Source organism: Hermetia illucens, chromosome 2 (genome assembly GCF_905115235.1).
Source record: "Hermetia illucens chromosome 2, iHerIll2.2.curated.20191125, whole genome shotgun sequence".
In the NCBI taxonomy this organism is placed as follows: Eukaryota; Metazoa; Arthropoda; class Insecta; order Diptera; family Stratiomyidae; genus Hermetia; species Hermetia illucens.
The window spans coordinates 18,756,380-19,015,734 of NC_051850.1; the positions used below are offsets into that span (position 1 = coordinate 18,756,380).

Sequence of the window (259,355 nt, forward strand, 5' to 3'; positions counted from 1 at the left end):
ACCTCCATGAGAAACTCGATGAAATTCTAAATAATCTCACTATGCTTTCTCCCCCAACTACTAAGCGATTACAGGCATTAATGTAACGTTCATGAGTGGTCTCGTTGCTATTGCCACCTACTTTTAGATCTCCCCTTTCGGTTTTTTATTTGATATAATCTGCTACTAACTTTTGGTTTGTAGCCTCCTTGTCTTTGTACAGACGTGGTCTCTGGCGGCGTATTCAGTTGTTTCCTTTTATCCTTCTTCACCTTCTTTTCTTAGGCCCTGGAAACTACTTTGATAAAGTTCCCTTTAGGCAAGTCGTCATCTTCCCGCTTTTTCCCCAGTTCGCTTTGCAGTGGTCTATCTGCGGTCCGTTTGTCGCTAGCAGTGTTGTCATGGGAGAGTGCGTCTGCTTTTCAATCGTCTCGCTACTCTCCACGTTCGCCTGTAGAAAGAGATCCAGTTTTTCCTCCGGTTCCATCAGCACCCTTTTGACGCCTTCGCTGACGTTGCGCTGGAGAAACGTTGCCGACCGCAAACGCTTCATCAATACTGCGCATTTTCCGATGAGTCTTCCTCTTCGGCTCTAGCTAGGACGGTCGACTGCACTTCTACTCGGTTCATGTCCGAATCCAACTTGCTCAGGACTAACGATTCTGACTGGGCTTTTTTCGGAATAGGAGCACTACACGGGTTGGAGATGCCGTCCCCACATCGTCAGTCGCGCCATTTGGTAAGGCTTCCTCTTTATTTAAGAGTCCCGGTGTCACATCGGTATTTCAGCCCACGCTGCCTCTTGCGCTGATCGTTGCGGTGAACAACTCATTTCTGTACTGCCCCCAAACACACTCACCTCTTCCTCCTTCCCTGCTATTTTTTTTTGTTTAGATTTATTCTCCATGAAAAAGTAACTAGCGTATCGTGAGCAATGGAGTGGTCCGCAATAGTCAGGGATGGGTGAGTGTACCCTCGGAACCACAACCCCTACCCCAGTTCCCTGAGGCCTGACATACGCTTAGCTGATGCCGGGATTCACGGACGGATCAACGCTCGCTCAGGGCAACCCAGTCTACTGATACTAGTTCAATGCACACTACTTGACCAGGGTCCCGAAAGGGCTGGTCCTGATGCACGCCACAACTTCCACCTTGGCAGAGCTAGGCAGACATCATCCCATTATCGTCGACAGCTCTCTGTCGTATGTGTATGCAGGACAGCTCTCTGTTGACGGCTTAGGGGACTCCCAGTGTATCTTGACGCGTACCGGTCATTCGCGGTTCACTTTTCACTAAGAGACTTTCTCCCTAGGACGCAGGTATACTGCCAACTAGGGGCTCAGAACTACTTATTCGAGCACCTCGGGGACATCTCACTCCGTATCGTAAGCGACCCGCTAAAGGTAGCTGACGGCCATTGAGAGGTATGTTGCCCATTCCTTTTGAAAATATCTTCAATTAAAAAGTTTCAAAGAAAAAAGAGACACATATCCTTTTTAGCCGCGCGAACAAAATAAAATAAAAGCAAATTCTCTTTAATCCTTGAGTTTTGAAAATTTAATATACACCATCTGCGCTACCTTTATAAATGAGACGGCCAACTCCTAGGAAGGCTTCATTATTAGAGATGATAGCATCATCAACTTCTGGTAAAAGTACATACAAACAGCAACATTGCGACATCAGGCCAATCACAAACTTCCTATTTTCATCAGCCATTTGATCCTATAATCTTACACTCACTAACGACAAATAACTTCAGGAGATATGCTTCTCTTCCTCAAAATTTATTATATTTGCAATTCAGATTCGAAATAATTTCAAATATGGCTTTAGTTTTTTTGGATCTGATCGCACCTATGATTTATGATTTCCCAAAGGATAGAAAAACCGCCATATACTATATGCCCTTTCAACATCTATTTCACATCTCTGTCAACCTACAATCTTATTCTATGCATCTAAAATTTTTCAGAAGCCGGTAAGTCACTGTCAGAAAGTAGAACATTAAAGATATATTTGATTACGGTTTAAACTACTATGGGAGGCATAATTTACTGGTCGCCGACAATTATATAACAAATTAGCGGTTTATGTGGCGGCAAATGGTTCGAAATCATGGCCAAGTAGCCTAACGAGATTTTATGGGCGTTGTACCATGCTCAATGCACCTATGAATGGTAACAAAGAATTGCCAACTTGGTAGGGCAAATATTAGTATCTTATTCTGTGTTGAAATCACCTTCGACTTCACCTAAGATATTAAGTTCGCACTTGAGCTTATAGTCGTGACAAAGTTTGCTCAGAAATTCAAATTAAAGATTTTTATCTTTAACTCATCCTTCTTTGTTGGTTACCTGCCCAAGAATCTCCCCATTTATGAGGAGGGCCTTTACTTTAAATGGATTAAATGGTTTTCCAGGATATGACTATGCACCAGCATGATATCAACATGAAAGATATCTTTCGGGGAAAAGCTTGAATCTTTGCTAATGTGTATCTGACTAACATCATTCTACTAGATTTGCTGGTAATGCTTATTCATAACTACATGGAACAGTGCCAACATGCGTGCTATGCAAATATGCCCGCTGCATTCGTGTCTAAATGCAAAAGCGCATTCGCGGATTGCATAATATGTCGATTGATGATATGTTATATACGTTCACATACTGGCCTGTGCGCCAAAGCTTACGCATTATAACGACTTATTTTTGTTGTCGTTCAAATGGTACATTATTGCCGTTGTAAATTGCGTAGTACGGTCCCGGAAATTCAAAAAACATACTTTGCTTTTGGCCAAGTGCAGTCGATTCGTGGAGACTAATGGACTCTTTTTTGTCATAACATCAAAGTGCACCGTAGATGAAATATACACTTTCTAAGATTTCGCCAGTAGATATTTGAAGTAACGTTCAGAACCTGATTTGCGAATCAAGTGCCCGTTTTGATACGAGAGTAATGCACCGTTTGTAGTCAATTGCGGGGATTACGTTGAAAAATGTTAATTAACTTCGAAACGGTAGAATTTTAGTCGTCCTAGTTATGTACCAATAAACAATTGTTAGATTCAGGAAATTCATTTTCTTTCTCATAAATTCTGGGATACTGTGATGTCGACAATGAAGTCACGCATAAACTACACGACACCAACCAAACTATCGCGGGAAAAGCCTCGGGTTCGAATCCCGCTTGGTTATGAATAAAAAATGAACTGCAGACATACAAATCAGACGTAATAATCTTAAAAGTTAACTAGCGAACGTGGCAAGAACTGTTCCATAGCAGGTTGTAGTATCCAAGAGACTATCTTCTTCTATAAGCTTTGTCTCGTTCAGAAGCGAGGTTGGCTCGAGGACTCAGAGGACCATGAAAGAACAAATGTCACATATGCTCGCTGCATTCAACAACCGCTGGTATAACATAGGCATGTAGTATCAACTTCAAATGACTCCTCACTCGATCATAATAATACCATAGCCGGTCCCAAGCCCAGTTATGAAAGGAGGAGGGATAGATAGCTTCTGTATGAATGGTCCTACGTCATCGCAGATTACTCACTGAGGAAGCTATCACCACACCTGGCAGTTAGGGATAGAATCCACTACCAAAAATGAGAAGAAGGGGTATCTTAAGGTCTGGTACAGATAGCCGGCGGGGGTCCTCTGACTTGATGGCTCGGTCGGACTCCCGTAATGGACAGTACTGCGTCGAACCCGCTAACCGTTGGGCGGTTCGATGTCTAGGTGCCACGATGACTAGGAGCATTGCTCCGCCTGCTGCAGCTTTTTCACCACAATCTGTGGCCTCCAGCAAATTTGCGGAGGCAGCGGATGAAGTGGACTGAAAAAACAAAACTCTTTATCATCCGCTTCTACTACGAAATAACGGTGGGGCAGGTATAACATCTTACCACCCCTTGTTGCTCCAGAGATTCTCAAGCGTTTCCCACAATTCGTGCGCGTGAGTTTGCAGCGAGTCACAGACCAGTACCCTTTTATTACTCGCGACGATACAATCCCAGCCATCATCAGGGAGCGTGTTCGAGTTGAGATCATTGCGGAAACTGGTGACTGACAGTTGATGGAAGCAGAGGCGGTGGCATCAACAACCCCATGGCGCACAGCAGGCAAGAGTTTCAGTACTCGCCGAAGCACTCTTCTCCACCGTCCAGCTGAAGTCTCGCTAAGTTTCGGTACGAATTCCAAAGAGCGTGTATGGAATTCTCGGAAATGGATCCTTTTCATAAACTAGGTATTCCCAGGCTCTTTGCATCACCAGCAAGTCCGAGAATTCTATCTCAAATCAATGATGAGATTGGATCTCGACTTGTGCTGATATGTCGCTGCTGCAACTACAAAGACTTGTGTATTGTGGTGCAGTTGCAGGGTCAGAAGATTCGTTTTCGCGTTATTGGTTTGAGTGATCGAACAGATCCACCACGGAAAATTCATCTGGAACGTCGGTGGGACTCACTAAGGCAGGACATTGCTAAGCTAATTCAAATCAGCACTGTCAATGCCAGCAGATAGGCGAGAAATAAAGTGCAAAGGTTTTACCAGAATTATGCCATCTCTAGTGAGACACCCGTTGTTGAAGTTCACACTAAAGCGGAAACCTTCTGTCATATGCAGTCGCTTACGACGATATGGCGAAAGTCACTACAGACGTGTTCAGAATACAATGTACGCGAGGAACCAGCAGAGTTTTTCAGTTCTCTCAACGAATCCCAACAGAACGTCCAGACACAACAGTTTCCGGAGACGAAAGCAAGAAAATATTGGGGTGGGCTTTGGGGGATACCCACCAAGCACGCTGAGCATGCTGAGTGAATCACCGCCGAAGGCACCCCCGATCGGCTAATCGATGCGATAATAAAATTTTTGCCAATAATCATTGAAGAGTGACATACCACCTTATCACTGACTATAGCTAAGGGTGCTAATACCTCAGAGCTTATCCGTATACGAAAGGGCATCTTCAAGGGGGATTCATTGAGTCCCCTCTGGTTTTGCATGGCACTGAACCCCTTTTCATGGCCACTAAATGATGCTATTCGATGATTTTGCAATAAAATAAGGCGTACGTGCTAAGTGCGAGCTGACACACTTGATATACTTATATGACATCTAGCTGTATTCTAATACAGACGACCACCTTACAAGTCTGTTGCGAATAGTAGAGTAAATGATTTGGTGGGATCTCCAACTCGCTGATACTTTGATTGATGATACAGTCGGAAATTAGATTCCTCTCTTTGTCCTTTGTCTCGACAAGATGAGCATTGGGACGCATAAGACTTCATCTTATTGACTTGCTGGTAAAACTTCTGCGCCTGGTCGGATTGCTCGCTGCACTCTTCGAGTTCACAGACTTGATGGTTCCCCCGGGCTTACTTTTTCTGTCTGTAAAGTCGCTTCTCCGCTCGATGAAGTTCATTATAGGCCTCTTCGTGCATTTTTGACTGACTTTAAAAAGCCCCCTCCGAGCAGATGGCTTACTGGATAGCCCCTATAACATTTGGTATAATGGCTCTTCTCTAGGGAGCCGGTTCCTGTCCAGCGCATCTTTTGTAACGCTTGTAATGCTTTTACATCGACATCGGCCTTATATTGGGGCAGGGTCTCGGCTAGCTGCTAGGCAGCATTCGATCTGTGCAGGAAGCACACATTTCATGAGAAACCCTAATTCAAAACTTGAGAAATGCACACTAGCTTCTTTTTGGTGAACCCAAAAAACTTTGCAATACAAGGCCATCAAGATACACGTGCGTTTTTCTAAATCCAGCTTCCTTCCCTTTTTTTCAATTATTCTGGCTTTAGGCTCGTAGGCCGTACATGCTTTCATCCGATCAAGTTTCATTCTAAACTCTCGAATTATCGATTACCCTCCTTTCCGCGAAATTCCTTGTAGCATTGTATCCATTAAATTATTATTATTTTCAATATTGTTTCAACTTATCCAGCTTTATCCATTCCAACCAGTTTTCGGCAGGCTTTGTCTCTGAAATAGGTGACCAAAATTCAGGGAAAAGAAGAGCCCTGAATTCCATTTATCCGCCAATTGAGGCTCAGAGGCTGAACTATAGCAGTTTGTTTCCAATTCCTCCCCTGGATTCGGATAGTATAATTTTTTCTCAAGATATCCTAAATTAAGGCTTTCAAAAATTTCCATCAGGTGCAGCCGGTCGCATACTGGTCCCAAGCCTATATAAAGCGAGAAGAAACACCTATAGTATAAATTGCTGGTGGATAAAACACTGACCAATTTATAGGAATCGCGGTTTTCAGCTTCGACTTGCTGTTCTTGATACAGAAAACGAATGCTTCAAGGCCTTGGAGGATCGAACTCCAGTCTGCACGAGGACTCACCAGAGGTTATCTGGTACCAAGGGACCTGAATAGCACTCGGAGGTCATAAGCCTTAGGAGAATTCCTTGAGCATGCATTCTCGACCGGGTTATTTGCTCTTGGCCTCCAACTGAAAGCTTCATGGGGTTGTGGTTGCGCCCACATTATGAGCAGAGTCCTTCGGGTCTGAAAAGTGAAGTTGCTGAGCCTACACTCAGTGTAATTTGATAGCTTTGTGCTTGTCACGAAGAGCTCTGATTATTATGAAGTCGATCCGTGTCTTAAGGATACTATAGGATTAGGCCAAAATGGGGTACTCACGTAAAACCACCAGGACGTAACGCTCAGCGCCACTGAAATCGAGGAAGCAAACAAGCGAATGAAATAGGGGAAAGCAACAGTACCTAAAGACATCCCAGCTGAGCTCTGGAAGACAAAGGACTTTGGCCATACACTGGGGCTCAGTGAGTTCTTCAATCGAATTATTGAAGCACCCTCTGACTGGCAAGAAGTCACTAGCGTTGCAATATGGAAAAAGAAAGGGAATCCAACAGAATGTCTAAATTACAGGCTTCTGGGTATTATCCAAATAACAGTAAACTAAACCGAGTTATGTCTACCAGTGTTATTCAAGAAAACACCTTTTCGCCACTCCTCACACACCTCACACCATTGGAGTTAATTCAAAGCAACAGGACTGGTGGAACCTGGTTTGGAAGGTACAACGGTCGGCAAAAAGTACCTACTACGAGCACAGCTAAGCTCCTAAAAAGCGCTCAGAGAAAAAATATGGAATATACAAAACAAAAACCACCAAATCGGTTCAAGAATTTAGTCGATAAATGGTTCGAGGACAGAAAAGTTAAAGAAATGAAATAACTGAACGAATATAACAAGGCAGTGGATACTTACGAGAATTTTGTCAGGAATCTTTACAAGCGTTTGTATAACTCAATGGGGATTTCACTAGCCTATTTCCGGTTTATAATATGAGAGACTTGGGCCCAGAGCAAATATATCATCAACGCATGGTGGATTCATAACTAATGTGAGTTGCTTCCTTATCATGGATTTCGTCACGTCATACTATAGATACAAACATAAAATGATAGAAGTATGCGCCTTCATCAACATCACCCGAACTGTTAAGGGGTTTGGCATGCCATAGTAAGATACTTCGAATATCCCAGCTTCGTGGTAATCCCCAGTAGGTACCTGCTCCACGAGGACCAGGCTCTCTCTCTACTACAGATATTGCAAATATAGACTTGGCTGCCTTGACGAATACCTGGTGAGGGAGCTCATAAACGAAGATCTCGTATATCACCACCTTGAGCTGAGCAGTAACCAAAATCTGAAGCCAAGGTGTGACTACCGCGCCGACAGCTAAGTGGACACAGTGGTTAAGATGTGACCGTGAACTAAGCGTACTAAGCGGTCCCTAGTTTCAATTAGCCTTCTCCCGGCAGAACGGGGCTACGCCAAGGTCGACAGCCAACTATGACAAAAACTAACACACAAAGCAAAAATTAAATTTCGGTCATGACAACCCCCGGATTGTGCCAATGTAGACGAGAAAGGATCGTCCGGGGTATCTGCTGCTGAGTGCGAATCAAAGCAGCAGTGGTCTTCTGACGATCCTAGCTCTTGCTATGTTACTCGGCCGGTGACTTATTCCTTTAACCGTAAAGTGTTCGACTAAACTTTACCGAGGAAAGTACGAGCGAGTGGCTCAGACAGTATTGCTACTCCCTCAACAATTTGAGGGTGATCGACTGACCCTGAAGAGGGTCTGTGAACTGCCATCGTTCAAAAGGGGCATTCTCTAACTTCCTGAAGAGGATGATAATGGTGCTGAGGGCTTGGAATAACTGGGTATCCAGAATAACCTCAAAACCTCCAGCTAGATGCTGCTAAGCAACAAAGCAGGAGAAAGACCCAATAGGTCGGGAACTTTCTTTATGTATATTAAATTGGTTCGGGAACAAACAGGCTGCTGGTTCTATTACGCACACAAGAAGTGTCGGATTTGAAAACCATCGAAGGAGTTGCGCAGCCCACGGCGTCTTCTTCTGTATCATAGACGAGATGCCATATTTGTCAAATACTACACTACATACAAGAACCATGGGTTGCTGGTGCGGAGAAATCAGGGTCCTAAATTTGCCTGCCGTATGCCAATTCGTTGGAATCCCCGGACATTGCGGCTCTTGTTGGATAATGGAGAGTATCAAACGATATCACACTCTCGGAGCGCTGCTGGAATCGGTAAAAATCAGCATAAGGTCAGCTAAACATTCATGAAGACGCGAAGATACCAATACTCTCGATTCGACCTCAAAACTGAAACGCGTCCTGGTAACTGGATTGTCTACGTGTACAAAGCGGTAGGTACACAGAAAACGATGAAGAAACTGTGAATCATTTTCTTGAAGTTCTCTCATTTCAGGGCCAACAAGTGCATACTGCCCTCAACCGAAAAACGGAACTCTGGCGTGCAAAGTAGTAAAGAGAAGCGATGTCCGGCAAAAAATTCGCCTTAGGCGCGTACCTTCTATTATACCCTATTTTCAGCGATTTGTGACGCGGCTAGACAGAATGGAATCCATATCCTGTTAATCAGTTGGATCCTTCATTGAGTGGACAACGGTCTACATACTGGCCGGCCAAAAGTCATTATACCAGGATGTCTTAGAAGTTGCCCCCGGAGAGAGTTATGACTGCCAGTAACACCTTGATATGGCTACTGGAGGACACAAAGGTCTTCGCACAAGCATTTTCAGACGATCTAGCCATGATAATTATCCTCAAGTTTGGGGGCCCAGTACGTGACCGCTTGAATGACACTCTGGATGTAATCTATAGTTGGTGTTTCTGTAACGGACTCACGATGAAAACTGGAAAGACTGGACTAGTGATGTTCACTAGGAACGTCAAATGGGACAATAGCACTACCCACCTTATCAGGGGCAAAAATCCAGCAGGTTGAAATAGTCCTAAATAGTGTTTTGCAGTACTACAAGCCTAGATGGAAAAACCATATCCAAGAACAATATCTGAAATCCTGGGGACTTTCACCGCAACTTTTCATTGGATTTATACATGTATCGTTTGGTGGCCGAAACTGAATTCTGCTGATGCATATTCAAAGGCTTGGTTACCTAAGTATTATTGGAGCAATAAATACTTAGCCGACGACCATACTTATGTAAATCTTGAAATTCCCTGACAAACCTCAGGTGATTCTGATGCCCGCCAATCATATGGTTTCCAGGTTTGTCTTTGAAAAGACATACTCCATCATAATCACCAAAAGAGAAGAGTGGTCGATAAATGGCTGCCAGTCTTTTGAGATTGCAGACTTAATAATCTTCATCGTTGAATCAGTCATGGAAGCCTTGGCTTTGGACAGACGGTTTTCTGACGACGTGGCATGTTACCTCCTTTTGTATTTATTTACCTTATTTTTTGTTTTTCACGTCTTCCTCTTTATGTTTTCTCCCCAGTTCGCTTTGCAGTGGACTGCCTGCTATCCGTTTGGAATTCATAATGCTCTCAGCGGGAAGCGCGGTTGTTTCTATTTTTTCGCATCTTCCGCGGCTGTACATGTTCACCTAAAAAAGGAGGTGCTATCGAAAACTTCTTTCAGTTTCCTCAGCTCATTTTTCACGCCTTGGCTGACGTCCTTCTGGAGGATTGCCTTTCCTCTTCGACTCTAGCGAAAACAGTCGAAAGCGCTCCCACTCTAACCATTTTCTCTAGGTTTTTCTCCGGATGAAGGATACTAAAGGCTACTAAAATCGCCATCCCCACCCCGACAGCTGAAGGACTTTGCAAGGAAGTTTTGATACGTAACCTAAACTGTAACTGGTCTTCTCGTGCCTCAGTGAAAATTAAACATATGGCTGAGAAGAGATCACGGTGAGTTCTCCAGTAAGTCAAGTATATCACCAAACGAACTAATTAAGCTCCTTTATTTCAGCCTGGTTATCAAGTTACTGTCTTCCAACGACAGATTTTTCATGGAGATTAGTAAGTTTAGTACTTTCACTTAAGAAGCTGAAAATATCTTTAATCTTACATTGTACGCTTTTCAATCTTCAACTTTGTATACTGGAGTTATCATTTCCCATGTTTTATCGTCTAGACACTGAAATAACAGTTTGAAATGAGTAAATCGAAAATTATTTAGTTCAGAACTGCATTTGTGACGAGAGTTATAGTTTTTCGCCTTCAATAAAGGTAATGTCCGCCGTTGGAAAAACAAGTTAATTACATGTACATATTAAGTGTCCGCCGGCGTAGATATGTCTGCATGCATTTGTGCGTTTGTATACATGTAAGTGCTGTACACGGTTTAATGGTCCCAATCAGCGCTGCACGCAAGAGAGGTCGTTTAATTTTCTTTTACGGATTATTATGTAAGATGCTGGGATTCAAACCAGCATCAGCGTGCGCACCACAATCACACATGCATGCATACGCATTCAGGACAGTTTTTCTGAATAAGCTCGCAAAGCATTTTCCGCAAGATATTCGTCGATGTACGATTTTTGCATGGGGTTTGGGTGAATTTTCGATATTTAATTGAGTTCGCTGTCAAGTCTGGCGTATTAAAATTTGAAATTGTAGCAATTATTGTAATTTATAGTGGCATTAGACGAACTTGATTCGTTGGCGTTCCTTGTTAAATGTCTCTAGCGCATATAATATGGGACACCAGCTTTTCTACAATGGAATACAACACGGGGAAATTGTTGCTTGTCTTCGATTTGATATATTGTAAAGAGTGCGTGCGAGTGGAGTCTGGTGTGTACTATATACAAGCACGGTAGAAAGGATACCCTAACAAGATACACCCTGGTTGCAAGCCTAGATTTTGCTTGTAGAATTACATTAACTTGAATTTCTAATGAAACTTTTATCAGCCTCTAAAATCGCTGCTTTGCGGGCATAATTAAGGTTTTAGAAAATAGCAAGCAAGCATTTATCTGAATTAACGTCAGATAGGTATTAGTATCTACCAAATCCATTCCAAATAAAAACGATACGAATTAAAATCAAATTTTATTTCCAATGAATATGCAAATTTTGTAGAAGTTATACTTACCCTAGTTTTCCTTCAGAATTACAATCAAATCAATTTGCAATCACACCATTTGACCATGCTCCCCCTCGGACACCATTTTGTCGTGGTGGGGGAGCCAGTGTTAGTCTACTAATATACTAAGGAATTAAAATCCTCCAAGTGGTAAGAAGTCGCAGACTTCAAATCCGCCCGAGACCAAGAACAATCATCAATCGATTCAATGGAAAGCTTGCATTTAGTGCCTACGGCGAAGTCAACGAGAAAGGAAAGTACGGAAACTCTCAACTTCGGAAAAACTGAAAATCCGCATACGGTCGGCTCGTCCGCGGTACTACAGCCCAAATCTACCCGCAAAAGTAAGAGGAAGGCTTGGCAGAAGGGAACTTTGGCCACTAAGAAGCGGGGGCTACAGGCTGAATCCTGCCTGTTAGAATCTTCTCTTTCACCCTTACCTGGAGGAGCGGAAGAAAGGGAAACTGGCGACGTAGACGCTACTAGTCTAATGCCGGTATGTAGAAATGGAGTCAAGCGCCCCGGACACCGTGAACCTGGAAAGGCCCCAAGCTGGTGGCAGAAGTTGTCGCTGCGAACGAAGATGGATCACCTTTGGAATGAGACCATGGACGTGGCGGTAATGTCCAGCGAAACCGAACGCAAGGAAGCGGAATCTTCGACGAAAGGTGGAAATAAACTGATAACCCCCGCAAGATGCATTCACCTACTTCTGTCAGCGGTAATGCGCGCAAAAAACACAAGACCAACACATCTGTGGCCAACATTTTATTGTGCTCTGCACCAAGGCTTACATCCGTTATTACCGGTATGTCGGGAGGTGATAAATCAGCAAGAGAGATCTCAGTGAAGCTGGTTCCTCCCATAGTAATACGAACACGAAGACGGAAAGGAAGGACGTATGCGCAAGTTGTAGCCTCAGTTCTGACTGCTGCCGTGGGTATTTCCTCCAAGGATGGCAAAATGTTAGAGAGACAATTTACTATCCTCAGGTAATACCTATGGAAAAAAAAATCGGAGCCTGAGACGAAGCCAAGATTTAAAAATCAAGGTTTTTGAGGTGGGCTTCTCCATTTGAAATGCACTGAAGAGACTGCCTTAAAGTGGCTCTGGCAGGTAATCCCGGCTTTGAGTTCCGGCGGTCGGCCCAAGTTCACTATTGTGAACACTGAACTGCGCAAGACAGAACATGTTGGATGTTGGTTACCGGGCCCTCGAAGAAACGAAGAAGACATCATCCACATGTTGGGTTAACAGAACCCGTTGTAGCGCCGTTAATGATGATATCTATATTGACCCTAAAAAAAGAATATTAAACCACTAGTAGGACTTGTAACGATATGCCACACTTCAAACCAACACATGCTAAAATATCTGTAGTCAATCTAAAGAAGAAGAAGACACGGCCACAGCTCCTCCATTTCTTCAAACTAACCTACGAAAAACAATGCCTGACGTTAATTCATTCCATTTTCATATTATGTGGAAACCCTTGGTGAACCGAAGAAACACGCCTCTCTGTCTCCTCACATGTTTTGTATTCGTGCACTACTGGCAATATCTAATGTCCTTCTTCATGGACACCTGGAAATATATTGTGGTGACTAACTGATTCGTTGGCATGAAATATTTCCTTATGGACGTTGAATCGAAGATAAGAAAGAAAGAAAGAAACTCCATAAAAATGCATTTCGAGTTGGTCCTGAAGCTCTGAAGAATTGAAAATCGAGGTTGGCGGCGATCATGGTCTCCGAAATATGTGACAAGGCGTCTATAACAACGTTATCTCTCGAGACACGTGTAGAATGTAGAAGTTGACGAGGGGACGCTTAGTCTGGTTTCTATTTCAAAGCAAAAGTAAGTAGCTTATAGTGGTTGCTGTGAACGGCCAGCCTTCAAGGAATTCTTTTTTTTCCAGCCTTTATCCGGTTCACAAGCGAGGTCGACTCGTCGTGATAGATTTCGCTATTTGGCTCTATCAAATGCCTGATCTGGATGTAGTCGGAAGGCTTTCAAATTCCCATCCAGCGTATCAAGCCACCGTTGTTTCGGGCGGCCTTTTGGTCATTTACCATCGACTTCGATATTCAGACCAATCTTGGTAAGTGAATTACGTGACCATACCATCGAAGACGTTTCTCTCGCAATTTTTCCAAGATCGGTGCAGCCCCATATCGATCGCAGATATCCTCATTTCAGATGTGATCAAAACGTGTCACGGCACTAGTCCAACGCAACATCTTCGCCTCCATTGCCGGAAGATCCCGTTCATTGTCTTTTATAGTTGCCCAACAATCAGAACCATAGCGAGCGAGAGAACGATAGATGTTTTGCAAGCCGAAGGACCTTCTCAGATCTGTAACTGTTTTTGGAAGCGGGAAGCCCGAAATCGCTTGCACTGCAGTGGGTCCTATTGGAGGCTTTCAGAGATATTCAAATGGTCAAAGAATCTCACTTTCTTTTATAAGAATTTGGATTTCTTGTTGAGTACTAGCCCTGCATCTAGGAGACGTTGAAACATGTATTCAAGGTGCTTTAAATTCTCGGACCCAGAGGTGCATCATTCAAATGAGCGAGAAAGATGTGTGAAGGGGTTCTGTGGCCCAAAGAAGATGAATCTCTGAAAGTCCAAAAAAGTCCAAAAGTCATCTTTGTTAACTTGAAAAATCCAAAAGATTTGCATATTGCCGTTTTTGGAATGTCTGTGGGGTTTGATGGAATGCCTTGACTAAGTTCAAGGTTGAGAAAATCCGACAATTTGCAAAAGAGTCCACAAAAAAAGTGGGTGAATGGAATGGGGTATCGATCTATAGTCGCAACAAGGTCTTCATTCGCCGTTGGGTTTGGAAAGGTGCAAAGACCAACAACTGTCTAAAAATCTACAATTACCCTGCTTAAGGAATTCTTCGAAACTCCGAACCCCTGCGAGGACAATGGACGCCCTTTATAAAAAATAGGGGAGCCAGTAGGGTTCATGTGGCGCTGAACATCATACTTAATGGGCTCAGAAAAATTGCTTTCGGTAGTGATGTTGCCGGGTTTTTTTGCGTTAGCAACAGATACCAGTCGACTCAACTCAAATCTTTATGAGCTACTGCTTTAGCCTTTTACATTTATTTATTTATTTGATTAACAATAAACGGAAAATACTCCAATTACATATGCTGCCATCACCAAGCATAGAAGAAACAGGTCATGCAATCCACCGGCTTATAAATCATAAGTCGCCAGGAGTCGATGGAATTACAGCCGAATCGGTTAAATATGGTGGCGACCGGTTACACCAAGTGGTTCATCAACTTGTGCTCAAGGTTTGGGATAGCGAATCAATACCTGACGACTGGCAACGAGGCCTTCTCTGTGTCATACATAAAAAGGAGGATATCACGCAGTGCATCAATTATAGAGGTATCTCGTTGCTGAGTACCATCCATAATATATTCGCCATCACACTGTAGTCAAAAATAAGATGGTTCAACGTATTTTACACCGAACAACACATTCCATACTGGTCGGCTTCCACCGACTTGTTCTTTATCAGCTTTCTATAAGCATAGCTGGTAACCACGTCATTCTGGTTTACATCAATCCTCCATTTTAGCAAAAAACTGACAGCTTACAGCCATCTGTTCGACAATTTACTGCCTGAGAAAATTCACATATTTACCATGCATTGCTTTTGAATTCTATTCACCAGTTCGCTCTTGGTGTACCTTCACAGAACTGAGAGAATTGAAAGAACAACCCTTTAAATTATATGTAGTCAGTTCCCTGCTCGTTGCTGTAAAAATAAGCGAACAATGAGCCGACTTGGCGGTGATGTTGTGCCGCAAAATCTGCCCAGATCGGTGTCCATCCACCACAATATTCCACATGCATATGCCAGAGAACATATAGTGAACCCATTCAGTGCTCTTATTTTATTCTTCCCCGAGAGATGCGAGTTCAATACCACCGTCACACGTCCCAGGAAGACAGCAGAGCATCCTTCATATAATCAACGCCAGGATGTGCTCTTTGCGGTATCTCTAGGTACTTGGAGAAATCTATTTCGGCCATAGCTTTGATTCGGAGGTCACCAATCCCTTGTCAGTCGTGCAACTCATAATGACCTTTCCCAATAGGTGGGATTCGATACTTGTCTTGATCAAATTTTAACCAAATGTCACCGCTGAACATGTCAACTATACTTAAAAAACTTACAAGATTGTCATCAGTACTAGTATAAAACTTGGTGTCATCTAAGCACATCAAGTATATCAACTCGAACTTAGCCCGTAGGCCATCTTTGATTGCGTTACCGTGACCACTATCATCATTCAGTAGCTATGAAAGGAGATTCAACATTATACAAAACCAACGAGTTGAAAAATGCCTCTCCATATGCAGATTGGGCCTTAAATGAACGTACAGACAAGGTGGTACAAAACCCCTTCGCCTCCCTATCGCCTTGACGTAATCGATATATGCACTAAACCGATTTTTTTGGCCTCCAGCCTATCATACAACTACCTAGTTGATAATGAGTTGTTACTTGTAACCTCTTCATCCAAATCAGCAGACCTTCTGCTCCTCGGATAGAATACTGTTGGTCGCGAGGTGCTCATCACGCCTTTCACTAATAATGGAAATTATAAATTTGTAGGGGAAATTCGAAAATGACTGATTTGGTTGACTAGTCAGAGCCATAGTTTTTGCAGAGTTCCAATAACATTCTTAGTTTTTCTTCTCTAATTATCTATTTAATGTTCCCTTTACTTCTGCGTTGATCTTTATCGTTTTCCTTAGGAAAATATATCCTTTTCCTTATTAGCATTTTCAGAGTCTATATGAATTTTCCTTCATAAGGTTTTTTTTCGAAACAAGATACGGTCAATTGAAATAATTATTCGGTGCTACCACTCGCATTTTGAAATATTGATCCCCTAAATAATATATTAACCTAAAGGTCTGAACCATTGAGTAACTAACTTCTCATCAATCATACTGTCAAATATTATCTTATCTTAATACTGACAGATGTAAAAATATTTTGCTTCAACAAAGCACTTACATAAAATTAAAACAACATTATATTATCTTCTATCAAGTGATACTGACAATGTGGATCATGTCCAGCTCTTTTATCTTTTCCTAAATCTTAAAACGTCACTAAAAGTAGTTCATCGCAGTTAGTTGCAACTTGTCTTAAATCTCCGCCGAATTATGCTGCAATAAAATACATATAATTCAAATCTGATAAACAACATGGTTGGTTTGTTATGAGAGTATATATCTCAATTTGAATATAATACAATGCTATATTTGCAACCAATGAGTTAAAAATGTTGTTTATCAAATTCAGATCAATTATGTGACACCAACTTTATACTTTGCAGATACATAGATTTGAATGCTAACATACAAAGGTCAACAGGTTGGAATAATATCTAAAGATTCTTTTCACATCTAACAACACCACGTCCGGGATCTTTATTTGAAATTTGTTATGTTACAAAACGATCCAGAAGGGCAAGGTCAACAATTCAAGTGATTTGCAGATACATTATGGCATCACCTGGAGGATTAAAAGAGTAAAACGTACTTACTTTAAAGTATCGTTTTTTAATGGACGATTTTCAAGTCAATTCAATGAGTTCGATGACTATCAAATAAAAAACCTGAATGACGATCAAATAAAATTAGATCACGGAGTACATGTTAATTGAATGGCACACGAATTTGGATAGAAGAGACATTCACACAAAACCACTTAATTACAATGCGGTTTTGGAATAATGAGTCTCTTGGGTATCTTTTTAATGTTATATGACTTGTAAAGTGGTATATACTCCAAGCTATGATACGCTTGAATCATAATTTATTCATTTTATCCCATTGAATCCAAAAATAGATTGAGAGATAATGGCTACATAATTTGAACACTTTCTTCGGAAGCCGTTCAACTAAGGTAACCTTGTAAATATCTAATGCGAAATATTATTGATCGCAATCGATCAAACGTTTTTATGAAGCAATGGAGAGTAGAGAGAGGTTTTCAGAGCAATGAGAAACAGTTGGAAATTAAACCCAAGTATGATTTTGAAAAACTTGCCGAAATATTTTTGTAAGTAATAGTGCGATCTCCAGCAAACTTGGTAGGACTACGCCCTATGCTATATATTATAATTTCGTGGTGCTAGGATGAATTTGAGGGAAGTTCTGCAACCAATTACTAAAAATTATAGTAATATACCATTATTAACTTTATTAGAAAAGATATCGGTATGGAGGGTATTACGGAGCCTAGGCACCATATAGTAGCAGCCTCTTGATTTTTTTCAGATTTTTCGGTTGGGTAGTTTCTAAGAATGGGTTAAAAAGGTCAGGGAAGGCAGAAAAAAACATTAAAACATATCAGTGGACTCTAGAAGAAAATAAGTTGGAAAGTTCCATTCATGTAGGGTGTTTGAAAAAATAGCTACAGATAGGAACGACTTCAAAGAAGGAAGCCATGATCACCGACTCCAAAGGAAAATGAATCAACAATTGGTATATAAGGAATAATGTCTACAATATCAAAATGTAAAGAACACCGAGTGCTGATATCTTCACAAATAAGCAGAATTTGGAAAAAAGGAGGAACATTTGTCACCGTCGGATTCATCTAAGCAATTAATTGAAATTCAATAAATGGAACCCTGTCTAAAAAAGTTTAGAAAAATTACCAACAATTGGAAACTAGAGTACAGAAAAAAAATTAACTGACGGTTTCGTCCAGAGCAGGGGCAACTCATCAGACGCTACCTCACCTCTGCCCTGGGAGCAGCGTGACCGAAAGTAGCGACAGGTGGTGATCGCTCCATTTATGCATAATCGCAAATACGACATGAACGCGAGTTCTATTGAAGTGAAATCCGTCGTAAGTTCAAACCTAAACCAGGCCGAACTGAATGTTTTGTTTATGATGCTAGAAAGCAAATTAATTCCTCTCTGATGATATACGGACTCACCTTTTTTCGGTTAAATACCCAAGTTATTCAAAAAAGTTGACTGACGGGTTCGTCCAGGGCAGAGGCAACTCATCAGACCCTGCCCCACCTCTGCTCTGGGAGCAGCGTGACCAGTAAATGTGAAAGTAAGATTAGACCTGAAATTTCAAAGCAAGGACACCATCAGGAGATAGAACAAGTTTAATTATACAACACGGAATAGTCTGCACATTCTTAGCCTGGCAAGAAGCCTTCCTGCAGGGGAGATATATAAAACCATCAGGATGAGTATTCTTGACACCATTGAAAAATCCAAAGAGACCAGAGTCAGCACGTTCTCTAAGGCAAGAACCTCAACGGAAGAAACCCTTTTCCGCTTTCTTTAGGAGCCAAATAACCAAACAAAAACCTCTTCAGTCAAATTGTTCTCAAATTCGTCTTTTTCTTCAGGAAATACGCATCCCTTTTGCTGCAGAATAGGGACGGAACTCAATGAAGTAGCATGTTCAGTGACACAGAATGAAGGAGATTTTTTAAGGTCTACACACACATCTTCAGAACCTAGAGTGCAACAAGGAGCTGAAATGGTTCAACACAAAGGATCTGTAATGTGGTCCTTTTAACTCGCTAGAAACCACCACCACCATCATATGGACTTTATTTTTATTGCTGTCGTTTTTTGCAGAAAATAGAATCATCCTATAACTTTGAGACAGTGGGGGAAGGCGGAGCTGGCAAAAGTCGTCTCATAAAAGCAAATAAGGCAACTGCTTTGAGATTGGAGTCGATATTCCCGTCATTTCTCACTCTTTTATACAAAACAATGTCAAGCACGCTAAATTTACTTCACATTTTCGATCAAAGGTTGGTATACGAACTTTAGCCTTCTATATAATTCTATGGGTGTTCAGGATTGCAGGTGTCATCTAGGCTATCGTCGGAACCGACCTGCTGAACTATTTTCAGATCATCGCTTACATCGCTGAGGAAACAATCCATGAACGATTTTCAGTAAGAGATCGGGAAATGTAATTTGCGGTGCGGCCTGACCTCTAAACCTCCCCATCACAACCCCCGTGGGTCTATATCCGCCTCTGCACAGAGTTGCTGGAAGCAGTCTCTCTTGCTTCGCTGTATAGTCAGCTTCAGGTAAGCTTGTAAGCTTGCTGTTCCACCTCCTACTCAATCCTACCCATTACTCTCTGGGCCGTTCGACTGGCCCAATAGCACGGCGATCGAAGATCTGACAATTTGCTATTCCACCAGCAGTTGGGCCTTCTTTTGGGGAAAGCATAACGTCCCGGCATCGATGAGTCGCATGACTTCCCGATACACTCCGAGGTATGGAGGGCTCTTTCCGAGGATGTACCTTGTATAGTGTCCTGCTCCAACCAGACTTCTATGAATGTTTGCATTCGCAGACCAACCTGACGTTCTCCTCATGTTTAGATGAGTAGACTTCCAACCGCTTGACTTGCTCTTCAGGTGAAAGACTATTGTCTGGTGATCACTATAGGTGTACTGTTCACTAATGTTCCAGGACATATCGCAGGCTAGTGAAGGACTAACAAAAGTTAGATCCACACCCAAACCGGACCCTCCTTTGATATCTAACTGCGCGAAAGTCTCCAAGAGACAACGCCCTCTTGCACTCGTCAGTGAACTTCGCCATTCTGTGGCCCATACATTGAAATCACCAGCAATGACTTTGGTTTGTGCCCTTTTGCATCCAATCTGTCCAGCATGTCCTCGAATTCGGCCAACGTCAGACTTGGAGGAGCATAGCAGCTGTACCGGTACATGCCGTCTATTCTTGCCCACTCAGCTCTGCGAAAGCAGGTCTTGTGCGACCCAACAGTGATTGAGGTTGATTTGGATCAACCTAATTTTCTGGCTGCACTGAGTGGCTTTTTGAACTCGGGACAGTTGCCGTCAGTATGCCCGCTATCCAGGCCCTTCTTTCCATCACACAACATGGATTTGGGATCCTTGTTACAATCCCGGGCAACGTGACCTGATTCACCGCAACGTCTGCATCGGCCAGATCGATCATCCTCACTTGTGCACACTCTCGCTAGATATCCATACGAGAGTCACTTGGAGCATCTCTTCAATAAGATTTGATCTCTAAGGCGACAAACTACGCATCCAATACGGACCTTCCCGACATCCAGCAACTTGCGCGCTGCCTCTGATGCCGGATGGTCGCCGCCTGTATACCTTCATACGCCTTTCTAAGGCTTACAATGGATACATCCTGCAAGTCGTGCAATTTGAGCTGCTCCTTTAAGGCAATGCAAATTGCCGCCTTAAAAGTGACCGTATCTAGGTCCTTGCACTGTATAGCGATCTCACTATTTCCCGCCTATCGAGATTTAGGCCCTTTCTTCAAAGCAGGTGGTACGCCTTTTTGTTTTTTGGAAACCTGCTGATGTCCTGGATGTTCGTCTTGCTTTTCCCGAACCCTCTTTTTCTCTGTCCATCCGCGAGTTTACGGTTGGGTGCCACCAACGTCACCGTCGAAGAAGTTATTTTAGCGCTCTCCTTCAAATTTCTCTCATCTTCCCCCGGTTTGTTGTATAGAACCCTGATGGCTCTCACCATATGCTTGATTGCTTGGTGCACGTTGTGTTTATTTTTGATGAATTCCGACCACTCAACAATTTTTACTCCGAGCAAAATGAAGAATGATTCTTTCTCTCTTCTGTTCTTTCCGCAAATTTTCTGGCGTCAATTGGATTCATGTGGCCCAGGTCTTTCTCTTGATACTGAGGAGCTAATTCTTTACGCTCGGATGCGATTAGTGTCACGGCGTCTTTTAATGACTAACGTTTTCCCTTGGACACATCCTTCTGCACGTTTACTACGGGTGTTCTAGGGAGCGATGTGCTCGGTTTAAACAACTCTTTGACTAAGCTGCTTATAGCATTAGATGCCACGGTAGCCAAGCTGTCCACCACCGAGGCTCTGTAGTCGAGGGATATTGACGACCAGGGGCTTGCTGTTCCACTCCCAAAAGCCGCCGGTACTGGGGATCCGAGCCCCTGCATCGTAAGTTTATACTCCTTCTCTTCGTCCATATTGGTTTATTATTCTGGGTAACCGTCCCATAGCCATTTTTATCCACGGATGAGAGTTTTCTTCCCTCCTACCCGACCTGTGCATAAACAACCCATGCACGCACACCTTTGAATGCGTCTGTCCGTTTGTCCTTACTTATCGTTTTGGCAACCTTGCGGCCACCTACGCGATGGAGGAGAATTGTTTGGAGCCGGCATGAGAATAGATCTATCCGGCAACGAAAAGAACCACTGGACAGATCGTGAGGAGTGGAGGGTTTGAGAAACTGCGTGCAGTAGAACTTTGCGAAAGATGGGTTCTTACTATGAATTTTCAGTGAACCCGTGAATTTGTTTGCATAATATTGTACATTACCACAACTTCAAGATGTCAGGAAATTCTAAAGGAATTCATCTAGGGACATTGTGGCTGGGACTTTTTGCAGCTAATTATTTCTAGCAGTTCCCCCCCCCCCAATTTTGGTAAATTTGAAAGCGAAAACTCTGCAAATCTGGCGACTGAAATTGGTAAACGTCTATGAGACCTAATTTGGAATAGCTGAGGTGAAGTGCTTTCTAGGAGTGGTGGTTTCTCTTGGATTCGTCTAAAAAATTTGAAAGTTGATACAAACCGGCCCAAAAAAATTGAGAACAGGGCTTGGGAAAATATAGGACATGTTGTGTGCGAGACATACTGCCAGTTGGGACTGTACAATTTGATGTGTACTCATCTGTGTTTTCGTACACTCTCCGAGCCGCTTCTGTTCTCGTTCACTTCTACCGGCCGCTCTCGAATTGAGATCCAGGTAAAACACAATAATCTTCTAAATCTCCTGCTCATATTTCTGTGCAGTATAAAACATCTAACCAGCCTCTTTGTTGTTCCTATTTTTTTCACTACTTTTAGGGTTTTGTTTAAAACAGAACCTTATTAAAATCGACTCAACGTCTGTCTGTCTGTCACACCCGATTTACTCGGAAACAGCAGAACCTATTGCCACGAAATTTGATGAGATGGTGTAACCGATGAATCCCTTTACATATAGCCAGTTGGGTTGAGTTTGAAGGGGGCTCCTCATACATTCACCGTGTTCACGAACCGCAAGCCCTTTACATTCGCGCTTAGACAAAAGCCCGACAAAGCGTTCCCTCGCCAACTTCGGAGCTTGTTATATTTGCCAGTTTACTTCTGATATCCGACACGTGCCTGGAAAAGACATTCCATATCTTGTTCCTTCAACAAATTTGAATTATCATTTCTTTTTCAATCCATATTCTCCGAAATTCTTCACGTCAGCATTTCAAGGATACCAACAACATAATCTGCATGGAATATGGAACATCTGCACATTATATTTGGCGACTAAGTCAAGCACGACTCTAATTACTAGCCGCCAATCTAAAATGTTCACATATCCCATTAATGGTATCTCATTCTACTCAAATCTACACAAATGCCATAGAGGCATGATTGTCAAACATGAACTCTATTTTTAGGCCAAATAAAAATCAATGCACTTTAAAAACGAGTCTGCGTATAATTCGTATAATTAACAGCATTTTCTAACAACTTATCGTAGAACGAATTCCACTGGCCAGTACAACATTGGAAACATAATAATAAACAATATCTTAAATTAGCTCGATCTGTAATTGCACTAAACGTGCACCAGCTAAACATTTAATCGATACATTTTCGACTAAGTATCCAGCGTATTTTTATGTACCACAATTCTATCACCTTTCACTTTCCTTCGAGCACTGGCGACAAGTTGCCAACAAGAGTATGGTTAAAGGTGTCACCAGTTGAAATGGAACCATTCTTGGGCAGTTTACGAGTGCATACTATATATGAGTATGTAGGTTTCATGTGTTATATCTTGGCCTCATGGCGCTCCGGATGAAAAATCGTAAACCAAGATAACATAGGAGCGTTCGGTATTCTATACTTATATGCATCTGGGTAGCGGAGGCTTTGCCCTGAACATATGCACAATGCACACGCTAACGCTCATGATTTTGTCGCATAGTAATGATGATGAATCAGCGAAGTGCATAAATGTCGTCGTTATTGAGAAAATTTATTTTATTGCACCGTCTCCCACTGCATGAGCAACACCCACTGCAAACCGTATTTGGTCTTTCATCAATAAATTCTGAGTATGTTGGCGTTCTTCAGTACTGCGTCCATATTCTTAGAGGAAAGTATATGCAGTACGACTCCTATGGTCTGAAATTGTATTCCTGTGTATCCTTATTCCCAAAGACTTCAAAGTACCTCAAATCCTTGCAATCAATAACAAGATAATCGTGAAAAGTTGGGATCATTCGGTTGCTCCTTTACAGGTTTACTGAAATAATGCATGCATTGTACGTGCTGTGCAATTAGTGTTTTCTGCTGGAAGTCTCTAATATTAACTTTTTTACTGCTTTTTGACAAGTTCCCACATTTGAGTGGAAAGAAATTATTGACGCATTCTTTGCAAAAATTCACCAAGTAAAAACAAGTTTCTTGTCTAAGTCTTTCGTTTCAACATTTTGCCCAGGCACTAATGCCAGTCATATGTATAACTTGACTTTTCCATTTTGAAAAATTAACACTACATTACCACTTGTAAATTTGGAGCACGTTCGCACATGGTATGGTGACCAGTGATCGATCGATCGATCAGCGAGATCACGTTAGATACAGATTTTTATGTTATTTGATAAGTGTTGCCGAACGTTTGAATGTGCCTGTTCGTCCTAGGTCATATCGGGACTCATTCAACTTTTATTATTTATCTAATAATTCTAAGCATCCTAGTGTATACCCCAAGATTTGATAATTCTAAATAGATACATACTAATATGAATTGATCAGCAAATGCATTCATAGTTTCCATTTACCCCCCGCATCATGGTTCCCAGTTACCTGAAATGCCGCGCAGCTCCCCACGACTTCCCGAGACGTTTGCACTCCTCCTCTGCAGTTCTGCGCCAAGTGCCCTTGGGACGTCGCACTGATCGGCCATCTTGGGAAAGTGCATTGCACTGCACGGCATATCCAGCAATGCAATTGTCACCGCTCGTTAATGTGTCATCTATCCCCTGCCCCTTCTGCCTTCCTATTACACCGCAAATGGGTGCAGGTCTGTACGCCGACCAAGTTCTTCGTTTGTAATAAAGTCAGACCAATGTACTCCAACAATACGTAGCAGGCAGGTGTTGACGACTACTTGGGACCTTCGAGTGACTGTGAGGATCACCTTTCATGTGTTACTCCCATATAGCAACACAGAAAGAACACCATTGGCAGAAACCATGCTTCCCAGGTATATAAGATGTCGTAGTCCAACTAAACTCTTCCACGTCCTCCATTGTGCAATAGTGATGCTCCTTAACCTAAAATTAACGGGAACTTTGTCAGAAATTGGTTTGCAAGTAAAGAGAGCATGCCTTACGGAAGCTGTCAAAAGCAACCCGCCAGCGCATTCGCGTCTGCTACCACTCGGCTTCCCAGAATAGAAAACCATATTGCCATAAGTACGGCAAGAGGTAGAAAGTACTTTTCAGAGTTCCACCATCTAACTTCGCTTAGGCCTAAAATGTTCAGCTTATATTGTTGAAATTTTCCACTGTCTCAACTACAGAAATCGCTGAAGGCACAGAGAGCGTCCAGCGTTATCAGCGCTAAACCCTTCGTTACGAGCTGGGCAGAAACGATGAATATCCAGTTGAAGCTCTGGCTGGTCACATTTGATGCGACGTTCTCCAAAGAACATACCAAAAATGTAAAAGCCATTGAGCATAGGTATAGCATTGGAAGAACTACGAGTGGGTGGGTCACGCGGCAACCTACCGCTGCGTTAAGTGTGACCAGGATCGCGGTCCGGGCGAATGCTCCAAAACACTAAAGTAGGCGCCAAAATGCATTAATTGCGGGAGCAAGGACCATCCCACAAACTACCAAAACTGCCCTAGCTTCATTAGGGTCGTGGCGAGGAGAAATGCACAAAAACGAAAACCACCTTCCCGTTTCCTCCCATTCACCCGCCTGAGCAATAGGCCCCATTTATGTATCCAATCCCAATTTCCTTGAATTCGACAGAAAATTGCAAGAATCCCTACAAATATTCAACGCGATGGTTGGTATTCTGACTTCCATCAGTGGACGTTAGGATCATCGAGTTAAACATCAACTCCATCATTAGCCGAGCCCGCAGACACGAGTTCGAGTTATTCCTTGACGAATACAAGCCTCACATGGTGCTCCTATACGAAACCAGGTTGCACTATAAGTACAAACTTAGCTCTCCCAACTTCAGCCTTTTCCGTACTGACCGCCTACAATTCAATACTCACCCCATCTTATCGCCGAGAAATTCCTGTTCTACGAGGCCTTATGGTCACTCTGTAAGCAACGAGTGCAGAGTCCTTCGCACGGCAGTCAGCCACCTAGCAATCAAACCCAAAACACCTGAAACAAGCAGGGAGCAGGTCATGCGACCATTTCACGTACACCCGTAAACTTATCGATCACTGCGGGACATCAACTTATCGATCAGTGTGGGTGTGCCCTCAATGAAAGCATTGCTGCCAGCCTCAGGATCTGACCATATTCAGCGACTAACAATTTTCGCCTCTTTCTTAAATCACTAGAAGGATATTTGGTCCCCCAACTGATTCTTGTGGATCTGCTGCATCAATGTATCGGCACTGATACAACAATGCACATTATATACGATGGCATCAGGTCCCAACTTCTGGACCACTGCCTACTCCAGTCCATGTTCAGTGAACGAGTTCGAGTTCTCCTCAACTTTCCTACGTTCCTTTTCGAAGGGCACCGGTAAGACCACCCCCCCCCCCTCCCTGAGCTCAACGGATTCCTGGTTTGAACCCTAACTCCCAGTCCGGTAGCCACTTTGCGCATGGTCACCTGCACGACTTCCTTCAATGAAGCCTCTTTTCTCCCTTCGCACTTGAATGCCTGTGTCTCAGATTTACCCTTTATATCAGCAAGTTGCATTGTATAGTCCCAAACTCACCATCACTCGAACCTTGACATATTTCTGATACAATTTAACGTTATAGTGTCTATCTAAGCCAAGGGCGATATACTAATTCGCGGTCCCATACTCACAAGACCGAAACCAGAGCATAAGTCCACGGAGCACTCGACGTCGAAGAAGCAAAGGCACTATTATCAATGCTCTCAAACGGAGTAAAGCCACTGGACTTGACGATCACCCCGCAGAGTTATTTATCGCTGTTTCCACTATGGAAATTTTGGGAACCCGAGATCTTTTCTAGAGTATAGAAGAAGGGATGATCGTTAAGATTCCAAAGAGAGACACACAATTTGAATGTGACTATTGGAGGAGTACCTGCATGCTCCCTGCCGTTGCAAAAATAAAGCAAAACTAATCCCAGAACGCATCAAAGAACATCTCGAAAGTTTGATTGACAGAGAGCAAGCTAGTTTCCGCTCCGGATTTCCCTGCATTGACCACATTAACACCCTACGGATCATTTTGAAACACTGCGCGGAATTTAGATTAGGTCCCAAGACGAACCGTGGATTGGTGCCCACGATAGAGTTCCAAAACCGGAAAAAACGAATACTGAACTAACTTCGACAGCTCTACTATCAATCATGTCTCCACCTCCATGTGGTGATCGCTGGGAGTTCTTCCTTAATGAAAAACTGCAGACCGAGAAGAATGAAGGCAAGTTTCCCGGCAACGAAAACGGAATAACGATTTGCGTATTTTCTCATGGAGCATGCGAACCCTGTGCAGGCAAGGACTTGCCAAGCAGCAAGCCGATACACTGTCCCAATATAGGGCAGATGTAGCAGCATTGCAGATAATACGTTAGACAGGGACCGGTTTTCTGGAGAAGAGCCACTACACCATATATTATAGTAGCCATCCAGTAAATCATGGGTTGGGAGTAGGTTTTTTAGTCAGCAAAAAAATGAAACCTGCTGTTATCGGCTTTAAAAAAAGGCTATGCACTTTGGGCAAATTTAAAAATATAAGCTTCATAAACATTCACGTATAGAGGAGACTGCAGAGGTGGAGAAGGATACCTCCTACGAGGCAATTAAGCAGGCCCTCCAAGCCTGTCTCAAATATAATATCAAAATCATACTTGGAGATTTGAACAGCCAAGTAGGGACAGAGCCCGTATTCAGGTGACACGCCGGCTTCCATAGTTTACATAAAAACACAAATGATAACGGACTACGGGACTACGGGAGAGTTTGATGTCCCAACGAAACTGATAAGACTGACTAGGCTGTCCATGACCAATGTGCGAGTCCAGATAAAGCCAGCAGGTCTAAGACAAAGGGCTGCTCTATCACGCATCCTCCTTAACCGGGGCCTGGAAAAAGTGATCCGTAATGCTAATATAAATGCGAGAGGCACCGTCTTCTTTAAATCCACCCAACTACTGGCCTTTGCAGACGATATCATGGGAAGAACAACCCAAGACGTACAAACCGCCTTCATCCAAGTGGAGTGCAAGATCTTAAACTGCACATCAATGAAGGCAAGACGAGGTATATGGTGGCAACGTCAGCACCAAAAACCAACCAACCAACAACATCGAATCGCACTGGTCAAACGAAAACAGTCAAAATATGGGACTACAACTTTGAAACCGTTGATAATTTCTCCTATCTAGGGTCGAAAATCACAACTGATAACAGCTACGACCCTGCCTGAGCTAGAGCGATGGCGTAGGCCAGGTCGCCAGGCAGCTTTTAGGGATATTGAATTGGTGGTCCTCGGCGCAAAGCCGACATGTCTGGCGTTCCTTCCTGTATCTGGCGTTCCTTCCTGTAAGGCAGGCTTAGACCGGATACCGGTTGTTGCGTCGTTGATGATGGTGATGAAAACCAAGGTTGCCAGTCTAACAGGTCATCGCACGCTCGCTATCTGCATCAATGGCCAAGGCATCGAAAGCGTCCATCAAATTGTACATCTAGGAAGCATGGTTTCCGCCAACGGTGGCACCGATTCAGATGTTTCCCGACGCACTAACGGCTCTAGATCTGCTTTCGCTGTCTTGTCTAAAATCCGGAAATGCAGTTATCTCAACAATAATATCAAGTTGAGACTATTCTGTGCTAGTGTTCTTTTCGTGTTGCTGTAAAGGAATAGCACATGGAAAGTGAAATCCACTACTCGACGATTTCGTCAATACTTGTCTGCGTCACATCATCAACGTACGCTGGCCTAACGCTATCTTAAACGAACATTTTGGTCGGCGCCCAGGCTTGGTATCCGATGTAATAGAAAGACAGAAGTGGGGCCTTGAGGGTTTTGCGTGAGCACCTGTCTGGACGACTTAATCCCACGGTCTTCTTAAGACACAAATTGATTTTGTGACCACAATCAGAGCCCCGCTGAGACAAGCAACAGCGGTACCAGTCTATACGAAGTGCTTGGCTCAGCATTCATACTGGTGGATGCAAGACCTACCTAAATCTCTACCGAACTAAAGAGTACGGCACCCGTGTTGAAACGCAGCACCACGCCGAGGCCCAAAGGTCTCTTCTCGCTTGGGCATAACCACAACCACCATGAAGCTCCCACTAGAGGGCCAACCGCAAACAACCGAGCTGCACTCACATACAACGGGAGTTCACCTGAATTATGAGAGTCCAGGGGCCATCCCGGTTCCCATGGTACCAGTATACCCCTGGTAAGATTTCGTGACTAATTGCCACTTCAGATGAGTCCCCGTGCAGACTCGGGTCTGATCACCCTGATTAGGCCTTTGGAGCATTCTCCTGTTGCATCACAGCCGGCAAGCCAAAGTGCCTCCTTTTGCCACCATTATGGAGGTTCTCCTCGGCCACTAGGTTTTGGTTCAGCCGATAAGGTTGCCGCCCCGTCTTCATCACCGCCACCTCTGAGCACTAGGAAGACGGAAGTAGCAGTAGATAGGTCATACATTGAGGAGGGGCGACAATTGCACTGCGAGCTGCGCCATGCCTCCACTCTCCCAAGATGGCCGACGAGTGGCTCCCCCAAGAGCTCTTGGCGTAGAACAGTAGAGGACGAGTGGGAGCGTCTCGGGAAGTCATGGGGAGCTGACGCGTTATACCTTCACCAAGGGGTGAGAAGCAACCATATATTTTTATGACTTAAAATCCTACTCTTTCCGGGACCCATTTCTATTTTGGGTAAATTTATAGGACAAAAATACCGCCTCAAAATAAAAGTAGCCAGTTGGGAAAGTTTAGGCATACCAATGGGAAGACTCTTTAAATGTTATATAACAAAGTTCGCTCATCTCGCGGAAGATATCTTCTGACAGTTAACCCAAGTCCTAGATTCTTGCACAAAAAGCGAATTCCTGAAAACTGCACTTCGGTTGACCTCGTGAACAGAAATGCACTAAATTGACTAACAACGGTTGAATGCATCCACAGAGAATTGATTCAGATATTCATGCTCTAAAATGTTAAATAGTCTATTCAGACAGATTTTTATTTAAGCCCATATACGTGTGTATATAAGTAGCAAATCTAAAGACAGCTAATTTACTGCCCATTGTCTTCGCACAGTATTCAAGTGGTAACACTCTTCAATGCAAGTAATCGCATTCGACACAGGTTAATATTCGATTCAGATACAGTACGAGCAGATTAATATGCTGTACCCTGATCTGACGTAATCCATTCAAACGATAGTGCAAGTGGATTGCGTGAGTTCTCAGATCTGCACGGGAGGAGATTTCTATTGATCTGGATACGCACATACGCACGCATGCCGGCCGTTTTCGCTAGCGATATTCATGACTGGGGCCGAAACGGCCAGGAGGCATGGGGAGGCTTTTGATTTAAAAAAAGTGATCTTAATTCCACCGACTTAGCTTTCGTGTTGGTCATCATCTGGTACATAACTCTGGTATTTCACCGATGTCCTCGGACACCTTTTCTGAAGGAATTCCAACTATTCCAAGCCGTACTTGGACGCAGCATTTTTTTATTGTAGCCGTGCAAATTATTGTCATCGCTCAACACTAAAGGCAGCCATCAAAGATACATGCTTGCTTCATAAGATAATGCATGGATGAAGTGCATGCATAATCCTCGAGATATGACCGGGTTCTTAAAGTACGCTGCTGTGGGCAAGAAGAAAAATTCACACGACCCAAAATACACGGTACCTTGGTGGTCATAGTACCATAGCAAAGATTGTAAAGAGTTATAAATAAAAACGAGAGTGAAACGCCTTTTAAACGGAACATTGGTGCTGTTTGAGACCATTTCGGAAAATAATTAAGGTGGGGCTGCGGCGACTTAAGACAGCGGATACTAACTACGTTTGTTGCGGCTGGTGGCGGTCTTGTTGATCGAACAAATCGGACAAATGGGGCAAAATTGCACATTTAACATTTACTACTCTATATCACTTTTGGTTGACCGTATATAAGACACTATAGGGCTAGGCCGGCCATCAGTATCTCGTGGTGCTCTACAAAGTAGAGCGGTATCACTTTTAGTTACGTGATATTCCGACTAATTCTTAGTATCCTTAAATATAATAATAAAAAAAAGCAAAAGTTCTTGTGATAAAACAGAAGATATTTATTCAATTAATTTGTGAAGAAACAGACTAACATGAAGGTGAGTGAAGTTTTGGTGTTTACGAGCAGAAGGACATTCAAGGATATATCGTAAACTAATATGGAATATGTGTCTAAATGTGGGAAATAAATGTGATATAAGACGGATGTAGAATTATTCCTACAATTCTGGTGTTGTTCGATATTTAGGAGTTCAATTTGCCCAAGATGTCCCGGTGATGATATCTGGGAGTTCCTTTTTGATATGTGGAAAAATATGTGATATTATTTGGACTCCAGTAAAATCCTCTGTTTCCTAGAGTTTCTTAAAAAAGTGGATATAGTAAAATACGTGCAAATGTATGGGGTGGCATTACTGACTTCAATTCTTGTACTTCTACTCTATGATATTTCATAGAGGTGATCACTTTCATCTCTGTACTGCAACTTGATATCCGAACCCTCCCTCAACCCTGCGCCAAACATTCGCTACAACTGAGATAATCTTTTGTAATCCTTTCAGCCCCTTATGTTAATAAGTGGTCGAACATGACACCTCAAATATGTGTCTATCCTTGGAGGGTAAACCAGATCTCACACTCTAATTGCCTTGTCTTTCTACGTCAACTTTCAAAAAAAGTGAACCTAATATTTGACCGAAAAGCATCCATAATTGTTCAAACAGAATGAATTCAACAAATTGATATTCCTAAGGACATCATCAACAGCATATCCATCCATCTCTCTCCCGAACGCCTTAATTAGCTGACCACTTACGCACCAAAACAATATTTTAAATACTTCATAAACGTATGAACAAAAAGATTCATAAAACTTTACAGTCACGTAGTTCTTTGGGGAGACTGTAAACCTTCGTCCTTTCGACGCTAACAATCCATCCTAGCTTTGTCAATTTAATAATGGCAGGCATTGATACATCATTTTGGATATGATATAATTAGCTAACTTTTCGTATTTCCTAAATGGTATCCTTTTTATAAGTTTCCTTTTTTTATCGGGAAAGGCTAAAAGGTCAATATGAAGGTATTACAAGCCTTGTACCATCCCTCGATCAAATTCCACCTTCACCTTCAACACCCTTTTTGCATCTGATATGTTCCCACTTATAATTTATTTTCGAATTAACAAAATTTGGAAACTCAGTTGATCCTCCAACTCCAGTACCCCTGAACCTACTTCATTTGGGGAACTATCTCGGCCGCCATACCACCTTTACTCAGATTCGCTGTCAGTCAAGATGGCTTGGTTTTGAATATGAGACAAACAGAGAAAACACCTCTGGACAAATAGAAAACATATCTCCGGAACAACTTCAACCCTTGGTTAAACCAGGTCCAGGACCGTAAATAAAAAATTCGGACCTAGGACGGAAATTAAGGGGTGCCCTCTATTAATGCTCAGCTAGTTCATTTTATAGCACTTTATGGTGTTGGATTATTTTCGACCTTATTCACCCCTGAATATAACCCGACTTTCCAATAAATCATCTAGTAACGGCTGAACAGAGCCCTGAGGAACACCCTTGAAGACAATATACCCCTTGACTCCATCATTATTATCATATCAAATTCGTCCTTCCTTCGGGTAACTGTCGACAAAATCAACAAGGTAACTGACACTATCATTCGTCCGCTAGGGCTTCCCAACTTGGTAGCAGTTGGCCATATTTGATGCATTCACATATTCACTCGTTTTCAATCAGAAGTGAGATTACTTCATGGAAATCAGACGATCAATCGGAAAACCATCGAAACTGTTCGGTACATGAAGCAGTCATTATTCGGCTCAACGCGTTTCCCATAGAATACCTCACCTAGCGGTTTACCAGCTTTAGGTGCCAACGTACTGCTGAAAAGACTTCCACCGCAAAAGATATTCAGCCTTGTTTTTCCAGCGAGTTTGCCTGCCAGGCCCACACTGCAAATTTCCAGTAATTTTTCTTTAACTATTGCGGCTACTACTGTTATCTCTGAAATCTTTTATGTCACTTAGGATCCTTGTCTTATTATTATTATTCTGTTAAGGGAAAGTCACACTGCATCCTTAAAGAACTATTGTGCCCCTTTTACTAGTTATAGTGTACCTATTATTCATAGTATCTCAAGCAAGCCCATAACCGTCAACTTTGTATCTGGTATTAAGTGTACTCCCAGATACCTCGACCTACTTTGCACACGTGCCGGACACCATCCCAGAAAGTGTATAGAGGTTTCATCACACTCCGCACAAATCCTGCAGGCAGTGTCCGTAGATATCCCTAGCACACTAAAAAAACACCCCCACCTCTCTCCTGCCCTTGCGCCACGGGACCACCATTTAGGCATTACTTCGCGAGGCAAGCTTGCCTGCAGTCTTCCGCTTCTTTGCTTACTTCAGCAGCTCCATTCTGTTTTTAGGGTACAGCCTCTCCATTTCTTTGCGCTTTTCGTGCGCGTGCTTCTCTCAGGAGCTGGGTTTGTATCTGCACAATTGTGTGGATAACCAAAGTCCAGTTTGCCTCCGACCTGAGCATTTCTCGGACTAAGTTTTAAGGGTTCACGCCGACTCCTAGGACCTCGCTCAGGCTTCTTCTTTGCTCCCGGAATCTCGGACACTCAACCAGCACATGCTCCGGGTCCTCTGAGATTCCATGACATCTGTAACAGTTCGGGGAATCATCCGCACCGATACAATGTAGATACGTTCTGTAGCAACCACCGTGTCCAGTGAGACACTGCGTGAGGTGATAGTTCATCTCCCCGTGTCGTCGGTCAAGCCATTCTCTAATATCAGGAATAAGCTAGTATGTCCATTGACCCTTCGACGACTTGAAGTTCCTTCTCGGTAACGCGAGGTATTATACCCACCTCGAATTGGGCCTCCGTTTAATACCTGCTCTCCGTATTTTGAGGAAAGAGCCTGGTCAAAATTTTTTGTACAAACCGTGGGCAGGTCACCTGAAACGACCTTTCCCCCTGCGACTTCTTCATAACCAGCTTGCAGGCCATGCCCCAGGTGTTTATGTTGACACACAATCGCCTAAAGCAATCTCTTTTGCTCCTACGAATGGCCTCCTTTATTTCGCCACACAACGTCCTATAATCTCGTTCGCACTCCTCGTAATCTGGTCTTCCCCTGGATGGCTGGAGCTGCCTTCTTGCTCGATGGCATGCCGATCTTAGCTCCGCGATTTTGCTATTCCACCAATAGTTTGGCTGTTTGCTTGCAAACTCTCGCCTCCGAGGCACAGCAGCGTCGCATGCCTCGGTCACCCATCGGGTGATTCCCGATGCCATTTCGGTCGCCGGATAGCTCAGTGGTTAGAGCACTAGGCTGTCATACGGAAGGTCGCGGTTCAAATCTCACTGGTGGCAGTGGAATTAGCATCGTGATTTGACGTCGGATACCAGTCGACTCAGCTGTGAATGAGTACCTGAGTCAAATGAGGGTAATAATCTCGGGCGAGCGCAATGCTGACCACATTGCCTCCTAGTGTACCGTTACAGTCTTGAATGAAGTGCTCTAACACACTTCAAGGCCCTGATCCAATATGGATTGTTGCGCCAACGATTATTATTATTATTATTATTTCGGTCGCCATGCCATTCAGGTCGTCATGACCCGCCAGAGCTTCAGAGAACGTATCCTGCTCGAACCCTTTCTGCGAGCATTCAACCCGCCACTTGGCCCACCAGCGATTTTAACAAAGATGGTCTGGTGGCCGCTGTGGGTGTAATGCTCACTGACATACCAAGTAGTTCCCCTTGCCAATGCGGTGCTCACGTATGTGAGGTCGACGATAGAGCCCAGGCAGTACAACATCCAACTCGGCAGATGCTTCGAGCAGGATACGTCCTCCCTGGTTTGTCCTTCGGCTACCCCACTCACAAACCCAGGCATTGAAGTCACCCGCTATGATTTTCAGCGTATGACTCCTTGTATCCAGCATCTCCTCCTACTGCGAACGCATTGCGCTAGGAGAAGCGTAACAGCTGTAGATATGAATCCCGCCCATCTTTGGTCTCACGAAACCAGCTTCCGGACGTTGCATAACTTCTTGAATGGCTTGCCCGCCGCACACTCAAATCGCTGCCTTACCGGCCCTGTCCAAATAATGGCAACGTCAATTCCCTTCTCTCGGACGGTCTGTGAGAGGAGGTCTTGCGCCGCCTCACACTTGGTTAGATTGATTTGAATCAATCTTATTTGGGCCTTGTATTTAGCGCTCTCCTACACACTGGACACCTGCTGCTGCCAGCAATATGTCGGTTGTCAATGTCCTCCTTTCCTCCGCACAGCATGCATTTCGGGTTAGCTGTGCACTCCCTTGAGATATGTCCCTCTCCTCCACACCTCCTGCATCGCTTTGATCCATTGTGCACGCTGGTGCATGCTGGAGTTATATGCTCAAAGTCCATCTTTTCATGTCCACTCGCTCTCCGAGTCGACAGTTTACCGAGCCTATCCTCACTTTCTCCGCCGCTAGTATTTTGGACGCTGTCTCTACTGGGAGTCTGCGTCTCCCCATAAGCCTTTCGCATCGATTTGACTGCCGATTCCTGTAGTCCCGGAAGCTCGAACACCTTTTCCAGTGCTGTGCGGACATCCTCCTTCGTAGTGACCTTATCGATGTCCTTGCACTGGAGAGTTAATTCCTGTCGTCTGGACCTTACTGCAGCCTGCTGGCCAAGGGATTTTTCCACCGAGGAATTTCTCTGCTATTTTATCATTCGATTTCTTTAGCTCCAGCATGAGGTCTCCCTTCTGCGACCATCTAATTCGGTTGACGCTGTTTCCTAGATCACTAAGCTCCGGGTCCGACTTAAGTTGCTTAAGAATATCGGCATAAGTTGCTTTCCCCTTTTTGGAAATGACGATCACTTCTGGCCGTATCCTCCTCCTCTCTTTCCTCTTCTTGGAGACAACCTTGCTCCATGTCTCTGTGCCTCGCACTTCATGCTCTGCCTCATTCGCAGGCATCACACCTATCGCCTTTCGGTTGACATCTTGGCCTGTCTTCAGTGCCTGCTCCGGTTTCTTTGGAGAAGGGCGTTTCAGCTTTTTGGGGGTCTGTTGGGGTCCAGGCATTTCACCCATCCCCTCGCGGTTTCTTTTTCAGCTTTCTCGCCGAGTAACCTTTGCAAAGGAGGTGTCACCTTTGTCACCTGGGTGACTTCTTTCCCTGGTTTACACGCTCCTTTCTCCTCCAGGGCTCTGCCTTACACGCCTCAATTAGGATAATAATAATCGTTGCGACAGCAATACAATTGGATCAGTGCCTTCAGGTATGTTGGAGCACTTCATTCAAGACCGTAACGGTACATTACAGGATTGCAGTGCCCTTAGAAGGCAATATGGTCAGCATCGCGCTCGTCCATAATTTTTACCCTGATTTGACTCAGGTACTCATTCAGAACTAAGTCGACTGGTATACGACCTACAGTCAGAAAATAAATCCCACCTGTTAGACTTCAATCACCACTTTTGGTACGACACTGACCTATCCGGACATATGAGGATAATTTTTACTAAAGTGTTAAGACATGTTATGTACCAGTGCAGCACTAGCAAATGTCAGCACCACTACTGAATCAGACCTACCTTTCCGTACGTAATTATATCACTTTCGTTGGACAAGACCATATACAACCGCTTAAAGCCTAACAAGGAGCTACACTTCCTTAAGTTTCTGCTGGTCATCAGTAATCACGGCCGTTGAAGAGCAAGCTATCGAAACATGTTTTTGAATTTTGCAAAATTAGTCTTGAAGGAGTTAACAGCTATCCTTAGCAACTCCGATTGATTTGGTCATCGTACGCTCACCTTGTGATTCTACCAATCTAATCTATGATTTCGACATCATTGCAGAGATTGCATTGAATGACTGTTCAAAAGTCGAAGTCGAATTAATTTTACTTTTTGTCTCAGTTAACAAGTATTCGATGGTAGCAGCAATATAAACCCTCATTTTCTCAGCACAACATATATTTGAAGTCATGTCTAAATTCTCGGCGATGAGCCTTTTATCTCCATAACTTTTTCATTGGATGGGCTGAATGATACCCTTTCGCTTGCTTTAGTGAAGTATTCACCTATGAACCTGATTGTGAAAAGAAAGTTGGGCTCAGTGTGAATAGGAGCACATCTACATAACCAAAATATCTCTGTTATTAAGGTCTCTTTTCCGAACCGCCGAAAAAACTTCGGACGAAGATAAAACCGCCCTCTTTCCTCCCCTCTCTCACCAGAACTGACCAAGGCTAGTGAAAATGGGTCCTGCGGAACGTTTGTGTCAAGCCTTAACCGATCTTCTTTCCGCCCCAATTATCAGCTTAGTCGACAACCGCTAAGGCTTCATACTTAACAAAAGCTATTGAAGCCGATGATAGGTCTTGTACGAAGACATCAATCCATTAACTTCAGAAATAAATTTGCGGCATTAAAAGACAGTCAGAGCCCTCATTTGCCATGATCAATGACTACAGGGAACGATTGAATTTCTGGCCTGCATTCCCAACGCCCGGTATCCGGCCTGGGGCTGCCTTAATAAGGAACTCCAGATATCCCGACTTTGCGCCGAGGTTTACCAATTATATGCCTAAGATGCATGGCATCCTGATCTCCAAACCTTTCAGCAAGAATGAAGTCAAGCTAATCGGTCTGAAGTTCTTTGGAATAGAATTTTCATTTTTCCCAGGCTTCAGTATGAAGACAGGACCCTTCCTCACAGTACACTCAAAAGGAGTCTCGTTTCGAACACCTATATTAACGCCGTGAGTTCCAGAAATTTAATCAGTCTTCATTCTTATTGGTTTTACAAACACGGTTCAGAAGTCGCCTGGTTGATTTCCTGAATTTTTGCACTACCCGGTTCCAGAAAGGAACCGTTTTACCGCATCGGGAAATAGGACAAGCCTCTTCATATCACTCAAAAACTGTGCAATTCAGAGTTTCCAATTCATCTTCAAGCGCCAAAGGAGCTCTAGGCGGCTGCACTTTATTGCCGAGAGGTTCATTGAACTTTGGCCAATCCATTCTCCTAGAGATGTGTCTTTGTATTTATTACAGACTGTTCGCCCGCAATAGTCAGATTGAATTGAAGGTACCGGTGATCTGGCAGTGAGACCTCGTCGAGTACCCGCCAGTATGTAACACTCACACTTTTGAAGTAGAATGTGTTAGGTCAATTGCTTCACTTCTTCTCGGTCCCAGTTCAGTGTTCCCATCGCAACCTATTGAGAGTTCGTGATCACTTGATTTTGCATACGCTTCCAGATCCCGTAGTTCTTACGTCGGTGGAGGATACAAAGAATCATATGGTAAATAAACCGATGCAACTATGATGTTTTTCCTCTCGCCATTAATCTAGTATTGTACGATAACCGTAACTAAGTCCTGAAAACTGTTCTGCACTATCTGAGAATGGTTGCCTCTTACCGTCTTGACATGAGGATACAAGTTCTCAGCCTTATGGATCTTCATCGCAGAAGATCCTAGTTGAAGATCATCATTGTTCTTCGTTCTCAAAATTATGCTCTACAGTTTCCTGATATAATTAAACTTCAATCTATCCAGAAACAAGTGGAGCACCGTACGGAGGCTTCCCCTAATCACATTCAGACTCGTTTGGTGCATTTCGAATACCACGCTGAAACTCTCCCCGTTTGTAGATTTGTCCATCCTGGCATTCATGAATTTTACCCTCCAGTGTCCGAAGTCCATGCCCGGGTTCTGTTCACCAAACATGAGGGTGATGTCCCCTGCCTTCCTCCCTGGCGCGGTAGCCAACATTCGATATGTTCTGTCCTGCGCAGCTCAGTGTTCACAATAATGAACTTGGGCCGACCGCCAGAACTGCAAACTGGGATTACCTGCTAGAGCCACTTTCAGGCAGCCTCATCAGTGCATTCCAAATGGAGATGCCTATCGCGAAAAGCTTGATTGTTAAATCTTGGCTTCATTGCAGACTTAAGCATTTTTTCCGCAGGCATTCCCGGAGGGTGGTAAAATGTCCCTCCCAGGCCGCAGCTTGCGCATACGCCCTCTTCCTTCCCGCCTTCGTGTCCGTATTCTTATAGAAGGGACCAGCTTCATTGAGATCTCCCTCGCTCCTCGCGCTAAATGGAAGCTTTCCATTGTTCCGAAATCCGCGCCTCGGCCGTGACATGGTTCTTTATGATCCATTTCATTCCATATTTGGACACCCTTAGTGAAAGTTAACGATGATGGTATCAACCACCTTTATTGTGGTATTATTCCAGGACGGCCTTTATTGCGGTGTTATTCCAGGGAAACAGTCTATTGAAGGTGGATCAAGTGCGAAATATGCGCCAACGTTATCAGTGGAGGCAGGGGGATTAACGTTTATTGTTGGAAGAATTTGGCATGTTCTTCGCGAATACAAAGTGCATTGGCCTCATCAAACTGACAAGCTGAAAGGCACGTGTTGAAAAAATAAACAGAAAGCACGTATCCTAAATTATTGGGGTCGCACATGATATTTATCTCAGGCCAAAGTGCTCCATTGAATTTTTGAAAGAACGATGAGAGAGCAAAGAAAATTTACCCTTTTGGAAAAGGCGTCAGCAAGGATGTCATCTATTGCTGCATCCGACCTTATTTTGACCTTTAATTTTCCCCATGTTTTATCTCGATGTTACGCTTCACATTTGACGGCAGTGATAAAATGCCAAAAAAACGGACCAGGATTCGCATTTGATGGCCCATCTAAAATTTTTAGTTGCATCCGATAGATAGTGAAGAAAAATGAATTTTCCAACCTGGCTTATCGTAGACCTGTCCTTTAAAGCTATATTCTGCCAACCAGAGCCGAAGTGACAAAATTTCACTCAAAAATATAAAGTTGTCAACCGGCGAAGACCCCTGTTCTGAGGACGCGTCTCCTCAATGGTAGAATATTGTAAATGAATACGAACAAGACCAAAGTCATCCGTGTGACGAAGGTTTGAATAAGAAACTGTATTAGTAGCCAAGGTTATTAGAAAGATGGAGTTGGCGTACATAATTTCCCAGGAATTGACACGGTATGCCCCAATATTCAAATTATCCAATAACAAACTGCATAGGAAAATATATCCATCTAAAGTAAAACCTTAATTTTTTCTTATAATTTCAGATACTTTTCACATTTTTATGCGTGGCAAGCCTCGCATTATCAATAAAAGCTGGAATACCTGATTGTATTCATGCTGGTTATTCTTACCCAGCTCCGTCTGTTTCACTTAGTGCGCCAGCTATTTCAGTAGCTGCTCCCGCTGTTTCTGTGGCAGCACCCGTTGTATCAGTCACTGCAGGTAAGTAAAACAAGTTCAAATTTTTTCCTAAATTCTCCTTCTAGTAATTGTCTACCAAAGGACTACTAATCCCATTTCTCAGGCCAAAGTGTCCCTTATCCAGGAAATGTGGTATGATCCCAATAAATTTGCATCGTTTTTCTTCAGTTCTTGCGAAATTGCCGTCAAAATCACTTTAGAACGCGGAAAATCGCGTTTTAAGCAATAATGTATCCGCTCTGCACGTTTCGTTCCGCCTTCCCACTTACTTAATTCCTTCTAAATACTTAGCATTACGGACACAAAGTGCCAAATTCCTTACCTTAGATACCTTAGATAGACTACCGCAATGTCGTCCGTCCTATCGCTCTCTATGGTTATGAGTGTTGGCCGACTATAAAAGACAATGAACGGCGTCTTGCGGTACTGGAGACGAAGATGTTGCGTTAGACTAGTGACGTAACACGTTTTGATCACACCGACATGGAGTTGCACCGATCGTGGAAAAACTACGAGAGAGGCGTCTTCGCTGGTATGGTATGAGAAGATTGGTTTGAACATCGAAGTTGATGGTAAACGACCAAAAGGCCGGCCGAAACAACGGGGGCTTCACACGCTGAATGGGGATTTAAAAGCCTCGAAATTGCATCCAGATCAGGCACTTGATAGGGCCAAATGGCGAAATCGATCGCAACGAACCGACCCCGTTTGTGAACGTGTGAAAAGAGAGAGAGATAGACTACCGGCTAAAAACTTTCTGTAGCGTCTAGGACATTAACCGGGAACCACATTGGCAAATTACCCCAAGCCAGACCTATTCAATATAGGAGTATACACCCCGTGGTTCAAGGAGCCCAAGATACCCTGCCGTCTCTTCTTCCTATCCCCCACTTTTTCGCTCTGCTGCATGAACTCAATTGCTACCTTCATATATCTTCCGGCTGTATGCAGAGAAGACTAAAAATACCCATGCCCGTTGAACAGCTGGATTAAATAATGGTCAACCCCATCGTACTTGTAATTGAACCATAACCCGACATTTTCGATGATAACGCGGTCTATCTTCTCATGGATTCTCATGGAACTTTCTTCTTTCTCCCTCGCTTTTTCTGATGTTAATGGACCTCCGTTCTCTGTAGCATGTATTGTAATCGCAAAACTCCAGCTATCATCATTACTGCGGATTCCAAGCTACAATGCGCAAAAGCAACTGGCAAAGCTCCGGTGCATCTGCTTGCTCCGGACCACAACGTGAAGAAAGACAGCCTGAACCGCATCAGCAAACAGCGCCTATTGGAATAGAGACCTCCGACGTAAGCCATCAGCCGATTGGACTGGCGACCGACCACGAATAATTGGCGACTATACACAGGACCTTCGATGTTGGGCGTCACTTATCCTAGAGGACTAAGATTTATCCACTTCCCTTATTCAAAACTCTTTACAAATTAAACTTCGCGTCTATCAAAGTATCCAGTCATGAAGCCCTACTGCTGACTAATCACGTTTCTTTCTCTGCGAATTTTGGTAGCCCGTTGAAGGTAGAAAGGGTTTGAGTCTATGGGCTCCGTAAAGAGACTATATACTCTATGATAGGGACAAGTCTTTTGTAAATTGGAATCTATAAAATCTTTCCAATCGTGTCTATGAGAGGACAGAAAAATATGCTTTTCCGCGAAGTAGAAAAAAATCTTTCCTTCATGCACCTCTTCAACGTCCTGATGAACTATTCGAACTCAGTCTCCTTGGTGAGTCTGAGAAAAATGGGATCTTTGTTATCCCTGATTCTCTGCAAGATTGTCAAATTTCTGGTCAGTTATTGCACGGGAATGAGTATCTCGACTATATCAACAAAAAACTGTAGGACGGGCCTCTCGCAATCTCTTTCAATCTAACTCAAGACAACTGAAACATCATCTGAATGGCCTTTGCCATCCGACTTCCTCTCAAAGGACCAAATTTTACTATTCGTCATTTTTCAGAAGTGAAGTCCATTCTTAGTTGGCGACTCAGTGGCTTTCCTTCTTTACGGCCCTTAAGACCGATTTGCTGCTTCCAAAACATCTTTCTCATGAATCAACCTTTCCGTCGTTTTATTACTATTATTCTGTTAAGGTAAATTGCACTGCGTCGCAGAAGTACTATTGTGCCCCAATTACTGGTTTTAATGTACCTATTAACTAAAGTCCCTACTTCCAAGTATTTCAACTTGGCGTCTGGTATTAAGCATTCTCCCAGGTGCCTCGACCTACTTTGCACACTGTCTCAGAACATGTAGGGAGGTTACGCCATACCCCGCACAAAACCTACAGGGAGTGTCCCTAAATACCCTAACTTGCCCAGGTGATAGTTTAGTCGGCAGTGACCAGTGAGTATAAGCATTATAATCTGGAGGCTCTTATTAGTGACGTTTAAAGAGTCCTTTGAGCGATTCAGTTCATATCCTGCCATAAGCAACCTGGACTACGTCATTCCTGCTTGGTTCGTCCGGTGTAGCTCCCTCAGCCGATCCTCTTGGCATTTGAATATCATGGAAATGTACCCGCTTCCGGTCAGGTTGTCCACTACTCATTGCCTTCCAAACAAAGCAGGGAACCTAGAAAATCTTGATCTTATTGCGGTAGCTGAGCATGTTCAGTCTCTCCACATTCCCATACCAGTTTCAAGTTCACCTCGTTGGACCTAAGTGCCTTGATCATCGCTTAGCTGTCGATCAGAATAGCAATGTTTTACGCTTTATAGTTCCTTTGGAGGTTGAAGGAAGTACACTAAAGTGCGTTTTCCTTGAACCAATAACTTCAGCGGCCACTTTCTTATGTTTCCTTATATAAATAGTTGACCTGATGAAGAACAAATCTCGTCTGCGGCAAAGCAACGCTCTTTCCAAAAAAGCCCTCTTCTGTTAGTACGAAGGTATCAATCATGGCTCAGATTTCCCCAACTTTCCGTCCTTCAAGGAGACTTTTGCCACTCTATATCTCAATGGCCTATTTTTTTATTTTCAGCACCAATTTACAAAGCATCAATCGCACCAGCGGTGACATACGCTAAAACAGTTGGAGTAGCATATGCAGATCAATCCCCAGCCTCAAAATATGCAGCCGTTGTTCCTGCCGTATCAGGTTACGCCACATCCAGTGGCGCTGTTTCTAACTTAATTTCTCCGCCAGTAATCTCTAAGACATATCTACCTGCTGCACCAGCTATAGCTAAAGTAGCATATTCCGCCGCACCAGCTGTGTCATATGCCGCCGCACCAGCCGTAACATATGCCGCTGCCCCAGCTGTCGCTAAAATCGCCTATTCTCAAGCAGCCGACGTATCGCATTCTTACTTCTCCGGAGGTGCTGCCAAAGTTGCATATGCTGCTCCAGCTGTCGCCGTTTCTGCTGCACCTGCCATTGCAAAGGTAGCATATTCAGCACCAGCGGTAACATCGTATTCTTCAGGTATTGGTCTTGCTAACGTTGCATATGCGGCAGCCCCTGCCGTTGCCAAGTATGCCACATACTCGGCTCCAGCAGTTAGTATCGCCGCTGCACCAGCTATTGCAAAAGTAGCATATTCAGCACCAACTATAACCTCATATTCTACAGGATATGGTGTCAGTAAGCTTGCATCGTACGCCGCTCCTGCAGTCGCAGTGACCGCCGCACCAGCCATAGCGAAGGTAGCCTATGCCGCTCCAGCAGTTAGCTCGTATTCTACAGGCTATGGTGTGAGTAAACTAGGATCCTATGCTGCTCCTGCCATCGCTGTAACCGCTGCACCAGCAATTGCAAAGGTAGCATACGCCGCACCAGCCGTCAGCTCGTATTCCACAGGGTATGGTATCAGCAAGCTATCCTATGGTGGCTATGCGTCTCCTGCTGTTACAAAGGTAGCATATGCAGCTCCATCAATAGCTTCATACTCATCTGGTCTTGGTTTCGCCAAGGTTGCTTCTTATGCTGCTCCAGCAGTTAGTGTTGCCGCCGCTCCCGCCGTAGCTAAAGTCGCCACATACGCCGCACCTGCAGTCACATATTCAGCAGCACCAGTCGTTTCGAAAGTAGCTTATGCAGCTCCAGCTGTTTCATATGCAGCACCAGCTGTGGCCAAAGTAGCTTATGCTGCTCCAGCTGTTTCATATGCAGCACCAGCCGTGGCCAAAGTAGCCTATGCTGCTCCAGCTGTTTCATATGCAGCCCCCGCGATTTCCAAAGTAGCTTACGCTGCTCCGGCTGTATCTTATGCCGCTCCGGCTGTATCTTATGCCGCTCCGGCTGTTTCCAAAATAGCTTATGCTGCCCCAGCTGTTTCATATGCCGCTCCCGCTGTTTCCAAGATTGCCTATGCTGCCCCAGCTGTCTCATATGCAGCTCCAGCTGTATCCAAACTAGCCTATGCTGCCCCAGCTGTTTCATATGCAGCTCCAGCGGTATCCAAAATAGCCTATGCTGCCCCGGCTGTTTCATATGCAAGTCCTGCCATTGCTAAAGTAGGTTATGCCGCTTCAGCTGTCTCATATGGCGCCCCAGCCGTTTCATATGCCGCTCCGGCTGTATCTAAAGTCGCTTATGCTGCCCCAGCTCTTTCATATGCAGCTCCAGCTGTTTCAAAACTCGCTTACGCTGCCCCAGCCGTTTCATATGCAGCTCCAGCTGTTTCAAAAATTGCTTATGCCGCTCCAGCTGTTTCATACGCGGCTCCAGCTGTATCCAAAATAGCATATGCTGCTCCCGCTGTTTCATATGCCGCTCCGGCTGTTGCCAAAGTAGCCTATGCAGCACCCGCTGTTTCATATGCGGCTCCAGCTGTCGCAAAGGTAGCCTATGCCGCACCTGCCGTGTCATACTCAGCAGCTCCTGTTGTCTCTAAAGTTGCTTACTCAGCAGCGCCTGCTGTTTCCACAGCTTACGTTTCAGCACCAGCTAAAATTGCAGTAGCTGCTGCTCCAGCCCTTTCTGCATCTTATGTATCTGCACCAGCTGTTTCTACCTCATACGTTTCTGCCCCGGCTAAAGTTGCTGTCGCCGCAGCACCGATTGTCGCCGCAGCTCCTGCTGTTTCAACAGCTTATGTTTCTGCTCCCGCTAAACTTGCTGTAGCTGCCGCTCCAGCTGTTTCATATCACACCACCGGAGCTGGTTATTCAGCGGCTGGTTATCATGGAGGTGCTGCATATACCGCTGGCATTAAGGTGGCTGCCGCTCCAGCTGTTGCATATCATGCAGGTTCTGCCGGTTATTCGGCATCTTATCATGGAGGAGCCGCCCATCTTGTCGGTGCTGGTGCTGTGAAAGTGGCTGCAGCTCCCGCTGTTGTTAGCTACGCAGGTCACGGTGGCGGCCTTCTTGCTGGACACGGAGCCGGATTAATCGCAACAGGACATGGAGCCGGGTTAGTTTCATCAGGGCTTGGGTACGGATATTATGGAGGTCTAGGACATGGAGGATACGCCAGTGGAGGATACGCCAGTGGAGGATACTATGGTGGAGGAATCCGCTATGCTGCAGCCGCACCAGCTGTTGCTACATATGCAGCTGCCCCAGCTGCATACATCAAAGCTGCAGCCCCTGCAGTTATCAAGCCAGTGATTACAAAACAATTGGAATATTATGTAAGTACTCACTTCTTTGGTTTAAATTTACCGAAAAGATAATCGAAAGACAACTACCTAACTTGGAGACAATGACGCTTTAAAGGTAAGTAAAACACATAAAATAACATTCACCAATTCTATTAGACATGCTTGAATACTTTTATTAGTATCTAAGTTTTAAAATGACATAGTTGCTACTAATCAACTGCACCCTTGAGTCAGATATTATTGCATCATTTAGGTCAGATTCTACTTTGAAATATTGACTACCATATTCGAGTAGGCGGCTCCAATATCGCTACATAATTGCATGCGCATGTTGAGGTCAGGTGAATAGTAGATACTAAGTAAGGCGTTAGATACCTAATTAAAGACAGTAGACTTCAGGTTGATGGAAAACACTAACAACTGACTCTGAAATCTATCTTGCTGCATTCATGGCCTCGTTATTCGATGTTTCTCATCAAAAATCCTTCCTTCATGGCCGGTACGTTTAAAATGATACCACGGTTTTATTTATAGGTCATCTCTTGCGGTGTCATAAAAGAGAGGGTCTGCGAGACAATCCTATGTTCTCCTTCTTCTTCGTAACACTGCAAGCCTTTCCGAGTTTTAGCTGAATGCACTCCATCTAGCCTTCTCTTCCGGCAATGACTGCCTCCATCAGTTCCTTATAACTAATCACGAAGCGCTGTCGGAATCGACTGAGTTTTCAACTTCTCAAGTTTCCGAACCTGTCTGTAAATACCCCCTACTTTCCCAGCACATTGGACTTAAGGATTTCCGAATATTTGCAGCTATCTGTTGCACTTGATTCGTCAACCTTCATCCTCTGGAACTGCTCTAAGAATTCTGATTAGCACTTAGCACATTAATTATTTTTCTCTTTTCCAGTTTCGGCCATCACGTCGATTTTTTGTTCACTGATCCTTGGGCCAAAAAACCCTTTGTGGAACTCGATGATGCAGCAAAAGAGGTAGTGCTGCATCATCGAGCTCCACAAAGGGTTTTTTGGGACCGAACACTGAACGAAATAAAATATTGTTGTTACTGGCGTACTATCACTTACGTTGACTTAAAGAGGATCGTACTTTTGGTATCTATAGGAACTATCTAATTGCGCGCTGTTGAAAAGCGTTGATAGCGTTGATGAAAATGTATCAATCGGATTGCTTTGAATTCGCACCTGTGTCGGGATTGTTGGGACGTACCTTCATACTGTCTGTTGCGTATGCTCGTTTAAAGCCGACGAATTTTTGGTAAACGTCGACATTAAACTCTTCGTATTTCTCGAACAGCAATTTCACCGTAACGAGCCGATCTATTTTTGGCCGTCTATCTTTGAAGCCACCCTAGTACCTCTCGATGATTTTTCCGCGTAAACGTTTAGCCTGGTTTTCAAGATTTTGGCGGTATTCTCCTAACAGAATCAAACAGTACTTCTTTTCCACGATTCCGTTTCCAACGTTGCCCCCAGAACGGGTTTAAAAGGGTCCCTTACACTTGTCCATATGTCGTTGACTAGTTTACTTACCAAGTGCCCATGACTATTGCTTTCTTTTCGAGAGGAGGAACATGTACTTCCACCCCTGACTCGCTCCGGAATCTATTGATGTTGAGTCTCTAAAAGAAGCTAGTTTTGCCTTTGATAGATGGTTATTACTAGATATTCATCAGACTCGCAGTTCCCACTTAGATATGTATGATCATAGACGATGCAAACGGGCCATTTTTTCTGAATGAACACATCTGGTTATACGATCGACCATCTGGAGAGCCCAGCTTTCCATGCATACGCGCCAATATAGGAAACATATGGCGCTTACTGTTATATCTTACTAGAGGCGAAGTCTACGACTCCATTGTAGTTATTCATCATCGGTCTAGGCCTGCCTTAATAAAGAACTCCAGACACCCCGGTTTTAACATTTTTCGGACGTAGTCACCATCATCAACGGCTCAAAAACCGGTATGCGGTCTATACTTGGCTTAGTAAGGAACTCCAGACACCCCGGTTTTCGCCGAGGTCCACCAATTCAATATCCCTAAAAGCTATCTGGCGTCCTGACCGAGGTCATCACTCCATCTTAGACAGGGTCTACCACGTCTTCTTTTTCTACCATAGATATTGCCTTCATAGACTTTCCGGGCTGGATCGTCCATACGGATTAATTGAACCGATCAGCGCAACCTCTTGAGCCGGATTTTGTCCACAACCTGACGTCGTAGTATCCTTCATAGATTTCATCGTTATGTAGGCTACAGAATCGTCCATCCTCATGTAGGGGGCCAAAAATTCTTCGGAGGATTCTTCTTTCGAACACGACCAAGAGTTTGTAATTTTTCTTGCAAAGAATACATAACGACTGGCAAGATCATAGTCTTGTACAACAACCCTACGCGGATTTCATCGTCATAGCTGTTATCGGTTGTGATTTTCGACCCTAGATAGGAGAAATTTTCAACGGTCTCAAAGTTGTAGTCTCCTATCTTTACTTTTTCTTTTGATCGTTGTTTCCTTCTTTGGGTTTCGACGCTGACGTTGCAACCATGTACTTCGTCTTGCATTCATTAATGTACAGCCCGAAATCTCGCCCCATCTGCTCCATCTGGATGAAGTCAGATTGTTCATCTCGGGCTGTTCTCAATTACATGGATCATTTTCTCGAAGGCCAGGTTAAAGAGGACGCATCATAAGGCATCCCTCTGTTTTAGACCGTTGTTGATGTTGAATGATCTCAAGGACATTGGTCAGGGACAAGCCTTGTGTTCTACTGCACTTTAGCCATTGAGAGTACCTAAACCTCGCGGCCGAACCCTCCTCCCTTACGGGACGGCTTATTGTTTAACGTAGGATTTTCCTACGGTCTTCTTAAGACGCGGATTGATTTTGTGACCACAATCAGAGCCCCGCTGCGACAAGCAAACAACGGTACCAGTCTATACCAAGTGCATGGCATTCATACTGGTGGATGCAAGAATTACCTAAATCTCTACCGAACTATGGAGTACGGCACCCGTGTTGATACACAACACCACGTCGGGGCCCGAAGGTCTCTTCTCGCTTGAGCACAACCACAGCCACCGTGAAACTCCCACAAGGGGGCTAAGCGCAAACAACCGAGCTGTACTAAGATACGACAGGATTTCTCCTGAAGTATAAGAGTCCAGGGGCTACCTCGGTTCCCATGGTACCAGTATACCCCTGGTAAGGTTTCGTGACCGCAGCCACTTCAGATGAGTCCCCGTGCAGACTCGGGTCTGATCGCCCTTGCTAGGCCTTGGAGCATTCGCCTACTGTATCACGGCCGGCAAGCCAATGCGATACAGCGTTTCCCGGTGCCACCACTTGGAGGTTCTCCTCGGCCACTTGGTTTTGGTTCAGCCGACAGCGTTGCCGCTCCGTCTTCCTTCCCTCTACCTCGGAGAACCATTGGTCAGGGACAACCTAGTTAGTCGTATCAATTTCGTCGGGATACCGAATTCTCTCATGACCGTGTACAGATAACTCTGGTCTTGCAATCATAGGCGGCCTTGAAGCCGATGAAAAGATGGTGCAACTGATGGCCAAATTCCAACAATTCTCCATCGCTTGCCGCAGAGAGAAAATCTGGTCTGCTACTGATTTGTCTAGAGTGAAACCTCTTTGGTATGGGCCGATTATGTTATGAGCATATGGGGTTATCCGACTTAGCAAGTCACCAGAGAATATCTTATAGATGATACTCTGCAACGTGATACCTCTATAATTGCTACATTGCGTGATATCTCCCCTTTTATACCATATGTGGGACAGATAATGCCTCATTGCCAATCGTCAGACATTCATTCGCTGTCCTACCTTGAGCATAAGTTAATGAACCGATTGTTGCAGTTGATCGCCTCCACATTTAAACAATTCGGCTGTAATTCTTTGGGCTCTTGGTGACTTTTGATTTTTAAGCCGATGAATTGCACGGACTGTTTCTTCTATACTTGGTGTAGGCAGTATTTGTCCGTCGTCTTCTGTTGGCGGAACCTCTAACTCGCCGATGTTCTGGTGGTTCAGAAGTTCATCAAAATACTCAACCCATTGCTCCAATATGTCCATTCTGTCAGAAATCAGATTTCCCTCTTTGTCTCGGCAGGATGAGCATCCAGGTGTGTAAAATTTCATCCTGCTGACTTGTTGGTAATACTTCCGCGCCTGGTGCGGTTCCTCCCTCTACTTTTCGATTTCACAGACCTGTTAGTTCTCCCAGGCTTCCTTTTTCCATCTGTTAAGTCGTTTCTCCGCTCGCCGGAGTTCGTGGTAAGTCTCTGCACGTGCCCGCGTTCTTTGAGAATACAACATTACTCGGTATGCAGCATTCTTCCGTTCCGTTGCTAGCTTACCTTCATTGTCAAACCAGCCGTTCCGACTCTTTTTGCGGCTGGGGCCAAGTATGTTTGTGGCTGCATTAATGATAACGTTCTTCAGGTGATTGCGAAAATAATTTCTCGAGGCTTTATCTCCAAGACCTCGGTTGACTGCTATTATTGGGGTATTCATTTCCATCCATGTTGCGGAGGACTATGTTGTGTATAGCTTGAGTGTTAACTCTCGCCTCATTGTTAGAAGGGATTTTAGGTGGTGTTTTTATTCGACCCCGGAAGACTATGCCAATGAGATGGTGATCCGAGTCTACATTGCTCCCCCTAATGTTCTGACATTCGTCGAGACTGAAAGGTGGCGGCATTCAATCAACACGTGGTCTACTTGGTTGAAAGTGGTCCTGTCAGGAGAGACCACGTATGTTTGTGGACGGCTTTCCGCACAAGCCAGATATTTCCAACAAGCATTTCGTGCGATACTGCTAATTGAATAATGTGCAGTCCGTTATCATTGTTAAAATCCCCAAGTATGATTTTGATATCATACCCGGGGGAGGTTTTGAGGGGCTGAAGGTATCCTTTCCTTACACTGCAGTCTTCGCTGTTGGAGCGTGAACGTTAATGAGGCTTATATTTCTAAATTTACCTCACAATCCTAGAGGGCATAGTCGTTCGCTTATATTTTCAAAACCGATAACAGTAGATTTCATTTTTTGGCTGTCTAACAAACCTACTCCGCGCACATAGTTTACTGGATGACCACTGTAATATATGGTGTAGTAGCTCTTCTCCAGGAAACCAGTCTCTGTCTAACGCATCTCCCACAGCGCTGTGACATCACTTCTATATTGGGACATCCTCCAGGTTCTCCAAAAATACCTCGCATAGCAGCGGGGAGAGAGGGTTACCCATTGCTGCCCTGGAGGTTGTTTTATAAAATTTATTCCTGAATGTGAAATAGGATTCACTCATGCACGTGAAGGCCAGTTTCTTATACAGTTTGTTGATGAGTTTTCGAGTATTGTGATCCACTCCTCGAAGAAGTGTAGAGCTTCCTTCATCGGTAAGTTTGGGGACATCGCTTTTACGTCGAAGGATAATAATATTTAATCGCTTTGTATCCCCCCAGCTTCGTTGAGTCTGACAATGACTTTTCTGCTGTTTTCCACTGCTGGTTTTCCTATTTTTAGCCCTAACCTTGCTGTTTCCCGCTGCTTGTTTTTTTTTTATTTTAAGGCTTAACCTTCATTTTCTCGCGGGGCTGGACAAGTTCTATAATTAGCAGTTCCAATAACACCCTTGAGCTCAATCGGATTCTATTCTTTATCCGTCAGTTATTATGCCCATAATCTCAAGTAACCAGTGACCACCTGCCAACCGTTCTCTCTTTTGGTGGTTAAGTGGTTCCTGTAGTTAGGCGTAAAAGTACTCATCGCTCTCTGGTATTGTTTGTTGTGGTAAAAATCCCCAGTCGCTACCTATTCCAATCATACAGAAATAGCAATCGGATTCTGATACATTTCTGGATGCATTTTTCCTACGTCAGTTTGTAATCGAGGCACATCCGAGCGTAGGAAGGTTCTCATTACCGGAAGCCTACGGTCTGGACTTGGCGTAGGAAAATACCTCTTTCCTAACAGCCAGGTTTATGGCCAATATGGTCAGGTAAAGATGGTCACGTAAAGCATCCCCCGGTTGTGTCATTTTGCTGTGTCAGACGTGTTTTGCTGGAACTCCGAAGTTAATCATCATTTTGTGCAGCACAACAAGATTAACATATGAATGCTCAAAGACGACGAATATATGCTCAACATTTTCCTGCACCAAATCCTGTAATCAAAGGGTAGCTTTTAGGGATATCGAATTGTTGGACATAGACGCAAAACCGGAATGTCTGGAGTTCCTTACTGTTACAGGCGTAGATCGGATACCGGTTGTTGCGCCATTAATGATGATGTTTGATCATTAAAAGTTGGTCAATACAACCTTAGGTCCATAAACCCTTTTAGTAGTCACCAAATCTTTCAGAATCTTTCTCGGCATTATCGAAAAGTTAGTTTTTTTTTTTGTTTACTAACTATTCGGCAATGCCTCTCATTCTAATGTCCTTGCCAATTTATCTCCTTTTACCACCTCTGATAACTGGCATCCTATCAACATCCAATGCTCAACTATTTTTCTGGCTTTTGATAGTCGACTCTGAGTTTTCAAGCTTAAATCAGCTGCACCCATTGCTTCTGTAAGCTACTCTTGGAGCTGTTGATATTACCACCAGTCTTTAATTAGACATTTGATTTTTTCTGAGGGCTGGTTCGGCTCCTAATGCTCCTTACCTGATATTAATTTCACTTCTATTTAGGTCTCTCTGTCATTCTCTTATATTTTTGACAGCGTCTCTCCACTTTTCTCGTTTTGGTTCATACCCCTACTCTAATTTACGTATGCCTGTTCTATGCAATAACTCTCCATATGCTAGTTGTTCAACTCTCTTTAGTTATGATATATTCCTCCTGTGCACATTTTACCTATTTTTAAAACCCTGGTGCGTAAGGTCTGCTACAAAATAATGCTCAATAACTAATCACATCGTCATAAATGCGAATAATGACACGATTTTATTGGGTGCGCCAGTTGTTTCCGAAATATCGGTATGTTTTATTCCAGCCATTAAAAAACACAGCACACATACATTTAGTTCCATATAAAATAGTTAATCTGCTCTTGTACTTCATTTTCAACGCTCCTCCCGACTTTGCGAGAAACTTGCACCCTTTTTGCACGAACCTGTGGCATTCACGGCCCTGCTGGAATAGTGCGTTCCGCTGCAAACCATAACCCATAATGGAATTGTCGCACTTTCTTAATGTGTGCAACCCCCAAGTTGAACAAAATTGTCACTTGTTCTGTTTAAAGTTTTCGCTCGTCTAGCTTTCGGAACTCTACTTAACTTACCTCATTAAACATATATGTCCAAGTTATGGGAGTGTGAATGTGATATAAAGATGCAAAAGGACAGTGCAATTTTTTTTCACGGAATAGAGCCATGTGGGTAACAAATGATTAGCACTTTCCGAAGCTAATCTTAGTTTCGACATAAATTTTAAAGTGAGCGGGGCGAGTGCAGGCGTTGAAAGATCATCATCATCAACGGCGCAACAACCGGTATCCGGTCTAGCCCGTTGAAAGATAGTCACTTATTTCAAGACCTCGCTCAAAGGGACTACATAGCTCGAAAATCTGAAAAGATCAGGATGGTGTCTGTATTTAACATCTAGAAATAAAAATACTCTCCACCCCGATAAGCAACAATAGCATATTACAGCTCCTGTCACCAAGTGGAGTCAAGTTTTAGCATAGTAGAGCAACAGCAGAATATTTATTCGTCCCTTTCCTGTTCTCTGCATTTTTTTACTGTGTACTGGGTACATTGCCTCAAACCCTCCTCCTTTATCATGGCCTGCGACAAACATGCCAACTGCAGATACTCAGTGATTTAATTACGAAGTTATATGTTCCCCAAAAATCGTCTATTCACTGGCCTCCCATCTGCAATGTTCGCAGGCATTTTCGAATCTTCCGCAAGCAGAGAGTACGTAGATTCTTCATTGAAGAACACCTTAATGACGTATCTTCGTCTGAAATCTGAGGAGACCAGGCTGAATATAGTCAAAACCATCATCCTCCCGCCAACCAAGGTTTTGATGTCCCACTTTTTAAGAGACAACCACTATACCGCTTAAGGGATCCCGGGTTCTTTCACACAAGTTTTCGCCTCCGGCCTGAAATTCAATTTCTCCATTGGCTGCATAACTACTTGCAATTTCACCCTTTAGAGCACACTTCACAGGGGATGGCCGGATGCCTGTGACTGTGACCACACCACTATGGATCCAGATCCTTGGCACGCTAATCTGCCACTTTCCTACTTGTCGATAATTGTTAAGACTAGATCATCCGAAAATCCATTGGGTCCTCCAACAGCCATAGCAAGGTGTCCATTACTAGGAACATAACAGAGGAGAGAGAACTCGTCACTGTGGGCAGCCTCTAGAACATCCTTCCTAAATAGACTTCCATCCGCCAATATGTGAGTCTCTCCACAACAGCATACAAAAGGATCCAACTAACTAATAGCGGATCGATACCACACTGCCTTGCTGCGTTACATATCCCCGCGAAAGAGGCAGATTTGAAAGCACGCTCGATGTCCATGAATGCAACTTGGGTGTCTTCCTTTTCGGATATCGCATTCTCAATTTTTGTCACGAAGTGTTGTCTATGTGGATTTGGCTTTCTAGTAGACATATTGGCTACAGTAAAGTGACCACCTAGGAAAGTATGTATTCTTTACGACTCGACGTATTTGTCTTTCCGGTTTTTTAATCGGTGAAAAGCTTTTTGCGCCCATGCTGGCGGGTTTCCCTAATTTGGGAATAAATATCACCTTCACATCACGTCCGTTAATTGGAATACAAGCGAGTGCTAAGCGTACATGAATATATAGATCCAGAGCATCCATTCTATCTATTGCTAAATGAAGCCATGCGGGCCAGCACACTTGTATCTATGGAACGTGTTAAATTCCCATTTTACTCGCTCCGGTGGTACTAATTTGTATGCCAGAGTCCAGCCTCTCGGTTGAGGGTTGTATGCAACTGTCGGCCCTGAGCTGAGATTTCGGATGCTGCCTGGAAAGTGCATTTTCTGAATACCTCCCGCTCTGTAAACGTAGAAAATCCACCTGTTGGCTACATCCTTTGAGTAGTATCTGCTTTGATTTTGAGGTTAGCCTCTTCGCAAAAGCGTATCTGTGATGATCATCAAAACTATCACTTGCTCTCCTTTAAAATTTTCTGAGCCTCTTTATACCGATTTCAGCCAACGGTTGGACCAGATTTTAAAACTCAGTTAATGAATACCCTTACCGTTCTCCTCTCCTTTGCCAAATCCGAGTTCTACTATGATGTTTTGGTCTGCTTTGTCGAATTGATTAGACTTTCTTCGAAAGCTTTTCTCACGCTAATTACTATCATCTGGGTTGTTTTCTTAATTTCAAGAAGCAATTGTATGTGCTTCCCAAGGATCATAACTCGAACGCTCAGTGCTAGCATCAATCAATATCTATCTGTCTTCCTCGGGTTCTGAAATAGAATGCTGGGAGGTGGATTCATGCCCATTGCCTGTAATAACCTGTAATCCAAGAGCATAATGTCGTTAAATGCTCTCCACTCTGAGACAAAACCCGCCATGTCGGGAGGTCCTACCATAATATCGACGGCCTGTTACATTGAAGAAAATGGTCTCATTGCCCAATTCGAAGATATGCAATTCAGTTCCTACCAGATAATCAAATAGTATGGATCCTCTCGCGCAATATATAATATCAATTTCTCTGGACACCGACCATCAGCACCGATACCCCCCCCCCCTCCTCTGGAAGCCAGAGAAAATGTCTTTTGAATGATGGTAGCTAGAATACCCGCTTCTTGGGTAGACGCGTACCTGCCCACATGACAGAAGAAATAGTATTTCTAGAGCCACTCGTTCGTGCTTTTTTTTGTCAAAGTTGAGCTACAACATGTTACGATATGAACTTACCGACTCAAAGCCAAGCTTAATGCCTTGGCCGGATGCAGTCCTTACAGCTAAACTGTTCACACTGCTCAGTGTCAAAACCGGCCGATGGATATCGTCTTACAAGACCGCTTCTGAAGAGTTTGGATCGCGTAAGAACCCCTTCCGATTTAATTTGCTCTTAACCGCAAATACCCCAGGCGCTCCTTTCCTATCAACATTGCACAACCGGGAATTATGGTGTGCCCGGTTTGCCCTGAGGTTGTTTTCTTTCTGAGGACTGATGCCTACTTGTGAGTAAGATTTTAACTTCAGGGGCCGAAGTTAAATTTTGACAGAAGAGGTCTACTTCGACTCGTCCGCAAGGATTGGACTGATACTAATTGAATGAGTGGAAATCTAAGACTAAACCCAGGTTTTCCATCAATGAACTCTGGGTTGCCCATTCACCCATGGTTGGACTGACACGGTCGAAATTGAATTTGATTTTTCACTGAGTACTTTCTACGAACAATTAAACGCGATTCAGGAGAAGCTTTCTAACCTTACGATCGTGATGGTGATCTAAATGCCAAGGGAATATCTGACAACACCTTGCTCGGGCATGTGATGGAGAAACACGGTCTTGGCGGCCGTAACGGTAATGGTGGGAGGTTCGTGGATTTCTGCAACTGTCACCGCTTCGTCATTGGTAGCACATTGTTCGAGCACAGAGCCTGCCATAAAGTCGAGCAATCAAATCTACCACTTCGCGATGAACAGTAGTTTTACGAGTTGTCTTCTGGATGTGCGCAACAAGAAAGATGCAGACATCAACCCCGAAAGGTGCGTCCAGCATTTCTCGCAGGGTTAGGGAGCTGCGACCGCCTAAGTTCAACATCGGCCTCCTGTACAACCCAACTATCGCTCGGCACTGCAAGAACTATCTTGCTGATCGGACAGCAGATCTACTGAGTAACGCACCTGAGAATATCAATGAGCATTGGGCGGGCATCAAAAATGCTCGCCTTGACGGTATCCCCGCAGGATTATTTATCGCTGCACCTGCAGTTACTGCAGATGACTGACTGCAGATTTGCTGCTTCTAATCAGATGGAATTCCTTGACAATCCGAGACCTTCCCAGAGAGTGTAAGAAGGAGGTGATCGTCCAGATTCCAAAAAACGGTACACATTTTGAGTGTGACAATTGGAGTTTTTAAAGATAATCGCTAAAATAATCCTGGAACGCCTCAAAGAAAATCGCTTAATCGACAGAAAGCAGGTTGGTTTCCTCTCCGGATCCTTCGCATTAACTACATTAACACCCTACGGGTCAGTTTGGAAAAATTCTCGCAATTTAGATCTTTGCTGCACATGCTCTACCGCAATACCAAGATCAAGTTGAGACTGCTCTGTGATAGTGTTCTTTCTGCGTTTCTATAATATATAGGAGTAGCACACAAAAAGTGAACTCGATTGTTACCCAAAACTCCAAACTTTCATCAATACCTGCGTTGTATCATCGGAATACACTGGCGTGACACTATCTCAAATGAAAAACTTGGTCATCGCCCAGACTTGGCACTCGTACGCACTGTAATGGGAGGACGGAAATGGCTGTGAATAGGTCACTCATTAAGGAGAGGCAACTGTTGCATTGCTGGCTACGACATGCAATGGAATCCACTCTCCTAAGATGGCGGACGAGTCGGTCGCCCTAAGGTCACTTGGCGCAGTACAATAGAGGACGAGGGCGAAAGTTTCAGGATGTCTCGTAGATAGCAATATCACATCAAAGTGAATTTTCTGGCATGCTAAAAACATTACAAACTACATACAAGTGGAATAGTTCTGCACTCAAAGATACTTGGAAAAGAAAGAAACCTTTCATATTTAAAGCGTCGAACTTCCGGCTTTTGTTTGCTCTTTTGTGTCTTTAGATTTCTCATAGTTGGTTGACCATTGTTTTACCGGAGAGTAAGTTGATCTCGGAAGAGGACAAGGCTAGTTGAAGCTGGGGGTCGACTATTACCCCGAGTTCGCCGTTTATGGCTACATCTCAGTCCCTGTGGCCATTCAGCCCTCGATACGGTAGCCACAACTTGGCTTGGGGTTTTGATTTCAGCTTAGCTTCGGGTCTCTCCTCTAGTACCCTAGAGAATCTTTACTGAACTTCCTGATCACGATTAGGTGGATCATCGAGAGAGAACCTACCATGTAAATAACATGACAGAAATTCAGCCAAATTCACAAACATCTAATATTAATTTTCTTAAAGCAATATTCACAATAGAGGTCAAAAGATCAGTGCCCTTTTTTTTGCCGATGGAAGGTGAAAAGCTTCAAAAGCTACCGCAGGCTTCTGCCACACGGACTCTTACCCACTAAAACCACCTCCTTCTCCTTCCGCTCTCCCCGCGGGAACCCCATTTGGTATTACATCGCGGGCTGGATCAGAATTTATTCTACACTCGTATTAACATTCATGTTTCTTTCGCGTTCATTTTTTCGAATTACTTCTTCCTGCCTAAGCTTCTTACCGATGGCTGCAATCATCTTTTCGACTTCGGTCCATATCCCCTTTGCTTTCACCATAAGTTCCATTATATTCTTGGGTGTAAAGTGCTCCACGGTTGCAGTTTCCAGTGTAGCCCTTCGGGCTTCAAATCTGAGGCAGTGAAAAACACGTGTTCTGCATCCTCAGTAATATTTGGGCAGTTTGGGCAATATGGCGAATCATCAGGCCCAAATCGATACACATAAGCTCAATAGCTTCCGCGTCCGCTCAAGAATTGAGTTAGGTCGAAACCAACATTGTCGTGGGGTCGCTCGATCCTTTTCCGGATATCCCATATGATTTTGTGAGTTCAGCGGCCTTTTTCTGACTCGTCCCACTTCTCCTGCCATTCCGCGACAAATTCAGCTCGTGCGAACTGTCGCCGACGGACAGGAGATTCTCCGGTGAGATACGTTCGATCGTAAAGTCATTGTACTATATTTCTGTCGCCAGAATCTCAATCGACACCATTCCCGCTTTCACACAAACTGTTCGTAGTACACTTATGCGATACGCAGCTCCAATCTTTCTCTTATTTGCTATATTTTTCAGTGCATCTGCCCATACTGGGGCTGCATATAGTAGGATCGAACTGACCACCTTCGAAATAAGGAATCGACAGCTCGGCCTTTGGCCACATGTATTTGGTAGCATTCTCGCAACCAGCGCTCCAAAGTTATATGCCTTGGTTGCTGCACCCTCCACATGCCGTTTGAAGTTTAACCTCTGGTCAATTATTACGCCTAAGTGCTGCGTTTCAACTTTGATCTTCATGAAAGTGTACTTTCTCCGCTTGGTAATAAGTACTACTTCCGTCTTATGCTCTGCGAGCTGTAGACCACCATTCTCTATCGAGGATTTAATCTCATAGACTACTTCATTTGCATGAAGCTCCACTTCTTCGAGAAGGCGTGCAACAACCGTCACACCAATATCGTCCGCGAAACCATTGGAGGCCACACCAGTGAGAAGTTCTAGCGTCAGTACTCCGTTATATATAATAATCCACTAGAGTGGCCCCAGGAGAGACCCTTGTGGAACCCCGCATATCGTTTGGTATAGTTTCATTCCTTCATCTGATTCCCTGCAGAGAACCCGATCGTTTAGGAAGTCGGCAACGATATGCACCTGATACTTTGCCACGCCTAAGTTGATTCGCGACTCAAGTATCTGGCGCTCTTCACATCAAGTGTGATCACTGCCCAATATTTGTCCTTGTCAAATCCGGTCTTAGCTGTGTTAGCTACTAGGGCAACTGCATCCGTTTTAGACCTCCCCTTTCTCGGAAAGGCCGCCATTCTTTTTGACAATTGGAAGCAATCTGTTATAGATTCCTCGTCCGAATAGATTGCCAGTATTATTTAGAAGTTATATCGGCCTGTAGGACGCAGCTTCCCCCAAAGGTTTGTTTGGCTTGGGGATTAGTATTAATTTTTGCTTTTTCTACTGTGTAGAAAATGCTCCTTCTTTAAGGCATATGGTGAACGCCTCGGCAGACATATTTGGAACTATTTTCACTGCTACCTTGAGAGGTTTATTATGGATGCTATCCAAACACGGTGCTTTATTTCCAACAATTTTATCCGCAGCTTCGAGGACCTCCTTTTCACTTACGATGAGAACTTCGGCGGTGTCTATCTCGACAGTGGGAAGGTTCTATTAGAGTAGGGCAAGAAATTGATAGGGAGCGTTTGCCTTTGATTTTCGATATTATTGTTTTATAAGCGCCACCCCAGGGGTTCATGTCAGCTTCCTTACACAGTCGCTTAAAGTGTTCGCTTTTACTTTTTATTATGACCACATGTAGTTTCTTCCGAGCGTTTTTGTATTCGTCATATAACTGCTCGTATCCAGATTTGTTTCTGTTTCGCTGACTGCACCTTCTGGCCTTGTGGCAGGACTTGCGACACTCTCCGGTTTCAGAGTTCCACCAAAAGTTCGAAACTTGCTTCTGGGATATAACACACTATGCCATGGAAGCGTCACATGCTCGCCGCAACTTTTCGACGAGCTTTATCTTCTGTGCTTCCTTCAATCGCTGTATTTTGCTGCAGAACTTCTTCCCCTCGTCAAACTTATTAGCTGCCCACTTTTCAGTTCGTGCACCATGCATGATTTCAAAAATGATGGCCTGGTGGTCGAATATGTGTACCTTCTTCACTGACATACCGCTGGAGATCCTTAGCTAACAAAAAAGGCCAGTGCCTGTCTGTATATTCGTTTGTTTGCCTATCTGTCTATCTGTCTGTAACACACACATTCCTCATGGCACGAAATTTTGTAAAAAATATAAAACTGTGGACTCCCAGGCATGGAGAGAATTACATTGTTTCATGATGAACTTAATGGGTAAGTGGGAGAGCAGAAGAGGGGTTCGACTATTGCCGTGTGGGGTATCAAACAAAAGGTCTCAATTAATCCTTTCAGAAACAGATATTAGTTTTAAGATTGGTTGTAAAGGGGAACCGGGTCCGAAAAGAGTCAACTACCTCAAGGATCCGTTCTCAGAAAGAATCCAATCGAAATATCTGGAAAAATTACAGTAGCCCAGACGGAATGGAAGGCAAATATATTTGCTAAACAATTTTGCCAGTCTTTCCCTAATCTATACCAAATTTTAGCAGAGATTTGAGCCGGCTTAGCTCCACACTAACTACTGCCCGATACTGTTCAACATTTAAGGGGATCTTACTGTGTGCCGGATCCACGGAATCGATTTTTTTTGGTCAATTCGCGTAATTAAGCGCGTATTTATCGATCTGTATTTCTTCGCTAAAAGGCCAAGAATTGAAGCCAAGGCTGTACATACGTTTCTTCAAGACACCTAGGGTTTATGGACTAGGTATAGCAAGTTAATGGTCAGTTAAGGTTTTATGGCTAAAAATCACATTCCCCTTTTAAAATGCGTTTTTCTCGAAACTGCACATTGAAAATCTGCTGCCACCATAACCCGAAATCTATCCAAGGAAATTCTTTGAAATTTTCACGACTTATTCAGGACATATTTCTACGGTCCGCAAACTAGGATAATTGCGATTCATTCGGTAGTTTCTTGTTTTACACAAAACCTTACTAAAATCGATTCACTGTCTGCCTGTCTGTCACACGCACTTTTCTCCAAAACGGCTAAACCGATCCGAATGAAATTTAGTGGACAGATGGGAACTATGGAATCCCACGCATAGAGCAAATGAAATGAATTTAGACAAAGTTTAAAGGGGCCTCCCACACATGCAAAGGGGTGATTAAAAAAAAAATGTTCACCAGATGTAGTCGTGTAGAGTATCAAATGAAAGGTCTCGAAATCGACATTATTTTTGGTATGAATTGCAAAGTGCGTAAGTAAGGAGTCAAAATGTAACACTTAAAGTGAGGCAGGACTCATTTTTGGAAACTACCCAACCCAAAAATCCGCAAAAAAGGAGAGTGCGCTTAGATGAAATCTAGGTCTCAAAATATTACCCATTCTGATATCTGCTCAAAAAAACTTACTAATAGTATTTTATCAACTTCTAGAAATCTACTGAAAACCTCCCTTAAATTCATCCTAGAACTACCAAATTTCGCACCAGCATAGAGGACCACATTTTATGACAATCTGGCCATTAACACGAAAGTTATAGCAGTTTCAAAAATTTCGTTTAAATTTCGCGCGAATTTACTCCTTGTAAAGTCATGCAAATTAGATGCTGACGTCATAATTTGCGAGAATAATTAACATTCGCATGAAATATTAGAGTCGCATTTATGAAGAATCTACTTCTACCTAGCCCTTTTTAAGGTTTTTTTTGTAAAACACTTATGTGAAATTTAAGCCTCGAAAGATGCCCCATTCCGATATCTGTCCAAATAAACTTACTAATAGTACATTACCAACTTTTAGAAATTGATTGAAAAACTCCCCTTAAGTTCATTTTAGGAGTACTAAATTTTGGATCGGCATAGAGGACAGTCTTGTCCATACACACGCCAAGTTTTATGGAAAGCCGACTATTAGTGTCAAAGCTATAGTAGTTCACACTTAACTATTTCCTGCGAATTTATCGCATCCTAAGCGATACAAATAAGATGCTGACGTCATAATTAACGAGAATAATTGACATTCGAATGAAATATTTAAATTCTACTCATGAAGTATTTACTTCTCCCCAGCCCTTTTTTGTATCTGTTGTAGGTTCAATTCTTCGCAGTTGCTAAAATACTAAGCTGAGAGTGTCAAGGGTATGAGGTTGACTATCATCAATACGGGGCTTTCCATCAAATGATTTATTTAAATCGCTTTCTAAAAAATAGAGGGTAATGGAATTTTTAGCTATGTCACACGGAGCTGTCATGCACTCGTCGCTCCTCACATCTTCTTCTTTTTCTTCAGCCTTTGTCCCGTTCACAAGCGGGATCGGCTCGCCGTGATCGGTTTCGCCATTTTATTTGATCAAATACCTGATCTGAATGTAATCGCAAGGTCTTGAAATCCCCATCCAGCGTATCAAGCGGCCGTTGTTTCAGCCGACTTTTTGGTTGCTTACCATTGACTTTGATGTTCAGATCAATATTTTTTCCACGATCGGTGCGATCGCAGATATCCTCATTTCGAATGTGATCAAAACAAATCACGCCGCTAGTTCAATGTAACATCTTAGTTCCCATTACCGCAAGACGCCGTTCATTTTATTTTATAGTCGCCGAACACTCAGAACTATAAAAAGCGGCAGACGGACAACATGGCGGTAAATTTTAGATTTGAGATGAGTTCTGAGTAAGTTACTGCCATTGACAGAAATGAGCGATTTAAATCTCTAGAGTCAGTGCTATCAGCCAATGGAGAGCTGCGTTATGCTCCTCACATAGGAAAACACAAAGCCGTTTATACCTGAAGCGTCAAGCTTCCGGTTTCCTGACTTGTTTATTTATTAAAAAAGCCTTGAAAAAACACCAAAATTCACAAAAAAAATGTTTAACATGGCACCAAAAATTTAGCGTGCTGTAGTTAAGTCTGTACGTTAAAATTCCGTTTACTTTTTTTCTTTAGTAGGATCGCAGCGCTCTTTAGCCTGGCAGCAGAAAAAAAAACCTTTTTTTTCGGAGATGGGTGTATAAATTGCTTTGTATTGCAATAACGAACTATACTATCGGGCTAGAAAAATTGTTATGTATGGTCAAGATATTAGTAAATATATGGTGAAAAATTAGTATTTGTATCTTTATCCGGTTCTTCACAAAAATTTCCAAAAAAATAGCGAAAAAAACGGTCTTCACAGGGGATGACCTCCTTAATTGCCCGTTATTTTACTAAACATTTTCAAATTATCCAATATTTTTTTAATCTTTTTTTGCGTTGAATATTTCTGATTTTCATTCAGATGATCTACTCCAAAATTCAGAACAGGAATCTAAAATTCGTTTCAACTTTCATTTCTATTGCTTCATTTGCAATTAATTGCCATACCTTCGCCTGTAGGTGACACCCACAGTCGCAACCACTTCTTGCTTAAAATTTCCATTTCTACTAACTTCTCCCAACTTGCTTGACTCTTATCATCTTTGAGAGAATTATAGTATAATAGAAGGGATTTCTAGTTAAGTTGGAAATTATAATATCGTGAATTATATTAGACCAAATTGCAGTGATAATTAAACATTAGAAAACCATACACCATATTTTCACGAAAATATTCCTCCCCTAAACAGGACGATCATCCTCGCTATGCTTTCGAATATGGCGTACACGATTCCCTAACAGGAGACATCAAACATCAAAAAGAAGAACGAGATGGTGATGTAGTTCAAGGTGAATACTCCTTGGTTGAACCTGATGGTAATGTTCGCACTGTCCATTACTACGCCGATTGGGAAACTGGATTCCATGCAACTGTAACAAACAGCAGAGATCAGGTCACAAAAGTCATTGCAAAGAGAAACTCCGCCAAGGCGTAAGGACGCTTCATAAAAATGGAGGAAGGACATTATTTCTAATGTAAAATATTAATACTTGTAATAATGATGATAAACGTGTAGTAGTTGCGCGATAAGAAATTTTTTTTGTCTTATTTTTGTTTTTAATTTAATTTTTGATCGTTGATTTTCTTGCCATTTGACAATAATATGTTTTATTATTCTTCTATTTCATATTCATATATATATATATCTAGGTGGTTTCATCCACATTTAGATTGTCATCATCTATCTCATTGCTTTGAAAAATACAATTCATATTTTGTTACTAAAAATTGTAAGGAATGGAATATAAAACTAAATCTTTTCTTGTTAAATTTAGATAAATTTTGCCCCATCACTGCTGATATTTCTGAATATGCATTCATATTTTACTTTGCACTCATACATCTTTTTTACATTATGTAAATATTTATTAAAAATACATAAACTAGACACTATCACGTATTGATTTTTATCATGATTATTCGAAAAGGACACCGAAGAACATAAGCGGAATTTTCATTCTTTATTAATCTTTAACTAACTGACTTCCTTAAATCCAATATTGAAAATATAAATTTTCCATTTGCCTGAATTTTCTACTGAATGAAAAGCCCGCTAGTGTCCACGATATTCTGATTTCCACCAAAATGGAATAAATGAAAACACATTCTCTCCATCAAATGAAATAGATTCATGTATCTAATATGCTTTGAATCTTTAAACAGTTTGTATTATTGTTTTCCTCACATATGTATTACGTATTTTATATTTTTTGTGATAAAATTTGTCATACGTATGAAAATGTATTGCTAAACGACAGAATAAAATTTTATATCTTTTGTATAAATAGTGAAATGTGTAAATATATTTTTTCAAATAAAATCAAAGAAAATTGAATGAATAGTTGTCTTTGTGCAAAATAAGCAGAAGACAACATCTCGGAAGTTGGCGGGAAAATTATCTAAATTGCATATAATGGCATTTCCCCGGCAAACTACATAAATTTCTTGTTATTGCATTATTATTCCAGCAATAGGTATGCGTTGAATATAATAAATTGCCAACGTCAGTTGAAAAAATAGCACTTCCAATCATATGCAGAAACAAGAATTTACACTTCCACCATATTTTCAATGAAAAATGAAAATTATGGTGGTTTGAATTGCAATTACTAATCCAACGCCTGTTGCAATTGCAAATAAAAAGCAATCTTTTTGGTGTTTGACATCAATTTACACCATTTCAGAGCAGCAGCCATTCCAGTTTTCATTTCTGCATGTTTTTCCTTTCAACTGGACCCGACATGAATTTCGAAATCAAAATGAAATGGAAAAGTCACATAAATTATTAAAATCATTGAGACCCTGATTTCTAAGTGTCGATTTTCCCACGATATACAAATTTATGGTTCTAATTTCAGTCATAATTTAGCCTAAATCAGGTGAATAAAATAAATGAAAGACTTGCTGGTTAGACAGTAAATTGTGTAAGAATTTCAGAACGAGAATCATTCCATGGGTGTCTGCAAAACATGGTCACCATGCATATCTTAAAAACATGACTTTGTATCTGGAACGTGGGTAAGTATATGGCTAATTGCACTCAGGTGAGTTTTTTTCGCAAAACTACTCCTTAAGATTTTGCACATGACCTCGATCGTTTTTCTCCAAACGATTGCAACATGCCAAAAATCAAAATTAAGTAAAGAAAATGGAGACCTACAGGTAAGACTCGATTGCCAACTTTAACAGTCGCAAGAGGTGACTCGTGCAACGAAATGGCAACCAAAAAAAAACAAGAGCACATTCCAACTGTCCAATTACGCAATGTTGAAATGCAGTGCGTTGCATTCAGTGCTTCGGTCTTGATCAGCATCCAGTTTTCATGAACACGATCGACAGGCACCTATGAGTAGTGCAATTTCCATCAAATCAACACCCAATCGATTCTAGATCGCGGCCTCAAGTAAGTGCATTTCTATGTCAACTATTTGCATTTTCGTGAAATAAAAACCTTGATTTGATACCGCACTGTGCAATTAAACTCATACATCGACATTTGATTGAAGGAAATATCTGTAAATTAGATGCAATGTAAACTAAACTATCTACAAAACATTCCAAAAGATTCATTTCAAATTATTATTTAGTTCCACATCTAATAATTAAACGATATAAATTTCGAGTTTCTGGCTTAAGTCTTTCGTTTTGGTCAAGAATCCGAAGGAGTATTCTTCTTAGAAATAAGCAACTGTGTGCAGTTGCACCTTTGGATGGATAAATTGAACCCAATGTGGAAAAAGAGAAAGTGGTTTTTTACGGTACACGCCTTCGGAAACCCAGTACCGGCGATTTACAGAGTCCCGGCCGGCGATGTTCAACTACCGAGTGCCTCAGGAGCTAGAATCTTGGCTGCTATGGCATCTAATATTGGGAGATACAAATAGGATGAAAATTTGACCCACGGATTCTTTTAGAACTAGCTCCAAACTTAGCAACAATAGCCTTCCATGCTAGAGATTCGTCGCAAAACTCCCGACTTGGCGAAGAATACCAACAGTGCCGGCATCGAAAAAATTGTTTTTGGTGCAAACCGGCAGAGTAATAACAAGTCGGGAAACCGGAAGCTGGGCGCTTCAGGTATGAAAGGTTTTGTTTGCTTCTTGTGTAAGTATATTTGAGTTTAGAACTATCCCATTTGTACGTAGCCCGTTAAGAATATGCATTAGCATGTCAAATTTAGTACTTAGGGTTGTAAATTTACACGGTAAACACAACTTTGTTACTAATAGTGTGATTTTGATCAAACTTGGAGATAATATGCTTCATATTATGTTTTATACTAGTACCAACTTTTATTACTCTAAGATAAACTTAAGAGGGGTTTTACTCAATTTTCCCAAAAATATGGTAATATACTATTATTAACTTAATTTGAACAGATATCGATATGGAGAGTATTTTGAGGCCTGGGCACCATATAGAGGCAGCTCGATGATTTTTTTTTAGATATTTTGGTTGGGTAGTTTCTGAGAATGGGTCCGTTAAAGAAATCATCATTTTCCACTCCTCGCACTCCCTGCCTTTTTAACAAATCTCAAAACTAAGACCGGCTTCGAAAAGTACTAATTAAGGCCTTTCATTTGATATCCACATGACTATATTTGGTGAAAAAAAATTTTACACTCCCTTTTACATGTATGGGGACCCCCCTAAATCTCAATGTAGAAGGATATTACTCACTGCATGTCTGGGGGTCCATAGTTCCCACCTTCCCACCAAATTTCGTGTCAATCGGTACAGCCGTTTCTGAGAAAAGTGCCTGTGACAAACAGACAGACAGACAGACGGACAGGCTCCGAAGTACCAATGTACTTCTTGGAAGAAGATTATATTGCGACTCGGACGATGGACAAAAATTATTCCCAACTACGTGCGGCGTACCACAGAGGTCTGTCTTAGGTCCCTTACTGTGGTTAATTATGTACAATGGAGTGCTGACGCTACGCCTTCCTAACGGCGTGACAACTATTGGCTTTGCGGATGATATCGGGGTAACAATAGTGGCAAAACGTTTAGACGAGATCGAAATCTATGCAAATGAAGCGATATGGTAGATCAATTCCTGGTTGAAAAAGTCCGGCCTATCACTTGCTGAACACAAAACGGAACTAGTGCTAATCAGCAAAAGAAGGAAAGACACGGCCGTGAAAATTAAAGTTGGTGAAAAAACAATTTACTCCCAAGAGTCGATTAAATATTTGGGTGTAATGATTGACAAAAGACTCAACTTTAAAAAACACATTGAGTGCGCTGCAACTAAAGCATCTTCCATCGCTGTAACGATCTTGAGGATACTACCGAACATTGATAGACCAAGACAAAGTCGATGTCGTCTTATTTCAAAGGTAGTTAGTTCCGTGCTACTCTACGCAGCTCCAGTTTGGGCAACCGTTCTGGAAAGCAAATCAAACTGCGGAAAACTAGGAATGGCGTATCGACTAAGTGCACTCCGGGTATGCAGTGCTTATCGCACGACATCAGGAGAAGCAGCATATGTACTGGCAGGGACAATCCCCATAGATATCTTGGCGGATGAGTTCAGCGTCTTTATGACAAAATGTATGCAATCGGGGAGTCCATTGTACTTCGACGGCAACTAGCACGGCGAAGATCCATCGCAAAATGGCAAAAGAGATGGAACGAGGCACAAACTAGCCGTTGGACCTAAAATATCATTCCACACATTCGAAGATCGATTGAAAGGAGCCACGGGGAACTAAGCTACGAGCTAACGCGGTTTTTAAGCGGAAATGGAGGTTATCGGGCTTATCTATATCGATTTGGACACGACGAGTCACCATACTGCCCAAGATGTGGTAACGTCGCTGAGAATGCGGAACATGTTGTATTTGAGTGCCCAAGGTTTACAGCACACCGAACTAGGCTGGAGACGATCGCAGACAGGCACTTAACACCTGGAAATATAGTGGAGTTTATGTTGGAATCAACAGAGGCTTGGAATCAAGTGGTAATTGAGCTGAAAATGATTCATCAACGGCTAAGGCATGAAGAACTGCGAAGAAAGCAAGAAAGGGAGCAAACAATAATGCGCCGCAGTTAAGAACTGATCCAGCCCCGCGATGCAATGCTTATGGCAGTCCCGTGGGGAGAGTGGAAGAAGAAGGAGGTGGTTTTAGTGAGTAGGAGTCTCGCATAACTACATGGCAGGAGCCAGCAGTAGGTTTTGAACCTTTCTACTTTCCAACGATAAAAAAAAAAGACAGACGGACAGACAGGCAGACATTGAACCGATTTTAATAAGGTTTTGTTTTGCAAACAAAACCCTAAAAAGGAAACGGCAAAAGCATTTCTTTCACTGGCAGAACAAATTAATGAATTCTGCAAGTTTATTTAAGAGATGTGAAATATCTAATAAGACATGCAAGCTTCGATATGTCTGTTACATCAATGCACTGGAGGGGAAAAATGCCGAACCAAAACCACGCGGGAAACACATTCGGCAACTTCTCATGATGAAACCCTCAAATTAAATAGGGATGGTATCAGGAAGCCATCGGGATCTAAGCAAACGGCGACAAAGAAAAACGCCTACCAAATTAGCACCATTTTCGGACCAGGCTGGCCTAGGCTGACCTCGTTTTCTTGTAAATCTCTGGAAACCAGCTAGATATGCATTAGTCCTGAGGTCCGGACTAATTTCGAAATACAAAGCCTTCGTAGACCATCCAATACATATGACCACATATTATTCTTTTAATTCTGTTAAGGGAAAGCCGCACCGCGTCCTTAAAGAACTGTTGTGCCCCTTCTACTGGTAATAGTGTACCTATTAACCGTAGTATCTCAAGCTAGCCTATAACTGTCAAGAACTTTAGTATATTCCCTACTTCCAGATCTTGCAAGTTTGCATCTGGTGTAAAGTGTTCTCCCAGATGCCTCGACCTACTTTGTACAAGTGCCGGACACTGTCCCACAACGTATAGAGGTTTCCTCACACTCTGCACAAAAACCAGAGGCAGTGTCCGTAAATATCCGTAGCTTCCCTAGGTAATAGTTTAGCCGACAGTGACCAGTGAGAATTCCCACTATGATTCGAAGGTTCTCTTCGGTGAGGTTTAAGCAACCCTTTGTGCACATGGGTTCGTATCCCCCAATAAGCACCCTAGACTCCTCCATCCCTGGAATAGTTCCCTCAACCGTTCCTCTTCATTTCTTAGTATCATAGCCATGAAACAGTTTCCGATTCCACAGAAGGATTTTGGCCCGTGTAAAGGCGTCCCTGCTCCCTTCTTGGCTAGTTCGTCCGCTGCCTCATTCCCTCCCAACCCAGCATGGCCTAGAACCCAAAGTATCCACACCCTGTTGAACGAGCCGAGCGTATTCAATCTCTCAAGGCATTCCCACACCAATTTAGAGTTCACCTGGTTCGACCTAAGTGTCTTGATTGCTGCTTAGCTATCGGTGAGAATAGCTATATTCTGCCCCCTGTAGTTCCTTTGCAGATTAAAGGCGGTACATCTGTCATTGACGTATAATTCCGCCTGGAATATGCTAATGTACCTACCCATTGGCTCGAAGTACATTTTGCTTGGACCAATGACACTGGCACCCGCTCCCTCTGCTCTGAGGGATCGGTCAGCGTACCAAATAATCAGTTACTGGTTTAAGCTGTATGTCTCCAACGTGTTTCAAACTTCTTATCAAAGTGAATTCTCGTTGTCATGTTATCCCTTGGTATCAGTAATTCGGGATAACGTCTAGAAAGAATATCAATCTTGCTTCGGTTTAGGCAGCTCCCCGCCTTACTGATACTCCCGGCCATCCTGAATATTGCCTGCATCTGTATGTGCAGATGGAGAAGGATTAATCCCAGAAGGACCTCCAGAGATGCTGTTGGGCATGTCCTCATTGCCCCACTGATACACACGCAAGCCAGTCTTTGGAGTTTGTGTAATTCCCTGGCTTTTGTACTGAGTTCGGTTCTTCCTGCCCAGATTACCGCTCCATAGGTAATCATTGGCCTTACTTTTGCAGTATCTATCCAAAGTAGTATCTTCGAGCTACAACTCCATTTTTTTCCTACAAGTCATCAGAGCCCTCGTGGCTTTCCGACAAGTATTTCAGACATGTGTCTACCAGAGTAATTTTTTGACCTCTGTTTCTCGTTTCACGTCCATGTCATGTAACCTTATGGCTCTCAGGTGATCAAGCTTACGCCTCCTAGTGAATGGTGCTATGGTGATTTGCCCGGATTGATCCGCAGTCCCGCCTTCCTGCACCAGGCGCCAATAACTCTTAGTCCAGTTTGGATTCTATCACATAAGGTATCTTCATATTTGCCCCTACAGATTAAAACAATGTCGTCGGCGTAACCCTGGACTTGTATTCCAGTATTTATTAGTACGTCCAGGAGTTCGTCCACTACCATACTCCACATAAGCGGCGATAGGACCCCGCCCTGTGGACATCCTTGAGTAGTGTTCATAACAATAGAATTTGTACCTGTCGGTACTTCTATTTGCCTACTTTCTAGCATCTTGCCCATCCAGAATGTCAGCGTATTTCTCACTCTCTTGCGGCATCTTGTATCTGTGTGTATCTTGTATCTTCGATATCCAAAAACCCCCACAGTGCTGTTTCTCATACATCTATCAGCTGATCCAGAGCAGTTTCAGTTACCCGTCCTGCCCGGTAAGCGTGTTGACACTGATGTAGGGGATTATGCTTTAGAACGTTAGTTCTAATATAGTTCTACCACTTTCTACACCGTTTTGAGTACAAACGATGTTAGGCAAATTGGTCTGAAAGATTTAGGGTGAAAAGGATCCTTCTTACTCGCTTTCGGAATAAAAACCACTTTTGCCCGTCTCCATGCCCTTGGTATATATTTCAGTGCTATACTCCCCCTTACCACCCTCAGAAAAGACTCTAATATGATTCCTAGGCCTCTCTGGATGTGCTGGGGAAATGCCATCTACTCCTGGTGATCTCAGTGGTTTAAAAGTTCCCACTATCCACCAGTTCTCCTTTCTTCCCCTTTTATTCGTTGTTGGGGTGTCAGGCAGAATGTTGTCGCCTGCTGTCGTGAAGTAGGACCCCGAGGAATGAGTTCTGAGGAGCAGGTGTACCCTATCCTCCTCATTCTCGGTTAATGTCCCATCTTCCTTCTTCAAACAGACAGAGGATATTGCCCCGTCTTTGACTACAGCCTTGTAAGGCCTGGTTGCTTCTGTGATCTGTTCGATCCCTTCACAGAATTTCCTGAAGTTGTTCCGTTTTGCTTCCCTGATCGCGCTGCTATACGCAGCCAGTGCATTTTTGTACCTCTGCCAGCCCCCGGTTTCTTTTGCCCGGCTGAAGAGTCTTCGCATCTCTGTTCTCATTCTGGCCAGGTTCCTGTTCCACTATGGTACATCCCTTGATGGCTTAACTGTCTTAGCCGGACAGCTGCCCTCATGAGCGTCAATGACGATTGTGTTGGGGTTTTCCACCGCTGTTTCTAGTTCCAGTTCGCTCCAGATGTCACCTCCCCCATGAAGATGGGCAATATTGTTACTCAAGTGCGTTGCGTAGGATTCCCAATTCGTTCTCCTGGGATTCCTTATTATTCTTTTCATTTCGGGGTTACCCTCAATGTCGAATCTGATTATCCTGTGATCAGACATAGAGGATTCATCCGGCACCCTCCAATTCCTGACCGTCCCGTTCATTGGAGTATTTCCTAGAGTTATATCTAGTACCTCCTGTCTAGCGCTGGTCACAAATGTTGGAGTGTTCTCTAAGTTATATACTTCTAACTTATTGCTAAGAGTAAATTCAAGAAGGTACTCACCTCTTCGATTGGTGTCGCTGCTTCCCCAGACTTCGTAGTGGACATTGGCATTGCAGCCGAGGAGAAGTAGTAACGACCTCTTCTCACAATACATCACCAGTTTTGCGACTTGTTCCGGATTTCGTCTCCTGCCACGACTGCCTCTCGAGTGCTCCTCCCGGCTTCCACAAGGTCTCCAGTCAGGAACTCTGAAAGATATAGGTATTTTAAATTACGCTTGAGAATTATGCAAGATCTTGGTTTTTTACGAGAGGAATCCCAAATTCCTGCATGCTTCCTCTTTGAAGACTGCGAGTCTGCTCCCGGTACACCCAGAGCTACTGAGCCAGCATTATTCCAATGTTCTCTTTGGAACTTGCCCTTCCAATTACCGTAGATGCAACTTTCGCATGGTGGAGGTTTATCTGGGCTACCTTAGTTCTGACCATTGACTCCGTTATTGTTTGGAGCACTTCTCCACTGTCGGAATGTCGCCCTCCTCCGGGCTTTCGAAAGGGAAGGCTTCCCAGGCGCCGGAGAGGCTGGCCGAAATCCACGAAAATTGAAAATTTCCACAACCCCCGCATCGACGAAATGGCGAAAAATGCAATATCGTTGGATTCCTGTGAGGGATGTCTTGATTGAAAGGGGAAGCGGTCCAGATTTCGGAAATGCAAGAATTTTCAAACTGCGATGACGGGAACACCAGATATCACGCAAAATCGGGCACCAGAGAGACTGACCGAAATCTACAAAAATTGAAAATTTACACGACCCCGGATCGACAAAATCGCCGCAAATGCAAAATCATTGGATTCCCGTAGGCAATGTCTTGATCGAAAGGAGAAGCGGTCCAGATTTCGGAAACGTGAGAATTGTCAAGCTGCGATGACGGGCGTCATGGAGACTGATCGAAATCCATGAAAATTGAAAATTTCCTCCACCCCCGGGTCGACAAAATAGCCAAAAATGGAAAATCGTTGGATTCCCATGGACGATGATCGAAAGGGAAGGTGGTCCAAACTTCGGAGACGCAAAAATTTTCAAGCTGCGATCAATGGAACGCGAGATATCACGCAAAATCGGGCGCCGAAGAGGCTGACCGAAATCCACGCAAATTTCCACGACCCCTGGGTCGACAAAATGGCCAAAAATGCAAAATCGTCGGATTACCGTGGGGGATGTCTTAATAGAAAGGATAAGCGGCCCAGATTTCGGAAATGTAAGAATTGTCAGGCTGCGATGACGGAAACGCTTGATATCACGGAAATTCCGGCATCGGAGCGGGAGGGAGGTTGACCGCGATCCACGCAAATTGAAAATTTACCCGAATCCCGGGTCGACAAAATGGCCAAAAATGCAAAATAGTCGGACTCACGCGGGCGATACCTTGATTGAAAGAAGTGGCGGCCCAAATTTCGGAAACGCAAGAATTTTCAAGCAGCGATGCCGCCTGTCTACTAAGGTTGCTTGTCCACAAATATTTAGCCCTTTTAATAAACTTTTACAACAAGCAATTTTCTGCTTTCCTACCAACGTATTTTGAAACCCCAAGTCAGTGGGTGGAAGCAGCAATGGAGAACATCTATTGGCTATATCCACGGTATTGAATCAAATTTCAAACTGCAATTTTCCCATACACAGAAACACCCTCCGCACTTTAAACACTACGCAAATTCCTGATAACTCACAAGGTGCCACGCTAGAGTCTAGTGCTTCCTTTATTTCGGAAAATCCGGGCCCCCGAAAAACTCGGGCCCGGAGGAAATCATCCTTTCCCTCCGCTCTCGTCAGTATGCTAGGTACAATTCCACGTATTGCAGAATAATTAACAATTACTCTAACTGCAAAGTGCAACCAACATTCAAAAGACCCCTGGAGCAACTTTCCTTTGGTAGAGTCATAATTGCAGGAAATGAGTTAATCATGCAAATGCATCCCCTTTTTTGTACACAGAGTATACCATATATTGTATTTATGTATTCGACACGCTTGATGCTTACACCTTCGCACTATTTTGACGACAGGTTTTCCGCTTTTTTCTTGACCTGCGAAACGATGTTTTCCCACAGAATATATTATTAGTATTCGTCGATAAAAGGCGGCATTTAATTAGCATCTTAAAGCTGACATTAAAGTTTCACGCAGAAATTAATCCCACATAAACTGGTTCTAATGCCGAACACTGCACTAGTCAATTATGGATCTGAACTCATGTTATTGAACGTGTTGATATAGGTACATATCTATTACATATTTATGATTGGGAAATCGAAAGTACATATGATTCATGAGGATAAAAGTATCCATATTTATAAATGGTTTATGTGGTTTATAAATAATGCATCGGATACGCATGCATTCATTTACGAGAATATGCGCATTCATATCCAAGATACTCTACTACTTAAACACGATTCTAAATAATACTTACAATGGATTCTTATTATCAAAAAATTGTAAGAAAGGCTTCAGAAGACCAAATCATTCAGAAAAAAAAAATCTTAATTCATTCTCATTTGCAGTGCATCCATACCTGCACAAATGTAGGTCATGCAATCGCGTTTAACATCCGATATAAACGATACTTGCCGCTCTACATATATGAAAAACGCCTTAAAATCACTATCCAAGATGTACTCACCTACTACTTAAGATACAAGTAAATCCAAGGTCCTTTGTGAAATAATAAAAGCAGTCTCCGGTCACTGGTTTACTTCAACTCTTAACAAGACCAATTGTGGTCATCATAGTAGCACCTGAGGAAGTCTGCAAACCTGTTCGCTCTGATAACACCTTAACTGAAAGTGTTAGCAAGTATCTAAGACTTTATGAATAAAAAACTGATTTCTTGATTGTATTATGATTTTAATGGAGCAGTGAAAGGCAGCAGATTTCAATTTGAACACCTTTGGTCTTTAGATACAAGTGTATCTTTAAGATTGCAGTACTTTTACTCATTTTAGTTTCATTTTAGGATGTACTTGTTACTGAAAACTTGTTTGCAAATTTTCAAGGTTAATTGTTTATTGGACAAGATCAGTTCACGGATGAATAAGTTTGTTTCTTGCAATTGATTGTATACCACATATATATGTGTTATACATATTGCGATTGCATATGCTGCTTATTACCATACGAATATGTACAGTACGTGCAATAATTCACCTAATTGCTGAGGTCTACCAAAGATGTTGAGGAAGTTCATTCAAAGGCAGCTCGAACTAAGTATCTATGGTGATCATTCGAGGAAGAGGAGATTTGCCAAAGTTGATTTAACGTCCAATAACTGGTTTGACTAACAACAAAGACAATCCACCGAAGTGCCATTTTATAGCGGATGCAGATAAGAATCTCGAAGAGTAAAACTCTACAATGCCAGCCGTTTAAACCATCAGGCTCTTGACAGAGCATAGTGGGGCTATCTGCTGATCCATGGTACCCTGTGTAATTTCCTCTCCGTGAAAGGGAAGTTACTAACTACTAACCTGAAACATAGCCGCATCGGGCTATTTCGATCGCTTTAGCGGTGCATGGATGCTTCATTCTCTCAGGTATAAATCTTTTCCCGGAAGGATTAGCACTCAAACTGTGGACAAATCATAGAGAATCCCCGAAACGAAGTAGATAGCTCTACACCGTAGCCGGTCCCAACCCGATTGTAAAAGGAGGAGGGATGGATATTTAGTATGAATGGCTATATATATACCACCGCAGCGTCTCAGGGAGTAGGTGGGGAAAGTGTAGGAACTTTGCATTCCTGCAGATCACTCACTGAGGAAACTTTGACCACACCTGGCAGTTAGGTACAAAGTGAGGAGAAAAAGAATAGCGGCACGGTGACCAGAGGCATTGTTCCGCCGGCTGCAGCTGTCTCGTCATAATCTGCTGCAACCAGTTCAGCAGACAGCGGATAAAATGGATTGAGGATATGAACCTCTTTATCATCCGCTCCTACTACGAAATAATAGCGGTGGTAGGTATAACATCTTACCACCGCAATACGCGCACGTGACTGTGTGTACCACTTTATTACTCCCAGCGGCACAATCCCAGCCGCTATCAGGAAACATGTTGAACTTGAGATCATCGCGGAAATTGGTGACCAAGAGTCGAAGAGGGCAGAGGCGACGCATCAATAACACCACGTCGCAATGCAAACAACAGTTTCAGTACTCATCTCCGTCCGTTTGGGACGAGTTCCAAACAGCGTGTGAAGAATTCTCGGAAATGGATCCCTTGCATAGACCAAATATTCCCTCTATGCATCTCCAGCAACTCCGAGAATTCTATCTCAAATGAACGATGAAATTGCATCTCGACTGTGTGCTGATATGTGGTGCAGTTACAGCTGTCAGATTACACGATTAGAAGATTCGCTTTCATGTTATTGGTTTGAGTGACCGAAGAGATCCAGCATCGAAAATTCGTCGGAAACGTCTGCGGGACTCACTAAGGAAGGACATTGCTAGACTGATTCAAATCAGCACTGGCAATGCCAACAGATAGGGGAGAAATATAGTGCAAAGAGTTTACAGGAACTATGCCATCCCCAGTGAGACACTCGTAGTTAAAATGCTGGGCATTCTGAACTAGAAATTTGCTGTCATATGCAGTCGGTTACGGCGCTATGGCGAAAGTCAATCCAGACATGTCCAGAATGAAGCATATGCAGACCACAAAACGAGTCCCAACAGAGCGTTCAAACAGTACAGTTTTCGGTGATGGAAGCGAAAGAATATTGAAGTGGACTTTGGGGGTTACCCGCCCAACATGCTGAGGCTGAAGACACACGCGATGCCACTACGCCTGGCATTAATTTTTGAGAATATTACCGAAGAAGAGGTTCGACAAGGCCTAAACTGCTCGAAGAACTGGAGCGGACACTAAACCGACTACTTGCTTACCAACCCTCTACAAATTCATAACGTTCATTATTAATGGAAGGATCAATGCGCACCTCGACACCAACACCATTCTATCGGAGGATCAAAAAGGCTGCCAAGTCGGTTCAAAAGGTTGCAAACAGCACTCATTATCGACTTGGTAGTTTTAGGACAAGTAACCAGAGGCCAAAAAAATCTCTTTAATTTCTATATCGGTTATGCCAAGGTTTCGACAGCGTACCACACACCTGGCTAATCAATGTCCTACGTCTATATCGCATTGATATCAAACTAATAAAGTTTTTGTCGACAGTCAGTCAGGAAGGATGGCATACCAGCTTATCAGTGCGTTCATCTGATGGTGCCAATACCTCAGAGTCTATCCATATATGGAGAGGCATCTTCCAAAGGGATTTGTTGAGTCTCCTTTGATTTTGCATGGCATTGAACCCACTTTCATGGCTACTGAATGATGCTAGAGAGCATGGTTTTGAATGAAATATGGCCTAGGTGACCTAGATGACATCAAACCGTATTCTGGTGCTGACGACCACCTTAGAAGTCAAGTGCGAATAGTAGACATCATATGCGGATGGAATTTCGATTAGACAAGTGCCAAATCGAAGCCGTCCGCAAAGGTCATCACGGGCCGCACACCGGACATAGCATTGGTGATCTCCACATCCAACCTATGACCGAGACAGACTTCCACAAATACCTAGGAATTCTGCAAGGAACCCATGCTCGAGTTGGTGATCTGAAGGATGCTCTGCTGTCCGAATTCTTGTGACGTGTAAAGCTGGTACTGAAATCACTTCTCTCGGGGAAGAATAAAATAAGGGCATTGAATGTATTCGCTATCCCGTCACTGGCTTATGCATTCGGAATATTGCTGTGGACGAAAACCAATCTGGAAAACGCCCAGCGGCGGATACTAGTTACTACGTACAAATTCCGAATGCATCATCCAAACTCTGCCGTGGAGCGGATAAACTTGCCTCGTGACATCAGAGGTAGGAGCTTGGTTGGCGCGGCGGCATAACATCACCGCCAAGTCGACTCGCTACGCGCTTTTTTTACAGCAAAGAACAAGCGAGTCTTTTGCGTGCGGCTGTTTGAAAGGCAGATTGTGTTGCCTGACTCCACTTAACTTGAAGGATCGATCTTTCAATCCTCTGAATGGGATGAAGTCGGACCAAGAGCCGATCGATGAATGGAAAACGAAGGCAATGCACGGTAAAAGCGTGAATTGTTTTTGGCAGCTATTTGTGGAACAGATGGCTATGTGCTGGAGAGCTCTGTACTGAGATGAAGGGATTTATGTGTGCCATGCAAGATTGCGTGATCGCCACCCTAGCTTATAAAAAGCTCAAAATGAAAGAGCGGGTGGAGAACGACCAGTGCAGAATGTGTGGTTCAGCGTTAGAAACATTGGGCCATCTCATTTCTGGCTGCACTGTAATGACACCGGTGCAATAGATAGACAGATATAATGCTGTATGTAAAGCGGTTCACCAAAATCTTGCATACAAGCATGGACTGATCACGGGAACATGTCCGGTTTAGCGGTATAATTCGTAAGCAGCACTTAATAACTCTGCTTGCTGCATCTATTGGGATCGGCAATTTCTAACTGATCGCCATGCACCACACAACCAGCCGGACGTTCTGTTAGTTGACAAGACGGGTCTTTCCGCGTATATAATAGATATCGCTGTCTCCCATAACAGCAAGATTGAAGGGAAATATGTGGAGAAGAAGGTGAACTATGAGCCACTGGCTCGGGAAATGGAAGAAATTTGGTGTCTCGAGAAAGTGGTTGTAATTGCCATCATATTGTCAGCTTTAGGTATTGCACCAGAATCCCTCACGGCTTCCTTTGATGTGCAGGGACTCTCAGCCAGTCTGGTTCCAACCATGCACAAACGATGTTGCGGGGAGTTCTCGACGGATTCTCCCACTAACCTACCACAGGCCTGCACCACCAACGGCCCTTTATCTTTTAAGTAGGTAGAACCTTCCGAGAGTAGCGCTTAGTGCTAGTACTAGGCAAAATCCTGCATCCGACGAGATTGTGTTGACTCGGGAAAAAAATAATAATCATTTATTGTGTATAAGCTTCTTGGCGCAAGGAAGCTGAACTATAGATCAATCACTCAACCTGCTATTCTATAAAGACTCCGGTGTCATTAGATATCGTGCAAGACCCTCTAACAGCCTTGCAAACCCCAATTTTCTCTTGGCTCCGTTGACGTACCTTCCAAGTTGTCATATACTAAATGTTGAAAAAGAAAATGGTCTTTAGCCTAGTTATCTCAGAGGTTCCTCTAGACTGTAAAAAAACGATGTGACTCTGATCTAGTCAAACCTTGTTGTTGGACTGAATGTTTGAATGAAACCGGTAAGGCAAACCATCTTGGATATTTTTCAGCGTTCATCAAAACCGAACCATTTTCTTCTATTCACTCTAAAAACACACCAACTTTATTTAGGTTTTTCACCCGGGCCTCTGACAGGTTTAGTCCGCCACTGATAAGGCCAGTGCTCTCTTTTTGGTGTTTCAGCGACAATTCGGTGCATAAGACATCAATCATTCAAATCATAGATTTATTTATTTTAAGGATATTTTTATTTATTTTATATCTTATAATATTTTATTTATTTATGGCTTGAGTGGAGAAGAAATGCGGTCCTACAAAAGGATACGAACTTTCAGAGTTCATAACCTAAACGTGACTTAAATTTATAAGAGCAAATGAAAAGCTGCAACGGTTCCCCATTTCCCCCATATTTGGATATGTCCACCATTATTCAAACTTCTAAGAAATTATCATAAAATAATTTATTACCCCCTAGAATATATTTAACGATATCTCCTGTTTACTTTCAATGTAATACCATGGTAAAGTCAACTGGCTACAAGATAATCACCCCAGTCAATATTGCTGATGACGGTATCCGATCATAAAATTAATTAGCACGTTGCACAATATTATTGAATTGCAAAATTAATTTCAATAAATTAATGAAAAACTGGAACAGGATCCCTGGTGCTCTTGTTTGGTGTCTATTTACAAGGCACGTTTTCTAATAATCATCGATAGATTGAGGTAAGTGAAACGTTTTATGACAAATTAGCTATGGGAAATGAGAAATGTTAAATAGCGTGGTTGCATATCTCATTGGTGGCTATTACTCTGATTTCATATGTGAAAAGCCTACGTAGAATTTAAGTTAAAGATAAATGCTCGTATATTTTTAGATTCCAAATAAAAAGTAATCTAACCTCTTGGAAAATTTGTGTTGGTCAAAGGAGATCACAGAATTTAATAATACACTAACAGTTACATTAAGGATATGCCCAGTTGACATCTTTCTCAGAGGTCCGAAAATTGGCCCTTTTTCCGCGTCAGGTATCATCATCAACGGCGCAACAAACGATATCCGCTTAGGACTGCCTTGATAAGGAACTGCAAACATCCCGGTTTTGCGCTGAGACCCACCAATTCGATATCCCTAAAAGTTGCCTGGTGACCTAACCTACGCCATCTTGCCATCCCAGGCAGGGTCTGCTTCGTCTTCTTTTTGTACCATCGATATTGCCCTTATAGACTATTCGTAACGAATCATCCTCATCCATACGGATTAAGTGACCCGCCCACCACAACCTATTGAGCCGGATTTTATCCACAACCTGACAGTCATGGTATCGCTCATAGGTTTCGTCGTTATGTAGGCTACCGAATCGTCCATCCTCATTTAGGGGGCCAAAAATTCTTCGTAGGATCCTTCTCTCGAACGCGGCCAGGAGTTCGCAATGTGTGTATTGTGGTGGTGTAGTGACTCTTCTCCAGGAAACCGGTCCCTGTCCAGCGTATCTCTTGCAACGCTGTTACATCAGCCTTATATTGGGATGGGGCATCGGCTAGCTGCTCAGCAGCATTTTAGGCCCGGAAGACTCGCCCTCATCCTTTTCCGTCCGTAGCATACCATTAAGAAAGAACTCCCAGCTATTACCACGTGGAGGTGGAGATAAGGTTTGGTAGTAGAGCTGTTGGTGTAGATTCAGCAGACCTGTCCCAGGGTGGCTTGTAGAATGTCCCAGGCGATTGTCGTTTTTGCACTCCATTTTCGGCTTATCATATTTTGTTGAAACATGACCCTTTTGATTGCGATTGAAGCACTTTATATTCTTCGCATAATCTGTCTTATGGGCAATGTCTTTTTCTTTGTCGTATCTTCCATTAAGCCCTCCTGCTTTTCTACTTTTAAAATCGGTTTTTTTTTCATCGAACTGTCGTCTAGCTTGGTCCCCACTGGAGAGAAATTCACTACATAATTCTTTGCTCCCGTCCGAATGGTGGAATCGTCTAACCCATCGATCAAGCAGGATACTGCATCCTCCCCAGTAATTTTACATACTTGCAATAAGCCCATCTTAGCGAAATAGTACTCCGTCAATGTTTCTCCTCGTTCCTTTCTACGGTTTACCAAATTGCGTAAGGATACTGCAAAGTCATGGTGTTCGGTGGAAAAATTTTTTATGAGGTCCTTCCATTCGCTCCAGAACCTTTGGTAGTCACTCAAGTTTGAGTACCATTTTTTAGCTAGCCCCGTCAACCTACCCTGCATATGATATATGGTAGTATTTTCATCCCAACCATTTATCACAGCTAGTTTGTCTGGAACTCAAATTGGGTTTTCCCGGCTCAAACTCGGGTATGCGGACTTCTGACTGTGCTTTGAAAACACTTTTCATCTTGAACTCTTGGAATTTTCCTTATAAAAGTCTCCGATAAACACTCAAGACGTCTAATCTCGTATTGATGTCCTGATCACTACTTGAATGCGATCGATTTTGGGAGTCCATCGATTCTCTGCGCACAATATACGGCCTTTTATCGCCGCGTCTCCTTAATGCATCTAATGATGAATAATTTTGAGAACGCGAGCATATTTTCTTTTCACGGTCCATTGTTCTTATCACGACACTTCGTTTTTTTTTTATAATAACTTACTGACATTATTTTTCGTAGCTATTACAATAATTCCCACTATTCTTTATATACCCTCAGGGGTCGTCAGCGACCTTTAACGGGTCGCTTACGATAGGAGGTGTGACGTCCCCGAGGTGCCCGAATAAGTATTTCTGACCCCCTAGCTGGCAGTATACCTGCATCCTAGGTAGTAGCCTTGGGAAAGCCTCTCGGCGAAGACCGGGACACACTGGGAGTCTCCGGAGCCGTCAGCAGCTCTCTGTCGACGTCGATGGGGTGATGTGAGACTAGCTCTGCCAAGGTGGTAGTTGTGACGTGTATCAGGAGTCAGCCCATTCGGGATCCAGGTCGGGTAGTGTGCATTGATCCGGTGTTAGTAGACCGCGTTCCCCGAACGGGCGTATCGGCTGTGTCCCCAAGGATACACTCGTTCCTAACTATTCCGGTCCGCTTGCTTGCACCCGATGCGCTGGTGAATTTTCCATGGAGAATACACATAAACCAACAAAAAAAATCGGCGAAATAACAGGGAAGGAGGAAGAGTTGAGTGCTTTTGGGCGCAGCACAAACCGAGTGCAAGTGCAGTCGACCGTCCTAGCAGCAGTGGTGAAGCGTATGCGGTCGGCAACGTTCCTCCAAAGGAACGTCAGTAAAGGCGTCAAAAAACAGGCTGATGGAACTGAAGGAACTATTGAACCACATCTCCTTCTGTAGGCGAACGTGGAGAGCAGCGGAACACGATTGGAGAGCAGAAACAGCCGCACTCCCCGCTGAGAACACTGCCTGTGCCAGATAGCCTACTGCAAAGCGGGAAAGACAACGTGCCTGAAGGAGACTTTATCAAAATAGCTTCCAGGGCCCAAAAAAAGAAAGCAAAAAAAGGAAAAAGGCAAAGAACTGACTAGGCCGCCAAAGACCCGTCTGTCCAAAGACAAGAAGGCTGCAAACCCAAAGCCAGGAGCAGAAAAGACGGGGAAATGATGAAGTACAAAACCGTCGGTTCCGCTCATTAAGCCGACAGAAGGCAAGATATTTGCGGAAGTCTATAATGAAAACGAGGAGTGTCAAGGTCCTCGTCGAACTGGGCCCGAAGACGACTAGCAAGAATATGTTCTTCGGAGCGATCAAGGGGTTGTTGGGAAGAAGGCTTTTGTTTTTAGCCTAGAGCCCATATCCGTCTGGTAATCCGGGATCTTGACTGCCTCACAAAAAAGGTCGAAGTAGAGGAGGCGATAAAGCGTGAGCGTCCGGAGGTAACCAATGCCCGGATAGGTATCACCTCTGTAAATGCTCGAGACCAAAATTTCGCCGTGGTGGAATTCCCCAAGCAATATGCAAGGAAACTCCTTAGCAGCGAGAGAATCAAAATTGGATGGGTAGTATGCAGAGTACGAAGGGGGACAGTCCCCACCAAATGCCACAGGTGTATGGACTATGGACACACGTCAGCAACTTGCAAGGGACCGGACGGGGGGCAGCATGCCAGAGATGCCGCCAAGTAAGTCATCAAACGAACACCTGCAATGAAAGCGAAAGCTGCGTTCTCTGCAGGGATCGTGGCGCGTCTGGTGAGAGCGTCGGACACGTTATATATTTTCATCTAAATTCTGTTTTACTTTGTTTTAAAAAAGTTCTTGTTGGAAAACTCTTTACCTGATCCTTGAAACCACTCTGCCTTACCCTACTTGCATAGGTACCTTTCACATTGATGAGTCGTTATCAAAAAAACAAAAAATCCAGAATCCGATCTATGTTGGCAGTAGATCGGAAAGATTTCCATCGCCAATTTGAATACATCATAACCGAAAAGGATAGCTGAGTGGTTAGAGCGCAAGGCTGTCGTACGGAAGGTCGCGGTTCAAATCTCACTGGTGGCAGTGGAATTTGTATCGTGATTTGACGTCGGATACCAGTCGACTCAGCTGTGAATGAGTACCTGAATCAAATCAGGGTAATAATCTCGGACGAGCGCAATGCTGATCACATTGCCTCCTAATGTACCGTTACGGTCTTGAATGAAGTGCTCTAACACACTTCAAGGCCCTGATCCAACATGGATTGTTGCGCCAACGATTATTATTATAACCGAAAAGAAGACGGGGAAGACCCTGCCTGAGATAGAGCGATGGCGAAGGCCAGGACGTCAGGCAGCTTTTGAGATATCGAATTGGTGGACCTTGGCGCAAAACCGGAATGTCTGGAGTTCCTTATTAAGGCAGACCTAGACAGGATACCGGTTGTTGTGCCGTTGATGATGATAGCTGAATCTATTTTTACTAGAATACCAAGTGGGAGCGTGATTTTACTTGGATTCGTAACACTTTTCGAACTATTGTTTGTTAGGAGCTCCATTACTCAAGAGGCTCCGAAGTAAAAATAGCTTTACGTCTGAGGAAATTAATAAGATTTAAAAGGAAATATCCCCATAATTCGCCAAATTCCTTAAAAACTGGAAAGAAACTTTCTCCACTTAGAAGTTAGAAAAGCACTTTCTTCTTAGAAAACAACACTCAATGGTTCAAACTGTTCAATCAGCAGCAACGGATAAGACAAAAGTGGATAAGACCTTACGACCTGACCTATGTATTCGAATTCCTTCAAACAGAACCAAAACAAATATGCTTCATAAAATTAACAACACCATGAAGCTCCTTAATCAGCTGAACCATGCCCTGTCCATCTAACCAACAAACGACACGACTGATTATGGAACCTACCTAAAGTCGCAAATTCTCAAGTCAGCTGCATATCACTTACATGGCATCAGCCCGTCCAATGGACACGCTTTCAGTCACGCAGCAAAAAACCAACAGACAAACCACTTTGTACTTGGGCACACAAATCTGACCCATGGCACAAAATGACGATCAATTTATTGCTTTTGGCTATAAAATAATTGAAGTTGATCGAACGTTTCGATTCCTGAAGCTGCAATTGCAAGAGACAACTACTAACCGGGAAGTCAGGCAACAAGACATGCACGCGCCTCAACGGCTTGTGTCAAGCCCAATGGACATTTTCTGAAATTATAAATTTAAATCAATCCGAGGAGTTCAACTGCAATTGCGTAATTGAATTAACAAGAGCAACTAATGCTTATGGCTGAGCATTCTACAACAGAGATGACACAAAAATCAGACCAAATGCAGAGCAACGACTGCTGATTTATGCTCGACGTCTCGAGCGTTGCTTGCGGTGATCCACATCTGGTAAAGATAGACGAGAACCGCATTTTCTCCAATTAGGTAATAGAAATCAAACGCATAAGGTTTGTTTTTAAATTGTTTTATTTTACATTTTTTATGTGTATATAAAATTAATGACCAGCTTTGGCAGCCAATCGTTTGTCGCGTTCTTCGGCGATACTCAATTTGACACCCTTGCCCTTTGGCAGCGAGATGTATGGACGAGCACCCTTGCCAATGACAAACACATTGGTCAATCTAGTGGCGAAAACGTGTCCTTGTGTATCCTTGATATGGACAATATCGAAGGATCCAGGATGTCTTTCACGGTTAACAATGTAACCGACACGCCCCAAGTTACGACCTCCAGTGATCATGCAAAGATTGCCTGTAAATGAAAAGAAAAAGAATCGTTAGAATGGGGAGAGTTGATAAAAGGTCGATAAAATCAGATAAGTAAGGCTTAATCACTAGATAATGTATTTTACCCGTTGTGTTACTAATGTGCCGATAATTTAACGAGGCAACTAGTGACCGTCGTGCAAAACAATTTGATTTAGGCTATGCTTTGAACCACAAACCACTGTGGATATGGAAATGTGGTCTTCGATATAGCCACGAGCGACATGAGGTAGATAATTTCAAACTAATTTAACTGTAAGAGCAAATATGCAAATGGGAGGCCTTGGTGCAATAAACCGTGACAAAGCCTGAGAAATATAGCGTACTCGCACCTTGCGTAAAATAGAAAATTCGTCATCGCGATGACTGTTTTCCCGATAACGCGCAACTGCAGAAGCAAGGGAAGGATCATAATTGACATATGGAACTTGTTACGTTAGCAAATATTCCAAGAACAGTAAGAGGACGTTTCACGTTTTGTCTAAAAACGAATTAATTTCAATACGTCTTTGAATGGGCTCGCATTGATAAAGGAAACAGTTGGTTTCAGAAGTATCTGATATATGAAGGTTGTTTCAGAAATAAGGTTCGCGAAATCTGGTAACACCGCCTTGTTTGCTGGTTCCCCCACCACTGACAACAAAAATCGCCCGTCTGTAACGGTCAGCACCGGCCTGAGTCATCCGCGGTGGAGCCCTTCATCGGCCTTACGAAATTCGTGCGGTTATCCAATTTTTGCACCCACAAAAATTACCACCCATAGAAATTCATCACCCGTTAAGGGAAGTGTATGGGAAAACGTGTATAAATATTCAACATGTCCCCAAGGGTGTAGGGTTCGCTGACTGCCCACGGACATCCACAATGGACAACGGAGCGGGAAGCCGTCGATGTCCGACTAAGTTATGGCGAAGATTGAGCGAATCACGATCCGATAATTGGCTGCTGAAATTCCCCGGGTCTTCTGAAGTTTCAATTGACACGATTTTGAAAGAAAACCTAGGCTACCACAAGGTTTGTGCGTGCTTTCAGAAATCTACAAACAGCAGCGTCTCGACTGTGCTCGGGAGTTTTTGAGTCAAGGTGACGAGAACGCCGAAGACTTCTTAGACTCCATTGTTCCGGGGAATGAAACTTGGTGCCGTTACGTTGCTCCGGAAACAAAACAACAACCACACCGAGTCGCCCAAAAAGTTTAAGCAGAAGCTATCAGCAAGAAAAGTCATGGCAACGATGTTTTGAGATCGGCGGCGTGGTGTACTGCTTATCGAGTGTATACATAGAAGGGCCATAATAAACTCGACGAGTTATTCCGAGACCTTGAAAACGCTCAGACGGGCAATGCAAAATCGTCGTAGGGGAAACCTCTCCATAGACGTAAGACTACACCACGACATTGCGCATCCGCATGTCTCGCAACAAACGAAGGACTTAATCGAGAGATTTCGCTGAGAAATCATTGCCCATCCCCGTTATAGCCTTAACATTGCACTCAGCGGGTTCCATCTGTTCCTGGAGTTAAAGGAGCCCTAGGCGGTCAACGATTCGAGACGGACGACGAGTTGCAAGAAGTCCTCAGCTTTCTCAACGCGTTAAGAGCGAACTTCTTTGAGGCGAGAATGCAAAATTGGATTTCTCGTCAGAAAAAATGCATAGAAAAAAACGGCGACTATGTAGAAAAACAGTTTAAAGATCAACGCTTCCAATGGTGTATTCGCTTTTTTTGTCAAATAAAAAATTCCGTATGCCTGAAAAAAATATGGGAACTTTATTTTTGAAACAATCTTGATATGATCTTTATTGAGACTTTACCACATAACAATGAACCAATCAACCACCATAAAATGCGAATGCGAGTTAAATATGGAAAAAAAGAGAAGTGATTTCAAGCATTGCTGCTTCCAAGTCGAGACGCTTCCGGACTTAACATTTTTCCAGGCATAAAGTCTATACTTCCTGTGAATTTGCTACGTCTGACCACTGAGAAGTGGATAGTTGGTAAGGATCTACTTTGAATATAAAAATCAAACTGATATATACACAATATTGCCTGTCAATAAATCGCGAAACGTAACGAGAGAAATGAGAAACGAAAAACAGGGGCAATACTGTGAACGTGTAATATAGGATCGCCCTCTTACTCCCAATTAAATTTCAGACCACCACAGGTAGTTATTCGTGAGCAGTGCTACAATGAGAAGAAATATGAGAAAAGCGTGGCTATTGTTGCTTAATACAAATGAAAGAGATTCATAAAACGCTTAAACCGCTATCCATAAGTGAACGATTCGTGTACCGAACGTTACAACGTTACAGAGAAACAAATGACCTCGAAGATCGGGCGAGATAGAGGCGTCCGAGGTCTGTACGACTGCAGAGTGTTGTGCAAACTGTTCATACAAGAGTTTGTCGGATTCCGTTACGCAAACAGAAGCGTTTAGCGAGTGAAATGAACCTCCCCACACGTACCACGAGTCATATCTCCAATCAGGGGCCTACAGGCGCCATGAAAGCCATCGTTAAAAGAAAACCCTCTTCAGGTAAAATGCTTCACAAAAAATGAGCATTACAAAATCCTTTTCTATCGAATAAAAATTTAATCGCCAAAATGAGAGTTTATATGGAAGGTCATGTTACGAGCATAATGATCCCGTTCAAAGGGGGCACCACCTTCCTTCAATGATGGTGTCGTGGGGAGTTTCCTACCACAGCGTGACGGACATTCATTTTTGTGAATCCGGTGTCAAGACCAACTCAACAGTGTATGAAAAGATGTTAGCTACCGTAGTTGAGCCTCCGAATGAAAGCTTGTTCGAGGGCGTGGCACTTTCAGCAGGATTTTGCGCCAGCCCACAAGGTCACGAAAATTCATAATTGGGTTATCGATGAGTGTACCAGATTTCATAGCGTTGACTGACGGATTTTCTGTAGAATAACCTTGAAGAGGTCGCCTGTCTTCGTCGGCACTCCAATTTGGCAACTTTGAAGGCCAGTATAGTGAAAGCTGCGCGTAAAATAAGGCTGGAAAAACTCTGAAGCTTTGTATGAAAAACCGTGGCGATAATTTCGAATAATTTATTCGGCTATTTTGTACCTTCTGGCATAATTTCAGCTTTATATTTATTTTAGTTTTGCTGTAATAAATTTTCAGAGTACTGACAGAATTTATAGCTATACTGTGTATATATTCTCTGCAGTCCCAATGATAATAACTAAAAGAAAATCTGTCACCTCCTGTAGTGAATCCATCAATGCATCATAATGGAGTCGTAACTGACAAATTTTACCAAAATTGAGGGAATAGCACAATGCAGCCCAGACAATCTTAAAGCCAAACTCAAACTTGTACCAATAGAAACCAGTGAAGTCTCTAAAAAAAAATGAGTCAAACTTTATTCATGATTGATAACCACTACTTCCTATAAAACTATACAATAATTTCAGGAAAGACTACCACTGCCGCTCACACTTTGCAATGTATCTATAAAACGGGAAACTGAGCCCGTTAAAGGTAGGCCATAAGCAATATATTGATTTTAATGTATTTTACTCGTTGTGTTACTAATATACCACCAAATTTTCAAGGTAACTAGTGACCGTCGTGCAAAATTATTTAATTTAGGCTAATTTTTGAACCACAAATCACAAGAGATTATGAAAATGTAGTCTTCGATATAGCCAAAAACAACAAACGACAAGCCTATATAATGATCAATTGGAGAATCTGCCGCCAGGAATAGTGCGAAAACACTAGGTAGGCCTAGTTCTTGATGAATGAAACCAAATAAATGAAATTGGCATAAAGAAATCTACCATCGTTCAGATTACATTACAATTACACTAAAAATATATTAATGAACAGCGGGAAATTAAAAAAAAAAAACTATGTGCTTTATACTTATTCCCCGCAATCCCTGACGAGAGGAGTGCAGGAGGATTCTGGCAGGGCCCGGAATAGAAATTCCAATGAAAGAAATGTGATAATAAGAAAGCCGCACTTGGTTATTACCCAATTGTCTAAAGGTGGACTAAACCTATCGTTCGACGTGAAGGCATCGTTTTCCGACTCGCCAGTGAAAGAGTCAATTTCCGAACTTGAAAAATAACTGAGCTAGTTTAGATCTGGCCCGGAATGGAGAAGAAAAGTTCGAATTTATGCAAACCTTGCCAGGCCCTGCATGAACGAAAACTATTTTACGTTCCGAAATAGATTCTACAAAACCCCTTCGGGAGTAGCGATGGGGAATCCCTCTCGCCGCTACTCACTGAAAGGTTCATGTCATCAATCGAAGAAGAAATTTAGTCGAAAGCATATTTGCGACTGTTAGAAGAGACGACATCGACAAGGTCATCTCCTCGATAAATAAGATTCATCATAAAATTGAGTTTGCACTAGAGGTAGAAAAGGACGATGATCTACCCTTCCTAGACCAGAATATCATCAACTCTATCGGGAATCTTGAGTTCGCAATATTCCGTAAGGCAACATGCAAAGCAGAGAACGATACCAGCAACTTTACACCATACATTTTCCCAACAAATCGGGAAACCGGCAGCTGGACGCTTCAGATATGAAAGGTTTTGTGTATTTCTTTTATAAAACCATTTAAGTGTGCATTTGTCCCATTAGGACCTAGCACGCAATTTATGAATATATTATGTGAGAATATCCACTTTTGCGTGATGTTGACATTCAAAGTCAAATTTGACCTATCATAACTTTGTTATCAATGGTGCGATTTCCACAAAACTTGGGAGTCGTGCTAGGATGAACTTAAGGGGGGTTTTGCAATAAACTACTAAAAATTATAATTATATAATACTATTATTAACTTTATTTGAACAGATTGATGGAGGGTATTTCGGAACCTAGGCACTATATAGTCGCAGCCTCTTGATATTTTTCAGATTTGTGTGTTGGATAGTTTCTGAGATTGAGTTTGATAAAGAAATGATCACTTTCGACCCGCACACTCTCCATCAAATGTCAAAACTAAGCCGGGCTTCGGATAGTACTAATCAAAACCTTTCACTTGATATCCCAGTTGACTATATTTGATAAAAAAAAATGTACACCAACCTTTTTGCATGTATGGGGACCCCGCCTTAAAATCGACGTAGAAGGATGTAACTCACTGTATGCGTGAGCGTTCACAGGTCCCACCTTTCCACCGTCGCTAAAGCCGTCTCCGAGAAAAATGCGTGTGACAAACAATAAACCGATTTTAATAAGGTTTTGTTTTACACAAAAAACCTTGAAAAATGCGAGCCTATAATTGTATGCTTCGCCGACTGATCACATACTACAACTTCTTCTACAAATAAAAACAGCATTTTTATTGACACCACTATTAAGAATGGATACAACCCGAAGACTATTGAGAAGCTGATCGTAAGGAAAATCAAGCAACACAACAGGCCTGCCCATACAACATTATTTTCGAAGCATAAGCCACCACGAAGTAGTAAGTATCGCGTATTCCTACCTATTCAACATCATAAATTGGATAATAAAATTTCAACAGGAAATTGTAGGTTCAAGTCGATCGTCCGCCTTGCGGAATTTACTGCGAAGTGTAAAGGATCCTTAGGCAGCGGAGGAACAAAGCGATATCTCTTTGAGTATATTTGAGTGCAGAACTATCCCATTTGTACGTAGCCCATTATGTATATGCATTTAGCATTTCAAACTACTCAATTTAGTGTGATATTGATATTTAGCTGAAGTAAATTTACACCGTAAACTCAACTTTGAGCTACTGTAACTTTGTTAGTTTTCTTTTTCTTTTTCTTCAGCCTTTCTCTCGTTCACAAGCGGGGTCGACCCGTCGAGATCGGTTTCGCCATTTGGTTCTATCGAATGCCTGATCTGGGTGCAATCTCGAGGCTTTTTAATCCCCATCCCGCGTATCAGGCCACCGTTGTTTCGGCCTGCCTTTTGGTCGTTTACCACCGACTACGATGTTAACACCAATCTTGGTAAGTGAATTCTCGTTAGCACGAATGGTGTGACCATACGACCATAACGATAGCGGATATTCTCATTTCGGATGTGATTAAAACGTGTCACGCCACTAGTCCAACGCAATATCTTCGTCTTCATTACCACAAGACGCCGTTCATTTTCTTTTATAGTCGGCCAACACTCAGAACCATAGAGGGCGACATAACGGACAACATCGCGATATATGGATATGGAGAATATTTTGAGGCCAGGGCCTGGGTAGTTTCTGAAAATGGATCCGTTAAAGAAATGATCACTTTCGACCTCTCACAGTCAACGTCACTCCTAGACTTGTTTGGATAGGGCGTTTTGAACCTACCCCGCGTTCCCCTAACTTAACGTAGTCAGATAGCCATCTATTCGGTTGCGGAACGACAATCGAAGAAATGAAAAAACTAGCGGGATTTTTTTTTCAAGGAAGCATCGAAAACCTGATCCTTTGCCTCACACCAGCTTCATCGAAATGGATGGTGACTATATTGAAAAAAAACTTACATAATTTACAGTTGTACATTGTAATTTTCGTTTTTAACATAAAATTTTGAAGATTACACAAAGGGAGTACACATTTACTTCCTGGACGTGCCTCGTATTGAAGAACAGAGTTATGGGTTGAAGAACTCATTCAGTACGATGCACGACCGAATCGTCTCATAGTAATATTAATAATAATACTAATAACTCCTAACTAATAGTAATATTAATAACTCCGCCGAAGCCGGTCCCAAGCCCGGTTGTGAAAGGAGGAGGGATGGATAGCTTCAGTCTGAATGGCTGTACGCCACCGCAGCGTCTCAGGGGGTAGGTGAGGAAAGTGCAGGAACTTTGCAGTCTTGCAGATTACTCACTAAGGAAGCTATCTACACACCTGGCAGCTAGGGATAAAATGCACCACCAAAAATGAGAAGAAGGAGAAATGTAAGGTCCGGTACGGATAACCGGCGGGAGTCGTCTGACTTGGTGGCTGGGTCGGGCTCTCGTAATGGACAGCACGGCGTCGAAACCGCTAGTCGTGAGGCGGTTCGACGTCTAGGCGCCACGACGACCAGGAGCACAGCTCCGCCTGCTGCAGCTGTTTCGCCACAACCTGTGGCGACCACTTCAGCAGGTTCGCGTAGGAAGCGGATGAAATGGACTGAAGAAATGAACCTCTTCATCATCCGCTCCTACTACGAAATAACGGCGAGGGCGGGTACAACATTTTACCGCCCCTTGTTGCACCAGAGATTCGTCGAGCGTTTCCCGCAATTCGCGCACGTGACTGTGCAGCGAGTCGCAGACCAGTACCGCTTTATTACTCGCAGCGACACAATCCCGGCCACCATCAGGGAACGTGTTCGACTTGAAGTCATCGGGGAAACTGGTGACCGAGAGTCGATGGGGATCCTTTGCATAGACCAGGCATTCCCAGGCTCTATGCATCTCCAGCAACTCCGGGAATTCTATCTCAAATTAATGATGAGATTGCATCTCGACTGTGTGCTGATATGTCGCTGCTGCAACTACAATCACTTGTGTATTGTGGTGCAGTTGCGGCTATCAAATTGCACGGTCAGAAGATTCGCTTTCGTGTTATTGGTTTGAGTGACAAAAGAGATCCACCATGGAAAATTCGTTTGGAACGTCGGCGGGACTCACTAAGGCAGGACATTGCTAGACTGATTCAAATCAGCACTGGCAATGCCAGCCGACGGGTGAGAAACAAAGTGCAGAGGGTTTACCGGAACTATGCCATCCCCTGTGAGACACCCGTTGTTGAAATTCTGGACACACTAAAACAGAAACTTTCTGTCATATGCAGTCGGTTACGGCGGTATGGCGAAAGTTATTCCAGACGTGTCCAGAATGCAACATACGCGAGGAACCAGCGGAGCTTTTTCAGATCTCTCAACGAATCCCAATAGAGCGCCCAGACAATACAGTTCTCGATGACGGAAGCGAAAGAGTATTGGGGTGGACTTTGGGGGTTACCTGCCCAGCATGCTGAGTGGATCACCGCCGAAGGCACCCACCATGCCAATATGCCTGGCATGAATTTCGCGGATGTTACCGAAGAGGAAGTTCGACGAGCCATAAACAGCTCGAAGAACTGGAGGGGCCCAGGTCTGGATCGGGTGCAGAATTTCTGGTATAAGAAATTTACCAGCGTACACAGTCGGTTGGCACGCAGTATAAATGAGGTCATGAGTCGGCCAGAGGAATTTCCACCTTTCCTCATTGCGGGGATTACCTACCTTATCCCTAAGAAGGACACGGTGCAGGACTCCGCAGACACAAGACCGATCACTTGCTTACCAACCCTCTACAAATTCATCACGTCCATTATTAGTGGAAGGATCAATGCGCACCTCAAGACCAACAACATTCTGTCCGAGGAGCAGAAGGGCTGCCGAGTTGGGTCAAGGGGTTGCAAAGAGCAACTCATTATCGACTCGGTAGTTGTAGGACAAGCAACTAGAGGCCAAAGAAACCTCTTCAGTTGCTATACCGATTATGCCAAGGCTTTCGACAGCGTTCCGCATACCTGGCTAATCGATATCCTACATCTGTATCGCATTGATCCGAAACTAATAAAGTTTTTGGCGACAGTCATGGAAGGGTGGCATACCACTTTATCAGTCCGTATATCTGAGGGTGCTAATACCTCAGAGCCCATCCGTATACGGAGGGACATCTTCCAGGGGGATTCATTGAGTCCTCTTTGGTTTTGTATGGCACTGAACCCCCTTTCATGGCTACTGAATGATGCTAGAGGGCATGGTTTTGCAATAAAATATGGCCTACGTGCTAAGTGCGAACTGACACACTTGATGTACCTAGATGACATCAAGCTGTATGCTGGTACTGACAACCATCTTAGAAGTCTGTTACGAATAATAGACATGTTCAGCCGTGATATTCGGATGGAGTTTGGATTAGACAAATGTCGAATCCAAGCCATCCGCAAAGGTCATCACGAGCCGCATGCCGGACATAGCATTGGTGACCTCCACATCGAAGCTATGACCGAGACAGACTTCTACAAGTACTTAGGAATTCTGCAAGGAACCCATGCTCGAGTTGGTGATCTGAAGGAAGCTCTGCTGTCCGAATTCCTGCGACGTGTAAAGCTGATGCTGAAATCGCATCTCTCGGGGAAGAATAAAATAAGCGCGTTGAATGTATTCGCTATCCCTTCACTGGCTTATGCATTCGGAATATTGCCGTGGACGAAGACCGACCTGGAAAACGTCCAGCGGCGGATACGGACAACTATGTCCAAATTCCGAATGCATCACCCAAAGTCTGCCGTGGAGCGGATGAACCTGCCTCGTGACATCGGAGGGAGGGGCGTGGTTGACGTGGCGGCACAACATCATCGCCAAGTCGACTCGCTGCGCGCTTATTTTTACAGCAAAGAGCAGGCGAGTCCCTTGCATGCGGCTGTCTGTAAGGCAGACTGTGGACTGACTCCACTTAACTTGAAGGATCGATCTTTCAATCCTCTGAGTGGAGTGAAGTCGGACCAAGAGCGGGTCGAGGAATGGAAGTCGAAGGCAATGCACGGTAAACACGTGAATTGTCTTTGGCAGCGATTTGTCGATTTGCATCTGTCGAACAGATGGCTGTGTGCTGGCGAGCTCTTTGCTGAGACGGAGGGGTTCATGTGTGCCATTCAGGATGGCGTGGTCGCCACCCGAGCTTATAAAAAGCTCATCATGAAAGAACGGGTGGAGAACGACCAGTGCAGAATGTGTGGTTCGGCGTTAGAGACGTTGGACCATCTCATTTCTGGCTGTACTGTTATGGCACCGGTGCAGTACATCACCAGGCATAATGCTGTATGTAAGGTTATCCATCAAAACCTTGCATACAAGCATGGGCTGATCACGGGGACATGTCCGGTTTACCGATACGAGCCGCAAGCAGTACTTGATAGTTCTGCTTACAGCATGTATTGGGACCGGCAAGTTCTGACTGATCGCCATACCGCACACAACAAGCCTGACGTACTGTTAGTTGACAAGACGAGTCGCTCCGCGTATATTATTGATGTTGCTATCCCCCATAATAGCAACATTGAACGCAAATACGTGGAGAAGAAGGTGAACTATGAGCCATTGGCTCGGGAAATCAAAGAAATTTGGCGTTTCGAGCGGGTGGTTGTAGTTCCCATAATATTGTCAGCTACAGGTATTGTACCTAAATCCCTGACGGCTTCCCTTGATGTCCTGGGACTTTCGCACAGTCTGGTTCAAACCATGCAGAAGTACACCATTCTGCATACGTGCTCGATGTTGCGGGGAATACTCGACGGATTTTCCCACTGACCTACCACCGGCCACCACCACCAGTGCCCCTTTTAGTTTTTAAGTAGGTAGGATCGTCCGAGCCTAAATGCTTGGCACTTAGTGCTAGTATTAGGTAAAATCCGGCATCTGCCGAGATTGTGATAACTCGGAAATAATAATAATAATCGTTGGCGCAACAATCCATATTGGATCAGGGCCTTGAAGTGTGTTAGAGCACTTCATTCAAGACCGTAACAGTACACTAGGAGGCAATGTGGTCAGCATTGCGCTCGCCCGAGATTATTACCCTGATTTGACTCAGGTACTCATTCACAGCTGAGTTGACTGGTATCCGACGTCAAATCACGATGCAAATTCCACTGCCACCAGTGAGATTTGAACCGCGACCTTCCGTATGACAGCCTAGTGCTCTAACCACTGAGCTATCCGGACATAGTAATATTGGGTTGGGGAAAAAGAAATGTCGGATTTTTTCAATAAATGGCAACACTTAAACATATCTTGTGTTGTACTGATCGCATCGGGTCATACTATACCGCGATTTGAAGACACCAATCTGTGCTACAAGTGCCTCTTTGACAGTGTTGTGTTCGTAGGTTTCAATCTCATGTGAGCATTCGCTCAATTGGCCACAACTGGGTAAGGGCCATAACCTTTTGGAACCATTTGCAAAAGATTGGATTCCAAAAAAAGCTGGAAGTTTGGGTGCAACACGAGTTGACGGGAAAAAATCTCTTAGACCGAATCAACGCCTGCGATGCAATGCTGAAACGCAACGAATTCGACCCATTTTTGAAGCGGATGGTGACTGATGATGAAAAGTGGATCATGTACGAAAATCTCAAGCGAAAAAGATCGAGGTCGGAGCGCGGCGAGCCGACCCAAACCATCGCCAAGCCCAGATTGACGGCCAGGAAGGTTTTGCTGTATGTTTGGTGGGATTCGAAGGGGGTCATTCACTATGAGCTGCTCAACTATGGCCAGACCCTCAATTCGGTCCTCTACTGTGAGCAACTCAACCGTTTGAAGCAGGCGATTGACCAGAAGCGGCCAGGATTGATCAATAGGAATGGTGTTGTGTTCCACCAAAACAACACTCGGCCTGACACATCTTTAATGACTCGCCAGACGCTACGGGAGATCGGATGGGATGTCCTATCGCACTCACCGTATAGTCCGGACCTGGCACCAAGTGATTACCATCTCTTCCGGTCCATGCAAAACGCTCTTGGTGCTACTAAGTTCGCCTCAAAAGAGGCTTGCGAAGACCGGCTGTCTGAGTATTTTGCAAATAAGGGTTTTTTTTAGAAGAGGGGGATAATGGAGTTGCCTTCTAAGTTTGCGAACAACCCGGCGCATATTTGACTTAAATCGGATAATTTAAGTATGTTAAATAAAGCGTTAAAATTCGATCAGAAATACGACATTACTTTTTCCCCAAACCAATATTTCAGATCAATGATATGAGTCCATGAGGAGCTGCGTTATAAAATTGCTTCGCGAATTAGCGCAACCTTGAAGTGGCGTTCCACATTTAGAGCTCTTTGTAATGGACGTATCAACTAACGTCTCAAGTCGAAAATTTACCGCCCTGTCGCCCTCTATGGCTCTGAAAATTGATTGAGATGGGAGACGACCAAAAGGCCGGCCGGGAAAACCGACGAATTGATGGTGATTTGAAAGCCTTGCTATTGCATCCTATTGATACTAAGAAAGCAAAATGGTGTAACCGATAAAGACGAGCCAACCCCCAGGGACAAAAGCTGAAGAAGATATAAAAGGCAAGAAGACTACAAACCGGAGATTCGCCTCCGCCCGCATTGCTTAGATTTACATGATGAAAGAAAAGCATTGCACATGTTCCGACGTTCACAACCATTTGCGGGTGAAAAATCTCGTGCATTTACTGATTTTAGTGTCGTATGCATGAGATGGAGAAGTATGCACAAGCGCACCTATGGTATTTGCTTTGACACTCCGCCTAAAAACTAGATTTGTCCCTTCTGTATGTAGCCTTTGTGGTAAGATTTGACTACCAGTGGCAACCATTTACCTGGATTTTTTGAGTTTATATCAAATCTGTTCTCGCACTCAGAAAAAGGCATGAGATGCTGGAAGTCGCCGGGCTTAAATCTAGTGCAAATAATAAGCCTCCTAATGAAGCAGAACAAACATATATGTCTAGTGGTTGTGTTTTTATTCAGATGGGGACAAAGAACTAGCGAAATATTCTTACCTGAATCGAATTTGATGTGGTCGGTGATTTTGCCGCTGGCCAAGTCCAATTGAACGGTATCGTGAGCCTTGATCAATGGATCAGGGTAACGGATTGTGCGACCGTCGTGTGTGACGAGGAATGGGATTCCCTTGTGGCCGAGTTGAGTCTTGCGGACCTTGCACAATTTGTACTGGAAAATGAAAAACAAAGTATTGTTAGAGGTTTCATTGCAAAAATATTGGTAACGAGTTGAAGTTGAGATTCACTGATTCCGCCGAATATTTCACCCCACGCTTGGATACTTGGAAATGCTTCTACGTAAACCTTTGAAAGATCTTAAGAAACTTCTGCTTTAAAGCTAGATTCATTCACATGGCTGCCCCTTTTACACAAACAAACAACGCAGAACGCGCGAATCGTGTCAACTATCACGTGTAGAACACAACTAACCTTGGCTTCCTCAGCAGAGATCCGATGGATGGTGAAACGTCCCTTGACATCGTAGACAAGACGGAAGAATTCGCCAGTCTTCTCAATGGTGATAACATCTGCAAATAATTGACACTTAATAAGTCTATTCAGTGCACCACCTCCTTCGTAACTTACCCATGAATCCAGCAGGGAATGTTGGGTCGGTACGGACCTTACCGTCGACCTTGATAAGTCTCTGCATCACGATCTTGGTGACTTCGGACCCGGTCAGGGCATACTTCAAGCGATTTCTCAAGAAAATCAACAGCGGCAAGGACTCGCGCAACTTGTGTGGGCCGGTTGATGGACGGGGAGCGAACACGCCTCCCAATTTGTCCAACATCCATGCCTTGGGGGCATTTAAACGCTTCAAATGCTTCTTGGGACCTCGAGCCTGTCAGAACGAAACAATTCATTTAGAACTTCACAAATGCACTTCCCGCTCGCCAGGTTATGTTTACAACACGCTAATCGCACAGAATCCTTAATTTGAATGCACCGCATCGTAAGAACTACTTTCAACATTAATTATTTACACGAAAACCGGATAAATATCTCCACGTTTGCTGATGTTTTCCAGTGGACACAACAGTAGGACTACGGACCCGGGCGAAGTATCTGTCAAACACTTTTATTAGAGAATTTACCGGCAGCAATCGAAAATACCCATGATATCACGAAATAGACTTTTAAAAGGATGTCGTGCCACGTTTTGAAGGTAATTTAAAGACATTTACGATACGATGCACTCAAATTAAGGCCGCGCTTCTCACCGATACCCACCATCTTGCGAGCATATACGAAAGGAAAGAATCTGTCAAGGAAGTTGCTGAGTTTGACAAGCCTCGTTTAGACTGCAGTGGATTGAAACTGATACTAGCGACATCTGTTAGGCGACATTGTAGAATACCAAATAGTAAGAATTTGATAATTTATTACATTAATGCCGCAAATTATTGTAAATTTTCTTGTTTTTGTAAACTTTTACATGTTTTAAGTCGAACCAGACAAGCAAATTTGTAAGAAAATTCCATTGTTAGAATTATGTGTATTTTTCATCATAGAAAATATTTATGTAAAGGCATTTCACTTTCCTTTCATTCTGGCATAGAAGCAATCAATAACATTCATGTTATTTACATAGCAAGCTGGTTTCAAGCCCAAATAAAGAAGGTGGGTATTTTTTTAGAGTAGGATAGGTGAATGCGTTAAAGCATAGAGTGTTCAACTCCCGCAACAGCAAACCGTTGGACTATCAACTAAATACATCCCTGTCATCAGAGAACTAGCCTGGAACCGTCTGACATTACTTCGGGCTAGCCTTCCTGCTCTTCCGGCTTTGGGAGCCTTCAAGTCAGGCAATCCCTTTCACCAATGGGATTGGAAGGTCGGAAGGGAGTTGCTAGAGTTGAGGGAACCCCCTGTAATTCGATTCCTCCGCCGATCGAGTTCAATCTTCTTCGCAATAGAAAGAACCCGAACAAAATGCGCAACACGACTCTAGCTGCCAGCACTCCTCAGCATCTCTCTGACAATGTTGTCTGGAAAGAGCTCCCCTGTGTCTGCATAAAGCAGCTGACAAAAGAAAAAGCATTTGCTCAGCGTCAACCGCCACTCCATTGCATAACACATATTCACTAAATGACATCATCCCAATCCTGTGCAGGTAAGACCGAAAGCCTGCATGCGCGTTCGGATCTAAATTTCCGATGAGCCGCGCAGTTCATCTGTCCCTTTGCTCATTTTTCCAAGAGAATTGCTGCTCAGTAAGTGCGTTGACGTTCTCCATGGGCAAGCACCTCTCTTTAATTTTTCGCCCTTACGGCGGTAGATAGCTTTGCGCTCCTTGGCTAGGAGGGGAACGGGGATCACTACAGCGATCACCATGACAGCCCCTTCTGAAGCAGTGTCACTCCCAAAGCTCCCCTTCTCTGCACTTCAGCAAGGCGTTTATGATGCACCTACTTGTCGAGGGCATCGGCCCATACCTCCGCGCAGCCCTGTCCGCTGCTGCTTTAATTTATTCGAAGAAGCTCATCTTTGCGTCGAACATTAAACCAAGGTATTTAACCGCTGGTTTTAACTATATAGTCAACTCGCCAATCGATATGGGGCGTAAAGTGGGTATTCTCTTCCTGGTCAAGTTGACTACTTCGGTTTTTCCCAGCGCAAGGCTGAAACCATGAGCAGTCATCCATTCGCTTACCCGTGTGTCAAGTCTGCTTTGCACCTGTTCAACAGTGCGCCCGGCAACAAATGTAGCAACATCGTCTACATAACCGACCAGACGCGACTCTTCAGGCGTATCGTATCTCAGCAGAATATCGTAGGGAGCGTTTCAGAGGTCTGGCCCAAGAATAGCTTCCTATGCTACTCCCGACATGATTTCCAACCTCCTCTAGCGTCTCATTTAGCAAAGAGCGGTTTTTCAGATAATCCCTTAATATCCGCAAGAGATAGCTTGGCACGTGGAATGAGTTTTCTAATGTGCCTAGCATATCTGTTCATCTTACGGAATTAAATGCAATTCTGACATCAAGCGTTATGAGGCTGTGCGCTTTGGCTCGATGAACGGCATCCAAGACCTTCATAACAGCATCCACCGTGGATCTCCCTCTTCTGAACCTGAACTGCCTTGGCGATAAGTCCCGGCAGCGTGGATCGCTTCAACGAGTCTACTCCTGATGAGCTTTTTGAGTAGTTTCCCGGCCGTGTCAAGCATACACAGCGGCAGCTCCAAGTCTCCTTTTCCCTTGCTGATCAGCGCAAGTCTCGCTACCTTCCAGTGGCAAGAAAAAATATCCTCCTTCAAGGAAGTGTTGAACCCCCCGAGCAACAAGTCTAGCTGAATGCGGAGCACCAGTTTGTAAAATTCCACCGAAGATCTTGGTCAACATACAAGCCAGTTACTCATGGGCGAAATGATCGGGAGGCGAAAGTGGCAGGGGATTAGTCAGACATTAAGGAGGGGCGACAATTACATTGGTGGTTACAATGTGCAGTGGAACCCACTCTCTGAAGATGGTCGACAAGTGGGTCGACCCAACAGAACTTGGCCCAGGACGGTCGAGAAAGAGTGCATCTCGGGAAGTCCTGAGTAGAGTTGAAGAACATTTTAATGGCCTGGGTACGATGGCGCATAAGTGTCGTTGACGTGCTATCCCTCAGAGAAGGTTTAATGCCATAAAATGCCATAAAATGGACGTTCTAACCGAGACTATGACCTTTAGGGATAATAAGGGTCTCTCCCGGCAAAAACAGGACAACTTGCGGGACTCTTGTCAAACATTATGTGAATACGAAGGGTAAGATACCGGTTGGTTTTAACCAGAAAATTTAGGAAGACCATCGAGACTGTAAACTCTATTAACATAGGATCTGGATCTGGCGCCTTTTTGTTTTTCACGGGGGGAACCGATTCTTCGAGCTATCTCATTGTTAAAACGAGGCAAACTTTGACGCTTTGCGTGCTATTGACATCAACCTGTACAGGATGTCTGGGGAATAATGCCCGTACAATGCGGCCCCTCTGGTCGGTTCATCACTGAATTTCCGAAGCGCCCACCAGCGCGATTGTATCTGGTCCAAGAGCTTCGACGAACTTCCCGATATTCAACCCTCGTGACATTCCACACGCAGGGGGAGCGCCGGGTTTAACAAGTGCATCAACCACTTCGAACGCGATGTACTGGTGATCAGTTGCCAAGAAGTCTTTCAGGATTCGCCACCTGTCCACCGATGGCGCCAGAGATTCCGACGCAAAAGTTATGCTAGGGATGCTTCTTTCGTGCGTTAGCGTGGATCCGGTGTTTACAACAACGAGCTGGGTCCTCGCCACCATTTCCAGAACCCGATTCCCTCTGGAGTATGGCTGAGGCATCCCCATTCAAAGGCCCTAGCATAAAAATCACCATCTACCAGTGTTCGCCCCTCCGTGCTCGAAACGGCGTCCTCCAGAGCAGCAAGCCGGCGCAGGAAGTTCGGCATCGTCTCATTTGGGGTCAGGTAAACGCTAAAAAACGTTATCCCTAAACACCGAATCCAAACACCGAACTGCGCTTGCAGCTGGTGAGCGGTTGCACTCCAGTGCATGTTAATTTTTAGAATGCGGATGATGCCATTCGCGTCCTAGCCCTCTCTAGTTCCGGCCTAAAGATTGGACACCGCCCCCCCCCCCCACAGCGTTTGCGACGCTTTCACCAAACGCGCCACAATCCCTGGAGATAACGCAACTTTCGGTTTCATTGCAGGTCTTCGCTTGGGGACCTACCTGACCGCATCTCTGGCATGCTGGCCTCCTGTCCTGTCTCTTGCAAGTTACTGACGTGTATCCATAGTCCAGACACCTGTAGCAATTGTTGGGGATTATCCGCATTCATACCCTACTAAGGGTATATTAAGGAGTTTCCTTGTATATTGCTCGGGGACTTCCACCACGGAGAGCTTTTGGCCTCGAGCATTTACAGAGATGATACCTACCCGGACACTGGTTATCTCTTCCACTTCGACCTTTTCTGTGAGGCAGTCAAGATCTCGGATTTCTAGAGAGCACATAGACTCTCGACTAGATAAGAGCCTTCTCCTCCAGTAACCACTTGAACGCGTCGCAGAACGTGCTTTTGCTAGTCGCCTTTGGGCCCAGTTTGACGAGGACTCCGCCACCCTTCGGAAAATACCTGTGCTCCGTTGTCTTTGGGTTTCATCCTGTAGCGGATTTCACTAAGGACTTCGGCAAATATCTTGCCTTCCATCGGCTTAATGTGCAAAATCGACGACTTAGTCCCTCTTGGTTTCCTTGTTCTTTCTGCTTCTGGCTTTTGATTTGTAGCCTCCTTGTTATGGACAGCGGGTCTCTGGTAGCCAGTTGTTTCCTTTTATCCTTCTTCGCCTTCTTTTTTTTTTGAGCCCTGAAAACTACTTTCATAAAATCTCTTTCAGGCACGTAGTCCTCTTTCCGCTTTTCCCCCGTTCGCTTTGCAGTGGGCTATCTGTGGTCCATTTACGCTAGTACTGTTCTCAGCGGGGAGGGCGGCTGTTTCTGCTTCCCAGTCGTCTCCCGTTACTCTCCACGTTTGATTGTTGAAGGAGATGCGGTCCAGTAGTTCCTCCAGTTCCATCAACTCGTTTTTGACGCCTTTACTGACGTTCCCCTGGAGGAACGTTACCAACCGCATACGCTTCACTACTGCCGTGTATTTCCTGGTGAGCCTTTCCTCTTTGGCTCTAGGAGGGTCGACTGCACTTCCACTCGGTTCGTGTCCGAATCCACCTGTTCAGGACTAGCGATTGTGAATGGGCCTTTTTTCGGAACAGGATCACTGCAGAGTATTGGAGTTGTCGCTCCTGCACCGTTCGTCGTGTCATTTGGTAAGGCTTCTTCTTTATTTGGGCGTCCCGGTCTTACATCGGGTATGTCAGCCCTAGCTGTCTTTTTCGTTGATTGCTGTGGTGAGTGACGCATTTTTGTGCTGCGTCCAAACGCAGTCAACTCTCCCTCCTTCCCTGCAATTTTGTCGATTTTTTTTATATAATTAGATTTATTCTCCATGGAATGGGTGTACCCTAAGGGAACACAGCCCCTACGCTAATTCCCTGAGGCCTGACCTACGTTTAGCTAACCCCAGAACTCACGAACGGATCAGTGTTTGCTCGGGGCAATGCCGTCTACTAACTCCGGTTTAATGAACACTGCCCGACCAGGGTTCCTCCATATCACAACTACCACCTTAGCAGAGCTAGACGGCTTTGGGGACTCCCGGTGTGTCCCGACGTGTATCGGGCAACCGCCGTTCGTTCTTCACCGAGAAACTTTCTCAAGGCTACTAGCTAGGGCGCAGGTATACTGCCAGCTAGGGGGTCGGAACTAAGTACTCGGTCACCTCGGGAACGTCGCTCCCCGTATCGTAAGCGACCCGGCAAAGGTCACGGACGACCCCTGCTGCTCGTTCTAGATAAAGGCCGTGGATATGCGGCAACATACTTTATACTATCCTCAGGCAAAAAAGAAAATGTTCAAATCAAGAAAAAAATAACTAAAGTGTAGTTGAAATTACTCCACTATGTTAAATCCTACCTTCCAGTAAATCCCGCGACATGCTGACCGATTTAACATTGTTAAAAATTATCGTGCTGAATAAAAAGCTTCCGAGAAATACCAAGGCATCCAGCTCAGTTGATGCAAGACGGGTTTTTCGAGTTAAAATTAATCATCATCATCATCAACGGCGCAACAACCGGTATCCAGTCCAGGCCTGCCTTAATAAGGAACTCCTGACACCCCGTTTTTGCGCCGAAGTCCACCAATTCGATATCTCTAAAAGTTGTCTGGCATCCTGACCTACGCCATCGCTCCATCTCAGGCAGGTTCTGCCTCGTCTTATTTTCCTACCATAGATATTGCCCTTATAGACTTTTCGGGCTGGATCATCCTCATCCATACGGATTAAATGACCCAGCCACCGTAGCCTGTTGAGCCGGATTTTATCCACAACCTGACAGTCGTGGTATCGCTCATAGATTTCATCGTTATGTAAGCTATGGAATCGTCCATCTTCATGTAGGGGGCCAAAAATTCTTTTCTCGAATGGGACCAAGAGTTCGCAATTTTTCTTGCTAAGAACCCAAGTCTTCGAGGAATACATGAGGACTGGCAAGATCATTGTCTTGTACAGTAAGAGTTTTGACCCTATGGTGAGACGTTTCGAGCGGAGCCGTTTTTGTAAGCTGAAATAGGCTCTGTTGGCTGCCAACAACCTTGCGCAGATTTCATCGTCGTAGCTGTTATCGGTTGTGATTTTTGACCCTAGATAGGAGAAATTATCAATGGTCTCAAAGTTGTAGTCTCTTATCTTCATTCTTTCCGTTTGACCAGTGCGGTTTGATGTTGTTGGTTGGTTAGTGCTGACGTTGCCACCATATATTTTGTCTTCAATGATGTGCAGCCCAAGATCTCGCGCCAATCACCGCCTGGATGAAGGCAGTTTGTAGGTCGTTCTTCCCATGATGTCGATATCGTCAGTATAGGCCAGTAGTTGGCATGGCTTAAAGAGGGTCATAAGTCTCGCATTAACCTCAGCATCACGGATAATTTTCTCCAGTGCCAGGTTAAAGAGAACGTATGATAGGCCATCCCCTAGTCTTAGACCGTTGTTGATGTCGAATGGTCTCGAGAGTGATCCTGATGTTTTTATCTGGCCTCGGACATTGGTCAGGGTCAGCCTAGTCGCTCTTATCAATTTCGTCGGGACACTGAATTCTCTCACGGCCATGTACAATTATACCCTGGCTATGCGAATATAGGCGGCCTTAAAGTCGAAGAAAAGATGGTGCAACTGATGTCCATATTCCAACAGTTTTTCCATCGCTTGCCACAAGATCTGATCGGTTGCTGATTTGCTTGGATTGAAGCCTCTTTGGTATGGGTCAATGGTGTTCTGGGTGTATGGGGCTATCCGGCCTAGCAAGATAGCAGGGAATATCTTATAGATGGTACTCAGCAACGTGATACTCTATAATTGCTGTATTGCGTGATATCCCCCTCTTTATGTATGGGACAGATAATACCTCGTTACCAGTCGTCAGGTATTGATTCGCTGTTCCACACCTTGAGCATAAGTTGATGGACTGCTTGGTGTGATTAGTTGCCTCCATATTTAACTAATTAGGCTGTAATTCCATCGGCTTCTGGCGACTTATGATTTTTAAGCCCATGAATTGCACGGACTTTTTCTTCTATACTTGGTGGTGGCAGTATCGGTCCATCGATGTTCTGATTGTTCAGCAGTTCATCAAAGTACTAAACCCATCGTTCCGATATGCCCTTCAGGTTCTTCAGGTGGTTGCGAAGATCATTTGTCGATGCTTCATCTCCAGGATATCTTTTAGCTGCGGTTATTGCGGCATCCATTTCCTCCTTATAGTTGTTTTACCGATTGTGAACGGAGTAATCCATCAAATAATAAGAACTGATCACTGTCCGGTATAATTATTTGGCCCACTGTAGTTTTGGCCAAGGCCGTATATGGAAATCAAAGGACCATAGGATCTTTTTTCAAACACATCAGTTACCTTGCTGACATCTGTTTGCTCTTTCACTGACAAGTCATCGTACTCGCCTATCTGCAGAACATCGAGAGCGTGTTTTTGCCGACTGTGGCACCAAGCTTGATGCTACCCGACGCATTAACAGTGCTAGATCTGTTTCCACTGTTTTATTTAAAATCTGGAAGTATAGATACCACAAAACCAACAGCAAGTTAACACTGTCCAGCGCCAATGTTCTCCCTGTGCTGTTATATGGGAGCAGCAAATAGAAAGCATCTACCACTGTTCCTCAAATGCTTAATCTGGTCTGAGAAAATTTCGAAGGGCTGGGTCGGTACAGACAGACCAGATGCAAGTAGATGTATTGATTGGAAGGCTGAATTGGCAGTGGATAGGTTACACTTTAGGACAATGCAACAACCGCATTACTGGCTTGCCATTCAATGGAATCTCCTATCCCAAGGTGGCCGACGACTGGGTCGCCTTAGAGTTCCATGACGTAGAACAATTGAGGAGTATAGGGTTCTCTAGAAGTCCTGGGGCGAGCTGAAGCGCATTTCGCCGAACTGGGAACTATATTCCAAGTTCATTCACACAATCTACTCAGAAGTGAGGTCAAAGCTTCAGTATCAGTGGCAACTTTAGTTTGAAAATTAGATGCACCATGACTGCATAGCAAATTTCCACCCTCATCTTTGGGTCGTTGCGGACTGAGTCATACAAGCTTTTCTCCGAAAATACGACCAATCAAAGAAATCCCCGTTGTCTTTGTGTTAGATAGAAAACACATTGGTAATTTTTTCATAAATTCTAAATTATATTTATTGAACATTGCAGATCATCTCCTGCTTGTGTGTGATTTAACTTTAAAGCCAATCATAATTATGTAAAATGATAAACTGGAAACATTTTCTTTTATCTGTTCTTTTATATTTGAACTTAAACCTTTTATAACTGCTTAAATATTGTTTCTCTTCATTTTCCATAGAAGTCATTCAGTGCAATGTTCTACGACGGAATAGCGTTCTGGATAGCAAAAAACTAAAAACAAAAAGACCTTTCAAATGCTCCTTGAAGACTCCATGTAAGATAGTTGCGTTACATATTGTATGCGTTGATATATTATGTATTTAATTAAATTACATATTGTAAAGTACAATGGGAACGAAAGATGAAAAAGCAACAAAAAGAAATTCTAGATTACAATCGTGGGTGATGACCGGGTAGCGGCTACCAGGAGTCACCGCCTGCGGGCATAAGGGTCACCGGACTGAGCTTGAGAATTCATGCGGACATTCACACACACAAGCATCGAGTGCGCGCAAAAATGAATCTATCCTTGCGCAGACGTATCAAGAGAAAACATTAATTGAATTTCTGTTTTTCTTTTCCTTTTTATATTCATCATTTAATATCCTTCAAGTTTTGTTAAATATCCTCGTTTCAGAGAGTTCGCTTTTCAACTCTCGTTTGAACATTGGTTTTTCAACCTCCGATTGTTTTTTTTTTAAACCTTACTTTCCATATTATATTATATTTCTAGTGTATCATTAATTTCGTTAATCCTATGAAATGAAGTCTGTGTACGTTTACCGGGAGGGGACAGGAGGGAATCTAGGATCGCGCCGGATTGTTTGCCTCACGGTCTCACGTCAATCGTCCTCCTGGCGACGCTCCGGGGAAAGCGTTAGATTTTCTTTTTACACCGCATACCTACGATTTAAAAATGATTTTGTCACGCAAACTCACAGCACATAAAACATTATATCATCGTCTTATCTATAAGTGATACAATATAAGAAACTCCATTATGAATAAATAAAGATAAGTATGCGTACAAATGACTCTGTCGCTCGGCTACCGATTGGGTAGTCTTTCACGAGAACCACTGACCGAGAAACCGTGAGAATCGGTGCCGGTTGGAGGGGATGGTATTGAATGGATTGTTTTTTTTTTTGAGAAATGATTCACGCCCAATTGCAGAAGAAATAACATTCGCTCACACATGCTTATTAAAATAAACGACTCAATCCGATGTGCTGGTCTGTTTCTTCATAGATTTGAGAGCGCGTTCGCGCAATTGTTTTTCCAGGTCGTCGTTGACGGTACCTGTGTGGACATCCTCATCGCCGTCGCTGTCTGAGCTGCTTGCAGCCCTCTTGCTCTTCTTCTTATGTTTCTTGTGCTTTTTGTGTTTCTTGCTATGCTTCTTATGTTTTTTGTGTTTTTTTTTCTTCGATTCCGCCTCAGAATCTGAAGAACTATCGTCTGAATCTTTGCGAGATTTCTTATCTTTCTTCCGCTTCTTTTTGGGTGGATCTGAATCAGATGAATCATCTTTGCTTGGAGCTTTCACTTTCTTAGAGGATCGCTTCCGTGAATCTTTGTCGTGCTCGTCATCATCGTCCGATTCGCTGTCCGATTTTCGTCGTTCCGTTTTCTCGGCAGACTTAGGGTGTTTCTTTGAAGGAGCTTCTACTTCTTTCAATTCGGATACTTTCCGCTTCTGTTCAACACTACGCTCTTTCTTACGATCTTCCTCTTCCTTGCGACCTTTTACCTTCGCGTTTTCTTCCGCAGAATCGTTACTGCTCGAAGAGTCTCGTTTCTTCGGTTTCTTGGACTTTGCACGTTCCTTTTCTTCTTCACTTTCGCTATCTGAACTATCTTCGGAACTTGACTGACTCTTCCGTTTCGGAGGTTTCTCCTTCTTCGGTTCGGCAGCCTTAGCTTCAGGTTTAGAAGGTTTCGTTAGTTTTACAGTCTGAGAAATGGTTGCAGGATTCACAACGACTGCCTTTTCCCTTTCATGTGGTTTGAGGAACGGCGAAGGCGTTCTTGACAAACTAGACGTGTACCTAGACTTGGGTACATCACGCTTAGGTTTCTCTTCCACTTTATCATCCGGACGTTTAGCATCAACTCGTTTTTCATCGCGCTGAGGTGGCTCAACATCAAATCGTCTGGGTCGAGGAGGAGGTTCTTCTCTTTCTTTCCGCTCCATAGGCGAGCTTGGCCTTTTGGGGACTTTCTTCTCAGGACTATCTCTCGGATGAACAGGACTAGATCTACGTACAGAACTTGACTTTCTTTCCAAACTAGCACGTTTTGCCGGCGACGGACTTGATCTTCGTGACGCTGCTGAACTTTCTCGACGTTCAACCGGAACTGGGGCTTTATCCACGTCATTATCCCAATCGGAGACAGAACCCTCGTCTTGAACAGGACTCTCTCGACGTTCTTTTCTGAAATCGTTGAATCTACGTCGTTGTTGCTGCTGCTGTTGCATCGGGCTACGTCGTCGCGGCGGGGATCGTCTGTCTCTAGGCGGCGAAGGCCTTCTTTGAGGGGATGGTCTTCGCGGTGGTGACGCTCGACGGTCGCGGGGTGGCGATGGACGACGATCTCGCGGTGGTGGTGACCGGCGATCACGTTGCGGGGAACGGCGATCTCGAGGCATAGGCGAAGATCGTCTTTGCATTGGAGATTGTCTACGCGGCGGCGATTGCCTTCGATTTACGGGTGATCGCCTTGGGGAGAATTTCCTATCACGTGATCGCGATCGTCGATCACGATATTGGGGTGACCGGCGAATTGGGGATCTTCTGTCACGCGAAGGCGGCGATCGTCTTGGTGGTGACTGCCGCCTATTATCCCAAGGCGACCTACGATCTCTAGGAGACTGATTTCGCCGCATTCGATCTCTGCTTGGGCTTCGACGTCGCATATTATTCTGCCTACCCCGTTGACCACGACCTCCGCGACCCATTTGCATGGGAGATCTGCGCCTGTTGAATCTGAAACTAAAAATATTCCACAATTATTAAATACACTCCATAAAACCAAACCAAATAAACTCAATATTAGATTCACTACTTACTTCCTTGGTGATCGCGACCGACGAACAGGCGAGCGTGATCTCATACGTGGACTCCGGGATCGAGAACGATTCCATCCGCCACCGCCACCTCCTCCACCACCGCCACGTTGCGGGCTCCGTCCACGGGAGAATGACTGTCGCCGACCATGTTGTTCGAAACGTCGCTGATCTGATCGTCTGGGAGCCAATTTCTCAGGTGAAGTACTCGACGAAGAGTCCTTATTCGTCCTGTAATGACGTTTCTTCTGAACGCTATTCTGCTTCTTATGGATCTCGAAATCATCCTTGCCATTAACTGGTGAATGCGATAAACTATGTGAGCGAGATCGATCTCCAAATTTCTTAGGGGGCCTATCAGAAGAGCTCGAAGAATTTGACGACGACGAGCTTGATGATCGCGATGCTGATCTTTTCTTTCCTTTGGCCGGCGATCGCGAAGCCGATCGACTCGAGCTACGAGAGGCAGACGAATTGGAACCACTTCGGCTTCTACTCCTACTACGGCTGCTGCGCTTCTTATGGCCTTTAGAATCATTGGCAGAAGCTAAGTTTAAAAGCTTTTCTTGGACCTTTGTTAGTTTAGTTTGGGAATTATCTGATTTATGTCCGTTTGCATCGCTTGACTTTGGTACAGGTTCGGAACGATCTTCTTCTTTAGATGCACGCACGGCTGGAGATCTAGTCCTCGATCTTTTCGGCGGCGGTCGATTTCTAGTACGGGAATCATCACGATCGCGACGTCGAGATTTAGATAAAGACCGTCTACGATCGGATCTCTCTCTATCCCGTTGATCGCGAGATTTGCTAGGTCTACGTCTATCACTTGAACGTCTACGTGATCGCGAGCGTCTTTTCTCTCGTTCCCTGGATTTATCACGGGAGCTACGTCGACGAGGACTACGATCGCGAGAGTTTCGTTGCTTAGCTGGAGATCTATCACGAGATTTTGGTCGAGGTGATTTCGCCCTCTCCTTCACTTTCGGGGGTGATTTGGGTCTTTCTTTCTCGACAGCCGCACGCGGAGGTTCAAGATTGTTATTAACATTATTTGTTTCTATCGATTTGGAACGAGATCGCGAAGGTTTATAATCAAATTTCGATCTTTCAATATTATTGAATGTATCGTTTCGGTCATTGCTTCGTCGATCGTTGCTTTTGTCTCGTTCTTTACGCATTTCTAGTACCGATGCCGCCTCCTCTTCTCGCCTCAATATCTCTTCCTTCTTCTGATTTATGAACTCAGCTGGTATCCCTGTTTCCGATTCTTGTGCCGACAATAGAAGCGCCCATAGTTCATCCATAAATTGTCTGGCATTTTTACCATTCAGGAAACCAGTCATATTTATTTGCATTTTCTTGGGGCAGGGAAATTTCTCCTCCAGTTGATTATAGACAAATTCGACTACCACATCGTCCTCAATGTGTAAGATATCAGTTATTTTTTTACTAATCCATGGACGCAGTACATCCAATTTGACTTTTGTCATGTCGACCGGTTTGCTTAAGCAATCACCGAATCGCATTTGTTTCATTAATTTCTTCTCCTTGTCGCTGAAGCGAGTGTCTTGCTGTTGATTTGTCCCCTGTAAAAGAAAGGAAATTTTTAATAAGTTTCAATATCAAATATTTGTATAGTAGTCGAACATATAAAGTTGCCAGGTTGGATACATTTTTGAAATTTTTATTGAAGGATTCACAGCTACAATGGAAAAAAGTACGCCGTTTTGTTCAAGTTGTGGATCAAATAAAAGCAAGAAATCTTGGAGCACGATAACTATTTAAAAGAGTGATTCTTTCATCGGCTCCCACCTTATCTCAAGGTGGGTTTCCCACTCCTTTCACAAAGCAAGAGTCACAGTCAAGTTCAGCAATGTAGCGACGCTCCGTGAACTTGGATTTCTAGAGTATACACACTGTATTTTGTGCTTTCGCTTTTCCCCCAAATTTCATTCGATAGAAGCGGGTGCAACTGGTCGCTTTCCGCTAAACTTAAAAATGGAACAAATTTCAATTTCTATTTACTAAGAATTCCCGGTTATCAACGAACATTGACTAGCCCCGATTACGTATTATTGAATGCACATAGGCGCATTGGTTTAACTGGGCTAAAACGAATGTGCATGCATTTAGCCATGCAAAAATGTGAGTTGATTTTCGCTTTCCCTGAGTCGACTTTACTGCAGTTCAAAGTCGGCGTCAGTAGAATCAAAAATGAACGGAATCGAAGACCGGCTGATCGGGGAGACAGCTGATCAGCGGTAGATAGAATGGGAGATCGATTTTGAGATATAGAGGTCGAATGCGGTATTGAATGTCGTGCGATTGGAAAATATAGGAGGGAGTTGGAGCAATAATTTCATCGGATGTGCAATAAATTTGATAACAAAGATAATTGTATAGTGTAGGAAAAATAGTGAAATTAGATGAAATTCATTAATTAAAAGTGAAAATGTTAGTTAAATCAAAGGAGCGGAAAACGTTTTTTTTTTTTTAAAGGACATACAGATTGTGATAGAGAAATATATTATTTGTGATAAAAATAGTTTGCGAAAAATCTATTTTTTCTGAAATTCAACAGATGAAAAGTTAAGGAAAAACGGAATGGATTCCGTGAAAGCCAAAACTTGAGAAGGGAAACTTTTTTCTCAGATTCAGGGAAATGATTCCGGACCGGAAGACAGGAATCCGTCATCGAAAAAGCGAAGCCATAAAGTAAGTGAACGAAAGGTGCCAACAATAAAGAAGTCCTGCTGTAGTGGCTCGACGGAGATTGGCTCCCTGGATTAAATTGCTGCTCATTAGCCATTCACAAGAAATGCGAACAATCAAGTCGTGAAGGTCTTTCGGGGATATTCAGCGAAGTTCCGGAAAGACTATATACGGCCGATCGTATCCCTTGATTTTTATTTTATATACAAGCAACCGTGAACAGACGATTTGCCACTGCCCTGGTAAGAAACCGTAAACCCGCCATCGCTTCACTTTTTTGAGAAGTTTGGGTGCAAGTCCTAAGCGAGGGGTCCGTGGACCAGGAAAGAGGGAGTAAGTTGCTTCCCATTTGGTCCGGTCCAGCATTAAGTTGATGCGGACTTAGGACCCCATCATTCCTAAAACGAATATAACAGTGAACAGTCTTGAATTTTCTTGAGGAAGGATGGAAGAAGTCTATGATCTGTTTTTGCTCGTTCATCGAACACATATCATTTCAGTGCGGCAGTTTCTCATATGAACAGGAAAGGGAAATATTCTTAATAACAAGATGGTTCCTTGGTTATGTGTATTAACCTGTATTTTCTTTTTGTAGCCGTAATTTGCATTATATTTTATTTTGTCACACAATTTTTTTATTGACTTAATAATTTGAAGACTCTCTTCCCTCATTCTCCTTAGTCCACAAAGCTCTTATAAATAAGAGACATCCTCCAAAATAATGACCTAAAGATGTCAAAGAAGGGTGGGAACTTCAGAGGCCGCATCTCACTAAACATCTGAGGCAAAAGGAATAATGATCGAGGATGTGATCCGCCGTGTAGGCTCTTTTTCAATCGCGGCACTGGAGTCCGGAGTTTTAAAGCTAAACACGTGCGATCAAGCCGTTTTTTTTTTTTGCAAATTTTTATTTCTAAGTTTAGCTTGCGTGTTGCCTATTTCGATGGGCTTCCGGAATCTCCGTGTTTATTTTTCAGGATGCGTGGGTCTGCACTGGAAGAGACACGTGAATTTTGGCAATGACACGTGGGGATCGAAGTGCTCAGGCTAAGACAGAGGCGTGCAACCATGTGTGGACGGAGTGCTTCCATAGAGCTTCAAGATTTGTGGGCGGTCAATTTCGTCATCCTTTTAGGTTTTTGGGATAGCTCTCTCCTCTGGGTCGTCTCCGACCAGTTAGGATGTTCGTTTGACCACCACAATTTCAACTTGTCGATTACATATCCTCGATTCTCTAGGAGAAATGTGAATCAACAACTTACGAGTTTTGAGGAATGTGGCCAGCAATTTGAAAATTTTGAAATGGATATACATTCGAATGGCTTTCCCCTTAGCTTCGGGTTATGATAGGGCTTCGTGTTACAAAAATGGCGAGTACCGCATACGCCAATGAAGATACCTTGGTAAGAAGCGAAGAGCACTGGGATTGATGAATGTGGAGACGATGGCAATAACTAATGGCTAAGTGTGGGCTGAGGCACGATTACTTAGTTTACCTCGTTTGTCGGAATTCAGGGCAGAACGAACAAAAATCATATCAGGAGATCTACTGTTACACGGACGATACAAAAAGGAAGTTTGCCGTGGTGAATGGGCACCGCTTTTGTTAACATTCCCCACTTTTTTAGGTAGGTAGGATAAGTTTCCACAAAAATATACATTCTCAGAACAAAGTCGTTAACACTGCCGGCAGACAATATTCTTTTGATTTTTCACGACTTCGGTCAAATCAGAAGCCATCTCTCGCGGAACTTTCGTTAGTTTCGAGTCTCTGTAGTGTATCCACAATTGAATCTAAAAATTCCTTTTTTCTTGTAGCGCCTAAGGTTTCAGACTCACTTCAACATGCCACCGCTTATGATCTTCGATCAGCAGTTTGGGGATGGAAGTGGCACATACCTTGTGATAATGCAAAGGCTCTATCAAAATCTCGTATCGTCTACATATTGATAACGGGGATCTGCACGCAACTCACGAATTCTTTCCTCGCGCATTTTTTTCTTTCCAAACCAAAGGAAGACTGCCATGATCGTCTTTAAACACGTTTTTGAGCTCTTTGTCATGCCATGTCTGTATATTGTAGTCCACAAACTTCGCATAACTAGCGATGAATGTCAATGGAAATAGTACCCTTTGCACTTAACTAACTTAGACCTGGTAAAAGAAGCGAGTGGGAGCTCCATCATTGTCCAGCAGAGGCTGAGCGTTGTGACGAATTCCGATTGCCAGAGATTTGAAGGAGAAGAAAAAAAACTAGATCCCAATGTTGCGTGAAAACCGTTTCGGGGGTTTCTGACACCCTACAGGTCTCATTTTATGAACACGCTCTGTGACGACGATGAAAGAAATTTGTTATCAAATAATAATAATCGCTGGCGCAACAATCCAATTGGACCAGGGCCTTGAAGTGTGTTAGCGCACTTCATTGAAGACCTTAACGGTACACTACAGGATCACAGAATCCTATAGGAAGCAATGTGGTCAGCATTGCGCTCGCCCAAGATTATTACACAGCTGAGGTCACGATAGAGAGCGCTTCGCTCATCCCCATATATTATATATAATATTATGACAAAAAAAATCGATTCTTGGAATCCGACACACGGGGTGACCCTCTTAAAGCAGCTCACAGCTAACATTAGCATGAGACGTCTCATGAATGCTACGCAGTCCGTTTGGGTCTATGACACGAAAGTTTGTGCTGAAGCACTTGGCAAGGTGTATCGCAATTGCTTTGTGCAAGTACAGAGACGGGGAGTAAAACCTAGGTATGAACCTCTGATTCTTGCCTCCGCCATGCTTTCGAAATAAGTAAAGTCTCATTTTTGAAGTCTCATTTTTCAAGGAATTAGTTAATGACTTTTTCCGATGCCAGTACTCGGCCCCCCAAAGTCTTCGCCCCATTCTACTGTCATGCGACTGCGTCCTCCGATTTCGAAAATAGAACAGAGCGCCACTCACGTTGTTAATCGAGTTCTCCCATCGAGGCGATCGCCTATCCACAAACATTTATCCTACTTCGCCGTCATGTAGACTATGCCAATTTAGATGCGAGTGGAAGCTTTTTACCCTTCGTATAAAAAGTACCAACCGCTACCGGCCATTCTCTACCACCGGTTTTAACGGGTTGAGGACTAATTTCGCAAGTAAGGTGTGATGCAAGGTGAACCAAGCCCAAATTGGGAACTGAGAAATTTTAGTCTACTCCCCAAACATTGCATCTTCGTGTTTCCATTTATTCCGTTCAATGCCATCACCCTTTCCACTTCATACGAAGGTATCGAGAAATGGCTTAGCGAACGGATCGAATCGAAAGAACCTAATTTTTATATTCTTTTTTTCGAATCGTTAGCATCACAATAATATGTGCAAGCAAGGTGCACATGGTTGATAAATGGCAGCGAACCTTGAAATTACAGACCTTATAATCATGCCTTCATCCAGATCGAGCAGGCGGCGATGGGCGCGAGATCTTGGGCTGCACATCAATGAAGGCAAGTCAACGTCATCACCGAAAACCAACCAACCAAAAACATCAAACCGCACTGGTCAAATAGGAAGAATTAGGATCGGAGAATACAACTTTGAGACCGTTGATAACTTCTTTTATCTAGGGTCGAAAATCACAACCGATAACAGCTACGGTGATGAAATCCGCGCACGGTTGTTGGCAGCCAACAGCCTATTGTTCCACTTGAAACGTCTCACCATAGGGCGCTTACTGTACAAGACAATGATTTTGCCAGTTCTCATGTATTCCTCGGAGACTTGGGTTCTTAGCAAGAAGAATTGCGAACTCTTGACCGCGTTCGAGAGAAGAATCCTCCGAAGAATTTTTGGCCCTTTACATGAGGGTGGACGTTTCCGTAGCCTACATAGCGCAGGAATCTATAAGCGATACCATGTCCGTCAAGTTGTGGATAAAATCTGGCTAAATAGGTTACGGTGGGCGGGTCACTTAATCCGTATGGATGAGGATGATCCAGCCCGGAAAGTCTATAAGGGCAATATCGATGGTAGAAAAAGAAGACGAGGCAATACGATTAAGGAGCTGTCGCGACCTCCAGGAAAATTGACGACCATATTCTAGGCAAACACGTGTCAATTTATTGGGCACAGAAAAATGTTTGCAACAAAAATCGGGGAATCGCACGATTTGTCATCAGCACTAAACATGAACGACATAGTAAACCACCAATTCCTGTAGAATTGCCATCAGTGGCTGTGGAAACTTGCCCAACTGAACGAAATATCCCTGATGTGGATGACGCAGTAACAGACGACCGCCGATAGAGGATAGTCGACAGACAATAGACGATCGATGATAAACAGTTAACAGACGACAGAGTACAGAGGGTAATCAACAGACACCACACAACACACAACAGAGGGTCCATCGTTTAAAAAGGAAACTGACGGAGTTGCTTGCCAAAGGTCTGGAATCACAATAGTGGCGCCAACTTTTGGCATTCGGCCATCCACTGTCAAGTCTATTCTGAAGAGTGAAATTGCAAAAATTACCGATCGTAGCAGGCGGAAAAGGCTTAAGTGCTTGGTTGAGTGCCTCCCACCAGTAAAATAAACTAACAACGAATTTTCGATTTTTCCCCCTACTAAGCCATGTAGCAAGCACTTCAAAAAGAAATTCAAATCTTATCCAAATTCCTTAAAAGTAAAAAAAAAATCTGACCACTCAATGGTTCCCTATAAAACCCAATGTAAATGGTATTAGGTTGTTGCAAATGAAATGTCGGATTTTTCAATGAAGTAAAGTTAGTTATGATTTTAATGTTTAAAACTGCCGCAAGGTGACTCTGGTGGTATGGGATAATTGAGTATAAATAGTCGTTCGTTCGATCAAGGAGTCATTTCAGTTTCAATCGTCATTGAAGTTCCAAGTAAAACTCAAAGAAAAAAGCATGGAAGGGAGTCAAAAACGTCTACTTTTTCTATATGAATTTAAACTTGGTCACAACGCAGCGGATGCAACCAGAAACATTTGCAGAGCATTTGGAGCTGACGCAGCAAACGAACGAACGACACAGCGGTGGTTCGAAAAATTCCGATCAGGCGACATGACCCTCCAAAGTGAACCTCGTGGACACCCAGGACCATCCATCGACAACGACGAGTTGCGTTTGATAGTGGAATCTGATCCCCGATCATCGATTCGTGACATTGCAGAGAAAATAGGCGTACACTATTCGACAGTATCTCGGCACTTACAACAGCTTGGAAAGGTGAAGAAGCTTGATAAGTGGGTTCTGCATGAACTCAACGAGCAAAACATGGCGCTGCGAATGGAAATATCCAGTTCTCTACTCAACCGCAACAGGAACAATCCCTTTTTGCGCAGAATAATGACATGCGATGAAAAGTGGATATTGTACGACAACCGTCGCAGATCAGCGCAATGGCTAGATGCCGATCAGCCTCCACAACACATGCCAAAACCGAGCCTTCACCCGAAGAAGGTAATGGTAACTGTTTGGTGGTCTGCATCTGGAATTATTCATTATTCGTTTTTGGAGCGTGGTGAAACAATTAATGCAGAGAAATATTGTGCCCAACTTGATGAAATGCACGAGAAATTACGTGTTCAGCGGCCTAGATTGGTCAACAGAGATGGAGTGATACTGCTCCATGATAACGCCCGACCTCATGTTTCCAGAATGACGGTCCAAAAATTAAATGAATTACGAAATGAGACTCTTCCTCATCCACCATATTCACCCGACCTCTAGCCAACCGACTACCACTTTTTTAAGGATTTGGATCACTTTTTGGCGGGGAAACAATTCAGCAATGAAGTAGCTGTCAAAAGTGCCTTTGAAGAATTTCTTAGCTCTAGAAACCCAGACTTTTACGAAACTGGAATAAATGCCCTTGTATCTCGTTGGGAGAAGTGCATTGAAGCTGCTGGTTCTTATTTTGACTAATAAAATTAATTTTCATAAAAGTTATAATTTTTTGAAATTTTACTCAAATATCCTACATTTCATTTGCAACAACCTAATAGTTCTTCACTGCAAACATTTTTCCGAAATATGCAGGGTCTTACTTCTCCTATTATTACGGTTTTATAGCTTTTTAGTCTAGCGTGGGTCCTTGGTTTCCCCAAATTTTCTCAGTTCAAGTGACTATTCACATTAATCTGGAAAACCGAGCAGCGTATTGTGTCGAGCCCTTCCATTCGTTTGGAAGCTTTCCTTCCATCTTCGTAACATAAGATTGATCGCAGCAGTGTCTTATAGATTGTTGCGAGGCTCTGCTTTTGGCAGTCCTTCGGCGAATACAGTCGGTGCCGAGGGCCGAGTCTACTCGCACTACCTAGCAGCCGCGGCCTAAGATGGCGAAGGCTTACGAGCTGTGCCAATTCAATGAGAATTTGGCTCGCTTATAACATACCCCGATCACGAGAGCTCCTGTGCCAGATGCGTGCAAATGCATTCAAGATTACGGCGGTCTGCACGGGGCACTGGCCCATAGGGGACCATGCCCCTAGGCTCGGTATACCCTACAATTCGCATTGCCGAAACTGTGGAGAAGGAAGGGAAAACCTCATAACTTTCTCTGCGATTGCCCAGCTCTGGCTAGAGTCAGGCTGCGGACACTGGGTAAATCATTCTTTGGGGACCTCAGAGAGATTTCTAGCTGCAGGGTCGGAGAGCTGCTTTCCTTCGAGAATGTTACGGGCTGGACTCTGCCTCCCTGCTCCCATAACAATCACGGTCTTAGCTGTTTGTGGCATCAAAACGGCGCACCAAAGCGCTAATTGGGCTCCTCGAAGCGTCCACTGATACCTACCTACTGGGCTGAGGGCGCATCCTTGGAGAATGACATTGAAAACTTCAGTGGCCTTATCATCAAAAGTTACCCTCTTGTGTGAGAGAAACCTGATGATCCAAACAAACAGATCGGTAGGAACTATAAACTCTCTAAGGGTGTTTTTCAGGATGGACAGATCAATCCTTTCATAGGTTCTTTTTTGTGTCGAAAGAGATGACTTGCCCATAAAGGCTCTTTCCTTGGCCACGGAGATGTTGAGAAGACAGTCATTGACGCAAGAGCTAGCGGATAAGCCCCTTGGGTAAGCACAGGAGTTGGGTGGTAGCAACTGTCGGTCCTCAATGAAAGCCACCAGCCTGCCCTTGACGATGGAATTAACAATTTTGACCAACACAGATTTGAGGGAAATTGGTCAGAAGCTGCCTAAGTTGCTTAGGCTTTCTACCCTTTTTTGGGATAGAGATGACTTTATTGGCGGACCCGTAGGTTGAAGGTCAAGCCAGCAATGATTGAGGCAGCCAGGAAGAGTTGATTTCCCCACAGGGCTGTGCCAAGCCACATATTAATGTGATCTGGGCGCCTTTATGTTTTCGGAGTGCTGAGTGAAGTTCGTCAGAACGAAAAGGTTGAAAAGAGTGAACAAACGACAAGTTCCCTATAGTTGACACGTAAATCTGCTCGATACGCTTAGACATCTATGATAAAGTCGAGAACAAAAAGGAAAGCGAAAAAGAAACGTTCGTCATTAAATTGTGAATAAACTTGATTCCCTGCATTTCACTAGGTGTTCACCTAACCGCAACTTTTCCTCGTAAGAAGCAACAATAATTTAATTTACAGAAGTCACGCAAACGGAGAAGCTGACAAACTTTGCTTCAATGGTAATCAGAACTGGAGGAGGCCGAAGCGGCGATAATGGAATTTCTCTTTCCGCTGATTAAGGAATTCCACTGAAAGCAGATATTCAGATTCTCAGAAATAAGCTTCATTTTTTTCTGTCAAACATTGACAGGGAGCCATGGTAAGACCACAACAGTCACGTACAATTCACGCCGATAACACATAATAGGATTGCAAACACGCCGGGAGCGGACAACAGGGCGCAAAATTCGCCGACACCGTCCCAACTGTCAAAAACTCGCGACGGTCTTCCGTTTGGAAGCCGCTCCGGCGCACAACCGCCAACAACTCACCGTGAACATCATCTTGATAATGGAAAGTTCGTGCTAGTCTCACGCCAAAACTTCCAGAACGCTTCCGCCACTCACTGGATCCTTCGAGGACGAGCACACTTGCCCACTAGAACGGCCGCGACACTTCAAAACCGACAGACCGGGTCCGTTGAGATAATGCCACACACAACTACCGACGCGAAACGTATTAAACAAATCCAGGCTCGCCCTGTTTTTGGCGGCTCCTGCCAACTTCGATACGACAATCTCGCACGAATTTCAAAATTCCGCTTTGCAGGCAACAACATTGGTGACGGCCAGCCATGAAAAAATTGCTAAGTCGTCGATCGCCAAAACATCGCAAATACAGCAAGAAAAAACTGCAATCGGCCCGTTCGGCATCGAAGAGGCTCGCACAAATGTGATTATTTACGTGACATAGCCCGTGCAGAATATCGCGGAAAGAGTAATTCACCGGACACTTGTTAAACTGAGTGGAAATGAACAGATGCAAAACACAAATTTCCACACAATTTTGGCCACTTTTATTACGCGATTTTCATGCGGTTCAGCGACAAATTGAAAATGGCGGAGCGTCGACCAGTGAAGTAACGAAACACCACTATACACAGTCGGCAAAATGTTTCGTTGTCCTGCGCCATCTGTAGGTCAGATGGGAGCCGGTTGTTGAGAAAACTCAGTCCAGCTTATAAATAAATAAATTTCGTAAAAGGTCAAACGTTAACGTGGTGTATTCGTAAATAGTAGAGATATTAAAAATATCTTATTATTTAGACAAAATTAATTTCAAATTATTTTCTTTCAAACCAAAATACTTTTTGAATGTTTTTTTTTTTTGTAACACAGAACATTACTGAAATCGATTGGCTGTCTGTCCGTCTGTTTGTTTGTTCCGGTCAATTTCAATTAAATCAAAAAAAGTCGAGAAATCCAAAAAAAGACTTGATGATTGGGGCTATTCTAGATGGAAGTTACGTGCGGGATATCAACTGAACGTGTGCATAGTATTTTACGTGAACTTAGGTGTACCGCGTTTATTACGCTCAGTCAGAAGTTGAGCCGGAAAACTGTTTGAATCGTGAATTTGGCACTTTGCACGCACATTCCCGGCGAATTTATTGCGTACATCTATAAATGTGGATGACACCTGTGTTCAGAAGCTGAACAAGCTGAGAATAATATGTGACTTCATCATTGTTTCCTCAGGTTAATCAACCACCTGCCGCTGCATTCGAGCACATATTTCCTCTACAAGTAAGTTATTAAAAATAAAAAATCAATTACAGGGTTCGGCAGCATAACTTCCTTTTTTCAAAACTCAATAAAAACTATTGTATGCATTGGAAAATATTTATTTATTTTTTATAATGTAGGTACATGTCTAAGGTTTTTATTTACATTGTTTTGAAGATCAAATCTGTTAAGTGACGTCCCCCATTCTCCATACATTGCGTAAACCGATTTCTGGCGTTTGTCATGACTCTTGTTAGCATAGCAGGTGTTATGTTGGCAATTTCTTCATGGATGTTGGTCTTCAAATCTTGCAGGGTTCTTGGACGGTTCACATAAACACGGGATTTCAAAAAACCCCATAGAAAAAAATCACAAGGGGACAGATCGGGAGAGCGTGCCGGCCATTCCAAATCGCCTCTAATTGAGATAAGGCGCTCTGGAAAGTGTTCCCTCAAAACAGCCATCGATGCTCTTGAAGTGTGTGTGTGCTGTTGCACCGTCTTGTTGGAACCAAGTGTCCCCCAAATCCAAATTTTCTAGCCGTGGGAAAAAAAAATTCTGTAGCATGTTTACATACCGGTCCGAATTCACTGTCGCTGTAACCTCATTTTCCTCAAAAAACCAGGGACCAATAATTCCAGCTGAGGAAATTACACACCACACTGTGACTTTGGGTGAATGCAAAGGCTTTTGATGCAATTCTCGAGGGTTGGTGTCAGCCCAGTAGCGCATGTTTTGTTTGTTAACCGACCCACACGACGAAATGCACGCTGTGTTGCAATAACCGAACATCCGCTTGAAAAGTAAACCTCAACGGCAAAGGCACGCTTCTCACTATTCCAACGCATGATGGTGACTGAACCATATCAGGACAAAACTTTACAGTATCCCCTCTTGAACGAGACCATTAGCGCTCCGCTATGACATCAATTAACTGAGTGGCGCGCATTTTAAAAAAGGAAGTTATGCTGCCGCACCCTGTATTATCATTTATTAATTGCCTTATGAATATGATAGCAATTGATTAATTATAGGTCACGAATATATATCGTGACAAATTTTGAATTATTTAAGTAATGCTGTTTCAAATACACAATGCAGTTAATCAGTAACCATGTGGTTTGATAATTGTCTCTCAACTCTCATCTTTTCCTCAAAATATGATTTTCTTCTACATCCATTGAGGATATCAGAATTCTTTTCCATCACATCACCAACTGGGGCGGCTGCGTGATATTTGGAATTGCTAAAACAACAATAAGTTTCACCCGAGACTTTCCGAGCTGAATCATCCTCATCCATACGGATTAAGTGACCCGCCCACAATATAGCCAATATAGACTCCGATCACTATCTCGTTTGCATGGCGCTCCGGGCTCGAATAACAACACCACCCAGAATCCCCTCTGACAATCAGGTGGAGTTAACACTGAAGCCATCCACAACACAGCCATCCGCGACACCTATAAGAGGGAAATGGATGCGGCAATAACCCCAGTCAACAGAGATCTTGGGGATGAAGCATCAACAAATGATCTTCACAATTACCTGAAGAACGTTATCATAAATACGGCCACAAACATACTTGGCCCCAGCTGTAAAAACAGTCGGAACAGTGGTTTGACGATGAATGTAAACTAGCTACGGAACGGAAGAATGCCGAATACCGAGTAATGTTGCATTCTCAAAGGGCGCGGGCACGCGCAGAGACTTATCACGAACTCTGTCGAGCGGAGAAGCGACTTCACAGACGGAAAAAGGAAGGCTGGGAGAACCAACAGGTCTGCAAACTCGAAAAGTACAGGGAGCAACCGCACCAGGCGCGCACGTTTCACCAACAAGTCAGCAGGATGAAGCCTTACACACCTCGATGTTCATCCTGCTGAGACAAAGAGGGAAGATTTCGAGACAGAATGGGCATATTGGAGCGATGGGTTGAGTACTTTGATGAACTCCTGAACAACCAGAACATCGGCGAGTTGGAGGTCCCGCCAACTGAAGACGACGGACAAATACTGCCACCACCAAGTTTAGGAGAAACAGTTCGTGCAATTCATCGGCTAAAAAATCATAAGTCGCCAGGAGCCGATGGAATTACAGCCGAATTGGTTAAATATGGAGGCGACCAGTTACACCAAGTGGTTATTAAGTTATGCTCAAGGTATGGGACAGCGAGTATGCCTGACGATTGGCAACGAGGCATTATCTGTCTCATACATAAAAAGGGAGATTCACACAGTGCAGCAATTATAGAGGTATCACCTTGCTGAGTACCATCGCCAAGATATTCTCCGCTATCTTGCTAGGCCGGATAGCCCCATACGCTCAGAACATGATTGGCCCATACCATGGAGGCTTCACTCCAGGCAAATCAGCAATAGATTAGATTTTCTCTCGGCAGCAAACGGTGGAAAAACTGTTGGAATATGGACATCAGTCGCGCCATCTCTTCACCGACTTCAAAGCCGCCTATGATAGACTACGGTGACCCTGACCAATGTGCAAGGCCAGATAAGAGTAGCAGGATCACTTTCAAGACCATTCGACATCAACAACGGTCTACGACAAGGGGATGCTCTATTATGCGTCCTCGTTAACCTGGCCTTCGAGAAAGTGATCCGTGATGCTGAGGTAAATGCAAGAGGTAGGATTCTCTTTAAGTCCACCCAACTACTGGCCTATGCTGATGATATCGACATCATGGGAAGAACAACCCGAGACGAACAAACTGCCTTCATCCAGATCCAGCAGGCGGCACGAGATCTTGGGCTGCACATCAATGAAGGCAAGACAAAGTGTATGGTGGTAACGTTAGCACCAAAAACCAACCAACCAACAAGATCAAACCGTACTAGTCAAACAAGAAGAATAAAGATAGGAGACTACAACTTTGAGACCGTTGAAAATTTCTCCTACCTAGGGTCGAAAATCACAACCGATAACAGCTACGAAGGTGAAATCCGCGCACGGTTGTTGGCAGCCAACAGAGCCCATTTCAGCTTACAAAAACTGTTTCACTCGAAACGTCTCACCATAGGGTCAAAGCTCTTACTGTACAAAACTATGATCCTGCCAGTCCTCATGTATTCCTCGGAAACTTGGGTTCTTAGCAGGAAAAATTGCGAACTCTTGACCGCGTTCGAGAGAAAAATCCTTCGAAGAATTTTTGGCCCCTAAATGAGGATGGACGATTCCTTAGCCTACATAACGACGAAATCTATGAACGATACCATGACCGTTAGGTTGTAGATAAAATCCCACTCAATGGGTTACGGTGGGCGGGTCACTTAATTCGTATGGATGAAGATGATCCAGCCCGGAAAGTCTATAAGGGCAATATCTATGGTAGAAAAAGAAGACGCAGGAGGCCCTGCTTGAGATGGAGCGATGGCGTAGGTCAGGATGCCAGACAGCTTTCAGGGATATCGGATTGGCGGACCTCGACGCAAAACCGAGATGCCTGGAGTTTCTTAGGCCTAGACCGGATATCGGTTGTTGCGCCGTTGTTGAGGATGATGATTTACGCAATAAAAATGGTATCACTGCATGTTATAAAAAATGTGTAAGTCTTCATAGAGATCACGTTCTAAAATAAAATTTGAAAAAAATACAAAGACCCAAGTCTCCGAGGAATACATGAGGACTGGCAAGATCATAGTTTTGTACAGTAAGAGCTTTGACCCTATGGTGAGACGTTTCGAGTGAAACAGTTTTTGTAAGCTGAAATAGGCAACTGTTGTCCATATTCGAACAGTTTTTCCATCACTTCCCGCAGAGAGGAAATCTGATCTTTTGCGGATTTGTCTGGAGTGAACCCTCTTTGGTATGCGCCAATAATGTTCTGGGCGTATGGGGCTATCATGCCCAGCAAGATAGAGGAGAGTATCTTATAGATGGTACTTAGCAAAGTGGTACCTTTACAATTGCTGCACTGAGTGATATCTCATACATAAAGTATGAGACAGATAATGCCTCGCTGCCAGTCGTCAGGCATTGATTCGCTGCCCCACACTCTGAGCACAAGTTGATGAACCACTTGGTGTAACTGGTTGCCCCCATATTTAAGAAAGACGGCTGTAATTCCATCGGCTCCTGGCGACTTATGGTTTTTAAGCCGATGAATTGCGCCTGACTGTTTCTTCTATACTTGGTGGTGGCAATATTTGTCCGTCATCTTCAGTCGGCGGGACCACCAACTCGCCGATGTTCCGATTCTTCAGTTCATTAAGATATTTAACCCATTGCTCCAATATGCCCATTCTGTCGGAACTCAGATTTCTCTCTTTGTCTCGGCAGGATGAGCATCGAGGTGTGTAAGGGTTCACTCTGCTGACTTCCTGGTAAAAATTCTGCGCCTGATGCGGTTGGTCCCTGTACTTTTTTTTTTCCATCTGTGAAGTCGGTTTTTCTCTCGACGGAGTTCGTGGTAATTCTCCGTGCGTGCCCGTGTGCTTTGAGAATGCAACATTACTCGGTATGCGGCATTCTTCCGTTCCGTTGCTGGCTTACACTTTTCGTGGAACCAGCCATTCTGACATTTTTTGCGATTGGGGCCAAGTATATTTGTGGCCGTACCAATGATAACATCCTTCAGGTGGTTGTGAAGATCATTCGTTGAGGCTTCATCTCTGGGACCTCTGCTTTATAGCATATAATTCAGTGGTGTCTTGACTTAGGGGATTCACTCTCTGTATTTCTGCCCCTACTCACTCTAACGCTTTGAATCCATGTCATCTTATCGAGTTTTATTGATGGTTGTCTCTCCAGGATTTCCAATTCCCCTTCCCTATTAGTAGAGTCAGGGCCGTAGAGAAAAAAATCGGGCCCGGGGTGAAAATTATTCCGGTTTGGGGAAAAAATTTTCTATCCCTTTTTTTCATTCAAATTTCTTTTCCGGTCCCATAGTGCAAAAGGGGCACTGGCATGGATTGGCCTCCTCATTTAAAATACGCTGATAGATATTTTATTTTTCTTATTTTCGATTTTTCCATTACCAATGGAGTTAGATCGTTGGGTTAGAATTGACATAATTCACTTAGGAAGACTATTGCGCCTCGTCCCTAAAGCAGAATATCTTCAAATGCAATAATCCAAGAAGACCAAATCTAAAAAAGAAATCTGCACTGCCTTAGCGGAGTAGTTTAAACTGCCAAACATACTGGGAACCTTTATTGTCAGATTTAACCATATAGACGGCAACTAAATGAGGCTTTCCCTTAAAAAAAAAAGTCTTAAAATACTTTCACGAATGGATGAAAAAACCTGCATTTGACTTAATATCGTGATAATGGGCAGTATATTCATCTATTGGTACCACGTTGTTCCAGCAGAGGACATCTTAGATAGCCTGGTTCTGGCTGTAAAGAGATGAAGCCTGTCATAGTTGGTAAATTATAGAATGGGAAAATGCTAGTACGAACAGAAGAGAACATTTTATTCTGGAGTAATATAGAAACAACGAGAACAGAACGGGAGATATCAAAGTATCGAGCTTCGACGGTATAGGGACCGTTTCCTCTGGACTGACGATATTGTAGGAATCTGCGAAGAATACTTGGAGGAAGTAATTTTTTCCCCTTGCCATACAAATGGGGATTCCTTCCGGACCCGAAAAATCAATTATTAAAAACCCTCAATTGACAAACAGGGATCTTGCTGATGCTATCCGCATTTCCAAATTAACAATGCCAGACTAAGGATGCTAGGAAAATCGTTAGTTGAGGACTTTACGGACATGGCCAGTTGCAGGGCGGGAGAGCTGCTTTCCTTCGTGAATGCTACAGATTGGTTTCGAAGATCTGAGCCGGTTGGACTCTGCCCCCTAGTTGTTCCCACAGCAGTCATAGTCTTTGGAGTTTGTGCTATAAAAAGGGCAAACTACAGTGACAGTTGAGCTCCCCGATGTGGTCACTGATACCTACCTACCAACAGTCAATGCCATTCAACGAAATCTTGAGTGGTGGCAAAGCACTCTCGACTTCCCGCTGTTCCTAGAATTCAAGCGACCGCTCTGGGGAAATCATTTGACTTAATTGGAGGAGGGTACCTCTTCAAGCAGGAATAGTAACCATGATTGAATGTAAAAGGTGGGATTGAAAAATAAAAATTATGACTGGAATAATTGGTTCCCGAAATGTCATACTTCGAAATAAATAATCATTTTATCCTAAAAAGGAAACGTCTCTCACTTTTTATATTCAATTATGAAATATTGCGTGTTCACTGAGAGGGGCATCGGCGTTTACCTTGAAGTTTGACACTCTAAGTAAAGATAGGCGGGCTAACCCTACCACTAGATAAAGATCAAAGACATGTGGATGAATTAATTAAATTTATTTAAAAATGTAATTGTATATTACAAAATACATAAGACTACTAGAAATAAATAGAATAAAACAATTATCTTAGCCTTAAATTGTACAATTTAATGATGTATAATTTATATTGTCACTTCCTTGCATTAATTGCTTACCATTAAATTTTACAAACCATTTCTTCCAATTCGTTTCTAGTATTTTATTGACTTAAAAATAAATATTCCATTTTCAAAGCTGATATACTTAGCATTGGAAATTGTTCATTTCATTGAAATTGAATACGCTTGGATTTTATCAGAAATAATTTGTAAATTTAGTTTTTTTCTAGCTTTTCCACCTTCCAAAGTTGGAATAAGTTTCTTCTCAAGTTAAAAGTCCATTGAAAGTGATTAGTCCTATTTTTGACGGAATAGACAAAGAAAAATATCCCAAGAACAAAGGAAGGAATAGAAAGTGATTTTTTTTATTTCAGGAGATAGAATCATCACTCTCAATACAAAAATACTCAAACACTGGATCGTGTATGCATAAGGTGAAATATGAAGATATTAAAGGAGAACAGATAAAATTAAAATAAAAATCAATAAATATTTTCGATGAGAATGTAACTAAAAAATTATCAGACTGTTTTCAATTAGGGTATAATATTTGGTTCTTGTAAGGCTCCAGAGGAATATTTCGGTTTACACACACAACCGCTCTCGACGAGGACGTAATCTTGACCGGTTAGCGTAACTGGACCCAGAGGAATCACCAAAAATAAATATGGAACATATGTTTGAGTGCATTCACCTCGAACAACATCACATTCTGATGATCTGAAAGAAGTAAAAGAAAAGAATTTTAATGGTGGTTGATGGTTTATACCTTCCAAGGAAATCATTTATAGAATTGATAATAAAAGATATTTATATCTATATCGGTTGGTGGATATTCATAGCTTACATTATATCAATTTATATTGCTGCTAGATATTTATAATTTCTATTATTTTATAGCTAGATTGCATGCCCTGAAAGACATGGTTTCGTCCTGATGTTACCAAGGAATATATATATATATATACAAAAAAGATAGTTGAATTTGTTTGGAAAATTAGTACCAAAATATAGTGCTTGCCGAATTTATTCCGATATAACGAATTGGAGAGATGAAAAGTGTATTCATCTAAAATTTTAGGTAGCGTTGAAATGTTTTAGAGGGCCTCAAAATGTAACTTATCTGATTATCTGCTTAACCCCATTCTATCACCTTTGAGAAACTCGGTAGAAAATAATTTAAGATCTAAATAAAAATTTCTAATTTCTCTATTATTATTAAAATTAGATTCGGTCAAAATGCTAATAGAAAGTGGTGTTCCTACGTAATTTCTTTCTGAAGGTTGAAATCTTCCAAAAGAGCCTGATAATTTTTTTTAAAACAATGAGCAATTGTTTTCATTATTTTAAACTTTAATGAGAAAATTTTCACTGAATTTATACTTTTTTTGTAAAGTTTTATATAATTTTAAAGTGCGTTTTTCGTTTCATAAACGCAAATTTGTGTCATATGAAATTTATGGTGGCTTGAGGTCTGCTGCTGGTTTCATTCATTATACCTCCCTCAGTCCAAATAAAGATGTGGCAGCACATCGGAGACGCCAATCTGAGCCCAAACCACGCACCGCCGGTATCAGGTCATGTTCCTCCCTCACTATCGTTGCGTTATTTGTGCTAAATTGTTGTGAAACGTATCCGCCGGAGTATGGACGAAGATTGGGAGAATTACTCGAGGAACGGGATGGACATGGACTTGTTTAGCGAGGAGGAGGCGATGTCGCTGATTAGGGACTTGACGCCAGAGATCTTGAATGATTTTTTGGACAACATGGACATAGGCGAGATAAGTGCGATTGATCCTAATATGCTGGGCATAAAACAGGAGAATAAAAACTAAACCGTTCCCCAGAACACGCCTCCTAGATATACATATGGATCGATCCCCTCGATGCTCTGGTCATTGATGCTGATAGTGAGAGTGCGATAACCCGTCAGACTAAGAATCTTGACTTTGTTGGGGCTTATCTTCAGTCCAAATCCACCAGCCTCTTTCCAGATCCAGAGCTATAATATTTGGTCAAGATTCATGACCCAGTCAGACGGTGAGAGAGCAAACATATGTTATCAGCGTAGTCGATATGTTTGACGAAAGCTGTCGTACCCCTTTCAACTCCTCTACGAGAAGAAATAATATCGGTGACAGGATGCAACTGGTGGACTCCGCTTTGGACCTCAAAATGCTCCGATTTTGCCTCGATGCAGCACGTGCATCTCGCTCTGAAAATAGCGATTACTTTCTCCTGAATGTTTCTTCTGCGTAGAGCACTCTAGATACACTCCTTGTTCACCCTATCGAAATAATAATAATAATCTTTGGCGCAGCAATCCACATTGGATCAGGGCCTTGAAGTGTGTTAGAGCACTTCATTCAAGCCCGTAACGGCACACTACAGGATTACAGTACCCTGTAGGAGGCAGTGTGGTCAGCCTTGCGCTTGGCCGAGATTATTACCCTGATTTGATTCAGGTACTCATTCACAGCTTAGTCGACTGGTATCCGACGTCAAATCACGATACAAATTTCACTGTCACCAATAAAATTTGAACCTAACTAACTCTATCGATCAAGGTAGATACCCCTCCAAATGTTACACTCAAAACGGGCGCCTTGATTTGGAATCTTTATGACCATCCCCTTCTTCTACTCTCTCGCAAAGGTCTCGGATTCCCCCCAATTTCCATATGAGGTCAAGAATTAAATCTGCAGTGACTGTATGTGCAACAATAAATAGCACTGCGGGGAGATCGTCAAGCACAGCGGCTTTACTCCGTTTGATTGCATTCAACCCTGAAGTGATTTCATTTTTTAGTTGGAGGAACAGTCCATATCCGTATGTAGCGCTGATTAGCTATGACATCCAAAAGAGGAAGAACCTCACCGAATTTGATACGGTCTAGAACCGTGGTGAAATGTCCTTCCCAAATCTTTATTTGCTCGTCATCATTCATGAGGAGTCGATCGTTAAGGTCCTTCACAAGATTATCAAAAGATTTGCGACAGCACGTTCTGCGGCATCTTTCGCTTAGCAAATTGTTGATGTTGAACTTGGGGGGTTCGCAGCTCTCAAACCCTGCGAGAAGTGGCGAACGCAATGTGGTGGTAAGCGCCTATCTTGTTACGTACATCCAGGAGACAACTCTTAAATCTGTTATCGATATCAAAGTGGTTGTACGGTGTTGGTTAGTTGCAAGAATAATATGCCACTAATGACAAGCGGTACAGCTTGAACAAATCGACAAACCTCCCACCAACATCATTACTGTCGCTAATTCCGGTGCTCTGAGGAGACGACGAGGAAGACGGGGCAACAGCCGTGTAGGTCAGTCCAAAACCAAGTGGCTGAGGACAAGCTCCACGTGGTAGTATTGAGAAATACAGCAATCACTATAACTTGCTGGTCGTGTAGGCGAAGTTCCTAGGCTTATATAGGCGACTAGACCCGAGCTTGCCCGGAGGCTCATCTGAAGTGGCTTCGGTCACGAAACCTTACCAGGGGTACCATGGGAACTGAGATAGCTCTCTGAATTTACATGTCTCAGGAGAATTAATGGTTTATGTATTTTTAGCTCGGTTGTAGTGGTTGGCTTCCTAGTGGGAGGTTCATGGGGCTTGTTGTTACGTCCAAGCAGACAAGAGACCTTCGGGCCTCAATCGTGGTGCTGCGTTTCCAGAGTAGGATCGCAAGATGAGGCCTCGTTTGTGGGTTCTTGAATAGCTCACATCAATTTAAACAAAAGTCAGTTCACATTAATATAAAAGTTTTTTTCGGCATATTTGTCATAATAATTTTCAAGAAAATATGAATTTATTCGCTTCTGAATATGCTGCCGGCATAGACCCAAGAAGTGTTCCGCTATATTAAATCATTCGCGATTGCATTCTTAAAATTTCGCTTTAGTCAGAAACAAGTGTTAGTAATGCATTTCGTAATATGCAACATGAATCTATATGCAAATAACAAGAAAAACGGTTAATGAAAACTATCATTATTAGGAATTATTAGAAAATCGCTATATTAACCTTGAAAATTGTTAAATTAATTTTAAGGTTTTGTGGGAAGTTAAAATGTTAGAGAGGTTCCTCAACAAAAAGGGCTATTTTAAAATTAATATTTTCAAGTAAGTGGATGAGAAATAGGAAGTTGGAAGGAGTGTAATGGAGAAGCTAAAAGGGGCTAAAGCGTGAAAAAAATGACTCTTGAATATGAGCAAATGAATTTTCCTGTCAACATGTCACCGGACAAAATGAACGAGATAATTCAGGTGCTGTGAAGCCGTGTATACGTTGATATTATCTTCCTCAGAGATCCATAATATTTTCATGGAGTTCTCATGACCTTGAAAGATGTTGCTGTTGCCCAGTTGCCGTATGTTATAGATTTCTATATCTTTTTAATTTTGGTAATTAGCTGTGTCATCCCCATGGATTTTCTTATCTAATTTTGAAAAAATGTTGACAAACGTTGAGGTTCTAAGGGGAACTTGATTTCTTCACTTCTATTACTATCGTTATGTCGTCCATTTATCATTTTCGAGATCATATCTATACTTGAGTTTAGTAAAGGAAGTACCCAAGTAGTGGCAGATTTTCACATTTTCCTAGGGACTAGATGTACGAATTAGTCATGCTCAAATTTTGGACCCTGTTTTTTTGATGATTTTTACGCAATGGTTTTCAGTTGGGCAATCCTATTAATTTTTTCTATCTTAGAGTTAAATGAAAGTAAGTCGAGTTTAAACAAATTACTGGATAATAAAATTTCTGAAGTTTGTTTTGTTTGGTTGTACCAGATAAATTCATTCAGGTAGCTTTTTCTTGAGCTCTTAATTGTCTATTATAGCTACAAACAAATGCCGAATTTCTCTCTCAAATATCCGCAAAGTTTAGTAGTAGATTAGTGGTAAAAGCTCAATTAAAATAACGTAATGATCGTTAAGAATATCTATTTTGTTCATTTAAAAGACAAGTATAAAAGATTGAAAGCCTTTTCGGTCTTCTCTTTGGAACCAACAATCTTCCAAACTAATGGGAAAATTGCATTATCTTACTACATCCTTCAATTATTCACTTTTTTCTAGACCGGCGAAATTACAATCTTTCTGTCGGAATGTGAAAGGTGTGTAGATATTCAACTCTTCCTTCAGATCAATTATCCGATATTATACCACCATACTTGGCTGTGAAATCCAGAAGCAATTACCGGCTATCTAATTCCGCTTAAACATTTGTCATTTCTATGGAAAAGGAAGTTAGTAACGACAATTACCGCCGCAAATGAGCAATATCCACCTCTAATAAGAGATATTTAATAAAATGTTTCACATGATTTATTTACGTTTTATCGCACACTGAAAAAAGCTGTAAAACTCGATCGACAAATGCGATCAAATGTGAAACTTGTATCGGAGCATCATGGCAGCATGGTTTATTAAAATGTCGGAATAATCCCACCTGAGGAATGTCGTCCAAGATCATTTTTGCACCACGGGAATTTAGGTCAAAGTGATTGATTCTTCTCGCTTTGCGGCAGTTCGTGAAATGTTTACATAAAAAGCTGTTAATTCCGAAAAAAATATCAGCGTCTCCAAGCAGTCGCGGAAACACCGTTTGACAGTGCTTTATTCTTCGGTAGTTTTCTGTAGTCTTTATTTAACTTCTTTTTCGTGTGTGAAAATCTGAATGTGGATCAGTAAATCAGGGAAATGAAAATGACTGCAATGAAAGTTTATAGCCGGTGGTTTCTGTTTGTTTGGTGGGATAGCTAGCAACCGCTTTCACGGGCGGTAGACTCATTTGTCACCTGTCTCGAATGCAAATAGTTAACAATAAAACTGAGATTTATTCATACGTTTTTTTCTAGGTGTAATTCATTGCTTTGATATAAACTACTCCTCACGGGAATCATCATCCACCAGTATGAAAGTTGAACCATGCTCTCAGTATAGACTGGGACCTTTGTTTTTGTCACAGCGGAGCCCTAATTGTGGCAATGAAATCAATTCATGACCCCAAGGTCAGATCTAAACGACGGGTACTCACGTAAAACCACCAGGACTGTTGTTTGAAATATGAGGGATCCTAAGTCCACATCTACTTGATGTTGGATCGGATCAAATGGAGAGCAACTTACTCTCAGGTTTTATGGTCCATGGATCCCTCGTTTGGGGCATAACACTCAAGTATTCAAAAAAAGACGAATAAGGGTTTCGTTCAAGCCAAAGACAACTCATTAGACGTTGCCTCAACTCTGCCCTAAAAGCAGCGTGACCAAAAGTGGCAACTGGTTGAAAACGCTCCTTTATACCTATAATCACAAAAACATGACAAGAGTGCGAATTATATCGAAATTTAAACCACCAATAATTTGAGCCTAAGTTAGACCATAGCTAAATTTTTGTTTGGAATATGAGGGATCCTATTTAATAACCAGAAATTTTACGATAGAAGAAGAGGTGTTGATATCAGGCGCATCACTGCTGAACGAGTTGAAATCCAGCCAGGAGACAGTAGCCTTCGAGGTCAGTACAGCCGGTGCCAGCCGTAGTATCTATGTGTTGGAAGAAATAGCAGGCAGTTCCGGGAGTGAGATGGCGACAGACTAGCAGTTTCAAGCTTGGAAACCACCATATCCAAACTTAACATAGTGTATACGAACCACAGAAATCGTACCCCGAAATCGATGACTTCGGGGGTCCTCAAGAATGAAGGGCTGATATGAGTGCCAGTTACTGGGAGCCAGCGAAGGAGCAGAAGTCCGTTGAAGTTTGGCTCAAGAGCAAATATCAGAAGGTCTTCCTTGATTGATTTATTCGGGGATTTCGACGAGCAGGATGAAAAGGATCCGACTAAATGCCAGTTGATTGTCGAGGAGTTCAACAACAAACACTTGGAAAACCAACAGAAGGCGAAACCTACCGCCCTCAATTGCAATCGATTTCAGGATGAGGTCCAACAAAAAAGCGAGAGGATCCGAGTGTGCACTGGCTCGGACGAAACCAGCTTCTGCAAAAAGCGAAGAGAAATAACCGCTGACGATGTACGCTCCAGGAAACTCTTCAGTGACATGGCTAGAAGTCACTGGCCAGTCTTGGAGTCACTTAGACCTATAAAAAACGGGCTGATTAAAAACTGGTCGGCTAACGTGTTAGTACAATAAAAAAGAGTTTTTTTTGCTTGGATATAAACATCCGATACAACGACAACTGCACTACACTCAGTCAACCAATGCAGACGGACTGAAAAATTTTATTTAAAAATTTTAATATTGACCAGTCCATCGGGTGTTGGCATGAACGGTCAGTTTGTCATAATTTTGTTATTCTGACTGATGCCAAATTGAAATACTGATGGTCATGGGAAGGTCTTACGAGTAGTATTGACGGGTGGTAATAGCACTAGCGGCAACCTGGCACCGGATTGAGGACCAGCGTTGAGGCTAGACTGTCGGAGATATCCATCGAGAATTTTTTAGACGCCAAGGCAAACACGGGGATGTATCCGCTGCTTTCATTTCTTCCCGATGCCCCGCAGGTTCGACATAATAGCATGTGAGAACCTACTCTCCTGAAGCTTTCTCTTTTCGCGCGTTAAGCTCAAGATTGTCCAATACAACGAAATTCACAGGAAACTGGTGGTCCCGAATCTGTTTGCCGAAAATCCGAATGGAGTGCTGTACTGTTGCCACTGGAATAGACAGGCTGCAAAGCATAATTTCGGCTTAGCAACGCGAAGATGAGAATGTTTCGCACAGAACAGGATAATAGGACGAACTCAGTCGACGCCGCTAATGAGCTCCTGGAGGATATCAAGATCGAAGGCCAGGCGGGGACTGACAATCAACTTACGAAAGCATATCATGCTGAGAGTAGCGCAGATGAATTCGGAAAATTCGAAGTGCACCTTAGTTAATATGTTGGTTTTCTTCGAAGAGGAAACAGTCGACGTGGCACTGGTACAGGAGCCCAGGATAGGAGGAGGCCGAAGAATCAAAAGGTTCCAAAGTAGATATTACAATTTATTTAACAGCGCAAGGGACACTGATCGGGACAGACTTGATGCAAATATTGTAGCTAAAAAGAGCCTGCAGGCCTTTTTGTGTCCAGACTGGGTTCCAGCGACCTAAGCGTGGTCAAATTAGAGCAGGTAGCAGCGGAGAACCTTGAAATCTCCTCGCTTTACATGGTTTACGACCGATCATTATTGCAGCGAGACTGCTAACCTGTTGATAGGCTGAAACGTCAATGTGGGGTATACGCTTTAGGGCAGGTCAGGAATACTCTGCCCTGTGAGTGTGATCCAAGTCGTCATCGTTCGTTCCCTTAAATTAATCCACAAACACATCATGGGTCCGAATTATATCATTGGGAAAAACTGCCTAGAATTTCTGACCTAACCCGGCCAAAGCGAAGTAATTTTTGTTTGGAATTGATGAAGCTCACCATTCACTTGTGACCGTGACCGGTTGTAGTTCGCTACATATAACTCGTACCCCCGTACATGTTTGCGGATTGATATAAGGGAGCGAACTACATCCGATAACCACTTCGGTGGGTGAGTTGCTTCTGTCCTGAAGAAACCGTAGCCGTCTGTAAAATTTTCAAAAATTATTTAACTTCATGTCTTAACCCAAAAAGAGGAACTCATTAACTAGAACAGTGGGAGGCAGTTTCTCTCCAATTGGTCCGGCCCGCCAACAAGTGGATGGCGAACCAGCGAGTCCGAGAGACTCGGCAATTTTCTGGCTATAAGCTATAGGAATCCGGATGGCACAGTGGTTAGAACACTAGACTGTCGTGCGGAAAGTCATAATTTAACTCTCTCTGGTGGCAGTGGAATTTGCATTGTGACTGGATGTCGTGAGCTGTATTTCGTTCGGATACTTACCGCACTCCTGTGCTCCTGATGCGTGCATTTCATACCAAAAGCAGGCAGGCGCGTCCGAGGAGGTTATTCGGCCCATAGGCCTCATCTCTTGTGTGTTGAAAATCCTAGATCGTGTTCTGGGCATCCACTTAACAATGATCATGGAGAAGTTGCCAAATCCCAGCACACCTATTTCAAAGGCAAATATAGTTCCCTTCCTATATACAGAGAGTTATCAAGGAGAATTGAAAGGGTGTCTTACGCATTAGATAGTGCCAATCCAAAGAACCAGGATAATCAAATTTGATTTGGGAAATCACTTGATCAGCGCTGTGTCCAGGACAGCGTCATTTTTCTGCTGTTTTGGCTGATAGCGATGGATAAAATTCTATGGATATTCGACATGAACAGGGGGGAAGGTGGTGGCGTATGTCGATCACTTGACGCCGGAGATACTTCCGTCCGTTATGAATAAAATCATGGCGAGTTGGGAATAGTGTGCGTATGGGCAGCAAGATGTGGACTCGGCACAAATCCAACTAAAATGAAGATGATGCTATTTATCACCTTCCGTGACTAGATGGACAAATATAGACAATTTCTGCGAATGTAAAGTATCAGTTTATGATCCTGAATCCAAGTTAAATTGGATATTAAACATAGAACTCAAGATTAAGAACGATAGCCTTTTACGCCTGCAAGAGCACCTTTGCCTTCGGGCAAGGATAATTATCGTTGCCGCGAAAATCCATTTGGATCAGGGTGTTGAAGTTTGTAAGAGTACTTCATTCAATACTGTAACGGTATACTGTATGAGGCAGTAAGCTCAGCATTGGGGTCGCCCGTGATTATTTCTCTGATTAGATTTAGGTACTCACTGAGTCGGTTGGTATTCGACTCCCAGTCACGAAACAAATCCTTCTGTCACCAATGAGATTTGAACCACGACTTTCTGTAACGAGTGCTTAGCGCTCTAATCACTAAGCCATTCGACCGAATGGTGGTTCTTTGAATGCACACAGCCATTGTTCGACTCATCCTAACGTAGGGTTCTATTATGTAGTGGCCGGCGCTGAGCAGGAAATGAGCCACTAGTAAGGGACAACTGGGACCCTGCAGTTCTGCCGGGCACAATGCCCTCAATGCACTCCTGCATATTCTACTCCTGCACCTCCACATTGAATATACTGAAGCGTGCAGTACTGTCAGATAACGTGGGTCGGGATGTTGGATTGCGAAGTCATACGGATATAGTGGCATCTAGCTCATAAGTCATTATGTCCAAAATTCGTGGCAGAAGAGCGAAATCTCCTTTGACGTAGCATAGATAATGAGCATATGGCTTCTGGAGTCAGAAATTGACAAGCAGTGCAAGTAGGTTTCACTCCTCATAACACACCGCAGACCGCGCCTGACGATAGCGTTGAAGAGCGGAAATTCTTTTGGCCAGTTCGACAGTCCATTCGTTCTCTCTATATTTTTTTAGGAACCCAGAAGAAAAAGTGACTGCACTCCCTTAAGCCTAGCCAACGTATAGCGTATTCTATTCGAAATCCATCAATGCCTCTTGGTAGTGGTCCAACATGCTACTATGTCCGTAGGGTCTTGAGTGACAACCTGATTCCAGGGGCCCGGGCAGTGCTGCGCGATAAAATGCATCTGATATGGACGTTAATTTAGAGCATCTGTTGAACAAGGGAGCATAGCTACAGCAGTGTCTACTATAGCGATTCTTTGAATCTTGTAAAACTTGATCGTATTGTGCTCCCAGTTCAGCGCAAGTAGCACGGTACAGAATTATAGTTGAAGATTTCACGATTTTTGGTCCGGAGAATCATTTTAGGCAAGGCGCCCATTCTTCAACGAAGGGTTTCTGATGAGCGTAGAAAGCTAGCTTTCTTAATATCATTTCTCCAATTCAGCTAATTGTTGAATATAACTCAACAGTCGTCTTTTTTTTTTCTTTTTTTGCCTTTGTCCCGTTCACAAACAACAAGAGGCGTTCGGAAAATTAAAGTTTTTGCGCTAATTCTGGAAATCACGTTATACTAGGTTGTTTAATGTAAAAGTAGCCATATTGCAGAAAGCGGTTTCGGTGACAGCTTTTAAGACCATGATCATTATAAGAGGAAGCACTAAAATCTAGGGAGGCCTGGTATTCACAAAAGATATCAACTTTTTTTACGCTATAGTTAGAGATTACTTTGCGGCCCCCAGTGTCCGCTGATTGGCTTTAACTATAACTAGACAAACGCAAAGGAATTGTATGAGGTACTCGCCTTTATCTAAGCAACTTCTTCAGTCTCTGTTAAAAGGTACGGTGAGTTAGGTGCGACCCTATTAGCATTTATACTTGTCCGGGTTTTGTGGCAGAAGAGCGAGATTTCCATCGACGAAGTGTAGGTAGTGATCGTATACTCTATGGAGTCAGAAGTTAACAAGTTGTGCGGGTAGTTTCTACTTCTCACGACATTCAGCGGGAGGTAGACCGTACCCGGCGGGAGTTCTGAAGAGCAAAACTTCTTCTGGTCAGTTTGTCGACCCGTTCTTTCCCCCTACAATTTTTTTTTGAACGTCCTAGACTGTAAAGGTCGTTTCACTACTGACTCAAAAGCTTTGATATCAGTCAAAATAGCTGTGCGGTCGCCTCTGACAAGCCACTTGTATCGCTGCTGGCGAAGATGTTCGCGTACCCTCAAGAACTGTACGATTCAGATATGCTGCGTGTATTCTGTTTTTCTCCTCCAAATTCACAGCTCATTTTTCATTCGTGCATCATTACGAAGTTCACTCGGAAGCCTATTCACCGTGTAGAGGAGATGCATGGTTTGATCACTGGGTGGTCGGCGTCAACTTTTGAAGAGTCGCTAAGGATTTGCACACCTCTTCTCAAGTGAACCCTACAGGAATCTTTGGATGGGTCGCGGAATAGGCTTCTGAAAATATTGTAGTTTTACAAGGCTAATCCGTGATTCATCCAAAGATTCCTGCAGGGTTCACGTGGAAGAGGTCAGCAAATCATTAACGAATCTTCAAAAGTTGACGTCAACCACCCAGCGATCAAACCGTGCGGGATTGGATGAGACAGCTCTATGCCAGCTGTGGTGGGCAGCTGATATATTTATATCTGCTATGCTCCTCCAAAACTTATTTCGTCAGAGTAGAAGAGCATCTTTAGGTAGCTTGCCCTTCTACGCCCGTCATTCTTGATGACCAGTAAAGTTCAAAGAAAGCGCAGTTCATTTTAGATTTCACGTAATTGGGCGTGGTACTAGCTAAGCAAAGTGGTATTAAAACATAGTGGAAAGATGAGTATGGTTCATTTGGTGGGACTGGCCTTTATTAGCGCTACGCGGGGCCGTAATTTGTCTTAAGACTTTAATGAGGATTATCCCCACTCCATACACTAGGGAGTTTTATTCCAGCTAGAGAGGGTGCCTGTGGAACATCTGCAATACCAAAAAAGGGGGGGGGGACGTCAAGTCGCTCAGCGGAAGTGATGGACAGGCAAAATTTTGTAGAATTGTGCTGAGATCAGGTATCCGCTGAGGGAGAGCTTTCTACAGAATAAAATGGGATCCAATGTTAAGACGATGCACATTCACGGTGAATTGCCTAACATTGGCTCGGACTGTTGGCGGTAGGTAAGACTGATTAAGTTGGAAAGAACCAGCTTATCAAGAAGCCTAAATAAACTCCAAGGTAGGTATGTAGCAAAGTGGCCTATTCGAGGGATGAATATAAGTTCGTGGTGGGTCTCTAGAGGATTCTGATTAGTTCACTTCAACTGCACTTAATTTATGATCATTCAAGGATCATTCTCTCACCAATGTAAAAGGGGTTTGAGAGATAAAAATTTATAGGAGGACATGAAAAACAAATCTTCTGGCACGAAAAGCGTTCAAGTTTGCAGTAAAGGCAAGGATAAACATGTTTACCAACTATTGGTTTCCAGCACTATAGGCGTGGTAGGAGCTCGTGTTGGAACCTAAAGCTCGGGCCTGACGAGAAAACGGAGTAGAGGATGATTTTCTAAAAATCCAAAATTTAAATGGGTACTCAGAGTAGAGACAGTCGAAAAATAGCTAACGCAAAGGGGATAATAGAGAGGGGCGGATAATTTTCACCCCGGGTCCGAATTATGTCTCCACGGGCCTGGGGGCCCGAGGACCCGGAGAGAATCCCCTCTTTTCAACCCCCTCACTCGTCGGGCCTAGTACCGCAATTTGTTCTGAAAGAATCTCTAAGGAGAGCGAGAGAGGAATGCATAGAACCATATCGAGATACAAATTGGAATTGAGACTTTCATTTTACTTGAAGGGAGCATATATGTTGCAGTCTTTTAACGCCAATTTAGGTATCGTTTATGATGAGTGCCGAAACAACAAAATTGATAACCTAAAAATTCGTTTGATTCTAAGGCGCGGCCAATGCATTTGTGTTCGATATCGGGTGAGGCCATACCATATTTTGGATTGATTTGTGACTAAAATTTTTTATTTCAACCAAATAGAGCCAAAAAGTCATGAAAATAAACAAGTTGACTAATAAAAACTTCAATATTTCCTGGAGAAATTACTTACTCGCATACTTCGAAGACAACCTGCTGTAAAAGATCTGGGAATTTTTGTACTATCGTGACTGGTTGACCTGAGGTCAGACTCACACCATACATGGGCGCTGTAGTGTTATATCTTGTTTTGCATAGCCGGGCGGGAGTGCTTCGACACTGATCCGGTGAAGAGTTAAGCGAACGACCTGAAACCAAAAGAAACAACAATCAACACTATTGAATAGATCATTTTAAGATAGTTAATAAAAAGTTTAATGTCCCAAACGCAAGTACTAGTACCATATCTATCTTCGATAGGATCTTATCACTTTCGCTCCAATGATACATTATTTGACCGATATTGTGTTAATAGAAACTTGTGGAATTTATAGGCATTATTTTCATGACTTGTTTGATGACCTGAAGATTCAACATGCTTTCTCCTCTTTCTTATTCGATTATGGTAATGTACACTCCTACAAGTTGGCTACACTGTGATGTTCGCAGATGAGGTCATCAGAGAATAAAATTTATCATTGCAGCCGCTGCTTATGACCGTTTATTTAAATTAACTTGACAAATAAAAGTGAATTTGGAAAGTAGATTTACGCAGATATGTATCTTGCATTGTTTTTTGATGAATTTTCGAAAATGTTTATGTATTTTTTAAATTTTATTCAGAATATTTACTTCAACCTTTCAATGCTTGATATATTTTTCAGGTTTCTGGCTTAAGTCTTTCGTTTTTGCATAGATTTCTGCATTTTATTCAAATGCATTATTCTTTGATATTAAATGGAATGAGTTTCGTTAGCTATTATAATTTGGGTTTAGGCTTAAGTAAAAGCGAAAGAAGATATTCCCTTTAATTGGCTGAAGTATTTTCTTTTTTATTTTCGCAAATGACATACTTGTGAAACTAGATGTTCTTTCCTTCGGTATGAGATTTTCTTTTGTCTATATTCAAGCATTTCTTTCTCTTTTTATACAATTCTTTCCAATTTTAATGTGATTGATCAAATTGGGTTTACTATTGCTTATGTGGTCATAATTAACTGCCGCTGGGGACAATTAGTTTCTCGATAATCCAGTAAATTACAGCCATATAAAAACTGTTCTCCCAAATTCTTTCTTTATCTCCACGTATCAAAAGTTAACAGTCGAAGATTCATTTAATGTTTTATATGTATTTTACTGCATAACCGATTCATATGATTATATCTTTTAAGTCACCGTTGATTTCTTTTTCTCTTCCATTTATTTTGTACATGGTTTTGTGTGAAGATATTTTCATGTTCAAGAACAGTTACATCTGTTTTAAATTCAAAGCAGAACATTGGACAAATGCGTTACGCTCATATAATGTATGTATGTAACCATGAAATGTGGATGAATTTGATGGTGACTCATAATATACGGAAAAATGGGAAAAAACTCATAACTTTTAGTGTTATAAATGTGGGAGTTCTTGTGCAGAAAATACCTAGTTTTTATTGCCTTTCTTAATGGAATTTTTCGTGATAGATGGCTTAAGTAACAGAGGCAGAACACGTTCACAAATAGAAGGTGCATGGACTCCTATTGAAGAACAACTTAGTTTACTTATGGATGTGTGAGAAAATACAATATTGTTTGATTTATCTGAAAATTAAACATTTTGTGACGAAAAAATTAAATTTATGGGACGATTTTCAGTATTGTTTCATTTTAGTTAAAGTAAGCCCAAGTTACTGTCGTGTAGATCTTCAGTTAGTTAAACCTTGTGGTTGAAGCTGTAGATGATGTTGGTTCCAGTGGCAACTCTAGGGAATTTATTGAAACTCCTAAAAGGTTCAGAATAAGCGATCAAAAATGGACGCAAGGATTCAAGTATTTTAATGTAGAAATTTGAACCCATGCGGTAGGCAAACATCTTTGTGGAGGAACCTAAGGCTGCTAAATCAATATTTAAGAAATTTATATGGTTCCTACATGGAATATAGCGCGTTAACCACACCTACGTGCTATTGCTGTTGATTTTTGGCAATGCGCCTCAGTTCCCACCATGATTTTCGGAGAAGCAAGTACTCCTCCTCTACTGTCCTGCGCCACGTGATTCTAGGGCCAACCACTGGGTTGGAAAAAATATCGAATGTGGATTGAGTGTTCAAATCGGGTGCCGACGACAACAAAAAATAACGCTACTAATACTAAATGGTGATAGCGCTTGAAATTGGACCATTAGGATGAACATTTAAAGCGTAGTCGTAGTTTCAATCGTAATAAAATTTTCACAAAAAAAAAATGCATTTATCTCAATTTGAAAAAAGTCTCAATGAATCTAAAAAAACCTGAATTTTTGACCACCGATCCCCATGAAACAGGCAGAATCACTGTCAGCGGCAACGATCTGCCCAGAACTGAGCGATTTTAATGCCTCGGGTCAACGCTATCAGACAATGGAGAACTGCGTTATGAAATTGCTTCACGCATTAACGCAAGCTGAATGAAATGACGTTCCACAAATGGTGGTTTGTGATCGACGTATCAAGGAACGTCTCATATCTAAAATTTACCGCAATGTCGTCCGTCCTGTCGCCTTCTATGGTTCTGAGTGTTGGCCGACTATAAAAGACAATAAACGGCGTCTTGCGGTAATGGAGACGAAGATGTTGCGTTAGACTAGTAGCGTGACACGTTTTGATCACATCTCAAATGAGGTCCGCGATCGTTATGGGGTTGCACCGATCGTGGAAAAATTGCGAGAGAGGTGTCTTCGATGGTATGGTCATGCAATTCGTGCTAAGGAGAATTCACTTGCCAAGATTGGTCTGAACATCGAAGTCGATGGTAAACAATCAAAAGGCAGGCCGAAACAACGTGGCTTGATACGCGGGATGGGAATTTAAAAGCCTCGAGATTGCACCCAGATCAGGCACTTGATGGAGCCAAATGGTGAAACCGATCACGACGAGCCGACCCCGGTTGTCTACGAGACAAAGACTGAAGAAAAAGAAGAAGAATCCTTCTATATACATTGATCCACTACTTTGAAATTTTGCCCATTGAAGCATATAGGAATAGTATGATGACCAGTCGGATTGCGAACCTTGGTTTTATTTTTATTTTTCTTCAGTCTTGCTTCCTAACCTTGGGGAACGAAGAATGAAATTGCTAGTAGAAATTCTAACACGACGCTGTTCTCTAAAAACGGGACGGTGATTCGGCTATTATCAACTAATATCACGAAAAGGCCATGATGGTTCTGCATGTGATATTAGGTGTTGCTTTATTGAGTGAGTGAGCTGGCAGACATAGTAGGTATTTCAGAAATGCTATGCAGCCTTTCAACGATTTGTCAGTCTAATGTTTTGGCATCTAAGATGGAAAAATAACAACAACAACAACAACAAAAAGAATAGACTGAAAGAGGAAAATCGGGTCCAATGAAGATGAATGTAGCTCCATGTGCTAGTAGGATCATAACATCAGCTTTTTAGATTGCACAATGGGGTGAACAGATAATGAACACTTCATCCAGCACTGCATTCGCCAAATGAAAATTCATCTGATTATTTTCTCTTTCCAAACGTGAAAAAATAGCCGCTTCCATCCTAAATGTTGGCTTTGAATTGGTGACAGTGTGGATTTAAAAATTGAAAACTAAGGAAAACAGGGAATATGTCTTCGGCAGGGGTGCAAAAAGAAAAAAGAAATAGAAGGTTCAATCGAGCCGGTTGAATTGAAGTATTTTGAAATTTAGATAACGCGATAAGTACGAAGGGAAAGCTCCGGACGGAGTAGGGGCCCTGGTAATGTGGCTGCAGCTGTCTCCGAAGCAAATTCGTTCCAATTGGGCTGTGCAGGAGTCGAGACCTCTGGGCACGTTGGTTACGTTTTTTTCACGTTGTGTTTGAACAGACGCAACAACCCAGGGGTGGTAATGCTTGACCTAATATCGAGTATAGGGTTAGTGGGGAGTTACACGGTCATGCATTTATCTGGAAACTTGGCAAAGATCTGGTAGTCCTGATGCCGACTGATCATATGGTTTCCAGATTCCTCTTTGAGAAGACATACACTGTTGTAATCACCGAAAGGGAAGAATGGTCGACAAATGGCCATGAGTCTTTTCAGATTACAGACTTAATATTCATCGACGGGTCAGTCATGGAGGGCGGATCAGGCTCAGGGGTGTTCTCGGCGAATCCGATTATAGAACTGGCCCGCCCCTCGGAAAAATGACGCCCATATTCCAGGCGGAGATATATGCCATTTCATTGGCAGCAGAAGAATGTCTGCGACAAAAATGGTCGCACCATTCGAATCTGCTCCGACAGTCGGGCTAGTTGGTGTGGAGTTGTCATCAGGTGCTGCTGAAACTTGGCCAACTGAACGAAACATTCCTGATGGGGGTGCCGGGGCACTCTAACATCGCTGGTAATGAGTAGGCTGACAGACTGGTTCGGCGAGGGTCTGGATCCACAATGGTGGGGCCAGAACCAGCTCTTGGAATCCGACCATCTACTGTCAAGTCTACTATGAAGGGTGAAATTGCAAGGATTCACGCCACCGAGTGGAACCATTTGGACTCTAACCGGCAGGCAAAAATCCTTGTGAAAGAGCCTAGGGCCACTAGAGCGGTATTTTTGTTGCCCCTTAAGAAGTGGGACATGAAAACCCTAGTAGGGCTTTTAATGGAACACTGCTCCTTAAACTGCCATGTGGAAAAAATTGGGTTAGTGGTTTCGGCTATGTGCAGCCAATGTGAGGAGGAGGAGGAGATGTCCCTGCAATTTTTATGCAGTTGCCCGGCTTCCTCAGATCTCAGACGAAGACACCTTGGCAAGGTTTTCTTCAATGAAGAATCTGCACACTCTCTGCCTCTGGAGAATGTGCTCAGATTTGCTAAAGCCTGCAAACGCCATAGGTGGGAAGCCATTGAATAGGCGATTTACAGGGATAGTACATTGGGCCTAACAATAGCCTGATTGCTCGGAGATGCAGCTTCGCCCAGTAAACTAAACTAACTAACTAGTGGGGAGTCTAAAATTTTCCTCGTATACTTGCATCGTGGGTCTTGTAGCTAATTGCTCGTGATTGGTTCAGGCTAAGTAGGCTAAGTAGAACGAGTGGCAGAACATTCGAAAACTCCTATTGGCCTGCGGATGGTTCGTACTTGTTTGGTAGCATTTGAGCTGCCTAGCTCCGAGGAAAGAGAGGACTCGAAATGGTTTCCCTGGTCGGTGATTATGATTGTCGATACATCGGTGGAATCTACTCCCGACAAACGGCACAAGATTGCGCTCTTTGAGGGGTATTCTCTCACGCCATCGTTGTGAATTTATCAATAATTGCGAAGCAATTCCTAAAATCGTGCAAGTCTCGTAAAGGGTCCATTATGTCAAGATGGGTTGTGTGAAAGTGCTTGGTGGACCGAGAAAATACGTCCACTTTTTTCTCATCTTTTTCTTTGTTTTGCACTTCTTCCAAGATAGCTGTCCCACTGTCGAGCGACAGCTGGATCATACAAGCGGTCGATGTTGAACTTAGAGGATCACGGCCTTCCAACCCTGCAGGAAGTGACGGACGTAAATCGCAAGTAAACGTAAGCGATCATCAGATCGTGATCACTTTCGAGGCCAATGTCAGTGCGTATCTTGCTATGCACATCCAGCGTCAACTCCTGCCATTTTGAAGCTCAGACCCTCCCCCAATAGTAGTGATCACCAATTAAGCTCCTTTTTGCGAAATTCTCAATATAAACGAAGATATAAGCGTATAAAGATTTTCCCAAGATTCCTCAAAAAATCAGCAATTTTCCTGGCACTAGACTCACCACCTTATATACCATTTTGAAGCTCAGACCCTCCTCCAATAGAAGTGATCACGAACTAAGTTCCTTTTTGCGAAGTTCTCAATATTAACGGAGGTATAAGCATTTAAAGGTTTTCCCAAGATTCCTCCAAAAATCAGTAATTTTCTTGGCACTCAGACCCCTCAACCTATATACCATTTTGAGGCTCAGACCCTCTCCCAATAGTAGTGATCACGAATTAAGCTCCTTTTTTGCAAAATTCTCAATATTAGCGCAGAGATTCCTCAAAAATCAGCAGTTTTTCTGGCACACAGACCTCCCAACCTATATACCATTTTGAAACTCAGACCCTCCTCCAATAGTAGTGATCACGAATTAAGCTCCTTTTTGCGAAATTCTCAATATTAACGGAGGTATAAGCGTTTAAAGTTTTTCCCAAGATTCCTCCAAAAATCAACAATTTCCTCCCAACCTATATACCATTTTGAAGCTGAAACCCTCCCTCGATAGTCTACTGTTGGTCGTGAAGTGGTCAATCTGATTGTTAGTGCAGCGTCGGTCAGTTGAACCCGAACTGACCTTATGGTCCGCTCTATACTGGAACAATATGCCACCAATGACGAGGCAGTGGAAGTTACAGAAATCCACGAACTTCCCGCCATTACTATTACGGTCGCCAAAACCGTGCTCCCCAATCACATGCCTGAGAAAAGTATTGTCAGATCCTTGGCATTCAGATCACCCATCACGATTAGAATGTCCCCCTTTAGGAAGCTTTCTCTGAACTGCATTTAATTGCTAATAGAAAGCATCCTTCTTTGGTCTTTGTTGGAGTATAGCACTGTTCAATTGTGGTGTTTCTTCACCTGGATTGGAATCTTGCAATTAAAATTCTGTCAGAAATTAGCTCCCAGGTGAAGGGAGCCTACCTTGCGACAGAAGCCAGAAGTTACCCTACACAAGATTTGCGTCTGCTTTCCAGAGTAGAAAACTATGTTGCCGCAAGAGGGAGTCCCACCATATTACTTCATTTAAGCCCAGATTGTGCAATTTATATCGATGGAATACCGCTCAAGTTGGAGACAGTGAGCATTCAGAGAACCCTCGCTACCGTTATCCAGGAGTGCACATTCCAGAAATTAATTATAGTCCGTTTTCCATAGCCGTGAGGTCAGGCATTTTTTCCATCCTCGGGGAAATGGGTGCGATCAATTAATAGGCAGCAACCCTGTCTACTGTGTCAACAACAATTCGCCTAAGGAGAAGCTCCAAGCGGTGGCGTCGGATAAGGCTGCATTCATATCGACTTGCTGGTCATGTGTGCAATAGGCGAACGCTTTGAGGCCGAGAACAATCAGTCCCGAGTCTGCAAGGGATTCATCTGAAGGGGCTCTTGCAACGAAGTCTCACCAAAGGTTATCTGGTTTCAGGTGGAAGGGGGATGACCTCGTGCTAGCATATGGCTTAGGAGAATTCCTGGAAGATGTTGTTGGAGAGGCTCAAGCGGGTAGTTGCGCTGTACAACTCGGACGTCATACACCTTAGTTGTGGCAGAGGCGTTAGATAGGCCTGGCATTTACCAGTATGAATATTGAGCTCGCACTCAGTATAAACGAGTAGCGGAGTATTAGTCACGACGGGGCTATGGTTGTGATCTCCGAATTCATTCGTATCCCAAAAGAACCATGGGAGTATGCCAACACGATAGGTACTCACGTTAAACCCTCCCTGACCTTCACAACTTTGTAGGGAGCATTGTTAAATTATATAAATATAAAACTTTTAGAATAAATTCTGGAAACTTTTTGATCAAGATAGTGTATCCCTATGCCTTGCTAGGTCTGGTTTTTGTAGAACGTCGATCTTGGCTACTTCTTGGACCTGGAAATATTGATAGATACTATGGCTTTGATAAAGAATGGTGAACGTGATGTAAATGAGGGCTTGTTGGCTGTTTAGTATTTGTGAGATAGTAATTCGTAAAATAATTGGGTCAGAAAAGTTGTCCGACATAGCCTTTGAGAAAGCCTTCTACTTATATTTAAGGGGGGGGGCGATTTTTTGTTTAATAGAGTTCGATTAACACTGACCATTTTGCATCGGTTCTGCTGTGCAAGGAGTTTTATGTTGATAAGTGGTACCCCGAGTTGCAGATAACTTTCCTTTTAGATCCGGAGTATACTTACTCACTGTAGTGTTTTAGTCTCATTAATAAACTAGAGTCGACTTCTAAGGTACCCGAAGAAGATAACCAAAACCAAATCATTATCTGTTAATATTTTGGTAGTTGCATGTTGCGGAACGTGAAAGTGATGGTTTGACCAAAAATACCCATATGAAAGTAATATAATCTTTTACGAAACTAATAACGTCTTACAGCTAGATATGAAATGCTCATGTATCTTGAAGAATAGATATATCACGCTGCAGCATTCTTCCAACATTGCTGGCTCATATTCACTTTCTCATGGAGTTTTTGATTTATGATTTGAAAACGTTATTTTTTACCTTTTCTGTGGTCACTTTTCATAATGGAGGAGTTATAGTAAAACGCATGAAAAGATTGACCTTAGCTATATGTTCACATCTGTATCTTATGGCATGCATAACTATCCAAGTTCAAGATACAACAAGCTTCTCATTCCGTTTTAAGGTCGTTCCATTCATGAATCCACAACTGAGCTATTTACTTACACTAAAAGCTATCGCACGAATCCATTCGCTTTACAATGTTTACCCATCTAATAGCGAGTATCTCCTAATGAAAAAGAATTAACAGTTGACACCATTCGGATTTCTAGCTATTGAATAATAATCATGATTACTATTATATTTAGACTTGCGGAATTCGCATGACTGTTATTGCTCGCTCTTACTGTAAACACAGTCAATGTAATTAAGTGAACTGAAAAATCTACAGACTAGAATCTTTTTCAAAACCACACCATAGGCGGTATGAGTTCCTAACCAACATTTTTTGAGCGTTTTGAATTAAAACTACACACTTGAAGATACAAAACTATAGACTCAAAGATACAAAAGCGAATCTGAACCCAGGGGTTTTTACAAAAGCGTAAATTTGCATTTACCGGTTTGGTCTTTTGAATTAAATTATCAATAAAATGGAAGTAAAATTTTAGATATCATTTTTCACTTTGAATTCTTGGCTGAATGCTGTGAATATGTGCAGATTCCCGAGAATCTCATGGTTATGAAAAGCGAATATAAATGATGGGGAATAAGTTGCGGCCTATAGTTCACCCATCTAACCACGTGAATGGATCGGTTCGCTATCTCAGTCGACTTTTAACGGTCAATACTGGGTCAACGGAAAAGTGGGTCATTCGGAAGCAGTTGGAAATGTTAGTCAGTTGCCATTAGCATCTGAGAAAAGACTGTATTCAGCGTTTGGGATCGTGAGATTGACTTTTATGTTTCCACTTCATTTTGCATATGGGTGTTGAGGAGATAATGATATGTTGCGAATTTTGTTGATGCTTAGATGGTTGGTATGGATCGCATCGAGTTTCTATAAACGAAATTTTATTTACATACTAGCATAAGAGAAAATAGTGGCTTTTGAACTGGGAGCTTTTCAGCTCATAAAATATTGGAAAAGTAAGAAATAAAATGGCTTTATTTTAAGTTATCACGTACCATCACTACCCAACTTGACACCACATAGAACTCTAGCTATTCTAATAGCTTACGAGAATTGGTAGGCAAAACCAAGAATTAACAACCTTGTCGAGTTCGGGGCTTTATTTCATACGTTTAGAAATATGAAGAGATGTAAGGATTAGATACTTCAACCAAATTGTCAATAGCTTGGTAGACTCGGTAGGGATTGGTTGAAGAGGTGAGTACTACGAAGATGGGCGAAGCTAGTTCTTATATTCCTTATTATAACGAAGTCGATGAAAGCAAGCATTTTATGGTGATCCGTTGACCAGTACGTTGAATGACTTTTAATAATAATAATAGAACTATTTTGCCTCTTCACTGGTTATGGTATACCTATAAAACTATAGTATGTCCTCTAAACCTATAACCGACAGAAACTTTATTATGTTCCCTACTTCTAGGTGTTTCAACCTGGCATCTAGTGTTAAGTATTTTCCCAGGTGTCTCAATCAGGGCCGGAACACCAGGAGCATCAGGAGGAATACAGGTATCTGCGAAACAACCTTAAGAAGGCCATACGCAGGAGCAAGCGAGAATGCTACCAGAAGCTCTCCATGAAGGCTAATACGAATCCGTGGAGTACAGTCTACCAAGTGACATGCCCACGGCTCTTGTTGCAAATAATTACAACTCTTTTCCCGCAGCAGGAGCAGGATGAAAGTGAACCCCTACTGGTAACTCTGCAGGACGTCTTCTCGATCCCTGGTGTTACTGAAGAGGAACTTCGGGAAATCTGCGGACGTATTGGGGATAGCAAGGTTCCGGGATTGGACGGAATTCCGAACAAGGCTATGAAGGTGGCGGTCAAGGTCAGACCAAGGTGGTTCGCAAGCACATTCGAATCGTGCATGGCGGAAGGTGTATTTCCTGTTGCTGCCGAAGCCCCAAAAATCACCCGGCGTGACCTCTTCATATCGCCCTATTTGTCTCTTAGACACCATGGAGAAGATGTGTTGGAGAGGGTGATATACAACAGGCTGCTCCCGTTCATCGAGCTTGCGGGTGGTCTTTCAGAGCGGCAATATGGGTTTCGGCGAGCCCGTTCTATGGTCGATGCAGTAGCAAAGGTCGTGGAATTGGCTCGAAATGCTAGTGGTGGTAGCTGGTGACGCTAGATGGCACAAATGCTTTTAACTCAGCCAACTGGGGCTCGATTAAAGGCGCTTTGGCCAAACTGGGTGTTCCTAGTTACTTGGCTCGGCTAATCGAGAGTTACCTTTCGGACAGACTTCTCTGGCACGAGACGGACGACGGGCCAAAGGAGTACATTGCGACAGTAGGTGTGCCTCAACGTTCTGTATTGAGGCAACTGCTGTGGAACATAATGTACGACGGAGTGCTTGGCCTACGCGTGCCGGAGGAGTCAACGTTGATTAGTTTTGCAGGCAACCTGGCGGTAGTTGTAATTGCAAAGCATCCCGAGGATGTGGAGCTGTATGCAAATGAAGCCATTCATTCGTCTCAAAATCAATTGCCAAATATCTCAGGGTTATGATCGATGCCAAGCTGAGTTTCAAGGGACACTTGGATTATGTTCAGGAGAAGGTAGCCAATGCTAGCTCATCCCTTGCAAGGATGATGCCTAACGTGGGAGGGCCGAAGTATAGTCGCAAGCGACTCATCGCGGGAGTGGTGAAGTCGATTCTGTTATACGCGACCCCTGTCTGGCCGGGAGTGTTGAACCACGCTGTAAACCGGAGGAAGATAAATTCGGCATACCGACCAATTGCGCTAAGGGTGTGCAGCGCATTTAGGACGGCGTTGACGGAAGCAGTGTGTGTCATTGCGGGAATGATCCATATAGATTTTCTAGCGAGCGAGGCACACTGGCTCTACGAAGAACGGGAGGCAAATCCAGTTGAGATGAATGCGGATTTCCGAAAAGCCATCAGGAGAGAATTGTGTGGCAAGTGGCAACAACGGTGGGATAATTCCGACAAGAGCCGGTGGACCCATAGGTTGATCCCGTGTATCGAGAAATGGGTCGGCCGAAAGCACGGAGAATTCAATTACCACCTGACACAGTTCCTTACGGGACACGGTGGCTATAGGAAGTACTTGCATCGCTCCGAGTTGGACGAGTCTCCCAATTGTCCTGAGGGCGGTGTTACACCCGAGAACCCGGAGCACGTTATGTTCCATTGTGTTATGTTTCTGCAGCAGAAAATAAGGTTGTACTCTGCACAAATGCCGGACACTCTCCCAGAATATGTGTGGATATTTCATCGCTCTCCTAACAAAATTTACAGACAGTGCAGCTTCCCTGGTGAGTATTCCCATTATGATTCGAGGGCTTTTTTTGGTGAGGTTTAAACAACCTTTCGAGCGCTTGGGTTCGTATCTCTTCATGAGCACCCTGGACTGTTCCATTCATGGTAAGTTCGCTCAGTAAAGTTCCCTCAGTCGCTTTTGTCCATTTTTTTTTTGGCGCATGAACCCATTTACGACTCTACAGAATGGTTCGGACCTGTATAGCAGCGTTGTTGCTCCTTTTCTGGACAGCTCGTCTGCAGCCTCAATGGCTTCTTACCCAGTGTGGCCTAGAATTCAAAGTATTCAGACTTTATTCAGCGAGCCGAGCATGTTCAGCTATTAAAACATTCCCGTGCCACTTTGGAATTTACCCGGGTGGACCTAATACCCTTAATAGTCGCTGGTTTATCGGTTAGAATAGCAATGCTCTGCGCCCTATAGTTCCTTTCGAGGTTGAAGAAGGCACATTTGCCTATGAAATATGCGGGTATGCTTACCCACTCAAAGTGCGTTTTTCTTAAATCAATGCCCCAGGGACTGGCTTCCTCTGCCCTACGCAGGTCATAATCATGTAATTGACTGTTGGTTTAAGCGGTCTTTCAATGCCACGCTCTTCCAATTTGACTTTTTGCTCCAACGTGTTTCAACCTTCTTATCGAAACGAAACCTTATTGCCACGTTCTCGTTTGGTATGAGTAATTCGGAATGCTGCCTGGAAATAATATTAATTTTCCTTCGATTTAGGTAGCACCGCACCTTATTGATACTCCAGACAATTCTGAAGATCGCCCTCCTTAACTGTATTTGTACGTGCATGTGGAAAAGAGTTAATCCGAGAAGGACCTTCAGGGATGCTATTGGGCATGCGCTTATTGTCCTACTGATACACACACAAGCCGGTCTTTGGAGTTTGTGTAATTCCTTGGCTGTTGTGCTAGGTTTAGTCCTTTCTGCCCAAATAACCGCCCCATAGGTAATCAGAGGCTACACTATTACAGTGTACATCCAAAGTAGCACCTTCAGAGTGCAACCCCATTTTTAAGGTTTTGTTTGTAAAACAAAACCTTATTAAAATCGGTTTACTGTCTGTCTGTCTGTCCGTCTGTCTGTCTGTCTGTCTGTCTGTCTGTCTGTCTGTCTGTCTGTCCGTCACACGCATTTTTCTCGGAGATGGTTGTAGCGATTGGCACCAAATTTGGTAGAAAGGTGGGAACTGTGAACGCTCACGCATGTAGTGAGTTACATCCTTTTACGACGAATTTAAGGGGGGGGTCCCCATACATGCAAAGGGAGAGTGTAAATTTTTTTTTCATCAAATATAGTCATGTGGGGTATCAAATTAAAGGTCTCGATTAGTACTTTTCGAAGCCAGGCTTAGTTTTGACATTTGTTGAAAAGGTCGGGGGTGCGAGGGGTTGAAATTGGTCATTTTTTTAACGAACCCATTCTCAGAAACTACTCAACCGAAAAATCTGAAAAAAATCAGGGGGCTGTCACTATATGGTGCCTAGGCTCCGAAATACCCTCCATACCAATACCTGCTCAAATAAACTTAATAATAGTACATTACTATAATTTTTAGTAATTGGCAGGAAAACCCCCCTTAAGTTCACTCTAGAATCACAAAATTTTGCAACAATATAGACTACAGCATAGAGCATAATCCTGTCAAGTTTGGTGAAAATCGCACTATTACTAACAAAGTAATACAAGGTCAAACTGTCGCTTCTCTGCAAATTCGAGACTATGAATGTCAATATCACTTGAAAGTGGCTATTTTCACATAATATATGCATATTTTACGTGCTGCATGCTAATGGGACAAATGCACACCCAAATCTCTTTATAAAAGAAAAACACAAAACCTTTCATACCTGAAGCGTCTAGCTTCCGGTTTCCCGACTTGTTTTTCCTGCTGTGGACATGCAAGTCATCAGAGCCCTCTTAGCTTTCCCACAAATGTTTTCAACATGCGTCTTACAGAGTTATTTTTGTTTTAATGTAGCTCTTAAATATTTGACCTTTGTTTCTCGTTTCAAGTTTATGCTGGTGAGTGGTATTATGGTGGTTTTGGCTGGATTGACAAGCAGCCCTACCTTCCTACACCAGCCACTAGTAACCCTTCTCAGTTTGGATTCTATCACATACATAGGGTATCCTAATGTTTCCCCTTCCAGATTAAAACAATGTAATCAGCGTAACCCTGGACTTGTATTCCGGTATTTCTTAGCTTTTCTTATGGTTCATACGTAACCACACTCCAGATAAGAAGTGTACTTGTCTGTACTTTTATTTGGCGCTCGGATGTGGCGGTGAGGAACCCTGCCGGCCGAACCAAAACTAAGTGGCCGAGAAGAACCTTCATAGTGTTGCACCGGGAGACGCTGGATCACATTGGTTTACCGGCCGTGATGCAGTAGGCGAATGCTCCAAAGGCACGGGGTTCATCTGAAGTGGAAATAGGTCACGAAACCTTATCAGGAGCATACTGGTACCAAGGGAACCGGGATAGTCCCTGAATTCACATACTTCAGGAGAATTCCTATTGCATGTGCGTTCAGTTTGGTTGTTGCGGTTGGCCCCTTCATGGGGGTTGTGGTTATGTTCAAGGGAATAGAGACCTGTTGCGTTTCAACACTGGAGCCATACTCCTTATTTAGGTAGGTCTTCCATCTATCAGTATGAATACTGGCTCTGATTGTGGTTAAAAATTCAATCCGTGTCTTAAGAAGGCTATAATATAGAGCATGATCCTATCAAGTTTGGTAGGAATCGTGCTATTACTAACAAAGTTATAATATTTCAAAATTGTTGCTTCTTTGCAAATTCAAGACAATGCATATCAATGTCACTTGAAAGTGCATATTTTTTTATATAATAATATGTTGTTCAATTAGCTTTTCGGTTCGATAAGAGACGGCATTGCTACTAACCCAATTTTTTTTATTATGTTGATACACTCTTCATATGAACAATGTGAAGTTTCATTTCAATCTGTCAAATCATTCTTTGTTTACAAGCCATTTAGTATCGACGTGTCATAGTATTTTTTACAATGGAAAAAATCAAGTATCGTGCAGTGATTGAATTTTTATTTTTGAAAGGTTTAAAGGGAAAGGAAATTTATGAACGAATGTTGAAAGTGTATAAGGACTCTTTGCCTTCAATTAGTACAGTATAAAGATGGTTGCTGCTTTGCCTTGAGGACGATCCACCTCAAAGACATCCAAAAACAGCAACAATACCAAAAATCGTAGAAAAAATGCAGGATATCGTATTGGAAAATCGTCGAGTGACTGAAAGAAATTTAGTAGAAGGCCTAGGCATCTCATTGGGCAATGTAAGCAATATTTTGACTGAAGTATTGGGTTTCAGAAAGCTGTGTGCACATTGGGTGCCGCATTCGCTAACAATGGAACAAAAATACTTTCGAATGCGACTTTTTCAGCAACATTTAGAGCGTTTTCGAAGGGATAAAGTGGATTTTGTCGGTCGATTCATCACTATGAATGAGACTTGGCACCATGATCCTAAATCAAAACAAGAGGCAAAGAGTAGGGTGAATCCGGTTCTTCGGCTCCAAAACGTGTTCGTGTCCAAAAATCGTCCAAGAAGGTGTTAGCATTAGTTTTTTGGGATGCGAAAGGAATTTTGTTTTTGAATTACTTGCAAACTGCCAAAACAACAAGTTCTGAATATTAATGTAATATTTTAGACCAGTTGAAGGAAAGAGTGTGGAAGTTGTTTTCATGGTTGTGAACATCGACGTCAGTAATTTAATATGCCACTGAATTCATGGAATATGTAGAGGTTATTCTATCGATTTTCTTGGTTTCTTGTTCGAGTTAAATTCGAATCTAAAGTAAGTGTTAATTCTGTTTCTAAGGAAATGCTTAGCGTTTAACCTTTAACCGTTTAACCCATACTATGCCGTTGGGACTTTGATAACTCTTATTGAGCTTTCTGAATAAATTATGGGTTTCAATTATATTAGAAGCATTAGTTTTGCAATGAGTAATATTTAGTAAGTATTATCTGAATTTGTTTTTGCAATCCTACTGGCATGGAGTTTTACTTATATGTTGAAAATAAAAAACATAACCACAACGATTCATCTACTCGGATGTACAATGACTATCGTTGAGAATTTATGGAGAAACCAGATTGGCGGAAGAGAAATTTGTACATGGAGATGATGCATATTTAAGTGGTGACTTTCTCATTTAAGTGAATCATGGAACAAATGTGGAATAAATTTGTTTTGAATGTAGATTAGATAACGCAGCATAATGCTTAATTATAATTATTGGCAAAAAATCGGCTTATATATGCAAGCATGTTAGAATTTCTTTTAGACTTTGATAAATATGCGAATTTGAAAAATGTAGGGTACACGAAATCAAGAACTATGGAACGAAAATCAATTTATTTCCATAGAGTAGACCCAAAGGTCGACTTCCCACTTTGGGTGCAAGCAGTACAGACGTACTCTGAAGTGTTTAAAGTTTTCAAGGTTTTAGACGAATTTCTTTTTTAACTTTATAAATTTTATAACTATTGGTTTTGCTAATATACCTAATTAGTTTTGTGCTCAAATATTAAAGTTGTCTGAAAGTGGCAGAAAGCGAACAAGGGGGAATGAATCCCCGGATGATAATCTTCGAAGCAAACTGAGAGTTCTGCGAAGACCACCACCATTACCATCTGAAATGGCGGACGCATCCAACCGGTTTAGCATTTTACAAGTAGATGAAAATGAAATGGCAGTGGATAGCGATACAGTTAATGTGGTCACCGCCACTCAAAAGAAGGTAAAAATTCCACCTATTGTCTTTCCGAAACTACAGAAAGCTGAAATTGACGAGGCGATGGATAAACTCAATGTTACTGTATACTATGTCAAGTATTCAGGCATCGGACGGAAACTTTTCACTGACACTATCGAAGTCTTTGACCGAGTTATTAACCACTTCAAAGTAAATAAGACTGAATTCTTTACTTATTGTCGACCAGACAAAAGGCCGATCAAAATTTTGTTATCAGGCCTGCACAGCATGGATAATAACAAACTGACTGAGCTGCTTAAAACCGAATATGGCATTACCTGTCTAGATGTAAAAAAGTTTGAACCATCGAAATCCCGCTACACCGAGCAAACGTTTTACATTTTATATTTTGAAAAAGGTACGATCAAGCTAGCGGATCTCCGTCGAATAAAATCAATTCAGCGTACAATTATCACTTGGAGTTATTATAGTAATGCACGAAGTGGCCCCACTCAATGTCACAACTGCCAGCTGTACGGCCACGGTAGCTCTAACTGTAATCTGCCTACTAAATGCCAAATTTGCAGCATTTCGCACAAAACAACTGATTGCAAAACGCCAACCTGATCTAATTAGATCATTTCTAAAGTGTGCTAACTGTAATCTTCAGTATTTAGCAAGTGATCCTACTTGCCCAAAGCGTCAAGAGTATTTAAATGCTGTCAGGGGAGCCGCATCTAGACGAAATCATTTAAGTTACCGTCAGCCGACCAAAACCGCAGCCGTCAATCATTTCAACAATGAAAGCTTTCCTCCTTTAAAGTTACATGGTAATTCGAATTTGCAGCAGAGTGCTTCGAAGTCGAACTTTGAACCCTCACGAACATCGTTTAGTCATGCAGTCAGGAACGGACTGCCTACGACCAATAGTAGAAATACAATTAATAATGCGAGTAACCTGTTTTCTCCAGAGCAAATGATAGAACTGTCAGCCGAGCTTATCACAAATCTTTCAGACTGCAAGTCTAGAACAGACCAATTTAATGTCATTGTAAACTTAGCTGTTAAGTTCCTTTACGGTCCATAAACTTAAAGTAGTTCTATGGAACGCACAAAGCGTTAAAAATAAGTCCGATGAGCTTTTTGACTTTGCAATAAGTGATCATATTGATATTTTGTTATTAACAGAAACTTGGCTTAAGAGTAAAGATAAGTTCTTTCATCCTAGTTTTAAGACTTATAGGAATGATAGGCAAGATGTAGTAGGCGGGGGGGGGGGGGGGGGGGGGTTGCCATAAGTTTAAGAAATAACATCAAGCATAAAATACTACCCGCGTTCAAAACTGAAATTCTTGAGACTATTGCTTTAAGACTAGAGGAGTTGGATTTGAATATTGTCGTTGCTTACTTTCCAGGCACGAAGCTTAATGTGCAGAAACTAAAAGCGTTTGAAAACGACCTTAAATTACTGATTAGTAAAAATGAAAAATTACTCCTTTGTGGTGATTTAAATGCACGACACCGTCATTGGAACTGTGTAAAAGCGAACAAGGCTGGCAAAATACTTTTTGATCTTGTTTGTGAAAGAAACCTTTTTATTCACACTCCCACCAGGCCCACCTTTTTGAACCCTAGGGGATACGACTCTACATTAGATCTTGTAATTTCAAACGGCCGAATCAGCATCGACCAACCTGTAACAGGGGACAAATTATCTTCGCCTCATTTACCAGTAGCCTTTCAACTAAATTCTGAGACTTCACTATCAAATTCAGACGAATCAGTGGATAGAATTAGAATAAACTGGTTGAAATTTAAGAAATACTTGAATGATATTATACAGCTTAAAAATTTAAATTTAGTAAAGATCAGCTCTACCGACCAAATTGACTCCCTAATTAGTACCTTTTATTGCCATATTAATAGTGCCATAAAATTCGCATCCTATCCTGAGCAAGCCGATTTATTTCCAAACCAAGTCATTGATGAGGGAACCAAATTCCTAATTTCTTCAAGAAAATACCTACGGCGTCAATGGCAGAAAACTCGAAGCAGAAGCACAAAAACCGTGGTTAATAAGCTTACTAAAGCCATTCAAAGTCGAATCTTCGGTGCTAAAAACAAGCGATGGGGTAGAATGCTTCAAGAAATTCCTAAAAACGGTGACAAATTATGGAAATTAAATAAATTATTAAAGAAGAAGAAAATTATTCCGCCCATGCGGAACGCCGGTGATATTATTTACGATGATGAGTCTAAAGCGGAACTTCTAGCGAATCAGTTCCAAAAAGCCCATTTAGCGTCAGACCACTTAGGTTCGGTTTTGCTCAACAAAACCGTTCAGGAGAGGGTGGAAAAACTGCGTACTTCACTCTGTGATTTCGATGCTCGTGAACTTTGTTCCCCTAGAGAAATCAAGGCAATCATAAAGCACTTAAAGCTAAAAAAGGCTCCAGGTCCAGATCGGGTAAACTCAATGGTTAAGAACTTTCCTAGAAAGGCGATTGTATACTATAATTTCATCGTGAACAGCTGCTTAAAGCTCTCTTATTTTCCAAAAGTTTGAAAGGAGGCTACGGTAGTACCCATTGTTAAACCAGGTAAAGACCCAAAACTGGCTGACAGTTACAGGCCTGTTAGTTTAATTTCTAGTCTCAGCAAAATTTTTGAGAGAGTTATTCTAGCTCGTGTTAATAAGATTCTAAATCAAACGAATTTATTATCTGATTTTCAGTTTGGCTTCAGACCTAAACATTCAACTTCACATCAGGTGTTTCGGGTGACCAGCGAAATCCAAAAAATTGTCAAAGATAGAGAGTCCTTAGGATTTCTTACTTTAGATATTCACAAAGCGTTCGACTCTGTTTGGCACTATGGGTTGGTATACAAGCTATTACTGTTCAGGTTTCCAATATATCTGGTCAAGCTTTTACTATCATTTTTAACTGGAAGAAGGTTTACAGTAAAAGTAGGTAGCAAACAATCCTCAGATCGACCGATTCCAGCGGGGGTTCCTCAAGGTTCTCCACTAAGCCCTACACTGTTTAATATCTACACCTCGGACATTCCAACTGCCCCAGGGTGTAAACTAGCTGCATTTGCCGATGATGTTGGCATTATTTCTTCCTCTAACGATCCTTCAACAATTATGTCATCTCCTGAGAACCAGCTGGATTCTCTGTATCAATTTTATTTTAGGTGGAAGATTAAAGTGAACCCTTCTAAAACACAAGCTGTGTTCTTTACGAAAAAGAGATGCAAAGCTAAGCTGCCAAGCAGAGACATAAATTTTCTTGGGGAGAGTATTAAGTGGTGTAATAGCTTAACATATTTAGGAGTCGTCTTGGATAAAAAACTTACATTTAAAGATCATACTGATTCAATTTGTTCGAAGATATCTAAATCATTTTGCTCGCTTTACTCGCTGCTACACAGAAATTCTAAACTATCGGTAGACAATAAATTGATTATGTTTAGAATGGTTATCCAACCAATTATTTCATACTGTGCTCCGGTTTGGTCTCAATGTGCAAGAACACATAAACTTAAAGTTCAGCGTGCGCAAAATAAAATCCTCAAAGTAATTTTAAACAAATCGTTTGACTTTTCAACTGAAAAACTGCACAATGAGGCAAAAGTCAAATATGTTGAAGATTTATGCTTATCGAACTCCGTCAGATTTATGAACAACTGTAGAACTGTTGGCAACCCTCTAATAAATATCCTATGCTCGTCATAAATTCTAGGTTAAGGTAGTTCAAGTTAAGTTAAGTAGGTTAAGTAGATCTAGTAATTTTGAACAAGGTTTTTTGCACTTTTCCTTGGGTAATTCATACCATAGAACGAATTTATTTATTTGCGATGCAAATTTTAATTTTGTAGAGTAAAGATGAGTCTGGTATCTACAGCCATAAGTTCTGCTATTGTATAGAAGGTTAAGATCATGAATAAAGCCGAAGCCTATAAGCCTATAAGACCCAAAGGTCTTGTGATACAGAGATGCTTGACGAACTAAACAATTCTTTGGAAGCCACTCGACTCCACTTGCACTAAGTTCCATCATCATCAGCGGCGCAATAATCAGTATCCGGTCTAGGCCTGCCTTAATAAGGAACTCCAGACATCCCGGTTTTGCGCCGAAGTCCACCAATTCGATATTTCTAAAAGCTGTCTGGCGTCCTCACCTACGCCATCGCTCCATCTCAGGCAGGGTCTGCCTCGTCTTCTTTTTCTACCATAGACTTAGACTTATAGGCTTCCCGGGCTGGATCATTCTCTTCCATACGGATCACCGTAACCTATTGAGCCGGATTTTATCCACAACTTGACGGCCATGATATCGCTCATAAATTTCTTCGTTGTGTAGGCTACGGAATCGTCCATCCCCATGTAGGGGGCCAAAAATTCTTCGGAGGATTCTTCTCTCGAACGCGACCAAGAGTTCACAATTTTTCTTGTTAAGAACCCAAGTCTCCGAGGAATACATGAGGACTGGCAAGATCATAGTCTTGTATAGTAAGAGCTTTGACCCTATGGTGCGACGTTTCGAGCGGAACAGTCTTTGTAAGCTGAAATAGGCTCTGTTGGCTACCAACAACCGTGCGCGGATTTCGTCGTCGTAGCTGTTATCGGTTGTTATTTTCGACCCTAGATAGGATAAATTATCAACGGTCTCATGGAGATGGCTAATTTCATTAATAAACTACGCAAGTTCAAATCTTGCAATTAACTAGGAAGAGTATTTGAGGCGCATAGGACGAGCATAGTAAGGTACGACAATCGAATTGGATCAGGACCTTGAAGTGTATTCAAGACCGTAATAAGGTCAATGTGGTCACCATTGCGCGTCTTTCTCTAGCAAAATTATTACCTGAAGGAAAATTCGGCGAATTATTCTGGTCAATATCTCCTAAATAGCGCGTTCGTCATATCAGTATCCTTCTGATCATTTTGGATCAGTGTGTGGTATTCAAATCTCCACTTCACTTGCTGATCATCCATTTTGAGAACGCTTTCGACAACGCCAATAGGGAATGTATCTGGAATGTCTTACGTACTTGGATCGTTTCGGAGACTAATTGCTAATATCAGCGCCATATATGATGGTGCAATACGTTACGTGCTGAATCAAGGCAAAATTTCTGGCGAGGCAGACAGCAGGGTCCCTGTCAATACTATTCTTTCGTGTTATCGGTAAGGTTTTCCGAGGACATGGAAGATATCAATGGACCATGTAATTTTTCGCCAACCACCTTGACTACGCTCATGATACCTGTTGCTTTCTTGCCGGGTCAGGGAGTTTGGCCAAATGGATGCGGATTGTCTTTGGTGCGTCATCGATGTACTTTGGCTTTAGAAAATCTCGAGCGATGGCCTGAGTCGGCGTAAGGGTCAGTTATCGAAAGATGTGTTGATTAAAGGGCGGAAATGGCAGTGGATAGGTCTAAGTTTAAGAAGGGATAACGAATGTAGTAGCCAACGAATGGGTCGTTCTATAATCACAGTGCACAGAACAATATAGGAAGAGTGTAGGGTCTTAAAGTAATTTGGTAATTAGGGCCTTTCAGGATAACGAGCGTTTCATATAGTTATTCTAAAAGATACTAAGATGGGGGCACTCCAAGATAGCGCCTTATCATAGGCGATATTGAAGGCAAATTAAGCAAGGGGAGCAATTCGTTTTCAGGATGCCCCGTATTAGTTATATTTTTGGGGTTTTCCGAATAGTTAGACTTGAGAACGTATTCAAAATTTTTGTGATCTTACCTAGGTAGGTAATTTTGGGTTTGATACTTTTGGAAATCTATCATCGGTCAAGAAAGGCGAATTTCCTTTAAAGTGACTTTGAAGAGCAGAATTGCGAAGGATCTGTCTAAATTCGCAAGCTGACTAGCATATGATATTGGGACATATATATATCGATATATACCTTCGCGGGCTGTGTATAGGCGAATTTGCATGGTGACTACTTTCCTATCTCAAAATGAGTTTAAAATCGTCCTTCGCGGTTTGCAAAAGCCAGTTTAGGGATAGTTTTCTGTAAATTCTTCGTATATCGAGGTTCGATATCAAATTCTTATTCTTATATCAACGTAAATAATAGTAATTACTGAGATTAGTCTTCAACTTATCCATAGATGCGATGGTCACTTTGATAACAAAGGTTTGCAACCATCATATTGTGTATTCACAGCGCTACAGGAAATGCGCTGTACAAGGATAGGCTTGCTAGAGAAGAGCCACTGTGCCATATATTATAGCGGCTATCCAGTAACTCCGAAATGCTTTCTATGAGGCAATGGAATGAACCCTAGATGTCTGGCAGGTGTGATATCAAAATCACGTTTGAAGCTTTTAACAGAGAAATAAGGCCGCCCGAAGCCCTTATTCAGTCGTTATGTTGGCTCCCAAAGCTTGAATAATGTTACCAGTGACAACGGACTGCGGATTAATCAACTAGCAATGTGGCACGAAATGATTGTTGGAAATGTCTTATTTGCGCGGACAGATGTCCATAGACAAACGTGAACCTTTCCAGACAGAAGGACTTTCAATCAAACTGACCACGTGCCCTTTATGAATGTCAGAACATACAGGAGACCAATATAGATTCGGATTACTATCCCCTTGGCATGGAACTTTGAGTTCCGTAACAAAGTCCTTCGTGACACCAATAAGGGGGAAATGGATGCCGCAATAATCGCAGCTAACAGAGGTCCTGGAGGTGAAGCGTTAGCAAATGATCTTCGCCAACAACCGAAGAGTGTGATCGTTGATATGGTCACTAAAATATTTGGCCATAATCGTAAAAAAGTCGAATCGACTCGTTCGATTATGAATTTAAGCTTAAGAACCGAACGGAAGAATGCTGCATACCGGGCAATGCAGCAATCTCAATATAGACAAGCCTTGAAACCTATAAGGACTCCACCGAGTGGTAGAAAAAGAAGACATGGCTGACCCTGCCTTAGTAGACCGATAGTGTAGGTCAGGGCGCCAGACAGTTCTTAGGGGTATCGAATCAATGGACCTCGGCACGAAACTGGATGGATTGGGGTTCCTTACTAAGGCAGGTTAGACCGGACAGACACTCCAATATTCAATATTCCATATTATCAGCATGTGTGCGTAGAAAAGAATGTTGGCGGACAAATTTGTAGGCCTACTCGGAGGTAAATTTGAATGGTCACCATTTGCCCATTCCGCTCAGGAATACTTTTAGGGTGTTCTTATGTCGGCATAAATAGAAGTAATTACAGATATTTTCAGGATCGTTCCACAAATCATACATAGAGGGATGTGATGGTCAGCTTTGTTGAAAAGGTTTATAGTCGTCCCGGTGGTCCGAATAAAATTTTTTCAAATAAATTAGATTACTGAAAAAATTCCAAACCAAACTACTAGGCAAGATCAAAACTTTTGGAAGCACTTGTGAAACTATTCATTCGGGGAAGAGACGAAAAATAAGGTGTCACTTCATCCCACTCTCAAAAAGCCAAATGAAAATGTTTGTATTTAGATGGCTTGGACTGGGTTTATTGTGTGTTAATAACAGCATTACCCTTACCCCGAGATAGATAATACCCACTGCAAAACATGAAAGGCAGAGTTCTAGTTGGAGGAGCTTTCAATGCGAAAGTTCCCGAGTGGGGCGTGGCTCAGCCAGCTAATTTCCTTTAGGTATGATTGTCGAGACAGATGATTGTCCTAAATATTGCTAGCATTTTGACAATCTGACGCCTTGGTTGCGGGGACATTATTTTCGACGTGGACTCGCCGATCATCAAGAAAAAAATGCCACTAGTTTGCAATATATTTTCTTCGAAGTCTCTAAAGGGCTATTTATCAGGTGGTGGGAGAGAAAGTTTATTTAGGCAAATTGGGCAAATTTTCCAAAGGTTTCTCAAAAGGTGTAAATAATCCACAAGGCTCAGACGTGGATAGAAGATCAGCTTCTCGGCAGAGTTTTCAATGTTTTAGCGCCCACATTGAGACCAGAAAGTCATTTATCTGCTGACATGAATACCTGTTCCAGTTAACGCAGGAACTGCCCCAGACTTTGCCGGATTGCACAGTGGGTGGAGATCTGGGTAAGTTCATGCTTAGATTCGTGGAGTATAATGACAAAGTCCACAAACAGAAAACACGCTGCTGACAGAAGTTAGTCAGTAGTGAGCAGAAATCCATGGGGTATTGGTTATAAATTGGTATCCAAAAAGCTAGGACCTCATCAGTCCTCCTGTTCCATAATAGCTCAGATGTCTCAAATAGTACAACGTTATCCACAAGGAGATATGCATCCAAATCAACTTACTTACACTTCATTATAAAAGGACTGGGAAAGTCTTGCCCATGAAGGATAAAAAAGTATCAGCACCGTATGGCGTCCCAAGCGAAGTCGGACTTGCTGCGCAGGGTTTTCACCGCGTACCTAAGCAGTAAATGATGTTTGCTCCCATTGAAGGGTTGCGAGGCAAATGCTACTGCTGCCCTTTCTATATGTTAAAAATGGTGGAGAAATGTTCTGAGAAGGTTATCAAGCGAAGACTGGATCACTTCTAGGTAGGCCCGCTCTCACTGTCGACTTGAAATGTGTTAAACAAATTTCTCAATTCTACGACGCGGACCGGTATACTTCAGTCATTGAAAGATTGGTTTCGAATTAGAAGCTATTTGCTGGTTATATTGGGAAATTATTAAAGGGACCGCACTCTACTTTTCGGGATCCGAGAGGAACGACGGAGAATCAAGGTCGAATGGAAGCGGCTCAGGGATCTTTTCTTGGTACAGAACTGTGGAATACTCCATATGTTGATCTGCTGCTGAGATACGACGTACTTGGCCACACGCCCGGTCTTGGTATACTGGGTCGGACTCCCGAATGACATTGTTGCATGTTAGCTTGAATATGCCTAATGAACCTTGGGCATGGTGGTCTGGCAGGTCAGCAGATAGGAGATTTAGTGCAGTTTTTTCCTAAACCTGGGGAAAAGCGAAATGGTTGTCTTGACCAAAAAGAAAATTTACAGTGATTTCTAATCAACTTGATTAAGTTGGCGAGATTATGGCCGAATCCAAGCCGAAATGAGATACACAGAGAGAGCAGCAGTGGGAATGTTTGGGAATAACTGGTTAATGGACAATGGTAAATGTTTTGCATCCGGTATCCAATGAGAGTAGTTCAACCTATCGTAAGGGATGTATCGCGGATTTATTAATGGTGGTAGCAACTATTCCGATTGTTCTCCACCTTGTGGAGTGGTGGTTTCAGCAAAGGCAAGGGAATTAGAGAGAGGGCCATTTGCAAAGAGAGAGCTGTCACCCCCAGCAGATGACAGCAATCTTGGGAGACTACGTGGGGGGGCAGACAGCACAATTGATTAGAAAAGTAACACCGTGGTTTAACAGAAAATGTGGTAACAAACCTCCAATTGTTGTAAATGGTTTATTTGCGCGGAAGGTTGAGGAGGAGGAGTGAAATGGATAGGATAGGGTTTGGGAATGGGAAGGAAAGTGGAGTAGGGACAGTCGGGGTCGTTTTGTTTAGGTGTAGATACATATTGAGAATGGGACTAGCGGCCGGTCTAGAGACGACTCTACCTTCTCTGTCGAACTGTCGGGTATCGACTGTGGAAATATGGAATTGCGAGAATTTGTTTTTATGGAGGAAATAAACACTCGAAAGCTAGAGGATTGATACCTTTCTAGGAATTTCAGCTGGCTACCACGGTATTGACGCGTGGCGTATGGAAGGAATCATAGAGGATTAGGGTAGAGTGATGTGAAAGCGCCTTTTACACGGTTTAGTACTCTGTTAACGAGAGGATTGTTGGATTGTTGGAGGTGATGGTGACGCCTAGATAGACGACTTGTTTAAAGGTGGGAATGGGAATTGAATTGATATTGAGGGATTGGTTCTTGGCAGCAGAAGACATTTTTGTGGTCATTCGGACTATATTCCTGTTTAAGACAACCCTTTAATACGTTTGAAGATTGAGGGTTAGTTTTCACTTGGTAAAGTGTCGGTAAAGTTCGACCAAACATGAATTCAGGCGAGCTTGCCTGGAGACTATGTCCTTCGTGGATGTGTAAGTTATGAGGTCATCGGCATATTGTAGGATCTTGCTAAGACTGTGGTAAAGAGCGGGTTTGGGATTGTCCGCTGTGAAGAGCGAGAAGGGAGTTGCGGAAACAACAAATTTTTGTGGGATTCCAGCAGGACTGGTATAAGAAAATCCGGTATTATTTAGCTACTTACCAACCACGGATGTTTATGGCCTGATCGCCACAAAATCAGAAAATTTCGGTTAGTTTGCTGTTTTAAGTGCATTTAGGTGGTTGATGATCCCAGTCAAATGTTGTTCCTCTGTAAAAGTTGGAAATGCCATCACCATGGGCTGTCTTCTGGAGCGGGTCAAGTGTTATCGGACACTTTAATTGCAAGCATATGCAAAATGGGAATCTGTGCAGCCAGATGGTTTGTTGAATTCAAACCATTGTTAATGTGAAAAATTGAAGATGAGCAGGAGAGACTAGAAGGTAATTGGGCGATAGGGAGGAATTAGATTCGGTCATCTGTCTAAGGACAACAAAAAACAGGTAAATTTGGTTGAAATAAGAACTTCAGTGATTATCTAACTTGCAAATTTAAAGTGTTCCAGTTGCTTCTCTTGCGTCGAAACAAATTTTTTTCTAATCGGATTAGATCTCATCATTTTAGATTCAACATTATTTCATTCATAAATTGCTCGGTCAGTTGCCCCAAAAAAATATCTTTTCCGAAAGGAACTTGAACTCTTTATGGACTTGGTTTACAGTGAGCTCCAAAAGTGCGTCTTTCTCAAAATAAATAATAGATTCAACTAACATCAGCAAGTGAAATTCGCTCTTAAGAAGAGCAAACATTAGCATAGTTCATGGACAATAAAAAATTCATTAGCCCGAAACCAAAAATTCACTAAGAATAGGTTGCCCGTGGCAATTAACTTGACCGACACTTAGTCAGTTCACTCTCGCTAGTTCTTAAAGAAAGAATTCTTATTTTCCTAGTGGTCACTTGAGCTGGGCAGTGACCAATGGCCAGGGGAACAATGGTCAAAGCAAGTGGATTGAAATAGAGCCGAAAAAGAAACAGAACTTCCATTATTCCGACTTGCACTTGCTTCAAGTTCCATTAATCCAAATCTCAATTGGACTGGTTAGTGGTAAGCGCAAGAAGCAAGAGTGAAATTGGCCGGTGTGGATGCGTGGTCAATGTGGTCAGAGACGCGGCAATTTCAGGTGAAATTTATGCGAATAAAAATTGCAGGCATGAGAAAAAAAAAGCGTTTGAAATTTCAATCTTTACGGCCATCGAATGGACATCAAGTGTGAGTAATTATAATCGGCCTGAAACAAGTGCTTGGGGTTTTATTGCTCATTAGAAACCGTTTGTTTTCATGTTGGCTACTTTGAATTCGATTCAGGAAATCTGGTACAAGTTATATTGTCTTCAGGTCACGTATGGTAGTGGTAAGCATATTAACGTTTGGTTTTGGGGAAGACAGTCCGATTTAAGTAAACTTAAATTTTGAGCACTCTGCATTGATAATGAAATTCGGAAATTAGTCTTGCTCTGAATTCAATTCTAATCAATTTGTTTCCAGCTCTTTCCCTTAGGTTCAGTTATGTAAATTTAGTTGAAGTTTTTCAATCTTAAACCTTCTCGGCTGCTTGTGCATAAAGTTGATTTAAGTTTTGTTAAACCGGATGATACTTTAATCCTGATATTATTCTTTTATCTGGTCGGTTTCTTTGATCATATTCTTAATTCATTGAAATTTCGGCGGATTTCAGATTAATTTATTTCGTTTAATAGATATCCTTCTAATATTGAGACAGGCCAAAGTATCTCAAGACTGACAAAAGGGTGTCATACGCTTCATATACAAAAAGGGAGACGAACTTTTCTGGAACAATTAGAGAGCTACCTCATAATCGTGTACGTCCTAAAAATTTCTGACAAAAATTATCGGAAGAAGGGTTAAAGCCATTATGAAAAAAACCTGTATCGAATACCAAGATATAGGATTTAGAACCGGACGATCTAGAAAGGACCGGACATTTTTAAGATGACAGGTGTTGGGGGGCTGCTGGAAGTTCACAATCGTCATTCACCAGTCTTTGGTTTACTTTAGGCAGGTATACGATAGTGTAGATTGGAATTATAATACTTAGACAACCTTTTGTTTGACATTTGAATAACGTCGAAATTGGTCAGAATTGTTGGGAAAGTTACTACGGATAATACCGGATTCCACGGTAAAATCCCAGGGCACTGACTCAGAGCTTCATCATAAATTCGAGCCGAAAACAGGGAGATGGCATCACGCCCATGTTCCTCAATTTAGTGTATGTTATGAGGAGGTTTCACAGACCCAGCACGCTTTAAATTAAGTCCACTGATTTGGTCGGGTGCACAGATGATACATCATGCTACGTGCTATATCTGATGTGGATAGAACATTGCTCGACTTGGAGAACGACTTACATATATGACGACTCAATTGCAGAATTTCAACAATGGATGAATGGATGAAACATACTGGAGGGAAATCCCAGAGAAAGACTTCTAACAGGAAAAGACGAAAAGCTAGGATATATTGTAATTTTGGAGGCCAAGGCTCAATTTGGGCCAGATCACCATTGAAAAAGGACCAGGAAAAAGGAGATTGTGCCTTGTTTTTTACTTTCTGCTATGAAGAACTATTGAGATGTCCAAAAGACCATCAGAGGTGACCACGAGGTCAGATCTATCCTAAAAACCTGAAGAGATGGCGAAATCGACGATAAAATTCCTCCCGTGAATACTCAAGCCGCTGAGCCTGAAGAAGGTACGCTACAGAAACTTCATCTCCCATCTCTGGTTTCTGCATTAGTAATGCTCCTATGCTACATGGACTTGTATAACAATGAATGACGAAAAGTTTGGAGAGTTCGAGACTATGTAAGACCGAAGCTAAAAAGAGACTCATTTTCAGGGCATTATAGTTAGTCTGAGGAAGTTCCTCAGACCATCCAAACTGGCGTTTCTTCTGGCAATTAGCGCAAAAGATGGCAGATACAATATCCTTCGTCCCCCAAACCTCTAGTCCTGCCAACATAGTGGCGTGTAAGTGCGTGTCAACAGGATATTTCAGTGGAGCTGCATTATTTGTCGGCGATTCACGATCACTTTTGTCATTTCTTTAGGATTTTTTGGGATATCTCTAGTTAGTTTTGGCTAACTCGAATGGTCTTTGGCCATTGTTCACTCCACTGTATTATGAGCGGTATAACAACCGGTGTTCAGTAAAGAACTCCAGCTATCCCGGTTTTGAGTAGAGGGCCACCAATTTGATATCGGTAGTATGTATCTCTCTGACGTTCTGGCCTACGTCATCGCTCCATCTGAGACAGGGTTCGCCACAACCTCTTTTTCTAACATAGACACTGCCTTTACAGACTTTCCTAGTGGGATCAGAATTCTCTGCTTCGCGTAAAAGGAACCTGCAGATTTCCAAACTATACTGTAATCAAATTACCAATCGCATCTTTAATAGAGACTGATATAATGGCTACGAATTTTAGCTATTGGAAAAGGATTTTTGGCTTTTGGAATATGTGCAAGCTCTTTTATAACAGTAACGAAAACCTCCAGAATGCTCCTTTTCACCATCTGGAGCGACGATATCGGCTGCAAATTCTGAGCCAAAGTGAGAGGATCCTAGAGTGAACTCCTCTTCCTTCTACTGCACTTCACTTTCATACTCTAGTAAAAATAACGATGTCGGAGTGATATTGACTGTTGCCGCAAGGTGGTGGCTCAGGGGTGGCGGCGAGGAAGACGGGGCGGCAACCCTATCGACCAAACCAAAACCAAGTGGCCGAGGAGAACCTCCATAGTGGTGGCACCGGGAGACGCTGTACTCACTTTGGCTTGCCGGCCGTGATGCAGGGCGATCAGACCCGAGTCTGCACTCATCTGAAGTAGCAAATTGGTCACAAAATCTCACCAGGGGTATACTGATACCATGGGAACCGGAATAGCCCCTGGACTCTCATACTTCGGGTGAACTCCCGTTGTATGTGAGTACAGCTCGGTTATTTGCGGTTGGCCCGTTAGTGGGAGTTTCATGGGGTTTGTTGGTTATGCTCAAGCGAGAAGAGATCTTCAGGCCTCGGCGTGGTGTTGCGTTTCAACTCGGGTGCCGTACTCCTTAATTCGGTAGAGATTTAGTAGGTCTTACATCCACCAGTATGAATGCCAAGCCTTGCAGCGGGGCTCTAATTGTGGTCACAAAATCAATCCGTATCTTAAGAAGACCATGGGATTAAGTCGTCCAGACAGGTGCTCACGTAAAACCCTCAAGGACTCACTGCTTCCGTAAGGTGCGCTTTAGTAAACTGAGGGCCGGCTCCTGAAAAGAACTTGACTGCGAAATTCCAGTCCTGATTAAGTAGTATTAGAATTGCGGAGTGCTACACACCAGCAGATATTTTGAATACAGAGGAGAAGAGCATTGATTGTCAGCAGTTGTACGCACTTCAGAAAATGTTTCCTAAATGTGATATGGGTCATCTGAATGGCAGGGTGGGCTCCGACAAAACCTTGCGCAAACATGCAATGGTAGGCCTGGTCACAGTAAATACAACGATCACAGTGGTAGATTTCTAGATTCTCTAACCTTCTCGGCCTCATATTCGGCAGCATATTGTCTCAGCGTAGGGCTCGCTAGAAGATTGCCTTAGTTTTGAATGACCGGAAACGACGGTATCTGATTTGATCGACCACACTGCGATCAGTGGTAGATTCAAGGTTTATCTTCCGGATGACCATAACAAGGGATGCGCTGGGATTGGTTCCGAAAAAGACCAGCGTCTTGCGGCATATTGACCAGAAAGAAATTCTACCATATTGTTGGAGAAAGAAGCAGCGAGCAGAGAAAGAGCGAGCTTCAAATAAAATGATTTCCCTTTTGCATACCATATCACGAAATGTTCCTGGGACAGATATTTACGACGGGCTTCTGATATTTAAGATAATAAGCTGCTTTAGATTCTTCAGTTTATTGGAAGATGGGTATATTATTATTCTGTTAAGGGAAAGTCGCACAGCGTCCTTGAAGAACTATTGTGCCCCTTTTACTGGTTATAGTGTACCTGTTGATCATAGTATCTCAAGCAGGCCTGTAACCGTTAGGAACTTTAGTATGTTCCCCACTTCCAGAAGTTTCAGCTTTGCATCTGGTATTAAGTGTTCTCCCAGATGTATCGACCTACTTTGCACAAGTGCCGGACACTGTCCCAGGACGTGCATAGAGGTTTCGTCCTCCTCCTCACAGAACCTGCAGGCAGTGTCCGTAGATATCCCTAGCTTCCCTAGGTGATAGTTCAGCCGACAATGACCAGTGAGAATTCCCACTATGATTCGGAGGTTCTTTTTGGTGAGGTTTAAGCAATCCTTTGTGCGCATGGGTTCGTATCCCCCAATAAGCACCCTGGACTGCTCCATCCCTGGTAGATGGGTATAAGGGGCCGCTCTAAGGAGCGTCCGCTTCCGTGAAAACTAAAGAATTATAATTCAAATTGCTTGCCATTATATTCTATAGATTTATCTTGCAATGAATTCTAGCTGCTTCCATAATTTAAAAGAATGCTTCAGAGGAAAGAACTATGGTCATCATAAATTATGGGGTGTTTTTTAGGAGCTGGACATTCTACCCGAAAGGTACAGAAATTAGGAGAAACGTTGGCCTTTTGGGGGGAGGGGGGCTTCAGGGGTGAACAATTAGGTAGAGGTTGGCCGCGGCAGGACCACCATGCCATCTGACCCCCCATGAAGAGGAAAGGAAGACGGGGCCCACTCATTATGTAGATGCCAGAATTGGTTCAGAATTAATCCCTCCCTGTCCATCCCGCGCAAGTCAAGTCCCTTATTAGGCTCTTTGGCAGCTCAGCTCCTTGGGAATTGAAATTTTCGGTGGTATCAATCTGTCTCAAGACTTCATGTCCCTATTTGAGTAGTAGTCCCGGCCTTCATCTTGCCGAATTGCTAGCATTCGGGTTAGCTCCATTAGGTACCGTTCACGTGTTCACAACTCGCAAACCTGTTAGGGGAGTTTGGTTGGTTGACAGCCTTGGCAACCATGTTGGCGCCAAGGTGATGCAATTCTGGACTCTTATCGTAACGAGGCACTTGGGAGAATACTTAACGCCAGATTCCAAGTTGAAATACTGGGCTTCCTTGAAATATTGTAGTTAATAGGTATGGTACACTGCAATCAGTAAAAGGGTACAATAGTTCTTTAAGGACGCAGTGCAACTTGCCTTAATAGAATAATAAAGTCGGCATCCAGATTTTATTAATATTGTTGTTGCCATTATTCCGTAGATGGGGAACACCACACCTATGCGCCATCTTTAATAATTTAACGAAATGCGCTTTAGCTTTCTCTAGGTCTTTCCGAGGAGCCTAAATTCCGTTTCTTTGGGACCTATTCACTGATACTACCTATACCTGGTCTATTTGCTGATGAAATTCTTGGTTTGAGGTTGTGTCGAGCCAGAGTGTCTCTCTCACATGGTGTAAACGGGTGTTGTTGAGAGAAGATTGGCGTGGAACTATCTCATATTGATATTGACATTGAGATATCTGAATTTATAGATTTTAGACAAAACTGCCAAGGCGGGTTTAGCACTGTTAAGGCGTCGAGTAATATAAAGCTCGCTGCCACCATCGGCGGTAAAGACGCTTTCGATGTTATGTTCGTTAATGTGAATAGGAAGAGTGCCATGGAGAGTAAATCTTGGTTTTGCTGCCGTTTATTTTTAGATCGGTTCTGCTTGCCTCCTTCTCCAAATTCAGGGTTATTATGCCAGGCTGAGAAAGGAAACATATGTCACTAGCTTATTCGAGGTGTTTGAGGAAGGATTTTGAGGGCCATGTGCATTTTCAGGTCCTTTTCACTATTATTATAAACTATGCAGTTTGCGGGAAATGTGAACTCTGGCACGTTTCGAACCATCTAAAGCAGCTATCACCAATGTCATGGGCCGATAACACATCCATGTAAAAGCTACTCCATGTCAAAAAACCTGAAACATTTGCCTCGGATTGGATAAATGACGACGACTAAGCAAACGTACAGCGGACTATTCTTTCGGATCCTGGAATCTACGCTCCCTGAACAAACCAGAGGCCGTCAATGAAATCCTTAAAAGGGTCGAGATGTACAAATTGAGCATGATTGCAGTCCAAAAAACAAATTAGATTGGTAGCGAAATAAGTGATATGAATTCGCACACAATTTTCAAAAGTGGCAAACCATCGGGCCACAAGGAGTTTGGAGTTGCATTTATAGTAAGCAAACAGCTCAAGCCGCACGTCATCGACTTCAAACCTATCAACGAAAGGTTGTATTCATCAGGACTCGTTTTTCCAACCTCTGGCTCATAAACGTGCATGCCCCGGCTGAAGTCAAGGAAGATGCAGTGAATGACAAGTTTTGTATACGCTTGGAGACACCGTCTGACCCACTCCCAACGAACGATGTCAAAATACTGTTGGGGGATTTTAATGCGAAAATTGGAAATGAAAGCTGGCATCGGGGAACTACTGGAGGACACAGCCTTTATGAGGAATACAATCATAACGGTCAACGATTAATTGACCTGGAACTCACCAAACGCATATACCGTCAACAAAATCGACTGTGTATTGAATGCACGATCCTATCGAGGAGCAAACTGCGATTCAAACCATGACCTGGTGAAGGCAACATATCGGTGCAGAATCTCCTTAGTGCACCAATCGGGAATCAGCCTTACCAAATTCTTTGCAGCTGATAAAATCTTTAGCGATGCTACGCGCAAGCATATACAGCCGCCTTGGAGGAAAAACTATCACTTATGCTTGACGACATCAGCAACACAGATGTACACGGGTTGTGGGGAGAACTTGAAGGTACCATCAAAGAAGTCACAGAGAAGGCCGTGGGATACAAAGAGACTGATGAAGTCAAGAGATGGATACAGCTAGCGAATAAAATTTTCTTTTTGATCCTTCCCATAATGAAGTCCCAGCATGAGAATAGCACCATCATAAGACCAGTGTTATGCTATGGGTGTGAAACCTGGACCCTAACCAAAGCTTCCGAAAACAAGTTCGAAAGGAAAGTCCTTTGGCGAATTTTCGGAGCAGTTGACCTTGATGGATGGCGCATCCGGAACAACCATGAATTGTATGAACTGTACGACGAGCTAGAAGTCTCGAAATTCGTTAAACTACAACGCCTTCAGTGGGCATGGCATGTTCAACGAATGAGCGACGATCGCACACCTAAAAAGGTTATGAACGGACGATGTGTTGATGGAGCGAGACTACGAGGAAAACCGAGAGTACTGCTGGGTTTCCAAGATTTGAGGACGCGATCACGTCACTAAGATAATTGGAGGACAGCGATCCAGGCCGCCAGGGCTCGACGTTGGGCTGTAGTGCCACGATGATGATGATACAAAGATACCACATCATTTTCATTCATTGTAAGATCTTCGGTTTTTTCACCTAGTCGGAAACATGTTGCTTCATTTAACAGTTCTTTAATTCTACATATTTAATTACAGCCTAAGGTTTTCCTCGAAGCTTATCTATCTTTTTCAGAAATTTGGTGTGATAGAGTTGCTTGATCATCCCCTTAAATGGCGTGACTCAAGATGTGAGTTTTACTAACCGTGTCCAATTATTTGGCACCCAAAGCATTGTGAGAGTTTAAAGAGTTAATAGGGATAACTCAGCCGGGAGAAATCCGTTTTGTGACTTTCTTTACCTTCATATGGCAAAGTCATGAATAATATGGTCAACTGGCATAAATCTCACTTGGACAATTATCGCGATTATAATCACTCACACCAGTTACACACTCACTATCTTATTAACAGCGGCATAGATTGAAATTGGATGGGCAGAAAATATGCGTAGCCATTATTCACTTATCTCCACAGCGAACGATCTTATGCCGAAGCGCCAATTTGAGTATCTTGTAATTTTTCGCATGTATGCACAGATATCAGTGGAAACGTTTAAATAGCATTAGTGCCAATTATTCAGCTCTGGCTTTCTTGCTTTTAGCATGGATGAAGTCGTTACAATTCATGTCAGCCGATGTTTGATTCAGCTCTTTTCAAATTAAGTCTTTCTAAATGTTGTGTACATTACTTAAAAATCAGATATAGTAATTTTAAGTATCTTTATACATTGAGATCAAGGTTTCTAGTTCAATATGTCTTACCAGTTCTTCTTTTATTGAAGGTTTGTATGCGCTTGACTATAAAAAGGAAGCTAACAGTAGAGTAATTATCTGTTAGCACTCAAACACTATAAAACATTTAATTTCGATGAAAAGAGAGAAAAAGATTCCAATTAATTCCGCTTTTCACTCAGCACGTTCCATTATAAAAGTGAAATGTAAAATTAGCAGATTACATTTAATTTAATAACAATTTCAGTTTCACGGATCTCATGACCAAATTGGAACCTGGACGGTAGACGGTGTGAAAACGAAAGTCATAGTATCTAATGAATAGATAAGTAATTCTGCACAAAGTTCAGTTTGAATGAAAGCAATGAGTAATTATATTTTTGTGCTTAACCGTTCGTGCAATTTGAACCAATTGATTATTGGAGTGTTATGGATTTCTTCCTATTATGGTTCGATTTTAGTTGAATTGATTTTTTTGTAGCCATTTTGCGAGCCTCCATGCTGTTTTCATGGTTTTTGTAAGTAATGGAAATCGATGATCACCTGTCTGAGATTTAAAAGGAGAAAACTAAATCTTAGTTTGGAAGTTCACATGGAAAAACTAAATTGGGAGATATATTTTTAGAACAAAAAGTGGCCTAAAATAAAAATTTGGGTCCAGGTTTTAATACAGTTGAGGGGTCCTATTAGACATTTTGGTTAAGCACATAATTGAATTTAATGAAATAAATTCTGAAAGAAAGTTCGGATCCAAATGCTTGAAGCCATGCATTTGGTAAAGGTAACAAGGCTGTTCATTTTGCACCGAAAATTTAACAGAAAGATATTCAATGAGGGAACAATAGGGCATTTTAATTACTGTGAGCTTCATATGTAGTTATTTCTGTGCCAAAGTCGAACGATTTATGCACTTGCGGTTGAAAGTAAGACCTTTTTGCTGGAAAATTTAAACTTGGCTTCAATAAGGAAAACTTGAAATAAGAGATAGGAATATAGGAATGAGAAATTGGTGAAAGTGACAGTATTGGCTTGCCATTAGTGAGTAACAATTACTTTCTACCAATAAATTTGCCAGTGCTACTGGTAAATAAATTTTTTACGTCTTGAAGTTCTCCCTCGACGATTACCTACCTTGTGGTGAGGGACAGTAAGGAAGATCCTCCAGGAAACAAGAGGTGACACCGGAAGCCAAGCGGTAATCAAAACCCCAAGCCAAGGTGTGACTACCGTGCCGAGGGCTGAATGGTCACAGAGGTTAAGATATGGCCGTAAACGATGAACTCTGGGTACCAGGCGACCCCTAGTTTCAACTAGCCTTGTCTCGGCAAAAGGAGCGAGATCGACTTACTTTCCCGGTTAAAACTGAGGCCATGGCAGCCAATTATGAGAAAACAAAAAACAAAAATCTTTTGAAAAGTAAAATTAAATCTCGGTCATGATGACCGAACCCCTAGCGAAGGGGCAACCCTAAGCTCGTTGATGGAGAACTCGAGTCTAGACTCATTCTTACTCAAGTGGGAACCAATCTAATTGGGACTCAGTCTTTAACGGACGAGCCGAAACTGACCCCTTCTGTTAGAACTTTTGACCCCAGGCTTCAATCGGCGCCACCTACTGAGGCTAAAATCTGGCCCATGGGTAAACACTTGTCCACGGGCAGCAAACATCCCTCGGGCAAACCGCTTCCGGGCAAATCACAACCCACGGGGCACCTACGCTTAAGGGAAACCGAAGCAGCAGCGGTCCTCGGACGATCCCAACACTTCGACACAAAACCAAGCAGAGAGGGATCGCCCGCAATGGCTAGGCGTTCACTTGCAACCAAGGCTATTGAAGCCGATGGATGGGTCTTGTATGACAATTTTAATCTATCCGGTTACGATACTGAGCAGTGCGAACAGGTTAGAAGGAGTTTACTCCTAGCTATGAGGACTGCATCCCTTTAAGGCATTAAGCTTTGCTTTGAGTCAGTAGGTGTATATCGTAAAATGTTACTGCTAAACTTTGCCGACGAAGACATGGACGAGTGGCTCAGTCAGTACTGCCCCTTCCCGATAGGTCGGGAACTTTCTTTACCATAGGCGTTCTCGAACCCGATGGTAAGAAGGTTCGGGAACAATCGGGCTGCCGGCTCTACTACGGGCTAGAGATCGTCACGGTACAAGTGTCGGCTCCAAAAACCATTGAAGGGGACGTGCACTGACGTAACTAAACGCTCATCAAGGAGATGCTTTTGTGAAGAGACTAACTCTCTTGAGGCCATCTAAAAGCTAAAGCGGATTGTTGTTAAAGAACGTAGCCAGCCGTTTACAGAAATGGAGAGAAAGCCTTTGCTTGAAGTGTACTTCCCATGTAGTATCTAAAATCTAATCTCGGGGCCGACAGGTGCATACAGCCCTCAACCGAAAGATTGGAATCTGGCATGCAAATTAGTATCACTGGAGCGAGTAAAATGGGCATTTAACTCGCTCCATAGATACAAGTCTGCAGGTCCGGATGGCATCATTCCTCCCCTGTAATAAAGGGAATGGATACCGTGGGTCTATATACTCGGCCTCGTGCATGCCTAGCACGCGCTTATATTCCAATTAACTGGCGTGATATGAGGGTGATATTCATTCCCAAACCAGGCAGACCCACCTACACAGACGCCGAAAGCTCCGACAGATCAGTCTAACGTCCTTTTTTCATTCGCGGCCATTTGTAATCCGGCAAGACAGCATGGAATCGAACCGCTGTTAATCAGTTGGACCCTTCACATGCTAGAGTGGATTAAAATGCACATATTGGTCTTATTGGGCAGCCCCCATAGGGAGTGTTTCTCTCTCCGCTGTTATGGGTCTTAGTAATGGATACCCTGCTGTGGCTCCTGGTGGACAAAAAAGTCTTCGCGCAAGCATTTGCGGCCGACCCAGCTGTAATAATTACCGGCAAGTTTGCGGACACAGTATGTGACCGCTTGAATGCAACTCTGCGTAATATCCATAGTTGGTGCTCCCGCAAGTCTTCCTAGCGTTCAGTGTGAGTCCACAAGACTAGATTAGTTATGTTCACTAGGAACGTCAGGTGGGGCAGCTATACGTTACCCACCTCAGGAGGGGCGGAAATCTAGCTGGCACAAACAGTCAAGTATTTAGGAGCACCAAGTTAACGTGGAAGCACCATATCTAGGTACAATATTAGAAATCCTGCAGATTGCTTTGCTGCTGAAGGAATGCGATAGGTAAGACCTGGGGACTTTCACCAAAACGGGTACATTGGATGTATACATCCTTAATAAAACCTATTTTGATATATGCATGCATCGTTTGGTGGCTGAGACTAAACTTTGCTAACAGTAGGAAACTGCTAACGATTTAGAGGCTTGATTACCTAAGTATTACTGGGGCAATGAATACTATGGCGACTGCGGCACTTGAAGCTATCCTAAATCTACCCCCTATTCACTTGGTGGTGAAACAGAAGCAACCAATGATGCATATAGACTCTATACCATTGGAGCTTGGAAAGGTGGCCAATCATACAGTCATATCTGGAAATCCCTTCACAGACATCTGGTAGCCGGCCGATGATATAGACATACACTGTCGTAATTACCAAAAGAGAAGAATCGTTTATAAATAGTAATGAGTCTTTTCAGATTACTGAGTTAATAATCGAAAATTCTTGTGAAAGGACCTGAGGTCACTAGAGCGTCACTTGTATTGACCCTTAAGAAGTGGGACATGAAAACCCTAGTAGGGCATTTAACGGGATACTGTTCCTTAAACTACCATATGGAGCAATGTGGGGAGGAGGAGGAGACGGCCCTGCACTTTGTAGTAAATTTGTAAAATGCCAGCTGATCCCGTCAGCCTTTATAGTGGGGCCAGCTTCCCTTCTTCAAACCTGCGGTTGCCCTCCTTAGAAAGGTACCGCGCTGTAAATGAGAATTATTTTGATTTCATCAACCCCCCTTGTATACCGTGTCGATGGCCTTACCAAAAAGATTTCTTCCCTCCGTGACAGGAAAAACAGTTCACAGAATTTTAAGATTTCCACGAAATGGCGTCATCTATCAAGATGAGTCGACCACACAGCGGGGCAAACGTTGAAGAAGAAGAAGATTTTCATTGCCCAACAACTGGCTTATTAAACAAAGCAAGTAAATCCGACAAATACTAACAAAATCTGCGAAAGATTACCTCACAGTAGAAAAAGTCTTGGAGGAGCATAATACATTAACCTCCAAAAAGCCAACAAACCTGCTCCTTGGTCTTTCTCCATTCAAGAAATCATTGATGGCTCGAAAGCTCGAGGAGCCTTCACATGGTGGCCAGTGAGTAGGTGCCTCTGGTTGCCCCTTGTTCTTTCTCCATTCGAGAAATCATGGATGGCCCGAAAGCTCGAGGAGCCTTCATATCATGACCAGTAGTAGAGCCTTCACATAATGGCTAGTAAGTAGGTGTGACAACATCCAGTACCCTACACGCAGCTCTATAGAGATTATTTTTTTCCCGGTGTCTCATAACATAGCACACGCAATTTGTCCAAAATTGGAATGATGGTCGCATGCTGCGTGGTTTACAACTGGATTTGTATGAAACAGTGTTTTTGGCGACGGCTCTAAATGTAACAAGTTTTATTACTGTCAGTGGCAGCAACTAACCAAGAACTGAACGATTTAAGTATTTCTGGTCGACGTTCTGGTCGAAGACGTTTTCGATGATACTATCAAGAAATTTGTCCCGTCAAGAATTCACTAGCTAAGATTGACTTGAATATTGAAGTTGATGGGAAACGAGCAAAACGTCGACCTAAATAGTAATGGCTTGATACACTAGTTAGTGATTTGGGAGCCTCTCCACTTCAACCGGCTGACACCTATGATAGAGCAAAGTGGCAACTTAGATTCAAACGAGCTGACGTCCTTACTAAAAATTCTATAAGTAGTGTAAGTAGGTATCAGTGGCTGCTCCTAGGAGCCCAATTAGTGCTATGGTGCCCTGTTTTGATGCCACAGACTCCTAAGGCCGTGATTGCTTTTATGAAAGCAGGGAGGCAGGGTCCAGCCAACCCGGATCTTCAGAGCCAGCCTGTAGCATTCACGAAGGAAAGCAATTCTTCCACCCTGCAGCTAGAAATCTCTCTGAGGTCCCCAAAGATTCCCAGTGTCCATAGCCTGACTCAAGCTAATGCTGGGCAATCGCAGAGGAAGTCCATGAGGGTTTCAACCCTTCTCCGCAGCTCCGGCAATGCGAATTGTAGGGTATGCCGAGCCTGGCAGCATGGCCCAGTGCCCCGTGCAGACCGCCGTAATCTTGAATGCATTTGCACGCGTCTGGCACAGGAGCCCTCGTGATCGGGCTATGTTATAAGCGGGCCAAATCCTCCTTGACTTGGCCTTGCAACATGCATGCCGGTCTTCCACTTTGCACTAGTTGGAGAGTCCACAGCAAAGTTTCTCATAAAGTTCAGCTTGCATGTGGCGTAGTCGGTGGATAATGGCCAGATTTTTCGAGGTACTTCGTCTAGGATGTAACTGTGGCCGTAGGACTTCGCCGCCTAGCATCCGGACTCACGTAGTCTGACGATACTGCACGTTACAACATATTTAAAGTGGAGGTTCAGGGCGAGGATATGCAGAAGTACATTCAGAGCATTTGCCGGCAGGACTGCAGAGTCTCATTAGCACCTGCACACGCGGTTCCTTGAATCCTATGAACCTTTGTTCTATTGTATTTTTTGCTCATAGCCTCTCACCATACAATAGAGCCGTACGTTAGGTTTGGATGCACCACAGCGGTGTACATCCAGAGAGATCCGCCAGGGAGACACCATTTCTTTCCCTTGCAGACATAGAAGGCTACAAGACCTTCTTAACCCTCAGTTCTATGTTGAATCTCCAATTTAGTTTTGGATCCGGGATTACACCCAGATACTTCATATTAGAGGAAAGAACCAATCTTTGTTTATTCAGCCGTGGTGGGTGGTATTGAGGTATCCTTGTCTTGGTGGTAAATATCATCAGTTCCGGTTTGATTGGGTTTATACCGAGCCTCCATTTGGCGGCCCACAGGCACACCTTTCGCAATGTTCCTTCCAGGAAGTCGCTCATAATGGATGGAAATATCCCTGACATTAATATCACTAATTCGTCGGCATACGCCACTAACTTCACCCCGCTCCTGTCCAATATTCGCAAAATTTCGATTTAAGATACCCCTCCAATCTAATACTGGTTAATACTTTGGTACTAATGTTACTGAAACCTCCCTCTATATCCAAGAAGGCAGCTAAGGTATACTCTTTGCACTGTAGTGACCGCTCAACCTTGCCAATTACCTTGTGGAGAGCGGTTTTTGTAGATTTTCCTTTGAGGTAGGCATGTTGGGATTTAGAGAAAGGTATTGTCACCATAATCGCCCTTAAGTGGATGTCCAGGACGCACTCTAGGGTCTTGAGCATGAAAGAGGTTTGGCTGATTGGTCGCAAGTCCTTCGCGGACTCATGGCTGCGCCTGCTCGCTTTCGGTATGAAAACCACTGCTGCGCGTCTCCAAGACTGAGATACGTAACTTAAGGAGATATAGCTCTGGTAAATCTTAACAAGCCACGGAACAACCCTTTATCGCTGCTTCTGTAGCATGGCTGACATTATATGCGGAGCAGCTAACATATTAATTGATAGTCTCGCACGGCTGGGCTGGCTTTTTCATTCCACATCCCTCAAATCACTCAAATAATATGTCGTGTTTCTTCGTGACTGTCGGTGCTCTGTGCAAATGCCACATAAAACAAACCTACAAAAATTGATCACCCCCAACCAACAGCCTAATCCATATTTCCTGGAATTTGCTGAAAATACCCTAGGAAAAATCCATGCAAATGGTAAATACTATGATATCTGGCATTGGATATGCGTTGTGTTCTTATGTGAAACCTGACTAACATACAATTTCTTTTTCTGAATTCAACTTTTTTCGCCAATCCTGAATAATTTCAAATCGATTGAATTGCCCTTACTTCTGTCGAAACTCAAACATCCTTCATATTCGATGCCTACAGCATTTAACCTCATTATATGCATCACAGCCTCATGCACAGAATAAGGCCTATTTCTAATAATAGATGTTGGCCTTAACACCCGATGCTGGTCTTGGTTTGGTGTATAACCGAAAAAAATCTCCCCAGAACTCCTAACCCCAGTATTAACCTGTCACGCTTCAGGTTAAATTTTTCTCTTGTCAACCCCCGCTTTTTAATCCGCCTGCATTACCTTATCAATTCTTGGGTGAAATTTGCGTCCTAAGTGGTAGCCAATTTGGTAAGGCACGTAAAGTATAGTCAAAACTGAATGAGCTTTATCAGTGTCTCCTTTTCGTAATTCAAACTTTTCCAAACATTTAAACCATCTCTTAGTTACCACCTCAGCGAAAAATATATCGCAATTATTTCGTACTTTTCACCTAAACTAAAAACCAAATTTTAATTTCATCTCATTGGTTATTAAGACAAGAAAATACCGCTACCATGCCATCATTCTCATAAGTGAGATCTCTTAATATGACCCACATACGTTCACTCTAAAACTTGTCAAATTATTAAATTATCAGATACCTATGTTATTGTAAACACCATTTTTTTCATAAGCCTGAGAAAACCGCACCTAAAATGTGAGTGGTGTAAAAACTTTCACTTCTTCTCCTCCCATCTATACCATTTTTCATTTTTCACTACAATGTTCAAATAGTATTCTAACTGTGAATACATGAAATAAGACTTTCCCATGTCGAAGCTACTTAACAAGTTGAGTTATTTATGTCTTGTGGAGTTGAGGTCATTTGGAAAGAATTCTGAGCCATCACCATCAATTCTTTATCATTCAGGTTGAAAGTCCTCAATGGTTACGAATACTAGGAAACTCTTTTCTAATCTGATAAGTTTAATTGCTTCTGCGTAAGTGGTCTGATCACATAGTAATTTATAGAAGGTCAATGAGTTCATTCGAAAGTGTATCCATTTTATTTAAGATTTTATAAGATAAAAACAATCACGAGTGTAGTTTCACTATCTTAACTAGGAATAAACTATTCCCATTCTCTGATTTTATTTCAGTGGTTGAAACCATGGTTTAAATTCGAAGTAAACCAATTTAAATGGAATCCAATCTCAACATTTTCAAGCTACTAACATTGTAGTTTATAAGTAATATAACTGTACTTACGCATTCTTGATCCTTCTGTTTCTTCCGAATTGGCTTCATTGTATGCTCGTAAAAGTGCACTTTTTGTTACATGTGGATCCAACGTTGGCAATTGGCTTTGCCTACCACGTCGCGAAGATCCATTCCAGCTTGAAAATGTCCTTGCAACAGCTGCACTAAATAAATTAAAAGCGTAATAAACGATAAGATATAAATTGCAACAAATTGAAAGTTGAATAAACTCTCTAGCATAAACTGTAATGAAAGTATCTTTTATGTGTTGCGCATGTGAATAGTGCTAATAATGTATATCTGAATCATACATAATAAAACTGGTTATTGAGTGAATGAAGTTTTACCTGGGATATGGCACATTGTTTGGACCCAGGCAGTTTGGTGAATCTGTTAGCGCATCACCAGACAGATACTTTAAACCTGCTCCGCCGCTGCATTTTTCATCTGTATAACTTGACCATAGTGATGAATTTACCGTGTGTTTGTGCAATGTGAAAACTAGTAAAAATGTTAATATCTGCAAGAAATTGAGATGAAAATAGATATATTTAGTTTTTATTATTCAAGTGTGTATATCATTTGTGGGTTTATAATTTCATGATTGATTGATTTTCAAATTTTCTAAAATTGCTCCAAATATTTGCTTGATTTTTTTAGATTTTCCTAAATTTTAGTTTCCTAAACATTTTTAAATAATCTAGTTTTAAATAAATGATGGTTTAAATATAGGGATAAGTTGATGTTAGAAAAGTTCTATGTAAAAGTTTCATCTTCATTTATTTGGGAAGCTTATTAAGTGAAGTGAAAAATTTATGAGGTTTCTCGCTTAAGTCTTTTGTTTTATATGATGAAAACACCAATTTTTAAAAAAAAATATATCCGTCAAAGGAGAAATGAAACTGGAAGTGTTATATATGTATGTCGCCAATTAATTCCACCAAAACCAATTATGCAGGGTAGAGAACTTAGGGTTGTCATAAGTGTAACAGTATCAGTCAGATTGGCTGGAGTATCATCAAATGAATTCAGTGGAACCGTCTGCAGGGCTGATCCCCGGGTTCGACGTAGTCTATAATGCAGTTCTTTCGTACCTAGTTCCTAATTGGTATTTGTCGATTTTTTTTTATTTATTTCTACTTGGTGGTTGCAACGTTCTTCTGTAAATCATTATAAAAGTTTTTTTTTAAACCTTTCCCATTTTTAGGTGGATTTCGTGCACAAGAGATCAATCTTCCAATGTCTTCAGAGAAATGCAATCGCTGGTAAGTTAAAGTTTGCTCACTGGTTTAAGCGAATGGTATTCTGAAGGAGGAAGTCTGATGAATATGGCCGGTTAGAATTGTACAGTTCATTCCATTTATACAATTCTGGACAACTTTGGTAATACGGGGAAGTGTTGGCAACATTATTATATTGCCGATTCTTCCATTGTGGTCGCTTTTGAGATAAAGTAGGCTTCAAACTTTTGGGTTGCTGTTAATATTGTGTGCCCTTAGCTCAAAATCTCTCTCATTTCATCTCTCACAAAATGGACTTTTTCTGATAGTTTTCCACGTTTTTTAACATTCACGTTTTTTTCCATTTAAATAGTGCAAATCACCTTTTTCAAGTCATACTTGATGGACAAAGACCATCTCTTAATTGAAACTAACGAAGAGTAATGCAAAAGAGTATCAAGGCAGCATTCACAACATCTTCACAACCACCTGAAGAGCGTTATCATTGATACGGCCACAAAAATACTTGGCCCCAGTCGCAAAAAGAGTCGGAACGGCTGGTTCGACGATGAATGTAAGCTAACAACGGAAGGGAAGAATGTTGAATACCGAGCAATGTTGCATTCTCAAAGAGAAGCGACTTCACAGATGGAAGAAGGAAGCCTGGGAGAACCAACTGGTCTATAAACTAGAAAACTACAAGGAGCAACTGCAGCAAGCGAGGAAGTTTCACCTAGAAGTCAGCAAGATGAAGCCTTGTATACCTCGATGCTCATCCTGCCGAGACAAAGAAGGAAATCTGATTTTCGACAGAGGCCATATTGGAGCGATGGGTTGAGTATTTGATGAATTGCTCAACAACCAAAATTTCGGCGAGTTGGAGGTCCCGCCAACTGAAGACGACGGACAAATACTGCCACCACCAAGCACAGAAGAAACAGTCCGTGCAATTCATCGGCTTAAAAACCATAAGTCGCCAGAAGCCAATGGAATTACAACCGAATTGGTTAAATATGGAGGCGAACAACTACACCAAGTGGTTCATCAACTGATGCGAATCAATGCCTGAAGACTGGTAACGAGGCATTATCTGTCCCATACATTAAAAGAGGAATATCACGCGGTGCAGCAATTATAGAGGTATAACGTTGCTGAGTACAATCTATAAGATATTCTCCGCTATCTTGTCCCGTACGTCCAGAACATCATTGGCCCATACCAAAGAGGCGTCACTCCAGGCAAATCAGCAACGTATCAGATTTTCTCTCTGCGGTGAAAAAACTGTTGGAATATGAACATCAGTTGGACCATCTTTTCATCGACTTTAAGGCCGCCTATGATAGCATAAAATAATAATAATCGTTGGCACAACAATCCATATTGGATCAGGGCCTTGAAGTGTGTTAGAGCCGAAACGGTACACTACAGTATTCTGTAGGAGGAAATGTGCTCAGCCTTGCACTCGCCCGAGATTATTAACCTGCTTTGACTCAGGTACTCATTCACAGCTGAGTCGACTGGTATCCGACATCAAATCACGATACAAATCCCACCGCCATCAGTGAGATTTGAACCGCGACCTTCCGTACGATAGCCTTGTGCTCTAACCACTCAGCTATCCGGACACGATAGCATAGCCTGGATAAAACTGTACACGGCCGTGAGAGAATTCGATATCCCGACGAAATTGATAAGACTGACTAGGCTGACCCTGACCAATGTTCGAGGCCAGATAAAAACAGCAGGATCACTCTCGAGACCATTCAACATCAACAACGGTCTACGACAAGGGGATTCCCTTCCTAACCGATCAATCGTTATTATGTCTGGGCTCCACCTATGATAAGAACGAAAAGTGTAGGATAAAGTTTTCCTCTAATTGGCTCGACTCCCCATCAAATGGACGGTGAACTTAAGACTCCTCAATTCCAAAAAACTTTAGTGAAGTTTCGGTCGGCTTAGGTACAAAACTACTAGGCGGGTTTTCGTTTGAATATAATTCATACCCAGGAGTGGGTAGTTTCCGGGAATGAGTTCTTGAAATAAGTAACCGCTTTCAAGCTCAGGACAGCTCTTGAAAGTTAACGTCAGAGCTGCTGGGGAAGAAATAATCGAGATACCCCTCATGGCTATATTTATTGAACAAACTACCTCCTTCCCTCTGGTAAACTCAAAGTACAACGTTTTCAAAAAAAGGTGTGTGGGATAGACAAAGAGGGGGGGGGGCAGACGGACAAACAAATTCATTTTAATAAATTTTGATTCCCACTAAACCTTAAAACCAAAATCATTAAACCAGGTAGCTGGTCAGACCCCTCCTCCCTATTTAATGCCACGTTTATAAAAATGCTTCCATTTTATTTTATTATCAATGCTTGAGCTCATTATAAGAGAGTGTATTCCTCACCTGCTACCTCTCTAATTTATTTATTAAGTGCTAAAAACTCAATATATTTACAATGTCCGGAACTAACAGAGTGGGTAGAATATTTTGAAAACAATTGACTACAAGACAATGGAAGATCCAGTCACTGAACTTCTTTTATGGCTCATAAAATTCAAATACCTGAATATGGTCTTGTTTTGTTTTACTCTACCAGATGTGACTAACATGAAAAAGATGAAAAAACGAAAACAGAATTCTTTTTTTAAATTTCTTTTATGCAAATATAACCCGTTGCGAATCAATTGTAATTGAAGCCATCAAAATACGTGCATTGGGACTTATAAAAGGGGTCGTCCTTAATCGCTTTAGTGGGGTGGCGTCGTAACTCAGGGCTAGAGAACCATGATACTGGGATAGCGAACCATATTAAGGTTGCCGGCTTGCGGTTATAATGTGATCAGTGTGGTTGAGAGTGGTCCATCCTGAAAAGATCCTCGTTTATTTCTGGAATGTTTTTCCGCGAAGTCCAGGTACTTCCAGCAACGACTTTGGGCGACATTGCAATTGGGGGACTGCTTGCTTGGCATTTAAAATCTCCCAGCATAATTTGATGTCATATCTGTGGCATACTTCGAAAATTCGTTTTGTTGACTCCCTCTCTGATACCATAACGTATGAACTCCACTAATACACTGTTTAGTAGATGATGCAATTCTCATATAAATAGAAGTTTAAGGGATGATCGACAGTCAGCAAAGCCGATAATATTAACTGATGAGTGATGAATGAAGCTTGCATTGAACTTCCCCAATCCTCATATTTTCATGTTTTCCTTTTTCTGAAAAATGATTTGCATGAAAAGGAAATTTCGACCCTTTGGGTTACTTACTTAGTCAATGAACCGAAAATTCAGCACTTGGGAAAACCGAAATTTCAGCACTTGGGATATGAAAGGTTTTGTTGATTTTTTTATACGAGAGGTTGGAGATTTGGATACACGATAGTTCCATAAATGTACAGCACGAAGTCTATATACGTTGCATATACCCGACATTCAATGTATCACTAACATTTTATCCCTTAGAGAGGCAAGTACAAGCAAATTTGATCTACTATAACTTTGTTAATAATAGTGGGAATTCCACCAAACTTTCCATCTAGGATCTGCGATGAACTTAAGGGGGGGGGCTTGCAGTAAACTTTCAAAATATTGGAATAAACTAAACGTTCGGAGCCTAGATATCATACGCGTGTACCACTATAATTTTCTCCGATGTTTGGAGTTGGGTAATTTCTGAGAAGGGATCCCTGAAGTAATTGATTACTTTCGGATGGGGGTCCGAACCCACCTGTAAACAATGTCAAAATTAATTTCAATTTCGGAAAAGACTAATCGAGGCCTTTCATTTGATACCCCGCATGCCTATCTTCGGTGAAAAAAATGTTGCACCCCTCGTAAGTTCAACCTGTAGCAATATAATGCACCGAATGTATGGAGGTTCACATTTACAACCATTTCATCAAATTGGGTGCCAATAGGTGTAACCGTTTCTGAGGAAAATGTGGCGTGTGGCAAATTGACGGATATATAGACTAATAGACGGCAAGAGGGGCAGGCAGACAATTTTCAAAAAGTTTTATTTTCAACATCGCTGGTGAATGTTTGTATTCAATGTAAAGGGTCCACAGTAAGGCGGTAGAGAGTTACCCGGTCCTAGGGGGAAAGTGATTCCATTATTTAAATATAAATATTAAATTTCCTGTATCTTGTCAGGGCTGCTTCCGAAAGGAAGCGCGCTGAACGTGAAAATTCTGATGTTGATCCTCTAGTGTATTTGCATTCATGAGATAAGAGAACTGAAAAATGCGTAGCAGCTGATAAAATAAGTTCATCCTCATGTGAATTGCTTCACGGTAAGTAACATCCACTTATTCCTTTTAGAAAATACAAATCGGCGTTCGGTTTCATTCCGGGAGAAAGATCATCCAAAAAGCAAGGACTAAAATCCGAATGAATAGTTTAGAATAGATTGAGGACTTGGGAGGGGGTGAATCTCTCCGAGCTTGGAGTTTTTCCGAGGGGAAGGCGATAGATTATTCAATTTCAGAAGAAAGAGCTTATAGTTTTCCCCACATGCCGCTTGGTGAATACTAACAAAAGCAGTTACGCCAAATATTGACCTATGTTGACTGTGTTTTTTTAAGTGCGGCTTGTTAGAAGAACGTGTTTCAGCGATTACCGAACGTTGAACAAGTCCATTCTCCGTTTGTTGCAAGTCCTAATAAGAAGCGGTAGCTATTAATCGAAGCACTAGGGCGGTCGAAAGAGAGGCGTGGAAACCGTTGAAACTTTACCTGACAGAAACTCTGGAGGAGTTCTTTAGGCTTTAAATTAAGTTTATGGTGAATAGACTTTAGACGGCAATTTAGTGGCACGTGAAGCTAAACATGTGAAAATTTAAAGATGATCCACCGGCAAGCAAGACTTCCTAAAAGAAGATTGTAGAGTAACATGTTATCAAGTTATCAGCTTTATTTGCTTTTTGGTATTTTCGAAAATGATTTATCAGTTAAATGTGATCCTTATGACATCTCTGTGAATGTGTGTATTCAATGTGGACGGTTCAAAGTAGGACGATAGTGAAATATCCGAACCTGGAAAGAAAAGTATGCACACGTCCTTTTCATTTTTATTTCAAATTTCTGTCCTACGGATTCAACAAAGTTTGAGGTTTTGATTTTCTGATCCATCAAAATAAAAAGCCTGGATTATTTTACGAATCGAAAAGTGTATAATAGATTATCAAATAAGATCATCCAGGTGTGCATTAAGGTAAGTGTTACACAGTTGTTGATTTCAGGAAATATAAATCGGCGCTCAGTTTCATTCCGGGCAGAAGAGCATGCAAAAAGCAAGGAAAGCCGAAAGTCGAATAGATTGTTTAGAGGCAGACCCGTTGAAATTTGGGGAGGGGGGTTTCTTGGTGGGGGGAAGAGAGTAGAAAGACTTTGTCACAATTGATTTCACACTTTCAGGAGAGGGAGCCCATAGTTTTCACCCTAGGCCGGAATTTTCTCCTTATGACCCCGTTTGGAGGATACTTAAAAATGGGGTCTCGCCAAATGTTGACCTAGGTAATGCCTGGGTTTTCATCAGGAGATCTACCTTTTGCATACAAAGTACAGAGATGCAAAAAATCATTTTCAAAAATGAGTCTTTTAACGGGACAAAGGCTGACGAAAAAGAAGAAGTCCTCCAACGTAGTATAGTATGCCTCAGTCCAGTCTAGTCTAGTTTTTGAAGGAAGTATGTCTCCGAATCGGAAGGAATCGGGGGAAGGAAGTAGAAGCTTTAACAAAATTAGTTTAATTTTGAAACGGGTCTGAATTTTTTTATGACTCTGGATGTGGGTTAACATCAGATCTCGGCAATCTTCGCTAAGCAATAAATTCCAAAACGAAGTAAAATTGTTAAGTTAGTGGGACAAACTTGTTCAAATCTTTACCCTGTAATAAAGACAAAGAACGTATTTAGTACGAGACATTTTTTAGTATAAATAAGGTCCTGTGGAGACTCAAGAACAAGCTTCTTATCCAGGTTTTTAAGACCCTAGAATCATCCAGTTCAACAAACGTGATAACAACAGTTTCCTCGATTTCTCCTGCCTACCCTCTTCGTGGTGATATCATTAATGAAAAGGAACAAAAAAGAGGGAAACCAAAGACTGCCTTCTCTCTCCTCTACTCGATTGTAAAGCATTTATCCCCTGTCGAACCATATCGCAGCTTGGGGCTGAAGCTCCATGGTTGCTCAGCAGATTCAACGCAGGATGACAACAGATGTCTTCTTCTCTGGCTGAGAGGTGTTAAGTCATCTCAGGTTGGGCCAGTTAGAAAGCTGCATAAACTATAAATAATTCACAAAATGCTACTAAGAGTCAAGCGCTTCCTTCTAATTATCGATTATCTGGAATTTCGGGAAGATTATCGTTTGTAAACCAATGAAAGCTTTTTTATTAAGAGGAATCACCTAGGTATTTCCACTTATAAAAACGTCCCCTCTGATAAAATTGATGAATGGAAAAAAATTGCAGATTCTATAACTTCAGAGGGAAAATTAGATTCTAACAAATTACACAGAGGATGCAATGAATTAGTTGTGCAAAAATAGTACTTAATGATTTGGACTGGTAGACTGTAAAACATCAAGACCATAAAGGGAAAATCCGGGCCACGGATGAAAATTATGTGGATAATCTGCGGGGGGGGGGGGGGGAACTATGCCAATAAGGGGAAAATCACACTTTTCTTCGTAAGACCAGGTCTCAAGAGCTGTTAAAAAACAAATACGATGTATAATATTTATTTGGTCTATTAAAAGATACTGTCGAATCGTTGAGAATCTTGCTTGCGTTATTGGTCTCACTGGTTGGCTGCAAATTTCAGTAAGTCTTAAATATTGTCTGGCGTTCCAATACCATTCTCGAGATTACCACCTTCTCCCCCCAAAATTTGGTAGGATGAAGGGGCTATGGGGGGTGGAGGAAGAAGCCTGACACCTTTGCAGTCTGCCGACAGTGATCCATTGTACTCGACACATTTTGCTTCCGAATATATTTTTCTTCTTCTTCAGCCCTTGTCCTGTTCACAATCGAGGTCGGCTCATCGTGATCGGTTATGTTATTTTGTTCTATCGAAAGGTAATCTGGTTGCAGTTGCGAGACTTTCAAACCAAGAGCCAGCGACCAAGCCACAAGCCAGCGTTCAAACCACCGTTGTCTCGGTCGGCGTTTTGGTCGCTTACCATTCACTTCCATATTCAGACCAATTTTGGTAAGTGAATTTTTGTTAGCATGAATTACGTGACTATACTATCGAAGACATCTCTCTCACAATTTTTCCACCAATGATGCTATCCGATATTCAATCAAGGTGTGTCGCGCTACTGGTTCAAAGCAGCATCTTCATCTCCATTACCGCAAGACGGCGTTCATTGTCTTTTATAGTCATCTTACACTCAAAATCATAGAGGACAACAAGGTGGACGAAACTACGGAGAATTTTAGGTTTTTGGACGTTTGTTGATATGTTGATCACAAAGAAGAGAAAAAGTTGCGGGATGCTACTTCATCCAAGTTGCGCTAATGCGTAAAGCAATTTCATAACGCCGTTCTCCATTGGCTGGTAGCGTTGACCCGAGATATTTAAAGTTCTGGGCACATCACTGCCATGGACAGTGATAATGCCTGTTTCTTGGGATTCGATTGTCAAGAATGCGTTCTATGTACGGTGTGGGACAAACAGCAACCCGATCAGACGGTAATTTGAATATTCTGCTGGATTACCTTTTTTTCCATATTGGAACAGTTGTGGTTTCTTGCCAGTTAGATGGTGTTCTACCTTCTTCAGTAATCCGATTGAAGACTCCGCCGAACTATATTGTTGGGTCCCAGCTCTTTGTTTCCCAGAGTTCAGATGCGATGTCGTCAGGTCCTGTTGCTTCTCCAATTTCATCCGTTTATTGCTTCCTTGATTTTAGTGGCGGTGGCAGTTGGAATTGCTCCAAATGTGGGTAATGCTTGTATAAGTTGAGAATTGAAATCAATTGAAATCTGGTCGAAATATTCTCGCCAGCTATCCATCACGGTTTGTCGCTCGGTAAGCAAAGTACCGTTCTTGTCATTAACGTAACAAAATTGTTCGATATCCTGCCTGCGTTGTTTTCCGCCTTTGACTAGTCAATTTAGATCTGTCTCGCCATCCTCAGTATCTAATTTATCGTAAAGATCTTTGTAATGGACCACTCAAATGCGAGCTTTCGATTAGTACTTTTCGGAACAGATTTTAGCTCTGAAATCAGTTGTAAAGGGGGGAGGAGTAGGGATGTTAGAAAATATTGACATGTTTCAAGGGTCTATTCTCAGGAACTATCCGCCTAAAAGATCGGAAAAGGAATCATGGTGCATATTACATCTAGGCCATGTGTATTATTATATTCTGTAAATTTATTGCAAAGCCTCTTAAATTCATCTTTGAACCATAATATAGGCTATAATATGGAGCTCGATCTTGGAAAGTTTGGTGGAAATCTTACTATTAAGAACAAAGTTATAAAGAGTCTATGTCACATTGAAGTTGATAGTAGGATATAATAAATGTGGACACATTATGGAATATGCACCATCATGCACAAAATTTTTTTTACATCAAAAATCCGCAAACCCTCTCATACCTGAAGCACCTATTGTAGCTTCTGGTTTCCGACTTGTTTGAAATTAATAGGAGCAATGGAATCTTCCAAAAAGTTAATTGTTGTAAGTTAGTTTTATTTCTATCTCCAAATTTTTTTTTTTTCTTTTCTATTACGTGAGAATTGATGAATCTCACATGAAACCTCACATTAAATCCATGTTTTCAAGTAGTTATTAATAAAAATAACTGTAAAATTGTGGTGATCAGAAGTTTAATAGATTCACCACTCAGTGCAACTTCCATGTAATTTGTTGTAGGTTTTGATATCTTCGAACTAATTTCCGTAGTTAATATTTTCAAAATTAGTTGTAAACTTTATCAGATTATAATAATTAAATCTTTCCGTTTTAAGGGCAATAATTTTAATTGCGTGATTCGCTAATTTCAAAATGTTTACTTGATAATTGCCTAGCATTAAAGCATTCACTCAGATCTTCAAAGTGTATTCATTCCACCAGTAAATTGCATGACAATTATCAACCCTACCCCCCAAACCTACATGTACCAAAAGATACATATATCTGCATCGCAACACTTCACACAAACCAATCTTCATTTTCCATATAAACTTACCAAGTCTATCGCATTACCACTTGCCGTGGAAAATCCACAAGTATTAAGTGTATGGATTTATTTTGATGCCATGAACGTGAACTTGAACGAAACCAATGGCAACGTAAACTGGTTAACGAACAGGTATATATCAAGATACGACCTTAATACTTGTAAGCAACGACCGCAGGTAATGTATAAAGTATGGAAAAGAGGAGAAAAGAGCTGGAGACTAGATAGGAATTCATATCGGATGAAGTGGAGTAATGCGATCGGCTAAGATGTTGAGGTGCTTTCAATTGTATTTTACCTGTTCGTGGCTGACACCTACTTCACACAGGCCTCCACAGTGAATTGTCTCGTTTGGTTTTGTTACACAAATAATGCAGAAACATGTACTTAACATACTCTGGCCTAGATTAAGGTCTGCAAATGCAAGTATGGCGAATTATAAGGATTTGAAGAATAATTGGTTATTACGCAAATTTCACTTCAATGTTTATTGAGGCCGCTTAGAATTACGATGAAATTACTATTTAAGAAAAGTGATTTCCTTTAATTTTTTCTTATCGTAACTTCAAAGTAAAAGGAGTTATTTGTACCTTGAAATGGAGGACCACGATCAGACCTGAGTCTGCAAGGGGCTCATCTGAAGTGACTCTTGCCATGAAGCCTCACCGGAGATTATCTGGTACTATGGGAACCGAGATGGCCTTGTGAGCGCATATGTTCTAAGAGAATTTTTGAAGAATACGCTCTCGACCTGGTTTTTTTACGGATGCCCTTCTTGTGAGAGTTTCGTGGTGGTTGTGCCCATATCGCGGGGAGAGCTCCATGTGGGCTCAAGCGTGCAGTTGCTCTGTGCAACTCGGGCCTCGGTAAAAAGTTTAATATGCATTCAAAACATGAGATCTGAGGGCAGAATAGACTAGGGTTATTTTACTCCATGTGGTCTTCTCTAATATATATTACTGTGATCAAAAAGTAATAAGATAATTGAATTGCAATTTCCCGGGCATCGGGAATAGGGATATTTTTTTCCTTAAGTTTGTAAGACCTTAACTGACATCTATGTCAAATATTGAGGCCATAGCGTCAGTTATTAATGAGGCATGCGTGTTCTCAGTCAACAGCAAAATAGCATTTTTAAGGTTTTGTTTGTAAAACAAAACCTTATTAAAATCGGTTTACTGTCTGTCTGTCTGTCCGTCTGTCTGTCTGTCTGTCTGTCTGTCTGTCCGTCACACGCATTTTTCTCGGAGACAGTTACAGCTATTGACGCCAAATTTGGTAGAAAGGTGGGAACTGTGAACGCTCACGCATATAGTTAGTTACATCCTCTTACGACGAATTTAAGGGGGAGGTCCCCATACATGCAAAAGGGGGGTGTACATTTTTTTTTCATCAAATATAGTCATGTGGGGTATCAAATTAAAGGTCTCGGTTAGTACTTTTCGATGCCGGTATTAGTTTTGACTTTTGCTGAAAAGGTGAGGAGTGCGGGGGTTTGAAAGTGGTCATTTTTTTAACGAACCCATTCTCAGAAACTACCCAACCGAAAAATCTGGAAAAAATCAGGGGGCTGCCACTATATGGTGCCTAGGCTCCGAAATACCCTCCATATCGATACCTGTTCAAATAAAGTTAATAATAGTATATTACTATAATTTTTAGTAATTGACAGGAAAACCCCCCTAAGTTCACCCTAGAATCACAAAATTTTGCAGCAATGTAGGCTACAGTATAGAGCATGATCCTGCCAAATTTGGTGAAAATCACACTAGTACTAACAAAGTTATACTAGGTCAAATCTGCGCTACTCTGCACATTCAAGACTATGAATGTCAACATCACTTGAAAGTGGCTATTTTCACATAATATATGCATATTTTACGTGCTACATGCTAATGGGACAAATGCACACCCAAATCTCTTTATAAAAGAAATACACAAAACCTTTCATACCTGAAGCGTATAGCTTCCGGTTTCCCGACTTGTTTGATGTTTATAAGGAGTGAAAAAAGTTCAACAAAAAAATTGCATAGAAGACTACAACTTTGAGACAGTTGATAAAAGTCAAAAATCACAACCGATCACAGATATGACGATGAAGTCCGTATACGGCTGCTGGCTGCCAATAGAGCCTATTTCAGCTTACAAATATTATTCCGCTCGAAACGCCTCACCATAGGGTCAAAGCTCTTACTGTACAAGACAATGATCTTGCCAGCCCTCATGTATTCCTCGGAAACTTGGGTTCTTAGCAAGAAAAATTGCGAACTCTTGGCCGCGTTCGAGAGGAGAATCCTCCGAAAAATGTTTGGCCTCCTACATGAGGATGGACGATTCTGGTAGCCCACATAACGACGAAATCTATGAGCGATACCATGACCGTCTGGTTGTGGATAAAATCCAGCTCAATAGGTTACGGTGGGTGGGTCACTTAATCCGTATGGATGAGGATCATCCCACCTGAAAAGTCTTTAAGGACAATATCTATGGTAGAAAAAGAAAACGAGGCAGATCCTGCCTGAGATGGAACGATGGCGCAGGCCAGGACGCCAAAGAACTTTTAAGGATATCGAATTGGTGCACCTCGGCGCAAAACTGGGATGTCAGGAGTTCCTTTTTAAGGGAAACTTAGACCGGATACCGCTTGTTGCACCGTTGATGATGATGATGATGACAACTAGTTACCAGTTTTTTTCTATATCTATTCCTACTCCGCTATCAGTGAGATTTGCGCTACATAATTCCGCTGCGATAACTTAGTGTTCTAATCATCAAGCCCAAGAAATTTTCATTACTTTATTTAGAGAACTAACCCTATTTTGTAGGGAGGAAAATCTGCTGCTTACGGTATATATAATTGTCATTCATACCTACGCATCATCGTTCGCGGTTACTTGAAATGCGCTTTAGCTCCCCCCACGGCATCCCGAAACGGTCGATAATCATCCTCCTTTGTTCTGCGCAAAGTGCCCTTGGGGCGACCCAGTCGTCCGCCATCTTGAGAGAGTGGATTCTATTGCATAGCGTAGTCAGCAATGCAATTATCACCCCTCCTTAATGTGTGACTTATCGACTGCCACTTCCGTCTTTCGATCACAGTGCATATGAGTGCCAGGCAACCCTGGCGGACTCATCTTCGGATCTCAAAATCCCCCAAGATTTTACCTCGGTGCAATGCTGATATTTTCCTCTGTTATATGTCGCTCTTATAAAGGCTATTCAGAATGACCCTCCTGCTTAGGGTACTCCAGATACACTACTTGTTCACGCTATTGAAAGCTTTCTCGAAATCGATGAAGAGCAGGAGCAGCGAAGATCTAAATCCTGCGCACTGTTCCACAATGATCTGTAGATAGTTAATGTGGTCAACGCTGGAAGATCCGGAGCGGAAACCGGCGTGCCTTTTGTCCATCAAGCTTTCAAAATGTTCTTTGATGTGTTCCGGAATTATTTTAGCTATTATCTTTGCGACGCCAGAGAGTAAGTAGACACCCCTCAGTTGTTATACTCAATGCGTGCACCCCTCTTTGGAAAGTTAACGACCATCCACTTCCCCTCTCTGGGAAAGGTCTTGGATTCTCGAGATTTCCGTACCAGTAACTGAAGGTAAAGCGATAATCAACTCAGCGGGGAGACTCGTCAAGTTCAGCGGCTTTACTCCTTTTAATTGCATTGATGGCCGTAATGATTTGGTAGCGAAACGAACAACTTGCGTATCGCATGCGAGTGCGCACTAGGAGAGTCGGCACCTCCAGGAAATGCAACTGGCATGATTTTGTATCAACATTCGTAGCAGAATATGTCAAAGGACAATTAACAGCATGGCGGTGCTCCGCAGCAGATAGCGAGACATCAAGTCACCTTCACTAGTCAGTCGCTTCCCAGCGAAACCATCAACATTACAAATTCGTAACCGTCGCCCCGGCAGATAACAGTTTTTTTTATATTATTGTTTAGGTTAAATTATTATACTTTTTGCAAATTCTTTTTATAAAGTAAAAAACGTCAGGCCCCAAGAGTCGGCACTGACTCTTTCTCCTTTCATAAAAAAAGAGAACGCCCCTAGAGACGGCTCAGAACCACTTTTTCCTCCGCTCTTTCGCGTCTTTGGTTTTAGGATTCCGCTCATTCTACTTGCCTGTTTTCTCTCTTGAGTTATTTGCTCCCGCTAACAATGTTCTTGCTAACTAACGTGCCGCCATTTTAGCGTAGGAGCCCGGTAGCTTGGTTCTCCAACTCGAGGCCCAATTCATGTCACAGCGGATGCCGTTCATTTTAATTGCGCACTGGTCGGGCTGGACGAGAAGGCAGTAGTGCTTGTCGCCGACGTCCCCGAGGACTGCTCTTATAGGTAACTAAAAGATCAGCTCGTAAAACGCCTGCCAGTAAGTGAGGCAGCTAAATGTAACCACTTACTCACAAAGCAATGCCAAGCCAAATGCTGCGTGAAATGAACCAGTTCGGTGGTGACAAAGTCGACACCAAGTTGCTATAGTCTTTGCATACAGACCATCCTAACGTGTGCGGATTTGGGATCTCTGGATACATTAGCTGCCATTGCGGACAAAGTTCATGAGCTCCACGCGCGACCCATGCTTGGTGAGGTCGGGATCTTCAAATCAGACTTGCCGGGAGTTCTGGCGACTATTACCCAAAATACAGCACCATGCCTCCTCACAATCTACGACTCCTTGAGTCGGCACAACTACCTGGTCGATACGGGCGCTGAAGTTTCGGTTCTTTCCGTATCCCGGCATCATAAATTAACGCCGCAATCATTGAAACTCGTAGCAGCAAATTCTTCTTTGATCGGCACATATGGCTACAGGCAGGTAAACTTGAATTTGGGACTTCGACGAACATTTTTTTGGCGCTTCCTAATTGCAGATATCAGTGTACCTATCTTAGGCGCGGATTTCCTGCGTCACTATGGTTTGCTAGTGGATATACATAACGAGTTCCTTAATGACTCCACAACTTCTATTAGGTCATGAGGAAAAATTTCATCCTGCTCACCCAGCACTATTTCGATCGTTTTTAAAGACGTTGCCGATGCATTTATTTGCGAACTTCTTCAAAGCTGTTGCAAGATAACTACCGAGCATAGACTCTCTGAACCCGTTAAGCGCGGTGTTGAATCCACATCAACACTACTATATTTATTACTACATTTTTCTCCGAAAGAGTTCGAAGAACTTCTTAAGCGTTGTGAATACCACCTTCAGATAGTTGTTGGTCTTCCCCACTTCACATGGTCCTTAAAGGCAATGGCGAATGGAGACCTTTTCGCGACTACAGACATTTGAATGCTGACACTATTCCGGGCCGTTATCATATACCACTTATCCACGACTTTGCGCAACTTCGCTAACTGTGTATTTTCTTAACCTTGGACTGAGTCAAGGCATACCATCAGATCCCCATAGCTCCCGAAGACATTCCGAAAACGGTAACATGCACACCTTTCGGACTCTTAGAGTTCACTAGGATAAGTTTTGGACTGCACAACGCGGCACAACCATTTCAGAGATTCATCCACTGTGTGCTGCGAAATCTCAACTTCTATTTCATATATTTGGATGATTTTCTGGTGGCAACTTCTTTGGATCACAGGTGAGATTCCTCGCCCAACTGATTACCCCTGGAGGCATCCAACCGGACCCAGTTAAGATGCAAGCAATTTCGAGCTTCCCACTTGCAAAAACCGTTAAGGATTTCAGAAGGTTCTTGGAAATGTTAAATTTGTAACGTCGTTTCTTGCCAAAAGGCCGCCCACCACTAATCGATCCTAATCTGCGCTGAAAACCAAAGACTACTGTCTGATTATGTGGTTCCCAGAGACTGTCCAGGCGTTTGGGACCACCAAGCACCAGCTGGTGGACGCTCTTCTGGCATTCCCTCAGCAAGATGCGCCCAAAGCCATATTGGTCGATGCCTCAGACATTGCCGTAGGTACTGCTCTTCACCAAAAAGTAAATCAAATCTGGCAGTCGTCGAGCTTCTTCTCCAAACAGCTCAATTCGCTCAACGGAACTACACCACCTATAATCGTGAGTTGCCGCCGTCGATTTTCCGACAATCGCCGAGGCACAGAAGGACGATGCAGTTCTTCAGAGCTTAAGGACCAACTCCAAATACAAATTTATTGAGTTTGCTATTTTCGGCTCAACATCTAGTACATCTGCCGTCAGACCTCAGACAAGGGATCAACGCCATATATTCCGGCTGATTTCCGAAAGAAAGTATTTCACGTCGTTCACAATCTGGCGGATCCAGGCATTCAACAACGCACCGGTTAGTCACCGCCAAGTATTTCTGGCTGTCACTGAACAAGGATATTAGTTCCCGGGCCAGACAGTGCATCATAGGCCACAATTGCAAAAACTACATAGCATGCGAGCAAAGAGATAGGAGTGTTCCCTCAGTCCACCAAGCGTTTCCACACAATTCACCCCGATATCATTGATCCTTTGCGAGACTCGAACAGTTTCAGGTATTGTCTCACAACCATCGATAGGTCCAGGAGGTGACCTGAGGCAATACCGCTGAAAGACATTACTGCACAATACTAAGCAGAGGCCCTCTATCGAGAATGGATTCCACGCTTTGGTGTACCGGTAATTATAATCACCGACCATTGAATGCAGTTTGAGTCCTCCCGTTTTTTTAGAATTGGGCAAACTCCTCGGCTTTAAACCCCACCGGACAACCGCGTACCACCCGCAGCCCAATGTGATGCTCAAAAGGTCGCAGAGGACGCCGAAGGCCGCTATAATGGTCCAAGATGACCCTTTTTGTTGCAGGTCCTGCCACTCGTTCTTTTTGACCTCCGAACAACCAATCGCGGGAGATTTGCTGACAATCTCGCGGAGCTGGTATATGGGGAAAACGTGAGACTCCCCTGCGATCCTGTTCTCGATATCAAGTCGGGACTCTATACTACCGGTCTCCTCAGGGAGCCGTGCGTCTGGTTCCCCGCTAACAAACTACTCCATATGGACCTATGGTATGTTTGCTCCATTTAACCTTCTTCCTTCAGGGATAATCTGACCGAAATCCTTTCTGCCTAATACTGAAGGAATACTGAACATGTTTTGCTTATACCGATGGGAAAATTTCGAGAAGATTGACGAGAAACGTGGGAAATTGGTTGTTTGCATCTGGAGCTTAAACGACCTTAGTAAGTTAGCTTAAGTTCAGATTTAAAATTTGCCTTCACAGTTACCTAACGATTACAAAATTTGTTCTTCGTGGTCTTCAACATTCCTAAATATTAGGTTTACCAGAAAAACAGTAACCATCTGAATTTGGAAACATATGATACGTTATGATCCCTGTTTTTGACACTGATCCAGATTTGATGAACCTAAAGTAAGGGTGATATCATTACATCTTCAAATGAACCCATCTATTTCTGTAACAGTAATAATATTACGTAAATCCGCATGAAATAACTACAAAGTCACAATTGCAAACATCACAAAAAGTTGTTGTGAGTTTTATGACCTATAAAACATGCGAAGGATGAACATCTCACACCATCGTACTATACAAGATACTTTTCACAACTTACGTATTTCAGCATCAACTGGCACTTGTGTACTTTTCTACTAGTCGCAAGGGCAATGACATCGTCTTTTCTTAGCACTTCCAAGACTTTTTTCTTATTTTTGCAAACAAAGTATCTGTAATCACCATTTTCCTCTCATGTGTTACCTTTGCTGCTTTAAATGTGTTTTTTTCGCTATTGTAATTTCCTTTATGCAAATCCACGGCTTGGAACGTAGTTATTCCCATACTTTTGCTTTTATACTTTTTTTGGTGTATGCCTGCGTGCATATTCTTTTGAACTTGACACAGACGCATCAATTATTCTTGCATGAACTTTTTTCATATAAAAGATATATAAGTTTAGATAATACCATCTTAATCTATAAAAGTACGCATGACTTTTGAGAAATAGTACAGGAAAAAAATGTCGGCATACCTCGTCTGCTCGTTGATTCGTCAAGCGCAGAACTAGGAAAAAAATTCATTGAGTTGATATTCCGTAACGAAAAAAATTCAGATACATTAGCTACGGTGTATTATTTATGGTCCAGTGAATTATCATTGGGTAGATGAACAGCGTGTCAATTCGCGTTAATTGTGCTATTATCAATTAATCAAAATTTTGATTCCAAATGAAGGTCAGAAATGGGCTTGACTGATACCTCTCATACAGTTTAAAAGAGGAATTTAGGTTTCTTGAACAGGTAGCCAGACAATCTTAGCAAAAAAAAGATGTAAACGCCTGGCTAACAATTTTTAAATGGTTCCAAATGGCAAAGCGCTTGTAATAGAATTGAATTGTAACAAAAAAAAATAAATTTTTCCAACAGCGGTTTGAAATCCTCTTTTCATGGTATAACCTATTACATGCAACTGCATAGTTACCCATTTTTGGATTTATAAAATTTAAAACTAATGGACAGCTGCGCCAAATTAATCATTGCAAAATGAAATTGAACTGTTACTATAACTGGGTAATTTTGCTGCTTAGACATCCTCATTATGAAGATTATAAATGACATCGCCTCGGCTAAATGGCAGAGCTCATCTAATTGATTTTTTCGGTTGAATCCAAAAAGTATCTAACGATGACTAGAGGAGTTTAGCTCCAGCTGGCTAGAAAGCGTAGCATCGAAGAGATTTTCTAGACAACTATGATTGTTAATGCTTTAGTTTGATTAGTTACCCATAATCATGGAGTTGTTAACGGATAAGTGACCAAATGTAGATTTGAATTTATAACAGTTTCTGGTATTAATTTTCAAAAGGAATTGGTTTTTCTTAGACAAAAGACAGACAAAAATGAGCCACTTTCAGACAGAACTTTTTTTTGGCCTTTTAGAGCACAACAACTTCTAATCATTTTTGGCAGGATGGCGTAGTACCCGAATTCCGCCTCCCGTGGCTAAATGAACAAAGATTGGTTCTTTCCTTCAATGTTACATTGGAGATTGAACATAGAAATGAAGGTTAAGAAGACTTGTATAGCCTTCTATGCCTGTAAGAGGACTTTTGTCAGGAAATGGGGTCTGTGACCGAGGATGGTTCTCTAGATGTACAGAGCCGTAGTACGTCTAATGCTGACGTACGGTTACATTGTATGGTGGCACTAAGCAAGAAGTACAATAGAACGAAACTTAAAAGGATTCAAAGAACCGCGTGTGCAGGTACTACTAGGGCTCTGCAAACCTGCCCCCCTCCTACACCTCCTCCGCACGTAAGTACGTTTTAGTATGCAGATTTGGCCCGCTTATAATAAAACCCGGTCGTGAGAGATCATGTGCCAGACAATTCGAATTGTCGAAGCTGCGGCGAAGTGGGGTGAAATCTTCTGGTACTTACTTTGCAACTGCTCACATCTTGAAAGAGTCAGGCTACAGACACTGGGTAAACAAACCATTCTTTGGCGGGAGAGCTGCTTTCTTCCCTGAATGCTACCGGTTGGTTCTGAACATCTAAGCCGGCTGGACTCACCCTCTTTGCTAGAAGATTATTTCGCAATTAAGATGGATGCAAACCCCATACTCCTTGTAATACAGGCAAAGTAATAATATCGCATCCTCTACCAAATAAATAGCGTTTATTCTCTAATATTCTTTTTCCTCAGCCTTTGTGCCGTTCACAAGCGGGATCAGCTTGTCGTGATCGGTTTCGCCATTTGGCTCTATCGAATGCCTGATCTGGATGCAATCTCGAGGCTTTTAAATCCCCATCCAGTATATCAAGCCACTGTTGTTTCGGCCTGCCTTTTGGTCGTTTACCATCGACTTCGATGGTAAGACCAATATTGGCAAGTGAATTCTCGTTAGCGCAAATTACGTGACCCTACCATCGAAAACGCCTCACTCGCAGTTTTTCCACGATCGGTGCAACCCCATATCGATCATCATCATTTTGGATGTAATCAAAACGTGTCACGCCACCAGTGCAATGCAACATCTTCGTCTCTATTACCGCAAGACGCCGTTCATTGTCTTTTATAGTTGGCCAATACTCAGAACCATAGAGGGCGACAGGACGGACGACATTGCAGTCAATTTTAGATTCGAAACGTTCGTTTATACGTTCTATCACAAAGAACACCTGTTGTGGAACGCCACTTCATCCAGGTTGTGTTAGTGCGTGAAACAATTTCATAACGCAGTTCTCCATTGGCTGATTTCGTTGATCGTATTTAAATGGCTCAGTTCTGGGCAGATTACTGCCGCTGACAGTTGGTCAAAAATTCAGTTTTGTTTAGATTCAATCTGAGACCGTGTTGCATGAGACGATCATTCCATTTTTGGATAAGTTGCTCGAGATCATTTTTACTATTAGATGCTAGGAAAACATCATCTGCATAAAGCAGTGTGTAGGGCACTGGACGTTGCCTATCCCGTGTGACGATGTCCATAACAAGAACAAAGAGGTGTGGTGAGAGGGCACTTCCTTGATGAACACCAACAGAGATACGAAGCTGTTTTGATACACCCGCCATACTTCGAACTTTACTTTTCGGGTCGCGGTAGAGCAATTGAACCCAGCGCACGAGTTCTTCTGGCACTAAGTGTTGTCGTAAAGCATACCAGATGAGTTCGTGTGGTACACGATCAAACGCTTTCTCTAGATCCAGAAAGGCAATTTAAAGAGGGCGATGCTTCTCACGATGTTTCTCCATGAGCAACCGCGCAGCATGTATTGCGTCAGGAGTTCCGCAGTTTTTGACAAATCCGGCTTGGTTCACGGTTATTTCAACGATTTTGCGAATACGGTTGTCAAGAATGTGTTCAAAAATCTTCATGGTATGGGAAACTAACCGGATCGGACGGTAATTTGAAGATTCTGCTGGATTACCTTTCTTTTTCTATATTGAAGCAGTGGTACTTTCTTGCCAGTCAGATGATGTTTTTCCTTCCTGAATAACCTGATTAAAGAATTCACTGAGCCACAGTGTTAGGCCCCAGCTCTTCACTTTCCAGAGCCAATGAGTTGATTTAATGAACTTGGTTTTAAAATAACATTTCGTGAAACCTAATTTTTCTGTGGAGGAGAATTTTATTCCGATTTCACGATATCAACGGCATAAAAGTTTTCTCTAAGACAAAAGGATGACTAACTGTTTCATTCAGAGTAGAGGTACTACAAAAGTATTGTTCAGATTTCATGGTATTAATCAGATAAATGTTTTCTCTAAAAAAGAACAACTGACTGTTTCGTCCAGGGCAGAGACATGTCATCACCCGCTGCTTAGGGATTGAGAGAGTCTTGACTCTGTATCCACTTGATGACGGCCACTTGGAGAGCAATTTTTCCCCACGTTTTGCAGCCCTGGACAATATAGTCAGTCAGTTGCCCGTCTGTAAAACCTTGAGTATTTAGTCCAAACAGAAGGGTCCGTAGTCCTTAAGAAAGTGGAACAATAATAATAATAATAATCGTTGGCGCAACAATCCATATTGGATCTAGGCCTTGAAGTGTGTTAGAGCACTTCATTCAAGACCGTAACGGTACACCACAGTACACTGTGGGAGGCAATGTGGTCAGCATTGCGCTCGCCCGAGATTATTACCCTGATTTGACTCAGGTACTCATTCACAGCTGAGTCGACTGGTGTCCGACATCCAATCACGATAACAAATTCCTCTGCCCCCAGCGAGATTTGAACCGCGACCTTCCGCTACGACAGCCCAGCGCTCTAACCACTTGAGCCATCCGGACACTGTGTGTGTGTCCGGTGTGTGTGGAACAAAGTTTTCCTAAATTGGTTCGGCTCGTCGTCAAGCGGGTGCTGACTCGGAACTTACTCAATCTCTACTCTAGCTTCCTCTATGTTTCCGTAATGAGCGAAGTCCCCAGAATTATTGCGTTTATAAAACGAAATAGCGTTCTCTGATAACTCGGAAAAAATGCAAAATGAACAATGAAGATTTTAAAGGGTTTGTTATGACTCCTCGCGTCCGGAAATTGGTGCAGGTCGGTCCAAACCTTAGTTCAGCTTCACAGTCTAAACAAAAGATGCGTTGCTCTGCAAGATATCCTCATATGTTTGACTCGATTCAAGGTTCCAATACTGGCGAATGGAGACAGCTTCTGCATGGCGAGGTGAAACCCAATTTCGCGAAGGTGTCCTTGGGACCATAGTCAGTGTCAGTCAGTTTTTGCCCCATAATTTCTTGGTGTTGCACTAGATGAACAAATTTGTAAAGATTTTTAATGAGAAATCCTCTTAGTTTTCGAAGATATACTTCGAAGCAACTCCTCAAACAGATCGAACTACCACAGAGGGCTTTCTAGTTGCTTTACGAGCTGCCTCATATCCGCCTTCTTGAAGCCTTTTCTCTTTCGGCTTCTTGAAGGTCTTTGAATAACTCTAAACACCCGCGCAGTTTATGCCCCGCCATCGGATAATTATTCCCAGAATAGGGCACGCATTACAGATTTTAACCTTAGGGAATCCATACTGCCTATTGTATGCTAGTGTCGCCGATGTCAATAAGCGGCTCTTTCTCTGAACAGCATGTGAGTACTCAAATCCATTAACTTCACCGTCCCCTATGTATGGATGGCCCTCTCCACTTGGACCGAACGGTACTGGGGACGTAAATAGGTGAATTGTTGAATTTTAAGGGAAAGAACCAGATTTATTTGCAGATAGCAACGAAAACTAAGATTGGAGATATATAGGACCTGATCACTCGACTGATCCTCCCTGATAGATCGTCGGAGGGCACCTGAATACTCACCTCCCCTTTAAATGCCTGGCGGTTTTCCCAGTGAGTGGCTTTTCCATTGTTATCTGGGCCGGAAAAAGGCAAGTCAGAGTCAAGTCGGAGAGCTCCGAGTCCACGAAATATTTTATCTAAGGCGAAGGGAGTATCAGTCGGGTAGCGAATTCGTCGTGGTTTTTTCTTGTTTTGTCACTTTGTTCGCTTTGCGAGAGGTTCGACTTCCGGTGGAGTCGAGCGGCTTAATTTTTTCTTTTCTTTTATTTTGTGAGTTTCTAACCCCAAACCGTTGATGGAAATTTATCGCTGATTAAAGCAGAATGCTGGAATTTTTTGACGATTACTGAGATGTGCTATTGCCACAGAGCTATCACCTTCGTAATACTTACTTCTGAAGATACTGCACATAGACGTACAAAGGTGCCATAAAATTATGACGCGAGGTATTTGCTAGGAATGAATATTACAGTACTAATCAAGGATATTACAGTACTAATCGAGGATATACAAAATTTGAAATTCGATTGCTAACAGTAGCTTTCAAATAGCCTCTAATGAGAGGATTAAGTCCATAAAGTGTGATAACGAGGATGCTTTCTACGAGCAGTTGAGTAGACGCTTCATAAAAGTGACATTGTGATCGTGATGAGTGATCTGAATACTAAAATGAGCTCTGACAACCCCTTCCTCGGACATATGATGCGGAGACACGATCTTGGTGACCGTAACAATCATGGTAGGAGGTTCGTGGATCTCTGCAGTTTCCACCGCGTCGTCATTGGTGGCGCATTGTTCCAGCACAGAGCCTGCTATAAGATCAGCTGGGTTTTGAATGACCGACACCACAGCAGCAATCAGTTGGCTCCTGGATGTGCGTTATGAGAGAGGGGTAGAGATAATATCCGTTAAGGGAGTAGGAGGAAAAAGCAGGTGAGGATTTTAGAGAGTAGCACATAGAGTGGCAATTTCTGACCTTTATTGCTAAACCATTAGTCGAACAGCAACGAACCAGAGTATCTAGGTTAGATTGAAGGGAAACACCGTCCATAAAATAGCAGAAAATAACTGAAGGTCGTCGGTATAGATCAAACAGCGACAAGTAAGGAGAGGGAGGGGGTGCTTTTAATAAAAAATAAAAATAACAATGGACCCAGAATAGATCCCTGTGGGACGCCAGAGGCGGGGGAGCGGGAAGTGCAGCCGTCAAAGGAGATGCGGTAGGGTTGCTTGGAAAGGTAAGGGGCAAGCCATAAAACAAGTGGTATGAGAGCGCTTAGGGACTTTAGCGAAATCAGTGTAGATGGTATGTACTTCTTGCTGTGAATTTAGACATTTGGCGATAAGGTTGGAGGCAGTGGACCTACGCTTAGCAGAGCCATGTTGCTCTTTCACTATGTGGTGGCCAAAGTGGGCGGACAACCAGTCGCTGACATATCTTTCCAAGATTTTGGAACAGGAGGAGAGGAGGGAAATGGGACTGTAATTCTCGGCAAGCGTCCGATCACCACTTTTATAAATGGGGATGATGAGAGCCACTTTCCACAAGCCAGGGAATTCTCTCCGAGGCTTTTTTTGAAAATAAGAAATAGAGAAATGGAAATAGACTTACCAATTTTGAGCAAAAAGAGGCATCAAGTTTCCCAATGAGGTACTCGACAAGGAGAGGGGTAAGAAGGGGAAAGGTGGGCGATGCGGAGCAGACTACATTCACTAGAGGGAGGGATGCGGAGGAAAAGGGGGGGGGTATAGACTGGGGAAAAGTAGTGCAGAGTAGATCAGGTTCGCAGTTAAAAGAGCCGCATTAGAAGTTAAAATTGGGGAACTCTTCACCCCGGAAAACATGTTGATTCATATGTTGAAATCGATGAGGATTGCAGTCAAAAAAGTGATCGAAGCTATCCACAGGAAGCTTAGACAGGAGGATTTCAGCCGGAATAAGGGACGAGTGAGTAGCACGTGCGCGAACACGAGTGCAGGATAAATTCTGATCCAGCCCCAGGAAGTAGTTCCATACAGGATGCCTGCGGGGAGAGTGGAAGGTGAAGAAGATGATTTTAGTAGGTACGAGTACCACATAACCGTCTGGCTGGAACCTGTGGTAGCTTTTGAAGCTTTCCACCTTCCAACAAAAAAAGACAGATAGACAGAAAAGCAATTAATGGATTTTAATAAGGTTTTGTTATACACAAAACTTTAAAAATGAAGGATCAATTTGTCAAGGAAGGGTGAGAACCTCAGGAGCCGCGCCTCAATTACGATCTGACACAGAAGAAACGATGATCGGGATTCTGATCCGTCGTGGATCCTCCCTCTTGATCGCGACACCCGGGTCCGGAGACTTACCGCTCCACGCGTGCGGTCGAGCCGTTTTTTTTTATTTTTCAGTTTTAGCTCGCGTTCTGGTTTTTATTCGTTAGGCCGCCGCGAATTCCTTCGCTTATTGTCTTTTTGAAATCCGGTGCGCATCGAAAAAGACACGTTAATTTTGTAATAATGACACGTAAGGAATCGAAGTGTTTAAAGGACCTCGCCACATTCCCGATCCTGGCTACCACAGAGGCGTGCAAAAATGTGTTGACCGAGCACTTCGATGGAGCTTCAATCTTCGCGGGAAGGTCCGCCCGTCAATTTCGCCAACTTTTTAGGTTTCTGGGATAGCTCTGCCCTCTAGGTCGTATTCGGCCACTTAGGATGATTGTCTGATCCTCCTATTTCCATTAAGTTCATTACAAATTTTTGGTGTATTATGTAACAACTGTATTATGAAACTAATAACATGAAGGGTAGATTCTGGAAATTATGTAATCTTTCTAGACTGAATAATTCATGATATATTTCCAAAATTGTTATTAATGCTTGTTCTTACTTTTTAGGTATTTAAAAAAAAAATAACCCCAAAATATAATAGTTAGGACCAAGTATTTTGTATTCATTTGTAGTTGATTTATATGTGGCAAACCCACAATTGCCAAAAAAGAAAAAAAAATAATAAAACATGCAATTGAGAACTCACTTCTGCTTAGAATCCCGGCGGATATCTAATAAAACCGGTCTAATTATCTGTAATTTACCGAAGTTTCAAAGTCGATAAAAACTTAGGTGGCTTTAAAATTAAGTGAAAAAAAAATCTACAATTCTGGATGAATTTGGATTTTTAAAGATTTAACCATCAGGAGACCACCATGACGGTATGATACACTTTAATCAATTCTGTTTGGTCGTTTCAACTAGGCCAACATTTTTCATGTAATCAAACGAATCCGATTTGATAATAACCGTCTGCGAAATTTTGAGTCAATGCTGAGGTAAGTATCCAAAAATAGAAATTGAAACTATAGACAACTGTCTAGATATAGTCTATCTGGAAATCCATAAAGCACGATTAATCCATGTGCACGTTTCACATAAAGCAAATAATGCAAACTATCAACTGATTAGGTGAAATTTCTGAAAGTAAAAATCGAAACTATTTCCTATTATCCGATAAAAATGATAATCATGCAGCAAAGTATGAAAATGAAAGTTTAATTTTTTGGCATGAGTTCAGTTTTATAGATGGTAATACCCGCTGTTTCGTGCAATATATTCCGCCTAGTCTAGTATTATTAAATAAAAACGTATTTATTGTTTAATTAAATTCGCCATGAATTTTCCTTTTTTTTTATTTTTTAAACGATGATAAAAAAATGGAAACTTAACCGATTGTAAAGACCCGTGACAGATGTATTTCCACTTCTCAAAAGATGAATAACGAAATTTGATGCCAATGGCGAGACGATAGGTGAAATTATAATGGTCCATACCATTCGATATTCGAATTAGAGGAAAATGAAATGAAAAGTAAACACAAGAAGTAGCACTGCTCTGTTTTGCGGAAACCAACAAAAATTTTTAATCATGCGAAACGATTCCCTCTAGTGCCACTTTCAACTGGAAAATACACAGCGCGTGATCTCCATTACGATTATGGATTGTTCCATGTTTTAACTGGCAAACGATTTGGACATGTATAAAAAAAGAAAGAAGAACTTTCTATTCGTGATGCTGGAAATTACACAGAAACCGCCTTCACTTGGCTCTATCAGGAGATTTGATATTTTCTAGTGTAATCGATCGGTAATTACTTATTATTGATCCTCTTAGAAATACCCATAAATAATAAAAAGTCAAGTGCCAGTCACTGTATCCTAACATTAGATATTAGCGCCAGTTATAGTATCTTAATATCAGATATTCCGTACGAGTAGGCGAGTGTCTATTAATTACAATCATTAACATTTGGGTATTCGCTACACAGCGGTTAACTTGGGTGCTACATACTTTTCGGAGAAATTTTCACAAGTCATCTTGAACAACAATAGCCTGAAAACTAACAGCAGCAGGTAAGAAAATGTAATATACCTACATACATGGTTATAGCATAAAATTGATTATAATCCGTAGCAGCAGCTGAATTAAGTGGCACAAGAGAAAGATCGGTTGAGGAAAAGAAAGATATGAAACATTGAAACTATTGAGTGCATTTTCAGAGTATAAAACACCATTTGATCTGCATTTCAGCTTTTCTATGAGTACTTATTGCCGTAAATGGATGATTATTGGATTTCTTTAAAAATTCAAAGCGGCTCTATTTGGCTATAATAGTGACATTGGAATAGTTTGATATTCATCAAAAGTTGTATTAGCATCATTGAGGAATGATAACAATCATATTCTAAACTTCAAACGGCTTCTCAGTCGAAAAATGATACTTTTATCTTCGACGTATATTATGATTTCCATATCACGATAACATAAACTGGCTTTCAGACGAATATCGGGCAAAGTGGAATGACCTCTTGCGGAAACTTGATTAGTGTAGTATTGACTCCTTCTCTGCTCATATGTTAGGATATATTGGCGTCTACTATAAATTTTAACAGTTTGCAGTAAAATATTTCAATACCAAATCAAGTTTTTTCTGCATCGCCTGCTTTCTATTTGATAAACAAAGAATTTAAATTTTGCAGGTTTCTGGCTTAAGTCTTTCGTTTGACGTGTTTTTTAGCGTCTGTTTGCATGCTATTAAATTTATGTGTATAAAGATGAAAGTCTGAATCTGATTTTTTTTTCATTTGAATATTTAACCGGAAGATGGCTTCTGATGAATGAGTGATTTATAAAAACAATTGGTGATGATTTGATTTAATCTAGACGAGACTGAAATTTTGTTTCTCAAACAGCAGAGAGCACCGGTTGAAACATTACTGAAAAGTGTAAAACTTCTTGAATTTAAAGTCTCTCATGGCTTATTGTTTCAATTGCTGAAGTTTCGGCAACTCAAATTTTTATTCTAAACCTATGTAAATTTCTACTCTCAACAGGGAGTATGAAAGTGATGTTAGCAGAGAAACACTTTCTGAGTAGACATCTTTTGGGTACTATTTATTTCAAATCCATTTAATAATTGGAACTATAGATTTTGCCAATTTCCATGCCAAATATGCCTTGTGGTAATATAAGATTTTAGAAAGAACCGATACGTCAGTAAACCAAAAATGAAGCAAATATTTACAGACATGATCTGAATCTTTCCGGATTAGCAGAATGTTAATATCATATTTTAATTTAGTCTATCACATGGGGAAAGCAGCAATTTTCACGAAAATCAAAACTTTTAAGTAGATAGAACCCTTGGCTGGTTGAGTTATGCTTGGTTGATGAAATCTTCCATGATATATGGAGATGCCAAAGGCCAGTATTGTTACTAAAGCTGATAAACTTTCCTGTGAATCCGCAGTTTCTTCTATTCCATCATCATTATCAACGGCGCAACAACCGGTGTCCGGTCTAGACCTGCCTTAATAAGGAACTCCAGACATCCTGGTTTTGCGCCGAGGTTCACCAATTCGATATCCCTAAAAGCTATCTGGCGTCCTGACCTATGCCGTCGTTCCATCTCAGGCAGGGTCTGCCTCATCTTCTTTTTCTACCGTAGATATTGCCCTTATAGACTTTCCAGGTGGGATCATCCTCATCCATACGGATTAAGTGACCCGCCCACCGTAACCTATTGAGCCGGATTTTATCCACAACCGGACGGTCATGGTATCGCTCATAGATTTCGTCGTTATGTAGGCTACGGAATCGTCCATCCTGAAGTATGACTTTGATATCGTACTTGGAGCAGGCTTCGAGGGTCCGCTCAACTGCCTCGTAGAAGGTATCCTTCGACGAGAACATTAACAGCGCATTTGGAGCTGATACAGTAAGCAAACGAACTACATGGCGGTGGTTCGAAAAATTCGGGTCAGGTGACGTAAACCATCAAAGTGAGCCACATGGACATCCAGGACCATCGATTGATTACGACGAGCTGCGTTTGCTAGTCGAATCCGATACACGTCAGTCTATGAGAGACATTGCAGAGAAACTGGGCGAACACTATTCGACAGTTTTCCGGCAGTTGCAACAACTTGGAAAGGTGAAAAAGCTCAACAAATGGGTTCCGCAAGCTCTTACTAAGCAAAACATGGCGCTTCGAATGGAAATTTGCAGTTCTTTACTCTCCCCCAACAGAAGAGATCCCTTTTTCCAGAGAATAGTGACATGTGATGAAAAGTGGATATTATACGACAATTGTCGCTGATCAGCGCAATGACTAGATGCTGATGAGCCACCGAAGCATATGCCGAAACCAAGCCTCCATCCGAAGAAGGTAATGGTGACTGTTTGGTGGTCTACAGCTGGAGTTATCTACTATTCTTTCTTGACACCTGGAGAAATAATAAAGGCACACAAATACTGTGCCAAACACGAGGAAATGCATCAAAAATTGAGTATTCAACGGCCGAGATTAGTCAACAGAGATGATGTGATACGCCTTCATGATAATGCACGACCTCATGAATCCAGAACAACGGTAGTCACTGGACCTTTCGCCAACCGACTACCACTCTTTTAAGCATTTGGATCATTTTTTTGCGGAATAACAATTTAGGAATGAAGAAGTCATCAAAATTGCCTTCGACGAGTTTATCAACCCTTGAAAATTGGACTTCTACGAAACTGGCAACAGAACCTGACTGCGTCGTAACTGATATCTGGAATGCGAAAAGTTTTCATTGCAACACTCTAGCTCAGTGAGCTCTTCAATTGCACCATTGAGGAGGATGGGTCACTATCTGACTGGCAAAGAAGCTCGACAATTCCTATCTGGGAAAGGTAATGGCGAATAGCAGGATGATCAAAATACTATCCCGACCCGCTGCTGTCCCATGCCATAAAGATTTTTGAAAGCATTCTTGGCAACTTCATTTGCGAAATCATTCAAATAACCGTGAACCAAGCCGAGTTCATCATGAACTGCCAAACTACTAAAGCAATGCACACTGCGCTGGTGCTTATAAAGAAACTCCAATTTGCTCAAATCGTGTCAGGCAAGACGGTCTCAGACTGAATCTCCACTGAAATGGGCATTATCAGTGGTAGTGGCCTGCCCAGAACTGTGTGATTTAAAATATGATGTGACGTGTGATCGCCACATTACCCTGCATCGTTTTGAGTACTGGCCGACTATCAAAGAGAATGAACAACGCCTCGCAGGAAAGGAGACAAAGATTTTGGGTTGGACCAATGGCGTAACATGCCATGATTACATCCGAAATGAAAACATCCGCGACAGATATGGGGTTGCACCGATCGTAGAGAAATACGAGAGAGTCGTCTTCGATGATATCGACTTTATTTCGCACTAACGAGAACTCAACTGCTAATATTGACCTGAGAATCGAAATTGACAGGAGGACCATAGGATCAAAAGGTTGACCGAAAAAACGATGGCTTGATGTAATAAATAGTGATTTGAAAGCCAATCGACTCCACTCGGACCAAGCCTATTCGAGGAAGAATCCTCCTACAGAAGAACTGACGGGCCATACCACAGCCGTTTGAGCAAGAATGATCCAGCCTAGAGAGCCTATAAGGTCATTAACTATGGTAGAAAAAGAATACTTGGCAGACCCTGCCTCAGATGGAGCGAAAGCGTAGGCTAGGTCGCCAGGCGGCTATTAGGGATTTTGAATTGGGGAACCTTGATGCAGAACTGGATTTCTGGGACTCATTTCGTCGTTGATGATGACGATGAAGAACTTTAAGACACCTGGCAAAAAACTGGAGAAGAAACCGGAGATCATTGTAAATTTTTCTAGCCTTGGGGCCATAAAGTTGAAATAAAATCGATAATTATTGAAATCTTGTGTGGATTTCTCAAATCAAAAATGCAAATTTCTAGATCTGAAAAATTGAAGAGCGTTAAAAGCCGTTCAATTAAGGTTTTTCTGCCACCTTGCTAATCATATATGAGAAGAAAAGTTTATAGTTGCTTGGCTATCTCTATATACTCATATTGGTTTACAATAGACACGTTTCTATCCTGTTTTGAAACAGCGTCAGTTGGTTGGTGAACCGACTCGTTGAATTTGGGTGATTCTGAGTTGACTCCTGCTTCGCCACCGGTATAAAAGCCTCCTATGTAACCATTTTTCCACATCCTGGTAAAGAAACACACGAACAAGGAGCGATAATTGAAGATAAGGTGTATTTGTGGGCTTTGGCGTCAAAATTAATCCAAATGAAACGAACAAAATACCGGATTTCAGCTTATTCCAACTGATCGGCCAGAGATTAACAATGCTCACTAATGCAAAGAATTTTAGATACTAAGCTTAACTGAAAACAAAACATAGTATAGCAAATCAAGAAAGCCAGTATAACTTACTACTTTTAACAGAAAAAGGCGGGATTCTACCAAAGATAATTTCCGGATGAACACCGCCAAAATACGTCTTATCCTCATTTACGGATCAATTGTGTGGCGGCCCACATTGAGGAAAGATATAATTTGACGAAGCTCAAGAGAGTAAAGAAGCCAGCATATGCTGGCACCATGAGTGACTTTCTATCATATCCTATGGAGTCTCTGAATGTTTTAACAGATCTCCTACTATATACAGGGTGCGGCAGCATAACTTCCTTTTTTCAAAACTCAATAAAAAGTATTGTATGCATCGGAAAATATTTATTTATTTTTTATGATGTAGGTACATATCTAAAGTTTTTATTTACATTGTTTTGAAGATCAAATCTGTTAGGTGACGTCCCCCATTCTCCATATATTGCATAAACCGCCTTTGTCATGACTCTTGTTAGCATAGCAGGTGTTATGTTGGCAATTTCTTCTTGGATGTTGGTCTTCAAATCATGTAGGGTTCTTGGACGGTTCACATGAACACGGGATTTCAAAAAACCCAGTTCTTCCTTTTGTCACACTTGAAGTTTGGCTGAATGTAGTGACCCATGTAACAATTGATTTGCGGTCTGGGAAGGGAGACAACGGGGCTAAATTAAAACGATTCCGAAATGCACGCTGTATTGCAATAACCGAACATCCGCTTGAAAAGTAATCCTCAACGGCAAGGGCATGCTCCTCACTATTCCAACGCATGATGGCGACTGAGCCGTGTCGGAACAAAACTTTACAGTATCCGCTCTTGAACGAGACCACTAGCGCTCCGCTATGATATCAACTAACTGAGTGGCGCGCATTTTAAAAAAGGAAGTTATGCTGCCGCACCCTGTATGGTAGTCAATCCTCAAAGGCACAATATATAGAAGAATCACTGCTAAGTGAACTGAGAGCTACACCAAAAAATATACCACAAGAGGGGCTAGCCTTATCAAAAATTTAAATTCGAAAATGCCAATTGAAAGGATGTGGAAGGATGGTCACTTACATAGAAGGCTTTGAACTGGCGATTCAAAAACGGATAAGTAAGGCGAAGTAGCATACTAAACTGAACGGTCTAGATGATTGATTTGCATTTAGATTAGCTTGAATGTCAGTCGAAGAGGCATCACCGAAGAACAGTGGGCAGACATGCTGGCCAGACAAGGTTCAGCGGGGCAAAACATGTCATGGAGCAGAATTTTCTGCCACTTTCTTGCTGCACCAAATGCCAGGTAGCAAGGCTTGTTTGGTTATGCTATATCGAGGAAGATATGGCATAATATAACTTATTCAAGCGAAGGACTTACAGCAAATACCATGCAGGAATATGTGGCGAATCATGGCTATATCTGCAAGACATTGATCAACTGAGGATCATGCCACAAAGATAGGCCTATCTCACAACATGCTCTGTTGCAGATGCGAAGAGGAGGAAGAAACTTTTTTATATTTCATATACAATTAATTGGACCTGGAAAGAGCCACACAGGGAAGGTCCGGAGATCATTTGGAAGTAATCTTGTTCTGTGTTTCTGGTTTCAAGAAATTGTTAAAAGAGACGTCTGTGGTTTTAAAACGGCTCTTGCATAAGCGTTTTGCAGAGCTCTGATACCGAACAATAGACTAAGAAGGCGATCTTTTCTTTTTAAGATATGATCCACATGTTCCTTCACCACCAACTTTGACAATTATTAATTCATCATGATATTGTCAGCCTACCACACCGCCTACTATACAATCAGCTCCACTTGGCCCAAGCAACAAGTTTAGATAAGAAAGCAGCATTTCCAAACTACTTTTTAGTGATCTGTGAGTCTTGGTGACGACTTTATTATTTTGTAATCCTATTTTAAAAATTGAACTAAGGTACCGCTAATAATTCTGGCTTAATCAAATTTTTATAATCTGGAGTTCTACTATATAAGCAATCCGGCAAAATAGATTTAAATTCGAACCAAAGCCCTAAAAATTGAAATTTCTTAAGAACTAATTTGAGAAATTTCTAAAGAGTATAACACAAGCTGCTTCTTTTCTACGTTTTTTTTGTTTTTTTTTTTTTAAGATGAAATAACTCTTTAGACCTTGCTTTTTCCGAAGCTAACACCTTTAATACTATTATCAACATTTAAAGCTGCTCCGAAATGAAACTTTTGACTTGATCGAAACAAAAGATTTAAGCGAGCAACTCGTTATCGAACGAATATAAATTCTTTTTATATTGGATTTCAATGGGGTTTAATTGAATGAATTGTTGTCGAATTTTGTATTTAGTGTTTTGCATCAAAGATAAGCTAAAATTTACTATTTTATTCTAAATTGATATCGAGTATATCTTTCAATGTCAGAAAGAAAATACGAAATCACCAATATTGCGGAATTTTTATTTGCTCTATCGTTCTTCTAAGTTATCCTACGAGCTCCATATAGTTCTAAATTTCCCAAAAATTTCGACAAACCCCTTGTTATGTATTTCTTATCCCAATTTAGTTGTGATAAAGAAAGAACAAATTCACCTAATAGCCCTGACCTATAAATATCTAACCAGAAAACTAAAATTTACTTCTTACACTTTTCCTCTACTTGCCAGTCATAAAGAAATATTGTCAGCAATATTTATCTACCGACATAGCACCTATTAAATCCCCAAAGTAGGTTCCTGTCCCAATACCTCACATACCACAAGCGGAAGTTAAGGCCATTCATAATAGCAGTGGAACCAATCTTACTCGTACAAACGTTATGCCGTAAATACTCAAATTTATGACAGTTATGCGCATATAACTGTAGTACCGCGACTAAATTGTTAAGCACTTTGATCATCATGTACATACGATATTTTGTCATCATCGTTCACAAATAATGACAAGACAAAGTGAACAAAAGCAAAAGTAGTTGGCCTGAGAGACCAAAAATAAATTACGCCTGAGCCGGGACTCATTTAAGTCCGCACTTTGCAGGTTAATGAATCACCAAATGGACAGAGAGGTTAATATACTTGCAAGACTAAGATGCCGGCGATGGTAGCAGTTAAGATGATGATGATGATCTTGTTTATCTACCTAATCTCTTAGGATGTCTTTTTGTGTTCTAATAGTGTCTTTTAGTTAAAGAAAGAGAACTGGAATCTTAACATACATTTTTTTGCACGAGGAGGAGCGATAGTCATCTGTATGGTACGAGGAGCAATTATAATTGCTATCACGACCAGAATGTGACTTTCATCTGAGGTAGGTTAGATTGAGGTAGAAATTGCAATGGTCTCATCGTGCTTAATACTTTATTGAAAACTCGTGTTGCACCGATTCAACACATAATGGACAATGCAAATTTTATCAGCAGAAATTTCTTCAAACTCACACAGCACTCAGCAGAAAGCAATTGCCCTCAAATTTGCTAATTACATAAAACAGACGAATCCAACGTCTGTAAACCTGAATTCCTAATGAGAAACAGATTGGTCTTGATATTCCGCAGTTCGACCTGGACTTGTTCAATAGTTCTCTGCTTCACACGCTTCTTGGAGAACACTGCTTTTCCCCAATGCGTGCATTCGATAACACGAACACTTCCATTGTTGCGATATCGTTACCCTACTTTACCCTACTTTAATATGTTAGCAATATCAACGGATAAGACAAAACCCAAGGCAGATCGAAAAGAATGTTAAGTTAAAGTCAGTTATAGCCTCGCGTACACTCAAGATACACATAGTAACATAGTGTCGAGTAACAGTTTCTGTTCGCTCAAATATCGGAAAGAAGATGATGATTTTCTTGTAGTAAAAAGTTGAAAATGAGGTCACTTACTTTTATCGAACTGCTACAGCACCGATATTCCATATTTGTTGATTTTTAGGGTGTGGAACGAAAGATGAATGCTAATTTATTTTTAAAACAACTTAAAAGATCCGTTCACTTGATGGGCAAGTCATCAACCGAAGTTATGCGTTGTACCGACCGCGTTTCCCAAGACGATGCACTCAAACTCAATTTAGCGAGATTATACCGTCCGAATTCGAAAAGTAATTCACTGCGAAACAAATGCTTTCTGTTCTTGAATTCTCATTCCATTCGAAACTACACACAACTGTTGAGTATTCCTGAGCATTCGCTTTGGGAATTTCTAACTGATAATAATCTTCAGGCAACAGAAAGTCTTGTCTTAGAGTCGAACGGCAAAATATAACTCGGAGCCAACTTGTCTTGTGAACTAATCACTTCAATAACTTAACGAGCACTAAAGTATCAACCGCATCCATCCAACGACCTTATCTGAAAAGACCAAGTCCAAGACCACGACCACGACCACTTCTACCTCATCGTTGTGTTCAAGAAGTACCCACCGGATACCAGTTGTTACTTCTTGGTTTCTTACCATTTGGTAGCAAGGTGAGAGATCTTTTCGATTCATGTGGACTGTGGCCTAAGTTCCGAGCGAAACTTCTTCTCCTGCTGAGATTGAAAGAAATCATAAATACGTGTAATATGGCGATAGTAGTTCATAATATATTTTAACCCGTTTGATAGACAATTCAGTGTTTGATGGAAAATATGCTGACATAATAATGGATATTGTCATCTATTTAATTAATACCATCTCAAATTAAAATAGTTCAACGCGATAGATCTTTTCTAAATTTCTCTAAATTAAGTTCCAACCCTTTCATACAAGTACTTACCTCATTAAACCTGTTATTTGTGGTTTCAAAGCCCATGATGCCTTCTTGCAAATCCCACTGAATATTAGCGCCCCATAAAAATATAAGTACCACATTAGCGAGGTGAACGGTTTGATTGGTTAGCAAGGGACCACCAGGCAATCATGCAACAGAGAATTGAGTTAGGTAGGTGATGTATATAATGTCATAGAAGCGATATCACCGCTAAGTGTAATATCACACTAACATCACCAAGAGCGATCCAAATATCACCAAACATCACACGGTAACTTAACATCACAATATCACCTCAACGCCTCCAGTAGTGAAGTGACGATAATATTATTTTTACTTACAGGTTAGCCTGCAAAACCACTCGCTGAGATGTCGCTTGGAGGCCATGTTTTCGAATTAACAAGAAGAAGAAGGCGACACTGCTATGCTAGAATCGGTGGTCAAACTATTGGTACAGCAAATAGATCAGGAAATTGTAAGTCCAAGGGTGAAACATGGATTTGTACCCACGATGGAACATAAAACCTGGGAAACGCCTGTTGAACCAACACCAACAGCTCTACTATCAAACCCTATCTCCACCTCCACGTGGTGACCGCTGGGAGCTCTTTCTTAACGAAAAGCTGCAGACCGAGGAGGATGAGGGAACAAATTGTACCAACTGGTCTTCCAGGTTGGGGGTTGGGTAGGGCTGACAACCCTACACGGAAAACCGAAGTTACGAAACCACAACAGGAGCCTTGGACTGGACAGATAACACAACGACTAACCCGGCAACGACAAAGGAATAACGATTTGCGCATTTTCTCATGGAACGTTCGTCCTTTCTACAGAGATGGAGCTGCCAAACAGCTAGCCGATACCTTGTCCCAATATAGGGCTAATTTAGCAGCGTCGCAGGAGATGCGTTGGGCAGGGACCGGTTTCCTGGAGGTTCGTGGCCACACGAAATGGTCGTTTAAAGTACCTGGTTCGGCTGGTTCGACGATGAATGTAAGCTAGCAACGGAACGAAAGAATGCCGCATTCCTCAAAGAACGTGGGCACGCGAAGAAACTCATCAGGCACTCAGGCGAGCCGAGAAACGAACAGGCGCAACTGCACCAGGCGCGGAAGTTTTACCAACAAGTCAGCAGGATGAAGCCCTATATAGCTGGGTGCTCATTCTGCCGAGAAAAAGACAGAAATCTTATTTCCAACAGAATGGGGATATTGGAGTGATGGATTGAGTATTTTAATGAAAAATCAAATATCGGCGAGTTGTAGGTCCCGCCAACCGAAGACGGCAGGCAAATGCTACCCGATGGAATTGGAGTCGACCAATTACACCAAGCGGTTCATCAATCTTATGCTCAAAGTGTGGGATATCAAATTAATGCCAGACGACTGACAACGAGGCATTATCTGTTCTATATATAAAAAGGAAGATATCACGCAGTGCAGCAATTGTAAAGTTATCACGTTGCTGAGTACTGCTATCTTGCTAGGTCGGTAAGCCCCATGCGCCTAGAACATCATTGGCCCATACCAAAGAGGCTTCATTCCAGGCAAATCAGCAACAGATCGGATTGTCTCTTTGCGGCAAGCAATGGAAAAACTGTTGGAATATGAACATCAGTTGCACCATTTCTTCATCGACTTTAAAGCCAGGGTAAAACCGTACATAGCCATAAGAGAATTCGGTATCCCGTCGAAATTGATAAGACTGACTAGGCTGACCCTGACCAATGTACGAGGCCAGATAAAAGCAGGAGGATCACTCTCGAGACCATTCGACATAAAAAACCGTCTAAGACAAGGGGATTCGCCCCTTGCGTCCTCTTTAACCTTGCCCTCGAGAAAGTGATTCGCGATGCAGATGTGAACGCGACAGTCACCAGCCTCTTCAAGTCCACCCAACTACTGGCCTACGCTGACGATATTGACATTATGGGAAGAACAACCCGAGGTGTACAGTCTACCTTCATCCAGATCGAGCAGGCGGCGATTCGCGCGATATCTTGTGCTGCACATCAATAAAGGCCAAAGTAATATCTATGGTAGAAAAAGAAGACGAAACAGACCCTGCCTGAGATGGAGCGATGGCGTAGGCCAGGCAGCTTTTAGGGATATCGAATTGGTGGACCTCGACACAAATCCGGGGTGTCTGAAGTTCCTTATTAAGATAGGCCTAGACCGGATACCGATTGTTGTGCCGTTGATGATGATGATGAACTTACACCGTTAATATATAAGGTCCATAAGATGTTCGACACGAAACTCCTTTAAAAAGTATTGGGGGAAACTGGAAGGCGACAGAGAAAGTTGGACTCTCTTGGGAAACCAAGTTGAATCAACGCAGACTTTCTCGGAAGTACTCCATCCGGGAGAACAGGTGACAGAAGTGAGAGGGATAGAATTGACAGTTTCTGCAAATTTTTCAATACGAACGTTTTGCCAAAGTAATTGGAACACCGCGAATACGGCGGTTGTCAATGAAGACGCAAGAGCTATCCTTTGAACATTTTAAAACATCTTGCATGGATGACATCTATCCAGTGATGCTAAAAGAGGATATAGAACACCTGCAGCGACATTTTGGAAACTTTTTCTTCATATGCCTTGTTCTGGACTACGTGTCTACCTCTTGACAGAAGTTTAGGGTACTTTTCATACCGAAGTGTGGGAAGTATTCAAACCACAACAACTTCAGACAAATCAGGTTAACACCATTCTCGCTCCAATGACTGGAGGCACCTGTTGTAAGCACAAATGGTGCTGAATATATTTTATTTGTAATATGTGAAATTCCGCCAACCTGATGTTAGTTAAAAATGTATTGGCTAAGCCGGGTATCTCTAGTTATTTGTTTTAACATCCCGAGAATAGTCTCCCTAAGAGCACACTTTAGCATGATTCAAATTTTGGAAATAAGGAGTATCACGTCCTGACAAAGGCCTCAAAGGGCTGGGAAGTTGGTCATTCCCAATGGTGCTCCATTGGGAACAAGGTTCATATCTTTCACGTCGTGGAGAATTGGTTTTACAGAAGGGTTAGTTATGGCTGTCGTCATGAAACAACCTGCTGCCTGCTCTAACCCCGATGCCCATGATAAAAATACGTGGAAGAGCAAAACGAAAGTACCTAGGGGTGATCAACAACTCGGACTTCAATTCCAAAGAACATTTTGATAATGACCACGAGAAGGAAACAAGTCCTCTCGAATCGCTTACGCGGGATACAACAATAGATAAGTCATGACCACAGGAGTGGGAGGAGGTACTAGTGTACCACTTATCGCTAGATCATAGCGATAAGTGGCGTTAAAGATATACAGCACTTTTAGGATGACCTCAGACGAGATAAGGTGTACCATTGCTGAACTTTTTTGGAACCATTATTAGGTTTTGGGCTAGTCCAAATAATTTTTCATTTTTAATTGAATTAATTGTGCTCATTATTTAGCTGTGGTTGATTGCTTGCATGAGGGACGGTAAGGTAAGACAATTCATACATTGACTTCTAAGGTTTCTAAGCTAGAGATAAAATTGGCAGTAATTATTATGCACGGTGTAGATCTTCTCGGAGTCTGCGGAGAAGTACTGCAGAAACGATCCATTTCTTTTTGTGTTGCATGTCCTGGAGGACCTTCACGGCTAACTGGTATTCCTTCTGAATCTTCAAGGAGAATTATAGTTATAGCCCGTTTGTTTCATAAGCTACACCAGAAGCCAATTGGTTTCCAACAAATATAGTCAAAATTATTGGGTAACAATGGGTTAACACATCTTACACTCACTCAAAAGAGAAAGAAGCCAGAAAGGAAATCATAAAAAGAAACTATTAAAATACGAAGAAGAATAAAATTATAATTGTATGCACTGTTCACCACAACTCGTCTATGTCTTTGGAGAGCTTCGCATGTGCACACTAGTTCCCGTGAAACGCGCTTTCATTGCTCGTGAGTGTCTTTACCGTCTTTCCGATGGACAGTTTGGCTTAACATCCAAGCCATGGACGTATGTTTGCACGCTCCTCCACTGAGAACTTTCGTAGCACTTCAGTCACCTATAAAAATATGATAATGCTCGAATTATGATGTCCCACCTTTGAGCCGTTGTTGAGCCGAAACGTAACGTGCTCATTTCCCATCGCGATTTTAAGTGTTTAATAATATATAGAAATCTTTTATCGCCCATTTTTTGTTCCGCAGAAAGCATTCAGTTCTTGGCCCAGTTCCGTGGTCAATGAGGAAAGTTATATAAGTAGATTTTAGTTAAACAAAGAATGAAATCGAATACTCCATTGAGCGGATTATCTCCAAAATTCTGATTTGCAAATATGCAACTATGTATCGTACATTGGCTACATTAATAGGCCTAGACCTGCGAGGTCTATGAATGATTTTATTGTAATCCGTTTAGTGGGTGCAATTAAGGAATTGCAAATTTAGGCAATTAAGGGCAATTGTAATTAGTTTTCTTTATGAAGTTTTCTGGTAGAGGTATACCCTCTTCCCTAGTACTCAATTGCCGGATAACTACCAACTTCAGGATTTGCTTTGCAATAGAGTCTTTTGGCGGTCAAAGGCTAGTATAGGTTCCAGGGCGAAACGTGGATTGGTACTCACGATGGAGCATAAAACTTGGGAAATGCCTGCTGAACCAACACCAACAGCTCTACTACCAAACTCTCTCTCTCCACGTGGTGATCGGTACCCTGTCCCAATATAGGGCTGATGTAACAGCGTTACAGGAGATGCGTTGGACAGGGACCGGTTTCCTGGAGAAGAGCCACTACACCATATATTATAGCGGTCATCCAGTAAACCATGTGCTCGGAGTAGGCCAAAAAATGAAACCTGCTGTTATCGGCTTTGAAAACATAAGCGAAGGGCTATGCACTCTGCGCTTGTGAGGCAAGAAGAAATATAATATAAGCCCCTACAGAGTAGACTGCAGAGTCGGAGAAGGATACCTTCTACGAGGCAGTAGAACGAACCCTCGAAACCTATTCCAGATATGATATCAAAATCATACTTAGGGATTTTAACAGCCAAGTAGGGAAGACGCCCGTATTCAGGCGATATGTTGGCTCCCATCGCTTACATCAAAATACAAATGATAACGGTTGTTAGAAATACCTGTTTTGCGCGAAAAGCGGTCCTCAAACACACATGGGCCTCTCCAGACGGGACCACTTTCAACCAAATTGGCCACGTGTTGATCGAACGCCGAAACCTCCTCCCAGCCTTGATGAATTTCAGAACATTTAGGGGGGCCAATATAGACTCGGATAGATAGGAGAATACAACTTTGAGACCGTTGATAATTTCTCCTATCTAGGGTCGAAAATCACAACCGATAATAGCTACGGTGATGAAATCCGCGCACGGTTGTTGGCAGCCAACAAAGCCTATTTCAGCTTACAAAAACTGTTCCGCTCGAAACGTCTCACTATAGGGTCAAAGCGCTTACTATACAAGACAATGATCTTACCAGTCCTCATGTATCCCTGGGAGACTTGGGTTCTTAGCAAGAAGAATTGCGAACTCTTGACCGCGTTCGAGAGAAGAATCCTCTGAAGAATTTTTGGCCCCTACATGAGGATGCACGATTCCGTAGCCTATATAACGACGAAATCTATGAGCGATACCATGACGGTCAGCTTGTGGATAAAATCCGGCTATACCCTGAAAGGATTGATGCGACGGTAGTCGGTATCTTTGTTGAAAAAGGGGGAATTCGCTCGAACTCCTTAGTATCGAAAGAAACCATGAGAGAGAAAGAAATATTTTTGGCCATGGAGGGAGTGAATCCGACTAAAATTTTGCAGCGAATGCACCCACAGTTCCGAGAAAATGCCCTTTCAAGGACTTGAATATTTGCGTGGCATAAGGAATTCTCTGGAGACCGTCAGGAAATCAAAAATATGAGTTGCTATTGCTGCCCAAGAATGAGTGTTATTGCGGAAAACATCGAGTCTCATAGAGCAAAATTAACGAATATCCCTATTCGAAATCATTGAGAAATTCAACATAAGTTATGCAAATGTCCAAAACATTGTCATAGATGACTTGGAACTTCAAAATTCTCCGCTAGATGGTGCCACATCTTCTATCAGAAGACCACAAGCGGCATCAAATGGATGTTTCTCAGCAAATTTTCGGACGACTTTAGCAAGAGAGAAACGCGCTTTTGGATGGAATCGTCACCTGCAACGAAACTTAGATGCACCATTGCACACCCGAGTTGAAAGAGTTGGAAGGGCGGTGAGAGGACACCAGTGAAGGCCAAGGCGAGTTTGTCAGCCGGTAAGGTAATCGAAACTGTTTTTTTTCGGCAATATGTTATTCATCTCGATTTTCTCTATGATCGACGCACTATTAATGCACAATATTATTGCGAAATGACGGATGCCGCGAAATTTGCATTTCGGCGAACAAAGAAACCAAAACCCGTCAAAAACGTGATTCTTCTTCACGACACCGAAAGGCCGCAACGAAAGAAAAATTGTATTTCTTTGGCTGGAAAACCTTAGAACATCCTCCGCACTTGTTTCCCTACGATGTGGTCTTAAATATTTCGTTAGTCGGAGTATAATGAGACACTACTGTTTGAGTGCTCAGAAGCTATGCTTCTTCCCCACCTCAAACATGCTACTGCAAATCCTGGCGGTGGTAAGCGTGACTCTGGTTTCGACAATCGTAAAACGTGTCCCCTTTACCAGGGAGCCGTTTTTGGTACACCTTGCGATCTTCTAGCCAGAGAGCCAGATATCTATTGCTATTCGTACGCTCTGTATATTTTTCAAAATATTCAGGTGGTAAAATTCACCTTCAGTACCATTTTGGGGTATGGAGTAACGGTTTCTTGTCTTGCATAAATAAATGCTTCCACCCGATTCCGGCAAAGAGAGGGTAATGTTCTATTTTTTGCTCTTCATCGATGACGTTGGGTCGGAAGGAGTGGGCAGCAGGAATATCCAAATCATGCTCTCTGTTATTTTCCTATGGAAGCGGATGAGCGGAGTTCATTTAACGTCTGGATAAGCAGTGTATTTCCGATTTTTTATGATCTTGCTTGGTATATTTATACTTGACTAACTCGTTTTAGGATTTCAGGATAACGAGATTTGCCGAAATCTAGGGCAATCGAGCTCTTCTTCGAGCAACTATCTCAACACTAACATCAAGTTCTACGGCAATATTCTCTATACCTTGCTATATAGGAGTAGCACATGGAAAGTGGTTGCTATTGTTACTCAGAAACTCTAGGCCATCGCAACACACTTTTTTTTGGTAGTAGGATAGGTGAATGCGTTGCACTCCCACAAGAGTACGCTATCGAACTACCAACTAAACACCTCCCTGGCATCAGAGAACTAGCCTGGAGCCGCTTGATACATCACTTCGAACTATCCATTCCGCTCTCCCGGCTTTGGGAACTTTCAAGTCAGGGAACCCTTTCACCAATGGGAGGGGAGGTAGTTCAGGGAACCCTCCACCCGTCCTTCCGCCGATCGAGTTCAATCTTCTTTCCAATAAGAAGGCCCCGAACATAAGGCGCAACACGATTCCAGGTGCCAGCGCCCTTCAGCATTTCTCTGGTTGTCTGGAGAGAGCTGCATAAAGCTGCTGACGAAAGCCGTCCCACGCGTTGACGTTCTTCACGGGCAACCACCTCTCTTAAGTTCTCGCACCTCCTGCAAGGGCATCAGTCTATACCTCCACGCCACAGAGCAGAACCGACTGCGTTGCTACCATGAGGAGACGTCGCCTAGTAGATATAGGGCCCCCAATATTCGTCATTAGCCGACTCAAGGCCGTGATTCTAGCTGCAGCCCTGTCTGCTGCTGCTTTGATTTGCTCGAAGAAGCTCATCTTTGTGTCGAGCATTAAACCAAGGTATTTAACCGCTCGCCGTAATTTTCATCCTCCTCTGGCCATCTAGCGTCTCATAGAGCAGAGAGCGGTCTTTCAGATAATTCCTCAATATCCGTAATAGATAGCTTGGCACGTGGAATAAGTTTTCTAATGTGTCTAGCATATCTGTCCATCTTACGGAATTGAAGGCATTTCTGACATCAAGCGTTATGAGGAGCACTATCCGTCGAGATCCGCGGCTGTTTCTCTCGGCTCGATAAACCGCATCTACGACCTCCATAATAGCATCCACTGTTGATCTTCGTGTTCTGAACCCGAACTACCTTGGGGATAAACCCTCGGCAGCGCGGATCGTTTCAGCGAGTATACTCCTGATGAGCTTCTCGAGCACTTTTCCGGCCGTGTTAAGCACAGCGGCCAGTATGCAGACGGGAGCTCCGGGTCGAGTCTGGCCACTTTTCAGCGACAAGGAAAAATGCCCTCCTTCAAACAAGTGTTGAACGCCTCAAATAGCAAGTCCGGCCGTTGGCGGAACACCAGTTTGTAAACTTCCGCCGGGATGCCATGAGGATCTGGCACCTTCTGGTTTTTCATAGTGAGAACCTCTTCTTCGAGCTCTCTCTTATTGTGAAAAGGGGGCAATCCTCGACGCTTTCCGCACTATTGATATCAACCCGTACAGGATATCTGGAGAACAATTCCCGTACAACGCGGTCAACCTGTTCGATATTTAGTATGCAGTTTCCGCAGAGGCTCCCCGGGTAACAAGCTTATAGCCAAATCACCTCGTTGACAAGGTTCTGCCAGCCACGAGCTTTGCTTTTGAGTCTCCTTTTTAGGTAATCTATACTGCGCCTTTATGGCGCATGCTTCCTCGTTGACGTGCAAACATTGTGCCAAATGGCGAGGCTTATGACACTCCCTCCATAGGTCGGCAATTTCTACCGTCCACCAGTCCATAGAGGGCTTGTCGCGATTGGGGCCCCTCCGGGGCATGGATATGTGCATATATATTTTTTGTATCGCATATGTATTTGTTTCTTTGCTCAATAAATAAATCTGTTCTGTCTTTTTGTTGTTTTCTCAAATACCTCTTCTTTTTGTGTAGCCTTTGCCCTCTTAAGGAGCGGGTTCGACTAGTTTAGATCGAGTTAGCAATTCTTCTCCATCCATAGGCTTGGTCCGGGTGGATTCGAAAGGCCCTCAAATCACCATCTAGCGTATCAAACCATCGTTATTTTGATAGTTTCCCATCATTCAGGCCAATCTTAGTTACTGAGGTCTAGTTAGTGTAAATTACATGACCGTAGTATGGAAGACATTTTTTCGCAATTAAGACATGATGGCTGCATCCTCCTATCGATCGCTGTTGTCTTCATTTTGAATATGAACATAGTGTTATCCTACTGATTTAACATAATATCTTGGTCGCCATTATCGCAAGGCACCGTTGGATGTATTTGGTAGTCGGCAACCATTTAGAACCGTAGAAAGCCATAGAGGGGACGACACTACGCACAGACAGCCTATTTGGATATTGGACCACAAAAATCCATTATGTTCCGAAGTATTATTATTATAAACAAGGAATTGCTATGCCTCGTAGAATGGGAGGACTAGTGCCTTGGACCAAGTTGAAATGCCACACCATGCATTTATCTCTTCAATTATTGTCGATTAATAGAAAAAAAGAAAAAATTTAGACAGCTTTGTACATATACATATTCATTTTGTATTTAAAATATTTTAAAAGAATAACACACAATTGTAATGTTGGTTACAATTCACATTCACTCCTAAGTAGTCTGAGCTCAAAACTACTCAATTCAACTTTATTTAAAACTAAAAGGAAACATAATGAACGATTTCTTGTGTCAAAGTGAAAAAATAATTTGACTCCATTAGATTACTATCAATATATAAATCTACTCTTAGAGGTAATGTATATAAGTTTGTATTATATGACCGGCATCAATAGAAATACGCTAAACATACGATACTTTACGTGCGTTTAATATAAAATGATATTAAATACTTGCGTAAATTCTAACACTGCGCGCTTGGTTCATTGGAAAACATTTCAAATTCTACCCAAAGCTCAATTCAGCAGAAACTAGAAACATTGATTAAAAATTTCTAATGGTTTGACATTCATTGCCAGCGACGTTTTAAAAACTATACACTTAAGAGTTAGTTCTTGCGAATGCAGAAACGAGAGGGCTCTGTTTAATCAGAATCTAATAAATATACTATCTTCAATCCTCAAATCTGATTGAGTTTACACCCATGTCAATTTGTCCGCCACGATAACTGCCTCGCTTCTTCTTCGTTTTTTCATGTCTGAACGATTTGCCCCTGGTGTGCTTCAAGTCTAAGTTGGCACGTTCTCCCCATGAACCCCGGGCGTTTCTCTGTAAAAGAAGCAAAGCAAAATTATATATTTTGATGATGTAGAGAAATATTTTTCGTATGTTTTTAAATTATGCTTTTAGTACATTCAGTGCACACTTGCTCTTCAGAACGTCCTCGAGTTTTCTCTACGTTCCCACTCTTTTTCATCTAATAGTCGAACCTAGTTACGGTCGCGTTTCTAATGGCTCAGTGTGCAAAAAATATGTTTATATAGAGTCCTAAAGGATAGTACTTACCACTTACATTATTATACACTAAAATTCGCAACAATTTTTCTATTCATCAAATGTTATCTTTTTATTTTGCCCCGCTGAGTCAAAACTTTTTCTTGGGCCGAAAGAGTTCCTATTATTATTTTGACCTCCGCGGAATCCACCGCCACCTCGTCCTCCACGATCAAAGCCACCTCGTCCTCCACGTTCACCACCGCGACCTCCACCACCTCGTCCTCCACGGCCGCCTCCTCCTCGGCCACCGCCGCCAAATCCACCATTTGGTGAATCGCCGAATGATTTACGGAAATTTCCGCCGCCGCCGCCACCACCACCACGGCCTCCATCACCGAATTTCTGGAATCCACCACCACCACGACCACCACGACCTCGTCCTCCACCACGTCTATTGAATCCACCTTCGCCTCCTTGATCGTTGTTTCTTGACTTCCAGTCACCTTTTCCTCCCTTCAGTTTTCATGTTCCCATTCATAACGCGTTTGATTTTGAGTTGAAAATTGTTGCGAATTTTCGTATGCGATTTAGAGTTGAATATAGAAAGAAAAAAAGAAGAGAAACACAAATTAGAACCTTGTAAATATAAATTTGTTGAAAAGCATCTAATTATTCATAAAATTTGAAATGTTCTTTCTACATGTTCATTGGAGGGAGAATTCAAACATAACGGTAGCGCCCATTTCGGAGCAAATACAAATTGTACAAGGTGTCCATTTTGTGTTTCTCTTCGAAACAAAGTCGGGCACTGACCTTTGCATCGAAGGAATTGTCCTTCACTCGCGGATCAATTTCTACCTCGTCGTCTCTTACTCGCCGGAAGGGTGCATTCTTTTTGATACCGTTACCGTTTGGTGTACCATTCATTTTCTAGATGGAATAAATATGTATGATAGAAAATAATAGGATACTATTTGATCGATTGTGAACATAAACTAAGCGTAATGCAATTTTCTAGGAAAATATAAATAATATCCACCGTTATCTTGAAGATGCTTGTGGAATTTGGCCTTAATCTAATAATTAATTATTGCAAGAATTCGACTATTTCATGCTAAGCTAAGTAGGTCAAAGGGTAGTATAGGTCCCAGGGCGACACGTGGATTGGTACCTACGATGGAGCATAAAACCCGGGAAACGCCTGCTGAACCAACAGTTCTACTACCAAACCATATCTCCACCTCCACGTGGTGACTGCTGGGAGCTCTTTCTTAACGAAAAGCTGCAGACGGAGGATGAAGGCGAACCTCCCGCACCTACAAACGAGACAAATTGTATCAACGGTCCTCCAGATTGGGTAGGGCTGACAAACCTACGTGGAAAACCGAAGTTACGAAGCCACAAGAAAAACCTCGGACTGGACGGATAATATAACGACGAACCTCGGAGTAGGTTTCTTAGCCAAAAAATGAAACCTGCTTTTATCGGCTTTGAAAAAATAAGCGAACGGCTATGCACTCTGGGCTTGCGAGGCAAATTTAGAAATATAAGCCTCATTAACGTTCACGCCCCTACAGATGAGACTGCAGAGTAGGAAAAGGATACCTTCTACGAGGCAGTAGAGCGAACCCTCGAAGCCTATCCCAGACATATCAAAATCATACTTGGGGATTTTAACAGTCAAGTAGGGAAGGAGCCCGTATTCAGGCGATACGTTGGCTTCTATAGCTTACACCAAAATACAAATGATAACGGACTGTGGATTATTCAATTAGCAGTGTCACACGAAATGATTGTTGGAAGTATCTGGTTTGCATGGAAAGCGACCCACAAACATACGTCGGCTTCTCCCGACGGGACCACTTTCAACCAAATTGACCATGTGTTGATCGAACGCCGCTACTTCTCAGCCTTGATGAATGTCATAACATACAGGGGGGCCAATATAGACTCGGATCACTATCTCGTTGGCATGGTGCTCGAATAACAGCACCATCTAGAATTCCCTCTGACAATCAGGTGTTAACTCTCACACTGAAGCCATCCACAACACCCATAAGAGGAAAATTGATGCTGCAAAAACCGCAGTCAACAGAGGTCATTGAGATGAAGCATTAACAAATGATAAATCATAAATACGGGCACAAACATACTTGGCCCCATCCGCAAAGAGTCGGAACCACTGGTTTGACGATGAATGCAATAACGGAACGGAAGAATGCTGCAAACCGAGTAATGTTGCATTCTCAAAGGTTGTTGTCAACCAACAGAGCCTCCAAACGTCTCACCATAGGGTCAAAGCTCTTACTATACAAGACTATGATCTTGTCAGTCGTTATGTATTCCTCGGAGACTTGGATTCTTAGCAAGAATTGCGAGCTCTTGGCCGCGTTCGAGAGAAGAATCCTCCGAAGAATTTTTGGCCCCCTACATGAAGATGGACGATTCCGTAGCCTATATAACGGCGAAATCTATGAACGATACCATGACCGTCCGGTTGTGGATAAAATTCGGCTCAATAGGTTACGGTGGGCGGGTCACTTAATCCATATGGATGACAATGATCCAGCCCGGAAAGTCTATAAGGGTCTGCGAAAATTCTTGGACATGTTAAACTTCTACCGTTTATTTCCTGCCCAAGGAGGCTCATCACCAAGCGATCGTCAACGCGAGGTTGCGTGGTACTGAGGCCGTCTAGGTGTTTGAAACTGTCAAACAACAGATTGTTGATGTTACATTCCTCTGCCAGATGAACCTCAAGCCGTGTTTGTCGATGCCTCAGACACAGTGGTAGGTTCCGCTTTTCACCAACGGGTGCACCAAACCTGGCAACTGTTGAGTTTCTTTTCGAAATAACTGAACCCAGCTTAAGGTAACTAAGGTACGCCGCGTACCTCTTTATTAAATACTTTCGCTTCTCCCTTGAGGGTAAGCCGTTCACGGGGCACAAACCCGTTACTTTTCCGGTTAAAAAAGCAGAAACAAAGGATCTCCCAGGTAAATGAACTTCATCATGAATAACAATTTATTCTTGAGCTTAGCTCGCGTTTCGTGCATGCGAGAACGAAGTACATAGTTCCATTAGGATGCGCGGAGCTGCGTATATGCGCAATAATTTTCTTTCACTATACAAATTCATGGTCGGAGACGAATGTTCTTGGCCTGCCGCTGGATCGTATGGATACTCTCATAGTAAATGTATGGAACAACCTTCGCCAAGTGAACAAAAACACTAATTATGCAGAACAAACCATTGATGCACTCATCTGAATAGGGAGATTTCTCATATCTGGACAAAGGTTGTCTGCATACTAAAATTAAAGTTCTAGCAATGGTAACAGAAGGAGGGGGACCTAAACACCTTATACAGCTGTCGAAAACCAAGGTTGGCCATGAAATTTTGAATCAACCAAAAAAGGGATGATTCGAAACATTGACCACCAAGGTTGATTTACGGTTTTAGAATTTTGTTTGAATATTCGAAGAGAGAGAGAGAGAAAATTATCAACGGACAAAGCAAGATGGTACACAAAGCGTGTATTCTGGCAGTAGCTTGGAGGTGTGAACTTCCCATTGGGCCTCAGTTCAAGGACAGCTATTTGGAGAAATCAGTCTTGATTGTAACCTATGCAAATCAATGAACATAATGGTGCCATTCTGTGAGTTGGGGAGGTCGGAACTAATGACATTTAGATCTGAATACTGAAGCGGGATGTTCACTAAGGTGAAAACTCAGAACGCGAGTCTCCAAAGCGAAGAGTCGAATGTAATCGATTCCGAATGCATTGGAGATGGATGTCTCTTCTATTAGGAATTGATAGACATCTTGAATACAACTGAGATGGAGAGCGCACGAAAGGCTATCAAAACCACATAAATCGAGGTGGCCGTGGACAAACTAAACAGGGCAACAACTCGTTTAGGGACTCGCTTTCCAGATTTAGAAATAAGAATGAGGGATGATGATTGAATGAAACGGTTTTATTAGGATGGAATGAGGATTGGAATCCTATCAAATCGAGCAAAAAACGAGAATAAAACTAAATGGGCGATAAATTCAATTGAACCATGTTATTAGATTGGTTCAGATGGAATCTATTACATTCTTTTACTGCATGGAATTCAACTTATAGGACACTAGCTAGTTAAAATGTTCAGAGCCGTGGTTGCATCGATATATTGGAAACAGGGTAGGGTCGCCTTTTATCAGTGCGAAGTTAAACCCAAGCTAAGGCTTAAACATAGTGCAACTGCAAGAAAAGCGGAATTGTTAGCAAAGGACAAAAAGGTATAAATTGATGAAAAGACCATGCTGGGCCCATGAATCCGTTATGATATTGAGGCAGGATACCCTATGTATTTATTGTACTACAATTATCCCTGAGCTTTGCTCCATCATTAGTATTTTGCCGCTCATTTCAACTAAGTAATGACGAATCTATTACACAGTTTAGACAAAGATCGTCTCAGCATATCGTTAAACTCACTAGCATGGATTAAATAGGAAATCAATATGCGCTTCAAATCCGAAGTAATACCACCAGAGAACGAACTCCTTCTCGCGGCTATGGAGGCGAACATATTTCACTGGTTTAGCCGCATAACTCGGCTATCAAAATAATTTTGTGACCATCCGTGAAAAGTTTCGAGGGAACCACCTTCGATGGCTAGGTTATGTTACCCACGCTGATGATACCTTGCTAGCTACAATTAACTAAATCATGCCAGTCGATTGTAAACGACCTAAAGACCATCAGAAACGGTGATGGTACTGACTAAAAAGTACTCTCCACAACTCCACATATACCATATTTACAGCCGAGGGAAATGTCGAACGTGATGCAGAGGTCACTCCTAAAGGCAGTAAAAGCTAAAAACTGGCCGAAGATTCCGAACAAGTGCATCAGTTTTGAATACGAAAAATGGAAGCACAGATATTTACAGGCTTCCTGCTGTTGCGAAAATACTAGCTAAAGTCATCCTAGAACCCACCAAAGAACACCTCGGAAGCTTGATCGACTGACGCTCTGGATTCTCCTGTTTCCATTGCATTTACATCCTCCCGATTATTACGGAGTAGAGTGCAGAGCTCGCATTTCGTTTCTACCTACTTTCTATCGATTTAAACAGACTTTCAGTAAGTGGTGGAGATACATCCCGGAAAAAACTAACGGCGGTTATAAGAGCAACATATGACGGCGCAAAGTGTCACGTTCCGCATCGACGTAACATCTTAGAAGAATTTCAACTCCAGGGTTAATCTCGTTATCTTTGACTTCCTTCCTGCTTCTTTGGCCGAACTTGGAAAGATTCAGAGGACGAGGTCATCTCTCCCCAAACACATACATTGGCCTGACATATTCTTGTTCTCTAACCGATTCATGGACCTTGACCAACTGCTTCTGGATTTAGAGAACGAAGCAAGGGGGGTCGGAATGAAGACCAAGGTTTTTAGTTTGAATGGTCATCGAACTGTTCCTATTTGCATTAATGGGTAGAATATCGAAGGAGCCTGTACTCATTCACAGCTGGGTCGACTGGTATCCGACGTCAAATCACGATACAAATCCCACTGCCACCAGTGAGATTTGAGCCGCCACCTTTCCGGTCACATAGTCAGCGCTAAATCCACTTTCACAGTTGTATGCCAAATGTCGACGGAAGTTTTCATCAACTCATGTCTGGGTCGGGTCATCTGGATACTCTGGCCACACTGGCCATTTGCTCGTGTACGTGTTGATGAGAAGATGAAAGTGGCAGAAGAGAGATCATATTGAGAAAAGGTAACAGAAGGAGGCGATAAACTGAACCAAACGGTTTGTAGTAGCCGTGTCTTTGCGACAGGTGCAGTCCTTTATTCGCCTTTTCCAGAGACAATATGAAAAGGGAATGCATTTACTAATATCAAATATTCTCCCTTTTTTCTTCCATTTTAACATCCAGTAGCCTTCCTAATATACTCCTCCCAATTTACTTTTCGCGTTACTGACATCAATCGAATTTGTCAACATGTAAATAATAGGAATGCTAGCGTATTGCATGACCGGGCAAAAGGGAAAAATGAGCTTGCACTTAAAATAGATCAGGCCATAAAGGGGCAGGCCTAACGATTATTTCTGGTTGAGGCGACTGAAAATGCATTTCGCATGAGGAATTAGCGGGATCGAGACCGGCTGATCGATAGAGAGTAGAACAGCTGAACTGGGCAAATTGTTTTTGGTTTTTCGGGGGAGTAGATGGGTATTTTAAAGCTAAATTTTTGGTAGCGAGAGGGAATAATAAATAATAAAATAGTGAAGTAGTGATTGAATAGAGAAATAATAAGATTGTAGAGGGAGATTAGTGGCGAGTGTTTCTGCGACGTAATGCCTGCGATATAACGCTACAAAAGCAAGCATATAGTTCGGTTTTGCCTTCGTAAACAGAGGAAGCAAGAAAAAATGAAATTTCAATATAAAGGGGGGCGCCCTTTCGAAAAAGCGTGCGGAAGGTGATGAGTTAGAAGATGTCCGGATAGCATGCAAGTTGTCGTAGCGAAAATTGAAGATGCTCTCTTTTTCTTCGTCAGCGGTGTCATTCTTCGACGTCGGCGACATCCGATATCCGGTCTACGCTTGCCTTAGTTATGAACTCCAGACATTATAGTTTTGCGACGAAGTCTTCTAATTTGATATCCCTAAGAGATATTTGGGGTCCTATTAAATGGTTGCCGTCTCTTACCAGATGATGCTCGGCGCCAAGATACCCAGAGAAGTCTACTTCAGCATGAAAAAGATGGTCGGGCCGTTTCTGAGCTCATAGCTGAAAGGCGCACCATATCGAACAAGGGTAATGCATTGACATCCAATCCAAACGCAATATCCATTTGTGAACAGAGCCTACCCTTGCCCATCATCTCCTGGTGGGATATAGGGGTGGATTGCACTGTATGGCATAGCCCTCACGGCTCCACCATGTGCGGTCCAATGTCCGTTTTATCAAAAGGAAAAATCTTATGAAGCGGTAATACATCAGTTGGAACTGGAAATTGAGATCGCAACAAACGGAGCAGCTATCGTAGTTTTAATTGATATAGCAGGAGCCTTTGATAATTCTCGTTTGGATCAATATCAGTTGTCAGACAGTAAGGCGCTGGGAGGCAATCACAGCTGAATGATGAGACTCTGTACGCCGCCATATACAGAAGATGTACCTTGCAGTGGGCGAAATATTAGTTAACAAGGATGGGGTTTGGTAAAAGGGTGATGTGAATGGGAAAATCTCACGATAAGATTCATTTTATCACGATAGAAGCCATTGAAAATGGCATTCCTATTACTGTCGTTGTGAGTCAAAAAGCTTCCCTTTCACATGAGGAAAACAGGAAAGAAACTGCTCTAATCATGGTAGTGAAAAAAATGTGTATAGAATGGAAACGGAAAAGGGTAGGCGACTGCCGCAGCCACCAGTTAAATGAATAAACGTTTCATCCACTATAACCCGCGATTCAACTGATCCAAAATTCGAAATTGTACTAACCTTATCTCCGCTTTCTCCTGCTTTCACGAAATTATTATAGTTTCCCTTCTTTGCTGGGGTACCTTCCGACGGTGTTTCCCATTTCCTTTTCTGGCCTGCCTTGGGTGCAGGTTTTTCCTCCTCCTCAGCATCATCATCATCGTCGTCGTCACTACTCTCCTTCTTTTTCGGTGCCTTTTTGATTGGAGCCGCTTTCGGTGCTTCGTCTTCATCATCGTCCGAACTGTCGTCACTTGATGATTTCGCCTTTTTCACTGGTTTTGCGGGCGCACTTATTGCAGCTTTCTTTGCTGGTGGGGGTTCATCGTCACTGTCGCTGGAGGAGTCTTCGCTCGACTCATCTTTCGCTTTCTTAGCAGGAGCGGTTGGTTTCTTTATAGCCGGGACAACAGCGGCTGGTTCGTCGTCAGAACTATCTTCCTCGCTGGATGATTCTTGTTTCTTTGCAGCAGGCTTGGCGGCTGGTTTCTTTACAGCCGCTGCTTTTGTTTCTTCTTCACTGCTGTCTTCCTCGCTTGATGATTCTTGCTTCTTTTGAGGTGCTGGCTTGGCTGCAGGTTTCTTGGCTGGTGGGGCTTCGTCTTCAGAGCTATCGTCACTGGATGATTCTTGTTTCTTAGCTGGTGCCTTTGCGGGAGCTGGAGCCTTTGCCGCTTGTTTCTTTGGTGGTTCATCGTCGCTGCTGTCTTCCGAAGAATCTTCACTGTCGTCCTTCTTAGCCGCGGCCTGCTTTGCAGGTGCTGCTGCAGGTTTTGCTTTCGCTGGCGGTTCATCCTCGTCGCTGCTATCTTCTGAAGAACTTTCTTTTTTAGCAGGCGTGGCTTTCACGGGCTGCTTAGCAGGGGTAGGTTTTGCGGGTGTATCATCATCGTCGCTGCTGTCTTCGGAAGAACTTTCTTTTTTAGCCGGTGTGGCCTTGGCTGGCTGCTTAGCAGGCGTCGGTTTTGCTGGTTTATCGTCATCATCGCTGCTGTCTTCTGAGGAGCTATCTTTTTTCGCAGCTGGAGTAGGTTTCACTGGAGTCTTGACGGGTGCAGCCTTTTTCGGTGGCTCATCATCGCTGCTATCCTCGGAAGAACTACTGTCCTTCGCTGGCACTGGCTTCACAGGTGTCTTAGTTGGAGCTGGCTTTGCAGGAGCCTCGTCCTCCGAGCTGCTTTCCTCAGAAGATGACTCTTTTTTGGCCGCTGGTTTCGCAGCTGGCTTAGCAACAGGTTTCTTGGCGGCAGGCTTATCATCCTCGCTGTCGTCCGAGGAATCATCAGATGACTCTTTCTTGGCTGCAGCAGGTGTTGATTTCTTGACAGCAGGTGTAGACTTCGCGGCAGGGGCTTCATCTTCGCTGTCGCTGTCACTTTCTTCGGAAGATGACTGGGCGGCAGCCTTTTTATTGTTCGCGACTGGAGTTTTGGCGTGGCCGTTCAACTGGAAGAAAAAATGTTGAGTTACGCTAAAATCCTCTAAATAGAGCAAAAACCTTACCATCGGCTTCTGGGCGGGAGTCGATGGGGTCTCATCCTCCTCCGAGCTGTCCTCATCAGAACTCTCATCCGCGGCGGAAGCTTTAATCGCTGGCAACTTTTTCGGGCAATTTTTCTGATAAAAAGTGAGAATCTCCTCTAATTGCGGGCATCCTTTTGGAAGGGCAACCTGTAAAACCCAAACGGCATTGCATTAGTTGACGCGAGATTTCTAGAACGCGATCAATCGCCACGTGCTACCGCCATATTTCAGGGGCACCCCAACTAGCCTAATTGACAGCTAACACGCGTTCGGCACGTATTTCTGGCAAACCTCCTTCAATTTATTTTATGTTCCCGTCACAAAATAGTGCAGACATTGCGTATTTTAGCGCCAGTTGGCTGTCAAGGTGTAATGACATGTTGAGGTTGTGGCGGTTGTCGAGCACGCTATCACCGAACTTACCGCCTTTGCCTTGGTCTGAAACACATTCGCGAGGTTTTTGTCGACCTTTTTGATATAATCCAGGCATATCGCCGCTACGAGCGCGTTATTCACCACTGCCATCTTTTATTCTACTTGCATTAACCACTAAACACTTTACAACTACGTCCACTTTCACGCGTTCGTCACTTCAAACAAAACACGTGCGCACGACTTAAATGACAACGTGAGAAGTGAACGCTGACTGAAGATTGTCGTTCAGTCGCGGAGAACCGGCTGTCAATATCTTCGTTGAGTCGCCATATTCGTCAGAATACAGCGGCTCATCAACACGGCCATCTACGTGTTAGTATAACAAAAAAGTTTTTTTTATTTGGTCACTGGGGACGAAAATTTGATTTTCTACAAAATATATTAAACGACCCAGAACCGTTTGCATCTCAAAGCCTACGCGCCACTGTTCACTGAAATGTGTTTTAACTCCTTCTAGGACTTCCCGATACGCCTGCACTCTTTCTCTACTGTTCTGTGCCAAATTCCCTTCCGGCGACCCACTGGTCGCTTTTCTTGGGAGAGTGGGTTCCACTACATGGCGTAACTAGCAATGGGGTTGACGTCCCTCCCTAATGTGTGAACTATCATTGCCACTTCCGCCTTCATTCAAATTGTCAATAGCCCCTGTCAGGAGTGGCCAGATCTCCCATCAGGCACGATCCCAGCTGGCGGATTGGGGCATACCTATTGATGTGTAAATATGTGTTCATGCACTTTTCTTTTCTGACTGTGCATGGGCTAGAGTTTGCTCATCTCTGGTGCGCGGACCAAAATGGCTATGCGAAGGATACCCAGAACATAAAACCACTATGGAAGACGTGAGAAGGAGAAAACTTACGGTGCAGGGGCTCGGAACCTCAGTACCGGCGGCTTTTGGGAGTGAGCAAGCGGGCTCCCGGTCGTCAATATCCCTCGACCGCAGTGCCTCGGTGGTGGACAACTTGGTCACCGCGGCATCTAATGCTACAAGTGTTAGATTTGGAAAAGGAAGTGTTCAAGCGAGATACCACTCTACCAAGGACACCGGTAACAAAACCGAAGAAGGATGAATTGAAAGCAGATCGCTGGACAACAAAAACAACAACAACATCGACTGCACATATTCAAGAGGAGCAGCAACAGGAGGCACTCCAGGACCAGGAAAAGGACCCATTCAGAAGAAATTCGTCAACTTTGAGATCTCCGCCAATGGCAAACATCAAAAAAGATAAAACGGAGCCAAGGTCAATGAACGCCAAATGTGAAGGACTATTTAAAAGTAGTAATCTGGTTAGGAATCATGGTGCCTAAGAGGAAAAAAGTCATACAAATAGTTCCGAAAAACGGAACTAATGGCACCGAAGAGAGAAATCAGGTTCCCCAAGTGCGAGCTCCGGCAATCGACTCGACAAAATCCAAGGAGAATGAAAAAGGTGGATGGACCAAGGTAGTTAAGAACAAGTCGGGAAACCGGAAGCTGGACGCTTCAGGTACGAAAGGTTTTGTGTATTTCTTAGTACGTAGCACGTAATATATCCATATACTCGTATTATGTGAGAGTATCCACTTTCGGGTGATATTGGCATTCACAGTCTTCAATCTTCAAAGAAGCAACAAATTTGAGGTATTATAACTTTGTTAGTAATGGTGTGATTTCCACCAAACTTGGTAAGATCATACTCTATACTATAGAATATATCACTTTCATGGTACTAGGATGAACTTAAGGGGGGTTTCTAACCAATTACAAAAAATTGTAGTAATATACTATTATTAACTTTATTTAAACAGATATCGGCATGGAAGGTACTTCGGAACCCAGGCACCATATAGTGGCAGCCTCCTGATTTTTTTCAGATTTTTCGGTTTGGTAGTTTCTGAGAATGGCCCCCTTAAAGAAGTGATCAATTTCAACCCCCCGCGCTCCCCACCCTTCCAACGAATGTCAAAACTAAGATCGGCTTTGAAAAGTACTAATCGAGACCTTTCATTTGATACCCCACATGAATATATTTGATGAAAAAAAATTTTACACCCCTCTTTTGCATGTATGTAAATTCGACGTAAAAGGATGTAATTCACTGTATGCGTGAGCGTTCACAGTTCCTACCTTTCTATCAAATTTGGTGTCAATCGCTGTAACCATCTCTGAGAAAAATGCGTGTGACGGACAGACAGACAGCGTTCAAACTGCTGGCGGTTAGGAAAGTAAAAATAGGTTGGGTCGTTTGCCGACTCAGGGAGCAGGTATCCCTTAAGCGCTGCTTTAGATGCCTGGAATTCGGCCACATAGCGGCGAAATGCACCGGTGACTGTGACAGGTCAAAATGTTGCAGAAAATGTGGGAGAGAAGGCCATATGTTCAGGGAATGCAAGGCTGAGCCTGAATGCATGCTCTGCAAGGAAAAAAAGGGCGTCGACTGTCGGCACGTTGCAGGCAGCAGCAGATGCCCAGTGTTTAGGCGAGCCTTGAATGCAGTAAAAAAATGAAATTGATACAAATCAACCTCAACCACTGCGAGGCAGCGCAAGACCTTCTCTCGCAGACCATCTATGAGAAGGGAATCGAAGCTGCCATAATCAGCGAGCCCTATTGCAACAATAAGAGCGGTGCTTGGACTGCAGATGAAACTGGCAAGGCGGCAATATGGGCGTGTGGAAATCAGGCCATTCAAGAAGTGATGGAGTTTCCAGAAGTTGGATTCGTCAGGGCAAAAATAGCTGGTATCTATATATATAGTTGCTATGCTCCACCAAGCGCGACGATAACAGAATTCGAAGGAATGCTAGGTATGTTAGTCTCGGATGCAAGAAGTCGAAACCCCAAGATCATCGCGGGTGATTTCAACGCGTGGGCCGTGGATTGGGGCAGTCGCACTACGAACGCCAAGGGCCGTATCCTGCTCGAGGCTTTGGCGGAGCTAGATTTGGTGCTTGCCAACACGGGAAACGTTTCCACTTTTCGTTGGACAGGGTCGGGCTCATAGTCGATCTGACATATGTGAGTACCACATTGGCGAGGAGAATGACATGGTTTGTCAGTGAGCATTATACTCACAGCGACCACCAGGTGATTTTCCTCCAGATCGAATATGGGCCATGCGTCGATACGTGTTCCCGTGAGGCTGGAAACCGGGGCTGGTCCGTGAAAGGGCTTGAGGAGGATGCATTCACAGAGATGCTATTGGGAGGCCAAAGTCCCGGTGGTGCGGCTACGGAAAAGGTAGAGCAAATGATGGGACGCACAACAAGAGCATGCGACGCTGCTATGCCGAGGCGACGAGTTCTCGCAAAAAGGCGCTCAAACTATTGGTGGAATGAAGAGATCGCGGTGTTACGGGATGCATGTTTTCGTGCTAGAAGGATCTGCCAACGATCTAGAGCAAGAGCAGACTTCGACGAGAAACGGCTAGCATATGTAAACCTTCGAGGTAAGCTTAAGCAGGCTATACGGACCAGCAAGCGAGAATGCTTCAAGGAGCTTTGCACAGAGGCAGACCAAAGCCCCTGGGGAACAGCGTACAGGATAGTTATGAATAAAATGAGAGGGCGAACACCACAATTGATCTGCCCGCATCTTCTGTTCGATATCGTGACGGCGCTCTTCCCCCCGGATAAAGGGGAGCGCAAACAACACAAGCGAGCACTCGACGTCTACACCATACCTGCGGTAACTGAGGAGGAACTTACGCAAATTTGCCGGAGAATTGGTGATAACAAAGCACCCGGTCTGGATGCTGTTCCCAATAGAGCCCTTAAACTCGCTGTTAAGACCAGACCCGACTGGTTTATCAGCGTGTTTGAAACATGCATGATAGAAGGAGTTTTCCCCGACCGGTGGATGAGGCAAAAACTAGTTTTGCTCCCGAAGCCGAATAAACACCCAGGACACCCATCATCATACCGACCGATTTGCCTTATCGACACGGCAGGAAAGATGCTCGAAAGGGTAATCTACAACAGACTGCTCCCTATCATCGAATACAAGGATGGACTATCGGAGCGACAATTTGGATTTCGTCAAGCCCACTCAACGATCGATGCCGTAGACGTTGTTTTGAAGCTGGCTCGAGACGCGATGTCGTCTAAAAAATGTTGTGCCGTAGTGACGTTGGACATCAAAAATGGGTTCAATTCCGCAAGCTGGGAGTGGATAACAAGTTCACAGGCTAAAACGGGTGTCCCTAGTTACTTGACTAAGCTCCTCAACAGTTACCTTTCGGAAAGGACACTGTGGTACGACACGGATGAGGGATCCAAGCAGTACACCGTCACCGCAGGAGTACCACAGGGCTCAGTGTTGGGTCCTCTCCTGTGGAACGTCATGTACAAGGTGGTCCTTGTCCTTCCCGTGCCAAAGGAGGCCACGATAATCGGTTTCGCAGATGATCTAGCTGTGGTTGTCGTCGCGAAAGAACCTGAAGACGTGGAAATGTACGCTAACGAAACCATTAGCGCCATAAAAGCGTAGCTGGAGATGGTTCAGCTTGACCTTGCGGAACAAAAGACGGAGGCGGTCTTGATTACCAATCGTAGGAAGAGGAATACGATTAATATTCGCGTTGGTGCTCACGTCATCACTTCGAAGCCGTTTATCAAATACCTAGGGGTGATGATTGACGCTAAAATCAATTTCAAGGGACATCTGGATTATGCCTGTGAGAAAGCGGCAAATACCAGCGTATCATTAGGGCGGATGATGCCTAACATTGGAGGTCCAAGGTACAGTCGCAGATTACTTGTAGCCGGAGTGGTTCGCTCCACACTATTATACGCGGCACCAGTCTGGGAGGAAGCATTAGCGTGTGAGAGTAATCGTAGGAGAGTGAATATGACTTACCGCTTAGTGGCGCTAAGGGTGTGCAGCGCCTTCAGAACAATATCAGGCGAGGCAGCGTGTGTTATTGCGGGAATGATCCCGATAGACATTCTGGCAAGTGAGACACGCTGCCTGTACGAGACAAGGAAAATGAATCCTCTTGAAAAGGATGCAGAATGCCGAAAGGCGGCAAGGCGAGAGTCGCTGAAGAAGTGGCAGAAACGGTGGGATGACTCGCAGAGGGGTCGCTGGACCCACACTTTGATTCCCCGTATTGAAGAGTGGATCCAGCGACGACACGGTGAGATTAACTACCATCTGACGCAATTCCTGTCAGGACATGGCGGTTACAGGAAGTACCTGCACCAATTCAGGCTGGATGATTCTCCCTTATGTCCTGAATGTGGTTGCCCACCTGAGGACCCGGAGCATGTTATGTTCCACTGTCTACGATTTCTCTCAGAAAGGAGGAGTCTGGAAGACTCCCTGAAAACCACTCTAAGCCCGCAGAACATCGTCGGGGAAATGTTGAAATCGGAGGGAAACTGGTGTGCGGTGAACACCGCCATCAAACGAATACAAGAGGAACTGGCAAGAGCGGAGCGCGCAAGGAGGACGCGAAGAACGGAAGGCGTGGTCGCGTAAAGCGCAGTCCACCCCGCGAAGTAATGCTTTGCGGCGGTCCCGCGGGGAAGGAAAAAGGAGAAAGTGGGGGTGGTTTTAGTGGGTGAGAATCCCACACGCTGCTGCAACCTAGCGCGGCAGTGTCTTTCTAAGATTTCCACCTCCATCCATAAAAAAAAAAAAAGACAGACAGACAGACAGACAGTAAACCGATTTTAATAAGGTTTTGTGTTTACACAAAACCTTAAAAAGGCGAAGAAAAAGGCAAAAGTGCGAATTTCGCCCAGAAGCGATTGTAATCTCCAGCAATGGAAGTTTGTCTTATGCGGACATACTGAAAAAGGTCAAAGCTGAACCCGACCTAAAAGATCTAGGCGGAAATGTCAGCAAGATTCGAAAGACCCAAAAGGGTGACCTCATGTTTGAGCTGAAAAAAACCAGCTTGGGGAAAACTGATGGCTTCCGAACTTAGGTTAAGAACTCACTTGGGGAGAGTACAGTACGGACTCAGTACGGATGAAGTAACATCCAAAGGAGAAATTTGCACTGCCTTAATGGAACAGTTCAAGTTGGAGGAACTTGCCGAAGAGTCCATTGTGAGTTTGCGGAAAGCTTATGGTAATACTGAAATGGCTGCATTGCGATTGCCAGTGGACGCCGCGCAGAAGTTATTGACGGCCGGGAAGGTTCGAATGGGATGGGTTGTTTGCCGTCTGAGAGAGCGGATTTCTCTAAAGAGGTGCTTCAAGTGCCTCGCGTTTGGCCATTTCGCGAAGGCATGCACCAGCGGCATTGATCGGTCCGATCGATACAGAAGGTGTGGGAAGAAAGGCCATGTTGCCAAAGCGTGCAGGGACCCCAAATATTTATTGTGCGAAGGAAGTGAGGGTCGGGATTACCGTCATATTGGAAGTGCTAAATACTCGGAATTTAGGAAGGCGTTAACTTCAATGAAAAAATGAGGTTTATTCAAATAAACCTCAATCATTGCAGGGTCGCTCAAGATTTACTCGAGCAGACCATCTGCGAATCCGAGGTGAAAATTGCCATTATTAGCGAACCCTATAGAAACCGTCATGGTGGCGTGTGGATTGTAGATTCGTCTGGTGGAGCGGCGATATGGGCATGTGGTCGACAATGTACTGGGAATCAGACATATAGCCGCTTTGTGTGAGCGAAAATAAACGGGGTATATGTGTACAGTTGTTACGCCAAACCAAGTCTGATACTGCCCGAATTCGAGGAAATGCTTGACAGTCTTGTTCTCGCCGCAAGGGGTCGTAGTTCAAGGGTGATTGCTGGTGACTTCAATGCTTGGGCCGGTGAGTGGGGTAGCAGAGACTCAAATGCAAGGGGCCGCAGTCTATTAGACGCTTTCGCACAGTTGGATATCATTTCAGAAAGCGGGGTCTGCCTTAATCGTAGACCTAACTTTTGTCAGCCCTGTACTGGCACATGGTATGTCTTGGTGCGTCAGCAAGCACTACACCCACAGCGATCACCAGGCAATCTTCTTTGGGCTATGGGTGGAGTCACCGGGCATAAGATCATCATGCTCGAAACTGAGAAAGATGTCAGGCTGATCCGCTAAAGTTCTGGATGAGCAGACCATCATGGAGGTGTGGTTAGACCAACCTAATAAAGCAAGCGGCTCTACGGAAAGAGCTGCCCATGTGGCCCAATGCACCGCCAAAGCGTGTGACGCGTCCATGCCGAGGAGGTGATCATTCCCCAGTAGAAGACCAAACTACTGGTGGAATGCTGAACTGGCCAGCCTACGATCAGCCTGTCACCGAGCCAGAAGAGCGGCTCAAAGAGCGGTAGGCAGAATCGACCAAGGGTAAAAAGAACGCGCCTGTAAGGAAGCCCGCAAAACCCTCAAGCTGGCCATCCAACGGAGCAAGAGGGAATGCTTTAAGGAGCTATGTTTAGAAGTGGACATAAACCCGTAGGGGAGCGCCTATAGAATCGTGATGGGGCGATTCAGAGTCCGATCACCTCCGCAGATCACGTGCTCTTCACTCTTGTTGAAAATTATCCAGGGGTTATTCCCTCAGCAAGAGGAGGGCATAGACAGCTTCCAGCGACCTCTGAACGACACGCCAATACCGCCAGTCACCAGTGACGAGCTGCTGGAGATCTGCGCTGGGATAGGAGATAACAAAGCTCCGGGTATGGATGGCGTGCCGAATAAGGCCCTTAAGCTTGGCGTGAAATCCAGACCGGACATGTTCGCTGAGTTGTTCGAAGCGTGCATGTCCGAGGGCATATTTCCTGCATCATGGAAAAGACAGAAGTTGGTGCTGCTGCCTAAGGCTGGCAAAACTCCAGGTGAGCCAACCTCCTACAGACCTATTAGTCTTTTGGACACTGTTGGCAAAATGTGAGAGCGAGTAATCTATAATAGATTACTCCCGGTTGTTGAGAGCCAGGGAGGTCTCTCAGATTGGCAGTATGGCTTCCGTAAAGGCAGATCAACCATTGATAACATCAAAATGGTTACTGGCTTGGCCGAAGATGCAATCCACGGAAAGGGCAGTACTAGCAAATATTGCATAGTAGTGACGCTGGATGTGAGAAATACATTCGGTCAATTGAAATTTCTGGCGAAGATTGGTATTCCCGCTTATCTTGCAGCTATTGTCAACAGCTATTTACAAGAACGGAGGCTTTGGTATGACACCGATGACGGACCCCAGGAGTACATTGTCTCTGCGGGTGTCCCACAGGGCTCCGTACTGGGCCCACTGCTGTGGAACGTCATGTACAACGATATTCTTAATCTTCCCCTTCCGGAGGAAGCCACGGTGATGGGCTACGTCGATGATATAGCGCTCGTTGTTGTCGCAAAGCATCTCGAAGATGCTGAGTTATACTCATGCGAAGCGATCAGTGCTGTTAAGGGTTGGCTAGAGAGTTCTGGTCTGACACTTCCGGAGGAAAAAACGGAAGCGGTCCTCATCATCAAGCGCCGTAAAAGAAAAGTTTCCCGTATTCAAATTGGGAATCATATCATCACTTCTAAGCCTGTGATCAAATACTTGGGAGTGATGATAGACGGGAAGCTTAGCTATAAGCCACACGTGCAGTATATCTATGGCAATGCATTCACTGCGAGTGTGGTCCTGGCAAGGATGATGCCAAAAGTGGGAAGGCCACGACATGCCTCCAGGTTGCTTATAGCTAGGGTAGTGAGTTCGATCCTGCTCTATGCAGCTCCAGTTTGGGGAAAGGCATTGCAGGTTATATTTAACGCTAACAAACTGAGTTCAGTCTATAGAAGAACAGCTCTAAGGGTGTGCTCGGCATTCAGGACTGTCTCAGATGATGCAGCATTCGTCATTTCTGGAATGATGCCCATTGACATCTTGGTAGACGAAGAACGTCGAAAGGGAGAGATCGGTAAATAGATGGCAAGAGCGTTGGGAACGCTCGGGAAAGGGTGGGTGGACACACAGGTTCATCCCTGCCATCGAGGAGTGATTGGAGAGACGACACGGTGAGATTAATTATAATCTTACTCAGTTTCTCACGGTGGATGGAGGATATCGCCAGTACCTGTTCAGGTTTAAACTAGATACCTCACCCGATTGTCCAAACTGCGATGGAGTCCCAGAGGACCATGTATTCCTCCCACTGTCCAAGGTTTGTGGAGGAAAGGAAGAACCTAGAGGAGACTCTAGGAGAGGTGCTCGTACCAGAGAATCTGGTGCGAAGAATGCTAGCATATCAGGAAGACTGGGATGCGATCAACTCTATGGTCGTATCTATCCAGAGCAAACTGCGAAAGGCAGAGGAGACCAGAAAAGCGCGGTTACGGGGCTTGGGAGGAGTCGGGGGCGGTTTTAGTGGGTAAGAACTACATTCCCAGATTTAAGCAAGACAGCGAAAGCGGTTCTAGCGCTGTTAATGCGTTAAGCAACATCTAGTTCGGTGCCTCCGCTGGCAGAAACCGTTGGTTTTCCTGGTGTTTATTCTCAGTTCAATTCCACTTACCCCTCTGCCTAAATCCAGAGCCATTTGGCCAAGGTCCATGACCCGGTGAGGGAGCAAACAGGCTCGTCTGTTGAACAGGCTTCCGGTTGCCGTCCTAAAAAATTTTAGGGTTGCCGTGCCGAATTTTTTTTTTTCTCGTCCATTTTTGGTGCTCGCGTATTGGTGAACAGTTTTTGACACTAGTTAAGTGAATTCGACCATGCCTCCTATGAAGAAGAAGGGGGATGCCCCTCCTGAGGACTCAGGAACGTCGTCGGAGGTTGAGCGGGCTCGGAAGTAGCCAACAGGTAAGTATACTAGTAGTGATAGTAGTTCCGATGAGGAGGAGACTGTGAAACGGGCTAGCAAGAAGACGGATCTTGAGAGTGCGGTGAGGAAGATCCTGGTGGATGTGCAGCGGAAGAAGAAGGGCGCTGCGGAGCACTCCAGTTCAGCTGAGAGTGCCGTCGCCTCGGACTGCGGGATGGGTGGTGGCAGTCGTGGAGCCCAACAGGGCAAGGTTGAGAAGGCGAAGGCAGAGAAGAATAGGAAGGCGAACCGCCCCAAGGTGGATGATGCCAAGGTTGAAGAGATGGCGGAGTGTAGTCAGATTGCTGGCAAGCTAGTCAGCATTCTGATGGAAAGTGGTGCCTCGCGGGAGGTCATTGGTGCAGTCACCAATGAGGTTATATTGAAGTATAGCGGGTTTCTGGGCCGAATGGCGCAGAAGATCGCTAAGTTGAGCGGGAAGGTGGAGGGGCTCATGGCTGTGAAGGGCAGTCAGGTGGTCCCGGCCGCGACGGCGCCAGCTGCCGCTGGTGCCAGGGCAGCGGCTGTGGCCAGCAGTCTGCCGGCAGTTTCCAAACCGGCGGAAACTTGGTCGGTAGTGGTGAGGAGCCGAAGCAAGGAGGCTTCTCCCAAGGAAGTGGCCCAAGTGGTCATGAGAGAGGTGGCTCCTGCCCTTAGGGTGCTCTCTGAAAAGGAGAGGAGGAAAGTGGTGGAGAACCCCAAGTTCTCGGAGCATGGCCTGGAGGTGGCCCAGAAACTTGGGCCTAGGGTTATAATGTACGATGTGCACTGCTGCATTAGCGCTGATGAGCTGATGCAGCAAATACATGAGAATCATCTCACGGAGGTGATGTCGGCAGAACGATTCTGCAAGGAAGTTAAGATAGTGGGCCGTCCGATTCGCGCGGGTCCGGAGGCGGTAAGTAATATTGTGCTGAAGGGTACTCTAGCGGTTATTGACAGGTTGACTGCCGTTGAGCGCGTGTGTGTCGGGTGGTTTAGCTGCTGGGCTAGATCGCATGACATGCTGCCAGCGTGTTTTAGGTGCCTTGGGTTCGACCATAGGGTCGCAGACTGCAAGGTAAAGGACTATGTGTGCGCTCGTTGCTCACAGAGTGGCCATATGGCCTCCTCGTGCAGTAATGAGGTACACTGCAGGAACAGTGCGTTCCGGGGATTTCCGGCAGGGCATATGCTCCGGTCGATGACGTGCCCAATATACGCTGCACGGGTGGCTAGGGCCAACGCACGTCAATGAGCGCCATGTCGCTCAAACTGCTGCAGTTGAACTGCGCCAGAGCGGCTACCGTGATGCACGATCTCGGCCAGCACATGCGCGAGAATAGCATTAGCGTGGTGATGTTGCAGGAACCCTGGGCAGTCAATGACTGCGTAAGAGGCTTACCTGGCGACATGCGGGTGTTCACTGCTAGGGGGTCGGCCAAGGCGGCCGTTGTCGGAAATGATACGCGTCTAGATTGCGTCTGTGTTGAGGGTCTCACTAATGAGTGGGGCGTATGTGTCTCAATCACGGGGCCTTTAGGACGGTGGTACTGTTTGAGTATGTACTGTCCACCTACAGATGACCTGGAGCTGTATATCGCGTACCTGGATGAGGTGGTTCCACGTATTCGTGGAACGCCATTCATCCTGGGAATAGACGCGAATGCGGTCTCCCCTATGTGGCACAGCAAGATTGCCTTGCGCACATCTTGCCACTGTGCTATACATAGGGGGGAAGTGTTGTCCGAAGTGTTGATCAAGCACGATTTGTTTTGTCTGAATGTCCCGTCAAGTGTTTATACGTTTGAAAGCTCCAGGGGCGTCAGTGATATAGAGTTCACATGTGTAAACTTTGCAGCAAAGGCGTTTGTCCGGTCTTGGAGATTGTTGGATGGATGCAATGTTAGTGGTCACACTCCTATTGAGGTCGTGCTGGTCAATAGGGATACGAATGTGAGTGTTTCTTCCCCGCTTATGCCGGTGCGTTGGAATACGCGCGGGTGTAACTGGGGTGAATATGTCGCTCGGATGGAGGAGTTAGCCGGCCGCTCACCCCTCTCTGAGTTTGTCCTATTGTCTGTGGATGAGAAGGTTACGTTGTTGAATGAATGGATGTGTAGTGTGAATGATAACATGCTGACGAAGCCCGAACGGAGGGCTCGGAAGCAGGTCACGTGGTGGACGAATGCCCTTCGTAATAAACGGAGGGAGGTCCGTCGCCTGAGGAAGAGATTCCAAAGGGCGCTTTGTCTAACTGATGTTTCTGCTGTTGATGTTGACCGGCTTAGGCTCGCCTATAGGCGAGGTGTCTCGTCTTATAAGTTGATGTTGAGAGAGTCGAAGGAAGACGACTGGAGGCGATTCGTCGATGAGCACTCTGATGACCCTTGGGGTAGGGTCTACCGGATTTGCAGAGGGAAGCGTAGTCACGACATAGCTGGCATCATGGTGAACGGAGAACCGATGCTGACTTGGCGTGACAGTGTTTGTGCTCTACTAGGTGAACTTTTTCCGAGATCCGAGCTTTCGGTGTCTTCGGACGGTCACGCTCAGGGAGGGGAAGAAATTCCTCCCCTGGCGAGTTGTGAGATCGAGGAGAGCATGGCGAGGCTCAGGTCTCGGAAGTCGCCTGGCTGGGATGGGATGACAGACGAGATGTGCAAAGCCATCTGGCAGACCATCCCATCTCATGTCCAGTGTTTGTTTGAATGTTGCTTTCGGGAGGGCTATTTCCCTGCATTCTGAAAGACTGCCAGGGTAGTTGTGCTCCTGAAGTCGCCAGAGAAGGATAAGAGTAATCCTCGGTCGTATAGGGCGATATCTCTTCTCCCGGCCCTTGGCAAGGTCCTGGAGAGGATTATGGTCCAGCGCCCGGGGGTGAAATCATCCCATCCGACGTCTGACAGGCAGTATGCTTCCGCACTGGGAGATCCACCGACGACGCCTTGATGCATGTTAGGAATTTTGTTGTCCGTTGTCCTCGCAAATACGTCCTTGGAATATTTGTTGATTTCAAAGGTGCATTTGACTACCTAATTTGGTCCTCTGTGTTGTCAAAAATTCGTGAGTGTGACTGACGGGAATTGGCTCTGTGGAAGAGCTACTTCCACGGTAGAAAGGCATTTGTCTAAGGTGGCAATGAGCGTGTGTGGGTGAATGTTGAGCGCGGCTGCCCGCAGGGATCTATCCATTTATATGGAATCTGATGATAGACGAACTGTTGGGTGAGCTTTCTTCGGTGGCTGAATGTGTTGCCTACGCGGATGATCTCCTCATTCTTGTTGAGGGGAGCACTCGCCTTGAGCTCGAGCAGCAGGCTGCCGAATATACGCGCATCGTTAACGCGTGGTCCAGTAAAGTCGGTGTCGCGATCTCAACGGAGAAGACCGTTGTGATGATGCTAAAAGACCATGGCCTACAGGATCAGGAGGGGCGTATCTTTGCTGCAAACAGATTTAGTAGTTGGTGATCAGGTGGAGGGGTTAGAACCGCTGGCGGTCAAAAAGTTGTTAGACGAGAGTGTAACATCTAAGTGGCAGCTTAGATGGGATGAATGTGGGAAAGGTCGGGTCACGTATAAGTACGTCAGGAATGTGTCTGCCAGAGGAAGTTCCGTCGTGGACTTTGGGCTTGAGATGGGTTTCCTCCTAACTGGGCATGGTAGCTTGAATGAGTTCTTCTTCAAGCGCAACGTTGCCTCCAGTCAGGGCTACGTTTTATGTGGGGCTGACTCGGAGGATTGGTTACATGTTCTCTGTGTCTGTCCAGCGTACAGTGACATCCGTAATCTAGACGACATGGGTGTTCACGTATTGAACGGTATCTTCGATGTTAGCCAGTGCCTTGCTAGCACTGGGACGCTTAAACGCGCTAATGCATTCGCGAGTGCTGCCTTTCGGCGAAGGAGGGAGCTCCTCGACGCTGCTTCGCTTGCAGCTGATGGGCGAATGGCCTAGTGACCGCGGTGGTTAGCCACCAGTTTTTGTGTGTTTGGTGTTAGTGTTGTCGTGTGATGTCCTTTGTGTTGTGTTGTACGCAGAGCGGTAGTTAGCTGGTGAAAGGTTCCGTTGCGGTTCTCCGCCTCGGGCTGATTCCAGTTAACCCATTGGTGAGTTCCGTCCCCACGTACTCGAGGAGGGCGATCAGACCCGAGTCTGCAAGGAACTCATCTGAAGTGGCTCTGCCACGAAGCCTCACCGGAGGTTATCTGGTACCATGGGAACCGGGATGGCCCTCTGAGAGCATATGCTCCAGGAGAAATCGCGGGCAGAGCTCCTCGGAGCTCGAGCGTGGAGTTGCGCTGTACAACTCAGGTGCCGTACCCCTTAGTTGCGGCAGAGGTGTTAGATAGGCCTCGCATCCAGTGGTATGAATGCTGAGCCTGCACTCAGTATAAACCAGAACCGCTGTGCTTGCATGGCGGGGCTCTGATTGTAGTCCCAAAATCAATCCGTGTCCGAAGAGGACCGTGGGATTAAGCCTTCACGGCAGGTATTCACGTTAAACCCCCAGGATTTTCGTTGGAACGGGGAGGCGACCCAGATTCAGGAAAAGCAACAATTTTCATGATACTGTGTCGGGAACGCGAGATATCGTGAAATTCGAGGCCTAGGTGTTGGGAGAAGTCGGGGGAAACTGGAAATTTGGGGGTTGTTTCGGGATTGTTGTCGGCGATGCTGCGTTGTTTCGTTTCCTGGTATGTGAGGGGAGCAGCGGCAGTTGTGCTTTAATTTTTAGCAATTGTTTAAGCTATGTATTGTGATTTCAAAGGAAGTTTCTGGGTTCCGGCATAATGCTTCGGTATTGAAGAAGGACGGACATTTTATGACAATTTTAACATAAAATTGAAACACTTTTCATAATTTTTTTCATTCTTCACATTTTATTTCAACTCACTGTTTTATAATATTTTTTTTATCATTTTCATTTATTTTTCTTGTATTCATCCTCGTATATATGATAATGTTTTGATTCCAAATTCTGTGGATGCGACAATTGCGGGAATGATTAATTCATCATTCGCTTTAATTTTATTGTTGTTTCTGGGAAATGCTATGATTTGTTATTAGATTGGTTGTGTTTCCCCCCTTAAGATCGTTAATTAAATAATTTCCCTTGTTTGTTGTGACCGCAACAAACGTTCAATTCTGAATTTTTTTAATTTTTCAGTTTATTTTTCTTCTTTTCTTTTATTTTTTTAAATAGTTTCTAGAATAGTTCGTATCATTTCTAATTTCATAAATTAGCTTTACTGGATGAATGTTTTATTAAGTCTTCGATGAAATTTACGTAGTGTGTAATTATGCGTATTATATGATTTGTTTGAATGTATTATGATGCTATGATGCTTGTGTACGATGCGTTTAATGATCATTAGTATATATTCTTTTTGATTTTCTAAATATATCTAGTATTTCGTATGATGATAGTGATCCTTTGTTGATTCAATTTAGGTTTTTGAATTACATAAAAATACCTAACAGGTCGATGATATATTTACACAAATATACAACGGCGTAAACGTAAATTTTGTGTTGAGTTTTGTATAAAAACCTAACTTTCTTGTGAATTTCGAAATCGAAATTATTGCTCGGAATTGTAAGATTTCTGAATCAAAGTGGAACTAATTTACTTCGTTTTAACGAGACTATAATTATACGTTTATTCCGATCAATTTCTCTAAATTCTTCATAAAATATTACTAATATAGTTGGCATTTAAATAATCACTGTATTTTAAGAATGAAGCACTTTGGAGGACTAATTTCAGCCATGTTTCTGTGCTTCGAGAAATTCATTTTTGAATAATTTGGAAATTCGAACGACCTTAAGTTAGAAGTTTTACTTACTCTGACCATCAAATGCTCGTTTGATTTATTTAATTTAAATTCTCCAGTCAACCATTACCAACACATATTATCAACCATATTTATTTGCTTTGTGTGTCCTACAATTCTTACTTGTATAATTGTAATTGCTATTTATATTAATCATTTCTATAATTCCGTATTATAACTAGCGCATAATTATCTTCACTAAATAACTAACGCTGGACCCGCCGCGTTTTCAATTTTGCCTTATTTTTAGTTAGTGTGATTTTAAAAACTTACTTAAATTTTTCATTGTTCAAATTCCATTTAATTTGCATTTTACTTGAATGCTAGCTTTTTTGAATTTGTTATATCTTCTACGTTTGTCCCAATAAATAATGGACATAATGGTTCCATCAAAATACATCATGACTTTATTTTAACTACGTCACAAAAGTTCCTTGTCATGTATTATATAAGTTTTTATGCATTTGTATATGTAGAAGGGCAATTAGGGGTAAGTTTGCGAAGCTGTTATTGGAAACATACGAAGTTTCCAGGGACAGAAGTTGA

The 259,355-nt window shown here is 42.9% G+C and overlaps 5 protein-coding genes across 10 annotated transcripts; 1 reads left to right on the forward strand and 4 right to left on the reverse strand.

Moving 5' to 3' along the window:
- Positions 1–30,942: 30,942 nt before the first annotated feature.
- LOC119649820 (ice-structuring glycoprotein) lies at positions 30,943–65,212 on the forward strand. Of its 3 annotated transcripts, none has more exons than XM_038052154.1 (5): positions 30,943–31,093; positions 40,169–40,346; positions 43,331–44,205; positions 44,263–45,927; positions 64,063–65,212. In XM_038052154.1, exons 1-5 carry the CDS (start codon positions 31,088–31,090, stop codon positions 64,306–64,308), a joined length of 2,970 nt encoding a protein of 989 aa, XP_037908082.1. In that variant the 5' UTR covers positions 30,943–31,087; the 3' UTR covers positions 64,309–65,212. The 3 variants fall into 3 exon arrangements, with proteins under 3 accessions (XP_037908082.1, XP_037908083.1, XP_037908081.1); XM_038052155.1 differs by having other exon boundaries at positions 43,331–43,774; positions 43,922–45,927; XM_038052153.1 differs by having other exon boundaries at positions 43,331–45,927.
- Positions 65,213–85,807: 20,595 nt separating this feature from the next.
- On the reverse strand, positions 85,808–99,984 carry LOC119649699 (40S ribosomal protein S4). The gene is made up of 5 exons (XM_038051967.1): positions 99,884–99,984; positions 99,236–99,494; positions 99,080–99,177; positions 98,648–98,819; positions 85,808–86,101 (listed from the first exon to the last, which is right to left on the reverse strand). The coding sequence occupies exons 1-5, from the start codon at positions 99,884–99,886 to the stop codon at positions 85,845–85,847; spliced, it is 789 nt and encodes a 262-aa protein (XP_037907895.1). The 5' UTR covers positions 99,887–99,984; the 3' UTR covers positions 85,808–85,844.
- Positions 99,985–108,251: 8,267 nt separating this feature from the next.
- On the reverse strand, positions 108,252–122,311 carry LOC119647610 (serine/arginine repetitive matrix protein 1). Its single transcript, XM_038048642.1, has 3 exons — positions 121,715–122,311; positions 111,024–112,606; positions 108,252–110,946 (listed from the first exon to the last, which is right to left on the reverse strand). The coding sequence occupies exons 1-3, from the start codon at positions 121,724–121,726 to the stop codon at positions 109,170–109,172; spliced, it is 3,372 nt and encodes a 1,123-aa protein (XP_037904570.1). The 5' UTR covers positions 121,727–122,311; the 3' UTR covers positions 108,252–109,169.
- A 6,954-nt stretch (positions 122,312–129,265) lies between these two features.
- On the reverse strand, positions 129,266–222,982 carry LOC119649993. Its single transcript, XM_038052449.1, has 5 exons — positions 222,501–222,982; positions 187,098–187,270; positions 186,760–186,914; positions 142,809–142,983; positions 129,266–130,082 (listed from the first exon to the last, which is right to left on the reverse strand). Exons 1-5 carry the CDS (start codon positions 222,531–222,533, stop codon positions 129,899–129,901), a joined length of 720 nt encoding a protein of 239 aa, XP_037908377.1. The 5' UTR covers positions 222,534–222,982; the 3' UTR covers positions 129,266–129,898.
- A 9,951-nt stretch (positions 222,983–232,933) lies between these two features.
- Positions 232,934–243,477, reverse strand: LOC119649070 (nucleolar protein dao-5). Of its 4 annotated transcripts, none has more exons than XM_038051059.1 (6): positions 243,253–243,477; positions 242,809–242,976; positions 241,327–242,751; positions 234,622–234,738; positions 233,885–234,321; positions 233,499–233,640 (listed from the first exon to the last, which is right to left on the reverse strand). In XM_038051059.1, the coding sequence occupies exons 1-5, from the start codon at positions 243,352–243,354 to the stop codon at positions 233,917–233,919; spliced, it is 2,217 nt and encodes a 738-aa protein (XP_037906987.1). In that variant the 5' UTR covers positions 243,355–243,477; the 3' UTR covers positions 233,499–233,640; positions 233,885–233,916. The 4 variants fall into 4 exon arrangements, with proteins under 4 accessions (XP_037906990.1, XP_037906987.1, XP_037906986.1 ...); XM_038051058.1 differs by having other exon boundaries at positions 233,878–234,321; positions 243,253–243,476; XM_038051062.1 differs by lacking the exon at positions 233,885–234,321 and having other exon boundaries at positions 232,934–233,640; positions 243,253–243,475.
- Positions 243,478–259,355: the final 15,878 nt, after the last annotated feature.

Excerpts from the sequence above, each read along its gene's own strand:
- LOC119649820 (XM_038052153.1), top strand. Across the intron at positions 40,347-43,330 it reads CGTTGTATCAGTCACTGCAG|CACCAATTTACAAAGCATCA; the intron begins GTAAGTAAAACA and ends TTTTATTTTCAG. Across the intron at positions 45,928-64,062 it reads CAAAACAATTGGAATATTAT|GACGATCATCCTCGCTATGC; the intron begins GTAAGTACTCAC and ends TCCCCTAAACAG.
- LOC119647610 (XM_038048642.1), bottom strand. Across the intron at positions 110,947-111,023 it reads CGGTCGCGATCACCAAGGAA|TTTCAGATTCAACAGGCGCA; the intron begins GTAAGTAGTGAA and ends GAATATTTTTAG.
- LOC119649070 (XM_038051059.1), bottom strand. The coding sequence starts at position 243,354 with ATGGCAGTGGTGAATAACGCGCTCGTAGCGGCGATATGCCTGGATTAT. Across the intron at positions 234,739-241,326 it reads CAGGAGAAAGCGGAGATAAG|AAAATGAATGGTACACCAAA; the intron begins GTTAGTACAATT and ends TATTCCATCTAG. Across the intron at positions 234,322-234,621 it reads ACAATTCCTTCGATGCAAAG|GGAGGAAAAGGTGACTGGAA; the intron begins GTCAGTGCCCGA and ends TGAAAACTGAAG.
- LOC119649699 (XM_038051967.1), bottom strand. Across the intron at positions 99,178-99,235 it reads ATTCCCTGCTGGATTCATGG|ATGTTATCACCATTGAGAAG; the intron begins GTAAGTTACGAA and ends AATTATTTGCAG. Across the intron at positions 86,102-98,647 it reads CCACATCAAATTCGATTCAG|GCAATCTTTGCATGATCACT; the intron begins GTAAGAATATTT and ends TTTCATTTACAG.
- LOC119649993 (XM_038052449.1), bottom strand. The coding sequence starts at position 222,533 with ATGGAATATCGGTGCTGTAGCAGTTCGATAAAA. Across the intron at positions 187,271-222,500 it reads GCTGTAGCAGTTCGATAAAA|ATATTAACATTTTTACTAGT; the intron begins GTAAGTGACCTC and ends AATTTCTTGCAG. Across the intron at positions 130,083-142,808 it reads GTTGTCTTCGAAGTATGCGA|ATCATCAGAATGTGATGTTG; the intron begins GTAAGTAATTTC and ends TACTTCTTTCAG.